Source organism: Scyliorhinus torazame, chromosome 12, assembly GCF_047496885.1.
Source record: "Scyliorhinus torazame isolate Kashiwa2021f chromosome 12, sScyTor2.1, whole genome shotgun sequence".
In the NCBI taxonomy this organism is placed as follows: domain Eukaryota; kingdom Metazoa; phylum Chordata; class Chondrichthyes; order Carcharhiniformes; family Scyliorhinidae; genus Scyliorhinus; species Scyliorhinus torazame.
The window spans coordinates 95,263,370-95,549,724 of record NC_092718.1 but is presented as its reverse complement, the minus strand read 5'-3'; the positions used below and the strand labels follow the sequence as shown (position 1 = coordinate 95,549,724).

The 286,355-nt window shown below is 53.8% G+C and overlaps 1 protein-coding gene across 2 annotated transcripts; it reads left to right on the top strand.

The window, feature by feature from the left end:
- Nucleotides 1-101,658: 101,658 nt before the first annotated feature.
- On the top strand, nucleotides 101,659-272,450 carry LOC140386575 (E3 ubiquitin-protein ligase CBL-like). 2 transcript variants are annotated; one of them, XM_072469013.1, is made up of 14 exons: nucleotides 101,659-102,193; nucleotides 165,651-165,797; nucleotides 167,842-167,998; nucleotides 217,353-217,474; nucleotides 219,134-219,271; nucleotides 220,125-220,212; nucleotides 221,122-221,253; nucleotides 222,180-222,389; nucleotides 227,555-227,689; nucleotides 228,332-228,574; nucleotides 230,510-230,610; nucleotides 233,409-233,582; nucleotides 234,728-234,792; nucleotides 268,153-272,450. In XM_072469013.1, exons 1-14 carry the CDS (start codon nucleotides 101,829-101,831, stop codon nucleotides 268,335-268,337), a joined length of 2,262 nt encoding a protein of 753 aa, XP_072325114.1. In that variant the 5' UTR covers nucleotides 101,659-101,828; the 3' UTR covers nucleotides 268,338-272,450. The 2 variants fall into 2 exon arrangements, with proteins under 2 accessions (XP_072325114.1, XP_072325115.1); XM_072469014.1 differs by lacking the exon at nucleotides 233,409-233,582 and having other exon boundaries at nucleotides 101,665-102,193.
- The last annotated feature ends 13,905 nt before the right edge of the window (nucleotides 272,451-286,355 follow it).

The window sequence follows — 286,355 nt, the reverse complement described above, 5'->3', positions numbered from 1 at the left end:
TGCCGCCTGCCCCTTTGCGGCAGCCTGCGCCGCCACTCTGGCACGCTCCTCCTCCTCCTCCTCATCCAGGGCAACATAGACATTAGCGGCTGCCGCCATGGCGGCCAATATCGCTGGATGATCGGAAAACATGACGGCCTGGTTGGGGGGGGGGGGGGGGGGGGGGGGGGTGTGGAGAACGACGGCATGTCATCATTGCCCATACCCCCTCCTCCCCCCAGCCAGGTGGCATGGACCGCATGGGTCCAACTGTTGGAGGCTGGCACCTGGCCAGGTGGACCAACTCACTTGCCCTCGCACCCCCCCTCCCCGGCAGGGACCCCATCCTCCTCCCCGGCACGGACCCCCCATCCTCCTCCCCGACACGGACCCCCCCAACCTCCTCCCCGGCACGGACCCCATCCTCCTCCCCGGCTCGGGCCCACCATCCTCCTCCCCGGCATGGACCCCATCCTCCTCCCCGGCACGGACCACCCCATCCTCCTCCCTGGCACGGGCCCCCCATCCTCCTCCCCGGCACGGGCCCCCCATCCTCCTCCCCGGCACGGACCCCCCATCCTCCTCCCCGGCACGGACCCCCCATCCTCCTCCCCGGCACGGACCCCATCCTCCTCCTCGGCACGGTCCCCCCATCCTCCTCCCCGGCACGGGCCCCCCATCCTCCTCCCCGGCACGGACCCCCCATCCTCCTTCCCGGCACGGACCCCATCCTCCTCCCAGCATGGACCCCCCATCCTCCTCCCCGGCACGGACCCCATCCTCCTCCCCGACACGGGCCCCCCATCCTCCTCCCCGGCACAGACTCAATCCCCCTCCACGGCACGGAACCCCCCATCCTCCTCCCCGGCACGGACCCCCCCCGTCCCCCTCCCCGGCACGGACCCCCCCATCCACCTCCCCGGCACGGACCCCCCCATCCTCCTCCCCGGCACGGGCTCCCCATCCTCCTCCCCGGCACGGACCCCATCCTCCTCCCCGGCACGGACTCCCCCATCCTCCTCCCCGGCACGGGCTCCCCATCCTCCTCCCCGGCATGGACCCCATCCTCCTCCCCGGCACGGACCCCACATCCTCCTTCCCGGCACGGACCCCATCCTCCTCCCAGCATGGACCCCCCATCCTCCTCCCCGGCACGGACCCCATCCTCCTCCCCGACACGGGCCCCCCATCCTCCTCCCCGGCACAGACTCAATCCCCCTCCACGGCACGGAACCCCCCATCCTCCTCCCCGGCACGGACCCCCCCGTCCCCCTCCCCGGCACGGACCCCCCCATCCACCTCCCCGGCACGGACCCCCCCATCCTCCTCCCCGGCACGGGCTCCCCATCCTCCTCCCCGGCACGGACCCCATCCTCCTCCCCGGCACGGACCCCATTCTCCTCCCCGACACGGGCCCCCCATCCTCCTCCCCGGCACAGACTCAATCCCCCTCCACGGCACGGAACCCCCCATCCTCCTCCCCGGCACGGACCCCCCCGTCCCCCTCCCCGGCACGGACCCCCCCATCCACCTCCCCGGCACGGACCCCCCCATCCTCCTCCCCGGCACGGGCTCCCCATCCTCCTCCCCGGCACGGACCCCATCCTCCTCCCCGGCACGGACCCCATCCTCCTCCCCGGCACGGACCCCCCCATCCTCCTCCCCGGCACGGGCCCCCCATCCTCCTCCCCGGCACGGACCCCATCCTCCTCCCCGGCTCGGGCCCCCCATCCTCCTCCCCGGCATGGACCCCATCCTCCTCCCCGGCACGGACCCCCCCATCCTCCTCCCCGGCACGGACCCCCCCATCCTCCTCCCCGGCATGACCCCATCCTCCTCCCCGGCACGGACCCCACATCCTCCTCCCCGGCACGGGCCCCCCATCCTCCTCCCCGGCACGGACCCCCCATCCTCCTCCCCGGCACGGACCCCATCCTCCTCCCCGGCACGGGTCCCCCATCCTCCTCCCCGGCACAGACTCCATCCCCCTCCACGGCACGGAACCCCCCATCCTCCTCCCCGGCACGGGCCCCCCATCCTCCTCCCCGGCACGGACCCCCCATCCTCCTCCCCGGCACGGACCGCATCCTCCTCCCAGGCACGGACCCCTCCCATCCTCCTCCCCGGCACGGACCTCCCCCCATCCCCCTCCCCGGCACGGACCCCCCCCATCCTCCTCCACAGCACGGATCCCCCCTATCCCCCTCCCCGGCACGGACCCCCCATCCTCCACCCCGGCACGGACCCCCCCATCCTCCTCCCCGGCACGGACCCCATCCTCCTCCTCGGCACGGTCCCCCCATCCTCCTCCCCGGCACGGGCACCCCATCCTCCTCCCCAGCACGGACCCCCCATCCTCCTCCCCGGCACGGACCCCATCCTCCTCCCCGACACGGGCCCCCCATCCTCCTCCCCGGCACAGACTCAATCCCCCTCCACGGCACGGAACCCCCCATCCTCCTCCCCGGCACGGACCCCCCCCGTCCCCCTCCCCGGCACGGACCCCCCCATCCACCTCCCCGGCACGGACACCCCCATCCTCCTCCCCGGCACGGGCTCCCCATCCTCCTCCCCGGCACGGACCCCATCCTCCTCCCCGGCACGGACCCCATCCCCCTCCCCGGCACGGACACCCCCATCCTCCTCCCCGGCACGGGCTCCCCATCCTCCTCCCCGGCACGGACCCCCCATCCTCCTCCCCGGCACGGACCCCATCCTCCTCCCCAGCACGGACCCCCCATTCCCGTCCCCGGCATGGACCCCCCATCCCCCTCCCCGGCATGGACCCCATCCTCCTCCCCGGCACGGACCCCATCCTCCTCCCCGGCACGGACCCCCCCATCCTCCTCCCCGGCACGGGCCCCCCATCCTCCTCCCCGGCACGGACCCCCCCATCCTCCTCCCCGGCACGGACCCCATCCTCCTCCCCGGCTCGGGCCCCCCATCCTCCTCCCCGGCATGGACCCCATCCTCCTCCCCGGCACGGACCCCCCCATCCTCCTCCCCGGCACGGACCCCCCCATCCTCCTCCCCGGCATGACCCCATCCTCCTCCCCGGCACGGACCCCCCATCCTCCTCCCCGGCACGGACCCCATCCTCCTCCCCGGCACGGGCCCCCCATCCTCCTCCCCGGCACAGACTCCATCCCCCTCCACGGCACGGAACCCCCCATCCTCCTCCCCGGCACGGGCCCCCCATCCTCCTCCCCGGCACGGACCCCCCATCCTCCTCCCCGGCACGGACCCCATCCTCCTCCCCGGCACGGACCCCTCCCATCCTCCTCCCCGGCACGGACCTCCCCCCATCCCCCTCCCCGGCACGGACCCCCCCCATCCTCCTCCATGGCACGGATGCCCCCCTATCCCCCTCCCCGGCCCTCCCCGGCACGGACCCCCCCATCCTCCTCCCCGGCATGGACCCCATCCTCCTCCCCGGCACGGACCACCCCATCCTCCTCCCCGGCACGGGCCCCCCATCCTCCTCCCCGGCACGGGCCCCCCATCCTCCTCCCCGGCACGGACCCCCCATCCTCCTCCCCGGCACGGACCCCCCATCCTCCTCCCCGGCACGGACCCCATCCTCCTCCTCGGCACGGTCCCCCCATCCTCCTCCCCGGCACGGGCCCCCCATCCTCCTCCCCGGCACGGACCCCCCATCCTCCTTCCCGGCACGGACCCCATCCTCCTCCCAGCATGGACCCCCCATCCTCCTCCCCGGCACGGACCCCATCCTCCTCCCCGACACGGGCCCCCCATCCTCCTCCCCGGCACAGACTCAATCCCCCTCCACGGCACGGAACCCCCCATCCTCCTCCCCGGCACGGACCCCCCCCGTCCCCCTCCCCGGCACGGACCCCCCCATCCACCTCCCCGGCACGGACCCCCCCATCCTCCTCCCCGGCACGGGCTCCCCATCCTCCTCCCCGGCACGGACCCCATCCTCCTCCCCGGCACGGACCCCATCCTCCTCCCCGGCACGGACCCCCCCATCCTCCTCCCCGGCACGGGCCCCCCATCCTCCTCCCCGGCACGGACCCCATCCTCCTCCCCGGCTCGGGCCCCCCATCCTCCTCCCCGGCATGGACCCCATCCTCCTCCCCGGCACGGACACCCCCATCCTCCTCCCCGGCACGGACCCCCCCATCCTCCTCCCCGGCATGACCCCATCCTCCTCCCCGGCACGGACCCCCCATCCCCCTCCCCGGCACGGGCCCCCCATCCTCCTCCCCGGCACGGACCCCCCATCCTCCTCCCCGGCACGGACCCCATCCTCCTCCCCGGCACGGGTCCCCCATCCTCCTCCCCGGCACAGACTCCATCCCCCTCCACGGCACAGAACCCCCCATCCTCCTCCCCGGCACGGGCCCCCCATCCTCCTCCCCGGCACGGACCCCCCATCCTCCTCCCCGGCACGGACCCCATCCTCCTCCCCGGCACGGACCCCTCCCATCCTCCTCCCCGGCACGGACCTCCCCCCATCCCCCTCCCCGGCACGGACCCCCCCCATCCTCCTCCACAGCACGGATCCCCCCCTATCCCCCTCCCCGGCCCTCCCCGGCACGGACCCCCCATCCTCCACCCCGGCACGGACCCCCCATCCTCCTCCCCGGCACGGACCCCATCCTCCTCCTCGGCACGGTCCCCCCATCCTCCTCCCCGGCACGGGCACCCCATCCTCCTCCCCAGCACGGACCCCCCATCCTCCTCCCCGGCACGGACCCCATCCTCCTCCCCGACACGGGCCCCCCATCCTCCTCCCCGGCACAGACTCAATCCCCCTCCACGGCACGGAACCCCCCATCCTCCTCCCCGGCACGGACCCCCCCCGTCCCCCTCCCCGGCACGGACCCCCCCATCCACCTCCCCGGCACGGACACCCCCATCCTCCTCCCCGGCACGGGCTCCCCATCCTCCTCCCCGGCACGGACCCCATCCTCCTCCCCGGCACGGACCCCATCCTCCTCCCCGGCACGGACCCCCCCCATCCTCCTCCCCGGCACGGGCCCCCCATCCTCCTCCCCGGCACGGACCCCCCCATCCTCCTCCCCGGCACGGGCCCCCCATCCTCCTCCCCGGCACGGACCCCATTCTCCTCCCCGGCACGGACCCCATCCTCCTCCCCGGCTCGAGCCCCCCATCCTCCTCCCCGGCATGGTCCCCATCCTCCTCCCCGGCACGGACCCCCCCATCCTCCTCCCCGGCACGGACCCCCCCATCCTCCTCCCCGGCTTGACCCCATCCTCCTCCCCGGCACGGACCCCCCATCCTCCTCCCCGGCACGGACCCCATCCTCCTCCCCGGCACGGGCCCCCCATCCTCCTCCGCGGCACAGACTCCATCCCCCTCCACGGCACGGAACCCCCCATCCTCCTCCCCGGCACGGGCCCCCCATCCTCCTCCCCGGCACGGACCCCCCATCCTCCTCCCCGGCACGGACCCCATCCTCCTCCCCGGCAAGGACCCCTCCCATCCTCCTCCCCGGCACGGACCTCCCCCCATCCCCCTCCCCGGCACGGACCCCTCCCATCCTCCTCCACGGCACGGATGCCCCCCTATCCCCCTCCCCGGCCCTCCCCGGCACGGACCCCCCCATCCTCCTCCCCGGCACGGACCCCCCCATCCCCCTCCCCGGCACGGACCACCCCCATCCTGCTCCCCGGCACGGACACCCCTCCCGGCACTCCCCCGGAGCCCAGCCCACTCTAACCACCCCCCAGGCCGTCACCCACCTCCACGCTGATCGGCGTCAACCTGGAGCACAGGTTGACGCCGATTAAAAGGAGGTTTGATTTACGTCGACGTGAACGGTCATCACGTCGACGGGACTTCGGCCCATCCGGACGGGAGAATATCGGCAGGCCCAAAATCGGCTGCCTTGCGCCCACCCGTGCCATTCTCCGACGTCAGCGGCGACATTAACGCCTCGCCGACTTTTCTCCCTTCGGAGACTTCGGCAACCGGCGGGGGCGGGATTCACGGCGGCCAACGGCCATTCTCCGACCCGCTGGGGGGGTCGGAGAATGACGCCCCTGGTCCTTTACACGGAGGCGTGTCTCCTACAGAAAGGCCGTCTCTGTTTTCAAGCTCCTGAGGTGCGCAAACACCCGCAACCTTTTAACCGGCCCATTCAGTCCCCGGACGTTCCACGTTACCAGCCTTACCGACTGCTTCTGCCTCCAATCCCCTCTACGGTCTGTCATCTTCCCCACTTAACTCCCATCCCTTTAATTCCACCCTGTACCGCGCACCCTTCTCCACCCCTGACCATGTCATCTCTTACCCCCTGCTACGTCACGTTAATCTCTCCCCCCCTTCCCGCTCTACGGCCTTCTCCCCCACCTCACTTCCATTCACCAGCATTACTTGCCAGCGTGGCAGCCCCTGTCCAAAAGCTCCTCCCAATGACCTCCTCTTCCCCCCTCCCACTCCTCTGCTCAGGGAAGAATGATACCCGCTGACCTTACCCTCCCCCACCCAAACAAAGACTTCTCCTGAACTCCAGGCCACCTCCCCCGAGAGCAAACAAACAAATCATAAACACAAACAACCCCATAAAAACAAGAGGGATAAACTTTTCACCCCTACCACCCCTCACAATCCCAACAGTAAACACCAAACCCCAAAAAGCACCCCTTCCAATCCGGAAGAGGCGAAAATCCCCCAATCCCTACCCCCACTTCAAACGTGTTCCCAACCATTACAAAATGTCCGCACTCCGGTTAGAAAACATTGTCCAGTCAGATCTCCCACAGTTCTCCTTGATGATGTCCTCGGCCACTTCAAGGGTCTCGAACTAATACCTCCGGCCTTCAAATGTCCCCCATAATTTGCCGGGTAGAGCACCCCAAACCTGATCCGCCGCCGGTACAGCACCGCTGTGGCCTTGTTGAACCCTGCCTGCCGCTTTGCCAACTCGGCTCCAATTTCCAGATATATTCGGACCTTATTCCCCTCCCAGTCACAGGTACGCTTCTCCCTGAGCCATCGCTTTGTGGAGTCTGACGATCGACGCCCGCGGCAGCTCCTCACCTCTAGGCTTCTGCCTCAGGAGGCCTCGATTCACGTCAGGGGCCTGAACGAGCACCCCCTCCGCTACCAGCCCAGCCAGCATCTTCGGGACGTACCTCGTGGCACTCACACCTTCCACTCCTTCAGGCAGGCCCACTATTCGCAGGTTCTGCCTTCTCGAGGTATTCTCCTGCTCCTCCATCTTTGCTCTCAATGTTTTGCACAGGTCCCCTAGGAGCCCCCCCCTCCATCTCCAGAGCCACCACACGATCGCTGTGGTCCGAGATCACTCCTTCAATCTCTCGAATCTGCGACTCCTGCACCTCCAAACACTCCTCCACCCGCTCCATTGAGCTCTTCAGGGGCGCCTTCGATGGCCTCTAACCGGTCCTCCTGCATCTCCTTCCTCTGCTGATGGAACTCATCCTTAATAAAAGCCGTCAACTGCTCCATCTGGGGCTTGCGATTTGCCACCCTCTGCCACCCTTACACTGGCTGCTGCGCCACAGGTTTCCTCCAAGTATCTCACCGTCTTCTGCCGGGTTTGGTAACCAGCGGACATACCACACCCGGGGGAAACTACTCCTCCAATGACATCATTTCGTTGAAATTACACCCGATATCGGGAAAAAGAAGTCTTTCCTTTGCCTTCGAGCAGGAACTGCCCTGTGAGTGACCCATGGCCGCCACCGGAAGTCCTTATTGCCCATCCCTTATTGCCTTTTGAGAATCATAGAATCTCTACAGGGCAGAAGGAAGCCATTCAGCCCATCGAGTCTGCACCGACCCATCGACTGAGCATACTACCCATACCCAGTCCCCGCTATCCCTGTAACCTAGCCTGCACATCTCTGGACACTAAGGGGCCATTTAGAATGGCCAATCTACCTAGCACGCACATCTTTGGACTGAGGGAGGAATCCCGAGCTCCCGGAGGAATCCCACGCAGACACGGGGAGAAAGTGCAAACTCCACACAGTCACCCGACTTCGTCATTGAACCCGGGTCCCTGATGCTGTGAGGCAGCAGTGCTAGCCACTGCACTACTGAAGGTGGTGGTGAGCTGCCTTCTTAAACCGCTGCAGTCCATGTGGCGTAGGTACATCCACAGTGCTGTTAGGGAGGGAGTTCCAGGATTTTGACCCAGCGACAGTGAAGGAGTGAAACCTCCAGGTGGTGGTATTCCCAGGAATCTGCTGCCCTTGTCCTTCTAGTTGATAGCAGTTGTGTGTTTGGAAGGTGCTGTTGAAGGTGCCTTGATGAGTTCCTGCAGTGCATCTTGTAGATGGTACACATGGCTGTCATTGTTTCAATGTTTGTGAAAGGGGTGCCAATCAAGCCGGCTACTTTGACCTGGATTGTGTTGAGCTTCTCGAGTGTTGTTGGAGCTGCACTCATCCAGGCAAGTGAAGAGTATTCCATCACACTGGTGACTTGTGCCTTGGAGATGACGGACAGACCCCAATGGTGGATGGTGAAATTTGAATTTGATAAAAGCCGAGAATTTAAAATCAAACGTTGACCTTTGAAAGCCATTGTCATAAACACCCACTGGAGGAGACTGCCCCTTCAGGTGGTGGTAGTTTCTTCACAGCATGCTTGCAGATTATAGCCTCTGGTTTACAGCTGGTGATGGTCTCCTCTGTAGTTTGGAAGTGTATGACTAACAGCTTTTCCTGGTGAGGCCCCTTTGCTTCACATCAAACTCTGCTTTCAGTTTGGGGTTTATTTCTGGGTATCTGCCTTTTCTGGAGAGAGAGAGTTGGTTGCTTCTCCCCTGCTGGCACAGCCTGCATTGGTTCTCCTATACGTAGATTCATCCAGGCTCCTGCCAGTTCAGAAACACAGCCTTTCTGGAGAAAACGGAGAGGGGAGAGGACAGCAGATTTTTCCTCAGGGTTGCCAGGAGTCGAACTGAAACCAAAACTCAACCCTTGAAGCTCTGAAACATTCCAGTGCAATCAGATACAATCACTACCTGTTACTGGGCAGAGCACAGTCTTTTGGGCCAATTCATTGGCCACCAGCCAAATCAATCAATTTGAGTCAGCGCTGATGTCAGCCAGTCTGCAGTCACCAGCCTAAAACAGCGCAGCCTTCTGGATCCTTCTGTTTGAATTAAAGGTACAGCCTCCTTACAGGCCGATTTGTCTTAAGGACACAGGCCCATTCAACATCCATTGATAAAAATGTGACAGCGAAAATAAAAGAAAGGGGATATAAGGGAGTAAACATGGCGGATCCTTACAGTATTGACCGAGACAGTGGGGATGGGGCTAAACAGACCTCACTTGGTCAATGCGGACACCCGGCCTTCTTCACTGAGGTTCAACTGCATATGATCGACCAGCCACTGTATTACTGGCAGGGGCCACCACATCTCTTGCACTCTCATGGCCACCCCCCACCCCCGTCCCCTCAATTCCCACCTTCCCGCCTTACAGTACACTTCCCGCCTCTTGCTGAGGAAAGAAAAGGGTGGCTTCACAGCGCACGACCCTGGCCACCCCCCCCCGGAATCCCATCCAGTAACTTGCCAGCAACCAGAGGGCCCATAGCAGGCCTGGGTCAGGGGGTGGGTAGTGGGGGTTAGGAGAGGTGGGGAAGGCAGAAGACAGAATAGATTACAGGATTCACCCCCCCCCCCCTTACTTTTGAGGGTGGTGTCCATCCAGCCGTCCGTCCATCTGTCTGTCTGCACGTTTTTCTGTCTGCCTGCACGCCTGTCTTTTTTCTGTCTGCACGTCTGACTTTAACTGTCGGCATGTTTGTCTTTTGTCTATCTGTCTGTCTGCAACATCTGACTTTGTCTGTCTGCACGTCTGTCTGTCTGTCTACACGTCTAGCATTTGTCTGTCTGCCTGTCTGCTCGGTGTTTGTCTACCATTTGTCTGCAAGTCTATCTGCACACCTGTTTGTCTGCCCTTCCGCGTCTCCCTGCCTGACTTTCTGTCTTTCTGTATAACTGCATCTCTTTGTCCCACTGTCTCCCTGTCTGTTTCTCTTCCTCTCTCTCCCTCTCTGTCTCCCTCTCTGTCTCTCCCTCATTCTTAGCCTCCCCCTTTCACTCTCAGTCTGCCTTCCTCTCCCTCTCTTCCACTATCTCCTTCCCTCACTCTATTGCACTCTTTCCTTTTCTCTCTCTCTCATTCTATTGCTCTCTTTCTCTCCCTCTCTCTCTATCTATCTCTCTAATTGTCGGTTTCCCCCCTCTCTCCTTCCCTCCCTGTTCTCTCGTGCCACTCTCCACTCTCTATTGATCCTCTCTTCTCTTTCCTGTCCATCTCTGCTCTCTTCCGTGTGTCTCTGCTGTCACTCTCTGTCCTCTCCTGCTGCTCTCCATGCTCTCCTGACCCTCTCTGCTCTCCTGCCGCCCTCCTCACTCTACTGGCCCTCTCTGTTCTCTCCTTCCTCTCTTGCCCTTTCTGCCGTGTCCTGCCAATCTCTACACTCTCATAGCCCTCTCTGTTCTCTCTTGCTGGTCTCCACACTCTGCTGTCCTTCTCTGCTGGCCTCCGCTCATGGGGTGTGGTATGCACTGACACCTACTGGTGAAGGGGTGTTGCAGCAGAATTCTGAAACCTCAGCCTCGAAAGGTCCCAATCTTTGTTAATAAGATGCACTGTTCAGTGGAAATGTAAATGTCAATATAAATAATCTTTATTGTCACAAATAGGCTTACATCCACACTGCAATGAAGTTACTGTGAAAAGCCCCTAGTCGCCACATTCCGGCGCCTGTTCGGGTACACGGAGGGAGAATTCAGAATTCTCAGCCGGTACGGGAATTGAACCCGCGCTGCTGGCCTTGTTCTGCATCACAAACCATCTGTCTAGCCCACTGAGCTAAACCAGCCCTGGGGCAGGGGAGTGAGTGGGGGGGCCAGTGTGAGGGGTGGGATTGAGAGCGGGACCCCCTGACCCCTTCCTCTCCGCTCCTGGTGTCCCATCCTGCCCTTTCAGCACCCCCCCCCACTCTCCTTCTCCCAGCAAGCAGCCAGGCACCCGTCGTTTGTCTTACCCGCTTCCTCTCCCCTGCCCTGACACACACTCAGCTCCTCTTCCTCTGCTCCAGATTTACACTCACTGCCCTCCTGAAAGGGGAGGGTGTTGGAGTAGGGGGTGAGGTGGGATGGAGAATTTCACCAGATTTGACGACTCACCTCCCCCCCCCCCCCAGCAATTGAGGATGAGACGCAGCGTTCGGCCCCCGAACATCTCTGATGAGAAATTTATTGCCTCTTTCTAGCAGGACCTGTACAAATGAGGCTGATTCACCGGCGTAGTGAGGATTGCTCACCGGTTGCTGGGGAGTGAGGGTCTGGGGGTCAATGTATGTTTCAACATGGCGTCCTGCATGGTATCAGCGCCTGCTCACAATGAGGGAATCACTGGGCGGGATTCTCTCGCCGGCCGGCTGAGTGCCGACGCCAGCGTAAAAACGGGAGTGTTTTACTCCGGCGTCAGCGCCCGTTCCGGGACCCCATTCTGCGGCCCACAGGGGGCTAGCAGAGCGCTGGAGCAGCCCACGTCGCCCCAGCTGCCGATCCCGGTGTGAACCCGGCGCCCTGGGGTCCGCGCATGCGCAGTGGCCTTCTCCCCCGCGCCGGCGCGGAGGAAAGGAGGCCCATCGACAGAGAGGCCGGCCCGTCGATCGGTGGGCCTCGATCGTGGGCCGAGCCATTACGGAGCCCCCACCCCCCCTGGGTCGGACACCCCTCCCCCCCCACAGGCCGCCCCCGGACCCTTCAACGCCGAGGTCCTGCCGGCTCAGAGGGTGTTAGAACAGCGCTGGCGGGACTCGGCTTTTTGGTGACGGCCGCTGAGCCCATTCGGACCGGAAAGTCGGCGCATACCCCGACCGGCGCCATGCCAACCACGCCGGCCCCAGTGGCGCGTCCCGGCATCCGGGCGGCGGGCCACGATTCGCGCGCCCCGCCAGCGATTCTCCGACCCGGCGGGGATCGAAGAATTCTGCCCACTATCTCTGATGAGTGGATGGCTGCGGAATGTCCCCAGGTGGGTCTACAACTGCCACCTGCTGGCCACCAGCAGAAATTGCAGGCAAAGAGCTTAAACTCTTGGATGTGGAGATGCCGTCATTGGACTGGGGTGGGCACAGTAAGAAGTCTTACAACTGCAGGTTAAAGTCCAAAAGGTTTGTTTCAAATCACTAGCTTTCGGAGCATAGTTCTTTCATCACGTGATTCACCCGAGGAAGGATCAGTGCTCCGAAAGCTAGTAATTTGAAACAAACCTGTTGGACATTAACCTGTGTAGGACTTCCGATTAAACTCTTGGAGACAGAGACATCATCACAGGAGTTAGATTGAAGAGGATGGAAAAAGGCGAAATGGGTGAGCCGTGTCCCGTTCAGCTGGAAAAAGAGCAGGAGGCGTTGGAAGGGGAAGGTCGCCTTCCACGCACTGACTCGCAGAGTCCTGTCTGAACGGTTATCGAAAACAACTCAACACCAAGCCACGTAGGGAGATATTTGGGACAGGTGACGATGAGGTCAGACACAGAGATTGGTTTTAAGGAGCATCTTAAATAAGGAGAGAGAGGGAAGAAGAGAGTAGAGGAGAGAGGGAGAGAGACAGACAGAGAGAAAGACCAAGAAACACAGAGAGAGGTGGAGAGGATTTAGGGAGGGTGGTGGAGGATAGGAATTGGTGGATGCTCAAGAGGCCGGTTAGTGGAAGGTAGAGATCTAGGAGGATTGGAAGATTGTAGGTGGTTACAGAGATAGGGAGGATTGTAGGGGCTGGTGGAGGTGAAAGAGGTGGGGAGAGTAAGGCGGCTGGAGGAAGTGACAGAGATATTGGGGAATGTATGGAATGGAGGAAGTTTCAGAGACAGGTATTGGGACTGGAGGAGATTAAAGAGATATTGCGGGATATAGGATCTGAAGGAGTTTACAGATATCGGAAAGGTTGGGGAGGCTGAAGGAAGTCAGAGTGTTAACTGGGAGGAACACTGCACTGTCAGAGGGTCAGTACTGAGGGGGTGCTGCACTGTCAGAGTGCCAGTACTGAGGGACTGCTGCACTGTCAGAGGGTCAGTACTGAGGGAGTGCTGCATTGTCAGAGGGTCAGAACTGAGGGAGTGCTGCACTGTCAGAGGGTCAGTACTGAGGGAGTGCTGCAAAGTCAGACTGTTAGGACTGAGACGGTGCTGCACTGTCAGAGGGTCAGTACTGAGGGAGTGCTGCACTGTCAGAGGGTCCGTACTGAAGGAGTGCTGCACTGCCAGAGAGTCAGTACTGAAGGAGTGCTGCATTGTTAGAAGGTCAGTACTGATCGAGTGCTGCACTGTCAGAGGGTCAGTACTGAGGTAGCACTGCAATGTCAGAGAGTTAGTACTGAGGGAGTGCTGCATTGTCAGAGGGTGAGTACTGAGGTAGCACTGCAATGTCAGAGGGTCAGTACTGAGGGAGTGCTGCACTGTCAGAGGGTCAGTACTGAGGTAGCACTGCAATGTCAGAGAGTCAGTACTGAGGGAGTGCTGCATTGTCAGAGGGTCAGTACTGAGGGAGTGCTGCAATGTCAGAGAGTCAGTACTGAGGGAGTGCTGCACTGTCAGAGGGTGAGTACTGAGGGAGTGCTGCATTGTCAGAGGGTCAGTGCTGAGGGAGTGCTGCACTGTCAGAGGGTCAGTACTGAGGGAGTGCTGCACTGTCAGAGGGTCAGTACTGAGGGAGTGCTGCACTGTCAGAGGGTCAGTACTGAGGGAGTGCTGCACTGTCAGACGGTTAGGACTGAGACGGTGCTGCACTGTCAGAGGGTCAGGACTGAGGGAGGGCTGCACTGTCAGGGGGTCAGGACTCAGGGAGTGCTGCACTGTCAGAGGGTCAGGACTTAGGGAGTGCTGCACTGTCAGGGGGTCAGGACTGAGGGAGCACTGCACTGTGAGAGGGTCAGGACTGAGGGAGTGCTGCACTGTCAGAGTATCAGAGCTGAGAGAGTGCTGCATTGTCAGAGGGTCAGTATTCAGGTAGCGCTGAAATGTCAGAGAGTCAGTACTGAGAGCGTGCTGCACTGTCAGAGGGTCAGTACTGAGGGAGTGCTGCACTGTCAGAGGGTCAGTACTGAGGGAGTGCTGCAAAGTCAGACTGTTAGGACTGAGACGGTGCTGCACTGTCAGAGGGTCAGTACTGAGGGAATGCTGCACTGTCAGAGGGTCGGTACTGAGGGAGTGCTGCACTGTCAGAGGGTCCGTACTGAAGGAGTGCTGCACTGCCAGAGAGTCAGTACTGAAGGAGTGCTGCATTGTTAGAAGGTCAGTACTGATCGAGTGCTGCACTGTCAGAGGGTCAGTACTGAGGTAGCACTGCACTGTCAGAGGCTCAGTACTGAGGTAGCACTGCAATGTCAGAGAGTCAGTACTGAGGGAGTGCTGCACTGTCAGAGGGTCAGTACTGAGGAAGCACTGCAATGTCAGAGAGTCAGTACTGAGGGAGTGCTGCACTGTCAGAGGGTCAGTACTGAGGGAGTGCTGCATTGTCAGAGGGTCAGTACTGAGGTAGCACTGCAATGTCAGAGAGTCAGTACTGAGGGAGTGCTGCATTGTCAGAGGGTCAGTACTGAGGGAGTGCTGCACTGTCAGAGGGTCAGTACTGAGGGAGTGCTGCACTGCCAGAGGGTCAGTACTGAGGGAGTGCTGCACTGTCAGAGGGTCAGTATTCAGGTAGCGCTGAAATGTCAGAGAGTCAGTACTGAGGGAGTGCTGCACTGTCAGAGGGTCAGTACTGAGGGAGTGCTGCACTGTCAGAGGGTCAGTACTGAGCGAGTGCTGCACTGTCAGAGGGTCAGTATTCAGGTAGCGCTGAAATGTCAGAGAGTCAGTACTGAGGGAGTGCTGCACTGTCAGAGGGTCAGTACTGAGGGAGTGCTGCACTGTCAGAGAGTCAGTACTGAGGGAGTACCTCACTGTCAGAGGGTCAGTACTGAGGGAGTGCTGCACTGTCAGAGGGTCAGTACTGAGGGAGTGCTGCACTGTCAGAGAGTCAGTACTGAGGGAGAGCTGCACTGTCAGAGGGTCAGTACTGAGGGAGTGCTGCACTGTCAGAGAGTCAGTACTGAGGGAGTGCTGCACTGTCAGAGAGTCAGTACTGAGGGAGTACCTCACTGTCAGAGGGTCAGTACTGAGGGACTGCTGCATTGTCAGAGGGTCAGTACTGAGGGAGTGCTGCACTGTCAGAGAGTCAGTACTGAGGGAGTACCTCACTGTCAGAGGGTCAGTACTGAGGGAGTGCTGCACTGTCAGAGAGTCAGTACTGAGGGAGTACCTCACTGTCAGAGGGTCAGTACTGAGGGAGTGCTGCATTGTCAGAGGGTCAGTACTGAGGGAGTGCTGCACTGTCAGAGAGTCAGTACTGAGGGAGTACCTCACTGTCAGAGGGTCAGTACTGAGGGAATGGCACTATTTTTAACGTCAGAGTCTGCACCGGATCTCAACCCGTGTTTCCTGTCCTGCCTCCCAGAGTGATGTAAAATATTTCAGCTCTCCTATTCAGATGTAACGCAGTGGGGATTTTTCCCTCAAATCCTGCCCCAACAACACTGACGTCCAACTGCTCTGGTTGGCTGTTGGATCTTGTTGTGCGAAAATTGGGTGCCACATTTCCTCCTTTAAGACTGTGCGTAGCCTTGGACTTGTCACTATCGTATTGTCACTATAACGCCTCAGACCATACTGTGCTTGTTCAAGGTGCTACAGAAATGCACTTTCCAGCTTCCTCCTCCTCCCGCGTTGGAGGTGGCAAGTGTCCAGATTGCGAGTTTGTGCTTTGCTCAGCCACTCCGAATGTAACTGTCAGCCTCTCACCAGATCACCTGCCTTTATTAATGCTCCTTCGCCTTTCAGTGATGAAGGGGTTAAATTGCCCATTCCTCCCCTGAGTGCAGGGATGGAGCATTAGTTTGGACTTCTCTGCTTGTTCCTCTCTATCCTGTCAAACCTGTCGATGGGGTGGCTCACTCCTCGCATCAGTGCCGATCACAGTCCTTCCTGAGGCGCTTCCTGAAGCAATCCGTTGACAGGATGGCCCAGCTCTGACCTTTGACCCACCGCAATGGGAAGATTTATGCAGAGGACTCCTTTGACCGCGAGTCCATCAGGCTGTGGTCTGCACGCGAAGTCTGAGAGGCCCAACGGGAAAAGGTGGATCCTTTCGGCTGGTTCCCTGAGCAGACTGTCAAGGTCATTTGTCAGAATGCCTCATCACTAGGACTTTCGAACAAGCACAAGAGCTACTTTGCTTTTCTGATGCTGAGTAATACCCTCCCCCTTAGATCCTTCATGAACACTCAAAGTCTCTGCGTCACCGCACGTTGGCCCCATAGTGGCTTCGGCGGGCAAGAGACAGTCGCACACTTCTTGTAGAATGTGCCTTTGAAGGTCTGGAGAGAGGTGTCGTGGTACTTGTCAAGGTTCATCCTGAGCTGCTCCGTGATGCGGGACTCTGTGCTCTACGGGCTGTTCCCAGGGCCGCACACTGAGACAAACATTAGCTGCTGCTGGAGAATCATCAACTCGGTGAAAGATGCTCTTTGATCTGCCCGAAACCTGTTGATCTTCCAGTGCAAAGAGTTGTGCCTGACTGAGTGTTGCAGACCGACATATTCCAAAGCCCAGGACTACGTTCTGAGAGGGCACTAAACCTTGGGGCAGATGTCACAGAGGCGCAATGGAGGAAAGTCGCTGTCTAAGACATATAGTGAACTGAGGGCCTGATAAACATGTAAAACCCCTCAGACTGTGTGCTTAACCCAAACCATATGTAACTGTATTGAGGCACCGTAGAGTGCGCCATGTCCGATTGTATAGTTTGAACAGAATTGTACTCTCTGTAACGGAAATATTGAAATATTCGTAATGTTCTTATGACTGAACTGAAACAGCATCTTGATCCCTGGAGAAAACGGGAATATCATTGTACTTCACTGTAATGGCAATTTGAAATGATTTGTAATGGCTCTTTCAGATAAATAAAGTATATATTTTTTGAAAATAAACTTAAGAGTACCCAATTATTTTGTTCCAATTAAGGAGCAATTTTACCGTGGTCAATCCACCTAACCGACACATCTTTGGGTTGTGGGGGCGAGATCCACACAGACAGTGACCCGGGGCCGGGATCGAACCCAGGTCCTCATTGCAGATGAGGCGACAGTGCTGATCACTGCACCATCATGTTGCCCCTTAATAAAGTATATTTTTGCAAAAGGAAGTCTTTGAGCACCCTCCTTGCCCTACCTGGCCTTCCATCGCAAGCGAACCATGGGAGCTGCTCATCCACGGCATGCCTCACATCCAGGCTTGTCCCTGCCCTTGAATGTATTGTACCATTCATATGACATAAGCACCACTTTAGTAACTTGAGGAAGCCAGCGATAGTGGGACAAGGGTTTATTTTGAACTATGTATGATATTCTGCACATGGCAGTAATTCCCCCAAATCCAGTCCCCGTTGGGACAACCACCCACTCCGTGTCCTGCTCGTGCTGACATTCATGTGTAGGTCTAACGAGCTCCAGCTGGGTGGCGTCCGCCCTTACCTGGGAAGCTCGTACTCCGCAAATCCAATGGGGATATCGGCAATGGTTTCCCCGTGGTCCTGGTGAGGGTGATGGCATGTACCAACACTTACATTTAAATAGTGCCCCTAATGGTGGGAAACATCCCAAAGCCATTCACAGGAGCGATTATGAAGCATAATTTGAACCCTGAACTATGAGGGGACATTAGGGATAGGCGACCAAAAACTCTGTTAAAGAGGTCAATTTTAAGGAGCATGTTAAGAGTCGAGAGAAACAGAGAAAGCGTGATGGAGGAAAGAAAGAGATAGAGAGGTGGTGAGAGTCAAGAGGCCAGAATTGGGAGATAGGGAGGGTTGTAGCGGCTGGAGGATGTTAGAGAGATAGAGAGGGTTATAGGGGCTGGAGAAGGTTATACATTGGTTGAATTTTAAGATCTGGAGGAGTTCTCTCTTCTTTTCCCACTCCCAATCTACCTCCCCTTGTCTTTCTCTCCCTCTGTTTCCCTCTTCTTCATCTGCCTCCCTTTCTCGCTTTCTTTCCCACTCTTTCTCACTCCCTCTCTTTCTGTGCCTCTCTCTGTCTCTCGCCCTCTCCTTTCCCTCTCTCCCCACATCTCTGTGTTTGTCTCTTTCTGTCTTTGTCTCTTCGTCCCTTCTCTCTTCCTTTCCCTTGCTCTTTCTGCCTCTCTACCTTGTTTCCTCCTTCTCTCCCTCTCTCTTCATCTCCCTAATTTTATCTCTGTATCTCATTCCCCCTTTCTCTCTCTCTCTGTCTCTGTCTGTCTGTCTGTCTCTCTCTCTCTCCCTCCCTCTCCTTCTTTCTGCCTCCCTCTCTCCCTCTCTTTTTCTCTCCCTCTCTATGTTTCTTCCCCTCTCTTTCTCCCACTTTGCATGTGTGGGTAGAGTTAAACTGGGCTCTGGTTTCCGAATTCCAACTTTGACATGAGGCCTGATGCCCAGTCTCCACCTGGCAGGGCATCCTCTGTGGAGCATTCGCCATGACTACCAGGGAGTTCTGTCAACTGGGTTCCCAACGACTTCCGGTGGCGGCCATTGAGCAACTGGTCACACATTTGGCAGCTCCTGCTTGAGGCGGTTGTTTCGGTCCTTTTCCCCATTTTCTGGGTGGATGTTTTGGTGGAAAAAGGTGTAGAGGTGGTGGAGGAAAGTTATACTCCACTGGTCAGGTCTGTGGATGGATTCATGGACCAGAAGTGGGTCTGGAAGGAAGGAGCTGCTGGAACAAGAAACTCTTCATGCGATACAGGAGAAAAATGGCAGAGAGTAAGAAGTCGGCCCTACCAACCCAATGGTCGATGGAGCTGCTAGTGGCTCCTGAATGGGAAGTTTAGCCAGCAGAGAAGGGAGGCTCAGGGTGACCTGGCAAAGGTGATAGGCCCGCGAAAAGCGGGGATCGATCGGGTGGAGCAGAGGCTGGAGACCCATAGCCAGACAATCCCGAAAGTAGAGGAGGCAGTGGGGGAGCACGAGGGGCAGCTTACCTCATTGGCGGCCGAAATTGGGAGGTTGCGGGAGACCCAGAAGCAGCTAAAGGAGAAGGTGGAGGTTCTCAGATAAAGAGGGGAATGTGCGGTGAGCCAGTCAGATGAAGAGATGTACTTGGGACGGAAATGAGCTCCGGATATACTAGGGCATAGGTGCGGAACTGGCCAAGAGGAGAGCGGGTTTCAAGCGAGTCAAGGCTGCCCTCTTTAAGAAGGGGGTGAAGTTCAGGATGCTGTACCCGGCCCACCTCTGGATGACCCACAATAGCCGTGAGCATTATTTTGGGACTCCGGAGGAGGTGATGGAGTTTTTGAGAGCCAATGGACTGGCAGGAGAGGGAGGACATTGAACTTTGGAGGAAGTGTGAGCAGATGTTGGTTCTCTCAGCCTTTTTGATGATGGTTAGGGGAGAACCTCTCTTCTTTGGGATGTTTTTGTGGGGTTCTGTGGTGGGATGCTGGAGGAGAGTGGAGGGTGAGTACACCGTTTTATTATTGTTATTGTTGTTTGCACCATGGAAGTGTGCAAATGGGGGAGGAGAGGAATTAGTGGGGGGGGGGGTAGGACGTTTTGGCACCATGGGCTGACAAGCTAGCTGGGTAGGCTTGCGAACGGGAGCGCAGTGGGGGGTGAGCAGGTGGGTAGAGTGCTAGAGGGGGGTGAGAATGTTGGTCTATTTGGGGGGGGGGGAGACTGCTGACAAAGGTGAGGCTGTTGTGGCGTAGTGGTGAGGGAGCTGGTGACGGTGGACACCTGAGGGTGGGTCACATGACGCGGGCCATGGGATGGCCAAAGAAGGGATATGGTTGATCGGCAGGAGAGGGGGACTGGGTGACCCCCCCCCCACCCACCCATAACCAGGTTGGTCACATGGAATGTGAGAAGGCTGAATGGGCCAGTCAAACGATCACGCACATTTGTGCATTTAAGCCTGTGGTCCGGTTGATTATGGGTGAGGACTTTAATAAGGTCATTGAGCTGGGGTTTGACCGGTTGAGGCCACGGTTGGGGAGGGTATTGGCGGTGGCGAAGGAGTTGAAGGGGTTGATGGAGCACATGGGGGGGGTGGACTCGTGGAGGTTTGGGAGGCCGAGGGTGAAGGAATTTTCGTACTTCTCCCATGTGCACCGAGTGTGTTCGCGGATTGATTACTTGGTTTTGGATAAGACTGCTGTGGCGGGAGTGGCCGACGTGGGGTACTCGGCGATTGTGGTCTCTGACCGCGCGCCATGCTGGGTGGGCTTGCAATTGGACCGGGGTTGGGGGGGTGGGGGGAGCAGCACCCGCAGTGGAGGTTAGATGTGGGATTGTTAGCGGATGAGGAAGTGTGTGAGCGGGTGAGGGCCGCCATTCAGGGGTATATGGAGCTGAATGACACGGATGAGGTTTCGGCCACCATGCTATGGAATGCACTTAAGGCAGTGGTCAGAGGGGAGTTTATATCGATCCAGCCGAATAGGGATAGGATAGAAAAGGCAAAGATGGTGGATGAGATTCTGCGGGTTGAGAGGAGGTACTCAGAGGCCCCAGAGGCAGGATTGTTGAAGGCGCGGCAGAAGTTCCAGATGGAGTTCGGGTTGGTGTCAATGGGGAAGGCAGTGGGGCAGTTGCGGAGATCCATGGGGGCAGTGTATGAGTAAGAGGAGAAGCGAGTAGGAAGCAGGAAGCGGCGAGGGAGATTGGAAAGGTGAAGGATGGGAGGGGATCCGGTGAGGGCGAATGGGGTTTTCGAGGAATTTTATAAGAGGTTTGATGAATTGGAGCCCCTGACCGGTGTGGGTGGGTTGGGGGGGGGCTGCTGCTGGTAAGGGCCTGCGTTAAGGCGAGGGATAAGGAGGAGCTTTCTTCTATGTTATCACAGGCTTCGATATCCTAGATTTGGAAGGAGGATACGGACCCGGAGCAGTGTGGGTCCTACCGCCCGATATCGCTGGTGAATGTGGGTGCCAAACTACCAGCAAAGATCTCGCAGATTGAGGACCGAGTGCTGTGGGTAATAGGGGAAGACCAGATGGGGTTTGTAAAGGGGCAGCATCTGTCAGCTAACGTTAGGCAATTATTAAACATGATAATGATGCCCCGGAGGGACAAAAGATGCAGGTGACTGTCGCTATGGACGCGGAGAAGGCGTTTGATCGGGTAGAATGGGAATATCTGTGGGAGGTGCTGGGATGGTTGGGTTTGGGCAGGGGGTTTGTAGATTGGGCCCGGATGCTGTTTCGGACGTCGGTAGCGAGTTTAAGGACGAATTGCCCACTCTCCCTGTTGCTCTTTGCCTTGGCGATAGAGACACTGGTAATCTGCTTAGAGCATCAAGGAGCTGGAGAGGGATAGTGTGGGGAGGGGTGGGGGCAGATGGAGCACAGGGTCTTGCTATATGCGGACGATATGATGCTTTACAGATCGGATCCACTGGGCGGTATTGGGGTATTATGAATATTTTAGAGGGATTCGGCCTGTTTTCTAGATATAAGTTAAACATCAAGACAAGGGGGCAGGAGAGGAAGTTGGGTGAGCTGCCGTTTAAGGTGATGGGGGCGAACTTTAGGTATTTGGGCATCCAGGTGGCGCGGGGATGGGAACAACTACATAAATTGAATTTGGCGCAGTCGGTGGAGCAAATGAAGGGGGATTTTAAGAGGTGGGACGTTCTCCCATTGTCATTGGTGGGGCGGGTGCAGACAGTGAAAATGACGGTACCCCCAAGGCTCTTATTTGTTTCCAGTACCTCCCAATCTTTACTCCAAAGTCTTTTTTCAGGAAAATTATTGCTCTGATTTTGGGATTTGTGTGGGTGGGAAATCTCCATGGGTAAAGCAGGTGCTGCAGGAGTGGGTGGTGGGGAAGGGGTCGGTGTGGGAGCGGATGGAGGCAGCCTCTTGTTAGGATACAAGCTTAGGGTCACTGAGTTGGCCACTTTCCGACTTAAAATGGAGAACCGCAAAGGCTGAAGGGAAATTCAGCCAACACAGGCAAAGACTAGCAAATACAGAAATCATGTATATTGGAACCTGCAAAACAACCAGACAGCACCGAAACCAGCAGCCATCTGCATAGTAATGTAGCAGCCATCTACATAGTAATGTAGCAGCCACCTGCATAGTAATGTAGCAGCCATCTGCATAGTAATGTAGCAGCCACCTGCATAGTAATGTAGCAGCCATCTACATAGTAATGTGCAATTCCCAGGCACAATGGCAACAGTTAAGGTAAACAAAGCCAAGCCAGACTCCTCGGCGCCAGCAGGAGCCAAGACAAAGGAAGGCCAACGGACACTTAGGGACCGCCCAGCGATCAGGGAACCGCTCCAGCATTGGAGAAATCGGAAAGTAGTCCAATCACTTGGAACCAGGTACGGGGTCCGCTCCGAAGGGCGGGAAGCCCCTGGGGACTATAAAGTAAAGCCCCCCAGTTTAAATTGTCCTTCTTTGGCAGGGTCACTCAGCAACTTGAACCAACCCTTGACAGTGACCTGTCTTGTTGCTTCCAAGCAAGTAAGTCTCCAGTCAACGCTCACTATGAGATAGGCGCTCCTAGCTACCAGTCCATACCAGCTTTTGAATCCCGCAGACTGAGGACCTGAACGAAAGGCCATTTGTTCCCCTGACCTGGTGGGCCAGTCCGAAGCTAAGTATAGGCCTTTTAGTGATAGGAATAGCCTAGAAAGTAGAGATTATGCATGAGTGGTGATTTACTGTGTATAATAAATGTGTTTTGATTTGAATCTTACTATTTGGTGTGTTGAGTTATTGATCATTACTTGAACTTGAACCTCGTGGCGGTATCATAAAGATACCTGGCGACTCTAGAGCAAAGGTTATAGAACAGAACCAATTGAACCAACCAAAAGTTAGCAACAACTGTTGACGGCGCCTCTGCCGTTCTCGTTGGCCAGGTACCCCATGAGCCCTATGGTGGCGGCGGACAGTGGCGGCAGCATCTGAGGTTGGAGGGTGCCTCTCTTTCTCACCACCTCCCTTTCTCTCTCCACATCTCCCCCCCTCACTCCTCTCTTTCCCTCACCTTCTCTTTCCCACTCCCTCTTTCATCCGCCTCTTTCTCATTCTTTCTTCCCTTTCTCCTTCTACTCCCCCCCTTCTACCCCTTTTTCCCTCTCCCCTCACTCCAAGCTAACTTAGTTCCTTTCCCACATTCCATCTTCCTCGGCGAAGAATGTGGTGAGGCGTGGAGGGGGTGCGTTGGAGGTAGCAGGAATCCCCAGGCAGGGCTCCGAAGACAGAAGTCGGGACAATGATTGCTGTAGAGTAAAGGGTTAATTTTAATACGGGCTTACTGAGCATGTGCAAAAGAAGCTGTGTCGTATCTCTGGTGCCAGCTCTTGCTGTACGTTAACTTATGTAAATAGAAAGCTTCCAGTAAACCTCTTCCAGAATAAGGAGCGAACAAGCCCTGTGGTAAGAAACCCACGATGTAAGGGTGCTTCCTGTTTGTTCCTGTTTATTCACTTATTTCCCCTTTCTTTTTATTTATGCCGTTACATTTTTGATCCATGCTTGTTCAATGGACGTGTGACTTTATGGAAATGTGTCAAAAACAAAGAACAAAGAACAATACAGCACAGGAACAGGCCCTTCAGCCCTCCACGAGTCCCATCTAATGATAATAATAATCTTTATTGTCACAAGTAGGCTTACATTAACACTGCAATGAAGTTACTATGAAAAGCCGCTAGTCGCCACGTTTTGGCGCCTGTTCGGGTACACAGAGAGAGAATTCAGAATGTCCAGATTACCTAACAGCACGTCTTTCGGGACTTATGGGAGGAAACCGGAGCACCCAAACCCACGCAGACACAGGGAGAATGTGCAGACTCTGCACAGACAGTGACCCAAGCCGGGAATCGAACCTGGGAGCCTGGTGCTGTGAAGCAACAATGCTACTCATTGTGCTACCCTGCTTCTAGACCAACCACTTGTATCCTTTTATACCCCGTCTGTTCATGTGCCTATCCAGATAAGTCTTAAAGGTCACTAACGTATTTGCCTCAACCACCTCACTTGGCAGGGCATTCCACGCCACCACCACCCTCTGTGTAAAAAACTTTCCCCGCACTTCTCCACTGACCCTTTCCCCGCTCACCTTGAACATATGCCCCCTTGTAATTGTCTTTTCCGCCCTGGGAAAAAGCCTCCAACTGTTCACCCTATCTATACCCCTAATAATTTTATAAACGTCTATCAGGTCGCTCGTCAGCCTCCGTCTCTCGAGGGAGAACAATCCCAGTTTATTCAATCTCTACCCACCATACCAGGCAACATCCTGGTAAACCTTTTCTGCACTCTCTCCAAAGCCTCCATGTCCTGCTGGTAGTGTGTGACCAGAATTGAACACAGTATTCCAAATGTGGCCTAACCAATGTTCTATATAACTGTGACATAATTTTTGAGCTTTTATACTCGATACCCTGTCCTATGAAGGCAAGCATGCCATATGCTTTCTTTCCCACAATTTCCACCTGTGCTGCCACTTTTAAGGATCTGTGGACCTGCATGCCCAGATCTCTCTGTGTCTCTATGCTTCTGATGGTTCTGCCATTTATTTTCTCGCTCCCACCTGAATTGGATCTACCAAAATGCTTCACCTGGCATTTGTCCAGGTTAAACTCCATCTGCCATTTCTCTGCCCAATTTTTCAGCCTATCTATATCCTGTTGTATTCTCTGACAATCTTCATCTCTATCCGCAACTCCTGCAATCTTAGTATCATCCGCAAACTTGCTAATCGGACCCGCTACGTTTTCTTCCAAGTCATTTATATATATTACAAAGAGCAGAGGTCCCAGTGCTGATCCCTGAGGAACACCACTAGTTACAGACCTCCATTCGGTAAAACACCCTTCCACTGCTACCCTCTGTCTTCTAAGGCCAAGCCAGTTCCGAATCCATCCATCTAGTTCATATCTGACCCCATGTGATCTAATCTTTTGCACCAGCCTGCCATGAGAGACCTTATCAAATGCTTTATTAAAGTCCATGTAGACAACATCCACAGCCCTTCCCTCGTCAATCATTTTTGTAACCTCCTCAAAAAATTCAATTAAATCAGTGAGACATGACCTTCCTCGTACAAAACCATGCTGTCTGTCGCTAAGTAGCCCATTAACTTCCAAATGTGCATAGATCCTATCTCTGAGAATCTTTACCAACAATTTCATTATCACTGACGGTAAGCTCACTGGCCTATAATTACCCGGATTATCCTTACATCGGCTATCCTCCAATCCTCTGGGATCTCACCTGTGGCCAACAAAGACACAAAGATTTTTGTTAGTGGCCCAGCGATTTCATCTCTTGTCTCCCTCAGAAATCTGGGATAGATGGCATCTGGCCCTGGGGATTTGTCTACCTTAAAGCTTTTTAACACACCTAACACTTCCTCCCTCGTAATAACGACCTCTTCTAAAGTGTTTAAACATCCCTCTGAGACACAACTGATCAACGTGTCCCTCTCCTTTGTGAATACCAATGCAAAATACTCATTAAGGACCTCACCTAGTTCCTCTGGCTCTACACATAATTTCCCTCCTTTGCCCTTGAGTGGACCAACTCTTTCTCTAGCTACCCTCTTATTCCTAATATACATATGAAATGTCTTGGGATTCTCCTTAATCCTGTCTGCCAAGGACATTTTGTGACCCCTTTTTGCCCTCCTAACTCCCTTCTTGTGCTCTGTGCCTTTATTTCAAACAAAAGGATCCAGAAGGCTGTGCTGTTTTAGGCTGGTGATTGCTTATTGGCTGACATCAGTGCTGAATGATTGATTGATTTGTCTGGTGACCAATGAATTGACCCAAAATGCTGTGCTCTGTCCAGTAACAGGCGGTGTTGAATCTGATCTCACTGGAATGTTTCAGAGCTTCGAGGGTTGAGTTTCTGGCTTTGCAGCTGATTCTGCAGCTTTTTATTCTGCAGCTTGGCTGGAGGGTTCTAATTAGTTTTCACCAAAAAAACAAATCTAACTAATCCTCTCCATAAGGCCATTGTGAGGACTGATTTTCTCTCAAGTGAGTCGGGGTGTCATTCTCGCGAGACTGCAAAGACTTGAAGTCAAACCGCAAGCTAGAAGCAAGATTTTATGTGGAATAAAGTGTCTGTCCAGAAAGATATAGGCCTGGAGGTGAACCTTGAGTTGAAGGCCCAGTTTGATAAGAAATAAAGTGTCTCTCCAGAAAGTCCGCTGCCAGTGAGATTAAATCCTCCAACCTGAATGAATGACTCTGCAAGGAAGACTATTACCAGCTGGAAACCAGATACTTTAATCAATCAGTGTGCCGTGAGGAAAGTGTGCTAAAGAACCACCATTTGAAGCAAAGACTCTTGTCTTCTGACCTTCAACCTTATTATTTTCATCCCCTGTTTGTTTTCCCTTTGTAGAGGTTGAGACAGTTAAACGGCATAGTAGGTTAGCTTGCTTGTTATCTGGTTGTAATTATTGTATATTTAATCACTATTCTTGTTATAAATAAGCAGTAATGGTGTTTCAATTTACAAACCCGGTGACTTTAATTATCGGGCAGCCAAGGACCAAAGACTTCAGGAATTTGTGTAAGAATTATTGGTTAAGGTGTTAGATTAGAGGTCCATGAATCCCGATGGCGGCCATGAGCTGAGTGGTCACATGAAAGGTGTCTCTCATCGAAGAACATTGACTGAGGCTGGTGCTTATCATAGAATTTACAGTGCAGAAGGAGGCCATTCGGCCCATCGAGTCTGCACCGGCTCTTGGAAAGAGCACCCTACCCAAGGTGTTGCTCTTTTTAACCTTAGTCTATTTGCTCTGTTTAGGTCACCTTTGCTCATGAGTCGCCAGGTATCTTTAGGATACCGCCACGTAGCTTATGATTTCATAGATAGAATTTACAGTGCAGAAGGAGGCCATTTGGCCAATCGAGTCTGCACCGGCTCTTGGAAAGAGCACCCTACCCAAGGTCAACACCTCCACCCTATCCCCATAATCCAGTAACCCCACCCAACACTAAGGGCAATTTTGGACACGAAGGGCAATTTATCATGGCCAATCCACCTAACCGGCACATCTTTGGACTGTGGGAGGAAACCGGAGCACCCGGAGGAAACCCACGCACACACGGGGAGGATGTGCAGACTCCGCACAGACAGTGACCCAAGTCGGAATCGAACCTGGGACCCTGGAGCTGTGAAGCAATTATGCTAACCACTATGCTACCGTGCTGCCCAGCATTAATAACACAGCACACCGCTTAGTAAGGATTAAAACAATGGTCCAATCAAATCTGGCCCGCGGGATTCAAAAGGCAGCTACAGGTCGGTGGCTAGGTGTCTCTACCGGGTAGCGATCGTTGGATTCAAACTTACGGTACCGGTGGCTGGTCTTGCGAAGGTCTCGAGCAGGCGAAGATGAGAGAGAGAGAGATCTGAACTTGGACCCCCACTTTTATAGGGCCCTGGGGCTTCCCGCCTCCCGGGGCGGCCCTTGACCCTGAGTCCCAAGTGATTGGATTCTGTCCCCAGTCTCTGGGGTGGATGTGTCCAATGGTGAGGCGATTCCTCGATCGGGGGGTGGTCGCTCACCTGTCTTTGTTTCGGCCACTGCAGGCGCCGACAGGTCTGGCCCGGTATTCAATTGCTAATATGTTGCAATTGTTCCCGGGGATAGCCGATTTAACTGTGGATGTCTGAGTAGATTAGGTGTAAACAGTCCTGAATGCAACTTCGGATACCTGGGTTGATGGGCTGTTGATAGCCCTGAGTATCGATCTGGGCTACGTTCCCAGAGCTGAATATGCAAACCTGTCTGCAGCTGCCTGCTTGTGTCTTCTTGGCTGCTTTTCCCAGCAGTCTTTCGGGTTAGCCATTTTAAACTGGGTTTTGGCCAGATTAATCGGAACGTAGCCATTTTATATGGCTACATTCCCGCCTTGTGATCCTAACGTGAAGCGTGAAGGATCACATAAATTTTGTCCTCTTCGTTTCCCGACTGGGGGGGGGGGGGGGGGGGGGGCACCTCCCACATGGACACTACTCTGACCCTAGCTATGCACAAAAATTTACCTAAACAATTCTTGGGGGCACAATGTCAGGCAGGGGCATGTGTCTGGAAAAAAATAAACTGGGAACCTCTAAGTTTACCTAAACAATTCTTCAAACTTACAGTCTTATCTCTCTATACAATGACAATTACAACATTTAATATATTCTTTCCTGGCTTGGCAGTCAAGCTCAGGATCATACATTTCCACATATTCTCTTTTTATTTACAGGAAAAGCAAACAAACCGCCAGTGCATGTTTTATTATTCATATGTCGCGGGGGTCTGGGGTCTGGTCATAGCCGAATATTGGGGATCGGATCCGATAGACCTGGGTTCGAGCGCGGTACGCTCTCCTTTTCCATTTGCGGAGGTGCATGGTCTGTACTGCACAACTGAGTATCGCCAATGCCAACTGTGCCTCAATGATGTACGATAGGGAGTACCAAGTTATGAACTTGGCACACCAGGATAATGCAGCGTGGTTGGTGACTGGGCCCTCGGTACTACTGGGCAGTGAAGCGTTAACGGTAAAGGGGTTTGGAGTGATGGGGTCCGCGTTCCCGCGCAACCAAAAGTCCATAATAAATATGTTGAGCACGAAGAAAGGAGTCCTCATGGCTGTCTTCTTTCTTTTCCTTTTCCTGTTTACTGGTTTTCTTCGGACTTGGAGCTTCTGGAGTTCTGTAAGACAAGCGTAGTGTGTGTAAATACTTCGGTTTAATATCTGGTGTGTTAGTGTGTCTGTCCTTCTTGGGGCCAATTAAACCCTTATAATTGGTCACCATATGTGACTCTCCCCCCATTTTATTTTTCAAAACAAATGTTTGGACACAGCACACTTCCCAATGGTGGACCAGTGCTAACTTTATCATCCAAATGCTCTAGGATGTAAATAGCATGTGGCAGCAACCCAAAGGTTGCCTAAATAAAATAAAACGGTTTTTGAAAGTAAAGTTCGAATGAGGTGCGTGTGGGCCGCGACGGGTAAGATTTGGGTGGAGTCCCCGGGTAGGATGGCTACCAATACCGTATCTTCCCTACCCGAGCGTTTTTGACCAACGGGGGGGTCCCCAGGCAGGGCGGGTCTCACGCCGTTTCTCCACTGCCTGAGCGACCAAAGATCGGACAAAAATGTAGTCATCATGGTTGGGTTACTGTTCTGATTCTACCATCCAATCAGAAGAGTAGCTACGATCGGGCGTCTGGTCTGGTGAGCCTCTGAGGCAAGTCCTCAGAGGTATCGGCCGAATGGGCGTGTGGCCGCAGTGGGTGTCAGTGGGAAAAGTTAAAAAGTTCAGGTGAATGGGTGTGGGGCGGTGAGAACATTCTCCTGTAGGACGAACAACATTTAACAAACCGACAGACAACATAAAACATTCTGCAGGTTCCATCAGAAAGGACAACACTTTTCACCAAGTGTCTCCTTTAAATCATCATGTGGATACCTCAGTTCTCGGTCGCTACGCGCTCTGCCTTTTTCTTATCGAGAGTGCCTGTCGGTTGGGCACTCTGTGGTTTCTTAGGGCCATTGCATTCTCTAGCAAAATGTCCCAATTGTCCGCAATTGTAGCACTCTTGCGGCTTGGCTGGGGGGCTGCTCTTTCCCTCGTTTACCCAGGCGGGGTTGTGAAGAGTGGTTCTTACTGCCTGCATGTCTGCGGCGGCTTGGTTTTCCTCGGGGGTTCTAGTGGCTGATTTACCGTGAGCCGCTTGTTCCCAAACGCGGGACAATCTCTTGACCACCCACTTCTCATTATGAGCCTCCTCCGAGGGGTCATAATTGCTACAGGCATTCTGTCCTGCTTCCGTGGCATGGGAGATAAGGGTGCGGGTCCACTTGGCCATATTGTCTGAGGACAAATGGGCACGATCTACGTTGCCGAAAACGGCTTCAAAATGAATCCACAAGCGTCCTGCGAACGCTGTGGGGTGTTCAGACTTTTTCTGTCTGCATTTATTCAGGCCGTCTACGGGGTCGCCCCGGTTGTACCCGATCGCATCCAGGATCGCGGTATGCATTTCTGCAAGGGTGCCTCCTCCAACATTCTGTGGGTCGGGAAGGGCTGCTGTGACCGATGGGTCTAAGCTGAGGACCGTGAGCTTTACCTGCTCTTTCTCATCCAGGCCGTACATGGTCGCTTGGTGTTTGACGGTGGCGAAGAAATGGTGTGGGTCTGAAGCGGGGAAGAACGGTGTGATTTTGGCACACGCGTCCCGTAATTGGGTCACTGTGAGGGGGGTGGAATATAAGACTTCCACCTCGTCTGCTGTGGCGGTGCGGTGGGTTTTTACAGGGTTCATGGGAGCCTGTATTATCTGTTGTGTGGGGGGTGGGTGTGCTCTCCTCCTTTGGCGTTTTCCCTGCGCACATGCTCCCTGAACATATCTCTGCGCTATCTCTTGCAATTCTTCCCAATCAGGGCCGTCTTCCTGTTCTAAACTTTCCCCAAAGGTTTCTTGAAATCCCTTTTGGACAGAAAGCAGTGCTTTCAAGTCTGCAACCTGCTTTCGGCACTTTGCATGGTCCAAAGTACTCTGCCTTTGTTCCGAACCCTGTTAGTTACGCATGCATATACATACTTTCGAATTGTGAATTATTAACCAGAACCGCTTGAACACTTGTGGTTTTTTTTGTTTTGTTTCCGATTGGATTCTAATTCAAAATGTTGGGGTTCTCCCGGAGTGGTTTTCCACTTCTAAGTCGGGTCCCGTCAGGATGTCACCAATTATGTTGCTCTTTTTAACCTTCGTCTATTTGCTCTGTTTAGGTCACCTTTGCTCATGAGTCGCCAGGTATCTTTATGATACCGCCACGTGGTTCAAGTTCAGGTTATGATTAATAATACAGCACACCGCCTAATAAGGATTAAAACAACGGTCATTTATTATATACAGCAAGCAATATTAATACCCTAATACTACTATTTATATAATAAACCTATCACTACTGACCAATACTTAACTTAGGAAGAGCCCACCAGGTCAGGGAAACGAATGGCTTGTCCAATCAAATCTGGCCCGCGGGATTCAAAAGGCTACAGGTCGGTGGCTAGGTGTCTCTACCGGGTAGCGATCGTTGGATTCAAACTTACGGTACCGGTGGCTGGTCTTGCGAAGGTCTCGAGCAGGCGAAGATGAGAGAGAGAGAGATCTGAACTTGGACCCCCACTTTTATAGGGCCCAGGGGCTTCCCGCCTCCCGGGGCGGCCCTTGACCCTGAGTCCCAAGTGATTGGATTCTGTCCCCAGTCTCTGGGGTCGATGTGTCCAATGGTGAGGCGATTCCTCGATCGGGGGGGTGGTCGCTCATCTGTCTTTGTTTCGGCCACTGCAGGCGCCGACCGGTCTGGCCCGGTATTCAATTGCTAATATGTTGCAATTGTTCCCGGGGATAGCCGATTTAACTGTGGATGTCTGAGTAGATTAGGTGTAAACAGTCCTGAATGCAACTGCGGATACCTGGGTTGATGGTGTGGTAGTATGCATTAGGGGTCATGTGGGACTGTGAAGCCATGATGCCATTGGCTGACAGATCCCGGGTCCTGGTTGGGTGTTGATCTCTAGCTCCGCCCTGAAGGCGGAGTATAAGAACCAGGAGTTCTCCCCGCAGCTCCAGTCTGTTGCTGAACTGCGGGGAACAAGTCACGCTTAATAAAGCCTCATCAACTTCATCTCTATTTGTCTCTCGTAAGTCATTGTGCGCTTCAATTTATTAAGCGTGCTTAAAGGACTATGGAGCTCAGGATCGTCCCGGAATGCCTGAGGATCAGCCCCCACGCAGTGAACTCAGCAGCAATTTTTAAACACTGGCAGACTTGTTTCGAAGGCTACCTCCGAACGGCCCCCGGCCGGATCACAGAAGACCAGAAACTGCAGGTCCTGCATTCGAGGGTAAGCCCGGAAATTTACCCTCTCATAGTGGCGCAGAGGATTTCCAGACGGCGTTCGCAGCACTAAAGAGCGTCTACGTTCGTCCAGTGAACCAGGTCTACGCACGCTACCAACTCGCAACGAGACGGCAAAGTCCCGGAGAATCGCTAGACGAATTCTACGGCGCGCTGCTAATTTTGGGAAGGGCCTGCAGCTGCCCGCCGGTAAACACGGCTGAACACACGGACATGTTAATTCGCGATGCGTTTGTGGCAGGTATGAACTCTCCCCAAATCCGCCAAAGACTGTTAGAAAAAGAGTCGCTAGGGCTCTCAGAGGCACGGGCCCTTGCAGCGTCCCTAGATGTGGCCACGCAAAATGCCCGCGCGTACGGCCCCGACCGCGCGGCAGCCCCTTGGGCTCCGTGGACCCCCGTCGCGACAAACCCCCACCCCCCCCCCTCACAGGCTTGCGCGGTTCAGACGCCAGGTCATCCCGGGGGGGCCCGCTGCTATTTCTGCGGCCAGGCGAAACATCCCCGGCAGCGCTGCCCGGCCCGCGCAGCGATTTGCAAGAGCTGCGGCAAAAAGGGCCAATTCGCGGCTGTGTGCCGGTCCCGGGGGGTCGCCGCTGTCCCCGGAGAAGAAAGAGCCCAGCGCATCCCAAATGCTCCCCAAGCCCCCCAGCGCCCCATGTGCGACCCGCAGGCGCCGCCATTTTGGGTCCCGGCCACCACGAGGGGAGGATGGGCGCCGCCATCTTGTGACCCCCCAGCCATGTGCGATGCATGGGGGTGGCCATTTTGTCCACCCCTGCCGCCATCTTGGGACCCCCCAGCCATGTGCGATGCATGGGGACGGCCATTTTGTTCACCCCCGCCGCCATCTCGGACGACAACAATAGACCCCAGCATCGACGGCTCCACGGGGTTCGAAGAAGACGCTGAGACACTGCGACCACGTCTGGCCTCGGTGACGCTGGACCAAGCACGGCCCCGGACGCTCCAGACGACGACAACAACGGTGCTGATCAACGGACACGCGACACCATGCCTGATCGACTCCGGGAGCACAGAAAGCTTCATCCACCCCGACACGGTAAGACGCTGTTTTTTGACCATCCGTCCCAGTACGCAGAAGATTTCCCAAGCTGCAGGATCCCACTCTGTACAGATCAAAGGGTTCTGCATAGTGACCCTAACGGTGCAAGGGAGGGAGTTTAAAAACTACAGGCTCTACGTCCTTCCCCAACTCTGCGCGCCCACATTACTGGGATTAGACTTCCAGTGCAACCTGCAGAGCCTAACATTCCAATTCGGCGGCCCAATACCCCCACTCACTATCTGCGGCCTCGCAACCCTCAAAGTTGAACCCCCATCCTTGTTTGCAAACGTCACCCCGGATTGCAAACCCGTCGCCACTAGGAGCAGACGGTACAGCGCCCAGGACCGGACATTTATTCGGTCCGAAGTCCAGCGGTTGTTGAAGGAAGGCATAATCCAGGCCAGCAATAGTCCCTGGAGAGCACAGGTGGTAGTAGTAAAGACAGGGGAGAAGCAAAGGATGGTCATAGACTTTAGCCAGACCATCAACAGGTACACACAGCTAGATGCGTACCCTCTCCCCCGCATATCCGACATGGTCAATCGGATTGCCCAATATAAGGTCTTCTCCACTGTGGACCTCAAGTCCGCCTACCACCAGCTTCCCATCCGCCGAAGTGACCGCAAGTACATAGCCTTCGAGGCAGACGGGCGACTATACCACTTCCTAAGGGTCCCATTTGGCGTCACAAACGGGGTCTCGGTCTTCCAACGGGAGATGGACCGAATGGTTGATCAACACGGGTTGCAGGCCATGTTCCCGTATCTCGACAACGTAACCATCTGCGGCCACGATCAGCAGGACCACGACGCCAACCTCCAAAAATTCCTCCAGACCGCTAAAGCCTTGAACCTCACATACAACGAGGACAAGTGCGTGTTTAGCACAAACCGGCTAGCCATCTTGGGATATGTAGTGCGCAATGGGATAATAGGCCCCGACCCCGAACGCATGCGCCCCCTCATGGAATTTCCCCTCCCCCACTGTTCCAAAGCCCTGAAACGCTGCCTGGGGTTCTTTTCACATTACGCCCAGTGGGTCCCCCAGTACGCAGACAAGGCCCGCCCCCTAATACAGACCACTACCTTCCCCCTGTCGACAGAGGCTTGCCAGGCCTTCAGCCGCATCAAAGCGGATATCGCAAAGGCCACGATGCGCGCCATCGACGAGTCCCTCCCCTTCCAGGTCGAGAGCGCCGCCTCCGATGTAGCTCTAGCGGCCACCCTTAACCAAGCGGGCAGACCCGTGGCCTTTTTCTCCCGAACCCTCCACGCCTCAGAAATCCGCCACTCCTCAGTGGAAAAGGAAGCCCAAGCCATAGTGGAAGCTGTGCGACATTGGAGGCATTACCTGGCCGGCAAGAGATTCACTCTCCTCACTGACCAACGGTCGGTAGCATTCATGTTCGATAATGCACAGCGGGGCAAAATTAAAAATGACAAGATCTTAAGGTGGAGGATCGAGCTCTCCACCTTCAACTACGAGATCTTGTACCGTCCCGGAAAGCTGAACGAGCCGTCCGATGCCCTATCCCGCGGCACATGTGCCAACGCACAAATAAACCGTCTCCGAACCCTCCACGAGGACCTCTGCCACCCGGGGGTCACTCGGTTCTACCATTTTATAAAGTCCCGCAACCTCCCCTACTCTGTGGAGGAGGTCCGTACAGTCACAAGGAACTGCCACATCTGCGCGGAGTGCAAACCGCACTTTTTCAGGCCGGATAGAGCGCACCTGATCAAGGCTTCCCGTCCCTTTGAACGCCTCAGTCTGGATTTCAAAGGGCCCCTCCCCTCCACCGACCGCAACACATACTTCCTGAACATGGTGGACGCGTACTCTCGTTTCCCTTTCGCCATCCCCTGCCCCGACATGACAGCGGCCACAGTTATTAAAGCCCTTAACACCATATTCACACTGTTCGGTTGCCCCGCATATATCCATAGCGACAGGGGGTCCTCCTTCATGAGTGACGAGCTGCGCCAGTTCCTGCTCAGCAGGGTATAGCCTCGAGCAGGACGACCAGCTACAACCCCCGGGGGAACGGGCAAGTAGAGAGGGAGAACGGCACGGTCTGGAAGACCGTCCTACTGGACCTACGGTCCAGGGATCTCCCAGTTTCCCGGTGGCAGGAGGTCCTCCCGGACGCCCTCCACTCCATCCGGTCGCTGCTGTGTACTACCACTAATCAAACGCCTCATGAGCGCCTCCTTGTCTTCCCCAGGAAGTCCTCCTCTGGAACGTCACTGCCGACCTGGCTGGCGGCCCCAGGACCCATCTTGCTCCGGAAACATGTGCGGGCGCACAAGTCGGACCCGTTGGTCGAGAGGGTTCACCTCCTCCACGCGAACCCGCAGTACGCCTACGTGGCGTACCCCGACGGCCGACAGGACACGGTCTCCCTGCGAGATCTGGCGCCCGCCGGCAACACGCACACCCCCCCGACACCGATCACCCCCTCCCTGCCACCGGCGCACCCCGCGACCGCCCCCTTCCCGGGAGGATCATTCCTCCTCCCATGTCCGTCCAGGAGTGAAGCAGAAGCAGACACCGTAAAGCTCCCGGAGGCGACAACACTGGAACGAGCACCACCACCACCGGGACTGAGGCGATCGACAAGGAAGACCAGACCGCCCGCTCGACTCGTGGCATCGGTGTAACACTAGAATGTTGTGGACTTTAACGAGAATGTTCTTTTTTTTTTCTTCTTACGAATATTGTAAATAGTTCACAAACCCTGTACATAGCCCATTGTAGGGCAAAGTGTAGGGCACTGTAATGACATGCAAAAGTTTTTCCTCCCAGGATCGGCCTTGTAAACCCCTACCACCATGCGAAGCACCACCCCGCCGGGTTCATTTTTAACAAAGGGTGAATGTGGTAGTATGCATTAGGGGTCATGGGGGACTGTGAAGCCGTGATGCCATTGGCTGACAGATCCCGGGTCCTGGTTGGCTGTTGATCTCTAGCTCCGCCCTGAAGGCGGAGTATAAGAACCAGGAGTTCTCCCCGCAGTTCCAGTCTGTTGCTGAACTGCGGGGAACAAGTCATGCTTAATAAAGCCTCATCGACTTCATCTCTATTCGTCTCTCGTAAGTCATTGTGCGCTACAGATGGGCTGTTGATAGCCCTGAGTATCGATCTGGGCTACGTTCCCAGAGCTGAATATGCAAACCTGCCTGCAGCTGCCTGCTTGTGTCTTCTTGGCTGCTTTTCCCAGCAGTCTTTCGGGTTAGCCATTTTAAACTGGGTTTTGGCCAGATTAATCGGAATGCAGCCAATTTACATGGCTACAAAGGTCAACACCTCCGCCCTATCCCCATAACCGGTAACCCCACCCAACACTAAGGGCAATTTATTATGGCCAATCCACCTAACCTGCACATCTTTGGACTGTGGGAGGAAACCGGAGCACCCGGAGGAAACCCACGCACACACGGGGAGGATGTGCAGACTCAGCACAGACAGTGACCCAAGCCGGAATCGAACCTGGGACCCTGGAGCTGTGAAGCAATTGTGCTATCCACAATGCTACCGTGCTGCCCGGTTACATTGTAGACCTTGTGTTGCCCTATTATGTATTTTCTTTTATTTCCTTTTCTTTTCATGTACTTAATGATCTGTTGAGCTGCTGGCAGAAAAATATTTTTCACTGTACCTCGGTACACGTGACAATAAACAAGTCCAATCCAATCCAATCCAATAAATCCAAATGTACTCATAATCCCCCAGATTAACCCCCCCATCAACCACACTGCCAAGCAGGTTGGGAAAGAATTAGCCGAAAAGCCAGGAAAGACGAGGGGAGGGAAACCTCAGCCTCGGAGTGGGGAAGCGCACGTGGAGGCACAGAACCGGTGAGGGTCGACCCCACAGAGCTCCCAGCGAAGACCCAGGCACTGATGGACAAATTGATGGGGCTTCATCACCTCTGAGCTCCAGAGACATCGGGACGAAATGAAGAAAGACCTCCTGGCAGCCATCGAGACGTTAGTGGAGGCCGCGGCGGCCCCATGAGGGAGGCAATGGACAATATGGAGCGGAGGCTAAAGGCCCAGGAGATGACAAAACGGGAACTTGAAAAAGCCACCACGGACCAAGGAGACCGATCGCGGCACTCGAGGCTGAGGTAGTGAGCCTGGTCAGAACCCAGAAGGGACTGAAGAACTAAGTCGACAACCATGAGACCTGATCATGTCTTCAGAATCTGAGAATCGTGGGGCTGCCAAGGGAACGGAGGGGAGAAAGGAAAAACCCCACAGCATATGTAGCAACGATGCTCGGGAAGCTGGTCAGTGAGGAGGACTTCATCAAGACCCCAGAGGTAGACCGTGTCTACAGGTCGCCTTGGCAGTGGCCCAGGGCTGGGGAACCACTGCGGGCGATAATCGTGAGGATGCACAGGTACCAGGAAAAAGAACGGATTCTGAGGTGAGCAAAGAGCGCGAGAGAGTACAAGTGGGAAGGACACTCCATCCGCCTATACCAGGACATCGGTGACGACCTGGCCAAGTGCCGAGCAGAATTCAACGGTGCCAAATTGGCTCTGTACAAAGGTGGAGTGAGGTTTGGCATGCTCTACCCTGCCAAGCTATGGGTCATGTACCAGGATAAAGAACATTACTTTGACACTCCGGAGGAAGCCAAACAGATTGTCCAGAAAAATGGACTGGGCAACCAATGATGGAGGGCAGCGGCCATAATGCGCGCAACAAGAATTCGAGAGGGGCGGGGAGATCACAGGCACAGGTGCGAAGGGAGGGGGGAGAAGGGGGGAGAGAGATAGACGGGGGTTAAATAGGGAAATGTGACTGTTTGCGGAGCTGTACACGTGAGCAGGCTGGTGTACGGAGGTACAGTGAAGGAAGAGGTCACAGCGCACCTCCCGAGATGGAGAACCTGGCAGAGGAGAAGGGAAAAACACAACTTAGGGAAAACAAAGGACGAAAAAGGGGGGTGGTTAGTGGAAGGTAGAGAAGGGGGTGAAACAAAGGGGGAATGGGGGCTAGGAGAGGGTTGGAGGGTACAGGGGGAGAAACAGAGGAGTGTAGGGGTAGAGGGAGGGCAGAGCGCTGGTTGCAGCAGACAACACGTGGAGACAGCGAAAATGAAGAAGTAGTTGGTGGCCATCTTGAATGGCTTGTGAGCAAGGGGAGGCCTGGATGAACAGGACCAGGCCCACAGGGTGAATATGGCTCACCACACAGGACCCCCTATCTGGATAGTAACATGGAATGTGAATGGCCTCATCGGCCAGTGAAAAGATCCAGAGTCTTCACCCATCTCAAGAGCCTGAGGGTGGACATAGCCTTCCTACTGGAGACACATTTAAAAGAGAGGGATCAACTGCAGGTAAGGAGGGCTGGTGGGACAAATGTTTCACTCATGTTTCAACAATAGGGCATGGGGAGTGGTCATATTAATCAACATGATAGTTTAATTCAAGGTGACGAGCACAGTGAAGGACGCAGGGGGTGATACGTGCTGGTCAGTCTTGGTAAATATATACGCCCCGAACTGGGAGGACACAGAATTCTTCAAAAAAACAATGGCCGAAATCCCGAGCCTAGACACCCATCGACTTGTCATGGGGGGGATATTAACTGCGTACAGGACACAACAATGGACAGATCCAACCCCAGGACAGGAACCGTGTCAGGACAAAAGTTGGACACCTTTATGGAGCAGATGGGGGTGGGGTGGGGCGGGGTGGGGTGGGGGCGGGGTGGGGCGGGGGGGTGGGGGGGGGAAACGGTAGACCCGTGGAGGTTCAATCATCCAAGAGAAAAATAATTCTTCTTTTTCTCTCATGTGCACAAGGCCTACTCACGGATCGATTTTTTTTGTCGTAGGGAAAAGGGTGTTTCCAGGGGTAACAATCAAAGATTGTAATCTCTGACCATGTGCCACATTACATGGACGTGAGGTTGAAGAAGGCACATGGAGGCTGGATGTAGCACTCCTCGCCGAGAAGGAATTCTGTACAAAGATATCCCAAACCATCAACCGTTATGTAACCGGCAACCAGAACGGGGAGATCACGCCCTCCACATTTTGGGAGGCATTGAAGACGGTGATTAGGGGCAAAATCATTGCTTATAGGGCGTTAGGGACAGGAAACAAAGGGCAGCCAAAGCAGTGGCTGATTGACTCCACACTGGAGGTGGATAGGTGGTACTCCACGAGTCCAACCATGGAACTACAGGCAGAGAGGAAAAAGCTGCAAATGGAATTTGATCTGCTCTCCACAAGGAAGGCAGTCCATCAGCTCTGCCAGGCACGGGGGCCTCCTATGGACATGGAGACAAGGCCAGCCGCATGCTGGCACACCAGCTATGAAAGCAAGCAGCAGCAAAAGAGATAGCGCAAGTTAGGTCAGAAATGATAGGATGCTTAACAGACCCAATTGAGGTTAATGAGGCCTGTGCAAACTTCCACCGAGGGTTATACACCTCTGAAACCCCAGAGGGGTATTGGTGATTGAACAGTTCCTCGACAGACTGGATATACCGGTAGTGAGGGAGGACAGGAAAAACAGGCTGGAAGCACTGCCAGAGCTGGGCGAAATTGTGGAATGCATTCATTCCATGCAGTCAGGGAAAGCGCTGGGACCAGATGGGTTCCTGGTCGACTTTTACAAAACGTTTGCAGTGCCACTGGCTCAGCACCTACTGGAGATGTTCAATGATTCACTGTCAAAGGTGAACCTGCCAACACTGTCCCAGGCCTCAATCTCACTGATCCCAAAAAGGACAAGGACTAGACAAAGTGTGGATCATACAGACCCATCTCTCTCTTAAACACTGACATAAAATTCTCAGTGAAATCGTAGAGAGGTGCCTGGAGAGCTGCCTGCCAGGAGCGATTGCAGAAGACCAGACCGGCTTGATCAGGGCAGACAACTAACAGCGAACATCAGACACCTGCTGAATGTAATAATGTCCCCATCCAAGGTGACGACATCATAGGTGATCGTCTCCTTGGATGCTAAAAAAGCCTTTGATTGAATAGAATGGAGGTATCTCATGGAGACACCTGAAGGGTTTTGGTTTGGAGCAGGGTTCACCCTGTGGGTGAAGCTCCTGAGCATTCTTGCGGTGAGCTTACAGACGAATGCCACCAGCTCCGAATACTTTCGGCTGCACAAGGGAACGAGAAAGAGTTGCCCAATATCCCCGCTCCTGTTCGCACCGGCAATTGAACCACTGGCCATCGCCCTTAGATTGCCGGATTGGTGGGCGGGCATTCGGAGAGGTGGCAGAGAGCATAGAGTCTCGCTCTATGCGGATGACCTGCTCCTCTATGTGTCAAGCCCCCTACCCAGCATGGGAAGATAACTGGGAGTTCTGTGCCTTCTCAGGTTACAAACTCAACCTGGGAAAGAGCAATATATTCCCGGTGAACCCTGAGAGGAAGGAGCGGAGCTGGAATATCTACCGTTTAAAGTGACCCAAACCAAGCTCAGGTACCTGGGGATCCTAGTGGCCCAAACTTGAGTCAGCTCCACAAATGGAACCTCTCCAGCCTGGTGGAGGAGGTGAAGAGGGACCTGCAAAGATGTACTCACTGCCCCTTTTGCCAGCCAGCAGGAAGGGTACAGATGATCAAAATCAACATGCTGCCTAGATTCCTCTTCATATCCAGATCACTCCCAATCTTCAACCCCAAATACTTCTTCATCATGGTCAACAAGTTACTCATGGCCTTTGTCTGGCTGGAAGAATCCATAGGATATGTAAGATTGGATTGGATTGGATTTGTTTATTGTCACTTGTACCAAGGTACAGTGAAAAGTATTTTTCTACGAGCAGCTCAACAGATCATTAAGTGCATGAGAAGAAAAGGGAATAAACGAAAATACATAATAGGGCAACACAAGATATACAATGTAACTACATAAGCACCGGCATCGGATGAAGCATACAGGGTGTAGTGTTAATGAAATCAGTCCATAAGAGGGTTGTTTCGGAGTCTGGTAACAGCAGGGAAGAAGCTGTTTTTGAGTCTGTTTATGCGTGTTCTCAGACTTTTGTATCTCCTGCCCGCTGGAAGAAGTTGGAAGAATGAGTAAGCCGGGTGGGAGGGGTCTTTGATTATGCTGCCCGCTTTCCCAAGGCAGCGGGAGGTGTAGATGGAGTCAATGGATGGGAGGCAGGTTTGTGTGATGGTCTGGGCGGTGTTCACGACTCTCTGAAGTTTCTTGCGGTCCTGGGCCGAGCAGTTGCCATACCAGGCTGTGATGCAGCCAGATAGGATGCTTTCTATGGTGCATCTGTAAAAGTTGGTAAGGGTTAATGTGGACATGCCGAATTGCCTTAGTTTCCTGAGGAGTATAGGCGCTGTTGTGCTTTCTTGGTGGTAGCGTCGACGTGGCTGGACCAGGACAGATTTTTGGAGATGTGCACCCCATGGAATTTGAAACTGCTAACCATCCCCACCTCGGCCCTGTTGATACTGACAGGGGTGTGTACAGTACTTTGCTTTCTAAAGTCACTGACCAGCTCATTAGTATTGCTGACATTGAGGGAGAGGTTGTTGTCGCTGCACCACTCCACTAGGCTTTCTATCTCCCTCCTGTATTCTGACTCATCGTTATTCAAGATCCGGCCCACTATGGTCGTATCGTCAGCAAACTTGTAGATGGAGTTGGAACCAAGTTTTGCCACGCAGTTGTGTGTGTACAGGGAGTGGAGTAGGGGGCTAGGTACGCAGCCTTGCGGGACCCCGGTATTGAGGACTATTGTGGAGGAGGTGTTGTTGTTCATTCTTACTGATTGTGGTCTGTTGGTCAGAAAATTGAGGATCCAGTTGCAGAGTGGGGAGCCAAGTCCTAGGTTTTGGAGCTTTGATATGAGCTTGGCTGGGATTATGGTGTTGAAGGCGGAGCTGTAGTCAATAAATAGGAGTCTGCTGTAGGAGTCCTTGTTGTCGAGATGCTCTAGGGATGAGTGTAGGGCCAGGGAAATGGTGTCTGCTGTGGGCCGGTTGTGACGGTATGCGAATTGCAGTGGATCAAGGCGTTCTGGGAGTATGGAGGTGATCAACCTCTCGAAGCACTTCATTACGACTGAAGTCAGGGCCACTGGTCGGTAGTCATTGAGGCACGTTGCCTGGTTCTTCTTTGGCACCGGTATGATTGTGGTCTTCTTGAAGCAAGTGGGGACCTCGGAGTGGAGTAGGGACAGTTTAAAGATGTCCGCGAACAACTCTGCCAGCTGGCCTGCGCAGGCTCTGAGTGCACGACCAGGGATCCCATCCGGGCCCGTCGGCTTCCGAGGGTTCACTTTCAGGAAGGCCGAAGACCATCTTACAGTGAGGACATACGTGGGAAGCCTGGCCCTACTGAACCTCCTACCACTGGGTGGCAAACGCGGAGAGGGTGAGGGGATGGCTAAGGAAACCGGAAGCGGACTGGCTCTGAATGGAGGAGGCTTCCTGCACGGGGATGTCTGTCCGAACGTTGGCCACCACATCACTCCCGTGCCTCCTGCACACACACTCCAGGAGCCCAGTGGTAGTGGCCACACTAAAGACATGGAACCAGTTCAGGTGCCATTTTAAGCTTGGCGAGATGTCCAGAGAAGCCCCACATTCTGCAACAACCACAGGTTCACACTGGCGAGGATAGACGCCACATTTGGGGCATGGAGGGAGGACAGAGGGACACTGAGAGTGAAGAACATATACGTAGACAGTAGACTGGTGACCCATAAGACCATAACACCATAAGACATTGATATACCTTCAAAGCACCGAGAGGCAGAGCGAGCGAGTGAACATTAGGCTTTATTAATCATGAACTTGCCTCGCCAGAGTCGGTTGTACAGATGAATGCCGCCCACAGGCGGCCGGTCTATATATGGCACCGGTGAGGGCGGAGCCAGAGGCAGAGCCCACCGGGGTTACAGTACAGTACCTGGAAGCAGCTCGTATCACCACTTCCAGGTCATAGGTCATAGGTTACAGTATCATACATGCATTAGGTGAATACATTCACCACATTCACCCCCTGTTAAAAAAACAAGTCCAGCGGGGGTGACGTGGTGTATTACACATTCAGTCTATCTGGAGGCCGGATCGTTCTCTTCGACCTCCTCAGCTCTGGTGGTGCGGCGGGCACGGTTGTTGCAGGTGGTGACTCCAGGGGCGTTGTGTCTGGAGCTTGAGCCTCAGTCCAGCGTGTCAGAGACGGTTGGAGTGTGGGGGTAGGCAGGGGGGTGATGGGTGGCGGCAGTGTCGGCGCGGGACAATACAGAAGACCCAGGGGAGTGTACGGGGTGCTGGGGGTGGCGGCGGGCAGCGGGGAGGGGGGGGCGCGTTGGCATGGGAACCAGCTGGCGCCAGGTCCCGTAGGGGGACCGTATCTTGCCGTCCATCCTGGTGCGCAATGTAGGCGTACTGGGGCTGGCGTGGAGCAGCTGGACCCTCTCGAGCAGGGGGTCGGTCTTATGGCTCCTCATGTGCCTCCGGAGAAGGACTGGTTCCGGAGATGTCAGCCAAGATGGAAGCGAGACCCCGGAGATGGACTTCCTGGGGAAGATAAACAAACAATCGTGAGGGGTCTCATTCGTGGCTGTGCAAAGGAATGATCTGATGGAGTGGAGGGCATCGGGGAGGTCCTCCTGCCAGCGGGGTATCAGGAGACTTCTAGACCTGAGGGCCAGAAACGGCCATCCATACCGTCGCGTTCTCCCTCTCCACCTGCCCGTTTCGCTGCGGGTTATAGCTCGTAGTCCTGCGCGAGGCGATGCCTTTGCTGAGCAGGTACTGATGTAGCTCATCGCTCATGAACGATGTGCCCCGGTCACTGTGGACGTAGGCAGGGAAACCGAACAGTGTGAAGATGCTGTGCAGTGCCTTTATTATAGTGGCCGAGGTCATGTCGGGGCAGGGGACAGCGAAGGGGAAGCGGGAGTACTCATCGGTGACGGTGAGGAAGTATATATTACGGTTGGTGGAGGGGAGGGGCCCTTTGAAGTCAATGCTTAGGCGCTCAAAGGGCCGGGAGGCCTTTACCAGGCGGGCCTTGTCTGGCCGGTAGAAGTGCGGTTTGCATTCCGCGCAGACTTGGCAGTCCCTGGTCAAGGCCTTGACCTCCTCGGTGGAGAAGGGCAGATTGCGGGCTTTAATGAAGTGGTTAAGCCGGGTGACCCCCGGATGGCAGAGGTCATTGTGGATAGCCCAAAGTCGGTCATTTTGCGCGCTGGCGCATGTGCCGCGGGACAGGGTATCTGGGGGCTCGTAGAGCTTCCCAGGACGATACTTAACATCGTAATTGTAGGTGGAGAGTTCGATCCTCCACCTCAAGATTTTGTCATTTTTTATTTTGCCCCGTTGTGCGTTGTCGAACATGAAGGCGACCGACCACTGGTCGGTGACGAGGGTGAACCTCCTACCGGCTAGGTAGTGCCTCCAGTGCCGCACGGCTTCCACTATGGCTTGTGCTTCCTTCTCGACCGAGGAGTGTCGAATTTCGGAAGCGTGGATGGTCCTATAGATGAATGCTACTGGCCTGCCCGCCTGGTTGAGTGTGTCGGCCAGTGCGACGTCTGACGCATCGCTCTCTACCTGAAAGGGGATGGACTCATCCACCGCGTGCATTGCGACCTTGGTGATGTCGGCCTTGATGCAGCTGAAGGTCGAGCTGGCCTCATCTGCCAGGGGAAAACTGGTGGTTTGAATAAGTGGGCGGGCTTTGTCTGCAGAGTTGGGGACCCACTGGGCATAGTATGAGAACAGCCCCAAGCATCGTTTTAGGGCCTTGAGGCTGTGGGGAGGGGAGAGTTCTGTGAGGGGTCGCATACGGTCAGGGTCGGGCCCTAGGACTCTGTTCTCCACGACGGAGCCGGGTAGTACGGAAGACGCACTTTTCTTTGTTGTATGTGAGATTGAGGGATTGGGCGGCCTGGAGGAACCTCTGAAGGTTGGCGTCATGGTCCTGCTGATCATGGACGCAGGTGGTCACATTTTCCAAGTACGGGTGTGTAGCCCGCAGACCGTACTGGTCCACCATTCAGTCCATCGTTCTCTGAAAGACCGAGACCCCGTTAGTGACGTCGAAGGGGACTCTGAGGAAGTTGAAGAGTCGGCCGGCTGCTTCAAAGGCAGTGTAGTGGCGCTCTTCCGGGCAGATTGGGAGCTGGTGGTAGGCCGACTTCAGATCGACCGTTGTGAACACACGGTACTGCGCGATCTGGTTGACCATCTCCGCTATGCGGGGGAGGGGGTACGCATCCAGTTGCATGAACCGGTTAATTGTCTGGCTGTAATCCACAACCATCCGGTTCTTTTCCCTGGTCCGGACGACCACCACTTGCGCTCTCCAGGGCCTGTTGCTGGCCTCGATGATCCCTTCACTCAACAGTCGCTGGACCTCCGACTTGATAAATGTCATGTCTTGGGAACTGTACCGCCTGCTCCTGGTGGCGATGGGCTTACAGTCGGAAGTGAGGTTCGCAAAGAGCGAAGGGGGGGGGTGGAGACCTTGAGGGTCGCGAGGCTGCATACCATGAGGGGGGGGGCAAGGGTCCGCCGAACTGTAAGGTCAGGCTTCGGTGATTACATTGAAAATCCAATCCGAGCAGTAGGGGGCGCAGAGGTGGGGGATGTCGTAGAGCTTAAACGAGCGTACTCTGCATCGCGAGATTGGCGATACAGTACCCCCGGATCTGAACTGAATGGGACCCGGAGGCAAGGGAGATTGTTTGGGAGGGTGGGTAGGTGTGGAGGGAGCAGCGCCTTACCGTGTCGGGGTAGACAAAGCTCTCCGTGCTCCCGGAGTCGAAAAGACAGGAGGTCTCGTGCCCGTTGACCCGGAGGACTATCATGAAGTTCTTCAGCTGTTTCGGCTGCGACTGGTCGAGAGTGACTGCACACAGATGCAGGTAGCCTATGTGGTCGGTGGAATAACAAGATGGCCGCCCCCATGAGTCGCAAGTGTCGGGCTGGGGCTACGATGGCGACCAAGATGGCCACCCCCATCGGTCGCACGTGTTGGCCGGTGCCAGAGCTGGTGCCCAAGATGGCGGCCCCTATGAGTCGCACGTGTCAGTCGGTGTTGGGGCTGGCGACCAAGATGTTGTCCCCCACGAGTCGCACAATGCTGATGACGCATCTGACGGGGGCGTTCCGGGCAGGCACGCAGCCACATTGCGGGGTCTGTGGGGATGCGAGTCCATGGCTCGGGACTGGTGCGTTTTCGATTTCTGAGCCTTAGATCGGCCCAGACAGACACTAGCGAAGTGCTCCTTTTTCCCGCAGTCGCTGCACGTCGCTGTGCGGGCTGGGCAACGCTGCCGGGGGTGTTGGACCTGGCCGCAGAAGTAGCACTGTGGTTCCCCGGGCTGGGCTGGCAGACGCGCGGCGCAGGGCCGCGATGTAGTCGGGTCCGATGGGGGCCGTGACGAGGGTGTCCACGAGGGGTTCGCCAGGCCCGCGGGGAACGCACTGAGGTTCTGGTAGGCCACCTCTAGCGAGGTAGCTAGCTTTACCGTGTCCCGCAGGTCGGAGGTCCCGTTTTCCAGCAGGCGCTGCCTGATGTTGTTTGAGCGGACCCCCGCCACGTAGGTGTCCCGGATCTGTGAATTCATGTGTTCCTCCGCCCTCACATCTCGATAGCTGCCGTTCCTCGCGAGTAGAGTCAGGGTTTCCAGATACTCGTCCAGCGATTCTCCGGCGCGTTGACGGCGAGTAGAGAGGAGGTTGATGTGTTGGGTGTTCTGGATCACAAACAGGTCACCAACACTGGAAGTGGTGCAACTCTATTTTATTTTCAGGTTAACTATATTAACATACTTGAACTGTGGGTAAATGCAATACCAGCTTTTACTGTTGACCCTTGCCTAGTCCTAACCAGGTGATGCACTCAGCACATGGTGAATGTCTGTGTTGCAGGCTGTGAGCTCTGTGCTCTGAGCTGGCTGCTACTAGAATGAGCGGGAACTCTCCTGTCCCCTGTCTTTATAGTGCGTGTGCTCTCACTGGTGATTGGCTGCGGTGTTGTGTATGCTGATTGGTCCCACTGCATGTCCATCAGTGTGTGTGTGGGTGTCTGCACCATAATATACTGGTGTATATTATGACATCCCCCCTTTTATATAAAGAACATGTGCCTGCGTGACAATAAATATCGTGTAGTGAATGTACCTGACTATGTGTGTGCGTGTTATTTACATGACGATGTACATGAGGCTAATCTATTTACACGGGAAGGTGCCTGGTGCAGAGAAATAGGGTGTCACACCAACAACGAAATGAACATTATATACAAACTACTGGAACGATGAAACAGGATAACAGAACAGATCAAAGAGTCCAACATTGTAAAACTCATAAGTCAAGTCTCTGAGGTGGGCGACGAATTCTGATTGACCGCCTCAAGGGTGGGTCAGGAGCCACTGGCTGAGGAACGGGCTGGGCCACGGCAGAGTGAGGAGGATGCAGAGTATTCGGAATCTCCACATAGTCCAGGTTGGGGACAACAGGAGGGTGTGGCACCGGTGGAGGATCACATAGCGAGCGTGGAACAAGACGAAGGGCACGCCGATTGCGGCAGTGAATGGAACCATCTGGAAGACGAACCAGGAACGAGCGGGGAGACACCTGCCGAAGAACCACAGCAGTTGCAAACCAGCCACCCTCCAGAAGATGGATGCGGACGTTGTCATCCGGCGCCAGATCAGGGAGGTCAGTCGCCCGAGCATCATGCGCCGCCTTGTGTTGTGCACAAGACTGTTGCATTCGCTGAAGGGCTGGAACGTGGTCGAGGTCTGGGACGTGAATGGACGGCACCGTGGTCCTGAGGGTGCGACCCATGAGCAGCTGGGCTGGCGACAGGCCCGTGGAGAGTGGGGCAGAACGATAGGCCAGCAAGGCGAGGTAGAAGTCGGATCCTGCATCGGCAGCCTTGCAGAGGAGCCGTTTGATGATGTGGACGCCCTTTTCCGCTTTGCCATTGGATTGGGGGTGCAGGGGACTGGATGTCACATGCAGAAAGTTGTGCCTGCTGGCAAAGTTGGACCATTCCTGGCTCGCGAAGCAGGGCCATTGTCCGACATCACAGGTAGTGGGATATTGTGACGAGCAAAGGTCTCCTTGCAGACACGGATGACCGCCGATGATGCGATGTCGTGCAGGCGTACGACCTCCGGGTAGTTCGAAAAATAGTCTACAATCAGAACATAGTCCCTGCCAAGCGCATGGAACAGGTCAACGCCTACCTTAGACCAAAGGGACGTGACCAACTCACGTGGTTGGGCCGGCTGGAACCGCTGACAGGTGGGGCAGTTGAGCACTGAGTTGGCGATGTCCTCATTGATGCCGGGCCAGTACACAGCCTCTCGGGCCCTCCGACGGCACTTCAACACGCCAAGATGGCCCTCGTGTAGCTGTTCCAAAACGAGCTGGCGCATGCTGTGCGGGATCACGATGCGGTCCAGCTTCAGGAGGACACCATCGACTACTGCCAGATCGTCTCTGATATTGTAGAACTGCGGGCATTGGCACTTGAGCCACCCGTCCGTCATGTGGCGCATGGCACGCTGTAGTAGGGATCAGCCGCAGTCTCGCGGCGAATGTGGATAAGGCGTTCATCCGGGGCCGGCAGATTGGAGGCAGTGAAGACCACATGGGCATCAACGTGGCAGATGAACCCCTCTGGGTCACACGGGGTGTGACGGCCCTAGACAGAGCGTCGGCTATGATCAGGTCCTTGCCCGGGGTGTATAGGAGCTGGAAATTGTACCGCCGGAGTTTAAGCAGAATGCGCTGGAAGCGAGGGGTCATATAATTCAGGTCTTTTTGTATAATGTTGACCAGCGGGCGATGGTCGGTCTCGACAGTGAATTGGGGGAGGCCGTACACATAATCATGAAATTTGTCGACCCCAGTCAACGGGCCCAGGCACTCCTTTTTGATCTGCGTGTAGCGCTGTTCCGTGGGGGTCATGGCACGTGACGCATATGCAACGGGGGCCCATGATGAGGTCTCATCGCGTTGCAGGAGCACCGCCCCAATGCCGGATTGGCTGGCATCCGTTGAAATTTTTGTTTCCTTCGTGGGATCAAAGAATGCCAATACCTGGGCCGTGGTAAGCTTGGTCTTAAGCTCCTCCCATTCGTGCTCATGGGTGGCAAGCCATTGGAAGTCTGTCGTCTTCCTGACCAGGTTCCGGAGAGCTGTGGTATGGGAGGCGAGGTTGGGGATGAACTGCCCCAGGAAGTTGATCATGCCCAAAAATCGGAGGACCGCCTTCTTATCCACTGGCTTCTGCATGGCCGTGATGGCTGCCACCTTGTCCGCATCCGGCCACACACCCAACCGGGAGATGTGGTCCCCCAAGGAACATGAGTTCCGTCTGGCCGAAGGAACATTTTGCTCTGTTGAGGCGAAGGTCTTGGTCCCGTATTCGTTTGAAAACACGCTGGAGGCGACTGATATGCTCCTGCATTTGATAACATCATCATTTGGTGGACCAAATGATGATGTCATCAACATAGACGCGCACACCCTCAATGCCCTCCATCATTTGCCCCATGATCCGGTGGAATACTTCTAATGCCGATATAATCCCAAACGGCATCCTGTTGTAGCAGTATCTGCCAAACGGGGTATTAAAGGTACACAGCTTTCTGCTGGACCTTTCTAGTTGAATTTGCCAGAATCCTTTTGAGGCGTCAAGTTTGGTGAAGATGTTGGCCCGAGCCATCTCGCACGTGATCTCCTCGCGCTTGGGGATAGGGTAATGCTCCCTCATTATGTTGCGATTCTGATCCTTTGGGTCAATGCAGATGCGGAGCTCGCCGGAAGGCTTCTTTACACACACCATGGAACTGGCCCAGTCGGTTGGTTCCGTCACTCTGGAGAGCATCCTTGGTCCTGGAGGTCCTGCAGCTGCTGCTTGGCGCGGTCCTTGAGCGGTGCTGGGACTCTGCGAGTTGCATGAACCACAGGCGTGGCGTCTTGTTTGAGCAGGATTTTTTAAGTGTATGAAAGCGTGCCCATGCCTTCGAAAACGTCGCGGTGCTGGTCGATGATGGCATTGAGTTGCGCCCTGAAGTCCGCATCCTGGAAGGCAGACGTGTCCTCTGGAGAGAGTGTACTTGTTGAATGAGGTTTAGGAGTTTGCATGCCTGTGCACCTAGCAGAGAGTCCTTCGAGGAGCCCACGATCTTGAAGGGAAGGGTGGCTTTTCCCGAGTTGTGCGTCACTTCGAGTTGGCATGAACCGGTAGCAGGAATGACGTTGCCATTGTAGTCCACTAGTTGGCAGGTCGACGGAAGAATGGTTGGCTTAAGTCCAAGGGTCTGAAAGTCTGACCATGCTAGGAGATTAGCGGCAGCACCAGTGTCCAGACGGAATCGTATCTGGGATCGGTTGACCGTCGGGGTGGCACACCACTCATCGTCTGGATCAATGCTGTGCACCGACAGCAGCTGGTGGTTTTGGTTCGGGGACAGCCTGTTCTTTGTTATAACAGCGACTCGAAAAGGCTCCCTCGGGTCCTCGGTGTCACTGATCTGCGGGAAGTTGGAATCGGACTCGGTGAGCGTGGGTTGAATTGCCCGAACGTTCCTGCGAGGCTGGCTGAAGCGATGCGAATTGGCAGGCTGAGCTGCTCGACAGCATGCAGCATAGTGACCAGGTCTGCCACACCGTAGGCATTGTCGCGATTTTGCAGGACATTGCCGCTTTAAATGGGCGGAGCCACAGTTGCCGCACGTCGTGACATCAGTACGCTCGTTGCACCACCGCGCATGCGCGGTGCGGTCCTGCATGGTGCGCGCCTGCGCATCACGTTCCTCCACGTCACCGTCCCTTCGTTTGGCGCGTACAAGCGCGGGAGGCCACGAAAAGCACGTGAAATGGCCGCCCTCATCCAGGCTGCAGCCTTGGAGGTGTTCAATTGTTTGGACCTGTTCCGCCTCGTGGGGACCTTGCCGCGCCATTTCAGCCACCTGTATGTGGGAGTACCGGCTGGTGGCATTTTCATGCAGGACACAGGGCTCGATGGCAGTCGCTAGGGTGAGTTGCTTAATTTTGAGGAGCTGCTGACGCAGGGGGTCCGACAGAACACCAAATACGATCTGGTCGCGTATCATGGAGTCGGAGGTGGGCACGTAGCCGCAGGACTACGCAAGGATGTGGAGGTGTGTTAAAAAGGATTGGAAAGGCTCGTCCTTACCCTGCAAGCGCTGCTGGAACAGGTATCTTTCGAAGCTTTCATTGACCTCTATGCTAAAGTGGGTATCGAATTTGAGGAGAACCGTCTTGTACTTTGTCTTGTCCTCGTCGTCTGCGAATGTGAGGGAGTTGAAGATGTGGATGGCGTGTTGCCCGGCCGTGGAGAGGAGCAGAGCAATCTTCCTGGTGTCCGAGGCGTTCTCCCTGTCCGTGGCTTCGAGGAAGAGCTGGAAGCGCTGTTTAAAAATCTTCCAATTGACCCCGAGATTGCCGGCGGTGTGGAGTGGCGGCGGCGGGTTGATGTTCTCCATACTTCAGGATGCCGGAATGCTGATTAGTTGCAGGTGGGTCTCAGAAGTGCTAGTACGCAACCACTCCTTGTACCATGATGTGTTGGGTGTTCTGGATCACAAACAGGTCACCAACACTGGAAGTGGTGCAACTCTATTTTATTATAAGGTTAACTATATTAACATACTTGAACTGTGGGTAAATGCAATACCAGCATTAACTGTTGACCCTTGCCTAGTCCTAACCAGGTGATGCACTCAGCACGTGGTGAATGTCTGTGTTGCAGGCTGTGAGCTCTGTGCTCCGAGCTGGCTGCTACTAGAATGAGCGGGAACTCTCCTGTCCCCAGTCTTTACAGTGCGTGTGCTCTAACTGGTGATTGGCTGCGGTGTTGTGTATGCTGATTGGTCCCACTGCATGTCCATCAGTGTGTGTGTGTGTGTCTGCACCATAATATACTGGTGTATATTATGACAGAGGTGTCTGGCGAACACCTCATTTATGGGCTTCACGAAGTGTGCCTTGAGGGTTGCGACTGCCGCCTTGTACGTGGCCGCTTTCTCGATCATTACTGAGATTCGATGGCTCACCCGAGCGTGGAGGAGCCGCAGCTTGAGGGTCTCCCTGGGAGGCGTTGTGGAGGAGTCGAGGTAGGCCTCGAAGCATCAAAGCCAATGTTCGAATACCTCCTTGGCTTCGAACGCGCGGGCGTCGAGTTCGAGCCTGTCTGGCTTTAGAGTGGCTTCCATAGTGCTGTCTATGGTTAATAAATTGATATAACTTCAATTCACCGAGAGGCAGAGAGAGCGAGTGAACATTAGGCTTTATTAATCATGAACTTGCCTAGCCAGAGTCAGTTGTACAGATGAATGCTGCCCACAGGTGGCTGGTCTATATATGGCCCTGGTGAGGACGGAGTCCACCGGGGTTACAGTACAGTACCTGGAAGCAGCTGGTGTCACCACTTCCAGGTCATAGGTCATAGGTTACAGTATCATACATGCATTAGGTGAATACATTCACCACAGACATAGAAGCAGAATTAGGCCACTCGGCCCATCGAGTCTGCTCCGCCATTCAATCAAGGCTGATATTTTCTCATCCCCATTCTCTTGCCTTCTCCCCATAACCACTGATCCCCTTATTAATCAAGAACCTATCTATCTCTGTCTTAAAGACACTCAGTGATTTGGCCTCCGCAGCCTTCTGTGGCAAAGAGTTCCACAGATTCACCACCCTCTGGCTGAAGGAATTCCTCCTCATCTCTGTCTTAAAGGATCGTCCCTTCCGTCTGAGATTGTGCCCTCTGGTTCTAGTTCCTGGGGGAACTCAGAGAGAGGATCCAACTCCCAAAAGGGAATAAGCTTGGGCACCCGCAGCTGTGTGAACTTTCTCCCCAAAGAGACAAAAACATGGACACACATTTCTGGACACAATGGTGTGGCTGGACTGGTTAGGGGACGACAAATGTGCCAACACCTACAGACGACTCATACAAAAGATCAGGACCCCACTGGGTGAGACCAAACGGAAATGGGAGGAGGAGCTTGGCATGGAGACAGGGATGGACTCTGGATCGAGGTGCTTCACAGATTAAACTCCACCCTCTCCTGCGCAGGACTAAGCCTGATGCAGCTCAAGGTGCCTCACGGAGCCCATCTTACTGAGACGCATTTGAGTGGGTTCTCCCCGGAGGTGGAGGAGAGGTGCGAGCGGTGTCGGGGGGCCCGGCCAATCACACCCACACGTTCTGGTCCAGCACCAGACTTGGGGAGCTCTGGATGACCTTCTTTGAGGCTATGTCCAGGGTTCTGGTGGTCGGGATGGGGCAGTGCCCGTCTGTGGCAGTCTTCGGCATAACAGAGCACCCAGAGCTCTGGACAGGGAAGGGGGCGGCACCCTAACCTTCATCTCACTGATCGCCAGGCGGAGATGTTCGCTCGGCTGGAAGTCGGCAGCGCCACCCAGGGTCACGGAGTGGCTCTCAGACGTGGCCGGGTTCCTGAAATTGGAAAAAATAAAATTCTTAATAAGAGGGTCCGATGAGAGATTCCACGACACTTGAAAGAAGTTCACTAATCTCTTTGCAGACTGTTCGCAACAAACAACTATCTGGGGTGGGGGGGCAGATAGGAAGGGAGGGGTGGATGGATAGGAATGGGCAGGTAGGAAGGGGAGGGGGCAGGAAACGCCGCCAGGATGAAAGGGAGCTTACCTATAGCAGAGGAGAAATGGGGAGGGAGGCCATTCGTAAGAGGGCATACGGATTCCACCCACAAACCAGGAAACAGGGCATGCCCCCCCCCCCCCCCCCCCCCCCCCCCCCCCCCGCCCCCCACCGAAAAACAATGTAAAGAGTTCTGGCAGTAATTGCAAATTCAAATGTAAAGTTATATTTAATTCTTATTACTAAATGTTAAAAATCTCAAGAAGAACATTTTAGGGCTGGTTTAGCACAGGGCTCAATCGCTGGCTTTGAAAGCAGACCAAGGCAGGCCAGCAGCACGGTTCAATTCCCGTACTAGCCTCCCCGAATCGGTGCCGGAATGTGGCGACTAGGGGCTTTTCACAGTAACTTCATTTGAAGCCTACTTGTGACAATAAGCGATTTTCATTTAAAAAGATACATGATACACACTAATGTAAATAATGTGGTGAAATGATAGTACTGGGACTACTGTCACAGCCACAGTGGCAACGTGTGATACTTGTGTTGGTATTCTGCTTGTTTTGGTATTATTGTTGTTTTTCTGTTGTTCTGCAAAGTTTTGACATTAAGTGCAGAAATTCAAATGAAAATATTTTAAAAATAAGTAATTATTGCTTAATTCACTTGTGTTGTGACTCTGGGAAGAGTGGTACTGGAATTAACCGCGCACTTGCCCAGGGTGTCGTAGCAGTGAAAACACATGGTGGAAGCGTTAAACAACACCCACAGCAGAACGGAAAAGCAACAGGAAAAATCTCAAGTGAAGCACTGCAATGGTGCAGCTCAGTGAGCGAGGACGTTGTGGCCAACCCAGCAACTGCATCGGAGACAATCGAGAGACCAGTGCAGCCCAGAGACTGGTAGTTCAAGCAGCGCAGTTAAAGATGCTTTCAGGTGCGGGTGAGGAATGGCTTCTACATTTCCCCGAGCAGAATCTTTCCAAAATGTAGAGTGTCCTAAATGTCATGATATTCAGATCAACATCATGGTGCAAACACCCATACACACTGATGGACAGTTCAACGGACCAATCAACACACACGCAACATCACAGCCAATCACAAGCAAGAGCACACGCACTATAAAACGGGGAACACCACAGTTCCTGCTCATTCCAGCAGGAGACAGCTCAGAGCACAGAGCTCACAGCGTGCCACTCAGACATACACCATGTGCTGAGTGCCTCTCTAGGATAGTGTAAGGGCTGGGTCCACAGGTTAAAGGGTAAAGAACGAACCACAGTCATAAGTTTACAGATGTTGTTATTGATAGTAATAAAACAGAGTTGTACCATCTGCAACCATGTTGGTTCGTCTGTATAGCGGAACACCCAACACGACACCAAACAGGCTGAGCAATGTCAAAATAGGTAACATTTCCCCCGATACTGCAATGCCAACTAAGGAGAGCAAAGATCAAGTAAGAATGCTGCTATATGTGGTCGGGAGCATAGTGGCTGTCAGGTGGGGTGAATGAGGATGTCATCAGAGCCATTGACTCATACTTCAATCTTCTTAAAAATACTGTTATAGAGAGGGCGCTGTTTACTGGGCGCAGTCAAAAACATAGTGAAGGGATTGACTCGTACATCAATTAATTATACCATATAGCTGTAGATTGTGAGTATGGAATACTAAAAGACGACCTGATCCGTGGTCCACATAGGTACCAACAACATAGGTAGGAAAAGGGATAGGGATGGAAGGCAGGAATTCAGGTAGCTAGGGTGGAATCTTAGATCTATGACAAACAGAGTTATTACCTCTGGGTTGTTACCCGTGCCACGTGATAGCGAGACGAGGAATAGGGAGAGAGAGGAGTTGAACACATGGGTACAGGGATGGTGCAGGAGGGAGGGTTTCAGATTTCTGGATAATTGGGGATCATTCTGGGGTCGGTGGGACCTCTACAAACGGGAAGGTCTACACCTGGACCAGACGGGTACCAATATCCTTGGGCGGGGGGGGGGGGGGGGGGGGGGGGGGCGAATTTGCTAATGCTCTTCGGGAGGGTTTAAACTAGTTCAGCAGGGGCTTGGGAACCTGAATTGTAGCTCCAGTATACAGGAGGTTGAGAGGAGTGAGGTCATGAGTAAGGTTTCAAAGTTGCAGGAGTGTACCGGCAGGCAGGAAGGTGGTTTAAAGTGTGTCTTCTTCAATGCCAGGAGCATCCGGAATAAGGTGGGTGAACTTGCGGCATGGGTTGGTACCTGGACTTCGATGTTGTGGCCATTTCGGAGACATGGATAGAGACAGGGACAGGAATGGTTGTTGCAGGTGCCGGGGTTTAGATATTTCAGAAAGCTAAGGGAAGGTGGTAAAAGAGGGGGAGGGGTGGCATTGTTAGTCAAGGACAGTATTACGGTGGCAGAAATGACTTTTGATGAGGACTCGTCTACTGAGGTAGTATGGGCTGAGGTTAGAAACAGGAAAGGAGAGGTCACCCTGTTAGGGGTTTTCTATAGGCATCCGAAAAGTTCCAGAGATGTAGAGGAAAGGATTGCATAGATGATTCTGGATAGGAGTGAAAGCAACAGGGTAGTTGTTATGGGGGACGTGAACTTTCCAAATATTGACTGGAAACGCTATAGTTCAAGTACTTTAGATGGGTCCATTTTTGTCTAATGTGTGCAGGAGGGTTTCCTGACACAGTATGTAGATAGGCCAACAAGAGGCGAGGCCATATTGGATTTGGTACTGGGTAATGAACCAGGACAGGTGTTAGATTTGGAGGTTGGTGAGCACTTTGGTGATAGTGACCACAATTCGATTACGTTTACTTTAGTGATGGAAAGGGATAGGTATATACCGCAGGGCAAGAGTTATATCTGGGGGAAAGGCAATTATGATGCGATGAGGCAAGACTTAGGATGCATCGGATGGAGAGGAAAACTGCAGGGAATGGGCACAATGGAAATGTGGAGCTTGTTCAAGGAACAGCTACTGCGTGTCCTTGATAAGTATGTGCCTGTCAGGCAGGGAGGAAGTGGTCGAGCAAGGGAACCGTGGTTTACTAAAGCAGTCGAAACATTTGTCAAGAGGAAGAAGGAGGCTTATGTAAAGATGAGATAGGAAGGTTCAGTTAGGGCGCTCGAGAGTTACAAGTTAGCTAGGAAGGACCTAAAGAGAGAGCTAAGAAGAGCCAGGAGGGGACATGAGAAGTCTTTGGTAGGTAGCATCAAGGATAACCCTAAAGCTTTCTATAGATATGTCAGGAATAAAAGAATGACGAGGGTAAGAGTAGGGCCAGTCAAGGACAGTAGTGGGAAGTTGTGCTTGGAGTCCAAGGAGATAGGAGAGGTGCTAAATGAATATTTTTTGTCAGTATTCACACAGAAAAAAGACAATGTTGTCGAGGAGAATACTGAGATTCAGGCTACTAGACTAGAAGGGCTTGAGGTTCATAAGGAGGAGGTGTTAGCAAATCTGGAAAGTGTGAAAATAGATAGGTCCCCTGGGCCGGATGGGATTTATCCTAGGATTCTCTGGGAAGCTAGGGAGGAGATTGCTGAGCCTTTGGCTTTGATCTTTAAGTCATCTTTGTCTACAGGAATAGTGCCAGAAGACTGGAGGATAGCAAATGTTGTCCCCTTGTTCAAGAAGGGGAGTAGAGACAGCCCCAGTAACTATAAACCAGTGAGCCTTACTTCCGTTGTGGGTAAAATCTTGGAAAGGTTTATAAGGGATAGGGTGTATAATCATCTGGAAAGGAATAATTTAATTAGACATAGTCAACACGGTTTCGTGAAGGGTAGGTCGTGCCTCACAAACCTTATTGAGTTCTTTGAGAAGGTGACCAAACAGGTGGAGGAGGGTAAAGCAGTTGATGTGGTGTATATGGATTTCAGTAAAGCGTTTGGTAAGGTTCCCCATGGTGGGCTACTGCAGAAAATACGGAAGCATGGGATTCAGGGAGATTTAGCAGTTTGGATCAGAAATTGGCTAGCTGGAAGAAGACAAAGGGTGGTGGTTGATGGGAAGTGTTCAGACTGGAGTCCAGTTACTAGTGGTGTATCACAAGGATCTGTTTTGGGGCCACTGCTGTTTGTTATTTTTATAAATGACCTGGAGGAGGGCGTAGAAGGATGGGTGAGTAAATTTGCAGATGACACTAAAGTCGGTGGAGTTGTGGACAGTGCAGAAGTATGTTACAAGTTACAGAGGGACATAGATAAGCTGCAACGCTGGGCTGAGAGGTGGCAAATGGAGTTTAATGCAGAAAAGTGTGAGGTGATTCATTTTGGAAGGAATAACAAGAAGACAGAATACTGGGCTAATGGTAAGATCCTTGGCAGTGTGGATGAGCAGAGAGATCTCGGTGTCCATGTACATAGATCCCTGAAAGTTGCCACCCAGGTTGAGAGGGTTGTTAAGAAGGCGTACGGTGTGTTAGTTTTTATTGGTAAAGGGATTGAGTTTCGGAGCCATGAGGTCATGTTGCAGCTGTACAAAACTCTGGTGCGGCTGCATTTAGAGTATTGCATGCAATTCTGGTCGCCGCATTATAGGAAGGATGTGGAAGCATTGGAAAGGGTGCAGAGGAGATTTACCAGAATGTTGCCTGGTATGGAGGGAAGATCTTATGAGGAAAGGCTGAAGGACTTGAGGCTGTTTTCGTTAGAGAGAAGAAGGTTAAGAGGTGACTTAATTGAGGCATACAAGATGATCAGAGGATTGGATAGGGTGGACAGTGAGAGCCTTTTTCCTCGGATGGTGATGTCTAGCACGAGGGCACATAGCTTTAAATTGAGGGGAGATAGATATAAGACAGATGTCAGAGGTCGGTTCTTTACTCAGAGAGTAGTAAGGGCGTGGAATGCCCTGCCTGCAACAGTAGTGAACTCGCCAACACTAAGGGCATTCAAATGTTAATTGGATAGACATATGGACGATAAGGGAATAGTGTAGATGGGCTTTAGATTGGTTTCACAGGTCGGCGCAACATCAAGGGCCGAAGGACCTTTACTGCGCTGTAATGTTCTATGTTCTATATTCTATGTTCTATGATCAGAGATTGCTGTTTTGGATGAGAATCTCTTTGACTCCTCACAATCATGTCATGATTTAAATTTCAGTAAAGCTGTAAAGGTCAGAGGCAGAATAAGGACTGTATTTGAGAAGCAAAGGAAGTTTCCCAAGACCAACATGATAAAGTTGTTCAATTAATGGGCTATAAAAATGAAAGTACAGCAAGGCAGCAACCAGGGAAAGTCCCTGGAAATCTGTCAACCGCCATTACCCAATGCCCCTGCTGTGGCAGGACAAAGTGCCACAAACAGGAAAAGTGCCCAGCCCGAACTGCGCACTGCCTTGAGTGCCGCCATGGGAATGCCATGGCATGGAGTTGGTTGACTGGGAAGGTAACATATTTCTTCCAGTTGTCGACTATTCATCCCACTGGATAGAGGTGTAAAGGTTACATGGCACTACCTCTGAAGCCATTATTAGCTCTTTGAAGGAAATGATCTCTTATACATGGTTTCTGGACAAGGTCATCCCAAAAAAACAGGCAACAGTCCATTGTTGAGTGTCTTCAATCCTTCACATGCCTCAAGTTCCCCAAAATACCCCAAGGCTAATGCCAATCTGAGTGAGGGGTTTGGACCATTGAAGACTGTTTGAAGAAAAATGATAACTTGGAGCTCGCCCAAAGAATGAAGGGGAATCTCGTGGAACCCTATAAAATCCGAACAGGACCAGACAGGGTAGATGCAGGAAGGATGTTCCCAGAGGTGGAAATGTCCAGAACCAAGGGCCATAATCTGAGGTTACGGAGTAGATCATTTCTGACAGAGATGAGGAGAAATTTCTTCACCCAGAGAGTGCTGAGCCTGTGGAATTCGCAACCATAGAATGTAGTTGAGGCCAAATCAAATGTTTTCAAGAAGGAGTTAGATTTGGCGCTTGGGACAAAGGGGTTCAAAGGATACAGGGGAGTGGGGGGGGGGGGGGGGTGCGGGGAGGTTGGAACAGGCTATTGAGTTGGATGATCAGCCATGACCATAATGAATGACAGGCAGGCTCGGAAGGCCGAATGGCCTCCTGCTGCTCCTATTATCTTTGTTTTATGTGTTGTCTGCTGATCTATCATTCGACATTGTTACATAATGGATCTGCCACAAGAGAGCTACTAATGGGCTAAAGGCTTATGAACGTACGGACATATGAAATAAGAGCAGAGATAGGCCATTTGGCCAATTGGGTCTCGTCCGCTATTCCATAAGATCATGGCTGATCTGTTTGTGTCCGAGCTCGGCATTCCCCATCTACCCCACAATAAACTTTGATCCCCTTGCCTAACGAACTTAAAAATATTCAGTGACCCCATTTCCACTGCCTTCTGAGAAAGAAGGCGCATCCCTCCGAGAGAAAGAAATTCTCCTGTCCTGTAACAATGTCGAATGATAGATCAGCAGACAACACATAAAACAAAGATAATAGGAGCAGCAGGAGGCCATTCGGCCTTCCGAGCCTGCCTGTCATTCATTATGGTCATGGCTGATCATCACTAATTTTTAAACAGTGCGCCTAAGTTCTGGATTCACCCACAAGAGGAAATATCCTTTCCTTGTCCACCTTGTCGAGACCATTCTGGATCTTATCTACTTCAATCAAGTTACCCCCTCACTTCTCTGAACTCCAGGGGAAACAAACTCTCCGACCCTTCCTCATAAGATGACCCGCTCGTTACGGGTATCAATCTAGTAAATTTAAGATGCAACTTCCCTTCCTGTCACACACTTTGTTACTGAATGGAATGAGGGAAGGATACTGTGGTGATCTGCCTGGAAGTAATATTATCGATGGCTGGGGTTGCGACCTCCAACCAGCAGGTGTCAGTACAGATCAACCATGCGGTCTCAAGACCCAATTGGCCAAATGGCCTACCTCTGCTCTTATTTCATATGTCCGTACGTTCATAAGCCTTTGGCCCATCAGTAGCTCTCATGTGGCAGATCCATTATGTAACAATGTCGAACGATAGCTCAGCAGACAACACATAGAAACAAAGATAATAGGAGCAAGAGGAGGCCATTCGGCCTTCCGAGCCTGCCTGCCATTCATTATGAGCATCAGCATCGTGACGTGTAAACGTTGTGGCCAAGCACACCCAGTGAAAAAATGCTCAGCCTACGGGTAAGTATGCACAAAGTGCCACAGACAAAATCATTTTCGCAATGCCAAACGGGAACTACACCACCACAGTATAAAAAGAGAAGTTCAGTTACCAAAGACATAACTGTACAGGAAGTAAATGCAAATAAATGTGCAAGTACAGCGATCAAACCCGACACTGTCCCAGGTGTATACGACCTGGAAAATATTTTCTCTGTCAGCATTTTAGAAAAAAATTAATGTTGTTTGAAAGGTTACTTCTACAAAGGAAAGCATAAAGTCAATATTGATTGTCAATACCTTTTAAAAAATATATATTTTAATTCAAATTTTTTAAACATATTTTCAACAAACCCCCCCCCCCACAGAAATAAGAAAAAACAAAGAACACATAAACGAACATCTTATAGCTATGTCACGTATTCCCCCAATATACAAGCCCCCCATTAAACCATAATAAACACAGTAGTAAACACAAAATACCACCCCCCTGCCCCCCCCCCCCCCACCCCCCCACCCTGCCTGGGTTGCTGCTGCTACTGTCCACCTCCTAACGTTCCACTAGAAAGTGTAGGAACGGTTGCCACCGCCTGAAGAATCCTTGCACAGATCCTCTTAAGGCAAATTGTACCCTCTCCAGTTTAATGAACCCTGCCATGTCGCTGATCCAGGCTTCCACGCTTGGGGGCCTCACATCCTTCCACTGTAGCAGAATCCTCCACCGGGCTACCAGGGTACAAAGACCAGAATACCGGCCTCTTTCACCTCCTGCACTCCCGGCTTGTTCCGATACTCCAAATATTGTGAGCCCCCAACTAGGCTTAAACCGAGTGTTTACCACCTTAGACACCGTCCTCGCAACGCCGCTCCAGAACCCATCCAGCGCTGGGCACGCCCAGAACATGTGGGCGTGATTTGCTGGGCTCCCCGAACAGCTCACACACCTGTCCTCTACTCCAAAAAACCGACTCAGCCTTGCTCCAGTCATGTGCAGAACTTTAAATTGTATCAGGCTAAGCCTGGCGCAAGAGGAGAAAGAATTTACCCTATCCAGGGCATCCGCCCACGTAGACTCGTCGATCTCCTCCTCCAGCTCCTCCTCACATTTACCATTCAGTTCCTCCACCGAGGCCTCCTCGTCCTCCTGCATCTCCTGGTGGATCGCCGAGACCTTTCCTTCTCCAACCCACACCCCCGAGAGCACCCTATCCTGGATCCTACGTGCTGGCAGCAGCGGGAATTCCCTCATCTGCCGTCTTACAAACGCCCTTACCTGCATGTACCTGAAGGCATTTCCAGGGGGGAGCCTGAATTTTTCCTCCAGTGCCCCAAGGCTCGCAATCTATAAACAGGTCCCCCATCCTTCTAATACCTGCCCTGTGCCAGCTCAGGAACCCCCGATCCATTTTCCCCGGGACAAACCGATGGTTCTCTCGGGTCGGGGACCACACCAAAGCCTCTATCTCCCCGCTGTGGCGTCTTCACTGCCCCCAAATATTTAGGGTCGCCGCCACCAACGGACTCGTGGTGTACCTTGTCGGCGGGAGCGGCAGTGGCGCCATCACCAGCGCTCTCAGGCTCGTGCCCACACAGGACGCCATCTCCAGCCTCTTCCATGCCATCCCCTCCCCCTCCATTACCCACTTGTATATCATCGCCACATTGGCAGCCTAGTAGTACCCACACAGATTAGGCAATGCTAGCCCTCCTCTGTCCCTGCTCCATTCCAGAAACACCCTTCTCACCCTTGGGGTCTTTTTCGCCCATACAAACCCCATGATGCTCCTGCTGACCCGCTTAAAAAAGGCCTTAGGGATCAGGATGGGGAGGCACTGGAATATAAAAAGGAACCCCGGGAGCACCATCATCTTCACCGACTGTACCCTACCCGCCAGGGAGAGTGGCAGCATATCCCACCTTTTAAACTCCTCCTCCATCTGCTCCACCAGCCTCGTCAAGTTGAGCTTGTGCAGGACCCCCCAGCTCCTGGCCACCTGGATCCCTCGGTACCGAAAACTCCTTTCTGCCCAATTCAGTGGAAGCTCGTCTATCCCCCTTCCCGAACCCTTGGGTGTATCACGAATAGCTCACTCTTTCCCATGTTGAGCTGATACCCGGAAAAGTCTCCAAACACCCTGGGGATCCGCATCGCCTCCGGCATCCCCCCCACATTGATTGCCAATACTAAAGATGAGTGGACAATTGCATTGCAGATTAATGGAACGGGCGTTAATTCAAATTGGATACTGGTGCTCATGTTAGTTTGATTAATAAATTAGACTTAGCCAAATTGAACTAAAAGTCTCAGATACATGACAATGCTTGTCAATTGTGAAACTATAGTGGCAATCAAATTAATACGATGGGAACATGTTGGGTTGGATTCTCCGCCCCGCCACGTCACATTTCTGTTTCAGCACGCCGGCAAGATGCTCCGTTACACCGACTGGTCAATGGGGTTTCCCATTGTGTGGTAGCCCCATGCCATCGGGAAACCCTCAGGCGTCCAGCAAACCGGAGCATCCCAACGGTGGAGAATCCAGCCCCTTATCTCCCAGTACAAGTTAAAGACACGGAGATACTTTTAAAATTCGAGATTGTGGGACCGAAGCGTTCGTCACTACTAGACATGCAGTCATGGGAGCTACTGCAGCTGATGAAGAGAATTCACAGCACAGACAAAATCTCAGTCCATGCACAAGATCAAATAGATGCCATAACTGAAAAACTTCCAAACGTATTTCATGGAATGGGTGTGTTACCATTTAATTACAAAATACAGCTGAAGGAGAATGCCAAGCCGGTTATTCACCGACCAAGGAATGTACCAGCTCCCTTGAGGGAATGCCTGGAACTGGAACTCAACAACATGCAGCAGAACAAAAGTGATAGAGCCCACTGACTGAGTTAGTTCAATGCTATGCATCAAAAAACAGAATTGAGATCTCAGAATCTGCATTGATCCCAAAGATCTCAATCAGAATATGGGGCGGGATTCTCCGACCCCCCACCGGGTCGGAGAATCGGCGGGGGGCGGCGTGAATCCTGCCCCTGCCGGCCGCCGAATTCTCCGGCACCGCAAATTCGGCAGGGGCGGGAATCGCGCCGCGTCGGTCGGCGGGCCCCCCCCCTGGCGATTCTCCGGTCCGCGATGGACCATAGTCCCGCTGCTGTCATGCCAGTCCCACCAGCGTGAATCAAACCACCTACCTTATCGGCGGGACTGGCGGTGCGGGTTGGCTCCAGCTTCCTGGGGGGGGGGGGGGGCGCGGGGCGATCTGGCCCCGGGGGGTGCCCCCACGGTGGCCTGGCCCGCGACCGGGGCCCACCGATCCGCGGGCTGGCCTGGGCCGTGGGGGCACTCTTTTCTTTACGCCTCGGCCACAGCCTCCGCGATGGCCGATACAGAAGTGGCCCCCCCCCCCAGCGCATGCGCGGGGATGACGTCAGCAGGCGCTGATGCTCCCGCGCATGCACGGACTTCCGCCGACCGCCGAAGTCCTTTCGACCCCGGCTGGCGTGGCGCCAAAGGCCTTTCCCGCCGCTGGCAGCGCACCAACCTCTCCGGCGTGGGGCTAGACCCTCAAGGTGAGAGCTCGGCCCCTAAAAGTGCAGAGAAATCCGCACCTTTGGGGCGGCCCGACGCAGGAGTGGTTCACGTCACTCCATCCCGCCGAGACCCCCCGCCCCGCCGGGTAGGGGAGAATCCCGCCGATGAAAAGAGAACATTACCCTATTCTAAAATGTGAAGAGATCGCAAGTGAAATGGCACACGCCAAGATTTTTTCAAAACTAGATGCCTCTAGAGGGTTCTGAAACTGGATGAAACCAGCAGAAAGTATGCACAGTCAATACTCCCTGTGGTCGATATTGTTTTAACCGAATGCCTTTTGGTATAATATCAGCCTCAGAGATATTCCATTGTGCAATGGAGCAAATGATTGCAGGAATTGAAGGTGTCAGAGTCTACATTGATGATATAATTATATGATCAGCAACCCGTGAGGGACACAATGCAAGATATCTTCAAGTAATGCAACGCATAGACAATTTGGTTTGAAGCTCAATCAGATCAAATGCCAATTTGGTATATCCAACTCACATTTTCAGGTGACAAGATTTCTGCTCAAGGTGTGCAGCCAGACAGCGAGAAAGTTGCAGCAATTAACAAGATGTCTGCGCAAGGTCAAAAAAGTAGTTTTCAGACTCTAGGTGTCGTAAACTTCCTTGGAGAGTTTATTCCAAACTTATCCTCAAGAACAACATCTTTGAGACAGCTGAGAAAAAAAAATGTTCTGTTCGCTTGGACGGAATAACACAAAAAGGAGTGGTCTGATTTGAAGACAGCGCTCACAGCAGCACCCGTACTATCATTCTTCGACCCAATGAGTGAAACAAAGATATCAACCGATGCAAGTAAGGATGGCATAGGAGCTGTGTTACTTCAAAAAACTTCTGATGGGCAATGGCAACCCATAGCCTGCGCGCCCAGAGCGATGACTCCGACTGAACAGTGCTACACACGATAGAAAAAGAATGTCTAGGTCTTCTCTCAGGAATGGAGAAGTTCCACGACGATGTATACGGATTACTGACCTTTACTGTAGAAACGAATCAGCATCCACTTGTAAACATCATCAAAAGGAATTTGATGATATGTTACCGAGACTACAATGAATCATAGTGAAACTGTGATGTTTTGACTGGATATACACCCGGTAAGGACCTTGTGATAGCTGATGCACTGCCATGTGCAACTGAAGAAGGTACTGGGACGAATGACATAGTTCAGGTAGTAAAAGCTCAAGCTAATTTCTTCGAAGAAAATCTACCTGTCTCGGATGAAAAAATGAAATTAATAAAAGAAGAAACCACCAAAAATGACACATTACAGCGTGTAATGGGTTATATGAGAGATGGTTGGCCTAAAGGAAGTTGTTCTAGTTATAGGAACATTTGAACTGATCAAAGCAGCATCAAAGGATTCCTGCTTAGGCAAGACCGCATAATGATTCCAACTATGCTCAGGCAGATGATCCTAACCAAGGTTCATGAAAGACACTTCGGAATAGAAAAGTGCAAACGAAGAGCTCGACAGTTAGTCTACTGCCAGGCATTAATGCAGACATCATTAACCTCATGTCAGAATGTGAAACATGTCAACACAACCAGTCACAGCAACAAAAAGAAACATTGACGACGCATGATCTTATAAAGACTCCAAGGTCAAAGGTTCGCATCGATCTATTCTACTTCCAGGGTAAAGATTATTTACGAATCATCAATTACTATTCAAACCACCCTGAGGTGATATGATTACCCAACTCTAGTTCACAAGCAGTAATCAAAGCCTCCGAAGAAGTGTTTGCTCGACATGGAATCCCAGTCACTGTCATGACAGACAACGGAGCATGCTTCGACAGCTGCGATTAGACGGAATTTTCACAGCAATATGATTTTAAATATATTGGGCGGGATTCTCCACGGTCGGGATTCTCCATTTTGCCGGCAGCCCGTGGGTTTCCCGACGGCGTGGGGCTGCCCACAATGGGGAAGGAACCCCGTTGACCAGCCGGCGGAACGGACCATCCCACCAGCGGGGTGAAACAGAAATATGGCAAGGGGGGGGGGGGGCGGAGAATCCAGCCCATTATGTCAAGCCCATTACATCCACAATCAAATGGAAAAGCGGAAATAGGTGTTCACATTGCGAAGAAATTCCTAAAGAAATGGTTTGATTCAGGAAGTGATCCATTCTTAGCTCTGCCTCAGCTACAGAGCTACACCATTAGCTACAGGTTTGTCACCAGCTCAATTGCTGATGAATCGACAGCTACGGACAATATTTAGAAATAGCAGATACTGAAGATGTTGTAAACAAGATGAAGCAGAACAAGCAAATGCAACAACAGTATTACAACAGGACCGCTAAGGAACTAACAAAGCTGGAACCAGATGATAACCTCAGGGTAGAGATTCCTAATGGAGGATGGCCCTGCATGGCACGTGTGATACGCCAAGCAGCTCCACACTCATATGTCGTGATGACAAATGAAGGATCCACCCTGAGAGGGAAAAGGAGAGCACTTCTAAAAGTGAAAACCACTCAGCCGATCTTTCCAAACATTGCGTTTAGCACAGAGCTACTCAAGTCAACTGCTACAACTTCAACATCATGAAAACGAGATGTAGTCACACCGAAAAGAGAGAAACATCTGCTGCTGAACAATCAAGATTGAGAGGGTTGACTGGAATCAAAAGAAAGTCAGACAGTCTCAATCTATGAACTGTAAAAAGTTAATAAATTGTGAACACATAAGAATATTAATTTACATATATAAAGCATACATTGCTGCCATGTATATATGTTTGCAGTAATATCCAAACATCTTCAAAGAAAGGTAGATGTAACAATATGTATATTGTAAAGAAGACGAAGGGTTAACAATTTCATATTAATATTCTCATCAACAGATGGGGATAAGGAGCAGTCATATAAATATCACGTGACTCCTGGGATTCTGGGGGAAGGTGTTTAGGCGTGAGAGAGATTAGTTGTACAGTTGAGAGATCTGTAGCTTAATTTAATAACCTTTTACCGCGCAACTTATTCAAATCTTATTTAAGTAGTATAAATAAATCAACTTTGTTCATTTATTTAGCTCGATGTTCTTTGTTCAACACTGCGTACTCAAGACATTCTGATAGACACAGCAGGGAACATCACACTTGTCCTGGGAGTGTTTGATAGGGATAGTGTAGAGGGAACTTTACTCTGTATCTAACCCCATGCTGTACCTGTCCTGGAAGTGTTTGATGGGGACAGTGCATGGGAGCTTTACTCTGTATCTAACCCCGTGCTGTACCTGTCCTGGGAGTGTTTGATGGGGAGAGTATAGAGGGAACATTACTCTGTATCTAACCCTGTGCTGTACCTGCCCTGGAGGTGTTTGATGGGGACAGTGCAAAGGGAGCTTTACTCTGCATCTAACCCCGTGCTGTACCTGTCCTGGGAGTGTTTGATGGGGAGAGTGTAGAGGGAACTTTACTCTATATCTAACCCTGTGCTGTACCTGTCCTGGAAGTGTTTGATGGGAACAGTGCAAAGGGAACTTTACTCTGTATCTAACTGTTATTACCTGTCCGGATCCTATTGGCTGGGGACAATTGGTTACCCCATGGTACTTGAGGAATATGTGCTCCCAATGAAAGTGCGAAGGGGTGGAGCAATCACTACCAGCACAGCTGAATAAAGAAGGCTGGTCAATGTGGTATCAGCGAGAGGGTGAATCAGTCGTGAACTACTGGCCCTGTGTGTATATTTTTGTGAATAAAGTTACTTTCTGCTTGACCTTACAAAATCGTGCTGGATTCTTTGTGGTGCTCACAAAACTAGCCCTGTGCTGTACCTGTCCTGGAAGTGTTTGATGGGGACAATGTCAAGGGAGATTTACTCTGTAACTAACCAGTACATTCTTGCCTGGGGTGTCTGATGGGGAGAGTGTGGAGCAAACCTTACTCTGTATCTAACACCATACGGTACCTGTGCCAAGAGGGTTTGAGGAAAATGTTTAATGGAGCTTTACTCTGTATCTAACCCGGTGCTGTGTCTGTCCTGGGAGTGTATGATGGGGACAGTTCAGAGGGAGCTATCCTCTGTGTCTAATCTGTGCTGTACCTGTCCTGAGAGTGTTTGATGGGGGCAGTGTAGATGGAACTTTGTTCTGTATCTAACCCGTGCTGTACCTGTCCTGGGAATGTTTGATGGGGACAGTTCCGAGGGAGCTTCACCCTGTATCTAACACTGTGCTGTACCTGTCCTGGGAGTGTTTGATGGGGACAATGTCGAGGGAGCTTTACTCTGTAAAGAACCTCGTTCTGTACCTGTCCTGGAAGTGTTTGATATGGACAATGTGGAGGGAGCTTTACTCTCTATTTAACCCGGTGGTGTCCTGGGAGTGTTAATGGGGTGAGTGTAGAGGGAGCTTGACTTTGTATCTAACATGGCCTGGGGATGTGGGGTTTCATTTGGTTAAATATTAAACATAGACTAAACTATTGGAATGTTTGCTGATGACCTGCTTTCTATCTTGCCTGGAGAAGTTGTACCCACAGATTTATTGCTCCGACAATGGTGTGCTGAAATCTTCCTCACTTGGTATCTGTGGGCTCCTCCTTGTTACATATACGCAAAGTGTGGAAGGTACTGACCGATACACAGAGGGACTTTGGAGCGTCACTTAGAGAACCTGGGAATCCCCCCCCCCCCCGCGACCAACATTGTGGGTCTGTGAGGGTGATCCAGATGAAGTGGGGTTGAGGTGGATCATGTAGTCAACCCGTTGTGTGGAGGGTGAGAGGACTCCACCTCATGTTCCCCTCCCTCCTCACTCTCCCTCCCGTGTGGCTGCTGCCATTACTTTGCCTGTCCTCAGGCGATCCCCCTTCGACCCACGCTTGTCACCCAGTTCCCCCATGACTATAACGAACACCCTTATTCTCTGGCAACTCCGCTGAGGTGGAATAGCACAACACTTTCCAATTAACTCAATCCCATTGAGAATTTACAAAATAAATGCTCCCTTTGTTATTGGTGAAGTGCAGAGAAAAATGTGTTTCTCAGTACGAAGGGAGTGCTGCACTGTCAGAGGGTGAGTACTGAGGGAGTGCTGCACATTCAGAGGGTCAATGCTGAGGGAGTGCTGCACTGTCAGAGGGTGAGTGCTGAGGGAGTGCTGCACTGTCAGAGGGTCAGTACTGAGGAAGTGCTGCACTGTCAGAGGGTCAGTACTGAGGGAGTGCTGCACTGTCAGAGAGTCAGTACTGAGGGAGTGCTGGCTGTCAGGGAGTCATTACTGAGAGAGTGCTGGACGGTCAGATGGTCAGTATTGAGGGTGTGCTGCACTGTCAGAGGGTCAGTACTGAGGGAGTACTGCACAGTCAGAGGGTTAGTACTGAGGGAGTGGTGCACTGTCAGAGGGTCAGTACTGAGGGAGCGCTGCACTGTCAGAGAGTCAGTACTGAGGGAGTGCTGCACTGTCAGAGGGTCAGTACTGAGGGAGAGCTGCACTGTCAGAGGGTTAGTACTGAGGGAGTGCTGCACTGTCAGAGGGTCAGTACTGAGGGAGTGCTGCACTGTCAGAGGGTCAGTACTGAAGGAGCGCTGCATTGTCTGAGAGTCAGTACTGAAGGAGTGCTGCACTGTCAGAGAGTCAGTACTGAAGGAGTGCTGCACTGTCAGAGAGTCAGTACGGAGAGAGTGCTGGGCTGTCAGAGGGTCAGTATTGAGGGTGTGCTGCATTTTTAAAAAGTCAGTACTGAATGAGTGCTGCATTGTCAGAGGGTCAGTACTGAGGGAGCACTGCAGTATCAGAGACATTGCTGAGGGAGTGCTAACTGTCAGAGAGTCATTACTGAGGGAGCGCCGCACTGGCAGAGAGTCAGTACTGAGGGAGCGCTGCACTGTGAGAGTGTCATTACTGAGGGAGCGCCGCACTGTCAGAGTGTCATTACTGAGGGAGTGCTGCACTGTCAGAGAGTCAGTACTGAGGGAGCGCTGCACTGTGAGAGGGTCAGGACTGAGGGAATGCTGCACTGTGAGAGGGTCAGTACTGAGGGAGTGCTGCACTGTCAGAGGGTCAGTACTGAGGGAGCGCCGCACTGTCAGAGAGTCAGTACTGAGGGAGTGCTGGCAGTCAGGGAGTCATTATTGAGAGAGTGCTGGACTGTCAGATGGTCAGTATTGAGGGTGCGCTGCATTGTCAGAGGGTCAGTACTGAGGGAGCACTGCAGTATCAGAGACATTACTGAGGGAGTGCTGCACTGTCAGAGGGTCAGTAGCGAGGGAGTGCTGCACTGTCAGCGGCTCAGTAGTGAGGGAGTGCTGCACTGTCAGCGGGTCAGTACTGAGGGTGTGCTGGCTGTCAGGGAGTCATTACTGAGGGAGCGCTGCACTGTCAGGGAGTCAGTACTGAGGGAGTGCTGCACTGTCAGAGGGTCAGTACTGAGGGAGTGCTGCACTGTGAGAAGGTCAGTACTGAGGGAGTGCTGCACTGTCAGAGGGTCAGTAATGAGGGAGTGCTGCACTGTCAGAGGGTCGGTACTGAGGGAGTGCTGCACCGTCATAGGGTCAGTACTGACGGAGTGCAGCACTGTCAGAGGGTAAGTACTGAGTGAGTGCTGCAGTGTCAGAGGGTCAGTACTGTGGGAGCCCTGCACTGTCAGAGGGTCAGTACTAATGGGGCGCTGCACTGTCAGAGGGTCAGTACTGAGGGACTGCTGCACTGTCAGAGATTCAGTCTGCACTGTCAGAGGTTCAGTAATGAGGGAGCACTGCACTGTCAGAGGGTCAGTACTGTGGGAATGCTGCACTGTCAGAGGGTCAGTACTGAGGGAGTGCTGCACTGTCAGAGGGTCAGCAATGACGGAGTGCTGCATTGTCAGAGAATCAGTACTGAGGGAGTGCTGCATTGTCAGAGGGTCAGCACTGCGGGAGCGCTGCACTGTCAGAGGGTCAGTACTGAGGGAGTGTTGCACTGTGATAGGGTCAGTACTGAGAGAGTGCTGCACTGTCAGTGGGTCAGTACTGACGGAGTGCTGCACTATCAGAGGGTCAGTACTGAGGGAATGCTGCACTGTCAGAGGGACAGTACTGAGGGAGTGCTGCACTGTCAGAGATTCAGTACTGAGTGAGCGCTGCACTGTCAGAGGTTCAGTACTGAGGGAGCGCTGCACTGTCAGAGGGTCGGTACTGAGGGAGTGCTGCACTGTCAGAGGGTCAGCACTGAGGGATTGCTGCATTGTCAGAGGGTCAGTACTGAGGGAGTGCTGCACTGTCAGAGGGTCAGCACTGAGGGAGCGCTGCACTGTCAGAGGGTCAGTACTGAGGGACTGCTGCACTGTCAGAGGTTCAGTACTGAGCCAGCGCTGCACTGTCACAGGGTCAGTGCTGAGGGTGTGCTGCATTGTCAGAGGGTCAGTACTGAGGGAGTGTGGCACAGTCAGAGGGTCAGTACTGAGGGAGTGCTGCACTGTCAGAGGGTCAGCACTGAGGGAGCGCTGCACTGTCAGAGGGTCAGTACTGAGGGACTGCTGCGCTGTCAGAGGTTCAGTACTGAGCCAGCACTGCACTGTCAGAGGGTCAGTGCTGAGGGTGTGCTGCATTGTCAGAGGGTCAGTACTGAGGGAGTGCTGCATTGTCAGCGGGTCAGCACTGAGGGAGTCGCTGCATTGTCAGAGGGTCAGTACTGAAGAAATGCTGCCCTTTATGAGGGTCGGTACTGAGGGAGTGCTGCATTGTCAGCGGGTCAGTACTGATGGAGTCGCTGCATTGTCAGAGGGTCAGCACTGAGGGATTCGCTGCATTGTCAGAGGGTCTGTACTGAATAAATGTTGCCCTTTCGGAGGGTCGGGACTGAGGGAGTGCCGCACTTTCAGAGGGTCAGTACTGAGGGAGTGCTGCACAGTCAGAGGGTCAGTACTGAGGGAGTGCAGCACTGTCAGTGGGTCAGTACTGAGGGAGTGCTGCACTGTCAGTGGGTCAGTACTGAGGGAGTGCTGCACAGTCAGAGGGTCAGTACTGATGGAGTGCTGCACTGTCAGTGGATCAGTACTGAGGGAGTGCTGCACTGTCAGAGGCTCAGTACTGAGGGAGTGCTGCACTGTCAGAGGGTCAGTACTGAGGGAGAGCTGCACTGTCAGAGGGTTAGTACTGAGGGAGTGCTGCACTGTCAGAGTGTCAGTACTGAGGGAGTGCTGCACTGTCAGAGGGTCAGTACTGAAGGAGCGCTGCATTGTCTGAGAGTCAGTACTGAAGGAGTGCTGCACTGTCAGAGAGTCAGTACTGAAGGAGTGCTGCACTGTCAGAGAGTCTGTACGGAGAGAGTGCTGGGCTGTCAGAGGGTCAGTATTGAGGGTGTGCTGCATTTTTAAAAAGTCAGTACTGAATGAGTGCTGCATTGTCAGAGGGTCAGTACTGAGGGAGCACTGCAGTATCAGAGACATTGCTGAGGGAGTGCTAACTGTCAGAGAGTCATTACTGAGGGAGCGCCGCACTGGCAGAGAGTCAGTACTGAGGGAGCGCTGCACTGTGAGAGTGTCATTACTGAGGGAGCGCCGCACTGTCAGAGTGTCATTACTGAGGGAGTGCTGCACTGTCAGAGAGTCAGTACTGAGGGAGCGCTGAACTGTGAGAGGGTCAGGACTGAGGGAATGCTGCACTGTGAGAGGGTCAGTACTGAGGGAGTGCTGCACTGTCAGAGGGTCAGTACTGAGGGAGCGCCGCACTGTCAGAGAGTCAGTACTGAGGGAGTGCTGGCTGTCAGGGAGTCATTATTGAGAGAGTGCTGGACTGTCAGATGGTCAGTATTGAGGGTGCGCTGCATTGTCAGAGGGTCAGTACTGAGGGAGCACTGCAGTATCAGAGACATTACTGAGGGAGTGCTGCACTGTCAGAGGGTCAGTAGTGAGGGAGTGCTGCACTGTCAGCGGCTCAGTAGTGAGGGAGTGCTGCACTGTCAGCGGGTCAGTACTGAGGGTGTGCTGGCTGTCAGGGAGTCATTACTGAGGGAGCGCTGCACTGTCAGGGAGTCAGTACTGAGGGAGTGCTGCACTGTCAGAGGGTCAGTACTGAGGGAGTGCTGCACTGTGAGAAGGTCAGTACTGAGGGAGTGCTGCACTGTCAGAGGGTCAGTAATGAGGGAGTGCTGCACTGTCAGAGGGTCGGTACTGAGGGAGTGCTGCACCGTCATAGGGTCAGTACTGACGGAGTGCAGCACTGTCAGAGGGTAAGTACTGAGGGAGTGCTGCAGTGTCAGAGGGTCAGTACTGTGGGAGCCCTGCACTGTCAGAGGGTCAGTACTAATGGGGCGCTGCACAGTCAGAGGGTCAGTACTGAGGGACTGCTGCACTGTCAGAGATTCAGTCTGCACTGTCAGAGGTTCAGTAATGAGGGAGCACTGCACTGTCAGAGGGTCAGTACTGTGGGAATGCTGCACTGTCAGAGGGTCAGTACTGAGGGAGTGCTGCACTGTCAGAGGGTCAGCACTGACGGAGTGCTGCATTGTCAGAGAATCAGTACTGAGGGAGTGCTGCATTGTCAGAGGGTCAGCACTGCGGGAGCGCTGCACTGTCAGAGGGTCAGTACTGAGGGAGTGTTGCACTGTGAGAGGGTCAGTACTGAGAGAGTGCTGCACTGTCAGTGGGTCAGTACTGACGGAGTGCTGCACTATCAGAGGGTCAGTACTGAGGGAATGCTGCACTGTCAGAGGGACAGTACTGAGGGACTGCTGCACTGTCAGAGGTTCAGTACTGAGCCAGCGCTGCACTGTCACAGGGTCAGTGCTGAGGGTGTGCTGCATTGTCAGAGGGTCAGTACTGAGGGAGTGTGGCACAGTCAGAGGGTCAGTACTGAGGGAGTGCTGCACTGTCAGAGGGTCAGCACTGAGGGAGCGCTGCACTGTCAGAGGGTCAGTACTGAGGGACTGCTGCGCTGTCAGAGGTTCAGTACTGAGCCAGCACTGCACTGTCAGAGGGTCAGTGCTGAGGGTGTGCTGCATTGTCAGAGGGTCAGTACTGAGGGAGTGCTGCATTGTCAGCGGGTCAGCACTGAGGGAGTCGCTGCATTGTCAGAGGGTCAGTACTGAAGAAATGCTGCCCTTTATGAGGGTCGGTACTGAGGGAGTGCTGCATTGTCAGCGGGTCAGTACTGATGGAGTCGCTGCACTGTCAGAGGGTCTGTACTGAATAAATGTTGCCCTTTCGGAGGGTCGGGACTGAGGGACTGCCGCACTTTCAGAGGGTCAGTACTGAGGGAGTGCTGCACTGTCAGAGGGTCAGTACTGAGGGAGTGCTGCACTGTCAGTGGGTCAGTACTGAGGGAGTGCTGCACTGTCAGTGGTTCAGTACTGAGGGAGTGCTGCACAGTCAGAGGCTCAGTACTGATGGAGTGCTGCACTGTCAGTGGGTCAGTACTGAGGGAGTGCTGCACTGTCAGAGGCTCAGTACTGAGGGAGTGCTGCACTGTCAGTGGGTCAGTACTGAGGGAGTGCTGCACTGTCAGAGGTTCAGTACTGAGGAAGTGCTGCACTGTCTGTGGGTCAGTACTGAGGGAGTTCTGCACTGTCAGAGGGTCTGTACTGAGGGAGTGCTGCACTGTCAGAGGGTCAGTACTGAGGGAGTGCTGCACTGACAGAGGGTCAGTACTGAGGGAGTGCTGCACTGTCAGAGAGTCAGTACTGAGGGAGCGCTGCACTGTCAGTGGGTCAGTACTGAGGGAGTGCTAGACTGTCAGGGGGTCAGTACTGAGGGAGTGCTGCACTGTCAGAGGGTCGGTACTGAGGGAGTGCTGCAGTGTCAGAGGGTCAGCACTGTGGGAGCCCTGCACTGTCAGAGGGTCAGTACTGATGGGGCGCTGCACTGCCAGAGGGTCAGTACTGAGGGACTGCTGCACTGTCAGAGATTCAGTACTGAGATAGTGCTGCACTGTCAGAGGGTCAGTACGGAGGGAGCGCTGCTCTGTCAGAGGGTCAGTACTGAGGGAGCGCTGCACTGTCAGAGGGTCAGTACTGAGGGACTGCTGCATTGTCAGAGGGTCAGTACTGAGGGAGTGCTACACTGTCAGAGGGTCAGTACTGAGGGAGTGCTGCACTGTCAGAAGGTAAGTACTGAGGGAGTGATTCACTGTCAGAGGGTCGGTACTGAGGGAGTGCTGCACCGTCATAGGGTCAGTACTGACGGAGTGCAGCACTGTCAGAGGGTCAGTACTGAGGGAGTGCTGCATTGTCAGAGGGTCAGTACTGTGGGAGGCCTGCACTGTCAGAGGGTCAGTACTGATGGGGCGCTGCACTGTCAGAGGGTCAGTACTGAGGGACTGCTGCACTGTCAGAGATTCAGTACTGAGTGAGCGCTGCACTGTCTGAGGTTCAGTACTGAGGGAGCGCTGCACTGTCAGAGGGTCAGTACTGAGGGAGTGCTGCACTGTCAGAGGGTCAGCACTGAGGGATTGCTGCATTGTCAGAGGGTCAGTACTGAGGGAGTACTGCACTGTCAGAGGGTCAGCACTGAGGGAGCGCTGCACTGTCAGAGGGTCTGTACTGAGGGACTGCTGCACTGTCAGAGGTTCAGTACTGAGCCAGTGCTGCACTGTCAGAGGGTCAGTACTGAGGGAGTGCTGCACTGTCAAGGGTCAGTACTGAGGGAGTGCGGCACTGTCAGAGGGTCAGTACTGAGGGAGTCACTGCATTGTCAGAGGGTCAGTACTGAGGGGGTCGCTGCACTGTCAGAGGATCAGTACTGACAGTCGCTGCATTGTCTGAGGGTCTGTACTGATGGAGTGCTGCATTGTCAGAGGGTCAGCACTGAGGGAGTCGCTGCACTGTCAGAGGGTCAGTACTGAGGGAGTTGCTGCATTGTCAGAGGTTCAGCACTGAGGGAGTCGCTGCATTGTCAGAGGGTCAGTACTGAAGAAATGCTGCCCTTTCGGAGGGACGGCACTGAGGGAGTGCTGCACTTTCAGAGGGTCAGTACTGAGGGAGTCGCTGCATTGTCAGAGGGTCAGTACTGAGGGAGTGCTGCATTGTCAGAGGGTCAGCACTGAGGGAGTCGCTGCACTGTCAGAGGGTCAGTACTGAGGGAGTCGCTGCATTGTCAGGGGGTCAGCACTGTGGGAGTCGCTGCATTGTCAGAGGGTCAGTACTGAAGAAATGTTGCCCTTTCGGAGGTTTGGGACTGAGGGAGTGCTGCACTTTCAGAGGGTCAGTACTGAAGGAGTGCTGCACTGTCAGAGGGTCAGTACTGAGGGAGTGCTGCACTGTCAGTGGGTCAGTACTGAGGGAGTGCTGCACTGTCAGTGGGTCAGTACTGAGGGAGTGCTGCACAGTCAGAGGGTCAGTACTGAGGGAGTGCTGCACTGTCAGTGGGTCAGTACTGAGGGAGTGCTGCACTGTCAGTGGGTCAGTACTGAGGGAGTGCTGCACAGTCAGTGGGTCAGTACTGAGGGAGAGCTGCACTGTCAGTGCGTCAGTACTGAGGGAGTGCTGCACTGTCAGAGGGTCAGTACTGAGGGAGTGCTGCACTGTCAGTGGGTCAGTACTGAGGGAGTGCTGCACTGTCAGAGGTTCAGTACTGAGGGAGTGCTGCACTGTCAGTGGGTCAGTACTGACGGAGTGCTGCACTGTCAGAGGGTCTGTACTGAGGGAGTGCTGCACTGTCAGAGAGTCAGTACTGAGGGAGTGCTGCACTGTCAGAGGGTCAGTACTGAGGGAGCGCTGCACTGTCAGAGGGTCAGTGCTGAGGGAGCGCTGCACTGTCAGTGGGTCAGTACTGAGGGAGTGCGAGACTGTCAGAGGGTCAGTACTGAGGGAGTGCTGCACTGTCAGAGGGTCAGTACTGATGGGGCGTTGCACTGTCAGAGGGTCAGTACTGAGGGACTGCTGTACTGTCAGAGATTCAGTACTGAGGTAGTGCTGTACTGTCAGAGGGTCAGTACTGAGGGAATGCTGCACTGTCAGAGGGTCATTACTGTGGCAGTGCTGCAATGTCAGAGGGTCAGTACTGAGGGAGCGCTGCTCTGTCAGAGGGTCAGTACTGAGGGCGCGCTGCACTGTCAGAGGGTCAGTACTGAGGGAGTGCTGCATTGTCAGAGGGTCAGTACTGAGGGAGTGCTACACTGTCAGAGGGTCAGTACTGAGGGAGTGCTGCACTGTCAGAGGGTAAGTACTGAGTGAGTGCTGCACTGTCAGAGGGTCGGTACTGAGGGAGTGCTGCACCGTCATAGGGTCAGTACTGACGGAGTGCAGCACTGTCAGAGGGTCAGTACCGAGGGAGTGCTGCAGTATCAGAGGGTAAGTACTGTGGGAGCCCTGCACTGTCAGAGGGTCAGTACTGATGGGGCGCTGCACTGTCAGAGGGTCAGTACTGAGGGACTGCTGCACTGTCAGAGATTCAGTACTGAGTGAGCGCTGCACTGTCAGAGGTTCAGTACTGAGGGAGCGCTGCACTGTCAGAGGGTCAGTACTGAGGGAGTGCTGCACTGTCAGAGGGTCAGCACTGAGGGATTGCTGCATTGTCAGAGGGTCAGTACTGAGGGAGTGCTTCACTGTCAGAGGGTCAGCACTGAGGGAGCGCTGCACTGTCAGAGGGTCAGTACTGAGGGACTGCTGCACTGTCAGAGGTTCAGTACTGAGCAAGCGCTGCACTGTCAGAGGGTCAGTGCTGAGGGTGTGCTGCATTGTTAGAGGGTCAGTACTGAGGGAGTGCGGCACTGTTAGAGGGTCAGTACTGAGGGAGTCACTGCATTGTCAGAGGGTCAGTACTGAGGGAGTCGCTGCACTGTCAGAGGGTCAGTACTGAGAGTCGCTGCATTGTCTGAGGGTCAGTACTGAGGGAGTGCTGCATTGTCAGAGGGTCAGCACTGAGGGAGTGCTGCACTGTCAGTGGGTCAGTACTGAGGGAGTGCTGCACTTTCAGTGGGTCAGTACTGAGGGAGTGCTGCACAGTCAGAGGGTCAGTACTGAGGGAGTGCTGCACTGTCAGTGGGTCAGTACTGAGGGAGTGCTGCACTGTCAGAGGGTCAGTACTGAGGGAGTGCTGCAGTGCTGCAGTGCTGCACTGTCAGTTGGTCAGTACTGAGGGAGTGCTGCACTGTCAGAGGTTCAGTACTGAGGGAGTGCTGCACTGTCAGTGGGTCAGTACTGAGGGAGTGCTGCACTGTCAGAGGGTCTGTACTGAGGGAGTGCTGCACTGTCAGAGGGTCAGTACTGAGGGAGTGCTGCACTGTCAGAGGGTCAGTACTGAGGGAGTGCTGCACTGTCAGAGGGTCAGTACTGATGGAGCGCTGCACTGTCAGTGTGTCAGTACTGAGGGAGTGCTAGACTTTCAGAGGGTCAGTACTGAGGGAGTGCTGCACTGTCAGAGTGTCGGTACTGAGGGATTGCTGCAGTGTCAGAGGGTCAGTACTGTGGGAGCCCTGCACTGTCAGACGGTCAGTACTGATGGGGCGCTGCACTATCAGAGGATCAGTACTGAGGGACTGCTGCACTGTCAGAGATTCAGTACTGAGGGAGCGCTGCACTGTCAGAGGATCAGTACTGAGGGAGAGCTGCACTGTCAGAGGATCAGTACTGCAGGAGTGCTGCACCGTCAGAAGGTCAGTACTGAGGGAGTGCTGCACTGTCAGAGAGTCAGTACTGAGGGAGCACTGGCTGTCAGGGAGTCATTACTGAGAGAGTGCTGGACGGTCAGATGGTCAGTATTGAGGATGTGCTGCACTGTCAGAGGGTCAGTACTGAGGGAGTGGTGCACTGTCAGAGGGTCAGTACTGAGGGAGCGCTGCACTGTCAGAGAGTCAGGACTGAGGGAGTGCTGCACTGTCAGAGGGTCAGTACTGAGGGAGAGCTGCACTGTCAGAGGGTTAGTACTGAGGGAGTGCTGCACTGTCAGAGGCTCAGTACTGAGGGAGTGCTGCACTGTCAGACGGTCAGTACTGAGGGAGCGCTGCACTGTCAGAGAGTCAGTACTGAAGGAGTGCTGCACTGTCAGAGAGTCAGTATGGAGAGAGTGCTGGACTGTCAGAGGGTCAGTATTGAGGGTGTGCTGCATTTTTAAAAAGTCAGTACTGAGTGAGTGCTGCATTGTCAGAGGGTCAGTACTGAGTGAGTGCTGCATTGTCAGAGGGTCATTCCTGAGGGAGCGCCGCACTGTCAGAGTGTCATTACTGAGGGAGCACCGCACTGTCAGAGAGTCAGTACTGAGGGAGCGCTGCAGTATCAGAGTGTCAGTGCTGAGGGAGCGCCGCACTGTCAGAGGGTCAGTACTGAGGGAGTGCTGCACTGTCAGAGAGTCAGTACTGAGGGAGTGCTGGCTGTCAGGGAGTCATTACTGAGAGAGTGCTGGACTGTCAGATGGTCAGTATTGAGGGAGTGCTGCACTGTCAGAGAGTCAGTACTGAGGGAGTGCTGCACTGTCAGAGGGTCAGTACTGAGGGAGTGCTGCACAGTCAGAGGGTCAGTGCTGAGGGAGCGCTGCACTGTCTGTGGGTCAGTACTGAGGGAGTGCTAGACTGTCATAGGGTCAGTACTGAGGGAGTGCTGCACTGTCAGACGGTCGGTACTGAGGGAGTGCTGCAGTGTCAGAGGGTCAGCACTGTGGGAGCCCTGCACTGTCAGAGGGTCAGTACTGAGGGACTGCTGCACTGTCAGAGATTCAGTACTGAGGTAGTGCTGCACTGTCAGAGGGTCAGTACTGAGGGAATGCTGCACTGTCAGAGGGTCATTACTGTGGCAGTGCTGCAATGTCAGAGGGTCAGTACTGAGGGAGCGCTGCTCTGTCAGAGGGTCAGTACTGAGGGAGCGCTGCACTGTCAGAGGGTCAGTACTGAGGGAGTGCTGCATTGTCAGAGGGTCAGTACTGAGGGAGTGCTACACTGTCAGAGGGTCAGTACTGAGGGAGTGCTGCACTGTCAGAGGGTAAGTACTGAGTGAGTGCTGCACTGTCAGAGGGTCGGTACTGAGGGAGTGCTGCACCGTCATAGGGTCAGTACTGACGGAGTGCAGCACTGTCAGAGGGTCAGTACCGAGGGAGTGCGGCAGTGTCAGAGGGTCAGTACTGTGGGAGCCCTGCACTGTCAGAGGGTCAGTACTGATGGGGCGCTGCACTGTCAGAGTGTCAGTACTGAGGGACTGCTGCACTGTCAGAGATTCAGTACTGAGTGAGCGCTGCACTGTCAGAGGTTCAGGACTGAGGGAGCGCTGCACTGTCAGAGGGTCAGTACTGAGGGAGTGCTGCACTGTCAGAGGGTCAGCACTGAGGGATTGCTGCATTGTCAGAGGGTCAGTACTGAGGGAGTGCTGCACTGTCAGAGGGTCAGCACTGAGGGAGCGCTGCACTGTCAGAGGGTCAGTACTGAGGGACTGCTGCACTGTCAGAGGTTCAGTACTGAGCCAGCGCTGCAATGTCAGAGGGTCAGTGCTGAGGGTGTGCTGCATTGTCAGAGGGTCAGTACTGAGCGAGTGCGGCACTGTTAGAGGGTCAGTACTGACGGAGTCACTGCATTGTCAGAGGGTCAGTACTGAGGGAGTCGCTGCACTGTCAGAGGTTCAGTACTGAGAGTCGCTGCATTGTCTGAGGGTCAGTACTGAGGGAGTGCTGCATTGTCAGAGGGTCAGCACTGAGGGAGTCGCTGCATTGTCAGAGGGTCAGTACTGTAGAAATGCTGCCCTTTCGGAGGGTCGGTACTGAGGGAGTGCTGCATTTTCAGAGGGTCAGTACTGATGGAGCGCTGCACTGTCAGTGTGTCAGTACTGAGGGAGTGCTAGACTTTCAGAGGGTCAGTACTGGGGGAGTGCTGCACTGTCAGAGGGTCAGTACTGAGGGAGTGCTGCACTGTCAGAGTGTCGGTACTGAGGAATTGCTGCCGTGTCAGAGGGTCAGTACTGTGGGAGCCCTGGACTGTCAGACGGTCAGTACTGATGGGGCGCTGCACTGTCAGAGGATCAGTACTGAGGGACTGCTGCACTGTCAGAGAATCAGTACTGAGGGAGCGCTGCACTGTCAGAGGATCAGTACTGAGGGAGAGCTGCACTGTCAGAGGATCAGTACTGCGGGAGTGCTGCACCGTCAGAAGGTCAGTACTGAGGGAGTGCTGCACTGTCAGAGAGTCAGTACTGAGGGAGCGCTGGCTGTCAGGGAGTCATTACTGAGAGAGTGCTGGACGGTCAGATGGTCAGTATTGAGGATGTGCTGCACTGTCAGAGGGTCAGTACTGAGGGAGTGGTGCACTGTCAGAGGGTCAGTACTGAGGGAGCGCTGCACTGTCAGAGAGTCAGTACTGAGGGAGTGCTGCACTGTCAGAGGGTCAGTACTGAGGGAGAGCTGCACTGTCAGAGGGTTAGTACTGAGGGAGTGCTGCACTGTCAGAGGCTCAGTACTGAGGGAGTGCTGCACTGTCAGAGGGTCAGTACTGAGGGAGTGCTGCACTGTCAGAGAGTCAGTACTGAAGGAGCGCTGCACTGTCAGAGAGTCAGTACTGTAGGAGTGCTGCACTGTCAGAGAGTCAGTATGGAGAGAGTGCTGGACTGTCAGAGGGTCAGTATTGAGGGTGTGCTGCATTTTTAAAAAGTCAGTACTGAGTGAGTGCTGCATTGTCAGAGGGTCAGTACTGAGTGAGTGCTGCATTGTCAGAGGGTCATTCCTGAGGGAGCGCCGCACTGTCAGAGTGTCATTACTGAGGGAGCACCGCACTGTCAGAGAGTCAGTACTGAGGGAGCGCTGCAGTATCAGAGTGTCAGTGCTGAGGGAGCGCCGCACTGTCAGAGGGTCAGTACTGAGGGAGTGCTGCACTGTCAGAGAGTCAGTACTGAGGGAGTGCTGGCTGTCAGGGAGTCATTACTGAGAGAGTGCTGGACTGTCAGAGGGTCAGTATTGAGGGAGTGCTGCACTGTCAGAGAGTCAGTACTGAGGGAGTGCTGCACTGTCAGAGGGTCAGTACTGAGGGAGCGCTGCACTGTCAGAGGGTCAGTACTGAGGGAGTGCTGCATTGTCAGAGGGTCAGTACTGAGGGAGTGCTACACTGTCAGAGGGTCAGTACTGAGGGAGTGCTGCACTGTCAGAGGGTAAGTACTGAGTGAGTGCTGCACTGTCAGAGGGTCGGTACTGAGGGAGTGTTGCACCGTCATAGGGTCAGTACTGACGGAGTGCAGCACTGTCAGAGGGTCAGTACCGAGGGAGTGCGGCAGTGTCAGAGGGTCAGTACTGTGGGAGCCCTGCACTGTCAGAGGGTCAGTACTGATGGGGCGCTGCACTGTCAGAGTGTCAGTACTGAGGGACTGCTGCACTGTCAGAGATTCAGTACTGAGTGAGCGCTGCACTGTCAGAGGTTCAGTACTGAGGGAGCGCTGCACTGTCAGAGGGTCAGTACTGAGGGAGTGCTGCACTGTCAGAGGGTCAGCACTGAGGGATTGCTGCATTGTCAGAGGGTCAGTACTGAGGGAGTGCTGCACTGTCAGAGGGTCAGCACTGAGGGAGCGCTGCACTGTCAGAGGGTCAGTACTGAGGGACTGCTGCACTGTCAGAGGTCCAGTACTGAGCCAGCGCTGCAATGTCAGAGGGTCAGTGCTGAGGGTGTGCTGCATTGTCAGAGGGTCAGTACTGAGCGAGTGCGGCACTGTTAGAGGGTCAGTACTGAGGGAGTCACTGAATTGTCAGAGGGTCAGTACTGAGGGAGTCGCTGCACTGTCAGAGGGTCAGTACTGAGAGTCGCTGCATTGTCTGAGGGTCAGTACTGAGGGAGTGCTGCATTGTCAGAGGGTCAGCACTGAGGGAGTCGCTGCATTGTCAGAGGGTCAGTACTGTAGAAATGCTGCCCTTTCGGAGGGTCGGTACTGAGGGAGTGCTGCATTTTCAGAGGGTCAGTACTGATGGAGCGCTGCACTGTCAGTGTGTCAGTACTGAGGGAGTGCTAGACTTTCAGAGGGTCAGTACTGGGGGAGTGCTGCACTGTCAGAGGGTCAGTACTGAGGGAGTGCTGCACTGTCAGAGTGTCGGTACTGAGGAATTGCTGCAGTGTCAGAGGGTCAGTACTGTGGGAGCCCTGCACTGTCAGACGGTCAGTACTGATGGGGCGCTGCACTGTCAGAGGATCAGTACTGAGGGACTGCTGCACTGTCAGAGATTCAGTACTGAGGGAGCGCTGCACTGTCAGAGGATCAGTACTGAGGGAGAGCTGCACTGTCAGAGGATCAGTACTGCGGGGGTGCTGCACCGTCAGAAGGTCAGTACTGAGGGAGTGCTGCACTGTCAGAGAGTCAGTACTGAGGGAGCGCTGGCTGTCAGCGAGTCATTACCGAGAGAGTGCTGGACGGTCAGATGGTCAGTATTGAGGATGTGCTGCACTGTCAGAGGGTCAGTACTGATGGAGTGGTGCACTGTCAGAGGGTCAGTACTGAGGGAGCGCTGCACTGTCAGAGAGTCAGTACTGAGGGAGTGCTGCACTGTCAGAGGGTCAGTACTGAGGGAGAGCTGCACTGTCAGAGGGTTAGTACTGAGGGAGTGCTGCACTGTCAGAGGCTCAGTACTGAGGAAGTGCTGCACTGTCAGAGGGTCAGTACTGAGGGAGTGCTGCACTGTCAGAGAGTCAGTACTGAAGGAGCGCTGCACTGTCAGAGAGTCAGTACTGTAGGAGTGCTGCACTGTCAGAGAGTCAGTATGGAGAGAGTGCTGGACTGTCAGAGGGTCAGTATTGAGGGTGTGCTGCATTTTTAAAAAGTCAGTACTGAGTGAGTGCTGCATTGTCAGAGGGTCAGTACTGAGTGAGTGCTGCATTGTCAGAGGGTCATTCCTGAGGGAGCGCCGCACTGTCAGAGTGTCATTACTGAGGGAGCACCGCACTGTCAGAGAGTCAGTACTGAGGGAGCGCTGCAGTATCAGAGTGTCAGTGCTGAGGGAGCGCCGCACTGTCAGAGGGTCAGTACTGAGGGAGTGCTGCACTGTCAGAGAGTCAGTACTGAGGGAGTGCTGGCTGTCAGGGAGTCATTACTGAGAGAGTGCTGGACTGTCAGAGGGTCAGTATTGAGGGAGTGCTGCACTGTCAGAGAGTCAGTACTGAGGGAGTGCTGCACTGTCAGAGGGTCAGTACTGAGGGAGTGCTGCACAGTCAGAGGGTCAGTGCTGAGGGAGCGCTGCACTGTCTGTGGGTCAGTACTGAGGGAGTGCTAGACTGTCATAGGGTCAGTACTGAGGGAGTGCTGCACTGTCAGACGGTCGGTACTGAGGGAGTGCTGCAGTGTCAGAGGGTCAGCACTGTGGGAGCCCTGCACTGTCAGAGGGTCAGTACTGATGGGGCGCTGCACTGTCAGAGGGTCAGTACTGAGGGACTGCTGCACTGTCAGAGATTCAGTACTGAGGTAGTGCTGCACTGTCAGATGGTCAGTACTGAGGGAATGCTGCACTGTCAGAGGGTCATTACTGTGGCAGTGCTGCAATGTCAGAGGGTCAGTACTGAGGGAGCGCTGCTCTGTCAGAGGGTCAGTACTGAGGGAGCGCTGCACTGTCAGAGGGTCAGTACTGAGGGAGTGCTGCATAGTCAGAGGGTCAGTACTGAGGGAGTGCTACACTGTCAGAGGGTCAGTACTGAGGGAGTGCTGCACTGTCAGAGGGTAAGTACTGAGTGAGTGCTGCACTGTCAGAGGGTCGGTACTGAGGGATTGCTGCACCGTCATAGGGTCAGTACTGACGGAGTGCAGCACTGTCAGAGGGTCAGTACCGAGGGAGTGCGGCAGTGTCAGAGGGTCAGTACTGTGGGAGCCCTGCACTGTCAGAGGGTCAGTACTGATGGGGCGCTGCACTGTCAGAGTGTCAGTACTGAGGGACTGCTGCACTGTCAGAGATTCAGTACTGAGTGAGCGCTGCACTGTCAGAGGTTCAGTACTGAGGGAGCGCTGCACTGTCAGAGGGTCAGTACTGAGGGAGTGCTGCACTGTCAGAGGGTCAGCACTGAGGGATTGCTGCATTGTCAGAGGGTCAGTACTGAGGGAGTGCTGCACTGTCAGATCGTCAGCACTGAGGGAGCGCTGCACTGTCAGAGGGTCAGTACTGAGGGACTGCTGCACTGTCAGAGGTACAGTACTGAGCCAGCGCTGCAATGTCAGAGGGTCAGTGCTGAGGGTGTGCTGCATTGTCAGAGGGTCAGTACTGAGCGAGTGCGGCACTGTTAGAGGGTCAGTACTGAGGGAGTCACTGCATTGTCAGAGGGTCAGTACTGAGGGAGTCGCTGCACTGTCAGAGGGTCAGTACTGAGAGTCGCTGCATTGTCTGAGGGTCAGTACTGAGGGAGTGCTGCATTGTCAGAGGGTCAGCACTGAGGGAGTCGCTGCATTGTCAGAGGGTCAGTACTGTAGAAATGCTGCCCTTTCGGAGGGTCGGTACTGAGGGAGTGCTGCATTTTCAGAGGGTCAGTACTGAGGGAGTCGCTGCATTGTCAGAGGGTCAGTACTGAGGGAGTGCTAGACTTTCAGAGGGTCAGTACTGAGGGAGTGCTGCACTGTCAGAGGGTCAGTACTGAGGGAGTGCTGCACTGTCAGAGTGTCGGTACTGAGGGATTGCTGCAGTGTCAGAGGGTCAGTACTGTGGGAGCCCTGCACTGTCAGACGGTCAGTACTGATGGGGCGCTGCACTGTCAGAGGATCAGTACTGAGGGACTGCTGCACTGTCAGAGATTCGGTACTGAGGGAGCGCTGCACTGTCAGAGGATCAGTACTGAGGGAGAGCTGCACTGTCAGAGGATCAGTACTGCGGGAGTGCTGCACCGTCAGAAGGTCAGTACTGAGGGAGTGCTGCACTGTCAGAGAGTCAGTACTGAGGGAGTGCTGGCTGTCAGGGAGTCATTACTGAGAGAGTGCTGGACGGTCAGATGGTCAGGATTGAGGATGTGCTGCACTGACAGAGGGTCAGTACTGAGGGAGTGGTGCACTGTCAGAGAGTCAGTACTGAGGGAGTGCTGCACTGTCAGAGAGTCAGTACTGAGGGAGTGCTGCACTGTCAGAGGGTCAGTACTGAAGGAGCGCTGCACTGTCAGAGAGTCAGTACTGAGGGAGTGCTGCACTGTCAGAGGGTCAGTACTGAGGGAGAGCTGCACTGTCAGAGGGTTAGTACTGAGGGAGTGCTGCACTGTCAGAGGCTCAGTACTGAGGGAGTGCTGCACTGTCAGAGGGTCAGTACTGAGGGAGCGCTGCACTGTCAGAGAGTCAGTACTGAAGGAGTGCTGCACTGTCAGAGAGTCAGTACTGTAGGAGTGCTGCACTGTCAGAGAGTCAGTATGGAGAGAGTGCTGGACTGTCAGAGGGTCAGTATTGAGGGTGTGCTGCATTTTTAAAAAGTCAGTACTGAGTGAGTGCTGCATTGTCAGAGGGTCAGTACTGAGTGAGTGCTGCATTGTCAGAGTGTCATTCCTGAGGGAGCGCCGCATGTCAGAGTGTCATTACTGAGGGAGCACCGCACTGTCAGAGAGTCAGTACTGAGGGAGCTCTGCAGTATCAGAGTGTCAGTGCTGAGGGAGCGCCGCACTGTCAGAGGGTCAGTACTGAGGGAGTGCTGCACTGTCAGAGAGTCAGTACTGAGGGAGTGCTGGCTGTCAGGGAGTCATTACTGAGAGAGTGCTGGACTGTCAGATGGTCAGTATAGAGGGAGTGCTGCACTGTCAGAGAGTCAGTACTGAGTGAGTGCTGCACTGTCAGAGGGTCAGTACTGAGGGAGTGCTGCACAGTCAGAGGGTCAGTGCTGAGGGCGCGCTGCACTGTCTGTGGGTCAGTACTGAGGGAGTGCTAGACTGTCATAGGGTCAGTACTGAGGGAGTGCTGCACTGTCAGACGGTCGGTACTGAGGGAGTGCTGCAGTGTCAGAGGGTCAGCACTGTGGGAGCCCTGCACTGTGAGAGGGTCAGTACTGATGGGGCGCTGTACTGTCAGAGGGTCAGTACTGAGGGACTGCTGCACTGTCAGGGATTCAGTACTGAGGTAGTGCTGCACTGTCAGAGGGTCAGTACTGAGGGAATGCTGCACTGTCAGAGGGTCATTACTGTGGCAGTGCTGCAATGTGAGAGGGTCAGTACTGAGGGAGCGCTGCTCTGTCAGAGGGTCAGTACTGAGGGAGCGCTGCACTGTCAGAGGGTCAGTACTGAGGGAGTGCTGCATTGTCAGAGGGTCAGTACTGAGGGAGTGCTACACTGTCAGAAGGTCAGTACTGAGGGAGTGCTGCACTGTCAGAGGGTAAGTACTGAGTGAGTGCTGCACTGTCAGAGGGTCGGTACTGAGGGAGTGCTGCACCGTCATAGGGTCAGTACTGACGGAGTGCAGCACTGTCAGAGGGTCAGTACCGAGGGAGTGCGGCAGTGACAGAGGGTCAGTACTGTGGGAGCCCTGCACTGTCAGAGGGTCAGTACTGATGGGGCGCTGCACTGTCAGAGTGTCAGTACTGAGGGACTGCTGCACTGTCAGAGATTCAGTACTGAGTGAGCGCTGCACTGTCAGAGGTTCAGTACTGAGGGAGCGCTGCACTGTCAGAGGGTCAGTACTGAGGGAGTGCTGCACTGTCAGAGGGTCAGCACTGAGGGATTGCTGCATTGTCAGAGGGTCAGTACTGAGGGAGTGCTGCACTGTCAGAGGGTCAGCACTGAGGGAGCGCTGCACTGTCAGAGGGTCAGTACTGAGGGACTGCTGCACTGTCAGAGGTTCAGTACTGAGCCAGCGCTGCAATGTCAGAGGGTCAGTGCTGAGGGTGTGCTGCATTGTCAGAGGGTCAGTACTGAGCGAGTGCGGCACTGTTAGAGGGTCAGTACTGAGGGAGTCACTGCATTGTCAGAGGGTCAGTACTGAGGGAGTCGCTGCACTGTCAGAGGGTCAGTACTGAGAGTCGCTGCATTGTCTGAGGGTCAGTACTGAGGGAGTGCTGCATTGTCAGAGGGTCAGCACTGAGGGAGTCGCTGCTTTGTCAGAGGGTCAGTACTGTAGAAATGCTGCCCTTTCGGAGGGTCGGTACTGAGGGAGTGCTGCATTTTCAGAGGGTCAGTACTGAGGGAGTCGCTGCATTGTCAGAGGGTCAGTACTGAGGGAGTGCTGCACTGTCAGTGGGTCAGTACTGAGGGAGTGCTGCACTGTCAGAGGGTCTGTACTGAGGGAGTGCTGCACTGTCAGAGGGTCAGTACTGAGGGAGTGCTGCACTGTCAGAGGGTCAGTACTGAGGGAGTGCTGCACTGTCAGAGGGTCAGTACTGATGGAGCGCTGCACTGTCAGTGGGTCAGTACTGAGGGAGTGCTAGACTGTCAGAGGGTCAGTACTGAGGAAGTGCTGCACTGTCAGAGGGTCAGTACTGAGGGAGTGCTGCACTGTCAGAGTGTCGGTACTGAGGGATTGCTGCAGTGTCAGAGGGTCAGTACTGTGGGAGCCCTGCACTGTCAGACGGTCAGTACTGATGGGGCGCTGCACTGTCAGAGGGTCAGTACTGAGGGACTGCTGCACTGTCAGAGATTCAGTACTGAGGGAGCGCTGCACCGTCAGAGGATCAGTACTGAGGGAGAGCTGCACAGTCAGAGGGTCAGGACTGCGGGAGTGCTGCACCGTCAGAAGGTCAGTACTGAGGGAGTGCTGCACTGTCAGAGAGCCAGTACAGAGGGAGTGCTGGCTGTCAGGGAGTCATTACTGAGAGAGTGCTGGACGATCAGATGGTCAGTATTGAGGGTGTGCTGCACTGTCAGAGGGTCAGTACTGAGGGAGTACTGCACTTTCAGAGGGTCAGTACTGAGGGAGTCGCTGCATTGTCAGAGGGTCAGCACTGAGGGAGTCGCTGCATTGTCAGAGGGTCAGTACTGAAGAAATGTTGCCCTTTCGGAGGTTTGGGACTGAGGGAGTGCTGCACTTTCAGAGGGTCATTACTGAAGGAGTGCTGCACTGTCAGAGGGTCAGTACTGAGGGAGTGCTGCACTGTCAGTGGGTCAGTACTGAGGGAGTGCTGCACTGTCAGTGGGTCAGTACTGAGGGAGTGCTGCACAGTCAGAGGGTCAGTACTGAGGGAGAGTGGTGCACTGTCAGTGGGTCAGTACTGAGGGAGTGCTGCACTGTCAGAGGGTCAGTAGTGAGGGAGTGCTGCACTGTCAGTGGGTCAGTACTGAGGGAGTGCTGCACTGTCAGAGGTTCAGTACTGAGGGAGTGCTGCACTGTCAGAGGGTCAGTACTGAGGGAGTGCTGCACTGTCAGTGGGTCTGTACTGAGGGAGTGCTGCACTGTCAGAGAGTCAGTACTGAGGGAGTGCTGCACTGTCAGTGGGTCAGTACTGAGGGAGTGCTAGACTGTCAGAGGGTCAGTACTGAGGGAGTGCTGCACTGTCAGACTGTCGGTACTGAGGGAGTGCTGCAGTGTCAGAGGGTCAGCACTGTGGGAGCCCTGCACTGTCAGAGGGTCAGTACTGATGGGGCGCTGCACTGTCAGAGGGTCAGTACTGAGGGACTGCTGCACTGTCAGAGATTCAGTACTCAGGTAGTGCTGCACTGTCAGAGGGTCAGTACTGAGGGAATGCTGCACTGTCAGAGGGTCATTACTGTGGCAGTGCTGCAATGTCAGAGGGTCAGTACTGAGGGAGCGCTGCTCTGTCAGAGGGTCAGTACTGAGGGAGCGCTGCACTGTCAGAGGGTCAGTACTGAGGGAGTGCTGCATTGTCAGAGGGTCAGTACTGAGGGAGTGCTACACTGTCAGAGGGTCAGTACTGAGGGAGTGCTGCACTGTCAGAGGGTAAGTACTGAGTGAGTGCTGCACTGTCAGAGGGTCGGTACTGAGGGAGTGCTGCACCATCATAGGGTCAGTACTGACAGAGTGCAGCACTGTCAGAAGGTCTGTACCGAGGGAGTGCTGCAGTGTCAGAGGGTCAGTACTGTGGGAGCCCTGCACTGTCAGAGGGTCAGTACTGAAGGGGCACTGCACTGTCAGAGGGTCAGTACTGAGGAATTGCTGCACTGTCAGAGATTCAGTACTGAGTGAGCGCTGCACTGTCAGAGGTTCAGTACTGAGCGAGCGCTGCACTGTCAGAGGGTCAGTACTGAGGGAGTCGCTGCACTGTCAGAGGGTCAGTACTGAGAGTCGCTGCATTGTCTGAGGGTCAGTACTGAGGGAGTGCTGCATTGTCAGAGGGTCAGCACTGAGGGAGTCGCTGCATTGTCAGAGGGTCAGTACTGAAGAAATGCTGCCCTTTCGGAGGGTCGGTACTGAGGGAGTGCTGCATTGTCAGAGGGTCAGTACTGAGGGAGTGCTGCACTGTCAGTGGGTCAGTATTGAGGGAGTGCTGCACTTTCAGTGGGTCAGTACTGAGGGAGTGCTGCACAGTCAGAGGGTCAGTACTGAGGGAGTGCTGCACTGTCAGTGGGTCAGTACTGAGGGAGTGCTGCACTGTCAGATGGTCAGTACTGAGGGAGTGCTGCACTGTCAGTGGGTCAGTACTGAGGGAGTGCTGCACTGTCAGAGGTTCAGTACTGAGGGAGTGCTGCACTGTCAGTGGGTCAGTACTGAGGGGGTGCTGCACTGTCAGAGGGTCTGTACTGAGGGAGGGCTGCACTGTCACAGGGTCAGTACTGAGGGAGTGCTGCACTGTCAGAGGGTCAGTACTGAGGGAGTGCTGCACTGTCAGAGAGTCAGTACTGATGGAGCGCTGCACTGTCAGTGGGCCAGTACTGAGGGAGTGCTAGACTGTCAGAGGGTCAGTACTGAGGGAGTGCTGCACTGTCAGAGGGTCAGTACTGAGGGAGTGCTGCACTGTCAGAGTGTCGGTACTGAGGGATTGCTGCAATGTCAGAGGGTCAGTACTGTGGGAGCCCTGCACTGTCAGACGGTCAGTATTGATGGGGCGCTGCACTGTCAGAGGGTCAGTACTGAGGGACTGCTGCACTGTCAGAGATTCAGTACTGAGGGAGCGCTGCACCGTCAGAGGATCAGTACTGAGGGAGAGCTGCACTGTCAGAGGGTCAGTACTGCGGGAGTGCTGCACCGTCAGAAGGTCAGTACTGAGGGAGTGCTGCACTGTCAGAGAGTCAGTACTGAGGGAGTGCTGGCTGTCAGGGAGTCATTACTGAGAGAGTGCTGGACGGTCAGATGGTTAGTATTGAGGGTGTGCTGCACTGTAAGAGGGTCAGTACTGAGGGAGTACTGCACTGTCAGAGAGTTAGTACTGAGTGAGTGGTGCACTGTCAGAGGGTCAGTACTGAGGGAGCGCTGCACTGTCAGTGGGTCAGTACTGAGGGAGTGCTGCACTGTCAGACGTTCAGTACTGAGGGAGTGCTGCACTGTCAGTGGGTCAGTACTGAGGGGGTGCTGCACTGTCAGAGGGTCTGTACTGAGGGAGTGCTGCACTGTCACAGGGTCAGTACTGAGGGAATGCTGCACTGTCAGAGGGTCAGTACTGAGGGAGTGCTGCACTGTCAGAGGGTCAGTACTGATGTAGCGCTGCACTGTCAGTGGGCCAGTACTGAGGGAGTGCTAGACTGTCAGAGGGTCAGTACTGAGGGAGTGCTGCACTGTCAGAGGGTCAGTACTGAGGGAGTGCTGCACTGTCAGAGTGTCGGTACTGAGGGATTGCTGCAATGTCAGAGGGTCAGTACTGTGGGAGCCCTGCACTGTCAGACGGTCAGTATTGATGGGGCGCTGCACTGTCAGAGGGTCAGTACTGAGGGACTGCTGCACTGTCAGAGATTCAGTACTGAGGGAGCGCTGCACCGTCAGAGGATCAGTACTGAGGGAGAGCTGCACTGTCAGAGGGTCAGTACTGCGGGAGTGCTGCACCGTCAGAAGGTCAGTACTGAGGGAGTGCTGCACTGTCAGAGAGTCAGTACTGAGGGAGTGCTGGCTGTCAGGGAGTCATTACTGAGAGAGTGCTGGACGGTCAGATGGTCAGTATTGAGGGTGTGCTGCACTGTAAGAGGGTCAGTACTGAGGGAGTACTGCACTGTCAGAGAGTTAGTACTGAGTGAGTGGTGCACTGTCAGAGGGTCAGTACTGAGGGAGCGCTGCACTGTCAGAGAGTCTGTACTGAGGGAGTGCTGCACTGTCAGAGGGTCAGTACTGAGGGAGAGCTGCACTGTCAGAGGGTTAGTACTGAGGGAGTGCTGCACTGTCAGAGGCTCAGTACTGAGGGAGTGCTGCACTGTCAGAGGGTCAGTACTGAGGGAGCGCTGCACTGTCAGAGAGTCAGTACTGAAGGAGTGCTGCACTGTCAGAGAGTCAGTACAGTAGGAGTGCTGCACTGTCAGAGAGACAGTATGGAGAGTGTGCTGGACTGTCAGAGGGTCAGTATTGAGGGTGTGCTGCATTTTTAAAAAGTCAGTACTGAGTGAGTGCTGCATTGTCAGAGGGTCAGTACTGAGGGAGGTCTACAGTATCAGAGACATTACTGAGGGAGTGCTATCTGTCAGAGAGTCATTACTGAGGGAGCGCCGCACTGTCAGAGAGTCAGTACTGAGGGAGCGCTGCACTGTCAGAGAGTCAGTACTGAGGGAGCGCTGCACTGTCAGAGGGTCAGTACTGAGGGAGTGCTGCACTGTCAGAGAGTCATTACTGAGGGAGCGCCGCACTGTCAGAGAGTCATTACTGAGGGAGCGCCGCACTGTCAGAGAGTCAGTACTGAAGGAGCGCTGCATTGTCAGAGAGTCAGTACTGAAGGAGTGCTGCACTGTCAGAGAGTCAGTACTGAAGGAGTGCTGCACTGTCAGAGAGTCAGTACGGAGAGAGCGCTGGACTGTCAGAGGGTCAGTATTGAGAGTGTGCTGCATTTTTAAAAAGTCAGTACTGAGTGAGTGCTGCATTGTCAGAGGGTCAGTACTGAGTGAGTGCTGCATTGTCAGAGGGTCAGTACTGAGGGAGCACTGCAGTATCAGAGACATTGCTGAGGGAGTGCTAACTGTCAGAGAGTCATTACAGAGGGAGCGCCGCACTGTCAGAGAGTCAGTACTGAGGGAGCGCTGCACTGTCAGAGTGTCATTCCTGAGGGAGCGCAGCACTGTCAGAGTGTCATTACTGAGGGAGCACCGCACTGTCAGAGAGTCAGTACTGAGGGAGCGCTGCAGTATCAGAGTGTCAGTACTGAGGGAGCGCCGCACTGTCAGAGGGTCAGTACTGAGGGAGTGCTGCACTGTCAGAGAGTCAGTACTGAGGGAGTGCTGGCTGTCAGGGAGTCATTACTGAGAGAGTGCTGGACTGTCAGATGGTCAGTATTGAGGGTGTGCTGCATTGTCAGAGGGTCAGTACTGAGGGAGCACTGCAGTATCAGAGACATTTCTGAGGGAGAGCTAACTGTCAGAGAGACATTATAGGGGGAGTGCTGCACTGTCAGAGGGTCAGTAGTGAGGAAGTGCTGCACTGTCAAATGGTCAGTACTGAGGGAGTGCTGCACTGTCAGAGGGTCAGTACTGAGGCAGTGCTCCATTGTCAGAGTGTCAGTACTGAGAGAGTGCTGCACCGTCAGAGGGTCAGTACTGAGGGAGTGGTAGACTGTCAGAGGGTCAGTACTGAGAGTGTGCTGCACCGTCAGAGGGTCAGTACTGAGGGAGTGCTGCACTGTCAGAGGGTCAGTAGTGAGGGAGTGCTGCACTGTCAGCGGGTCAGTACTGACGGAGTGCTGCACTGTCAGAGGTTCAGTACTGAGGGAGCACTGCACTGTCAGAGGGTCAGTACTGAGGGAGCACTGCACTGTCAGAGGGTCAGTACTGTGGGAGTGCTGCACTGCCAGGGGGTCAGTACTGAGGGAGTGCTGCACTGTCAGAGGGTCAGCACTGACGGAGTGCTGCATTGTCAGAGGGTCAGTACTGAGGGAATGCTGCACTGTCAGAGGGTCAGCATTGAGTGAGCGCTGCACTGTCAGAGGGTTAGTACTGAGGGACTGCTGCACTGTCAGAGATTCAGTACTGAGTGAGCGCCGCACTGTCAGAGGGTCAGTACTGAGGGAGTGCTGCACTATCAGAGGATCAGTACTGAGGGAGGGCTGCACAGTCAGAGGGTCTGTACTGAGGGAGTGCTGCACTGTCAAAGGGTCTGTACTGAGGGAGTGCTGCATTGTCAGAGGGTCAGTACTGAGGGAGTACTGCACTGTCAGAGGGTCAGTACTGAGGGAGTGCTAGACTTTCAGAGGGTCAGTACTGAGGGAGTGCTGCACTGTCAGAGGGTCAGTACTGAGGGAGTGCTCCACTGTCAGGGACAGTACTGAGGGAGTGCTAGACTGTCAGAGGGTCAGTACTGAAGGAATGCTGCACTGTCAGAGGGTCAGTACTGAGGGAGCGCTGCACTGTCAGAGGGTCAGTACTGAGGGAGCGCTGCTCTGTCAGAGGGTCAGTACTGAGGGAGCGCTGCACTGTCAGAGGGTCAGTACTGAGGGAGTGCTGCACTGTCAGAGGTTCAGTAATAAGGGAGTGCTGCACTCTCAGAGGGTCAGTACTGAGGGAGTGCTGCACTGTCAGAGGGTAATTACTGAGTGTGTGCTGCACTGTAAGAGGGTCGGTACTGAGGGAGTGCTGCACCGTCATTGGGTCATTACTGACGGAGTGCAGCACTCTCAGAGGGTCAGTACTGAGGGAGTGCTGCAGTGTCAGAGGGTCAGTACTGTGGGAGCCCTGCACTGTCAGAGGGTCAGTACTGATGGGGCGCTGCACTGTCAGAGGGTCAGTACTGAGGGACTGCTGCACTCTCAGAGATTCAGTACTGAGTGAGCGCTGCACTGCCAGAGGTTCAGTACTGAGGGAGTGCTGCACTGTCAGAGGGTCAGTACTGAGGGAGTGCTGCACTATCAGAGGGTCAGCACTGAGGGATTGCTGCATTGTCAGAGGGTCAGTACTGAGGGAGAATTGCACTGTCAGAGGGTCAGTACTGAGGGAGTCGCTGCACTGTCAGAGGGTCAGTACTGAGAGTCGCTGCATTGTCTGAGGGTCAGTACTGAGGAGTGCTGCATTGTCAGAGGGTCAGTACTGAGGAAATGCTGCCATTTCGGAGGGTCTGTACTGAGGGAGTGCTGCACTGTCAGAGGGTCAGTACTGAAGAAATGCTGCCATTTCGGAGGGTCAGTATTGAGGGAGTGCTGCACTTTCAGTTGGTCAGTACTGAGGGAGTGCTGCACAGTCAGAGGGTCAGTACTGAGGGAGTGCTGCACTGTCAGTGGGTCAGTACTGAGGGAGTGCTGCACTGTCAGATGGTCAGTACTGAGGGAGTGCTGCACTGTCAGTGGGTCAGTACTGAGGGAGTGCTGCACTGTCAGAGTTTCAGTACTGAGGGAGTGCTGCACTGTCAGTGGGTCAGTACTGAGGGGGTGCTGCACTGTCAGAGGGTCTGTACTGAGGGAGTGCTGCACTGTCACAGGGTCAGTACTGAGGGAGTGCTGCACTGTCAGAGGGTCAGTACTGAGGGAGTGCTGCACTGTCAGAGGGTCAGTACTGATGGAGCGCTGCACTGTCAGTGGGCCAGTACTGAGGGAGTGCTAGACTGTCAGAGGGTCAGTACTGAGGGAGTGCTGCACTGTCAGAGTGTCGGTACTGAGGGATTGCTGCAATGTCAGAGGGTCAGTACTGTGGGAGCCCTGCACTGTCAGACGGTCAGTATTGATGGGGCGCTGCACTGTCAGAGGGTCAGTACTGAGGGACTGCTGCACTGTCAGAGATTCAGTACTGAGGGAGCGCTGCACCGTCAGAGGATCAGTACTGAGGGAGAGCTGCACTGTCAGAGGGTCAGTACTGCGGGAGTGCTGCACCGTCAGAAGGTCAGTACTGAGGGAGTGCTGCACTGTCAGAGAGTCAGTACTGAGGGAGTGCTGGCTGTCAGGGAGTCATTACTGAGAGAGTGCTGGACGGTCAGATGGTCAGTATTGAGGGTGTGCTGCACTGTAAGAGGGTCAGTACTGAGGGAGTACTGCACTGTCAGAGTGTCGGTACTGAGGGATTGCTGCAATGTCAGAGGGTTAGTACTGTGGGAGCCCTGCACTGTCAGACGGTCAGTATTGATGGGGCGCTGCACTGTCAGAGGGTCAGTACTGAGGGACTGCTGCACTGTCAGAGATTCAGTACTGAGGGAGCGCTGCACCGTCAGAGGATCAGTACTGAGGGAGAGCTGCACTGTCAGAGGGTCAGTACTGCGGGAGTGCTGCACCGTCAGAAGGTCAGTACTGAGGGAGTGCTGCACTGTCAGAGAGTCAGTACTGAGGGAGTGCTGGCTGTCAGGGAGTCATTACTGAGAGAGTGCTGGACGGTCAGATGGTCAGTATTGAGGGTGTGCTGCACTGGAAGAGGGTCAGTACTGAGGGAGTACTGCACTGTCAGAGAGTTAGTACTGAGTGAGTGGTGCACTGTCAGAGGGTCAGTACTGAGGGAGCGCTGCACTGTCAGTGGGTCAGTACTGAGGGAGTGCTGCACTGTCAGAGGTTCAGTACTGAGGGAGCGCTGCACCGTCAGAGGATCAGTACTGAGGGAGAGCTGCACTGTCAGAGGGTCAGTACTGCGGGAGTGCTGCACCGTCAGAAGGTCAGTACTGAGGGAGTGCTGCACTGTCAGAGAGTCAGTACTGAGGGAGTGCTGGCTGTCAGGGAGTCATTACTGAGAGAGTGCTGGACGGTCAGATGGTCAGTATTGAGGGTGTGCTGCCCTGTAAGAGGGTCAGTACTGAGGGAGTACTGCACTGTCAGAGAGTTAGTACTGAGTGAGTGGTGCACTGTCAGAGGGTCAGTACTGAGGGAGCGCTGCACTGTCAGAGAGTCTGTACTGAGGGAGTGCTGCACTGTCAGAGGGTCAGTACTGAGGGAGAGCTGCACTGTCAGAGGGTTAGTACTGAGGGAGTGCTGCACTGTCAGAGGCTCAGTACTGAGGGAGTGCTGCACTGTCAGAGGGTCAGTACTGAGGGAGCGCTGCACTGTCAGAGAGTCAGTAGTGAAGGAGTGCTGCACTGTCATAGAGTCAGTACAGTAGGAGTGCTCCACTGTCAGAGAGACAGTATGGAGAGTGTGCTGGACTGTCAGAGGGTCAGTATTGAGGGTGTGCTGCATTTTTAAAAGGTCAGTACTGAGTGACTGCTGCATTGTCAGAGGGTCAGTACTGAGTGAGTGCTGCATTGTCAGAGGGTCAGTATTGAGGGTGTGCTGCATTTTTAAAAAGTCAGTACTGAATGAGTGCTGCATTGTCAGAGGGTCAGTACTGAGGGAGGTCTACAGTATCAGAGACATTACTGAGGGAGTGCTATCTGTCAGAGAGTCATTACTGAGGGAGCGCCGCACTGTCAGAGAGTCAGTACTGAGGGAGCGCTGCACTGTCAGAGTGTCATTACTGAGGGAGCGCCGCACTGTCAGAGAGTCAGTACTGAGGGAGTGCTGCACTGTCAGAGTGTCAGTACTGAAGGAGCGCTGCATTGTCAGAGAGTCAGTACTGAAGGAGTGCTGCACTGTCAGAGAGTCAGTACTGAAGGAGTGCTGCACTGTCAGAGAGTCAGTACGGAGAGAGCGCTGGACTGTCAGAGGGTCAGTATTGAGAGTGTGCTGCATTTTTAAAAAGTCAGTACTGAGTGAGTGCTGCATTGTCAGAGGGTCAGTACTGAGTGAGTGCTGCATTGTCAGAGGGTCAGTACTGAGGGAGCACTGCAGTATCAGAGACATTGCTGAGGGAGTGCTAACTGTCAGAGAGTCATTACTGAGGGAGCGCCGCACTGTCAGAGAGTCAGTACTGAGGGAGCGCTGCACTGTCAGAGTGTCATTCCTGAGGGAGCGCAGCACTGTCAGAGTGTCATTACTGAGGGAGCACCGCACTGTCAGAGAGTCAGTACTGAGGGAGCGCTGCAGTATCAGAGTGTCAGTACTGAGGGAGCGCCGCACTGTCAGAGGGTCAGTACTGAGGGAGTGCTGCACTGTCAGAGAGTCAGTACTGAGGGAGTGCTGGCTGTCAGGGAGTCATTACTGAGAGAGTGCTGGACTGTCAGATGGTCAGTATTGAGGGTGTGCTGCATTGTCAGAGGGTCAGTACTGAGGGAGCACTGCAGTATCAGAGACATTTCTGAGGGAGAGCTAACTGTCAGAGAGACATTATAGGGGGAGTGCTGCACTGTCAGAGGGTCAGTAGTGAGGAAGTGCTGCACTGTCAAATGGTCAGTACTGAGGGAGTGCTGCACTGTCAGAGGGTCAGTACTGAGGCAGTGCTCCATTGTCAGAGTGTCAGTACTGAGAGAGTGCTGCACCGTCAGAGGGTCAGTACTGAGGGAGTGGTAGACTGTCAGAGGGTCAGTACTGAGAGTGTGCTGCACCGTCAGAGGGTCAGTACTGAGGGAGTGCTGCACTGTCAGAGGGTCAGTAGTGAGGGAGTGCTTCACTGTCAGCGGGTCAGTACTGACGGAGTGCTGCACTGTCAGAGGTTCAGTACTGAGGGAGCACTGCACTGTCAGAGGGTCAGTACTGAGGGAGCACTGCACTGTCAGAGGGTCAGTACTGTGGGTGTTCTGCACTGCCAGGGGGTCAGTACTGAGGGAGTGCTGCACTGTCAGAGGGTCAGCACTGACGGAGTGCTGCATTGTCAGAGGGTCAGTACTGAGGGAGTGCTGCACTGTCAGAGGGTCAGCATTGAGTGAGCGCTGCACTGTCAGAGGGTTAGTACTGAGGGACTGCTGCACTGTCAGAGATTCAGTACTGAGTGAGCGCCGCACTGTCAGAGGGTCAGTACTGAGGGAGTGCTGCACTATCAGAGGATCAGTACTGAGGGAGGGCTGCACAGTCAGAGGGTCTGTACTGAGGGAGTGCTGCACTGTCAAAGGGTCTGTACTGAGGGAGTGCTGCATTGTCAGAGGGTCAGTACTGAGGCAGTGCTGCATTGTCAGAGGTTCACTACTGAGGGAGTGCTGCACTGTCAGAGGGTCAGTACTGAGGGAGTACTGCACTGTCAGAGGGTCAGTACTGAGGGAGTGCTAGACTTTCAGAGGGTCAGTACTGAGGGAGTGCTGCACTGTCAGAGGGTCAGTACTGAGGGAGTGCTCCACTGTCAGGGACAGTACTGAGGGAGTGCTAGACTGTCAGAGGGTCAGTACTGAGAGAGTGCTGCACCGTCAGAGGGTCAGTACTGAGGTAGTGCTGCACTGTCAGAGGGTCAGTACTGAAGGAATGCTGCACTGTCAGAGGGTCAGTACTGAGGGAGCGCTGCACTGTCAGAGGGTCAGTACTGAGGGAGCGCTGCTCTGTCAGAGGGTCAGTACTGAGGGAGCGCTGCACTGTCAGAGGGTCAGTACTGAGGGAGTGCTGCACCGTCATTGGGTCATTACTGACGGAGTGCAGCACTCTCAGAGGGTCAGTACTGAGGGAGTGCTGCAGTGTCAGAGGGTCAGTACTGTGGGAGCCCTGCACTGTCAGAGGGTCAGTACTGATGGGGCGCTGCACTGTCAGAGGGTCAGTACTGAGGGACTGCTGCACTCTCAGAGATTCAGTACTGAGTGAGCGCTGCACTGCCAGAGGTTCAGTACTGAGGGAGTGCTGCACTGTCAGAGGGTCAGTACTGAGGGAGTGCTGCACTATCAGAGGGTCAGCACTGAGGGATTGCTGCATTGTCAGAGGGTCAGTACTGAGGGAGAATTGCACTGTCAGAGGGTCAGTACGGAGGGAGTCGCTGCACTGTCAGAGGGTCAGTACTGAGAGTCGCTGCATTGTCTGAGGGTCAGTACTGAGGAGTGCTGCATTGTCAGAGGGTCAGTACTGAGGAAATGCTGCCATTTCGGAGGGTCGGTACTGAGGGAGTGCTGCATTGTCAGAGGGTTAGTACTGAAGAAATGCTGCCATTTCGGAGGGTCGGTACTGAGGGAGTGCTGCACTGTCAGAGGGTCAGCACTGAGGGAGTGCTGCACTGTCAGAGGGTCAGTACTGAGGGAGCGCTGCACTGTCAGTGGGTCAGTAGTGAGGGAGTGCTGCACTGTCAGTGGGTCAGTACTGAGGGAGTGCTGCACAGTCAGAGGGTCAGTACTGAGGGAGTGCTGCACTGTCAGTGGGTCAGTACTGAGGGAGTGCTGCACTGTCAGAGGGTCAGTACTGAGGGAGTGCTGCACTGTCAGAGGTTCAGTACTGAGGGAGTGCTGCACTGTCAGTGGGTCAGTACTGAGGGAGTGCTGCACTGTCAGAGGGTCAGTACTGAGGGAGTGCAGCACTGTCAGAGGGTCAGTACTGAGGGAGTGCTGCACTGTCAGAGGGTCAGTACTGAGGGAGCGCCGCACTGTCAGTGGGTCAGTACTGAGGGAGTGCTAGACTGTCAGAGGGTCAGTACTGAGGGCGTGCTGCACTGTCAGAGGGTCAGTACTTAGGGAGTGCTGCACTGTCAGAGGGTCGGAACTGAGGGAGTGCTGCAGTGTCAGAGGGTCAGTACTGAGGGAGTGCTGCACTGTCAGAGGGTCAGTACTGAGGGAGTGCTGCACTGTCAGTGGGTCAGTACTGAGGGAGTGCTGCACTGTCAGAAGGTCAGTATTGAGGGAGTGCTGCACTGTCAGAGGGTCAGTACTGAGGGACTGCTGCACTGTCAGACGGTCAGTACTGAGGGAGTGCTGCACTGTCAGAGGGTCAGTACTGAGGGAGTGCGGCACTCTCAGTGGGTCAGTACTGAGGGTACCATGCACCTTTGGCGATGCTTTCTCCAATTAAATATTCTCTGCAGTGAATGATCCCACTGTCACTATTTAGAACGTATAGAACATAGAACAGTGCAGCACAGAACAGGCCCTTTGGCCCTCGATGTTGTGCCGAAGAGCGGTGCACAGTTTCCGCTGGAATTCTGTGGCCAATATTTATCCCAAACCCAACAAAAAGCCTAATCTGGGTCTGTGATGCGGAGCTGGTTGTGGGATCTCCCTGTGCCCAATCCACCTGCCCCATTCCGCACATAGCAGCAGAGTCCACTCTCACAAAGGAGCACCTGAATGGCCCAGAACGCCCCTCGGGACGTCCTGAGACTGTCAGAGGCGGTTCCGTGGGAAACGTAACTTGCTGTGTCCCTCAACCCCGTCCGTGACTGTATATTTAACCATGATGTGGAGATTTTGGCGTTGGACTGGGGTGAGCACAGTACGAAGTCAGAATATATGTGTTTCTAGAACATAACTCTTCATTCACCTGAGGAAGGAGCAGCGCTCCGAAAGCTAGTGACATCGAAACAAACCTGTTGGACTTTAACCTGGTGTTGTAAGACTTCGTACTGTATATTTAACCTCCATTCCTCAGCAGGTGACCCGTGAAAAACCTCTGGCTGTGAGGGAAGATCATTTGCAATTTAAATCACTTCATATATTTTACACCCTGTTATCAAATTGTGGTTTGCAGGCAGAGTCTGTTCCGAGCCAGGCTTTGTTCAGTAAGTTTGTAACACCTCCTTTGCTGTCACGCCTGAAGTATTTGATCTGCACTGCCCTTCAGTTTTGAAGCAGGAAGTGTCTGCTTGAATAATGATTTGGAGAGGTTAAAAAAAACATGTATATAAATATATTTTGGACGGGGGAGCATGGCGACACCTTGCAGGAATGCGGAGCCTGTTAATTGTAGGTCCCCTCCGTTCGTCCTGGAGTGTCCCCGGGCTGACAGGCGATCCCTGGACCGGGTGTTTAAACTGTTGCAGAAGCTGGTGAAACTCTGCCAGAACCCTCGGCTCCTGCTCAAGAACAGCCCCCCTTACATCTTGGAGATCGTGCCCGAGACCTGCTTGCACCTCCGGCTCGTCCTCTCTTGCTGCGAGGCCAAGACAGACTTGCTCTGGGACAATGGATATTTCGCCGTCTGCCTGCAGAACCTGTCTGACAAATCCAAACAAGCCATTAGGCTGTTCAAAGAAGCCAAGGAGAAGATGTTTGAAGAAGGCTCCTTGGCTCGGTGAGTTACAGAATGAAAATAATCAATCTTTTTTTTGCCGAATGAAATCAAACTTTAACCTCACCCTTCCCCGATTTGTGCACAGCAGTCCCCCCCCCCCCCACACACACACACACCTGCATGGGCACACACAAGGACGCATTGATACACACAAACATACATGGACACATGAGCACATACACACACATGAACACACAGACAGACGGACACACAAACACACGCACACACAAACACGCATGGGCACACACACAAGGACTCAGAAACATGCATGGGCACACACAAAAACATGCATGGACATACAAACACACACAAACACAGAGGCGCACATGCACATGGACACACAAACAGACAGGCACACAAACACACACAAACAAACACTCGCACTCACAAACATGCATGGACACACACACACACACACAAACATGCATGGACACACATATTTGTTACTTCCTCAATTGTGTATTTTTTTGTTTAGTTCGGTTGGTATATGTTCAGATTGACATGTGATTAAGCCATGAGAGTTTGTTCGAATCAAGGAGGAGAGCATTCAGCCCATTGTGCCTGTGGCAGCTCTTTGAAAGACTGTCCAAATAGTTCTACCCTTCAACTCCCCCCCCCCCCCCCCCCACAACCACAGCTTCTCCATCCACCGCACTCTCTCTTGTAGCCCCAGGAATATATCAGGTTATATTAAATTACATTGGATAAACTGCACTGAACCAGGCCATTCGGCCCATTCACTCCTTGTTGGCGTTTACGCCTCATTCAGGCATCTGAATCTACTAATGTTACCCTCTATTCCCTGCTCCCCTGCCTGTCAGACTAATTTCCCCCTTTAAATTCATTCAGACTATTTCACTTCCACCGCTCCCTTTAGCAGCAAGTTGCACATTCTCCCTGCTCTCTGGGGAAAGTTGTTTCTCTTCAAATACCTTTCATCCTTTGAAGGGTTATTTTGACCTTTGATCACCTTTCCTTCCTCAAGAGAGAAGAGAGGCTGCCTGGCAGTCCTTTCCCGAATTGTAATATGACACATTCCTGCGATCTTCCTTGCAAATCTTCTCTGCGGCCTTCCCTGGTGCTTGTATATCCTTCCTATAATAGGGCGACCTGAACTACAATGGGTGCTCCATCGGTGTGGTTTGACCAACGTTGATCACACGATTAATGTTACCTCTTTAACGTTCCAATCCTCTCCCTCTGGAAGGAAAGCCCACATTCTCTTTGCTTAACTCACAGCCTGGCTCACCTGTGGTGTTACTTTTTCTGCTGGATGTATTCATATTCCCAGATCGCTTTGTTCCTTAATCCCACCGGGACTCGTAGCTCCATAAGAATGACTGACCTCCCTATTCTCCGGACTGAAATGTACGGCCTCACATCTTATCTGTCCAACTTCATTTACCCATTCTCTACATTTATTAATGTCCCCCTGTAATTTATCACAGTCCTGCTCAGTGTTGGAGCATTCTGCAAGTTTAAAAATTGTTATTTTGATTCCAAAGTTGTCGATGGGAACCGTGATCAGCCGTGATCCCCGCCCTGATCCCTGTGGGACACCTCAGCAGCCCGGGTTAATTCTCCTCCACTCCCGCCCTCGGAAATCTCTGTCTGGAAACCACCCGGCTATTCATTCTGTGATTGACCGCCCACCTCCCGTCCTCTCGCCACGTTCTCTGACCTTAAGTCATTAGTCTGTTGCATGTTTGCACCTTATCAAAGGCCGTTCGATTTGGGGCAACATGGTGGTACAGTAGTCAGCACTGCTGCCTCACAGTGCCAGGGACCTGGGTTCAATTCTGGCCTTGGGTCACTGTCTGTGTGGAGGTTGCACTTTCTCCCCGTGTCTGTGGGTTTCCTCCGGGTGCTCCGGATTCCTTCCACAGTCCACAGCTAGGTAGTGTTACGGGGATGGGGCAGGGCAGTGGGCCTACATAGGGTGCTCTCTCAGAGGATCTGTGGAGACTACATGGGCTGAATGGCCTCCTTCTACATTGTAGGAATTCTATGGAGGAGAGTGGGGCAAATCCGCAACATGGGGGGCTGAACATTCACTTCGGGCCAGACTAGTTTGGTGGGGGGGGGGAGGGGGGGGCAACTGTTGGGAAGCACCTCAAAACAAAAGAGGGTGAAAATCTGCAACTCTTTCCCCGTCAACCCTCCCACCAAATAAAATCTGTCATCTTGAGGAGGGGGTCAGTTGAAAATGTCAAGAGCTAAGATCAACACACTGTTATTGGGGAAGGGGATCAGAGGCCACAGAACTGAAGAGCGTGGAAAGAGTTGAGATGCAGGATTAAGATTGGCTGCGATCCAATTAAGTGACGGGCTAAGTCCCGGTGGAGGTGACGGGCTAGCTCTCGGTGGAGAGGCTCAATGGCTTCCTCCTCCTCCTGCTCTTTTGTTTAATGTGCAATGCTTACAAATTTAACCCTGATATTTCTTTGAATAAGGAATGGTTACTCTCAGCACTGGAAGTGTAGGTTAGTGAAACCTAGGGTGAGTTCATACTCGAGTGAAAAATGGAACTGAAATTTGATTAAAGGTGTGTGGTTTTCCTGAATTTATTTTAAGGAACGTTCTGATTGAATTTGTGGGTTCAAGAATTGTGAGAATTCAAATTAATCGCGTTCCTTCGCGTGACGGCTGTTTTGTTTTCTTAAGTAGATATATTTCACAACAAGGATTGCGCTCAATTCTTTTGGATCGATTTTATGAATCTAGTGGTCAATTTTTTCTTTCTTTTTCAAAATAAACTTATCATTGGCAATGGGCTGCGGTGATGGTGTTTACCTGTGGGGCGGATTTATCAAGTGTCGTTGGTGGCCACGAATTTTTAAAAAATATATTTATTTATTCAAGTTTTTCAACAAATTTTCAAAAAAACCTTACCCCGCCAACAAAAAAAAAAGCAACAAGAACGCAAGTAGAAATTATACATTGGATTTCCCCATGTACAGTAACCCCCCTTAAAACAGTAAACAGCACAAATAGGGGAAAAAAGCTCGCCTTGACCCAAACCCCCCCCCCAAAGAGAAACCCGCCCCTCCCTCCGCCCACCCCCGCCCCCGCCCCTGGGCTGCTGCTGCTGCTGACCTCCTCCTAACGCTCTGCGAGATAGTCTAGGAACGGTTGCCACCGCCTGAGGAACCCCTGCACAGACCCTCGCAAGGCAAACTTTATCCTCTCCAGCTTGCTGAACTTTGCCATGTCATTGATCCAGGCTTCCACACTTGGGGGCTTCGCATCCTTCCATAGTAGCAAAATCCTTCGCCGGGCTACCAGGGACGCAAAGGCCAGAATGCCGGCCTCTTTTGCCTCCTGCACTCCCGGCCCGTCCGATACCCCAAATAATGCTAATTCCCAGCTCGGCTTGACCCGGGCATTCACCATCTTGGACATAGTTCTCGCAAAATCCCTCCAAAACCCATCCAGTGCCGGGCACGACCAGAACATATGGACGTGATTTGCCGGGCTCCCCGAGCACCTCCCACATCTGTCCTCCACGCCAAAGAACCTACTCAACCTCGCCCCTGTCATATGCGCTCTGTGAGTAAGTTTGAACTGTATTAGGCTGAGCCTGGCGCAAGAGGAGGAAGAATTAACCTTACTTAGGGCATCAGCCCACAGACCCTCATCTATCTCCTTCCCAAGCTCCTCCTCCCACTTGCCCTTTAACTCCTCCACCGATGCCTCCTCCTCTTCCTGCAGCTCCTGATAAATCGCCAAAACCTTGCCTTCTCCAACCCATACACCCAAAATCACCCTGTCCTGAATCCCACGTGCTGGAAGCAGCGGGAATTCCCTCACCTGCCACCTCACAGACGCCCTCACTTGCATGTACCTGAAATCGTTTCCCAGGGGTAGCCCAAACTTCTCCTCCAATGCCCCCAGGCTCGCAAACGTCCCATCAACGAACAGGTCCCCCATTCTTCTAATCCCCGCCGATGCCAGCTCCAGAACCCCTCATCAATCCTTCCCGGGACGAACCGATGATTCTCCCGAATCGGGGACCAAACAGAGGCTCCCACCTCGCCCCTGTGTCGCCTCCACTGCCCCCAGATCTTCAGCGTCGCCGCCACCACCGGACACGTGGTGTACCTTGTCGGCAAGAGCGGCAGTGGTGCCGTCACCAGCGCCCTCAGGCTCGTGCCCACACAGGACGCCATCTCTAACCTCTTCCACGCCGCCCCTCTCCCTCCATTACCCACTTACAGATCATCGCCACATTGGCTGCCCAATAATAGCCACACAAATTCGGCAGCGCCAGCACCCCCCTGTCCCTGCTACTCTCCAGAAACATCCTCTTCACCCTCGGGGTCTTATTCGGCCACACAAATCCCATGATGCTCCTGCTTACTCGTTTGAAAAAGGCCTTGGGGATCAAAATGGGAAGGCACTGGAACACAAAGAGAAACCTCGGAAGGACCGTCATTTTTACCGACTGCACCCTACCCGCCAGTGAGAGTGGCAGCATATCCCACCTTTTAAAATCCTCCTCCATCTGCTCCACCAACCGTGTCAAATTAAGCTTGTGCAGGGCCCCCCAACATCTAGCTACCTGGATCCCCAGGTACCGAAAGCTCCTTTCCGCCCTCTTCAGCGGTAACTCGTCTATCCCCCTTCCCTGGTCCCTTGAGTGCACCACAAAGAGCTCACTCTTCCCTATGTTGAGTTCATACCCCAAAAAGTCTCCAAACTCCCTCAGGATCCGCATGACCTCCGCCATCCCCTCCACTAGATCCGCAACATACAACAACAGGTCATCGGCATACAATGACACCCAGTGTTCCTCTCCCCCCCAAACCAATCCCCTCCATTTCCTGGACTCCCTCAGTGCCATGGCCAGTGGCTCAATTGCCAGTGCAAACAACAAGGGGGATAAGGGGCACCCCCGTCTTCCCCCCGGTACAGCCGAAAGTACTCCGACCTCCGCCGGTTCTAGCCACACTCGCCACTGGGGTTCTATATAGCAGCCTGACCCAAATGATGAACCCCTCCCCAAACCCAAACCTCCACCACACTTCCCAAAGATACTCCCACTCCACCCGATCAAAGGCCTTCTCCGCATCCTTAGCTGCCGCTACCTCCATTTCCCCTTCCACCGAGGGCATCATAATCACATTGAGCAGCCTCCGCACATTTGTATTTAGCTGCTTACGCTTCACAAATCCCGTCTTGTCCTCATGAATCACGCCCGGGACACAGTCCTCAATTCTCGTAGCCAGCACCTTCGCCAGCAACTTAGCGTCAACATTGAGGAGTGAGATCGGTCTATACGATCCACACTGCAATGGATCCTTGTCCCGCTTCAAGATCAAAGAAATCAGAGCCCTGGACATTGTCGGGGGCAAGGTCCCCCCCTCCCCCGCCTTATCAAAAGTCCTCACTAGCAACGGGCCCACGTATTTCCTGTAGAATTCAACCGGGAACCAATCCGGCCCCGGGGCCTTCCCAGCCTGCATGCTCCCCAATCCTTTAACCAGCTCCTCCAGCCCAATCGGCACCCCCAAACAAGCCAGCTCCCCCTCCTCCACCCTCAGGAACCTCAGCTGATCCAGGAATCGTCGCATCCCCTCCTCCCCCACCGGGGGCCCAGACCTGTACAGATCCCCATAGAAGTCCCGAAATACCTTGTTTATTCTCACCGCACTCCGCACTGTATTCCCCCCTCTATTCCTAACTCCACCAATCTCCCTCCCTGCCTCCCTCTTACGAAGCTGATGTGCCAGCATCCGACTCGCCTTCTCCCCATACTCATACGCCGCCCCTTGCGTTTTCCTCCACTGTGCCTCTGCTTTCCCTGTGGTCATCAGGTTGAATTCCGTCTGGAGGTTCCGTCGCTCCCTAAGTAGCCCCTCCTCGGGGGCCTCTGCATAACTCCTGTCCACCCTTAAAATCTCCCCCACCAACCTCTCCCTCCTCTCTCTCTTCTCCCTGTGGGCCCTAATGGAGATTAGCTCTCCCCTGACCACCGCCTTCAATGCCTCCCAGACTACCCCCTCCTGCACCTCCCTGTTGTCGTTGGCCTCCAAGTATCTTTCAATGCACCCCTGCACCCGCCCGCACACCCCCCTCATCCGCCAACAGTCCCACATCAAGGGGCCACAGCGGGCGCTGGTCCCACTCCTCCCCCAACTCCAGCTCCACCTAATGCGGGGCGTGGTCCGAGATGGCTATGGCTGAATATTCCGTTCCCTCCACTTTCGAGATTAGCGCCCTACTCAAAATGAAAAAATCTATCTGGGAGTAGGCTCTATGGATGTGGGAAAAGAAGGAAAATTCCCTCACCTGCGCTGGCAAACCTCCACGGATCCACTCCCCCCATCTGGTCCATAAACCCCCTGAGCACCTTGGCCGCAGCCGGCCTCTTACCCGTCCAAGACCTAGAACGATCCAGTGCTGGGTCCAGCACCGTGTTAAAGTCCGTCCCCCCCGCCATTATCAAGCTTCCTACCTCCAGATCTGGAATCAGACCCAGCATGCATTTCATAAATCCGGCAACACCCCAATTCAGGGCATATACGTTCACCAGTACCACCCGCACCCCCTGCAACCTACCGCTCACCATCACATATCGACCTCCATTATCCACTACAATATTCAGTGCCTCGAACGACACCGGCGTCCCCACCAGTATTGCAACCTCTCTGTTCTTCGCATCCAGCCCTGAATGAAAGACCTGCCCTACCCATCCCTTTCTCAGCCCGACTGGCCATCTCCTATTCTAGGCCAGCCACGTGCCCGCACCTCCCGCACCCTCCAGTCCCCCAGGCGGCAGATCCCCGCCCCGACTATCTCGCCTACTTCCAGCTCCCCTTTGGCCAATGCAGCAGCAACCCAGTTCCCCCCCGCCACTCCCCCCACCCCCCTGCTAGATCCTCATCTAGCCATTTTGCTCCCCCCATGACACTCCCGTAAGTCAGCTGACTCCTGCAGACCCCGGCCTCTTCCGCCAATCCATCGACCCCCCAGTTTGAGAATCCCCCCACCCCTTGGCACTCAGTGTGCGCTCCCCTCCAGCATCGCCCTTGCCCTCCGGCCCCGTCCCCATCCTTCCCTAACGTGGGAAAAAGCTTGCGCTTTCCTAAGCCTGCCCCGCCCCCTCTGGCGCAGCTCCTTTTTGCGGCCTCAGCCCAATTCCCCATCCCCGGGCCTCCACCCCCCCTCTTCCTCCGTGGGGCCCTGCCCCTGGTGGCCACAAATTTTAACGATCGACGTTGGCGGCGTTCTAGGTCGTGAGGGGTCAGGATGGAAGGGGAGTGGGGAAGGAGCTGCACCCTTTGGCGAGGGGTTCAATGGTCAGGAGCAGATCGATGGTGGTTGGCGAAAGAAGCGACAGAGACTCAGCAAGGGGGTCATGGTTGGGAACACGCTGCCTCGGAGCACAGGGAATACAGGCTTTTCGAAAGGGCATCTGTCCATTTATCTCTCAGCCTCCATGTCTCACTCATCTGTGTCTCTGACCCCTCTCTCTTTCTTTCTCTCCACCTCTCCCTCTCTCTCTCACTCTGGGTCCCTGCCCGGCTCTCTCTCTCTCTCTCTATCTCTCTCTCACTCTGGGTCCCTGCCCGGCTCTCTCTCTCTCTCTCTATCTCTCTCTCACTCTGGTTCCTGCCCGGCTCTCTCTCTCTATCTCTCTCGCACTCTGGGTCCCTGCCCGGCTCTCTCTCTCTCTCTCTCTCTATCTCTCTCTCACTCGGGGTCCTTGCTCTGCTCTCTCTCTCTCTCACACACTCTGAGGCCCTGCCTGCTCCCTCTCTCTCTTTCTCTCTCCTTGCCTCTTTCAATGTTTCCTTGCTGCCCTCTCTCTCTATCTCTTTCTGTCAGTTCTGACTCAGTCGGTAGCTGTCTCACCTCTGAGTCAGAAAGTAATGGGTTCTCTACCCTCTCCAAACCCAGTGTCAGGACTGAGGGAGAGCTGCACTGTCCGAGGGCCAGAACTGAGGGAGCGCTGCACTGTCAGAGGGTCAGTACTGAGCGAGTGCTGCACTGTCAAAGGGTCAGTACTGAAGGAGTGCTGCACTGACAGAGGGTCAGTACTGAGGGAGTGCTGCACTGTCCGAGGGCCAGTACTGAGGGAGTGCTGCACTGTCAGAGGGTCAGTACTGAGGGAGTGCTGCACTGTCAAAGGGTCAGTACTGAGGGAGCGTTGCACTGTCAGAGGGTCAGTACTGAGGGAGTGCTGCACTGTCAGAGCATCAGTACTGAGGGAGAGCTGCACTGTCTAAGGGCCAGAACTGAGGGAGCGCTGCACTGTCATGGTGTCAGTACTGAGGGAGTGCTGCACTGTCAGAGCGTCAGTACTGAGGGAGAGCTGCACTGTCTGAGGGCCAGAACTGAGGGAGCGCTGCACTGTCATGGTGTCAGTACTGAGGGAGTGCTACACTGTCAGAGGGTCAGTACTGAGGGAGTGCTGCACTGTTAAAGGGTCAGTACTGAGGGAGCGTTGCACTGTCAGAGGGTCAGTACTGAGGGAGTGCTGCACTGTCAGAAGGTCAGTACTGAGGGAGTGCTGCACTGTCAGAGGGTCAGTACTGAGGGAGTACTGCACTGTCGGAGGGTCAGTACTGAGGGAGTGCTGCACTGTCAGAAGGTCAGTACTGAGGGAGTGCTGCACGGTCAGTACTGAGGGAATGCTGCACGGTCAGTACTGAGGGAATGCTGCACGGTCAGTACTGAGGGAATGCTGCACGGTCAGTACTGAGGGAGTGTCACACCGTCTGTGGTGACCATCCATCTGTCCACTGGAGTGGATGTCAAACACCCCAATGGCCCCTATTTCATAGAAGATGGAGAAGGGGAGGGGGGTGGAACGGGAATGGGGGCTGGGGGCAGAGGGGTTCTCCTAAATGTCCTGAAGCCAATTTTAATGCCTCAGTAAAACATCCCTTCTTGATAAAAGACTGATTATCTGGCCATGATCGTATCCCGTTTGTGGGATTGTGCTGTGTGAGAATTGGCTGCCGTGTCTCTTACATCCCGACAGTCGAGTGATTGCCCTTTGAAAACTACTTTGTGGAGGAGAAAATCCCTGCAGGACGTACAGTGAAGCAGATGGGGGGGCTTTAACCTCAAAGAGTTATTGACACCAACTTTCCATTGTAGAATTCAAATTCCGCAAGTTGCCACAATGGGATTTGACTCCCCCCCCCCCCCCCCCCGCCCCGCAAACCCTTTCTCAAGTCCAGTGCATTCGACTGGCCTTCTGGGTCACAAATCCAGTGCAGTTGTGACGCCCCACGTGTGTGTGGGCCCCGCTCTCAGGGGCTCAGCAACATAAAACAGGTTCCCACGTCACTGCTTCTGGCCCTTTTCGGAGAGGTGGAGTGAGAGTAGTCAGGCCGTGAGGGCGCCGGGCTGCTATATCTCTTATTCATTCACAGGCTGTATCAAATCACCAGCACAGTCAGCGCTTGTTATCCTCGAGGAGGTGGTTGTGACCAACTTCTCAACGAATATCTAGGTCACTTCAGAGGGCCGTTTGGAGTCGGTTAGTGTGGGCGTCACATGTGGGCCAGGCATTTTTTTTTTCCATTTATTCGGGGGCTTGTGGGTGGGTCACCGGCTGGGCCCAGCACGTTTTGCCCATCCCTAACTGCCCTTGAATTGAGCAGCTCGTTCGGCCATTTCAGAGACCACCTCAATGCTGTGTGGGCCTGGAGCCACATGTAGGCCAGACTGTCAGGGCTGCAGATTTCCCTCCTGATGGGACGTACAGTGAAGCAGATGGGGGGGCTTTAACCTCAAAGAGTTATTGACACCAACTTTCCATTGTAGAATTCAATTTCCGCAAGTTGCCACAATGGGATTTGACCCCCCCCCCCCCCACCCCCCCACCCCGCAAACCCTTTCTCAAGTCCAGTGCATTAGACTGGCCTTCTGGGTCACAAATCCAGTGCAGTTGTGACTGCTGTCCACTGGGGTGGATGTCAAACACCCCATCTCCCACCCTTTCCCCAGTCCAAGGGACATAGTGACCAGAACTGTCAGTGCTCTGTAACCGTGTGGCAGAACATGCCAGTCCCTTCCACACGGCGGGACTGATTTGGATGGACTTTGGAATAACTCGCTGCATGCCCCGGCCCCGTCATGCCCCCCCCCCCCCCCCCCAAACCTTTCATCTCCGCGACAGGGCCCCAAATTTCCACCCATGGCCTAACTCGTGTTTTGTTCAGTTCTAATCCTCCCAACTATTCCACCTTTCACACCGCACCCCTGCCTCCCCCACCCCTGGGCCCCCTCACCATCCCCCCTTCCCGACTGCGTCATCGAGCCGCCCAGCCACCTCGAGGGGAACGTGTGGCCAGATACTCCCTCTTCTCCTCCACTTGTCTCAGCTCCTGGCTGATCACTCTGCCTTGCCTTGCTCGTCCTTGCACGGGGAATTTTCTGATGCTTCAGGAGAGTGCAGGTCTGTCCAGGAGTGGGGATAGCAATAGCGGAAGCCACCCCGTGCCCCCCAAGGATGTCAGGTGCTGGACCTGATACCTGCGTGAGAACTTTAAACCCTTTCCATTGAACAGGGGTAATACCCAAGTTGAACAGCAGCCTGTTCAACGTGGCTGCATCGGAGGATTCTTTGATACTCCAAGCAGGAGATTGAGGATGAAGGAGGCCGTTCAGCCCTTTGAGTTCTGTTGCTGGCCCTTTGAAAGATCCAACCAGTTAGTCCCCACTGCTCTTTCCCACCCGATAATCCCTGCAAATGTTTCCCCTTTGAGTATTTATCGAATGACCCCTTTTGAAAGTTCTTGTTGAATCTGCTCCCACTGTCCTTTCGGTCAGTACCTTCCAGATCACAACACAGTGCGTGGGAGAGACATACTGCGGAGCGAAACCTGATAGTTCTCAGCCCGCCTGCGACTGAAAGAGCAGCGTATACATAAGAAGCAGGCCGTGAGGGCTTCTGCAGTCGATTGGCATTCTGAATGCTCGTGGCTGTGGCTTTTTTTGTTCTGTGTGGCATTGCACTTCCTGTTCGGACTGTACGCTGGTGAAGAGTGAGGGGGAAGGAGCTGGTGGACAGAGCTTTCAAGAGCTGCAGCTATGGCTGACTAGCCCTGCCAAGTTGCTCACGTAACAAACCGGTTTGTACAGACAAGCAGAGCAAACAACAGATCACAGCAAACAGGTGCCTCCCCTCCGATTTCCCCGTGTTACAACATGCCTTCTCTGCCATTCTCTCTCTCTGCTTCCTCCGTTTTCTCTCTGACACTATCTCTCTCCCTCTAGCCCCCTCTCTGCTCCTCCCTTTCCCCCACCTCTCTCCACCACTTGCCTCCATGCTCTGCCCCTCCCTCTCCACCACTCCTACCCCTCTCTCTGCCTATTCCTTATACACAATTTCTCCTCACTCTCTGCCCCTCTCTCCCCCACTTTACGCCCACTCTCCCCCATTTACCCCCACACTCTGCCCCTCGCTCTCTGGTTTAGTACACTGGGCTAAATCGCTGGCTTTGAAAGCAGACCAAGGCAGGCCAGCAGCACGGTTCAATTCCCATACCAGCCTCCCCGAACAGGCGCCAGAATGTGGCTTTTCACAGTAACTTCATTTGAAGCCTACTTGTGTGACAATAAGCGATTTTCATTTCACCACCCTACCCCACTCTCTGCCTATTCCTCAATCCAATTATCCCCCCACCCTCTGCCCCTCTCTCGCCCACTCTCTGCCCCTCTTTCTCCCACACGTTCACCCACTCTCTGACCTTGCCTCTCGCCCAATTACCCCCAACTCTGCCCCCTCTCACCCCTATTTACCCCAATCTGTGCCCCTCTCTCTCCCCCACTTACACACTTTCTGACCTTCCCTCTCCCCCAATTAGCCCCCCACTCTCTGCCACTCTCTCGCCCCTAGTTATCCACTCTTTGCCACTCTCTCTCCCCAGTTACCCCACTCTTTGCCCCTTTCTCCCCCTATTACCCCCACTCTCCATTCTTCTCTCTGCCCCACTTACCCCACTTTCTGCCCCTCCCTACCCCTTGCTTTCCCCCACTCTGCCCCTCCCTATCCCTGCTTTCCCCCACACTCTGACCTTCCCCCTCTCCATCCCTTACCCCCCATACCCTCATCTTGCTCCGTTTACCCCCTCCTCTCTGTCCTGCTAGTCTCCCCATGCACTCACCTCTCACTCTCTCTTTTTGACTCACAATCAATACTGACTCTCTGACAGTGCCGCCCTCCCTCACTACTGACGCTCTGACAGTGCAGCACTCCCTCAGTACTGACCCCTCTGACAGTGCAGCACTCCCTCAGTACTGACCCCTCTGACAATGCAGCACTCCCTCAGTACTGACCCCTCTGACAGTGCAGCTCTCCCTCAGTACTGACCCTCTGACAGTGCGGCACTCCCTCAGTACTGACCCTCTGACAGTGCAGCACTCCCTCACTGCTGACCATCTGACAGTGCAGCACTCCCTCAGTAGTGATCCTCTGACAGTGCAGCACTCCCTCAGTACTGACCCTCTGACAGTGCAGCACTCCCTCAGTACCGATCCTCTGACAGTGCAACACTCCCTCAGTACTGACCCTCTGACAGTGCGGCACTCCCTCAGTACTGACTTTCTGACAGTGCAGCTCTCCCTCAGTACTGACCCTTTGACAGTGCAGCACTCCCTCAGTCATGACTCTCTGACAGTGCAGCATTCCCTCAGTACTGACCTTCTGACAGTGTAACATTCCCTCAGCACTGATCCTCTGACAGTGCAGCACTCCCTCAGTATTGATCCTCTGACAGTGCAGCACTCCCTCAGTACTGACTTTCTGACAGTGCAGCACTTCCTAAGTGCTGGCCCTCTGATAAAGCAGCACTCCAACGGACTAACCCTCTCACACTGGGGCACACCCTCAGACTAACCCTCTGACAGTGCAGCACTGCCTCAGTACTGACCCTCTGACGGTGCAGCACTCCCTCAGTACTGACCCTCTGACAGTGCAGCACTCCCTCAGTACTGACCCTCTGAAAGTGCAGCACTCCCTCAGTACTGACCCTCTGACAGTGCAGCACTCCCTCAGTACTGACCCTCTGACAGTGCAGCACTCCCTCAGTACTGACCCTCTGACAGTGCAGCACTCCCTCAGTCATGACTCTCTGACAGTGCAGCATTCCCTAAGTGCTGGCCCTCTGATAAAGCAGCACTCCCTCGGACTAACCCTCTGACACTGGGGCACACCCTCAGACTAACCCTCTTGACAGTGCAGCACTGCCTCAGTACTGACCCTCTGACGGTGCAGCACTCCCTCAGTACTGACCCTCTGACAGTGCAGCACTCCCTCAGTACTGACCCTCTGACAGTGCAGCACTCCCTCAGTACTGACCCTCTGACAGTGCAGCACTCCCTCAGTACTGACCCTCTGACAGTGCAGCACTCCCTCAGTACTGACCCTCTGACAGTGCAGCACTCCCTCAGTCATGACTCTCTGACAGTGCAGCATTCCCTCAGTACTGACCTTCTGACAGTGTAACATTCCCTCAGCACTGATCCTCTGACAGTGCAGCACTCCCTCAGTATTGATCCTCTGACAGTGCAGCACTCCCTAAGTGCTGGCCCTCTGATAAAGCAGCACTCCCTCGGACTAACACTCTGACACTGCGGCACACCCTCAGACTAACCCTCTGACAGTGCAACACTGCCTCAGTACTGACCCTCTGACAGTGCAGCACTCCCTCAGTACTGACCCTCTGACAGTGCAGCACTCCCTCAGTACTGACCCTCTGACAGTGCAGCACTCCCTCAGTACTGACCCTCTGACAGTGCAGCACTCCCTCAGTACTGACACTCTGACAGTGCAGCTCTCCCTCAGACTAGCCCTCTGACAGTGCAGCACTCCCCCAGTACTGACCCTCTGACGGTGCAGCTCTCCCTCAGTGCTGACACTCTGACAGTGCAGCACTCCCTCAGACTAGCCCTCTGACAGTGCAGCACTTCCTTATTACTGACCCTCTGACAGTGCAGCACTCCCTCAGTACTGACCCTCTGACAGTACAGCACTCCCTCAGTACTGACCCTCTGACAGTGCAGCACTCCCTCAGTACTGACCCTCTGACAGTGCAGCACTCCCTCAATATTGACCCTCTGACAGTGCAGCACTCCCTCAGTACTGACCCTCTGACAGTGCAGCAGACCCTCAGTACTGACCCTCTGACAGTGTAGCACTCCCTCATTACTGACCCTCTGACAGTGCAGCACTCCCTCAGTACTGACCCTCTGACAGTGCAGCACTCCCTCAGTACTGACACTCTGACAGTGCAGCACTCCCTCAGACTAGCCCTCTGACAGTGCAGCGATCCCTCAGTACTGACCCTGCAACAGTGTAGCACTCCCTCAGTACTGACACTCTGACAGTGCAGCACTCCCTCAGTACTGACCCTCTGACAGTGCAGCACTCCCTCAGTACCGATCCTCTGACAGTGCAACACTCCCTCAGTACTGACCCTCTGACAGTGCGGCACTCCCTCAGTACTGACTTTCTGACAGTGCAGCTCTCCCTCAGTACTGACCCTTTGACAGTGCAGCACTCCCTCAGTCATGACTCTCTGACAGTGCAGCATTCCCTCAGTACTGACCTTCTGACAGTGTAACATTCCCTCAGCACTGATCCTCTGACAGTGCAGCACTCCCTCAGTATTGATCCTCTGACAGTGCAGCACTCCCTCAGTACTGACTTTCTGACAGTGCAGCACTACCTAAGTGCTGGCCCTCTGATAAAGCAGCACTCCCTCGGACTAACCCTCTGACACTGGGGCACACCCTCAGACTAACCCTCTGACAGTGCAGCACTGCCTCAGTACTGACCCTCTGACGGTGCAGCACTCCCTCAGTACTGACCCTCTGACAGTGCAGCACTCCCTCAGTACTGACCCTCTGACAGTGCAGCACTCCCTCAGTACTGACCCTCTGACAGTGCAGCACTCCCTCAGTACTGACCCTCTGACAGTGCAGCACTCCCTCAGTACTGACCCTCTGACAGTGCAGCACTCCCTCAGTCATGACTCTCTGACAGTGCAGCATTCCCTCAGTACTGACCTTCTGACAGTGTAACATTCCGTCAGCACTGATCCTCTGACAGTGCAGCACTCCCTCAGTATTGATCCTCTGACAGTGCAGCACTCCCTAAGTGCTGGCCCTCTGATAAAGCAGCACTCCCTCGGACTAACCCTCTGACACTGGGGCACACCCTCAGACTAACCCTCTGACAGTGCAACACTGCCTCAGTACTGACCCTCTGACAGTGCAGCACTCCCTCAGTACTGACCCTCTGACAGTGCAGCACTCCCTCAGTACTGACCCTCTGACAGTGCAGCACTCCCTCAGTACTGACCCTCTGACAGTGCAGCACTCCCTCAGTATTGATCCTCTGACAGTGCAGCACTCCCTCAGTACTGACCCTCTGACAGTGCAGCACTCCCTCAGTCATGACTCTCTGACAGTGCAGCATTCCCTCAGTACTGACCTTCTGACAGTGTAACATTCCGTCAGCACTGATCCTCTGACAGTGCAGCACTCCCTCAGTATTGATCCTCTGACAGTGCAGCACTCCCTAAGTGCTGGCCCTCTGATAAAGCAGCACTCCCTCGGACTAACCCTCTGACACTGGGGCACACCCTCAGACTAACCCTCTGACAGTGCAACACTGCCTCAGTACTGACCCTCTGACAGTGCAGCACTCCCTCAGTACTGACCCTCTGACAGTGCAGCACTCCCTCAGTACTGACCCTCTGACAGTGCAGCACTCCCTCAGTACTGACCCTCTGACAGTGCAGCACTCCCTCAGTATTGATCCTCTGACAGTGCAGCACTCCCTAAGTGCTGGCCCTCTGATAAAGCAGCACTCCCTCGGACTAACACTCTGACACTGGGGCACACCCTCAGACTAACCCTCTGACAGTGCAACACTGCCTCAGTACTGACCCTCTGACAGTGCAGCACTCCCTCAGTACTGACCCTCTGACAGTGCAGCACTCCCTCAGTACTGACCCTCTGACAGTGCAGCACTCCCTCAGTACTGACCCTCTGACAGTGCAGCACTCCCTCAGTACTGACCCTCTGACAGTGCAGCACTCCTTCAGTACTGACCCTCTGACATTGCAGAGCTCCTTCAGTACTGACCCTCAGTGCAGCACTCCCTCAGTACTGACCCTCTGACAGTGCAGCACTCCCTCAGTACTGACCGTCTGACAGTGCAGCACTCCCTCAGTACTGACACTCTGACAGTGCAGCTCTCCCTCAGACTAGCCCTCTGACAGTGCAGCACTCCCCCAGTACTGACCCTCTGACGGTGCAGCACTCCCTCAGTGCTGACACTCTGACAGTGCAGCACTCCCTCAGACTAGCCCTCTGACAGTGCAGCACTTCCTTATTACTGACCCTCTGACAGTGCAGCACTCCCTCAGTACTGACCCTCTGACAGTACAGCACTCCCTCAGTACTGACCCTCTGACAGTGCAGCACTCCCTCAGTACTGACCCTCTGACAGTGCAGCACTCCCTCAATATTGACCCTCTGACAGTGCAGCACTCCCTCAGTACTGACCCTCTGACAGTGCAGCAGACCCTCAGTACTGACCCTCTGACAGTGTAGCACTCCCTCATTACTGACCCTCTGACAGTGCAGCACTCCCTCAGTACTGACCCTCTGACAGTGCAGCACTCCCTCAGTACTGACACTCTGACAGTGCAGCACTCCCTCAGACTAGCCCTCTGACAGTGCAGCGATCCCTCAGTACTGACCCTGCAACAGTGTAGCACTCCCTCAGTACTGACACTCTGACAGTGCAGCACTCCCTCAGTACTGACCCTCTGACAGTGCAGCACTCCCTCAGTACCGATCCTCTGACAGTGCAACACTCCCTCAGTACTGACCCTCTGACAGTGCGGCACTCCCTCAGTACTGACTTTCTGACAGTGCAGCTCTCCCTCAGTACTGACCCTTTGACAGTGCAGCACTCCCTCAGTCATGACTCTCTGACAGTGCAGCATTCCCTCAGTACTGACCTTCTGACAGTGTAACATTCCCTCAGCACTGATCCTCTGACAGTGCAGCACTCCCTCAGTATTGATCCTCTGACAGTGCAGCACTCCCTCAGTACTGACTTTCTGACAGTGCAGCACTTCCTAAGTGCTGGCCCTCTGATAAAGCAGCACTCCCTCGGACTAACCCTCTGACACTGGGGCACACCCTCAGACTAACCCTCTGACAGTGCAGCACTGCCTCAGTACTGACCCTCTGACGGTGCAGCACCCACTCAGTACTGACCCTCTGACAGTGCAGCACTCCCTCAGTACTGACCCTCTGACAGTGCAGCACTCCCTCAGTACTGACCCTCTGACAGTGCAGCACTCCCTCAGTACTGACCCTCTGACAGTGCAGCACTCCCTCAGTACTGACCCTCTGACAGTGCAGCACTCCCTCAGTCATGACTCTCTGACAGTGCAGCATTCCCTCAGTACTGACCTTCTGACAGTGTAACATTCCCTCAGCACTGATCCTCTGACAGTGCAGCACTCCCTCAGTATTGATCCTCTGACAGTGCAGCACTCCCTAAGTGCTGGCCCTCTGATAAAGCAGCACTCCCTCGGACTAACCCTCTGACTCTGGGGCACACCCTCAGACTAACCCTCTGACAGTGCAACACTGCCTCAGTACTGACCCTCTGACAGTGCAGCACTCCCTCAGTACTGACCCTCTGACAGTGCAGCACTCCCTCAGTACTGACCCTCTGACAGTGCAGCACTCCCTCAGTACTGACCCTCTGACAGTGCAGCACTCCCTCAGTACTGACCCTCTGACAGTGCAGCACTCCTTCAGTACTGACCCTCTGACATTGCAGAGCTCCTTCAGTACTGACCCTCAGTGCAGCACTCCCTCAGTACTGACCCTCTGACAGTGCAGCACTCCCTCAGTACTGACCCTCTGACAGTGCAGCACTCCCTCAGTACTGACACTCTGACAGTGCAGCTCTCCCTCAGACTAGCCCTCTGACTGTGCAGCACTCCCCCAGTACTGACCCTCTGACGGTGCAGCACTCCCTCAGTGCTGACACTCTGACAGTGCAGCACTCCCTCAGACTAGCCCTCTGACAGTGCAGCACTTCCTTATTACTGACCCTCTGACAGTGCAGCACTCCCTCAGTACTGACCCTCTGACAGTACAGCACTCCCTCAGTACTGACCCTCTGACAGTGCAGCACTCCCTCAGTACTGACCCTCTGACAGTGCAGCACTCCCTCAATATTGACCCTCTGACAGTGCAGCACTCCCTCAGTACTGACCCTCTGACAGTGCAGCAGACCCTCAGTACTGACCCTCTGACAGTGTAGCACTCCCTCATTACTGACCCTCTGACAGTGCAGCACTCCCTCAGTACTGACCCTCTGACAGTGCAGCACTCCCTCAGTACTGACACTCTGACAGTGCAGCACTCCCTCAGACTAGCCCTCTGACAGTGCAGCGATCCCTCAGTACTGACCCTGCAACAGTGTAGCACTCCCTCAGTACTGACACTCTGACAGTGCAGCACTCCCTCAGTACTGACCCTCTGACAGTGCAGCACTCCCTCAGTACTGACCCTCTGACAGTGCAGCACTCCTTCAGTACTGACACTCTGACAGTGCAGCTCTCCCTCAGACTAGCCCTCTGACAGTGCAGCACTCCCTCAGTACTGACCCTCTGACAGTGCAGCACTCCCTCGGTACTGACCCTCTGACAGTGCAGCACTCCCTCAGTATTGACCCTCTGACAGTGCAGTACTCCCTCAGTACTGACCCTCTGACAGTGCAGCACTCCCTCAGTACTGACCCTCTGACAGTGTAGCACTCCCTCATTACTGACCCTCTGACAGTGCAGCACTCCCTCAGTACTGACCCTCTGACAGTGCAGCACTCCCTCAGTACTGACACTCTGACAGTGCAGCACTCCCTCAGACTAGCCCTCTGACAGTGCAGCACTCCCTCAGTACTGACCCTCTGACAGTGCAGCACTCCCTCAGTACTGGCCCTCTGACAGTGCAGCACTCCCTCAGTACTGACCCTCTGACAGTGCAGCACTCCCTCAGTACTGACCCTCTGACAGTGCAGCACTCCTTCAGTACTGACCCTCTGACAGTGCAGCACTCCCTCAGTACTGACCCTCTGACATTGCAGAGCTCCCTCAGTACTGACCCTCCAACAGTGTTGCACTCCCTCAGTACTGACCCTCTGACAGTGCAGCACTCCCTCAGTCATGACTCTCTGACAGTGCAGCATTCCCTCAGTACTGACCTTCTGACAGTGTAACATTCCGTCAGCACTGATCCTCTGACAGTGCAGCACTCCCTCAGTATTGATCCTCTGACAGTGCAGCACTCCCTAAGTGCTGGCCCTCTGATAAAGCAGCACTCCCTCGGACTAACCCTCTGACACTGGGGCACACCCTCAGACTAACCCTCTGACAGTGCAACACTGCCTCAGTACTGACCCTCTGACAGTGCAGCACTCCCTCAGTACTGACCCTCTGACAGTGCAGCACTCCCTCAGTACTGACCCTCTGACAGTGCAGCACTCCCTCAGTACTGACCCTCTGACAGTGCAGCACTCCCTCAGTATTGATCCTCTGACAGTGCAGCACTCCCTAAGTGCTGGCCCTCTGATAAAGCAGCACTCCCTCGGACTAACACTCTGACACTGGGGCACACCCTCAGACTAACCCTCTGACAGTGCAACACTGCCTCAGTACTGACCCTCTGACAGTGCAGCACTCCCTCAGTACTGACCCTCTGACAGTGCAGCACTCCCTCAGTACTGACCCTCTGACAGTGCAGCACTCCCTCAGTACTGACCCTCTGACAGTGCAGCACTCCCTCAGTACTGACCCTCTGACAGTGCAGCACTCCTTCAGTACTGACCCTCTGACATTGCAGAGCTCCTTCAGTACTGACCCTCAGTGCAGCACTCCCTCAGTACTGACCCTCTGACAGTGCAGCACTCCCTCAGTACTGACCGTCTGACAGTGCAGCACTCCCTCAGTACTGACACTCTGACAGTGCAGCTCTCCCTCAGACTAGCCCTCTGACAGTGCAGCACTCCCCCAGTACTGACCCTCTGACGGTGCAGCACTCCCTCAGTGCTGACACTCTGACAGTGCAGCACTCCCTCAGACTAGCCCTCTGACAGTGCAGCACTTCCTTATTACTGACCCTCTGACAGTGCAGCACTCCCTCAGTACTGACCCTCTGACAGTACAGCACTCCCTCAGTACTGACCCTCTGACAGTGCAGCACTCCCTCAGTACTGACCCTCTGACAGTGCAGCACTCCCTCAATATTGACCCTCTGACAGTGCAGCACTCCCTCAGTACTGACCCTCTGACAGTGCAGCAGACCCTCAGTACTGACCCTCTGACAGTGTAGCACTCCCTCATTACTGACCCTCTGACAGTGCAGCACTCCCTCAGTACTGACCCTCTGACAGTGCAGCACTCCCTCAGTACTGACACTCTGACAGTGCAGCACTCCCTCAGACTAGCCCTCTGACAGTGCAGCGATCCCTCAGTACTGACCCTGCAACAGTGTAGCACTCCCTCAGTACTGACACTCTGACAGTGCAGCACTCCCTCAGTACTGACCCTCTGACAGTGCAGCACTCCCTCAGTACCGATCCTCTGACAGTGCAACACTCCCTCAGTACTGACCCTCTGACAGTGCGGCACTCCCTCAGTACTGACTTTCTGACAGTGCAGCTCTCCCTCAGTACTGACCCTTTGACAGTGCAGCACTCCCTCAGTCATGACTCTCTGACAGTGCAGCATTCCCTCAGTACTGACCTTCTGACAGTGTAACATTCCCTCAGCACTGATCCTCTGACAGTGCAGCACTCCCTCAGTATTGATCCTCTGACAGTGCAGCACTCCCTCAGTACTGACTTTCTGACAGTGCAGCACTTCCTAAGTGCTGGCCCTCTGATAAAGCAGCACTCCCTCGGACTAACCCTCTGACACTGGGGCACACCCTCAGACTAACCCTCTGACAGTGCAGCACTGCCTCAGTACTGACCCTCTGACGGTGCAGCACCCACTCAGTACTGACCCTCTGACAGTGCAGCACTCCCTCAGTACTGACCCTCTGACAGTGCAGCACTCCCTCAGTACTGACCCTCTGACAGTGCAGCACTCCCTCAGTACTGACCCTCTGACAGTGCAGCACTCCCTCAGTACTGACCCTCTGACAGTGCAGCACTCCCTCAGTCATGACTCTCTGACAGTGCAGCATTCCCTCAGTACTGACCTTCTGACAGTGTAACATTCCCTCAGCACTGATCCTCTGACAGTGCAGCACTCCCTCAGTATTGATCCTCTGACAGTGCAGCACTCCCTAAGTGCTGGCCCTCTGATAAAGCAGCACTCCCTCGGACTAACCCTCTGACTCTGGGGCACACCCTCAGACTAACCCTCTGACAGTGCAACACTGCCTCAGTACTGACCCTCTGACAGTGCAGCACTCCCTCAGTACTGACCCTCTGACAGTGCAGCACTCCCTCAGTACTGACCCTCTGACAGTGCAGCACTCCCTCAGTACTGACCCTCTGACAGTGCAGCACTCCCTCAGTACTGACCCTCTGACAGTGCAGCACTCCTTCAGTACTGACCCTCTGACATTGCAGAGCTCCTTCAGTACTGACCCTCAGTGCAGCACTCCCTCAGTACTGACCCTCTGACAGTGCAGCACTCCCTCAGTACTGACCCTCTGACAGTGCAGCACTCCCTCAGTACTGACACTCTGACAGTGCAGCTCTCCCTCAGACTAGCCCTCTGACTGTGCAGCACTCCCCCAGTACTGACCCTCTGACGGTGCAGCACTCCCTCAGTGCTGACACTCTGACAGTGCAGCACTCCCTCAGACTAGCCCTCTGACAGTGCAGCACTTCCTTATTACTGACCCTCTGACAGTGCAGCACTCCCTCAGTACTGACCCTCTGACAGTACAGCACTCCCTCAGTACTGACCCTCTGACAGTGCAGCACTCCCTCAGTACTGACCCTCTGACAGTGCAGCACTCCCTCAATATTGACCCTCTGACAGTGCAGCACTCCCTCAGTACTGACCCTCTGACAGTGCAGCAGACCCTCAGTACTGACCCTCTGACAGTGTAGCACTCCCTCATTACTGACCCTCTGACAGTGCAGCACTCCCTCAGTACTGACCCTCTGACAGTGCAGCACTCCCTCAGTACTGACACTCTGACAGTGCAGCACTCCCTCAGACTAGCCCTCTGACAGTGCAGCGATCCCTCAGTACTGACCCTGCAACAGTGTAGCACTCCCTCAGTACTGACACTCTGACAGTGCAGCACTCCCTCAGTACTGACCCTCTGACAGTGCAGCACTCCCTCAGTACTGACCCTCTGACAGTGCAGCACTCCTTCAGTACTGACACTCTGACAGTGCAGCTCTCCCTCAGACTAGCCCTCTGACAGTGCAGCACTCCCTCAGTACTGACCCTCTGACAGTGCAGCACTCCCTCGGTACTGACCCTCTGACAGTGCAGCACTCCCTCAGTATTGACCCTCTGACAGTGCAGTACTCCCTCAGTACTGACCCTCTGACAGTGCAGCACTCCCTCAGTACTGACCCTCTGACAGTGTAGCACTCCCTCATTACTGACCCTCTGACAGTGCAGCACTCCCTCAGTACTGACCCTCTGACAGTGCAGCACTCCCTCAGTACTGACACTCTGACAGTGCAGCACTCCCTCAGACTAGCCCTCTGACAGTGCAGCACTCCCTCAGTACTGACCCTCTGACAGTGCAGCACTCCCTCAGTACTGGCCCTCTGACAGTGCAGCACTCCCTCAGTACTGACCCTCTGACAGTGCAGCACTCCCTCAGTACTGACCCTCTGACAGTGCAGCACTCCTTCAGTACTGACCCTCTGACAGTGCAGCACTCCCTCAGTACTGACCCTCTGACATTGCAGAGCTCCCTCAGTACTGACCCTCCAACAGTGTTGCACTCCCTCAGTACTGACCCTCTGACAGTGCAGCACTCCCTCAGTACTGACCCTCTGACAGTGCAGCACTCCCTCAGTACTGACCCTTTGACAGTGCAACACTCCCTCAGTACTGACCCTCTGACAGTGCAGCACTCCCTCAGTACTGACACTCTGACAGTGCAGCTCTCCCTCAGACTAGCCCTCTGACAGTGTAGCACTCCCTCAGTACTGACCCTCTGACAGTGCAGCACTCCCTCAGTACTGACACTATGACAGTGCAGCACTCCCTCAGTACTGACCCTCTGACAGTGCAGCACTCCCTCAGTATTGACCCTCTGACAGTGCAGCACTCCCTCAGTACTGACCCTCTGACAGTGCAGCACTCCCTCAGTACTGACCCTCTGACAGTGCAGCACTCCCTCAGTACTGACCCTTTGACAGTGCAGCACTCCCTCAGTACTGACCCTCTGACAGTGCAGCACTCCCTCAGTACTGACACTCTGACAGTGCAGCACTCCCTCAGACTAGCCCTCTGACAGTGCAGCACTTCCTTATTACTGACCCTCTGGCATCACATCCCACTACTTAAAGTTGGGAACTTCAATTCAGTTAATCAAATGTAAAATAAAAGTCAATTTTGGTACGAATGGTCGTGTATCTGTTGTTGTCAACACCTATCTGGTTCACTAATGTCTCTTCGGGGATGAAAATCTGCCCTATTTACCTGGTCTGACAGACACTGACTGCAGACCCACAGCAATATGGGTGACTCTGATATGTCCTCTGAAATCATCTAGCACCCCACTCAGGTACCTCACGGGCAATGAGCTATGCGGAATAGGTGGCATTTCCCAAATCCTGTGAATGAATAATTGAACAAAAAATGTGTAAATGAGTGAAAAAGGAAGCTAAGAGAAGTTTAAGGTTAATTGTACAGCACAGTATCACTCAACAGAGGTACAGAGGAGATTTCAACAGAGAACGAGATGGGCAAAGAGCACATAAGAGAACAGATGAGACATCAAAGGAATCCAAATGTCTTTTATAACGCATAACCCCAGTCTCAGTTCATCTGCTACAGAAGGCATCATCAATGTCTTCATTTCCTCGAGACTCGACCGTTCGAATGCATTCCCAACTCATCTTCTCACACTCTCCCAGAGGTCAGCGAGAGCGAGTCCTCCACCCCAGAAGCCGAGGATGAACTTGTATCTGAGGTCACCATTGCAGATGTCAGAGCAGCCTTCTCGATGGTCAACCCTCGGAAAGCCACTGGCCAGGATGGGGTACCCGGACGAGCACTCAGGTCTTGCGCGGATCAGCTGGCGGGGTATTTGCAGACATCTTCAACCTCTCTTTACAACAATCTGATGTCCCTATCTGCTTCAAGAAGACGACCATCATCCCTGTACCAAAAAAAAGTCAAGCAGCGTGCCTTAATGACTATCGTCCAGTGGCTCTGACATCCTTCATCATGAAGTGCTCCGAAAGGTTAGTCATGGCATGAATCAACTCCAGCCTCCCGGATTGTCTTGATCCACTACAGTTCGCCTACCTCTGCAACAGGTCCACAGCAGACGCCATCTCCAAGGCCCTGCACTCTACCCCGGAATACCTAGATAACAAAGACACCTATGTCAGACTCCTATTTATCGACTACAGCTCAGCCTTCAACACCATTATTCCTACAAAACTCATCTCCAAACTCTGTGGCCTTGGCCTCGGCTCCTCCCTCTGCGACTGGATCCTGAACTTTCTAACCTGCAGGCCACAATCAATAAAGATAGGCAACAACACCTCCTCCACGATTATCCTCAACACCGATGCCCCACAAGGCTGTGTCTTCAGCCCCCTACTATACTCCTTATATACCTATGACTGTGTGGCCAAATTTCCCTCCAACTCGATTTTCAAATTTGCTGATGACACCACCGTAGTGGGTCCGATTTCAAACAATGACGAGACAGAGTACAGGAATCAGATAGAGAATCTGGTGAACTTGTGCGACGACAATAATCTCTCCCTCAATGTCAACAAAACGAAGGAGATTGTCATCTACTTCAGGAAACATAGTGGAGAACATGCCCCTGTCTACATCAATGGGAACGAATTAGAAAGAGTCGAGAGCTTCAAGTTTTTAGGTGTACAGATCACCAACAGCCTGTCCTGGTCCCCCCATGCCGACACTGTAGAAAAGAAAGCCCACCAACAAGTCTACGTTCTGAGAAGACTAAGGAAATTTGGCATGTCAGCTACAACCTTCACCAACTTCTACAGATGCACCATCGAAAGCATTCTTTCTGTTTGTATCACAGCTTGGTATGGAGCCTGCTCTGCCCAAGACCGCAGGAAACCACAAAAGGTTGTGAATGTAGCCCAGTCAATCACGCAAACCAGCCTCCCATCCATTGACTCTATCTATAATTCCCGCTGCCTCAGAAAGGCAGCCAGCGTGTTTGCGTGGGTTTCGCCCCTACAACCCAAAGATGTGCAGGCTAGGTGGATTTTCCACGCTAAATTGCCTCTGAATTGGAAAAATTGAATTGGGTACTCTAAAGTTACAAAAGAAAGGCAGCCAGCATAATTAAGGACCCCACGCACCCCGGACATAGTCTCTTCCACCTTCTCCCATCAGGAAAAAGATACTAAAGTTTGAGGTCACGTACCAACCGACTCAAGAACAGTTTCTTCCCTGCTGCCATCAGACTTTTGAATGGACCTACCTCGTATTAAGTTGATCTTTTCTCTACACCTTGCTGTAACTAACATTATATTCTACAGTCTCTCCTTCCTTCCCTATGTACGGTATGCATTGTTTGTACAGCATGCAAGAAACAATACTTTTCACTGTATACTAATACATGTGACAATAATAAATCAAATCAAATCTCCCCTCTATAAACTTGAGGTCATCCAAAATTATGAGGTTCCCCCATTACCCATGTGTTGACTGTCCTCCATTGGCTCCAGTTTAAACAAAATCTTGGTTTTAAAAATGTCATCCTCATTTGCAAATTCTTCCCCAGACTCAGTCCTCCCTATCTCTGCAACCTCCTCCAGCTCCTACAACGCTCCCTCTCTCTGTAACCCCCTCCAGCTCCTACAACCCTCCAAAGCTCTGTAACCACCTCCAGTCCCTTCCTTCCCCTCTGTAACCTCCTCCAGCCCCTACATCTCGCCCCGTCTCTGTAACCACCTCCAGTCCCTACATCCCTCCCTATCTCTGTAACCTCCTCCAGCTCCTACAACCCTCCCTATCTCTCTAACCTCCTCCAGCTCCTATTACCCTTCGAGCTCTCTGTGCTCCTCCTATTCCATCCTACTTCCCATCCCTCAATTCCCACATTGGCGTCCGTGCCTTCAGCTCCCTGGCGGGTGGGGGGGGGGGGGGGGGGGTGGGGAGGGGGGTGGCGGAGGGTGGAGGTTGGCTAAGCTCCAGAATTCCCTCTCTAACCCTCTCTCCCTTTCATCCTTGAGGACATTCTTTAAAACCTATCCCTTTGCCCAATATTTGAGTTATCACCCCAACACCTGCCTCTGTGGTTCTGTGACAGATTCAGTTTGTGAAGCTTAGTCTGCAGCAGAACTGGGACCGTTTATTACATTGGAGGCACTTGAAAAATGTACATTGTTATCTGTGGACATGGTGAACGGGCAGTCAAGTTAAACATGAGACCAACATCTGGCCAAAATCCCAAAATTATGGAGGCTCAGTGGATTGGGCTGGGTCGCAAATTAATACTTTGCCTTCACTGTTGAAGAGGTAACTGTGAATAGAATGGGAGAGACAATAGCAACATTGGAAAGAATAACAATCAATACAGGGGGAGGACTTGAACGATTGACGGCCTCGAATGTGAAGAAGTGACCCAGACTGGATGGGTGGGGTGGGGGGTGAGGGTGAGGGGCCAGAAGGGGCGGGGGGTGTCTCAGTTGCTGAAGGAAGTCAGGCCAGTGATTGCCTGGTCTCTGTCTGGCCCCTCCCGCACAGTGGGATCTTCCTCTCCAGGCGAAGCCAATCTATTTCTGAATGGTCCGTCGCATCTTCTGTCCCCGCCTCCTCTGCTATCGTGACAAGGCCATAAGACTTCGCCCATCATCTTCCGACCCTTACTTGAGAAGGGGCGGCACTAGAGGATTGGAGAATCGTCAATTTTACGCCTCTTGTTTTAAACTGAATGAGGACGGAAAGAATACAACAATCCCAAATAACAATAATAATAATCTTTATTAGTGTCACAAGTAGGCTTACATTAACACTGCAACAAAGTTACCGTGAAAATCCCCGAGTCGCCACATTCCGGTGCCTGTTCGGAAGGGAGAATTTAGAATGTCCAATTAATTTAACAGCATGTCTTTCGGGACTTGTGGGAAGAAACCGGAACACCCGGAGGAAACCAACGCAGATACAAGGGGAACGTGCAGACTCCGCACAGACAGTGACCCAAGCCGGGAATCGAACCTGGGACCCTGGAGCTGTGAAGCAATAGTGCTAACCACTGTGCTATTGTGACAGTGCCGGTCAGCTCAACGACTGTGAGGGGCAAACCTTTCAGCGACTAAAAGGAAAGAGCCCTGGAAAAAATCAATTGGCATTTGGAAAAGTCTGGGATTATAAATGAAAGTCAGCGTGGACTCACTGAAGGAAAGGTTTTCTTGACTAAAATTCTTCCTCGCTATTCCTGAGCATCACTGGCTGGGCCAGCATTTATCAACCATCCCTAATTGCTCCTTGTACTTGCTCACCAATTTCAGAGGGCAGTTGAGAGTCGACCAAATTGCTGTGGGTCCAGAGTCAAATGTATAACCAGTCCGGGTAAGGATGGCAGAATTCCTTACCTGAATGACATTAATGAACCAGATGAGTTTTTTTACGACAATCAGTGCTGGTTTCATGGTCATCATTAGGGTTAGGTTAGCCTTAGTTTTAGGGTGAGATTTAGGGCAAGATTTTGGGTTAGGTTTAGGGTTAGTTTTATGGTTAGAGTTAGGATTAGGCTTAGTGTCAGGTTTAGGTTTAAAGTTAGTGTTAAGGAGTTATGGTAAGCATTTGAGTTTAGATTTAGGGTTGGTGCTGGGTTGGGTTTAGTGTTAGTGTTATGGTTAAAGTTTGGGTGAATGTGTGGTTCAGGGTTAGATTTAGAGGTAGGGTTAGGTTTCGGGTTAAGGTTAAGGAGTTATAGTTCGGGTTAGAGTTCGGGTTAGGATTAGGTTTAGCTTTCGGGTTGGGGTTAGGTTTATGGTAGTGTTAGGGTTAGAGTTAGGATGAGGGTGAGTGTGTGGATTAGGGTTTGATTTAGAGTTAGGGTTGGGTTTAGGTTTAGTGTTAGTGCTCAGGTTCCTCAGGTATCAACATGTTCAAAAGTTGAGGGAATTTTCTCGCATGGTACCAGGATGAGGGAACTTCAGTTAAAGTTGGAGAGTCTCTGAGAAGCTATGATTGTTCTTCTCGGAGCAGAGAGGTTAAGGGGAGATTTAATCGAGGCATTCAAAATCCAACAGTGTTTGGGCAGAGTAATTTGGCAAAAAACTGTTTCCAGTGACAGGAGGTCAGTAACATGAGGGACACAGACTTAAAAATAGTGAAGATGGCTCTCCATAATGTGTATACTTTCACCTTTGTTTTAGCTCAATGTTGTTTGGAGCTTTGTTCTCACTGAGCAGGATTCATAGAATTTACAGTGCAGAAGGAGGCCATTCGGCCTATCGTGTCTGCACCGGCTCTTTGAAAGAGCACCCTACCCAAGATCCACACCTCCACCCTATCCCCATAACCCAGTAACTCAACCCAACATTAAGGGCAATTTTGGACACTAAGGGCAATTTAGCATGGCCAATCCACCTAACCTGCACATCTTTGGACTGTGGGAGGAAACCGGAGCACCCGGAGAAAACCCACACACACACGGGGAGAACATGCAGACGCCGCACAGACAGTGACCCAAGCTGGGAATCGAACCTGGGACCCTGGAGCTGTGAAGCAATTGTGCTCACCACTATGCTACCGTGCTGCCTCCGGACAATCTATATCCGACAACCTCCTCTGAAAACTCTGCTCACATTTGACAGCCATGACAAAATGCACCACAGCAACTGGGACAATCCACAACACTGGGAAACAGTCAACAACATTTAGGAAGAAGAAAGTTGAATTGTCCCATCTACCAGGCTACAAGACCATTTAAAAGATTCCGGGATCTGGGTCCAGATCTTCATCAAGTTTTCCTTTGGGTTGCAGGGTTATCTGTGTTCTAGTTATATTAAAATTCATCCATTAGTTTTTGAGATATGTTGTTTCCAGACTAACAAAGAGGGATGGAACCATTACCTGTGCCCACCTCCAATGACAGGGGGTAGTTTTCGGGTTAGGAACTTTCAAAAGGGAAATTGAATAAATACTTGAAGGTGAACAATGTACAGGAACAATGGAGGAAAGAGCAGGGCGAGTGGGGTGGGGACAAAATGGAGAGATCTTTCAAACAGCCAGCTGAGGACACGAGGGGCAAAATGGCCTCCTCTCAAGCTGAGAGACTTGTCAATCCTTTCATGAACTCTTGATAATGGGTCATGGGGTGTGGTTGTGGGGGGTGGGGTGGGGTCTGGTTAGGGACCAATAACTTTTTTAATGATGTGGAGATGCCGGCGTTGGACTGGGGTGAGCACAGTACGAAGTCTTACAACACCAGGTTAAAGTCCAACAGGTTTGTTTCGATGTCACTAGCTTTCGGAGCGCTGCTCCTTCCTCAGGTGAATGAAGAAGACCTCTTCATTCACCTGAGGAAGGAGTAGCGCTCCGAAAGCTAGTGACATCGAAACAAACCTGTTGGACTTTAACCTGGTGTTGTAAGACTTCGTACTAACTTTTTTATGGTAGAGAAGGTTTGACAATCAGGGCACTTGCCCGATGAATAAGGTCTCAGATTCCACGGGGTTTGAACAAGCAATAAAAATACTTCAATACACAAGGTCAGAAAAATAAAACAAGTTAGAATATTTATCTTATATGCTAACATTCAGGGTAAGTATGAGGCACATGTGCATTAATAGGCAAACTGTGTTCGGGCACACCACACTACGTAGTAAATGGTAGATGCAACCAAGACAGAGTTTCTCAACAAATCTCTCAGACATTAGTTCTCACTGTTAGCCAGCCATTCTCACTGAAACATTGCCTTCCACACAAGAGTTTCCAATCTCCGCCTTTGAATATCTTGCCTTCGAATTCCTTTGAAAAGGTTCCTCTAAAAAACGGATGGCTTTAACAATGGCTCACCTCACAGGGTTTCAAGATTCCGTTTCCCTGGTTTCCCTAGTGACTCAAACAGTAGCTTACAAGCACACCTTCAGATTCATGGGCCATGCCAAGTAGAACACCACTGTTCCAAAGGGGTACCTTCCACCCCAGCACGCCCCTGGCTCCTCCCGAACCCCCCTCTCCACCCCCACCATGGTCCACAGTACAGAGTCAGTCTGGTAACTCTCTCTTTAATTCGGAGCCCACTTCTTTGCACCCTGCACTTAACTTACTTAACAGAGCCTGTTTCTGCCCGTGTCAATGAAACGGCTTGGCTAGTAGACTTCCTTAAACCGATTCCTCAAAAAAGAGCTGTTCACTGGACCTTGAGCTAACCTTGGCAACCTACCAAAAACACTCCCAGTGGGCCCCACCCTTGTTATGAGGCAGGAACCAGTGGAACAGCATTGGACACCCTGTAGCTTCAAATTTACAATGCCAATAGGCTGTGAATTTAAGATAGTAAATTTAAGGAAGACATAATGATTTTATTTCATAATAGACTGATGATTGGATCATGATGATACCTTGGGTCCTTCTCGCCAATGTGTGTGGCAGCTCTGATAGCTGTGGACAGTTTTTAGTGTTGATAGGGTGAAGGATATAATTCTGAGTTGAGGTTCCGGATGTGCTGACTCGGAGGGATTTGTGTGTCACAGTGCCGTCCAGTGAATCATCTCTGTGGTAATGGAACCATTCTCAGACTCTCGAGGGAGCCCTCCATTCCCTCTCACATTTTAGTTACACGGGATCTCTTGTGGGTAACAACCATCCTTTGCCCTCTGTACAACCCCAGCATTTTCCGGCAGGAAGTCCAGGCATTATATGGTGTGAGCCCATCGGTACATCACAGTGCTCATGTGTGCCAGTTTACTGCATGCGTTGATGTGTGTGTACGTGAGTGTGTGTGTGTGTATGTGAGACAGAGTGTGAGTGTGAGAGTGTGTGTGTTTGCATGCGAGAGTATTGGTGTGTATGAGTGTGAGCATTTGTGAGAGTGTATGTATGTGTGAAAGAGTATGTGTGTGAGAATGTGAGTGCCTTTGAGTGTGAGTGTGTGTGTGAGTGTTTGTGAGTGAGTGTGTGAGCTTTTGTGTGAGAGTGTGTTGATTGTGTTTGTGTGTGTAAGAGAGAGTTTGAGTGCGTGTAAGTGTGTGAGAGTGCGCGTGTGAGAATGCATGCGTGAGAGTGCTTGTGTGTGAGTGTGTGTGTATGTGTGCACAAGATTGAGTGAGTGAGTGCGAGTGTATGTGAGAGTGTGAGAGAGAAAAAGAGTGAGTGTGTGTGAGAGAGAGAATGTGTGTGAGAGAGTGTGTGTGTATGTGTGTGAGAGAGAGCGTCTGTTCTCCTTAGAGCTGTGAATATTAAGAGGAGATTTAATAAGTGCTCAAAATCAAGTGAGGTTTGTGAGTGACAGGAGGGTGGGTAACCAGACGAACACAGATTGAAGAGAATCGGTAAATGAACCAGAGTGGGGGGTGGGGGGGTGGGGGGGAGATGAGAATTTTTGTTTCACACAGCGAGTTGTTGTGACCTGGAAGGTGCTGCCTGAAAGGGCGGTGGAAGCAGATTCAACTGGAACTTTCAAAAGGGGGGACTGGAGAAATTCAGGAAGGGGGGAAATTTGCAAAAACAATGGGTGAAGAGCTGGAGGGGGAGAGAGAGTGGAACTAAATTGAGAGATCTTTCAAAGGACTCGGTGGGCCGAAAGGTCTATTTCGGGACGTCGAGAAAAAAATAAAACTGTGAGCATAATTTATCTCCACAGGGGTCAAGACGGACAGGCAATTGTTTTGCTCAGCTACGCTGTGCTAATTTTAGCATACATCCTGTGCAGATTGTGTTGATCTGTCAAGTAGCTGTTGATATTACAGAGATCCAGTGGTTTGGGTCTGACGCTCCGTCAGTGACAAATTGTGAAGGGACAGGTCCACACCTTCCGGCTTTCTAGATGGTGTCCAGTCATTGTTAACCCACAGTGGAAGAACCTGTATTGACCAGACCGCTTATTCACATGTCTACATTGTCCCCGCATGAGCAAAGGTGTCAAACCTGTATTTAACTGTTACATCCATTTTCCTCTTTGAGCCTCCCAATTTTTGTTTGGTCTTGACTCTGAGATCTTAACTGGGATCTTTACTCTGTGTCTAACCCCGTGCTGTACCTGCCCTGGGAGTTTGATGAGGACAGTGTGGAGGGAGTTTTACTCTGCACCTAACTCTATTTCTGTAACCTCCTCCAGCCCCTACAACCCTCCGAGATCTCTGTCCTCCTCCAATTCCGGCCTCTTTAGCATCCCCCAATTCCCAATGTTCCACCGTCAGTGGCCGTGCCTTCAACTGCCTGGGAGGCCCTGAGCTCTCGAATTCCCCACCCCTCTCCACCTCCCTCTCCCTCTCCTCCTTTATGGCGGTTCTTGAAACCTGACCCCTTTGTCTGGATTTTTGATCTATCCCCATATAGGGCTCAGGCTCAAAGTTTGGCTGGTTATTGCTCTGGTGAAATGGCATGGGCTGTTCTGATTAGTTTATGGGTGCTATACAAATGCAGGTTATGTTCAACCTCAGGAATGGGCCCTGGAATCTGGAGCTCCTGGTAATTTACCACAGGCTGTCGAACCTGTGGTATTCAAGCCATCAATTCACTTCTCACTGACACCATGCAACCACCGAGCAACCATTGGTCAGGCCTTGCCAGAAAGCCTGAAAATCCCTCACCCTTCACAGTGTATAATCAGGTTTGGTTTTCCATAATTGGCACAGTTGCCCGTCCATCACCATTGCTGCCTTTTGAATTCATTCTGAGCCACGGTGGCACAGTGGTTAGCACAGCTGCCTCACAGCACCAGGGACCCGGGTTAGATTCTAGCCTTGGGTCGCTGTCTGTGTGGAGTTTGTTTGTTCTTCCCATGTCTGTGTGGGTTTCCTCTGGGTGCTCCGGTTTCCTCCCACAGTCCAAAAATGTGCAGGTTCGATGGATTAGCCGTGATAAATGGCCCCTTAGAGTCTGAAGGTTAGGTAGGGTTACTGGGATGGGGCGGGGGCCGAGATGGGGTACCCCTTTCAGAGAGTCTCTGCAGACTCGATGGGCCGAATGGCTTCCTTCTGCACTGTAGGATTTTGATGATTCTGTGAATTCTATGTCTTCAAGGAGAAGGCCTTGAAACAGGATCCTTTTTGCAAGGGCTCGGGTGAAGGGCAGGGGGCGATCCAGCTGGGTTCCGATGTTGCCCCGCTTCCTTCCCTGGTCGCTGGCGTCAGTTAGAGGGAGTGGGCAAAGAAATAGCCAGTGGAGCTTAACATGGGATAAGCTCAAATTGTCCTTCTTGGCAAGACAAATAAAAAAGGCACGTTTTCAAAATAAGAAGTGGGCAACGGGCGACTCAGGGTGGGGGGTTGGAGGGGGGGGAACATGCGCTGCCTCTCTGGGTAGGTTCGAGTGCGGCCCAGGGGACATTCTACTGACCGTTGCCCGCATTCCGCTGATTTACACCCATGTTGGTTTTTTTCCCTAATATTGTGACTTAAGTGAAGTGAGGTAGGTGCTGCTTGCTCACACAATGACTGTGGGAGCCGTGTGCTCCCTCTGTGACCAAAGTGTAAATATTTAGTTATGATTTTCCCGTTTGAACGTGTTGACGTTCCATGAATGTATAAATAATTCAGAATTTTTTATAGCTCGCCATGAAATACGAGTGCATTAAACGTATTCAGTCTGACTCATGGGGCCATGGTTCGTGAACAAGCCCGGATTCCAACCTTGCAGCCCACCGAGATGAAGAAGGGCCAATCATGCAGCCCACTCACTAGACAAGGTTGTTCGTCAGTTGCTGTGAGTCTGTCAGAGGGTCAATACTGAGGGAGTGCTGCACTGTCAGAGGGTCAGTACTGAGGGAGTGCTGCACTGTCAGAGGGTCAGTACTAAGGGAGTGCTGCACCGTCAGAGGGTCAGTACTGAGGGAGTGCTGCACTGTCAGAGGGTCAGTACTGAGGGAGTGCTGCACTGTCAGAGGGTGAGTACTGAGGGAGTGCTGCACTGTCAGAGGGTCAGTACTGAGGGAGTGCTGCACTGTCAGAGGGTCAGTACTGAGGGAGAGCTGCACTGTCACAGGGTCTGCACTGTCAGAGGGTCAGTACTGAGGGAGTGCTGCACCGCCAGAAGGTCAGTGCTGAGGGAGTACTGCACTGTCAGAGGGTCTGTACTGAGGGAGTGCTGCACTGCCAGAGCGTCAATACTGCAGGAGTGCTGCACTGCCAGAGGGTCAGTACTGAGGGAGTGCTGCACTGTCAGAGGGTCAGTACTGAGGGAGTGCTGCACTGTCAGAGGGTCAGTACTGAGGGAGTGCTGCACCGTCAGAGGGTCAGTACTGAGGGAATGCTGCACTGTCAGAGAGTCAGTACTGAGGGGAGTGCTGCACCGTCAGAGGGTCAGTGCTGAGGGTGTGCTGCACTGTCAGAGGGTCAGTACTGAGGGAGTGCTGCACTGTCAGAGGGTCAGTACTGAGGGGAGTGCTGCACCATCAAAGGGTCAGTGCTGAGGGAGTGCTGCACTGCCAGAGGGTCAATACTGCGGGAGTGCTGCACTGTCAGAGAGTCAGTACTGAGGGGAGTGCTGCACCGTCAGAGGGTCAGTGCTGAGGGTGTGCTGCACTGTCAGAGGGTCAGTACTGAGGGAGTGCTGCACTGTCAGAGGGCCAGTACTGAGGGAGTGCTGCACTGTCAGAGGGTCAGTACTGAGGGAGTGCTGCACTGTCAGAGGGTGAGTACTGAGGGAGTGCTGCACTGTCAGAGGGTCAGTACTGAGGGAGTGCTGCACTGTCAGAGGGTCAGTACTGAGGGAGAGCTGCACTGTCACAGGGTCTGCACTGTCAGAGGGTCAGTACTGAGGGAGTGCTGCACCGTCAGAGGGTCAGTGCTGAGGGAGTACTGCACTGTCAGAGGGTCAGTACTGCAGGAGTGCTGCACTGCCAGAGGGTCAGTACTGAGGGAGTGCTGCACTGTCAGAGGGTCAGTACTGAGGGAGTGCTGCACTGTCAGAGGGTCAGTACTGAGGGAGTGCTGCACCGTCAGAGGGTCAGTACTGAGGGAATGCTGCACTGTCAGAGAGTCAGTACTGAGGGGAGTGCTGCACCGTCAGAGGGTCAGTGCTGAGGGTGTGCTGCACTGTCAGAGGGTCAGTATTGAGGGAGTGCTGCACTGTCAGAGGGTCAGTACTGAGGGGAGTGCTGCACCATCAAAGGGTCAGTGCTGAGGGAGTGCTGCACTGCCAGAGGGTCAATACTGCGGGAGTGCTGCACTGTCAGAGGGTCAGTACTGAGGGAGTGCTGCACTGTCAGAGGGTCAGTACTGAGGGAGTGCTGCACTGTCAGAGGGTCAGTACTGAGGGAGTGCTGCACTGTCAGAGGGTCAGTACTGAGGGAGAGCTGCACTGTCACAGGGTCTGCACTGTCAGAGGGTCAGTACTGAGGGAGTGCTGCACCGTCAGAGGGTCAGTGCTGAGGGAGTACTGCACTGTCAGAGGGTCAGTACTGAGGGAGTGCTGCACTGCCAGAGGGTCAATACTGCAGGATTGCTGCACTGCCAGAGGGTCAGTACTGAGGGAGTGCTGCACTGTCAGAGGGTCAGTACTGAGGGAGTGCTGCACTGTCAGAGGGTCAGTACTGAGGGAGTGCTGCACCGTCAGAGGGTCAGTACTGAGGGAATGCTGCACTGTCAGAGAGTCAGTACTGAGGGGAGTGCTGCACGGTCAGAGGGTCAGTGCTGAGGGTGTGCTGCACTGTCAGAGGGTCAGTACTGAGGGAGTGCTGCACTGTCAGAGGGTCAGTACTGAGGGGAGTGCTGCACCATCAAAGGGTCAGTGCTGAGGGAGTGCTGCACTGCCAGAGGGTCAATACTGCGGGAGTGCTGCACTGTCAGAGGGTCAGTACTGAGGGAGTGCTGCACTGTCAGAGGGTCAGTACTGAGGGAGTGCTGCACCGTCAGAGGGTCAGTGCTGAGCGAGTGCTGCACTGTCAGAGGGTCAGTACTGAGGGAATGCTACACTGTGAGAGGGTCAGTGCTGAGGGAGTGCTGCACTGTCTGAGGATCAGTACTGAGGTAGTGTTGCACTGTCAGAGGGTTGGTGCTGAGGGAGTGCTGCACTGTCAGAGGGTCAAGTACTGAGGAAGCGCTGTACTGTCAGAGGGTCAGTACTGAGGGAGTGCTGCACCGTCAGAGGGTCAGTGCTGAGGGAGTACTGCACTGTCAGAGGGTCAGTACTGAGGGAGTGCTGCACTGCCAGAGGGTCAATACTGCAGGAGTGCTGCACTGCCAGAGGGTCAGTACTGAGGGAGTGCTGCACTGTCAGAGGGTCAGTACTGAGGGAGTGCTGCACTGTCAGAGGGTCAGTACTGAGGGAGTGCTGCACCGTCAGAGGGTCAGTACTGAGGGAAGGCTGCACTGTCAGAGAGTCAGTACTGAGGGGAGTGCTGCACCGTCAGTGGGTCAGTGCTGAGGGTGTGCTGCACTGTCAGAGGGTCAGTACTGAGGGAGTGCTGCACTGTCAGAGGATCAGTACTGAGGGGAGTGCTGCACCATCAAAGGGTCAGTGCTGAGGGAGTGCTGCACTGCCAGAGGGTCAATACTGCGGGAGTGCTGCACTGTCAGAGGGTCAGTACTGAGGGAGTGCTGCACTGTCAGAGGGTCAGTACTGAGGGAGTGCTGCACTGTCAGACGGTCAGTACTGAGGGAGTGCTGCACTGTCACAGGGTCAGTACTGAGGGAGAGCTGCACTGTCACAGGGTCTGCACTGTCAGAGGGTCAGTACTGAGGGTGTGCTGCACCGTCAGAGGGTCAGTGCTGAGGGAGTACTGCACTGTCAGAGGGTCAGTACTGAGGGAGTGCTGCACTGCCAGAGGGTCAATACTGCAGGAGTGCTGCACTGCCAGAGGGTCAGTACTGAGGGAGTGCTGCACTGTCAGAGGGTCAGTACTGAGGGAGTGCTGCACCGTCAGAGGGTCAGTACTGAGGGAATGCTGCACTGTCAGAGAGTCAGTACTGAGGGGAGTGCTGCACCGTCAGAGGGTCAGTGCTGAGGGTGTGCTGCACTGTCAGAGGGTCAGTACTGAGGGAGTGCTGCACTGTCAGAGGGTCAGTACTGAGGGGAGTGCTGCACCATCAAAGGGTCAGTGCTGAGGGAGTGCTGCACTGCCAGAGGGTCAATACTGCGGGAGTGCTGCACTGTCAGAGGGTCAGTACTGAGGGAGTGCTGCACTGTCAGAGGGTCAGTACTGAGGGAGTGCTGCACCGTCAGAGGGTCAGTGCTGAGCGAGTGCTGCACTGTCAGAGGGTCAGTACTGAGGGAATGCTACACTGTGAGAGGGTCAGTGCTGAGGAAGTGCTGCACTGTCTGAGGGTCAGTACTGAGGTAGTGTTGCACTGTCAGAGGGTTGGTGCTGAGGGAGTGCTGCACTGTCAGAGGGTCAAGTACTGAGGAAGCGCTGTACTGTCAGAGGGTCAGTACTGAGGGAGTGCTGCACTGCCAGAGGGTCAGTACTGAGGGGAGTGCTGCACTGTCAGAGGGTCAGTACTGAGGGAGTGCTGCACTGTCAGAGGGTCAGTACTGAGGGAGTGCTGCACCGTCAGAGGGTCAGTGCTGAGCGAGTGAGAGGGTCAGTACTGAGGGAATGCTACACTGTGAGAGGGTCAGTGCTGAGGGAGTGCTGCACTGTCAGAGGGTCAGTACTGAGCGAGTGCTGCACTGTCAGAGGGTCAGTACTGAGGGAGTGCTGCACCGTCAGAGGGTCAGTGCTGAGCGAGTGAGAGGGTCAGTACTGAGGGAATGCTACACTGTGAGAGGGTCAGTGCTGAGGGAGTGCTGCACTGTCAGAGGGTCAGTACTGAGGAAGCGCTGTACTGTCAGAGGGTCAGTACTGAGGGCATGCTGCACAGTAGGACTGTCAGTAATGAGGGAACACTGCACTATTAGAGGGTCAGTAAATATTTTTAAAATATTCTTATTCAAGGCCTTTTACATATATACATGAAAATATCAGAAGACCAAACATCCACATGAACAGAAAACAACAGCCGCCACCCTCCCCTTATACGAACACCACACCACAGCCCACCTTCCTAATTTTTCCCCTTACCCCCTCCAGCTCCCCGACACCCCCCCTTTCATCTACATTGACAAAATCAATGAACAGTTTCCACCTCAGGGTGAACCCCTCCTCTGACCCCCGCAATGAGAATTTGACCTCCAACTGCAGGAATTCTGCCAGCTCTCTCATGCATCCCCCCGTCGTTGGCGGCTCCGAGTCCCACCAGCACAACAAGATCCGTCTCCAGGCTATGAGGGAAGCAAAGGCCAATATGTTGGCCTCTCTCCCCACCTGGACTCCCCGATCTTCCGACATAGTGAATCACCGAGAATCTCAGACATCAAGTCCGAGAACGCCTTCCAGAATCCCCTCAACCTCGGACATGTCCAGAGCATGAGGACATGGGCCTCCCTGCACACCGCCCACACCTATCCTCCACCCCCGCAAAAAAAGCAGCTCATCCTCACAACCGTCATGTGGGCCCTATGCACCACCTTAAACTGGATGAGGCTTAACCTCGCCCACGACGAGGACACATTCACCCTCCGCAGGGCCTCTTTCCATGTCGCGGCCCCCACCTCCTCTCCCAACTCCTCCTCCCATTTATGCTTAATCTCTTCCACCTGAGTACCCTCCCTCTCGATCAACTCACTATAAATATCCAACACCCTCCCCTCCCCAATATCATCCGCCGACAACAGTTGTCCTGTAACACCAGAGGCAGCAGCCCCAGGAAGACGGCACCTCTTTCCTCACAAGATCCCTTCCCTGCAGGCACCTGAACCCATTCCTTTTGGGCAACTCATACAATTCCTTCAATCCTGCAAACTTGCCCCTTATGAACAAATCCCTAAAATACTCTATCCCACTGCTGCCACCCCCGAAACCTCGCATAATAATAATCTTTGTTTGTGTTACAAGTAGGCTTACATTAACAGTGCAATGAGGTTACTGTGAAAATCCCCTAGTTGCCACACTACAGCGCCATTCGGGTATAGAACATAGAACATAGAACATAACAGCGCAGTACAGGCCCTTCGGCCCTCGATGTTGTGCCGACCTGTGAAATACTCTTAAGCCCATCTACACTATTCCCTTATCGTCCATATGTCTATCCAATGACCATTTGAATGCCCTTAGTGTTGGCGACTGAGGGAGAATTCAGAATGTCCAATTTACCTAACAAGCACATCTTTCGGGACTTCCAGCCCCACCGGCACAAACCTATTGTTGTCACGTATCGGCGTCCAAAATGACATGCCCTCCAGCCCAAAATGCTGTCTGCACTGGCTCCACACCCGCAACACCGAAACCACCACCGGGCCCACAGAGTACTGGACCGACGAGAATGGATGGGGCACCATCAACAGTGGTCTCAAGCCCGTTCTCCTACACAACGCCACCTTCATCCACCCACAAACCGACCCCTCCTCCACCGCCCATTTCCTCACCATTGCGATATGCGCTGCCCAATAATAATTTATCAAACTTGGCAGACCCAGACCACCCCCCCGCCCCTTCGCCAAAAACACCCTCCTCACCTGCGGGATCTTCCCCGCCCACACAAATCTCCAAATCATCCCGTTCACCTTCTGAGAAAAGGACTTGGGGACAAAGATGGCGAGGTTCTGGAACACAAACAATAACCTGGGCAGCATCGTCATTTTAACCATCTGCACGTGCCCAGCCAGTGACAGCGCCAACACATTCCACCTCTTAAAGTCCGATTTCATACCCTCCTCCAGCCATGCCAAATTCAATTTGTGTAACTGCGCCCAGCTCCGCGGCACCTGGATTCCTAAATGCCTAAAATGCATCCCTACGACCCTGAATGGCAACTTCCCTAACCTCCTCTTTTGTCCCCTGGCATCAAATGGGAATACCTCGCTCTTTCCCATATTCAATTTATTCTCCGAGAACAGGCCAAATTCCCTCAAGATCTCCATGATCCTTCCAAAGCTGCCCACCGGGTCCCCGAATTGTACAACAACAGATCGTCCGCATACAGCGAGACATGCCCACCACCCCACACCTCACCCCCACTCCCCTGCTCAATCCCTGTCCAACCCCTCAATGCCCTAAGTATTATCGGCAGCGGCTCTATCACCAAGGCGAAAAGCAACAAGGAGAGCGGGCACTCCTGCCTCATCCCCCGGCGTAGCCCGAAGTACCCCAAATTCGTCCTGTTTATCCGGACACTCGCCATCGGCACCATGTACAGCAGCTGAACCCACTCCACGAACCCCTGGTCAACCCCGAACCGACCCAACACCTCCACCAAATACCCACACTCCAACCAATCAAACGCCTTCTCTACGTCCATTGCCACCACTACCCCTACCCCCTGCCCGTCCGAGGCCATCATAATTACATTAAGCAGACTACACACATTCTGCCGCCTCTTCACAAATGGCATCTGGTCCTCCATATCAGCCCCGGCTCACAATCCCCTCTCCGTGATGCGAACACCTTCGCTAACAGCTTCACGTCAAAATTAAGCAGCAAAATTGGGCTATATGAACCACGCTGATCTGGGTCCTAATCTTTCTTTCAAATCAGGAAAATGGACTCCTGCGACAACGTGAGGGGTGGGCGGCGGGGGGGGGGGGCGGGGGGGGGTGGTTTGGCAGTGGAGCTCCCCTCCACCTCTTGCCTCATTGTACATCCTCACTAATAGAGGCCCCAACTCTGCATCAAACCTCTTGTCATATTCCACTGGGAACCTGTCCGGCCCCGGAACTTCCCTGCCTCCATTGTACCCACGCCGTCCATCACCTCCCTCAGCCGGATTGGGGCCCCAATCATTGCAGCCTCTCCTCCTCCACCCGAAGGACCTCCAATCCACCCAGGAACCTTCTCACCCCCTCCTCCCCAGACGGAGGCTCTGACTCATACAGCGTTCTGTAGAAGCCCCAAATACCTCATTCTCCCCCCCCCCTCTGGGTCGGACACCACCTTACCCGTCCCGTCCCTCACCCTACCATTCTCCCTCATCGCTGCCTGCTTTATCAGCTGGTGGGCCGTCATCCTGCGTGTATTTCCCCATATTTGTACCTGCCGCTCTGGCCCTCCACAATTGCACAATTGCCCCACCACCTTCCCGTGGACACCAACCTGAACTCCACCTGGAGCATCAGCCTCTCCTTTAACAGTCACCCCCTCTGGCGCCACTGCGTAATTCCAATTCACCCTCGGATCTCATCATCCAGCTTCACCCTCTCCTCTCATTCTCCCCATGCACCCCGATCAAAGTAAATGTGCCCCTAACTACTGCCGTAACTGCCTCCCACAGAGTGGAGGCCAAAACGTCCCCCATGCCATTCAGTCCCACATAACCCCGGATAGCTTCCCTAACCCTCTTGCACTCCCCCTCAGCCGCCAACAACCCCACATCCAACCTCCACTACGGCTTCCCCCTGAACCACCTGCAAATCCACCCAGTGCGTGGTCGGAAACCACGATCGCCGAATACTCCGAGTTGGCCACGCCTGAGAGCAGCGCCTTGTCCAACACAAAGAAATCGACCCAGTGCACAAGTGAGAAGTCCGAAAGCTCCTTGGCCCGTGGCCTCCCAAAACTCCATCCCCCCACAATGCTCCTTCCTCAAATGCCACATTCTTATTAACCAGCACCGCCACCCACCTTGTCTTCATGTCCAACCCCGAGTGGGACACCCGCTCAATCCATTCCTTCATCAGTCTCATCTGGTCCCCCAACTTCAGATGCGTCTCCTGCAAAAACACAACGTCCGCGGGGACTTCCGGTGGCGGCTGTGGTGTGAGTGGTCGCACACAGGGCAGCTCCTGATTGAAGGTGCACAAAAGAGCTCTTTTTACCCGAAAATGGGAGAAACTTTGACGGAAAAGTGTAGCTGAAGGATGGAGGAGAGATTCCCCCCCCAAGGAGTGGCATGTTTGCTGGTTAAAAAACCCGGCAGAAGAAGGTGAAAGATCTGGCCAAGGAGTTGGAAGAGATCTGTGGCGCAGCAGCTAGTGGAAAGATGGCGGAGGGGGAAGGGTTAATGCAGGTTGGAAGGCCCCAGATGGAACAGTTGATGGCTTTCATCAGGGAAGAGTTCTGTCAACAAAGGAAAGATATGCAGGAGGACCGACTGAAGGCCATCGAAGGGGCTGTGACACCCCTGAAGAGTTCGATGGAGAGGGTTGAAAAGTATTTGGACGCACAGGGGTCGCAGATCCGAGAGATTGAGAGGGTGATGTCGGACCACAGCGATCGGTGGTGACACTGGAGGCGGAGGTGGGGCTCTTAGGTGACCTTTACAAGTCACTGAGAGCAAAGGTGGAAGACCAAGAGAATAGGTTGAGAAGGCAGAAGCTGTGCATCGTCGGCCTGCCCGAAGGAGTGGAAGGCACGAGTGCCACGAGGTATATGTCTCGAGGATGCTGGCGGGGCTGGTGGCGATGGGGAGTGTGGACAGGGCCCCAGAGGGGGACAGAGCTCATAGGTCTCTGGGACAACTCGGGATGTGCATTATGTGCTGGCCTAACCAGCGACGCTCACATCCCATAAATTAATTTTTAAAAAGAAGCCAAGAGCTGGGGAGCCGCCATGGGCGATGATCGGGAGACGCCACAAGTTTGTTGAAAAAGAGAAGATCCTACAGTGGGTCAGGGAGAAGTGGAACTGCGAATGGGAGGGGAACAAGGTCCGAATATGTCAGGATATTGGAGCTGAACCAGCAAAGCGGCATGCTGGATTCAACAGGGCCAAGGCGGTGCTGTATCAATGGCAGATCAGGCTTGGGGTGCTCTACCCGACAAAACTATGGGTGACTTATGAGGGCCAGGAATAATACTTTGAGCACCCAGAAGCGGCTAATTACTTTATTAAGGAGCATAAATAGGGGGAGAACAGAACTTCATTGGGAAACAGTTTGGAATAACGGAAGAAACGGGTAGTGTGGGGGTTGGAGGGTGGGTTTTATTTTTCTTTTCCTCCCAGGTGGAGGGTTTCTTTTTTTCTTGCTGGGTTGACAATGGGTAGCAGGGCGAAAGGTTTGTAAGGGGACGGCCATCCCCCGTCCCGTCCCCCCGTCCCCACCCGCCCCCACCCTCCCTGCCTCCTGCTGCCTGTGGTGGTGTTTTTCTTTTCCGTTTGTCTCTTGGGAAGGCGACCTATGGCTTGGAATGTGTCTTTGTGTGGGGGCGGGGAGGTCCGCAGGAATCTTTATGCACAGAACAAAGATGTGAGGGTGGGGAGGGATGGGGGGCTCAGTAGGAGGAGCCTTTGGGCAAGAGGTGCCACGCTGGCAGGTAATGCTGGTGAACAGAAATGAGGTAGGGGAGATGTCCGCGAGAGATGGCCGAGGAGCGAGGAGGGAGGGGGGATGTGGGGGCAGGGGGGAAGGGGAGGGGGCGTTGTGGTGGGAGCGAGGGAGATGCGATATAGCAGGGTTGGAGAAGAACATGGTTAGGGGCGGAAAAGGGGGCCATCTTGGATGGGCCTAGTGAAATTAGAGAGGGCAGAGCCACAAGGAGAGGACGACGAACAGCAGAGGGTAATGGAGGCGTAAGACCCCAGTAAGGCCTATTTTTAAAAAGTATAAATTTAGAGTACCCAATTATTTTTTTCCAATTAAGGGGCAATTTAGCGTGGCCAATTTACCTACCCTGCACATCCTTTTGGTTTGTGGGAGTGAGACCCATGCAGACACATGGGAGAATGTGCAAACTCCAGATGGACAGTGACCCGGGGCCGGGATCGAACCTGGGTTCCCGGCGCCGTGAGGCAGCTGTGCTAACCACTGCACCACCATGCTGCCCTGTCTGGTAAGGCTTATAGCATGGAATGTGTGAGGGCACAATGGACCAGTGAAAAGATCTTGGGTTTTCCATACGCCTCAGGACTTTGAAGGTGGAGGTGGTCTTTCATCAGGAGACACACCTCCACGTGAAGGACCAGTTTAGGTTGTGAAAGGGATGGGTGGGTCAGGTATTTCACTAAGGGTTTGACTCGAAGTCACAGGGGGTGGCCACCTTGATGAGCAAGAAGACGGGATTTGTAAGTGCGAAGGAAGTGATGGACCCAGGGTGGGGGGTGGGCAGGTGTAGATATGTAATGGTAAGCAGGGTATTGGAGAGGACACTGGTGGTGTTGGTAAATGTATATGCATCGAATTGGGATGATGCAGGGTTTATGAGGGGGTTGCTGGCAGCAATCCCGGTTTTAGCCACGCACAAGTTGATTTGGGAGGAGACTTTAATTGTGTCCTGGAGCCGAGGGTAGATAGATCGAGCCCCAGGTCAATGGGTAGGATACGGATGACAAAGGAGCTGGGTGGGTTTATAGAAAAGATGGACATGGTGGATCCATGGCGTTTTAAGAACCCAGGGGTAAGGGAGTGCTCCTTTTTCTCACATGTCTACAGGGTATACTCCAGAATCAACTTTTTTGTGGTGAGCCGTGAGGTGGTGGGAGGGGTAGAGGGGGCAGAGTACGCGGGGATAGTAATTTTGGACCATGCGCCCATTGGCTGGAGATTCAGCCTAGACCAGGATGGGAGCAGAGGCTGCGATGGAGGTTCAATTCGGGATTGTTGACAGACAGAGTGTTCTGTGATAAGGTACGGTCGGTGATTAAAAACTATGTAGAGTTGAACCAGAATGGGGAGAGGTCGGCGGCCACATTTTGGGAGGCACTGAAGGCGGTGGTTTGAGGGGAGATTGTCTCATTCAAGGCACATGAGGATAGGAAAAGGAGGGAGAAGTATGTGTGTTTAATGGACGGGATAGTCGAAGTAGACAGGGAATATTTGGGGGTGCCCACCACGGAGGGATTGGTGAGAAGGAAAAAGCTGCAGGGGCATTTCAACAGGTTTACGATGGTGAGGGTGGTATGCATGCTGAGTAGGGCAAGTGGGGTGCAGTACCAGTTCGGGGGGAAGGCAAGTTGAATGGTGGCACACAAACTACAGAGGCAGGCCGGATCCAGGAAAATATTGAGGATACGGACAGAGGGGAGGTGGTGACGGACCCGGAGAAGGTAAATGAGTCCTTTAGGGAATACTATAAGGAACCATACAAGGTAGACCTGGCGGGTGAAGAAGAGGACATGGGATGGTGAGGAAGAGAAGAGGCAGGCGCGAGATGAGCCTTTGGGGCTGAGCTATTGGACAGTATAAAGGGTATGAATTCGGGGAAGGCCAGGGAGCTGGAATGGACATTTTCAGAAATGGGAGGAGAAGGGGATTAAGACACATTTGTTTCTTAGGGGTCAGTTTGCAGGATTGATGGAGCTGGAAGCGAAGTATGGGCTGGAGCAGGGGGAAATGTTTAGATACATGCAGTTTCATGATTTTGCCAGAAAGGAGATACAGAGCTTCCCGGTGGAGCCGGACTCCACATTGCTGGAGGAGGTGCTGACGACAGGGGGACTGGAGAAGGGGGTTGTGTCAGCGGTTTACGGAGCTATTTTGGAAGAGGAGAAGGCACCACTGGAAGGGATCAAAGCAAACTGGGAGAAAGAGTTAGGAGAGGAGATGGAGGAGGGGTTCCGGTGTGAGGTGCTCCGGAGAGTGAATGCCTCCACCTCGTGCGCGAGGTTAGGGCTGATATAGCTGAATGTGGTATACAGAGCACACCTCACGAGGGCGAGGATAAGAACAAAGAACAAAGAAATGTACAGCACAGGAACAGGCCCTTCGGCCCTCCAAGCCCGTGCCGACCATGCTGCCCGACTAAACTACAATCTTCTACACTTCCTGGGTCCGTATCCCTCTATTCCCATCCTATTCATGTATTTGTCAAGATGCCCCTTAAATGTCACTATCGTCCCTGCTTCCACCACCTCCTCCGGTAGCGAGTTCCAGGCACCCACTACCCTCTGCGTAAAAAACTTGCCTCGTACATCTACTCTAAACCTTGCCCCTCTCACCTTAAACCTATGCCCCCTAGTAATTGACCCCTCTACCCCGGGGAAAAGCCTCTGACTATCCACTCTGTCTATGCCCCTCATAATTTTGTAGACCACTATCAGGTCTCCCCTCAACCTTCTTCGTTCCAGTGAGAACAAACCGAGTTTATTCAACCGCTCCTCATAGCTAATGCCCTCCATACCAGGCAACATTCTGGTAAATCTCTTCTGCACTCTCTCTAAAGCCTCCACATCCTTCTGGTAGTGTGGCGACCAGAATTGAACACTATACTCCAAGTGTGGCCGAACTAAGGTTCTATACAGCTGCAACATGACTTGCCAATTCTTATACTCAATGCCCCGGCCAATGAAGGCAAGCATGCCGTATGCCTTCTTGACTACCTTCTCCACCTGTGTTGCCCCTTTCAATGACCTGTGGACCTGTACTCCTAGATCTCTTTGACTTTCAATACTCTTGAGGGTTCTACCATTCACTGTATATTCCCTACCTGCATTAGACCTTCCAAAATGCATTACCTCACATTTGTGCGGATTAAACTCCATCTGCCATCTCTCCGCCCAAGTCTCCAAACAATCTCAATCCTGCTGTATCCTGTTCATATGTTTTGGTCCTGTCCAAAGCTAGAGGATTACTGGAAGGTTTTTAGGGTAATTTCTAAAGAGGTGCACATGAAACTGGACCCGGACCCCCGGGACGCCATATTCAGGGTGTCGGACCAGCCGGGGTTGGAAACGGGAGCGGAGGCAGATGTTGTAGCCTTCGCCTCTTTGATCGCCCGTAGATGGATCCTGATCGGTTGGAGAGCAACCTCTCCACCCTGTGCCCTGGCGTGGCGGGGGGACCTGCTGGAATTCTTGACTCTTGAGAAGGTTAAGTTTGAACTGAGGGGAAGGATGGAGGGGTTCTACAATTCATGGACATTATTCATTATGCACTTTCAAGAACTGGATAACATTGAACATTAGTTGGGGCGTGTGGGTGGGAGGGTTGGGTGGAGGGGGGGCTGTGTGTTAATGGCGACTATGGGTGATCCCTAATTCCTTTTCGTTATTTGTTTGTGTGAACATGCGGGCTAGTGTTTGGGGTTTGGTGGGAGGATGGGATCGTTGTTTTTGATATGGGGATGGACATATTTGTTACTAATTATTGTTTATTGTTGGTGGGTGTAAATTTGGGAGAAAATGTGAAAAAGGAGGAGAATAAAAATATTTTAAAAAATAAAATGAAGTCGGGGAAGGCCCCGGGGCCTGATGGTTACCCGGTGGAATTTTATAAGGTGTTTGAGACGGAATTGGCACCGCATCTCCTCGGGGCGTCTAGCGAGGCTTGGAGAAGGGGGAACTGCCAGAGACGATGACACTGGCAACGTTTGCATTGATACCAAAGAAGAGGAAGGACCTATTTGAATGTGGGTCTATAGGCCCATATCGCTGTTAAACACAGATTTAAAAGTGCTGGCTAAACTGGTGGCAGGGAGGATGGAAGATTGTGTCCCATGGGTGGTTGCAGAGGACCAGACAGGCTTCGTTAAGGGCAGGCAGCTCTCCAGTAATATAGGGAGGTTGTTAAGTGTGATCATGACCCCGTCGAGAGCCCAGGTACTGGAGATAGTGGCATCCATGGATGCAGACAAGGCATTTGACTGGGTGGAGTGGCAGTACCTGTTTGAGGTCCTGGGAAGATTCGGGTTTTCGGGTTTGGGCTGACGTTTGTATGTGGCGTGGGTGCGCCTGTTATACATGATGACCATCAATTCAGTCGAGACAGTTTGTACCAAAGAACAGTGGCTTTAATCAACTAGATGTGTGCCAATCTGTAGCTTCTCCGCACTGAGAGCCTGTCTCAGATCGATGGGTTATATACCTCCTCAGGTGGGCGGAGCCAACAGCAGCATCGACACAACAATTCAACAGCAACAGTAACAGCAACAACAGTAAATATATACAATAGTGGATGTCGATGACAATAGTAACAATAGAACAACAGTGAGTATATACAATAGCCATACATGCCTCACCACATTCACCCCCTGTTAAGAAAAGAAGTCTGGCGGGGGTGAAGCGGGCTCATAGGTTAAGTCTCACAGGAGCCTGTATCGTCTGTTGTGAACGCCGCAGCCCCGGCTGCAGTGTGGGCACAGGTGTCGAGACCTTCAGCTCCGGGAGCAGTCGTCCTCACAACAGGGTCCTGGACAGGGCGACGGCGCAGGGGCGGAGCTAATGGACCCAGGGAGGGATGTTGGTGTAGATGGGGAGGTAAGACGGAAGGGGCACGGTGATGGTGGGCGCGGGGGTACCCGCGGGAGCCAGGTCCCAGAGGGAGACTGTGTCCTGCCGTCCATCGCGGTGTGCCACGTAGACATACTGAGGGTTTGCGTGGAGGAGCTGGACCCTCTCGACCAGAGGGTCGCCCTTATGGCTCCTCGCATGTTTCCGGAGGAGGACAGGCCCAGGTGTTGTTAGCCAGGACGGAAGCGAGACCCCGGAGATCGACGTCCTGGGAAAGACAAATAGCCGATCGTGAGGGGTCTCATTCGTTGCAGTACACAAGAGTGACCGGATGGAGTGGAGCGCATCGGGGAGGACCTCCTGCCAGCGGGAGACCTCTAGACCATAGGGCCAGAAGGACGGCCTTCCAGACTGTAGCATTCTCCCTCTCCACCTGCCTGTTTCCCCGGGGGTTGTAGCTGGGAGTCCTGCTCGAGGCGATGCCCTTACTGAGCAGGTACTGACGCAGCTCATCACTCATAAAAGAGGCGCCCCGATCACTATGTATGTAGGTAGGGAAACCGAACAGGGTGAAGATGCTGCACAGGGCCTTGATGACAGTGGCTGAGGTCATGTCGGGGCATGCGATGGCAAAGGGAAAACGTGAGTACTCATCAACAACTTTGAGAAAGTACTCTTTACGGTCAGTAGAAGGGAGGGACCCTTTGGAATCCATGCTGAGGCATTCAAAGGGGCGGGAGGCCTTCACCAGGTGGGTCTTGTCTGACCGCTAGAAGTGCGGTTTGCACTCTGCGCAGATTTGGCAGTCTCTGGTCATGGCCCTGACCTCCTCGGTGGAGTAGGGCAGGTTGCGGGCCTTGACGAAGTGGAGAAGCCGGGTGACCCCCGGATGACAGAGGTCATTGTGGATGGCCCGGAGTCGGTCATCTTGCGCGCTGGCGCATGTGCCGCGGGACAGGGCATCTGGGGGCTCGTTGAGCTTCCCCGGACGTTACACAATATCGTAATTATAGGATTATTATGGAGCTCGATCCTCCACCGCAAAATTTTGTCGTTCTTAATTTTGCCCCGCTGTGTGTTGTTAAACATGAAGGCAACCGACCGTTGGCCTGTGAGGAGTGTGAATCTACTGCCGGCCAGGTAATGCCTCCAGTGTCGCACAGCTTCCACAATGGCTTGCGCCTCCTTTTCGACAGAGGAGTGTCGAATCTCAGAGGCATGGAGGGTATGGGAAAAAAAGGCGACAGGCCTCCCTGCCTGGTTAAGAGTGGCTGCCAGGGCAAAGTCTGACGCATCGCTCTCCACTTGGAATGGGATGGATTTGTCCACAGCGTGCATCGTGGCCTTGGCAATGTCGGTTCTGATACGGTTGAAGGCCAGGCGGGCCTCAGCCGTCAGGGGAAAGTAGTGGACTTAATAAGTGGGCGGGCCTTGTCCGTGTAATTGGGGACCCACTGGGCATAGTAAAAAAAGAACCCCAGGCATTTCTTCAGGGCCTTGGGGCAGTGGGGAAGGGGGAGCTGCAAGAGGGGGCACATGCGGTCGGGTTCAGGCCCTAGGACTCCGTTTTCGACGACATAGCTGAGGATGGCTAGCCATGTTGTGCGGAAATCGCATTTCTCGTTATTGTACGTCAAGTTAAGGAGTTGGGCGGTGCGGAGGAATTCGCCAAGATTGGCGTTGTGGTCCTGCAGGTCATGGCCGTAGATGGTGACATTATCCAAGTGCGGGAACGTGGCCCGCAGCCTGTGCTGGTCGACCATTTGGTCCATCGTTCTTTGGAAGACCGAAACCCCAATGGTGACGCCGAAGGGAACCCTGAAGAAATGGAAGAGGCGGCCGTCTGCCTCAAATGCAGTGTATTGGCGGTCCTCCGGGTGGAGAGGGAGCTGGTGGTACACAGACTTCAAGTCTACCGTGGAATAGACTCTGTAGTGCGCAATCTGATTGACCATGTCAGATATGCGGGGGAGAGGGTACGCATCGAGCTGCGTGTACCGGTTGATCGTCTGACTGTAGTCGACTACCATCTGGTTCTTCTCCCCGGTACTGACAACCACCACTTGTGCTCTCCAGGGGCTGTTACTGGCCTCAATGATCCCTTCCTTCAGGAGCTGCTAGACCTCTCACATGATGAAGGCCTTGTCTTGAGCACTGTACTGCCTGCTCCGGGTGGCGACGGGCTTACAGTCTGGGGTGAGGTTCGCGAAGAGCGAGGGAGGGGCGACCTTCAGGGTCGTGAGGCTGCAGACGGTGAGAGGGGACAGGGGTCCCCCGAACTTTAAGGTCAGGTTTCGGAGGTTGCATTGAAAGTCTAAACCTAGTTGCAGCGAGGTGCAGATATGGGGGAGGACGTAAAGCTTGAAATCGGCGTACTCGACGCCCTGTATCGCAAGGTTAACGCTGCAATACCCCCGCATCTGCACGGAGTGTGATACGGAAGCAAGGGAAATGGTTTGTGAGACGGGGAGGACACGGAGGGAGCAGCGCCTTACCATATCCGGGTGGACAAAGCTATCTATGCTCCCGGAGTCGAAGTGGCAGGACGTCTCCTGTCCATTGAGTCGGACGGTCATCATGGAGTTTTGAAGGTGATAAGGCCGAGACTGGTCAGGCTGAATTGAGCCGAGTTGCGGGCGACTGGTAGCGGCAGTGGCGGGATTGTTCCAACATGGCGGCCCCGATGAAACGCACGTGGCAGGCGACGTCGAGGATGTCGGCCACAATGGCGGCCCCCACCGGTTGCACGTGGCGGGTGGCGTCGAAGATGGCTGCCCGCACTGGTCGCATGAGGCGGACGTCGCGTCAGAAGAGGGCGGGCCCGGCAGGCACGATGCCACGCTGCGAGGTCTGTGAGCCTCAGGCCGGGCCTGGCAGGCGTTTGATTTTGGGACTTTAGGTCGGGCCAGGCATACCTTAGCAAAGTGCCCTTTCTTGCCACACTCGTTGCAGGTCGCGTTTCGAGTTGGGCAACGCTGGCTGGGGTGCTGGCCCTGCCCGCAGAAGTAACAATACGGCCCTCCAGAGCTGGCAGGCTGCCGCTCGGCGCAGGTATGGGGCACATCCGGGCCGGGTGATAACTGCGCCTCCGACGCCCTCGAGGATTCCACGTGGTCGGATGGAAAGGCCTCCATGCTCTGGAAGGCCACTTCCAGTGAGGTAGCTAGTTTCACCGTCTCCTCGAGGTCGAGGGACCCTTTCTCGAGAAGCCGTTGCCGGATGTAGCTGGACCTGACTCCTGCCACATAAGTGTCTCGGATCATCAGCTCTGCGTGCTGTACTGCCGTGACCGTCTGGCAGTTACAACTCCGGACGAGTACCCTCAGTTCGCCCAGATATTCAGCCAGCGACTCACCCTGTCGCTGACGCTGCGTGGTCAGGAGGTGTCGAGTGAGTACCTCGTTCACTGGCCTCACAAACTGTCCTTTGAGCAGCTCCACTGCCTCCGTGTACGAGGCCCCGTCCCTGATTAGCCGAAAAATCCTGTGGCTCACCCGGGCGTGGAGGACATGCTGTTTGAGTACCGGGGAGACCACGGCGGCTGAGGAGTCGAGGTAGGCCTCGAAGCAACTGAGCCAATGCTCGAAGATAGCCGTAGCTACAGCTGCCTGTGGGTTGAGTTCAAGACAATCAGGTTTAAGAGCGGCATCCATTGTGAAAAAAACACTAGTTTGTACCAAAGAACAGTGGCTTTAATCAACTAGACGTGTGCCAACTGTAGCGCACAAAGACTCACGAGAGACGAATAGAGATGAAGTCGATGAGGCTTTATTAAGCGTGACTTAGTTCCCCGCAGTTCAGTAGCTGACTGGCCTGCGGGGGAGAACTCCAGGTTCTTATACTCCGCCTTCAGGGCGGAGCTAGAGGTCAACAGCCAACCAGGACCCAGGATCTGTCAGCCAATGACATCACGGCTTCACAGTCCCACATGACCCCTAATGCATACTACCACATTCACCCCTTGTTAAAAATGAACCCGGCGGGGTGGTGCTTCGTATGGTGGTAAGGGTTTACAAGGCTGGTCCTGGGAGGAAAACTTTTGCATGTACAGAGGTTTCTTTTTTTTTGTGTTTTGAACTATTTACAGTAAAAGGGGGAAAAGAAAACGTTCTCGTTACAGTCCACAATATAGTAATGTTACATTGATGCCACAAGTCGGCTGGGCGGTCTGGTCGTCCTCGTCGATCGCCTCGACCCCGGTGGTGGTGCTTGTTCCCATGTTGTCGTCTCCGGGAGCCTTACAGTTTCTGCTTCCGCTTCACTTCTGGTCGGACCTGGGAGGAGGACCGATCCCCCCGGGAAGGGGGTGTTCGCGGGGTGCGCCGGTGGCAGGGAGGGGGTGATTGGTGTTGGGGGGGTGTGTGTGTTGCCAGCGGGCGCCAGATCTCGCAGGGAGACCGTGTCCTGTCGGCCGTCGGGGTACTCCACGTAAGCGTACTGCGGGTTCGCGTGGAGGAGGTGAACCCTCTCGACCAACGGGTCCGACTTGTGCGCCTGCACATGTTTTCGGAGCAGGATGGGTCCTGGGACCGCCAGCCAGGTCGGCAGCGACGTTCCAGAGGAGGACTTCCTGGGGAAGACAAGGAGGCGCTCATGAGGCGTTTGGTTAGTGCTAGTACACAGTAGCGACCGGATGGAGTGGAGAGCGTCCGGGAGGACCTCCTGCCACCGTGAAACTGGGAGGTCCCTGGACCGTAGGGCCAGTAGGACGGTCTTCCAGACCGTGCCGTTCTCCCTCTCTACTTGCCCGTTCCCCCGGGGGTTGTAGTATGTCGTCCTGCTCGAGGCTATACCGTTGCTGAGCAGGAACTGGCGCAGCTCGTCTCTCATAAAGGAGGACCCCCTGTCGCTGTGGACGTATGCGGGGCAACCGAACAGTGTGAATATGGTGTTAAGGGCTTTAATGACTGTGGCCGCTGTCATTTCAGGGCAGGGGGTGGCGAAGGGGAAACGGGAGTACTCGTCCACCACGTTCAGGAAGTATATGTTGCGGTCGGTGGAGGGGAGGGGCCCTTTGAAATCCAGACCAAGGCGTTCAAAGGGACGGGAAGCCTTGATCAGGTGCGCACCATCCGGCCTGAAAAAGTGTGTTTGCACTCTGTGCAGATGTGGCAGTTCCTTGTGACTGTACGGACCTCCTCCACAGAGTAGGGGAGGTTGCGGGACTTAATAAAGTGGTAGAACCGAGTGACCCCCGGGTGGCAGAGGTCCTCGTGGAGGGTTTGGAGGCGGTCAATTTGTGCGTTGGCACATGTGCCGCGGGATAGGGCGTCGGACGGCTCGTTCAGCTTTCCGGGACGATACATGATCTCATAGTTGAAGGTGGAGAGCTCGATCCTCCACCTTAAGATATTGTCGTTCTTAATTTTGCCCCGTTGTGCATTATCGAACATGAAGGCTACCGACCGTTGGTCCGTGAGGAGAATGAATCTTCTGCCGGCCAGGTAATGCCTCCAATGTCGCACAGCTTCCACTATGGCTTGGGCTTCCTTTTCCACTGAGGAGTGGCGGATTTCTGAAGCGTGGAGGGTTCGGGAGAAAAAGGCCACGGGCCTGCCCGCTTGGTTAAGGGTAGCCGCTAGAGCTACATCGGAGGCGTCGCTCTCGACCTGGAAGGGGAGGGACTCGTCGATGGCGCGCATCGTGGCCTTTGCGATATCCACTTTGATGCGGCTGAAGGCCTGGCAAGCCTCTGTCGACAGGGGGAAGGTCGTGGTCTGTATTAGGGGGCGGGCCTTGTCTGCGTACTGGGGGACCCACTGGGCGTAATATGAAAAGAAGCCTAGGCAACGTTTCAGGGCTTTGGAGCAGAGGGGGAGGGGAAATTCCATAAGGGGGCGCATGCGTTCGGGGTCGGGGCCTATTATCCCATTGCGCACTACATATCCCAAGATGGCTAGCCGGTTTGTGCTAAACACGCACTTGTCCTCGTTGTATGTGAGGTTCAAGGCTTTAGCGGTCTGGAGGAATTTTTGGAGGTTGGCATCGTGGTCCTGCTGATTGTGGCCGCAGATGGTTACGTTGTCGAGGTACGGGAACGTGGCCTGCAACCCGTGTTGATCAACCATTCGCTCCATCTCTCGTTGGAAGACCGAGACCCCGTTTGTGACGCCAAATGGGACCCTTAGGAAGTGGTATAATCGCCCGTCGGCCTCGAAGGCTGTGTACCTGCGGTCACTTGGGCGGGTGGGGAGCTGATGGTAGGCGGACTTGAGGTCCACGGTGGAGAAGACCTTATATTGGGCAATCCGATTGACCATGTCGGATATCCGGGGGAGAGGGTATGCATCTAGTTGTGTGTACCTGTTGATGGTCTGGCTATAGTCTATGACCATCCTTTGCTTCTCCCCTGTCTTGACTACTACCACCTGTGCTCTCCAAGGACTGTTGCTGGCCTGGATTATGCCTTCCTTCAGTCGCCGCTGGACTTCGGACCGAATGAATGTCCGGTCCTGGGCGCTGTACTGTCTGCTCCTAGTGGCGACAGGTTTGCAATCCGGGGTGAGGTTTGCAAACAAGGATGGGGGCTCAACCTTGAGGGTTGCGAGGCCGCAGATAGTGAGTGGGGGTATTGGGCCGCCGAATTGAAACGTTGGGCTCTGCAGGTTGCACTGGAAATCTAATCCCAGTAATGTGGGCGCGCAGAGTTGGGGAAGGACGTAGAGCCTGTAGTTTTTAAACTCCCTCCCTTGCACCGTTAGGGTCACTATGCAGAAACCTTTAATCTGTATGGAGTGGGATCCTGCAGCTAGGGAAATCTTTTGCGCACTGGGACGGATGGTCAAAGAACAGTGTCTTACCATGTCGGGGTGGATGAAGCTTTCCGTGCTCCCGGAGTTGACTAGGCATGGCGTCTCGTGCCCGTTTATCAGCACCGTTGTTGTCGTCGTCTGGAGCGTCCGGGGCTGTGCTTGGTCCAGCGTCATTGAGGCCAGACGTGATTGTAGTGTTTGAGCTTCTTCCTCGAACCCCGTGGAGCCGTCGACACTGGGGTCTGTTGTTGCCATCCAAGATGGCGGCGGGGGTGAACAAAATGGCCGCCCCCTTGCATCGCACATGGCTGGGAGATCACAAGATGGTGGCGGGGGTGGACAAAATGGCCGCCCCCTGCGTCGCACAGGTCTGGGGGATCCCAAGATGGCGGCGCCCCTCCTCCCCTCGTGGTGGCCGGGACCCAAAATGGCGGCGCCTGCGAGTCGCACATGGAGCGCTGGGGGGGTTGGGGAGCGTCAGAAACGCACAGATCGCCTTGTTCTCCGGGGACAGCGGTAGTCGGGACCCAAACTGGCTGCGCCTGCGGGTCGTACATGGGGCGCTGGACAGCGGTGGCCTGGACCCAAACTGGTTGCGCCTGCGGGTCGTACATGGGGCGCTGGGGGGGTTGGGGAGCGTTATAAGCGCGCAGGAATCCTTGTTCGCCGGGGACCGCGGCGACCTCCCGGGACCGGCACACAGCCGCGAAATGGCCCTTTTTCCCGCAGCTCTTACAAGTCGGTGCGCGGGCCGGGCAGCGCTGCCGGGGGTGTTTCGCCTGGCCGCAGAAATAGCAGCGGGCTCCCCCGGGACGACTTGGCGTCTGAACCGCGCAAGCCTGTGGGGTGGGGGGGGAGGGGGGGGGGGTTTGTCGCGACGGGGGTCCACGGAGCCCAAGGGGCTGCCGCGCGGTCAGGGCCATAGGCGCGGGCGTTTTGCGCGGCCACATCTAGTGAGGCTGCAAGGGCCCGTGCCTCTGAGAGTCCTAGCGACTCTTTTCCTAAAAGTCTTTGGCGGATTTGGGAAGAGTTCATACCAGCCACAAAAGCATCACGCATCAACATGTCCGTGTGTTCCATCGCGTTTACCGGCGGGCAGCCGCAGGCCCGTCCCAAAATTAGTAGCGCGGCGTAGAAATCACCTATTGATTCTCCGGGACTTTGCCGTCTCGTTGCGAGTTGGTAGCGTGCGTAGATCTGGTTCACTGGGCGAACATAGATGCTTTTTAGTGCTGCGAACGCCGTCTGGAAATCCTCTGCGTCTTCGATGAGAGGGAAAATTTCCGGGCTTACCGTCGAGTGCAGGACCTGTAGTTTCTGGCCTTCTGTGACCCGGCCGGGGGCCGTTCTGAGGTAGGTCTCGAAACAAGTCTGCCAGTGTTTGAAAACTGCTGCTGAGTTCACTGCGTTGGGGCTGATCCTCAGGCATTCCGGGATGATCCTGAGCTCCATAGTTCTTTCAAGCACGCTTAATAAATTGTAGCGCACAAAGACTCACGAGAGACGAATAGAGATGATGTCGATGAGGCTTTATTAAGCGTGACTTGTTCCCCGCAGTTCAGTAGCTGACTGGCCTGCGGGGGAGAACTCCAGGTTCTTATACTCCGCCTTCAGGGCGGAGCTAGAGGTCAACAGCCAACCAGGACCCGGGATCTGTCAGCCAATGACATCACGGCTTCACAGTCCCCTAATGCATACTACCACACCAACCTGTCACTTCTCCGCACTGAAAGCCTGTCTCAGATCGGCCGGTTATATGCCTCCTCATAGGGGCGGAGCCACAGGCGGAGCCAACAGCAGCATCAGCACAACAATTTAACAGCAACAGTAACAGCAACAACAGTAAGTCTATACAATAGTGGATGTCAATGACAATAGTAATAATAGAATAACAGTGAGTAGTATATACAATAGCCATACGTGGCTCACCACAATACGTGGCGAGCGTGCGGTCCAATGATATGGGCTCACGTGGCTTTGGGTTACACAGGGGAACAAAGCTGGGTGCCCACTGTTGCCGCTGCTGTTTGAACTGGCTATAGAGCCTCTGGCAGTGGCCCTTAGGCGGTCGGCAGAGAGGCGAGTGATTATGAAGGGGAGTTGGGAGCATCGGGTGTCACTATATGAGGACGACTTGTTACTGTACGTGTCAGATCCGCTGGAGAGCATGAGGAGGATTATGGGTCTATTAGGGAAGTTCAGGGCGTTCTCAGGATACAAGTTGAAAGTAGGGAAAAGTGAAGTATTCCTGGTGAACAATTTAGGTCGGCGAGCCAACCTCGGGGGGTTACCATTCAAAGTAACCAGAGATAGGTTCATATACCTAGGGATTCAGGTAACGGGAGAGTCAGCGATGCTGCATAAATGGAATTTAACAAAGCTGGTGGAAGAGGTTAGAGAGGATCTGAAGAGGTGGGACACGCTGCATCTGACTCTGGCAGGGAGGGTCCAAGTGGTGAAGATGAACGTCCTGACAAGGTTTCTATTCATATTCCAGGTGCTTTCAATTTTTGTACCAAAGGCCTTTTTCTGGAAGCTGTATATGATCATTTCAGAGTTTGTGTGGGCGGACAAGGTGCCAAGAGTAAAGCACCTTTGAGGGGCATCACGGTAGCACAGTGGTTAGCATTGTGGCTTCACAGCGCCAGAGTCCCAGGTTCGATTCCTCGCTGGGTCACTGTGCAGAGTCTGCACGTACTCCCAGTATCTGTGTGGGTTTCTTCCGGGTGCTCCGGTTTCCTCCCACAGTCCAAAGACGTACAGGTTAGGTGGATTGGCCATGCTAAATTGCCCAAAGGCCCAAAAAGGTTTGGAGGGGTTATTGGGTTACGGGGATAGGGTGGAAGTGAGGGCTTAAGTGGGTCGGTGCAGAATTGACAGGCCGAATGGCCACCTTCTGCACTGTATGTTCTATGTTCTAAAGAGGACCCTGTTACAGAGACAGAAGGGGGGGTTGGCATTGCCAAACTTGCTGCATTATCATTGGGCGGTGGGGCGGTGGTGGGAAGGAGAGGGGGCAGAATGGGTTAGGGTGGAGGAAAAATTTGATAGGGGTCCAGTCTGAGGGCAATGGTGACGGCAATGTTGCCACTGGCGGCAAGGAAATAAACGGGGAGCTCAGTGGTGCAATCCACGGTGAAAGTCTGGAACCAGCTGAGGAGGCACTTTAGGATCGAGGGGATGTCGGTGTTAATGCCGTGGTGCCAAAGTCACGGATTTGAGCCAGAAGGGGGATGGATGAAATGTATAGGAAGTGGAGAGTAGTGGGACTGGTCAGGGTGAGGGATCTGAACCTGGAAGAGAGGTTTGCCAGTATAGTGGAAAAGAAGGAGAGGGTAGAGCTCCCGAGAGGAAGTGGGTTTAGGTACCTTCAGGTAAGGGACTTCGCACGGAAGGTTTGGAAAGATTTTCCCAGGTTGCCGAGGTACACCCTGTTGGAGTGTCTGCTGCTTCCAGATGTGCAATGGGAGGGTAGGATCGGAGACATATATGGATGGCTGGGAGAGCAGGGAGGCGAGCAGGTAATGAAGAATAAGGAGAAGTGGGAAGGAGAGTTGGGAGGGGAGATAAATTGGGGAGTATGGAGTGAGGTGCTACGAGGGTAAATACGACGTCCTCGTGCGTGAGGATGAGCCTGATACAGCTCAAGGTAGTACATAGGGTGCAAGAATGAGTGGGTTCTTTCAGGGAGTGGTAGACGAATGTGAAAAGTGGGGGTGGGGACCACCAAACCACACACACATGTCCTGGGGCTGTGGGAAGATGGAGAAATAATGGACGGGAGTGTTTGCGTAACTAACAAGGATAGTGGGGGAGGAGGTTGAGCTGGACCCTTTGGTGGCGATATTCAGGATATCGGAGAGGCCGGAACTGATGGAGGGGAGGTAGGCCGATGCCGTGGCCTTTGCCTCTCTGGTTGCCCGGCAATGGATCTTATTGGAATGGCGGTTGGCAATGCTACTGGGGGTGGTGGCCTGGCTGGGAGACTAATACGACTTTCTCCATCCGGAAAAGATTAAATACGAATTGAAGGGTTCAGCGGAGGGCTTTGAGGCAAGGTGAGGGATGTTCATGGCCATGTTTGAAGAGGTGTTTGTCGCAGTGGGAGGGGGGATGAAAATGGGAAAATATTTGCACAAACTGTGAAGAGATCTACCATGCGGAATTAGTGAGGTCTTGCAACACTAAAACTCAGTAGAAATTTAAGTTAAACTTCTTGGATGCAAACAAGAATCTTTATTGCCTCTATTTGATTACAATTAGGAGAAACTTAAATCTATTCTCAATAAAGTCCGGCAATCAAAAGGACTTAAAGAGAAGTAACTTGTACACAATTTATCTTTCAAAATAATACAGAAATGGTTTCTTGCATACATCAAAACAGCTTGCATTTACTTCAAGAGTTAGAGTGGAAAAGTGAAAAGATGAAAAATAGAGATAGCGAATAGTTAGATCAAAGTAAAGGATATTCGCGGAATAAAGATGGCCGTACGGACCATCATGTTTGAAGGAAACCTTATCAGTCTTGAGCCATCTATCTGCACCTCTATGTCGTCCTAATTGGTTTGGGTTATAATCAAATACATTTGATTCGATGGTTAAAAGTCAATCTTTAATGTGCAGCATAAGTTCTGAATGTTTCATGTTTGAATATTTGTGTATGTTATGGAATGCGATTCTGTGCTATTATCAAGGCTGGTTTCTACTGGTTTTCTGCTGACTGTGCTTTATCCACATACTGGACACTGGTGCCTTCATGTTGCTATGGTGCTTACTTGGCCTTGATCTGATTACTGGTACAGCTCATTTCTTAATGTCAAACTGTCTTTGAAAATATGTTTATTAGAACAATAGCTTTCCATCTTGCTTCGTGAAAATGTTGTTTTTATCTCCAATTAGTTTATGCATGTGTCAGGCTTTTTACGTCTCTGTTGAAATTATGTGTTTTATCATGACCTGAATTTATGAGTGCTGAAATCCTTATTTTAAAATGGGTATTAAAACTGGGTCTTAATTTTTACATTAAAATAGCCTTCAGATCTATCAGGAAATAGTCGATTACGATCAAACTGTATAACTGTGTGGTGGAGAGTTTGTTCCCTGGACTGTTTATGTTTTGAAACCATTTGAACCTTGGGTAGGGTGCTCTTTCCAATAGCCAGTGCAGACTCGATGGGCTGAATGGCCTCCTTCTGCACTGTAAATTCTATGATAATCTATGAATAAGTTTGGAATAAAATACGTTTTTTAAAAAAAACGTCTGCCTTCAAACTCCTCAAGTGCACAAAACACATGAACGCTTAACCAGCCCATTCAACTCTCGCAAATTCCAAGTGACCAGCCTGGTCAGGGGGCACCGTGACCCCCTCCCCTGCCGATCAGCCATAACCCCCTGCCCTACATCACGCACTCTTCACGCAGGGGCAGAACTTCACCTCCTGCTTGTAGAGGGCGGCCTTCAACCGATTATACCTGGTCTTCCACTTGGCCAGCTCTGCACCCAGGTCCTGTAAATGTGCAGCTCACTCCCCTCCCAGATGCATTTCTTGGTTTGCTTTGCACACCTCAAGTCTCCTCCTCTGCCAAGAACTGATGCAACCTCACCACTATCGCCCTCGGCGGCTCCCCCACCTGCGGCCTTCTCCTCAGCGCCCTGTGCACTCAATGCACCTCGAGGGGCCAATCAAAGGCCCCTTCACCCAGCCGCTTCTCCAACATGCCCGGCACATACTTGGCGGCCTGCGCACCTTCGGACATCCCCACACTCCGCAGATTCTGCCTCCAGGAGCAGCTCTCAAAGTCCTCCAGCTTCTTCCTGAGCCTTTTCTGGCTGCTCAACATCATCCCCATCTCTGCCTCCAGCGAGGTCAGCAGATCCTTATGCTCCACCACCGACTCCTTTACCCTTAGTATCCCCAGGCCCTGAGCCACCTGCGTCTGCTCCACCTGCCTGATCGCTACCGAAAGCGGTTCCACCACCTTGGCCAACTCCATTGTGGCCTCTTTCCTCTGCTGCGGAAAATTGTCATTAAGGAATTCCACCAGCTGCTCCATCAACCACTGGGCGTGCAGCACTGTCCCCTTGTTCTCCGCCATCTTCCTCTGTGTCGCATCACAAAAATATTTTTGCTCCAGCAGCTCTCCTCCTCATGGCACTCCTCATTCAATGAGCCATACACCAGTCCCACCAGAGGAGCATTACATTCCCTGGGCACTTATGCACCTTTTGCCTACAAACATGACACAATTTGCATGGGCAAATACCTAAAAAACAATTTGTATGGGCAAAGACCGCGAGCGGGAGCCACCAAATGTGCGAACACTCACTCCATGGCTGCCACCGGATGTCCCAGAGTAGCAGTACTGAGGGAATCCTGCACTGTCAGAGGATCAGTACTGAGGGAATCCTGCACTGTCAGAGGATCAGTACTGAGGGAATGCTGCACTGTCAGAGGATCAGTACTGAGGGAATGCTGCACTGTCAGAGAGTCAGTACTGAGGGAACGCTGCACTGTCAGAGGATCAGAACTGAGGGAATGCTGCACTGTCAGAGGATCAGTACTGAGGGAATGCTGCACTGTCAGAGGATCAGTACTGAGGGAGTGCTGCACTGTCAGAGGATCTGTACTGAGGGAGTGGTGCACTGTCAGAGGATCAGTACTGAGGGAATGCTGCACTGTCACAGTGTCAGTACTGAGTGAGTGCTGCACTGTCAGAGGGTCAGTACTGAGGGAGTGCTGCACTGTTAGAGGATCAGCATTGAGGGAGTGCTGCACTGTCAGAAGGTCAGTACTGAGGGAGTGCTGCACTGTCAGAAGGTCAGTACTGAGGGAGTGCTGCACTGTCAGAGGGTCTGTACTGGGGGAGTGATGCACTGACAGAGGATCAGTACTGAGGGAGTGCTGCACTGTCAGAGGGTCAGCACTGAGGGATTGCTGCACTGTCAGAGGGTCTGTACTGAGGGAGTGTTGCACTGTCAGAGGGTCAGCACTGAGGGAGTGTTGCACTGTCAGAGGGTCAGTACTGAGGGAGTGCTGCACTGTCGGAGAGTCAGTACTGAGGGAGTGCTGCACTGTCAGAGGGTCAGTACTGAGGGAGTGCTGCACTGTCAGAGGGCCAGTACTGAGGGAGTGCTGCACTGTCACACGTTCAGTACTGAGGGAGTGCTGCACTGTCAGAGGATCAGTACTGAGGGTGTGCTGCACTGTCAGAGGGTCAGTACTGAGGAAGTGCTGCACTGTCAGAGGATCAGTACTGAGGGAGTGCTGCACCGTCATAGGGTCAGTACTGAGGGAGTGCTGCACTGTCAGAGGGTCAGCACTGAGGGAGTGTTGCACTGTCAGAGGGTCAGTACTGAGGGAGTGCTGCACTGTCAGAGGGTCAGTACTGAGGGAGTGCTGCACTGTCAGAGGGTCAGTACTGAGGGAGTGCTGCACTGTCAGAGGGTCAGTACTGAGGGTGTGCTGCACTGTCAGAGGATCAGTACTGAGGGAGTGCTGCACTGTCAGAGGGTCAGCACTGAAGAAGTGCTGCACTGTCAGAGGATAAGTACTGAGGGAGTGCTGCACTGTCAGAGGGTCAGCACTGAGGAAGTGCTGCACTGTCAGAGGATAAGTACTGAGGGAGTGTTGCACTGTCAGAGGGTCAGTACTGAAGGAGTGCTGCACTGTCAGAGAGTCAGTACTGAGGGAGTGCTGCACTGTCAGAGGGTCTGTACTGAGGGAGTGCTACACTGTCAGAGGGTCAGCACTGAGGAAGTGCTACACAGTCAGAGTGTCAGTACTGAGGGAGTGCTGCACTGTCGGAGAGTCAGTACTGAGGGAGTGCTGCACTGTCGGAGAGTCAGTACTGAGGGAGTGCTGCACTGTCGGAGAGTCAGTACTGAGGGAGTGCTGCAGTATCAGATGGTCTTTTCGTGATTCTCTTCAATCTGTGTGCCGTCTATAGGGATGAGGAGATTTTTTTTTTTTTGCACAGCGAGGGAATTGGAGAAATGCTGGAAGGGGGAAAATTTGCAGAAACAATGGGGGGGGCGGGAGGGGGGGGCGAGTGGGAGCTGGAGGAGGAGAGAGTGGGGGCTAATTGGAGAAATCTTAAAAAGAGCTGGCACAGGGCATGAAGGGCTGAATGGGCTCCTCCTGAGCTGCAACAACCTCGACTCTGACGTGCCGAAATAGGGATGGGTACGTCAATTATTCAGTTCTGATCTCATTCGTGCTAATGTTGTGTAATGTGTACTTCACTTCCAGGCGCAGTCTGATCAAACTATCCCTGATATTCAGTCACATGTTGGCCGATCTCCGAGCAATATTCCCCAAAGGATTCTTCCAGGGAGACACTTATCGGATCACCAAAATGGACGCTGCCGATTTTTGGAAGAGATCCTTTGGAGATCAGTGAGTAACATGAAATGGAACATATGGAGTTAAGGTCCATCTCTACTGTCCCCGTCAAACACTCCCAGCACATGTACAACATGGAATTAGATACAGAGTACAGCTCCCTCTGCACTTTCCCCGTTAAACACTCCTGTCATAATATACACCAGTATATCATGGTGCAGACACACTCTGATGGACACACAGTGGGACCAATCAACATACACAACACCGCAGCCAATCACCAGTGAGAGCACACGCACTATAAAGACAGGGGGCATCAGAGTTCCCGCTCATTCGAGTAGCAGCTAGCTAGGAACACAGAGCTCACAGCCTGCAACACAGACATTCACCATGTGCTGAGGGCATCAATTGGTTAGGACAAGGCAAAGGTCTTTAGTTAAAGCTAGTATCGCATTAACCCACAGTCTGAGTATGTTTAGATAGTTAACCTTTTAATAAAATAGTGTTGCACTACTTCAAGTGTTGGTGACCAGTATGTGATCCAGAACACACAACACATCAACTCCCAGGACAGGTACAGCACAGGGTTAGACACAGAGTAAAGCTCCCTCTACACTGTCCCAATCAAACACTCCCAGGACAGGTACAGCACAGGGTTAGGTACAGAGTACAGCTCCCTCTGCACTGTCCCCATCAACACTCGCAGGACAGGTACAGAACGGGGTTAGATACAGAGGAAAGCTCCCTCTCCACTGTGCCCATCAAACACTCCCAGGACAAGTACAACACGGGGTTAGATACAGAGTAAAGCTCCCTCTCCACTGCCCAAATCAAACACTCCCAGGACAGGAACAGCACAGGGTCAGATGCAGAGTAAAGCTCCCTCTGCACTGTCCCCATCCAACACTCCCAGGACAGGGACAGCACGGGGTTAGATACAGAGTAAAGCTCTCTCTACTCTGTCCCCATCAAACACTCCCAGGACAGCTACAGCACTGGGCTGGATACAGAGTAAAGGTCCCTATGCTGTCCCGAGCAAACACTCTAGGGGAGGTGGTGGCTTGGCATTTTCACTGGACTAGTAACTCAGAAACACAGGATAATGCTCTGGGGTCCCGGGTTCGAATCCCACCATGGCAGACGGTGAAATTCGAATTCAATTTTTAAAAATTTAGGATTAAAGTCTAATGATGAGCATGTAATCATTTCCAAAGTCATAAAAAATCCATCTGGTTCAGCAACCTACATGGGACCCCAAACCCACATGGTGATTTGGTTGACTCTTAACTGCTCCCATTCCACTGAAATGGCCCAGCACGCCCCAAGGGCAATTATGGATAACAAATGCTGGTCCAGCCAGTACCACCCACATCCCAAGAATGAAATTAAAAAACCTTCCAGGACTGGCACAGCATGGGGTTAGATACAGAGTATACCTTTGTTTTCAATGTGTTTATTCCATGCCGTATGGACTCGGCACATTTCCACTGTTAACTGGTGGACTTGGACGAGGACTGTGCGAAGATGAGGACAGACATTTTGTGTCCAGCTGTGAAGCACTTCAAAGTCAAATATTCTCCTGATGTATCTCCCACACATTGATGAGGTACTGCTTCAATCCATTCATCGAAACAAAGATGCAATTGCAGTGTGTCCATTTAGGAGGTAACGAGGCCAACAGCCCCCAATAATTTCAGGCTTGTTTGTGTGAATGGAGGATGGGGATTGTCGGCATACATCGATTCCCTCATGATGATATCAAGGGGCGGTAATATTTAAATTCCAAATTCATTGCTTAATTATTTTGAAATAATGAGTTCTTAAGACTAACCCTTTTTCATCCTTTATTTTCCCTTTTCACATTCCCTCCATCATCGGCCTCTCCCATCTATCCTCATCCCATTCTTCTCTCTTTCCACCCTTGTTTTCCCATCCCAATTCCGCTGCCTTTGCTCCACCTTTCCTCCCCTTCTCCCAACCGTGTTGTTTCTCCATCTCCTTGACCCTCCTCTATTTTCTCTATCCCATCCCTCCCTTCTGATTTTCATCCCTTCTCCTATCCCTCCTCCACTGGCCCTCCCTCGACTCTATTCCTCAGGAGCATCGTCCCCTGGAGGTATTTCCGTGATCAGCTGTACAAAGTTCACCGGTTCGGGAGTGGGATGGAGTCAATGGCGCTGAAATCGACCATCGACCTTACCTGCAATGACCATATCTCAATCTTCGAGTTTGATATCTTCACCCGACTGTTCCAGGTAACAAAGAAAGAGTGAGACAGAGAGAGCGAGAGAAACAAAGAGAGACAGACAGAGAGCGAGAGACAGAGAGAGAGGGAGAGACAAACAGCGAGAGAGAGAGACAGATAGAGAGACAAAGAGAGAGCAACAGAGAGAGACAAACAGATAGAGAGACAAAGAGAGCGAGGCAGAGAGAGCGAGACAGAGAATGCGAGACAGAGAGAGCAAGACGGAGTGAGTGAGACAGAGAGAGTGAGACAAAGAGAGCGAGACAGAGAGAGTTAGAGAAAGAGAGCGAGACAGAGAGAGCGAGACAGAGAAACAAATAGAGGCAGAGAGAGGTACAGAAACAGAGAAAGAGAAAAAAACAGAGAGAGAAACAAATAGAGCGAGAGAAACAAACAGAGAGAGAGAAACAAACAGAGAGACAGAGAGAGCGAGAGACGGAGAGAGCGAGAGATGGAGAGAGCGAGAGTCGGAGAGAGCGAGAGACGGAGAGGACGAGAGACAGAGAAAGCGAGAGACGGAGAGAATGAGAGACAGAGGGAGAGAGAGACAGAGAGCATGATTCTCTGGCCTCGTTGCACTCCCGCTCAAGCGAAACGAGGCCGGTGAATAGCGGGAGAAGCCAAAAACAAGAACCGCAACAGGCGGCAAACAGTTTTCGATGCAACCGGCCTGCGCCCGGAGGCAAAATCTGTATCTCGCCGTAGCGTGGCGAGAAACCAGTTATCACCACTTGCGCCCTATTTCCATACAATTAATGGGAGTGACCCCATAGCCAAAGACCTCCGGTCATTCATTGGCCTCCCCAGCAACTGGTCACGCTGCCGCCGATTAGTACTCCTTTAGAAAAATGTGAACCTGGCAGAAGGGCTTCTGTGGGAAGCCAAGGAGATGATTAGCCATCTTTGCTCATAGGCAAAGAGCCCCGGGGGCACTGGGCTTGCCACCCCAGTGATTGGGGTGGGGTGGGAGGACCTCAGATGCGGGGGGGCGGGGGCCCTCCACAGGGTTGGGCCGCCATGGGAGGATGGGTGAGGCGCTGGGGGGCCCATTCCAAGGGCAACCCTTATCCCTGCCCGTCTGCCTCACCGCCCACCCGTAACCCCCACCAACTGCTGAGGCCTCTGGCCATGCGTATGAAGGCTATCGCCAATAGGGAATTGGCAATCGTGGTTAAGTGGGCGCTTCAGACATCCCAAGTGGATTCCTGTGGGTGGGCAGGCCATGTAGCATGTGGGAGTCATTGCCTAGCATCCCGATCACACCTTGATGCCTGGACAGTGTACCTGAACATTGTGGGTGGCAACACCACACACGCATCAGCCAACATCTGAACACCCAGGGGATGGGACATGGCTCTGGGGACATGTCCATGGCCGGAGGGTGGGTGAGTGCCACGGGGAGGGGACCAGCACCCGGTCCAGCTGACGTTATATGCGGGTGTCTGGGATACAGGGTCTGGGGTCTGGTGAGGGGGGCCCGTTGCGGCCGGATGTGCGTGGGCAGGGTGTTCCTGATAGGGGCTGGGGGATTAGTGGGGGAATCGAGGGTCCCAGATGGGAGCCGCTGCTGTTTGTCAGTGTAACACCCCCTCCCAATTCTCTACAGATATTGAACACCATGGCAGAGATTTTGGACCCAGAACTTGCCCTAGTGGTGCTGCTGGTAGCTGGAGACGGCTGCAGCAGCAGGGTCAGCAGATGCAGGAGGCAGCGGACCCTGTGCTGGATCCCACCCCACACCCTGAGCACCCGGCTGCCCATCAGGATAGGGAGGGACCCAGAGGGGGAGGCCCGCGATGGCCCAACTGTGTAGAGGCATCACTGGTCATTCGAGCAGATGACGGACAGCGCGTGCCACAGGAGGCTCCACCTCAAGAAGGAGACGGTGCGGCCCCTGTGCCATGTCCTCGTGAACTTGGCACCATGTGGAGGAGGAAACCTGCTCCTGTTGGCCAACAAGGTCTCCGCAGTTCTGAACCTTCACACCTCAGGATCGTTCCAGGGCTTGAGCGGGGACCTGTGTGGTACCTCACAGGCCACAGCCCACAGGTGCATCTGACAGGTCACAGATGCCCTGCATGCCCAGGCAGAAAACTACATCATCTTTGACCTGGACCAAGCACAACAAGATGCCCTGACAGCAGGTTTCTCCGCCATCACTGGGATGCCCCAGGTCCAGGGGGTAATAGATGCCATGCATTTTGCCATGCACTCACTGGGCCATCTGGGGGTGCCCTATGTTAACAGGAAGGGGTTCCACTCCCTCAACATACAGCTCATGTGCGAAGGTCACATGAAGATCATGCATGTGTGTGCACTCTTCCTGGGGGGTGTCCACGACAGCTACATTCTGGGGCAGTCGGTCACCCCTATCCTCTTCGAGGACCAGCCCAAGATGGGCGGCTGGCTCTTGGGAGATAAGGGGTACCCGCTGAAGACCTGATGCCAAGTCGGAAGCTGGACACCGAAATGGAGACCCAGTACAACGAGGCCCATGTGGCCACCCGGGCTGCCATTGAGCGGTGCATCGGACTCCTCAAGATGCGGTTCCGATGCCTCGACCACTGCGGTGGTGGTGTGCACACCGCCTGGAGGGTCGCCCGCTTTGTGGTGGTCTGCTGTGCCCGCCACCACCTCGCACAGCAGCGGAGCGACGAGCTGGAGGTTGGTAATGAGGAACATGTGGCCACCTCCGAGGAGGAGGATAACAAGGTGATGCTGGACCTGCAGAGGCTGGAGGACGAAGCTGGGGAGGAACATGAGACCCAGCTGCAGGCTGCAGGAAACGTAAGGGACGGCAAGCCCGGAGGGCAAGGGAGGCCCTCATACTCGCCCACTCTACTTAGGACGGAACCTAGTCCATCATCTCTTTCTTCCCCACCCCCCATCCCCATCGCCCATGCACCCAGGGTCGGTGTTACAACACTCCAGGGTGCTGGGATTGTGTCGGCACTGTCAGCAGGTCACTGTCGAGGGCAGGGGGTGGGTGGGTGATGATCTATGCCATAGTTTGACCCCTGCTTGTCTACTGAGTGCTCGCTCACACCCATCTCCTGCACATGGTGTGCCCGGCGAGGGGGGAGGTGTGCCAAGGGTTCAGAGGTCGGCCCGCATTGCGGAAGGAAGTGACAGAGGCATCATACCCTCTAACTACTCCGGAACCCCCTCCCCCAGTGTCCTCAGTGATCCACAATGTGCTTTGCGTCCCGAGCTCTACCACTACGTCTAGGTGTGTCCCCAGGATGCACATCATAGAACATAGAACATAGAACGATACAGCGCAGTACAGGCCCTTCGGCCCACGATGTTGCACCGACATGGGAAGTCAAAAAACAAAAGCCATCTAACCTACACTATGCCATTATCATCGATATGCTTATCCAATAAACTTTTAAATGCCCTCAATGTTGGCGAGTTCACTACTGTTGCAGGTAGGGCATTCCACGGCCTCACCACTCTTTGCGTAAAGAACCTACCTCTGACCTCTGTCCTATATCTATTACCCCTCAGTTTAAAGCTATGTCCCCTCGTGCCAGCCATTTCCATCCGCGGGAGAAGGCTCTCACTGTCCACCCTATCTAACCCCCTGATCATTTTGTATGCCTCTATTAAGTCTCCTCTTAACCTTCTTCTCTCTAACGAAAACAACCTCAAGTCCATCAGCCTTTCCTCATAAGATTTTCCCTCCATACCAGGCAACATCCTGGTAAATCTCCTCTGCACCCGTTCCAAAGCTTCCACGTCCTTCCTATAATGAGATGACCAGAACTGTACGCAATACTCCAAATGCGGCCGTACCAGAGTTTTGTACAGCTGCAACATGACGTCATGACTCCGGAACTCAATCCCTCTACCAATAAAGGCCAAAACTCCATAGGCCTTCTTCACAACCCTATCAACCTGGGTGGCAACTTTCAGGGATCTATGTACATGGACACCGAGATCCCTCTGCTCATCCACACTTCCAAGAATTTTACCATTATCCAAATATTCCGCATTCCTGTTATTCCTTCCAAAGTGAATCACCTCACACTTCTCTACATTAAACTCCATTTGCCACCTCTCAGCCCAGCTCTGCAGCTTATCTATGTCCCTCTGTAACCTGCAACATCCTTCCGCACTGTCGACAACACCACCGACTTTAGTGTCGTCTGCACATTTACTCACCCACCCTTCTGCGCCTCCTCTAGGTCATTTATAAAAATGACAAACAGCAACGGCCGCAGAACAGATCCTTGTGGTACGCCACTTGTAACTGAACTCCATTCTGAACATTTCCCATCAACCACCACCCTCTGTCTTCTTTCAGCTAGCCAATTTCTGATCCACATCTCTAAATCACCCTCAATCCCCAGCCTCTGTATTTTCTGCAATAGCCGACCGTGGGGAACCTTATCAAACGCTTTACTGAAATCCTTATACACCACATCAACTGCTCTACCCTTGTCTACCTGTTCAGTCACCTTCTCAAAGAACTCGATAAGGTTCGTGAGGCATGACCTACCCTTCACAAAGCCATGCTGACTATCCCTGATCATATTATTCCCATCTAGATGATTATAAATCTTGTCTCTTATAATCCCCTCCAAGACTTTACCCACAACAGACGTGAGGCTCACCGGTCTATAGTTGCCGGGGTTGTCTCTGCTCCCCTTCTTGAACAAAGGGACCACATTTGCTATCCTCCAGTCCTCTGGCACTACTCCTGTAGCCAATGATGACATAAAAATCAAAGCCAAAGGCTCAGCAATCTCTTCCCTGGCTTCCCAGAGAATCCTAGGATAAATCCCATCAGGCCCCGGGGACTTATCTATTTTCAGCCTGTCCAGAATTGCCAACACCTCTTCCCTACGTACCTCAGTGCCATCTATTCTAATAGCCTGGGTCTCAGCATTCTCCTCCACAACATTCTCTTTTTCCTGAGTGAATACTGACGAAAACTATTCATTTAGTATCTCGCCTATCTCTTTAGACTCCACACACAACTTCCCATCCCTGTCCTTGACTGGCCCTACTCTTACCCTAGTCATTCTTTTATTCCTGACATACCTATAGAAAGCTTTTGGGTTTTCCTTGATCCTACCTGCCAAATACTTGTCATGTCCCCTCCTTGCTCGTCTTAGCTCTCTCTTTAGATCCTTCCTCGCTACCTTGTAACTATCAAGCGCCCCAACTGAAACTTCACACCTCATCTTCACATACGCCTCCCTCTTCCTCTTAACAAGAGATTCCACTTCTTTGGTAAACCACAGTTCCCTCGCTCGACACCTTCCTCCCTGCCTGATCGGTACGTACTTATCAAGAACACGCAGTAGCTGTTCCTTGAACAAACTCCACATATCCAGTGTGCCCAACACTTGCAGCCTACTTCTCCAACCTACCTCCCCCAAGTCATGTCTAATGGCATCATAATTGCCCTTCCCCCAGCTATAGCTCTTGCCCTGCGGGGTATACTTATCCCTTTCCATCATTAACGTAAACGTCACCGAATTGTGGTCACTGTCCCCAAAGTGCTCACCACCTCCAAATCTAACACCTGGCCTGGTTCATTACCCAAAACCAAATCCAAAGTGGCCTCGCCTCTTGTTGGCCTGTTAACATATTGTGTCAGGAAACCCTCCTGCACACATTGTACAAAAAAACGACCCATCTAATGTACTCAAACTATATCTTTTCCAGTCAATATTTGGAAAGTTAAAGTCTCCCATAATAACTACCCTGTTACTTTCGCTCTATCAGTGGTGGAGACAGCCAGATCCTTACCTCGCCCCTTGGCCTTCGATGCCACTGGCAGGCGTCCTCTGGGGCCGGAGGGTTCCAGCTCAATTGTCGACGGCACATACTCAGGCGTGCCGTCCTGTCCCGGGTGCTGGCTGTGAGACGCGGCCTCATCAGAGGCAACACGGGGGAGCTGTTGGCCACCATCGCCACTTCATGGGTTGGGTCCAGGTTGGCACTCAGAAGCACCTCCTCCCGATCGGTGCCCATTGGGCCCTGGGGTTCACTTTGGGGCAGAGGGGCAGCTGGTTTGAGCCCCGGCTGGCCCTGCATCATCTGGCTCTGCCAGCCCTGGCGGCTCCCAAATGCCTGCACCATGGTGTAGACGCCCTCGGTGATGCTCCTCAGTAACTGGGACAGGCTCTGCAGAGCCTCAGCAATGCCCACCTACAAGTGGGACAAGCTCCGCAGCGCCACGGCCATGCCCACCCGAGAGCAGGACATGTCTAACGGAACCCCATCAAGGTCGGCCTGGTACTGGGTGTCATCTCCCAGCGAACTGGACATTCGGTTGGGACCCTCAGCCATGGTCGTCACCGACTGTGCTACGCCTTGGACACCTTCACTCATGGTGCCAACGTTGTGCACCAGGCTCTCCACAACGGCCGCCACCCTAGCAGTATTGGCCTCGGTTGCCAGCGACATCATTGCGGGTGACATATGTGCCCATAGCCTCTGGTTTTCCTCCAATTGGCCATGGATCTGCTGGACTGTCGCTGAGATCTCCCGGAATGTCCTGACTGATCCCTATCATCTCCATCAGCTCCGGGTATACCTATTCCAGTATCAGCCTCCCCGAACAGGCGCCGGAATGTGGCGACTAGGGGCTTTTCACGGTAACTTCACTTGAAGCCTACTTGTGACAATAAGAGATTTTCATTTTCATTTTCATTTCACCTGGTCCACAGGTTCAGCATCAGGCTGTGACCCAGCTGCTGTCCCGCCTGGGGGTTCCTGCCTCCATCTGATGCACATCAGCAACTGTGTGGTGCTCACTACATTGTGCCCCAGAAGCCTGACCGCTAATGTGTCCCACTGAAGTGCGTGTATCGGTGCTGGTGGAGGGTGGGGATGACAGCTGTAACACCTCAATCGTATCTACCTCGGAGCTCCCCACCAATGTGGTCTCGTGGGAGGCTGGAGAGGGGGCCACCCGGGATGGGCCGGCACTGTCGGCTGGAGGACCCGCAGGAGAATGGACATGTGATCATGGGAGGGATGGGTCAGTCAGTAAGGCAATAACAACTCACGTTTGACAGGTCTCCCAGGTGTAGTCCGGTGGTTTCTCACCTCTGCGACGTCCGCCAGCCTCCGTGTGGGTGACCACTCTGTCCTCGGCCACACCAGTCGCCTTCAGAGCCCGCCCAAGACAGAGAGAGAGAGAGACAAACCGAGAGGGAGAGAGAGAGACATACAGAGAGAGACCAATGGAGAGAGACACAGAGAGAGAGATGTAGAGAGAGGGAGACGCCGAGTGAGGGAGACGTAGAGCGAGGGAGACGTAGAGAGAGGGCGATGCAGAGTGAGTGAGGCATAGAGCGAGGGAGATGTAGAGCTAGGGAGACATCGAGAGAGGGAGACAGAGAGCAAGGGTGTTATAGAGCGAGGGAGATGTAGAGTGAGGGAGACATAGAGCAAGGGAGATGTAGAGCGAGGGAGATGTAGAGAGAGGGAGACGTAGAGGGAGGGAGACATACAGCGAGGGAGACATAGAGCAAGGGTGTTATAGAGCGAGGGAGATGTAGAGAGAGGGAGACGTAGAGAGAGGGAGACATAGAGCGAGGGAGATGTAGAGCGAGGGAGATGTAGAGTGAGTGAGGCATAGAGCGAGGGAGATGTAGAGCTAGGGAGATGTAGAGCGAGGGAGACAGAGAGCGAAGGAGTCCTAGAGAGAGGGAGATGTAGAGCGAGGGAGACATCGAGAGAGGGAGACAGAGAGAGTTTGAGATGTAGAGAGAGGGAGATGTAGAGAGAGGGAGATGTAGAGAGAGGGAGATGTAGAGAGAGGGAGATGTAGAGAGAGGTAGATGTAGAGTGAGAGAGACAGAGCGAGGGAGACATAGAGAGAGGGAGACGTAGAGAGAGGGAGACGTAGAGAGAGGGAGATGTAGAGAGAGGTAGATGTAGTGAGGGAGACAGAGCGAGGGAGATGTAGAGAGAGGGAGATGTCGAGAGAGGGAGATGTTGAGAGAGGGAGACAGAGTGAGGGAGACGTAGAGAGAGGGAGATGGAGAGACGGAGATGTAGAGTGAGGGAGATGTAGAGAGAGGGTGATGTAGAGCGAGGGAGATGTAGAGAGAGGGAGACGGAGAGAGAGGGAGACAGAGCGAGGGAGACGTAAAGAGAGGGAGACGTAGAGAGAGGGCTATGTAGTGAGAGGGAGATGTCGAGAGAGGGAGACGTAGAGAGAGGGAGATGGAGAGACAGAGATGTAGAGTGAGGGAGATGTAGAGAGAGGGCAATGTAGTGAGAGGGAGACATACAGCGAGGGAGACGTAGAGCGAGGGAGATGTAGAGCGAGGGAGATGTAGAGTGAGGGAGACGTAGAGGGAGGGAGACATAGAGCGAGGGAGATGTAGAGCGAGGGAGATGTAGAGTGAGGGACGCAAAGAGCGAGGGAGATGTAGAGCGAGGGAGACGGAGAGAGACGGAGATGGAGAGAGAGAGATGGAGAGAGGGAAATGTAGTGAGAGGGAGACGTAGAGAAAGGGAGATGTAGAGAGAAGGAGATGTAAAGCGAGGGAGACAGCGAAGGAGACGTAGAGAGAGGGAGATGTAGAGAGAGGGATACGTAGAGAGAGGGAGGTGTAGAGCGAGGGAGACAGAGCGAGAGAGATGTAGAGAGAGGGAGACTTAGAGAGAGGGCGATGTAGTGAGAGGGAGACGCCGAGTGAGGGAGACGTAGAGAGAGGGCGATGTAGAGTGAGTGAGGCATAGAGCGAGGGAGATGTAGAGCTAGGGAGATGTAGAGCGAGGGAGACATAGAGCGAAGGAGACCTAGAGAGAGGGAGATGTAGAGCGAGGGAGACATCGAGAGAGGGAGACAGAGAGAGTTTGAGATGTAGAGAGAGGGAGATGTAGAGAGAGGGAGATGTAGAGAGACGGAGATGTAGAGTGAGGGAGACAGAGCGAGGGAGACATAGAGAGAGGGAGACGTAGAGAGAGGGAGATGTAGAGAGGGGTAGGTGTAGAGTGAGGGAGACAGAGCGAGGGAAATGTAGAGAGAGGGATACGTCGAGAGAGGGAGATGTAGAGAGAGGGAGACAGAGCGAGGGAGACGTAGAGAGAGGGAGATGGAGAGACGGAGATGTAGAGTGAGGGAGATGTAGAGAGAGGTTGATGTAGAGCGAGGGAGATGTAGAGAGAGGGAGACGTAGAGAGAGGGAGACAGAGCGAGGGAGACGTAAAGAGAGGGAGACGTAGAGAGAGGGCAATGTAGTGAGAGGGAGACATACAGCGAGGGAGATGTAGAGCGAGGGAGATGTAGAGTGACGGAGACATAGAGCAAGGGAGATGTAGAGCGAGGAAGATGTAGAGAGAGGGAGACGTAGAGGGAGGGAGACATAGAGCGAGGGAGATGTAGAGCGAGGGAGATGTAGAGTGAGGGAGGCATAGAGCGAGGGAGATGTAGAGCGACGGAGACGTAGAGAGAGGGAGACATAGAGCGAGGGAGACCTAGAGAGAGGGAGATGTAGAGCGAGGGAGATGTCGAGAGAGGGAGACAGCGAGAGGGGGAGATGTAGAGAGCGGGAGACGTAGAGCGAGGGAGACATAGAGCGAGGGAGACGTAGAGCGAGGGAGACGTAGAGCGAGGGAGACGTAGAGAGAGGGAGACGTAGAGCGAGGGATACATAGAGCAATGGAGATGTAAAGCGAGGGAGACATTGAGCGAGGGAGTCGTAGATCGAAGGAGACGTAAAGTGAGGGAGACGTAGAGAGAGGGAGACGTAGAGCGAGGGAGATGTAGAGTGATTGAGACGTAGAGCGAGGGAGTCGTAGAGCTAGGGAGACGTAAGGCGAGAGAGACCTAGAGTGAGGGAGACGTAGAGAGAGGGAAACGTAAAGAGCGCAAGATGTAGAGAGAAGGAGACGTAGGGAGCAGGAGACATAGAGAAAGTGGGAGATGTAGAGAGAGAATCAAATAGAGAGAGGCAGAGAGAGAGAGACAGAAAGAGCCAGAAACAGAGAGAGAGAATCAAATATAGAGAGACAGAGAGACAGAGAGCAAGAGACCAAAAGAGCGAGAGACAGAAAGACCGAGGGACAGAGAGAACGAGACAGAGAGCGAGAGAGGCAGAGCGAGAGAGAGGCACTGAAAGAGAGAGCCAGATAGATAGATGCTGAGAGGGAGAGCTGTAGAGAGAGGGAGACAGAGAGACATATAAAGAGAGAGACAGACAGACAGACAGAGTGAGACAGAGAGCCAGAGACAGAGAAACAAACAGAGAGGCAGAGAGAGAGAGACACAGAGAGACTGTGGTGATACACCACTGTACCTCCCTACCTTTGTACATAGTATATAATAGTTGTGCGTAACGTGGCCCTGTAATACTGTGTATTGTACTGTAGCTCTGCAGAGGTTCGGTCACTGGTAGGTAACCCGACCTGGCCACGGAGAGCTCCGCCTTAGCCACTCCCCCGGGAGTTACGTATAAGAACCCTCTTCTGGGACCGGCCCCCTTCTGTCTGGGGTCGTATGTGTCGGGTAAGCCTCCCATATAGCATATTAAAGCCTGAGTTAAAGTCTCACATGTCTTTGTGGTTCCTGACGCTTAGCGCATCAGAGACAGAGACAGAGAGAGAGAGAGAGAGAGAGAGAGAGAAAAAGCGAAACAGAGAGTGCGTGAGACTTGGAAAGGGAGATGTAGAGCCAGGGAGACAGCGAGGGAGACGTAGAGAGAGGGAGACGTAGAAAGAGGGAGACGTAGAGAGAGGGAGACGTAGAGAGAGGGCGACATAGAGAGAGGGAGATGTAGAGAGAGGGAGACGTAGAGAGAGTGAGACGTAGAGAGAGGGAGATGTAGAGAGAGGGAGATGTAGAAAGAGGGAGATGAAGAGTGAGGGAGACAGAGCGAGGGAGACATAGAGAGAGGGAGACTTAGAGAGAGGGAGATGTAAAGAGAGGGAGACAGAGCGAGGGAGACGTAGAGAGAGGGAGATGGAGAGAGAGGAGATGTAGAGCGAGGGAGACAGAGCGAGGGAGACGTAGAGCGAGGGAGACTTAGAGAGAGGGCGATGTAGAGAGAGGGAGGTGTAGCGATACGGAGACGTAGAGAGAGGGCGATGTAGTGAGAGGGAGATGTTGAGCGAGGGAGACGTAGAGCGAGGGAGACGTAGATCGAGGGAGACGTAAAGTGAGGCAGACGTAGTGAAAGGGAGACGTAGAGAGGGAGACGTAGAGCGAGGGAGACGTAGAGCGAGGGAGACGTAGAGCGAGGGAGACGTAGAGCGAGGGAGATGTAGAGAGAGGGAGACATAGAGAGAGGGCGAAGTAGTGAGAGGGAGATGTAGAGCGAGGGAAACGTAGAGAGAGGGAGATGGAGAGAGAGATGGAGAGAGGGAAATGTAGTGAGAGGGAGACGTAGAGAGAGGGAGATGTGGAGAGAGGGATATGTAAAGCGAGGGAGACAGCGAGGGAGACGTAGAGAGAGGGAGACTTAGAGAGAGGGCTATGTAGTGAGAGGGAGATGCCGAGCGAGGGAGACGTAGAGAGAGGGAGACGTAGAGAGAGGGCGATGTAGTGAGAGGGAGACGTAGAGAGGGAGACGTAGAGAGAGGGAGCCGTAGACAGAGGGCGATGTAGTGAGAGGGAGACATACTGCGAGGGAGATGTAGAGCGAGGGAGATGTAGAGTGAGGGAGACATAGAGCAAGGGAGATGTAGAGCGAGGGAGATGTAGAGAGAGGGAGACGTAGAGAGAGGGAGACATAGAGCGAGGGAGACCTAGAGAGAGGGAGACGTAGAGCGAGGGATACATAGAGCAAGGGAGACGTAAAGCGAGGGAGACATTGAGCGAGGGAGTCGTAGATCGAGGGAGACGTAAAGTGAGGGAGACGTAGAGAGAGGGAGACGTAGAGCGAGGGAGACGTAGAGCGAGGGAGACGTAGAGAGAGGGAGACGTAGAGCGAGGGATACATAGAGCAAGGGAGACGTAAAGCGAGGGAGACATTGAGCGAGGGAGTCGTAGATCGAGGGAGACGTAAAGTGAGGGAGACGTAGAGAGAGGGAGACGTAGAGCGAGGGAGATGTAGAGTGATTGAAACGTAGAGCGAGGGAGTCGTAGAGCGAGGGAGACATAGAGAGAGGGAGACTTAGAGAGAGGGAGATGTAAAGAGAGGGAGACAGAGCGAGGGAGACGTAGAGAGAGAGATGGAGAGAGAGGAGATGTAGAGCGAGGGAGACAGAGCGAGGGAGACGGAGAGCGAGGGAGACTTAGACAGAGGGCGATGTAGAGAGAGGGAGGTGTAGCGATAGGGAGACGTAGAGAGAGGGCGATGTAGTGAGAGGGAGATGTCGAGCGAGGCAGACGTAGAGCGAGGGAGACGTAGATCGAGGGAGACGTAAAGTGAGGCAGACGTAGTGAAAGGGAGACGTAGAGAGGGAGACGTAGAGCGAGGGAGACGTAGAGCGAGGGAGACGTAGAGCGAGGGAGACGTAGAGCGAGGGAGATGTAGAGAGAGGGAGCCATAGAGAGAGGGCGAAGTAGTGAGAGGGAGATGTAGAGCGAGGGAAACGTAGAGAGAGGGAGATGGAGAGAGAGATGGAGAAAGGGAAATGTAGTGAGAGGGAGACGTAGAGAGAGGGAGATGTAGAGAGAGGGAGATGTAGAGAGAGGGATACGTAGAGAGAGGGAGATGTAGAGCGAGGGAGACAGAGCGAGAGAGACGTAGAGAGAGGGAGACTTAATGAGAGGGCGATGTAGTGAGAGGGAGACGCCGAGCGAGGGAGACGTAGAGAGAGGGAGACGGAGAGAGAGGGCGATGTAGTGAGAGGGAGACATACAGCGAGGGAGACATAGAGCAAGGGTGTTATAGAGCGAGGGAGATGTAGAGAGAGGGAGACGTAGAGAGAGGGAGACATAGAGCAAGGGAGATGTAGAGCGAGGGAGATGTAGAGTGAGTGAGGCATAGAGCGAGGGAGATGTAGAGCTAGGGAGATGTAGAGCGAGGGAGACATAGAGCGAAGGAGACCTAGAGAGAGGGAGATGTAGAGCGAGGGAGACATCGAGAGAGGGAGACGGAGAGAGTTTGAGATGTAGAGCGAGGTAGATGTAGAGAGAGGGAGATGTAGAGAGAGGGAGATGTAGAGAGAGGGAGACAGAGCGAGGGAGACATAGAGATAGGGAGATGTAGAGAGAGGGAGACGTCGAGAGAGGGAGATGTAGAGAGGGGGAGACAGAGCGAGGGAGACGTAGAGAGAGGGAGATGGAGAGAGGGAGATGTAGAGTGAGGGAGATGTAGAGAGAGGGTGATGTAGAGAGAGGGAGACGGTGAGAGAGGGCGATGTAGAGAGAGGGAGACGTAGAGAGAGGGCAATGTAGTGAGAGGGAGACATACAGCGAGGGAGATGTAGAGCGAGGGAGATGTAGAGCGAGGGAGATGTAGAGAGAGGGAGACGGAGAGGGAGGGAGACATAGAGCCAGGGAGATGTAGAGCCAGGGAGATGTAGAGTGAGGGAGGCATAGAGCGAGGGAGATGTAGAGGGAGGGAGACATACAGCGAGGGAGACATAGAGCAAGGGTGTTATAGAGCGAGGGAGATGTAGAGAGAGGGAGACGTAGAGAGAGGGAGACATAGAGCGAGGGAGATGTAGAGCGAGGGAGATGTAGAGTGAGTGAGGGATAGAGCGAGGGAGATGTAGATCTAGGGAGATGTAGAGCGAGGGAGACATAGAGCGAAGGAGTCCTAGAGAGAGGGAGATGTAGAGCGAGGGAGACATCGAGAGAGTGAGACAGAGAGAGTTTGAGATGTAGAGAGAGGGAGATGTAGAGAGAGGGAGATGTAGAGAGAGGGAGATGTAGAGAGAGGTAGATATAGAGTGAGAGAGACAGAGCGAGGGAGACATAGAGAGAGGGAGACGTAGAGAGAGGGAGACGTAGAGAGAGGGAGATGTAGAGAGAGGTAGATGTAGAGTGAGGGAGACAGAGCGAGGGAGATGTAGAGAGAGGGAGATGTCGAGAGAGGGAGATGTAGAGAGAGGGAGACAGAGTGAGGGAGACGTAGAGAGAGGGAGATGGAGAGACGGAGATGTAGAGTGAGGGAGATGTAGAGAGAGGGTGATGTAGAGCGAGGGAGATGTAGAGAGAGGGAGATGTAGAGAGAGGGAGACAGAGCGAGGGAGACGTAAAGAGAGGGAGACGTAGAGAGAGGGCAATGTAGTGAGAGGGAGATGTCGAGAGAGGGAGACGTAGAGAGAGGGAGATGGAGAGACAGAGATGTAGAGTGAGGGAGATGTAGAGAGAGGGCAATGTAGTGAGAGGGAGACATACAGCGAGGGAGACGTAGAGCGAGGGAGATGTAGAGTGAGGGAGACATAGAGCAAGGGAGATGTAGAGCGAGGGAGATGTAGAGAGAGGGAGACGTAGAGGGAGGGAGACATAGAGCGAGGGAGATGTAGAGCAAGGGAGATGTAGAGTGAGGGACGCAAAGAGCGAGGGAGATGTAGAGCGAGGGAGACGTAGAGAGAGGGAGATGTAGAGAGAAGGAGATGTAAAGCGAGGGAGACAGCGAAGGAGACGTAGAGAGAGGGAGATGTAGAGAGAGGGATACGAAGAGAGATGGAGGTGTAGAGCGAGGGAGACAGAGCGAGAGAGATGTAGAGAGAGGGAGACTTAGAGAGAGGGCGATGTAGTGAGAGGGAGACGCCGAGTGAGGGAGATGTAGAGAGAAGGAGACGTAGAGAGAGGGCGATGTAGTGAGAGGGAGACGTAGAGAGGGAGACGTAGAGAGAGGGAGACGTAGAGAGAGGGCGATGTAGAGTGAGTGAGGCATAGAGCGAGGGAGATGTAGAGCTAGGGAGATGTAGAGCGAGGGAGACATAGAGCAAGGGAGATGTAGAGCGAGGGAGATGTAGAGAGAGGGAGACGTAGAAGGAGGGAGACATACAGTGAGGGAGACATAGAGCAAGGGTGTTATAGAGCGAGGGAGATGTAGAGCGAGGGAGATGTAGAGAGAGGGAGACGTAGAGAGAGGGAGACATAGAGCGAGGGAGATGTAGAGCGAGGGAGATGTAGAGTGAGTGAGGCATAGAGCGAGGGAGATGTAGAGCTAGGGAGATGTAGAGCGAGGGAGACATAGAGCGAAGGAGACCTAGAGAGAGGGAGATGTAGAGCGAGGGAGACATCGAGAGAGGGAGACAGAGAGAGTTTGAGATGTAGAGAGAGGGAGATGTAGAGAGAGGGAGATGTAGAGAGACGGAAATGTAGAGTGAGGGAGACAGAGCGAGGGAGACATAGAGAGAGGGAGACGTAGAGAGAGCGAGATGTAGAGAGGGGTAGGTGTAGAGTGAAGGAGACAGAGCGAGGGAAATGTAGAGAGAGGGAGACGTCGAGAGAGGGAGATGTAGAGAGAGGGAGACAGAGCGAGGGAGACGTAGAGAGAGGGAGATGGAGAGACGGAGATGTAGAGTGAGGGAGATGTAGAGAGAGGTTGATGTAGAGCGAGGGAGATGTAGAGAGAGGGAGACGTAGAGAGAGGGAGACAGAGCGAGGGAGACGTAAAGAGAGGGAGACGTAGAGAGAGGGCAATGTAGTGAGAGGGAGACATACAGCGAGGGAGATGTAGAGCGAGGGAGATGTAGAGTGAGGGAGACATAGAGCAAGGGAGATGTAGAGCGAGGGAGATGTAGAGAGAGGGAGACGTAGAGGGAGGGAGACATAGAGCGAGGGAGATGTAGAGCGAGGGAGATGTAGAGTGAGGGAGGCATAGAGCGAGGGAGATGTAGAGCGAGGGAGACGTAGAGAGAGGGAGACATAGAGCGAGGGAGACCTAGAGAGAGGGAGATGTAGAGCGAGGGAGATGTCGAGAGAGGGAGACAGAGAGAGGGGGAGATGTAGAGAGCGGGAGACGTAGAGCGAGGGAGACATAGAGCGAGGGAGACGTAGAGCGAGGGAGACGTAGAGCGAGGGAGACGTAGAGAGGGAGACGTAGAGCGAGGGATACATAGAGCAATGGAGATGTAAAGCGAGGGAGACATTGAGCGAGGGAGTCGTAGATCGAAGGAGACGTAAAGTGAGGGAGACGTAGAGAGAGGGAGACGTAGAGCGAGGGAGATGTAGAGTGATTGAGACGTAGAGCGAGGGAGTCGTAGAGCGAGGGAGACGTAAGGCGAGAGAGACCTAGAGTGAGGGAGACGTAGAGAGAGGGAAACGTAAAGAGCGCAAGATGTAGAGAGAAGGAGACGTAGGGAGCAGGAGACATAGAGAAAGTGGGAGATGTAGAGAGAGAATCAAATAGAGAGAGGCAGAGAGAGAGAGACAGAAAGAGCCAGAAACAGAGAGAGAGAATCAAATATAGAGAGACAGAGAGCAAGAGACCAAAAGAGCGAGAGACAGAAAGACCGAGGGACAGAGAGAACGAGACAGAGAGCGAGAGAGGCAGAGCGAGAGAGAGGCACTGAAAGAGAGAGTTAGATAGATAGATGCTGAGAGGGAGAGCTGTAGAGAGAGGGAGACAGAGAGACATATAAAGAGAGAGACAGACAGACAGACAGAGTGAGACAGAGAGCCAGAGACAGAGAAACAAACAGAGAGGCAGAGAGAGAGAGACACAGAGAGACTGTGGTGATACACCACTGTACCTCCCTACCATTGTACATAGTATATAATAGTTGTGCGTAACGTGGCCCTGTAATACTGTGTATTGTACTGTAGCTCTGCAGAGGTTCGGTCACTGGTAGGTAACCCGACCTGGCCACGGAGAGCTCCGCCTTAGCCACTCCCCCGGGAGTTACGTATAAGAACCCTCTTCTGGGACCGGCCCCCTTCTGTCTGGGGTCGTATGTGTCGGGTAAGCCTCCCATATAGCATATTAAAGCCTGAGTTAAAGTCTCACATGTCTTTGTGGTTCCTGACGCTTAGCGCATCAGAGACAGAGACAGAGAGAGAGAGAGAGAGAGAGAGAGAGAAAAAGAGAAACAGAGAGTGCGTGAGACTTGGAAAGGGAGATGTAGAGCCAGGGAGACAGCGAGGGAGACGTAGAGAGAGGGAGACGTAGAAAGAGGGAGACGTAGAGAGTGGGAGACGTAGAGAGAGGGCGACATAGAGAGAGGGAGATGTAGAGAGAGTGAGACGTAGAGAGAGGGAGACGTAGAGAGAGGGCGACATAGAGAGAGGGAGATGTAGAGAGAGGGAGACGTAGAGAGAGTGAGACGTAGAGAGAGGGAAATGTGGAGAGAGGGAGATGTAGAAAGAGGGAGATGAAGAGTGAGGGAGACAGAGCGAGGGAGACATAGAGAGAGGGAGACTGAGAGAGAGGGAGATGTAAAGAGAGGGAGACAGAGCGAGGGAAACGTAGAGAGAGGGAGATGGAGAGAGAGGAGATGTAGAGCGAGGGAGACAGAGCGAGGGAGACGTAGAGCGAGGGAGACTTAGAGAGAGGGCGATGTAGAGAGAGGGAGGTGTAGCGATACGGAGACGTAGAGAGAGGGCGATGTAGTGAGAGGGAGATGTTGAGCGAGGGAGACGTAGAGCGAGGGAGACGTAGATCGAGGGAGACGTAAAGTGAGGCAGACGTAGTGAAAGGGAGACGCAGAGAGGGAGACGTAGAGCGAGGGAGACGTAGAGCGAGGGAGACGTAGAGCGAGGGAGACGTAGAGCGAGGGAGATATAGAGAGAGGGAGACATAGAGAGAGGGCGAAGTAGTGAGAGGGAGATGTAGAGCGAGGGAAACGTAGAGAGAGGGAGATGGAGAGAGAGATGGAGAGAGGGAAATGTAGTGAGAGGGAGACGTAGAGAGAGGGAGATGTGGAGAGAGGGCTATGTAGTGAGAGGGAGACGCCGAGCGAGGGAGACGTAGAGAGAGGGAGACGTAGAGAGGGAGACGTAGAGAGAGGGAGCCGTAGACAGCGGGCGATGTAGTGAGAGGGAGACATACTGCGAGGGAGATGTAGAGCGAGGGAGATGTAGAGAGAGGGAGACGTAGAGGGAGGGAGGCATAGAGCGAGGGAGACCTAGAGAGAGGGAGTCGTAGAGCGAGGGATACATAGAGCAAGGGAGACGTAAAGCGAGGGAGACATTGAGCGAGGGAGACGTAGATCGAGGGAGACGTAAAGTGAGGGAGACGTAGAGAGAGGGAGACGTAGAGCGAGGGAGACGTAGAGCGAGGGAGACGTAGAGAGAGGGAGACGTAGAGCGAGGGATACATAGAGCAAGGGAGACGTAAAGCGAGGGAGACATTGAGCGAGGGAGTCGTAGATCGAGGGAGACGTAAAGTGAGGGAGACGTAGAGAGAGGGAGACGTAGAGCAAGGGAGATGTAGAGTGATTGAAACGTAGAGCGAGGGAGTCGTAGAGCGAGGGAGACATAGAGAGAGGGAGACTTAGAGCGAGGGAGATGTAGAGTGAGTGAGGCATAGAGCGAGGGAGTTGTAGAGCTAGGGAGACATAGAGCGAAGGAGACCTAGAGAGAGGGAGATGTAGAGCGAGGGAGACATCGAGAGAGGGAGACGGAGAGAGTTTGAGATGTAGAGCGAGGTAGATGTAGAGAGAGGGAGATGTAGAGAGAGGGAGATGTAGAGAGAGGGAGACAGAGCGAGGGAGACATAGAGAGAGGGACACGGAGAGAGTTTGAGATGTAGAGCGAGGTAGATGTAGAGAGAGGGAGATGTAGAGAGAGGGAGATGTAGAGAGAGGGAGACAGAGCGAGGGAGACATAGAGAGAGGGAGATGTAGAGAGAGGGAGACGTCGAGAGAGGGAGATGTAGAGTGGGGGAGACAGAGCGAGGGAGACGTAGAGAGAGGGAGATGGAGAGAGGGAGATGTAGAGTGAGGGAGATGTAGAGATAGGGTGATGTAGAGAGAGGGAGACGGTGAGAGAGGGCGATGTAGAGAGAGGGAGACGTAGAGAGAGGGCAATGTAGTGAGAGGGAGACATACAGCGAGGGAGATGTAGAGCGAGGGAGATGTAGAGCGAGGGAGATGTAGAGAGAGGGAGACGGAGAGGGAGGGAGACATAGAGCCAGGGAGATGTAGAGCCAGGGAGATGTAGAGTGAGGGAGGCATAGAGCGAGGGAGATGTAGAGCGAGGGAGACGTAGAGAGAGGGAGACATAGAGCGAGGGAGACCTAGAGAGAGGGAGATGTAGAGCGAGGGAGATGTCGAGAGAGGGAGGCAGAGAGAGGGAGACATAGAGAGAGGGAGACGTAGAGAGAGGGAGATGTATAGAGAGGGAGATGTAGAGAGAGGTAGATGTAGAGTGAGGGAGACAGAGCGAGGGAGATGTAGGGAGATGGAGACGTCGAGAGAGGGAGATGTAGAGAGAGGGAGACAGAGCGAGGGAGACGTAGAGAGAGGGAGATGGAGAGACGGAAATTTAGAGTGAGGGAGATGTAGAGAGAGGGTGATGTAGAGCGAGGGAGTTGTAGAGAGAGGGAGACGTAGAGAGAGGGAGACAGAGCGAGGGAGACGTAAAGAGAGGGAGACTTGGAGAGAGGGCAATGTAGTGAGAGGGAGACATACAGCGAGGGAGATGTAGAGCGAGGGAGATGTAGAGTGAGGGAGACATAGAGCAAGGGAGATGTAGAGCGAGGGAGATGTAGAGAGAGGGAGACGTAGAGAGAGGGAGACATAGAGCGAGGGAGATGTAGAGCGAGGGAGATGTAGAGTGAGTGAGGTATAGAGCGAGGGAGATGTAGAGCTAGGGAGATGTAGAGCGAGGGAGACATAGAGCGAAGGAGACCTAGAGAGAGGGAGATGTAGAGCGAGGGAGACATCGAGAGAGGGAGACAGAGAGAGTTTGAGATGTAGAGCGAGGGAGATGAAGAGAGAGGGAGATGTAGAGAGAGGGAGATGTAGAGAGGGGGAGACAGAGAGAGGGAGACATAGAGAGAGGGAGACGTAGAGAGAGGGAGACGTAGAGAGAGGGAGATGTAGAGACGGAGATGTAGAGTGAGGGAGATGTAGAGAGAGGGTGATGTAGAGCAAGGGAGATGTAGAGAGAGGGAGACGTAGAGAGAGGGAGGCAGAGCGAGGGAGACGTAAAGAGAGGGAGACGTAGAGAGAGGGCAATGTAGTGAGAGGGAGACAAACAGCGAGGGAGATGTAGAGTGAGGGAGACATAGAGCAAGGGAGATGTAGAGCGAGGGAGATGTAGAGAGAGGGAGACGTAGAGGGAGGGAGACATAGAGCGAGGGAGATGTAGAGCGAGGGAGATGTAGAGTGAGGGAGGCATAGAGCGAGGGAGATGTAGAGCGAGGGAGACGTAGAGAGAGGGAGACATAGAGCGAGGGAGACCTATAGAGAGGGAGATGTAGAGCGAGGGAGATGTCGAGAGAGGGAGACGTTGAGAGAGGGCAATGTAGTGAGAGGGAGACATACATCGATGGAGATATAGAGCGAGGGAGATGTAGAGTGAGGGAGACATAGAGCAAGGGAGATGTAGAGCGACGGAGATGTAGAGAGAGGGAGACGTAGAGTGAGGGATACATAGAGCCAGAGAGATGTAGAGCGAGGGAGATGTAGAGTGAGGGAGGCATAGAGCGAGGGAGATGTAGAGCGAGGGAGACGTAGAGAGAGGGAGACATAGAGCGAGGGAGACCTAGAGAGAGGGAGATGTAGAGCGAGGGAGATGTCGAGAGAGGGAGACAGAGAGAGGGAGACATAGAGAGAGGGAGACGTAGAGAGAGGGAGACGTAGAGAGAGGGAGATGTAGAGAGAGGTAGATGTAGAGTGAGGGAGACAGAGCGAGGGAGATGTAGAGAGAGGGAGACGTCGAGAGAGGGAGATGTAGAGAGAGGGAGACAGAGCGAGGGAGACGTAGAGAGAGGGAGATGGAGAGACGGAGATGTAGAGTGAGGGAGATGTAGAGAGAGGGTGATGTAGAGCGAGGGAGTTGTAGAGAGAGGGAGACGTAGAGAGAGGGAGACAGAGCGAGGGAGACGTAAAGAGAGGGAGACTTAGAGAGAGGGCCATGTAGTGAGAGGGAGACATACAGCGAGGGAGATGTAGAGCGAGGGAGATGTCGAGTGAGGGAGACATAGAGCAAGGGAGATGTAGAGCGAGGGAGATGTAGAGAGAGGGAGACGTAGAGAGAGGGAGACCTAGAGCGAGGGAGATGTAGAGCGAGGGAGATGTAGAGTGAGTGAGGCATCGAGCGAGGGAGATGTAGAGCTAGGGAGATGTAGAGCGAGGGAGACATAGAGCGAAGGAGACCTAGAAAGAGGGAGATGTAGAGCGAGGGAGACATCGAGAGAGGGAGACAGAGAGAGTTTGAGATGTAAAGCGAGGGAGATGTAGAGAGAGGGAGATGTAGAGAGAGGGAGACGTAGAGAGAGGGAGACAGAGAGAGGGAGACATAGAGAGAGGGAGACGTAGAGAGAGGGAGACAGAGCGAGGGAGACATAGAGTGAGGGAGACAGAGCGAGAGAGACGTAGAGAGAGGGAGACGTAGAGTGAGGGAGACAGAGCGAGGGAGACGTAGAGAGAGGGAGACATACAGTGAGGGAGATGTAGAGCGAGGGAGATGTAGAGTGAGGGAGGCATAGAGCGAGGGAGATGTAGAGCGAGGGAGACGTAGAGAGAGGGAGACATAGAGCGAGGGAGACCTATAGAGAGGGAGATGTAGAGCGAGGGAGATGTCGAGAGAGGGAGACGTAGAGAGAGGGAGACATAGAGCGAGGGAGATGTAGAGCGAGGGAGATGAAGAGTGAGGGAGACATAGAGCAAGGGAGATGTAGAGCGAGGGAGATGTAGAGAGAGGGAGACGTAGAGGGAGGGAGATGTAGAGAGAGGGAGATGTAGAGCGAGGGAGATGAAGAGTGAGGGAGGCATAGAGCGAGGGAGATGTAGAGCGAGGGAGATGAAGAGTGAGGGAGGCATAGAGCGAGGGAGATGTAGAGCGAGGGAGACGTAGAGAGAGGGAGACATAGAGCGAGGGAGACCTAGAGAGAGGGCGATGTAGAGCGAGGGCGATGTCGAGAGAGGGAGACAGAGAGAGGGAGACGTAGAGAGTGGGAGATGTAGAGAGCGGGAGACGTAGAGCGAGGCAGACATAGAGCGAGGGAGACGTAGAGCGAGGGAGACGTAGAGAGAGGGAGACGTAGAGCGAGGGATACATAGAGCAAGGGAGACGTAAAGCGAGGGAAACATTGAGCGAGGGAGTCGTAGATCGAGGGAGACGTAAAGTGAGGGAGACGTAGAGAGAGGGAGACGTAGAGCGAGGGAGATGTAGAGTGATTGAGACGTAGAGCGAGGGAGTCGTAGAGCGAGGGAGACGTAAGGCGAGAGAGACCTAGAGTGAGGGAGACGTAGAGAGAGGGAAACGTAAAGAGCGCAAGATGTAGAGAGAAGGAGACGTAGGGAGCAGGAGACATAGAGAAAGTGGGAGATGTAGAGAGAGAATCAAATAGAGAGAGGCAGAGAGAGAGAGACAGAAAGAGCCAGAAACAGAGAGAGAGAAACAAATATAGAGAGACAGAGAGACAGAGAGCAAGAGACCAAAAGAGCGAGAGACAGAAAGACCGAGGGACAGAGAGAACGAGACAGAGAGCGAGAGAGGCAGAGCGAGAGAGAGGCACTGAAAGAGAGAGACAGATAGATAGATGCTGAGAGGGAGAGCTGTAGAGAGAGGGAGACAGAGAGACATATAAAGAGAGAGACAGACAGATAGACAGAGTGAGACAGAGAGCCAGAGACAGAGAAACAAACAGAGGCAGAGAGCGAGAGACACAGAGAGACTGTGGTGATACACCACTGTACTTCCCTACCATTGTACATAGTATATAATAGTTGTGCGTAACGTGGCCCTGTAATACTGTGTATTGTACTGTAGCTCTGCAGAGGTTCGGTCACTGGTAGGTAACCCGACCTGGCCACGGAGAGCTCCGCCTTAGCCACTCCCCCGGGAGTTACGTATAAGAACCCTCTTCTGGGACCGGCCCCCTTCTGTCTGGGGTCGTATGTGTCGGGTAAGCCTCCCATATAGCATATTAAAGCCTGAGTTAAAGTCTCACATGTCTTTGTGGTTCCTGACGCTTAGCGCATCAGAGACAGAGACAGAGAGAGAGAGAGAGAGAGAGAGAGAGAAAAAGAGAAACAGAGAGTGCGTGAGACTTGGAAAGGGAGATGTAGAGCCAGGGAGACAGCGAGGGAGACGTAGAGAGAGGGAGACGTAGAAAGAGGGAGACGTAGAGAGTGGGAGACGTAGAGAGAGGGCGACATAGAGAGAGGGAGATGTAGAGAGAGTGAGACGTAGAGAGAGGGAGACGTAGAGAGAGGGCGACATAGAGAGAGGGAGATGTAGAGAGAGGGAGACGTAGAGAGAGTGAGACGTAGAGAGAGGGAAATGTAGAGAGAGGGAGATGTAGAAAGAGGGAGATGAAGAGTGAGGGAGACAGAGCGAGGGAGACATAGAGAGAGGGAGACTGAGAGAGAGGGAGATGTAAAGAGAGGGAGACAGAGCGAGGGAGACGTAGAGAGAGGGAGATGGAGAGAGAGGAGATGTAGAGCGAGGGAGACAGAGCGAGGGAGACGTAGAGCGAGGGAGACTTAGAGAGAGGGCGATGTAGAGAGAGGGAGGTGTAGCGATACGGAGACGTAGAGAGAGGGCGATGTAGTGAGAGGGAGATGTTGAGCGAGGGAGACGTAGAGCGAGGGAGACGTAGATCGAGGGAGACGTAAAGTGAGGCAGACGTAGTGAAAGGGAGACGCAGAGAGGGAGACGTAGAGCGAGGGAGACGTAGAGCGAGGGAGACGTAGAGCGAGGGAGACGTAGAGCGAGGGAGATATAGAGAGAGGGAGACATAGAGAGAGGGCGAAGTAGTGAGAGGGAGATGTAGAGCGAGGGAAACGTAGAGAGAGGGAGATGGAGAGAGAGATGGAGAGAGGGAAATGTAGTGAGAGGGAGACGTAGAGAGAGGGAGATGTGGAGAGAGGGCTATGTAGTGAGAGGGAGACGCCGAGCGAGGGAGACGTAGAGAGAGGGAGACGTAGAGAGAGGGCGATGTAGTGAGAGGGAGACGTAGAGAGGGAGACGTAGAGAGAGGGAGCCGTAGACAGCGGGCGATGTAGTGAGAGGGAGACATACTGCGAGGGAGATGTAGAGCGAGGGAGATGTAGAGAGAGGGAGACGTAGAGGGAGGGAGACAGAGCGAGGGAGATGTAGAGAGAGGGAGACGTAGAGGGAGGGAGGCATAGAGCGAGGGAGACCTAGAGAGAGGGAGTCGTAGAGCGAGGGATACAGAGAGCAAGGGAGACGTAAAGCGAGGGAGACATTGAGCGAGGGAGACGTAGATCGAGGGAGACGTAAAGTGAGGGAGACGTAGAGAGAGGGAGACGTAGAGCGAGGGAGACGTAGAGCGAGGGAGACGTAGAGAGAGGGAGACGTAGAGCGAGGGATACATAGAGCAAGGGAGACGTAAAGCGAGGGAGACATTGAGCGAGGGAGTCGTAGATCGAGGGAGACGTAAAGTGAGGGAGACGTAGAGAGAGGGAGACGTAGAGCGAGGGAGATGTAGAGTGATTGAAACGTAGAGCGAGGGAGTCGTAGAGCGAGGGAGACATAGAGAGAGGGAGACTTAGAGCGAGGGAGATGTAGAGTGAGTGAGGCATAGAGCGAGGGAGTTGTAGAGCTAGGGAGACATAGAGCGAAGGAGACCTAGAGAGAGGGAGATGTAGAGCGAGGGAGACATCGAGAGAGGGAGACGGAGAGAGTTTGAGATGTAGAGCGAGGTAGATGTAGAGAGAGGGAGATGTAGAGAGAGGGAGATGTAGAGAGAGGGAGACAGAGCGAGGGAGACATAGAGAGAGGGAGATGTAGAGAGAGGGACACGGAGAGAGTTTGAGATGTAGAGCGAGGTAGATGTAGAGAGAGGGAGATGTAGAGAGAGGGAGATGTAGAGAGAGGGAGACAGAGCGAGGGAGACATAGAGAGAGGGAGATGTAGAGAGAGGGAGACGTCGAGAGAGGGAGATGTAGAGAGGGGGAGACAGAGCGAGGGAGACGTAGAGAGAGGGAGATGGAGAGAGGGAGATGTAGAGTGAGGGAGATGTAGAGATAGGGTGATGTAGAGAGAGGGAGACGGTGAGAGAGGGCGATGTAGAGAGAGGGAGACGTAGAGAGAGGGCAATGTAGTGAGAGGGAGACATACAGCGAGGGAGATGTAGAGCGAGGGAGATGTAGAGCGAGGGAGATGTAGAGAGAGGGAGACGGAGAGGGAGGGAGACATAGAGCCAGGGAGATGTAGAGCCAGGGAGATGTAGAGTGAGGGAGGCATAGAGCGAGGGAGATGTAGAGCGAGGGAGACGTAGAGAGAGGGAGACATAGAGCGAGGGAGACCTAGAGAGAGGGAGATGTAGAGCGAGAGAGATGTCGAGAGAGGGAGGCAGAGAGAGGGAGACATAGAGGGAGGGAGGCATAGAGCGAGGGAGACCTAGAGAGAGGGAGTCGTAGAGCGAGGGATACATAGAGCAAGGGAGACGTAAAGCGAGGGAGACATTGAGCGAGGGAGACGTAGATCGAGGGAGACGTAAAGTGAGGGAGACGTAGAGAGAGGGAGACGTAGAGCGAGGGAGACGTAGAGCGAGGGAGACGTAGAGAGAGGGAGACGTAGAGCGAGGGATACATAGAGCAAGGGAGACGTAAAGCGAGGGAGACATTGAGCGAGGGAGTCGTAGATCGAGGGAGACGTAAAGTGAGGGAGACGTAGAGAGAGGGAGACGTAGAGCGAGGGAGATGTAGAGTGATTGAAACGTGGAGCGAGGGAGTCGTAGAGCGAGGGAGACATAGAGAGAGGGAGACTTAGAGCGAGGGAGATGTAGAGTGAGTGAGGCATAGAGCGAGGGAGTTGTAGAGCTAGGGAGACATAGAGCGAAGGAGACCTAGAGAGAGGGAGATGTAGAGCGAGGGAGACATCGAGAGAGGGAGACGGAGAGAGTTTGAGATGTAGAGCGAGGTAGATGTAGAGAGAGGGAGATGTAGAGAGAGGGAGATGTAGAGAGAGGGAGACAGAGCGAGGGAGACATAGAGAGAGGGACACGGAGAGAGTTTGAGATGTAGAGCGAGGTAGATGTAGAGAGAGGGAGATGTAGAGAGAGGGAGATGTAGAGAGAGGGAGACAGAGCGAGGGAGACATAGAGAGAGGGAGATGTAGAGAGAGGGAGACGTCGAGAGAGGGAGATGTAGAGAGGGGGAGACAGAGCGAGGGAGACGTAGAGAGAGGGAGATGGAGAGAGGGAGATGTAGAGTGAGGGAGATGTAGAGATAGGGTGATGTAGAGAGAGGGAGACGGTGAGAGAGGGCGATGTAGAGAGAGGGAGACGTAGAGAGAGGGCAATGTAGTGAGAGGGAGACATACAGCGAGGGAGATGTAGAGCGAGGGAGATGTAGAGCGAGGGAGATGTAGAGAGAGGGAGACGGAGAGGGAGGGAGACATAGAGCCAGGGAGATGTAGAGCCAGGGAGATGTAGAGTGAGGGAGGCATAGAGCGAGGGAGATGTAGAGCGAGGGAGACGTAGAGAGAGGGAGACATAGAGCGAGGGAGACCTAGAGAGAGGGAGATGTAGAGCGAGGGAGATGTCGAGAGAGGGAGGCAGAGAGAGGGAGACATAGAGAGAGGGAGACGTAGAGAGAGGGAGATGTAGAGAGAGGGAGATGTAGAGAGAGGTAGATGTAGAGTGAGGGAGACAGAGCGAGGGAGATGTAGGGAGATGGAGACGTCGAGAGAGGGAGATGTAGAGAGAGGGAGACAGAGCGAGGGAGACGTAGAGAGAGGGAGATGGAGAGACGGAAATGTAGAGTGAGGGAGATGTAGAGAGAGGGTGATGTAGAGCGAGGGAGTTGTAGAGAGAGGGAGACGTAGAGAGAGGGAGACAGAGCGAGGGAGACGTAAAGAGAGGGAGACTTGGAGAGAGGGCAATGTAGTGAGAGGGAGACATACAGCGAGGGAGATGTAGAGCGAGGGAGATGTAGAGTGAGGGAGACATAGAGCAAGGGAGATGTAGAGCGAGGGAGATGTAGAGAGAGGGAGACGTAGAGAGAGGGAGACATAGAGCGAGGGAGATGTAGAGCGAGGGAGATGTAGAGTGAGTGAGGTATAGAGCGAGGGAGATGTAGAGCTAGGGAGATGTAGAGCGAGGGAGACATAGAGCGAAGGAGACCTAGAGAGAGGGAGATGTAGAGCGAGGGAGACATCGAGAGAGGGAGACAGAGAGAGTTTGAGATGTAGAGCGAGGGAGATGTAGAGAGAGGGAGATGTAGAGAGAGGGAGATGTAGAGAGAGGGAGACAGAGAGAGGGAGACATAGAGAGAGGGAGACGTAGAGAGAGGGAGACGTAGAGAGAGGGAGATGTAGAGACGGAGATGTAGAGTGAGGGAGATGTAGAGAGAGGGTGATGTAGAGAGAGGGAGATGTAGAGAGAGGGAGACAGAGCGAGGGAGACATAGAGAGAGGGACACGGAGAGAGTTTGAGATGTAGAGCGAGGTAGATGTAGAGAGAGGGAGATGTAGAGAGAGGGAGATGTAGAGAGAGGGAGACAGAGCGAGGGAGACATAGAGAGAGGGACACGGAGAGAGTTTGAGATGTAGAGCGAGGTAGATGTAGAGAGAGGGAGATGTAGAGAGAGGGAGATGTAGAGAGAGGGAGACAGAGCGAGGGAGACATAGAGAGAGGGAGATGTAGAGAGAGGGAGACGTCGAGAGAGGGAGATGTAGAGAGGGGGAGACAGAGCGAGGGAGACGTAGAGAGAGGGAGATGGAGAGAGGGAGATGTAGAGTGAGGGAGATGTAGAGATAGGGTGATGTAGAGAGAGGGAGACGGTGAGAGAGGGCGATGTAGAGAGAGGGAGACGTAGAGAGAGGGCAATGTAGTGAGAGGGAGACATACAGCGAGGGAGATGTAGAGCGAGGGAGATGTAGAGCGAGGGAGATGTAGAGAGAGGGAGACGGAGAGGGAGGGAGACATAGAGCCAGGGAGATGTAGAGCCAGGGAGATGTAGAGTGAGGGAGGCATAGAGCGAGGGAGATGTAGAGCGAGGGAGACGTAGAGAGAGGGAGACATAGAGCGAGGGAGACCTAGAGAGAGGGAGATGTAGAGCGAGAGAGATGTCGAGAGAGGGAGGCAGAGAGAGGGAGACATAGAGGGAGGGAGGCATAGAGCGAGGGAGACCTAGAGAGAGGGAGTCGTAGAGCGAGGGATACATAGAGCAAGGGAGACGTAAAGCGAGGGAGACATTGAGCGAGGGAGACGTAGATCGAGGGAGACGTAAAGTGAGGGAGACGTAGAGAGAGGGAGACGTAGAGCGAGGGAGACGTAGAGCGAGGGAGACGTAGAGAGAGGGAGACGTAGAGCGAGGGATACATAGAGCAAGGGAGACGTAAAGCGAGGGAGACATTGAGCGAGGGAGTCGTAGATCGAGGGAGACGTAAAGTGAGGGAGACGTAGAGAGAGGGAGACGTAGAGCGAGGGAGATGTAGAGTGATTGAAACGTAGAGCGAGGGAGTCGTAGAGCGAGGGAGACATAGAGAGAGGGAGACTTAGAGCGAGGGAGATGTAGAGTGAGTGAGGCATAGAGCGAGGGAGTTGTAGAGCTAGGGAGACATAGAGCGAAGGAGACCTAGAGAGAGGGAGATGTAGAGCGAGGGAGACATCGAGAGAGGGAGACGGAGAGAGTTTGAGATGTAGAGCGAGGTAGATGTAGAGAGAGGGAGATGTAGAGAGAGGGAGATGTAGAGAGAGGGAGACAGAGCGAGGGAGACATAGAGAGAGGGACACGGAGAGAGTTTGAGATGTAGAGCGAGGTAGATGTAGAGAGAGGGAGATGTAGAGAGAGGGAGATGTAGAGAGAGGGAGACAGAGCGAGGGAGACATAGAGAGAGGGAGATGTAGAGAGAGGGAGACGTCGAGAGAGGGAGATGTAGAGAGGGGGAGACAGAGCGAGGGAGACGTAGAGAGAGGGAGATGGAGAGAGGGAGATGTAGAGTGAGGGAGATGTAGAGATAGGGTGATGTAGAGAGAGGGAGACGGTGAGAGAGGGCGATGTAGAGAGAGGGAGACGTAGAGAGAGGGCAATGTAGTGAGAGGGAGACATACAGCGAGGGAGATGTAGAGCGAGGGAGATGTAGAGCGAGGGAGATGTAGAGATAGGGAGACGGAGAGGGAGGGAGACATAGAGCCAGGGAGATGTAGAGCCAGGGAGATGTAGAGTGAGGGAGGCATAGAGCGAGGGAGATGTAGAGCGAGGGAGACGTAGAGAGAGGGAGACATAGAGCGAGGGAGACCTAGAGAGAGGGAGATGTAGAGCGAGGGAGATGTCGAGAGAGGGAGGCAGAGAGAGGGAGACATAGAGAGAGGGAGACGTAGAGAGAGGGAGATGTAGAGAGAGGGAGATGTAGAGAGAGGTAGATGTAGAGTGAGGGAGACAGAGCGAGGGAGATGTAGGGAGATGGAGACGTCGAGAGAGGGAGATGTAGAGAGAGGGAGACAGAGCGAGGGAGACGTAGAGAGAGGGAGATGGAGAGACGGAAATGTAGAGTGAGGGAGATGTAGAGAGAGGGTGATGTAGAGCGAGGGAGTTGTAGAGAGAGGGAGACGTAGAGAGAGGGAGACAGAGCGAGGGAGACGTAAAGAGAGGGAGACTTGGAGAGAGGGCAATGTAGTGAGAGGGAGACATACAGCGAGGGAGATGTAGAGCGAGGGAGATGTAGAGTGAGGGAGACATAGAGCAAGGGAGATGTAGAGCGAGGGAGATGTAGAGAGAGGGAGACGTAGAGAGAGGGAGACATAGAGCGAGGGAGATGTAGAGCGAGGGAGATGTAGAGTGAGTGAGGTATAGAGCGAGGGAGATGTAGAGCTAGGGAGATGTAGAGCGAGGGAGACATAGAGCGAAGGAGACCTAGAGAGAGGGAGATGTAGAGCGAGGGAGACATCGAGAGAGGGAGACAGAGAGAGTTTGAGATGTAGAGCGAGGGAGATGTAGAGAGAGGGAGATGTAGAGAGAGGGAGATGTAGAGAGAGGGAGACAGAGAGAGGGAGACATAGAGAGAGGGAGACGTAGAGAGAGGGAGACGTAGAGAGAGGGAGATGTAGAGACGGAGATGTAGAGTGAGGGAGATGTAGAGAGAGGGTGATGTAGAGCAAGGGAGATGTAGAGAGAGGGAGACGTAGAGAGAGGGAGGCAGAGCGAGGGAGACGTAAAGAGAGGGAGACGTAGAGAGAGGGCAATGTAGTGAGAGGGAGACAAACAGCGAGGGAGATGTAGAGTGAGGGAGACATAGAGCAAGGGAGATGTAGAGCGAGGGAGATGTAGAGAGAGGGAGACGTAGAGGGAGGGAGACATAGAGCGAGGGAGATGTAGAGCGAGGGAGATGTAGAGTGAGGGAGGCATAGAGCGAGGGAGATGTAGAGCGAGGGAGACGTAGAGAGAGGGAGACATAGAGCGAGGGAGACCTATAGAGAGGGAGATGTAGAGCGAGGGAGATGTCGAGAGAGGGAGACGTTGAGAGAGGGCAATGTAGTGAGAGGGAGACATACATCGATGGAGATATAGAGCGAGGGAGATGTAGAGTGAGGGAGACATAGAGCAAGGGAGATGTAGAGCGACGGAGATGTAGAGAGAGGGAGACGTAGAGTGAGGGATACATAGAGCCAGGGAGATGTAGAGCGAGGGAGATGTAGAGTGAGGGAGGCATAGAGCGAGGGAGATGTAGAGCGAGGGAGACGTAGAGAGAGGGAGACATAGAGCGAGGGAGACCTAGAGAGAGGGAGATGTAGAGCGAGGGAGATGTCGAGAGAGGGAGACAGAGAGAGGGAGACATAGAGAGAGGGAGACGTAGAGAGAGGGAGACGTAGAGAGAGGGAGATGTAGAGAGAGGTAGATGTAGAGTGAGGGAGACAGAGCGAGGGAGATGTAGAGAGAGGGAGACGTCGAGAGAGGGAGATGTAGAGAGAGGGAGACAGAGCGAGGGAGACGTAGAGAGAGGGAGATGGAGAGACGGAGATGTAGAGTGAGGGAGATGTAGAGAGAGGGTGATGTAGAGCGAGGGAGTTGTAGAGAGAGGGAGACGTAGAGAGAGGGAGACAGAGCGAGGGAGACGTAAAGAGAGGGAGACTTAGAGAGAGGGCAATGTAGTGAGAGGGAGACATACAGCGAGGGAGATGTAGAGCGAGGGAGATGTCGAGTGAGGGAGACATAGAGCAAGGGAGATGTAGAGCGAGGGAGATGTAGAGAGAGGGAGACGTAGAGAGAGGGAGACCTAGAGCGAGGGAGATGTAGAGCGAGGGAGATGTAGAGTGAGTGAGGCATCGAGCGAGGGAGATGTAGAGCTAGGGAGATGTAGAGCGAGGGAGACATAGAGCGAAGGAGACCTAGAAAGAGGGAGATGTAGAGCGAGGGAGACATCGAGAGAGGGAGACAGAGAGAGTTTGAGATGTAAAGCGAGGGAGATGTAGAGAGAGGGAGATGTAGAGAGAGGGAGACGTAGAGAGAGGGAGACAGAGAGAGGGAGACATAGAGAGAGGGAGACGTAGAGAGAGGGAGACAGAGCGAGGGAGACATAGAGTGAGGGAGACAGAGCGAGAGAGACGTAGAGAGAGGGAGACGTAGAGTGAGGGAGACAGAGCGAGGGAGACGTAGAGAGAGGGAGACATACAGTGAGGGAGATGTAGAGTGAGGGAGATGTAGAGTGAGGGAGGCATAGAGCGAGGGAGATGTAGAGCGAGGGAGACGTAGAGAGAGGGAGACATAGAGCGAGGGAGACCTATAGAGAGGGAGATGTAGAGCGAGGGAGATGTCGAGAGAGGGAGACGTAGAGAGAGGGAGACATAGAGCGAGGGAGATGTAGAGCGAGGGAGATGAAGAGTGAGGGAGACATAGAGCAAGGGAGATGTAGAGCGAGGGAGATGTAGAGAGAGGGAGACGTAGAGGGAGGGAGATGTAGAGAGAGGGAGATGTAGAGCGAGGGAGATGAAGAGTGAGGGAGGCATAGAGCGAGGGAGATGTAGAGCGAGGGAGATGAAGAGTGAGGGAGGCATAGAGCGAGGGAGATGTAGAGCGAGGGAGACGTAGAGAGAGGGAGACATAGAGCGAGGGAGACCTAGAGAGAGGGCGATGTAGAGCGAGGGCGATGTCGAGAGAGGGAGACAGAGAGAGGGAGACGTAGAGAGTGGGAGATGTAGAGAGCGGGAGACGTAGAGCGAGGCAGACATAGAGCGAGGGAGACGTAGAGCGAGGGAGACGTAGAGAGAGGGAGACGTAGAGCGAGGGATACATAGAGCAAGGGAGACGTAAAGCGAGGGAAACATTGAGCGAGGGAGTCGTAGATCGAGGGAGACGTAAAGTGAGGGAGACGTAGAGAGAGGGAGACGTAGAGCGAGGGAGATGTAGAGTGATTGAGACGTAGAGCGAGGGAGTCGTAGAGCGAGGGAGACGTAAGGCGAGAGAGACCTAGAGTGAGGGAGACGTAGAGAGAGGGAAACGTAAAGAGCGCAAGATGTAGAGAGAAGGAGACGTAGGGAGCAGGAGACATAGAGAAAGTGGGAGATGTAGAGAGAGAATCAAATAGAGAGAGGCAGAGAGAGAGAGACAGAAAGAGCCAGAAACAGAGAGAGAGAAACAAATATAGAGAGACAGAGAGACAGAGAGCAAGAGACCAAAAGAGCGAGAGACAGAAAGACCGAGGGACAGAGAGAACGAGACAGAGAGCGAGAGAGGCAGAGCGAGAGAGAGGCACTGAAAGAGAGAGACAGATAGATAGATGCTGAGAGGGAGAGCTGTAGAGAGAGGGAGACAGAGAGACATATAAAGAGAGAGACAGACAGATAGACAGAGTGAGACAGAGAGCCAGAGACAGAGAAACAAACAGAGGCAGAGAGCGAGAGACACAGAGAGACTGTGGTGATACACCACTGTACTTCCCTACCATTGTACATAGTATATAATAGTTGTGCGTAACGTGGCCCTGTAATACTGTGTATTGTACTGTAGCTCTGCAGAGGTTCAGTCACTGGTAGGTAACCCGACCTGGCCACGGAGAGCTCCGCCATAGCCACTCCCCCGGGAGTTACGTATAAGAACCCTCTTCTGGGACCGGCCCCCTTCTGTCTGGGGTCGTATGTGTCGGGTAAGCCTCCCATGTAGCATATTAAAGCCTGAGTTAAAGTCTCACATGTCTTTGTGGTTCCTGACGCTTAGCGCATCAGAGACAGAGACAGAGAGAGAGAGAGACAAAAAGCGAAACAGAGAGTGCGTGAGACTTGGAAAGTGAGATGTAGAGCCAGGGAGACAGCGAGGGAGACGTAGAGAGAGGGAGACGTAGAAAGAGGGAGACGTAGAGAGAGGGAGACGTAGAGAGAGGGCGACATAGAGAGAGGGAGATGTAGAGAGAGGGAGACGTAGAGAGAGTGAGACGTAGAGAGCGGGAGATGTAGAGAGAGGGAGATGTAGAAAGAGGGAGATGAAGAGTGAGGGAGACAGAGCGAGGGAGACATAGAGAGAGGGAGACTTAGAGAGAGGGAGATGTAAAGAGAGGGAGACAGAGCGAGGGAGACGTAGAGAGAGGGAGACTTAGAGAGAGGGCGATGTAGAGAGAGGGAGGTGTAGCGATAGGGAGACGTAGATAGAGGGCTATGTAGTGAGAGGGAGATGTCGAGCGAGGGAGACGTAGAGCGAGGGAGACGTAGATCGAGGGAGACGTAGAACGAGGGAGACGTAGAGCGAGGGAGATGTAGAGAGAGGGAGACAGAGCGAGATAGACGTAGAGAGAGGGAGACTTAGAGAGAGGGCGATGTAGTGAGAGGGAGACGCCGAGCGAGGGAGACGTAGAGAGAGGGAGACGTAGAGAGAGGGCGATGTAGTGAGAGGGAGACGTAGAGAGGGAGACGTAGAGAGAGGGAGACGTAGACAGAGGGCGATGTAGTGAGAGGGAGACATACAGCGAGGGAGACATAGAGCAAGGGTGTTGTAGAGCGAGGGAGATGTAGAGAGAGGGAGACGTAGAGAGAAGGAGACATAGAGCGAGGGAGATGTAGAGCGAGGGAGATGTAGAGTGAGTGAGGCATTGAGCGAAGGAGACCTAGAGAGAGGGAGATGTAGAGAGAGGGAGACGTAGAGCGAAGGAGACCTAGAGAGAGGGAGATGTAGAGCGAGGGAGACATCGAGAGAGGGAGACAGAGAGAGTTTGAGATGTAGAGCGAGGGAGATGTAGAGAGAGGGAGATGTAGAGAGAGGGAGATGTAGAGAGAGGGTGACAGAGCGAGGGAGACATAGAGAGAGGGCGATGTAGAGAGAGGGAGACGTCGAGAGAGGGGGATGTAGAGAGTGGGAGACAGAGAGAGGGAGATGTAGAGAGAGGGAGATGGAGAGAGGGAGATGTAGAGTGAGGGAGATGTAGAGAGAGGGTGATGTAGAGAGAGGGAGACGGTGAGAGAGGGCGATGTAGAGAGAGGGAGACGGTGAGAGAGGGCGATGTAGTGAGAGGGAGACATACAGCGAGTGAGATGTAGAGCGATGGAGATGTAGAGGGAGGGAGACGTAGAGAGAGGGAGACAGCGCGAGGGAGACGTAAAGAGAGGGAGACGTAGAGAGAGGTCAATGTAGTGAGAGGGAGACATACAGCGAGGGAGATGTAGAGCGAGGGAGATGTAGAGTGAGGGAGACATAGAGCAAGGGAGCTGTAGAGCGAGGGAGATGTAGAGAGAGGGAGACGTAGAGGGAGGGAGACATAGAGCGAGGGAGATGTAGAGCGAGGGAAATGTAGAGTGAGGGAGGCATAGAGCGAGGGAGATGTAGAGCGAGGGAGACGTAGAGAGAGGGAGACATAGAACGAGGAGACCTAGAGAGAGGGAGATGTAGAGCGAGGGAGATGTCGAGAGAGGGAGACAGAGAGAGGGAGACGTAGAGAGTGGGAGATGTAGAGAGCGGGAGACGTAGAGCGAGGCAGACGTAGAGCGAGGGAGACGTAGAGCGAGGGAGACGTAGAGAGAGGGAGACGTAGAGCGAGGGATACATAGAGCAAGGGAGACGTAAAGCGAGGGAAACATTGAGCGAGGGAGTCGTAGATCGAGGGAGACGTAAAGTGAAGGAGACGTAGAGAGAGGGAGACGTAGAGCGAGGGAGATGTAGAGTGATTGAGACGTAGAGCGAGGGAGTCGTAGAGCGAGGGAGACGTAAGGCGAGAGAGACCTAGAGTGAGGGAGACGTAGAGAGAGGGAAACGTAAAGAGCGCAAGATGTAGAGAGAAGGAGACGTAGGGAGCAGGAGACATAGAGAAAGTGGGAGATGTAGAGAGAGAATCAAATAGAGAGAGGCAGAGAGAGAGAGACAGAAAGAGCCAGAAACAGAGAGAGAGAAACAAATATAGAGAGAGTGAGAGACAGAGAGCAAGAGACCGAAAGAGCGAGAGACAGAAAGACCGAGGGACAGAGAGAACGAGACAGAGAGCGAGAGAAGCAGAGCGAGAGAGAGGCACTGAAAGAGAGAGACAGATAGATAGATGCTGAGAGGGAGAGCTGTAGAGAGTGGAGACAGAGAGACATATAAAGAGAGAGACAGACAGACAGACAGAGTGAGACAGAGAGCCAGAGACAGAGAAACAAACAGAGAGGCAGAGAGAGAGACACACAGAGAGACAGAGACAGAGAGAGAGAGAGAGAGAGACAAAAAGCGAAACAGAGAGTGCGTGAGTCTTGGAAAGGGAGACGTAGAGAGAGGGAGACAGAGAGAAAGGGAGACAAACAGAGAAAGGCAAACAGAGAGAGACAAAGAGAGGGAGACAGAGAGAGGGACAAAGGGAGAGAGACAGAGAGACATACAGAGACAGAGAGACAGAGAGAGAAACAGACAAAGACAGAGAGAGAGACTGACTGAGAGAGGGCTGTCATGATATGCAAACATGCACATAATGATATACAGACAGGCAGCTAATGAACACAGAGAACAGGACTTGACCAATGAGCAGGCAGGACACTCAGGAGTGGGATCTCACTATAAAAGGCACGAGGCACTCACACTTCGCCTCTTTCCACTGATGAACATCTACAGAGTGAGTCAGGGTGTATGTACAGTATCACACCTCCAGCACGTGGCTAAGAGCTAGTCTGGTTCAGTCAGACAGAGTAATCACACTTAGGTTAGCAGAGAGTCAAACTCATAAAGAACTGAGGTAACTGTGCTACTGGTTCAATAAAGCAGATTGAACTAACTTCAAGGTCTGGAGTATCTTTTGGTCAAAGCTGCATCCAGTTGCAGCCTGTGTTATCCCAGAGTACATAATCCATCAAGGGCGAGACAGAGAGACAACAGAAAGAGAGAGAGAGAGCCAGAGACAAACCGAGAATGAGACAGGGGGAGACAGATAGGCAGAGAAAGACTCAAAGAAAGAGACAAATGGGAGATACAGAGAGACACACCCAAACACACAAATGGATGGAGAGGGACAGACAGAAAGAGAGAGAGAGCTAGAGTCAGAGAGAGTGAGAGTGACATGAGGGAGAGACAGAACAAGAGATACAGGCAGAGAGAGTGACAGGCAGATTGAGAAACAAACAGACAAAACGAGAGAAAGCTATAGTCAGAGAGAGCGAGAGTGACTGAGAGGGAGAGACTGAGAGACAGAACAAGACATACAGGCAGAGAGAGAGAGACAGGCAGAAAGAGAGACAGAGAGGGAGACGTCAAGAGAGAGGGTAGAGAGAGAGGTGCTCCTGAGATTCCTGGATAGCAAACCTACGCCCTCACATTTATGCGCCCCCCCCCCTCCCCCACCCACCCGGCCAGGTCTCCGCCTGCCCCAGTAACAGGTCCCTGGGCCGCAGTTTTGAAGAGGAAGTCTCCCTCCACCTCTCCCCTCCCCTTCCCATGGGCCTTGTGGAGCGAATACTTATCTGTGCACCGGCAGCCGCTCCGGGGAATGCAGGTCACTGGCTGCTTGTGGGATCTCGCTGTGCACACGATCGGGCGCCACCCAACTCATGTTGTGACGGCGCAGCGTGCCATTTGCTGCCGGCCCTGCCAAGATAGTGGATTGCCCCACCCTTGTGAAGGTCCCTCATGTGGGAGGGGTGGTGTGATAGTCACCACTAGCAGTGGTGCATGTATTACGGCACTGCCCGTATATTAGAGGTACAAGGGTAAATCCCTGCCTGCTGGATCCGCCCAGCAGGCGGCGTATAAATGTGAGTGCTCGCCTGCGCTGCAGTCATTCTGGTTCCAGCTAAAGGAGGCACAACATCTTTGCTCAATACATCTCGATTATTTCACTACTCTCGTCTTTGTGGTAATTGATAGTGCATCAATTTATTGAGCAAATAATTTTTTAAACAATGGATCTCCGCATCAAGCCTGATCGCCTGCAGCTGAGCCCTCAAGCAGCCAACCCTACGTCCGCCTTTGACCACTGGCTAGCCTGCTTCGAAAGCTACCTCCGAACATCCGCTGAGGAACCCTCGGACCCGCAGAAACTCCAAGTCCTTTATTCACGGGTGAGCCCTGACATTTGTCCTCTCATCCGGGATGCGCCCACTTACTCTGAAGCAATGGCGCTCCTGAAGGGACATTACGTTCGACCAGTCAATCAAGTATACGCCAGGCACCTCCTGGCCATGAGACAGAAATTCCCCGGGGAGGCTCTGGACGATTTCTGGCGTGCCCTGCACATCCTAGGTAGGAACTGTGACTGCCAGGCAGTTTCGGCTGTCCAGCACACAGAACTTTTAATTTGCAACGCTTACATTATGGTCATGAGGTCTGCATACGTCCGCCAGCGGCTACTGGAAGGGGGTACGTTTGATCTTGCGGGAACTAGGCAGCTCGGTAACTTGTTCGAAGTAGCCTCCCGTAATGTCCAGTCATACGCTCCCGACCACGTGGCACCCTCGTGGGCCCAACCAGCTGCCGACTCCAGCTCACCGCAAGCCTGCGCTGCGCGGCAGCCAGCCAACCCTGGAGAGCCCAAGTGCTATTTTTGTGGGCAGAACAAACAACCCAGGCAGCGCTGCCCGGTGCAGAGTGTGACCTGCAACGGGTGTGGGAAGAAGGGACTCTTCGTTTCCGTTTGCCAGGCCTGGTCGGTCGCCGCTGTTTCCAGGCTCGGCGTTCCTACACCCCCCATGTGCAACCCAGAGGCGCCGCCATTTTCCGCCTCGCAAGCCACATGCAGCCCGTGAACACCGCCATCTTCTTCACAGCAAGCCACGTGCGGCCTGTGGGTGCCGCCATCTTTGATGCCGCCCGCCATGTGCACCCTATGGGCGCCGCCATCTTCGGCGCCATTTTGGACTGCGCCTCAGGACCCCTGCTCGTCTGGCTGTTCATCACCTGACGCTACCTCCACCACTGCTGACCAGCCGGGACCTCCCAGCATCTGCCGCAGCTCGCCTCGATCACCCTGGATCAGTCCTGGCCCCGCAACCTCACGACCGCAACAAGGACGGTGAAGATCGGTGGGCACGAGACGACCTGCCTTTCTGACTCCGGGAGCAGAAAGAGCTTCATCCACCCCACGACGGTAAGGCGCTGCTCTCTCGCGGTACACCCCATCATCGAGAAAATCTCCCTGGCCTCCGGATCCCATTCCGTGGAAATCCGGGGGTACTGCATCGCGACCCTCACCGTCCAAGGCGTAGAGTTTAGCAACTTCCGGCTCTACGTCCTCCCTCACCTCTGCGCTGCCCTGTGACTCGGCCTGGACTTCCACTGCCACCTCCAAAGCTTAACCTTAAAATTTAGCGGACCCCTATCCCCCCTCACCGTATGTAGCCTCACGACCCTTAAGGTCGATCCACCTTCCCTGTTTGTGAACCTCACCCCGGATTGCAAACCTGTCACCACCAGGAGCAGACGGTACAGTGCCCAGGACAGGACCTTCATCCAACGGCTTCTGCGGGAAGGGGTCATTGAGGCCAGCAATAGCCCCCGGAGTGCACAAGTGGTAGTAGTAAAGACTGGGGAGAAGCAGAGGATGGTCATTGACTACAGTCAGACCATCAATCAGTACACGCAGCTCGACGTGTACCCCTTCTCACGCATATCTGACATGGTCAATCAGATTGCGCAGTATCGGGTCTTTTCCACAGTGGACCTGAAGTCCACCTCCCACCAGCTCCCCATCCGCCCGGAGGACCGCCAATACACTGCGTTCGAAGCAGATGGCCACCTCTATCACTTCCATAGGGTTCCCTTCGGCGTCACTAATGGGGCCTCGGTCTTCCAACGAGAGATGGACCAAATGGTTGACTTGTACGGACTGCGGGCCACCTTCCCGTACCTAGACAATGTCACCATCTGCAGCCACGATTAGCAGGACCACGCCGCTAACCTCCAAAAATTCCTCCAGACCACCAAACTCCTTAAACTCACGTACAACAAGGAGAAATGCGTGTTCCGCACCAACCGCTTAGCCATCCATGGCTATGTCGTGGAAAATTGAGTTCTAGGGCCCGTCCCAGACCGCATGCGCCTCCTCATGGAACTCCCACTGCCCCAAGGCCCTGAAACGATGCCTGCGGTTTTTCTCCTACTACGCCCAATGGGTCCCTAATTATGCGGACAAGGCCCGCCCACGCATTCAGTCCACAGTTTTTCCCCTGACGGCTGAGGCCCGCCAGGCCTTCAATCGCATCAAAGCAGACATCGCCAAGGCCACGATGCACGCGGTCAACGAGTCCCTCCCTTTCAGATGCATCGGACATAGCTCTGGCCGCCACCCTCAAGGCGGGCAGGCCCGTGGCCTTCTTTTCCCGCACCCTCCATGCCTCCGAAATTCAGCACTCCTCTGTAAAAAAGGAGGCCCAAGCCATTGTGAAAGCTGTGCGGCATTGGAGACATTATCTGGCTGGCAGGATATTCACTCGCCCCACTGACCAACGGTCGGTTGCCTTCATGTTCAATAACACACAGTGGGGCAAGATCAAGAATGACAAGTTCTTGAGGTGGAGGATCGAGCTCTCCACCTATAATTACGAGATTTTGTATCGAACGGGGAAGCTCAACGAGCCCCCTGAATGAAATGAAAAATGAAATAAAAATCGCTTATTGTCACAAGTAGGCTTCAAATGAAGTTACTGTGAAAAGCCCCTAGTCGCCACATTCCGGCGCCTGTTCGGGGAGGCTGTTAGGGGCTGACGCCCTTTCTCGCGGTACATGTGCCAGCGCACAAGTGGACCGACTCCAGGCTCTCCACTATGACCTCTGCCACCCGGGGGTCACCCGGTTCCTCCATTTCATCAAGGCCCGCAACCTGCCCTACTCCATTGAGGAGATCAGGACCGTCACCAGAGACTGCCAGGTCTACGCGGAGTGCGAGCCGCACTTCTACCGGCCAGATCGAGCACACCTGGTGAAGGCCTCCCGCCCCTTTGAGCGCCTCAGCATGGACTTCAAAGGGCCCCTCCCCTCCACCGACCTCAACACGTACTTCCTGAACGTGGTTGATGAGTACTCCCGGTTCCCTTTCGCCATCCCATGCCCCGGTATGACTTCTGCCATGGTAATTAAAGCCCTGCACAGCATCTTCACTCTGTTCGGTTTCCCCACCTACATCCATAGCGATCGGGGATCCTCTTTTATGAGTGATGTGCTGCATTAATTCCTGCTCAGCAAGGGCATTGCCTCGAGCAGGACGACCAGCTACAACCCCCTTGGGAAACGGGCAGGTGGAGAGGTAGAACGGGACGGTCTGGAAGACCGTCCTACTGGCCCTGTGGTTTAAAAATCTCCCGGTCTCCCGCTGGCAGGAGGTCCTCCCCGACGCGTTCCACTCCATCCGATTGCTCCTCTGCACCGTGACTAACGAGACCCCTCACGAACGTGTGTTTGCCTTCCCCAGGAAGTCCGCCTCCGGGGTCTCGCTCCCAACGTGGCTGACAGCTCCTGGACCCGTCCTCCTTCGCAAGCATGTACGGACCCATAGGTCGGACCCCTTGGTCGAAAGAGTCCACCTCCTACACGCGAACCCGCAATACGCCTACCCGGCACACCCCGACAGGCGCCAAGACACAGTCTCCCTCTGGGACCTGGCACCCGCTGGATCCCCACTCACGTCCCCCGACCTGACACCACCCCCCCCCCCCCCGGCTGCCTCTCCCACCCCTGCGCCACTCACCCTCCCTCCAGCGAACCTCACCGCAGCCCCTGCCCCAGGAGGATCCGTCCTCCCACTGGTTCCCCACAGGGGTGACGAAGACGAGGACAACATGCTCCCGGAGTCACAGATGACCAAGCCGGCGCCCACATCACCACCAGGACAGAAGCGATCACAGAGGAGGGTCAAGGCCCCCGACAGACTGAACTTGTAATGTTTTCCACACCCTCGCCGGACTCTTATTCTAACAGGGGGTGAATGTGGTAGTCACCAATAACAGTATTACATGTATTACGGTAAGGCCTGTATAGTAGAGGTACATGGGTAAATCCCTGCCTGCTGGCTCCGCCCAGTAGGCAGTGTATAAATGTGTGTGCTCGCAGGTGCTGCAGCCATTCTGGTGGCAGCTACAGGAGGCACAACATCTTTGCTCAATAAAGCCTTGATTATTCCACTACTCTCGTCTTTGTGGTAATTGATAGTGCATCAGTTGGGGGGGGGGGGGGGGGTGAGGGTGCACAGATAAAGCAGCAGGTGCACCAGTGAAGAAATGAGCAAGGAGGGTTCCTGGGTTCCTTGCCTACATTCTGTGAAACCCCAAAAGAAACCCCACAAAACATTCAAATACCGGATGGTTTTTCTCATGGGGTATTCTCCCGGAGGGAAACTTTATACTCATGGACATTCTGGAGCATTGAATTACGTGAACATCATGATCAACCGACCTTGAAGTTACAGTGCTAAATCCAAATTGTATTGGCCTGAAGAAACAATAGACTCTGGCTCGATAACTTCCTCTGGAGAACATTTCTGCTTTAAATGCTTCAGGCTCCAGTTAATCTGATTAGAACGTTCAGGTATTCAGTGACTTGGGTCACTGAAGTTCAAAGAGAGTTGCTTCACGCCCAAATTTGGCCGCCTGCATGCACCCCCTCCCCCACTGCCCGCCACTGGCCTAGTTGTACAGCACATGGAACTTGGCCACCTTGGTTCCCATGGAAACAGACCACACGAGTTCGAGAGCTACTTCCTCTGCCTGTGATGCCTGAACTTTCCGTCTGCTTTGACTGACCAACGGCCTTTTTTCACCTTTGACCTGCCAACGGTTAGAAATCGAAGCAGTTTGTTTGTGGCCACTCTGTGCTACAAGTAAGATCGCCACCCCAACACCCAAGGCACAAGCATCACCCCCATCACTCACCCCTGTGAGAGGCCTTTCACAGTATCCTTGGTTACGGGTTTGGAACTCTGCGCCCAACCCCAGCCAGGTTTCTAGCACTCGCCCTACTGGACAAGAATGTCAAGAGGCAAGAATCAGTGCTGAGGGAGTGCTGAGTTGGAGGGTCAGTGCTGAGGGAGTGCTGCACCATTAGAGAGTCAGTACTGAGGGAGTGCTGCACTGTCAAAGGGCCTGTACTGAGGGAGTGCTGCACTGTCAGAGGGTTAGTACAGAGGGAGTGCTGCAATGTCAGAGGGTCAGCACTGAGGGAGTGCTGCACTGTCAGAGGGTCAGTACTGAGGAAGTGCTGCAATGTCAGAGGGTCAGTACTGAGGGAGTGCTGCAGTTGGAGGGTCAGTACTGAGGGAGTGCTGCACCGTCAGAGGGTTAGTACTGAGGGAGTGCTGCAATGTCAGAGGGTCAGTACTGAGGGTGTGCTGCACTGTCAGAGGCTCAGTACTGAGGGAGCGCTGCATTGTCTGAGAGTCAGTACTGAGGGAGTGCTGCAATGTCAGAGGCTCAGTACTGACGAAGTGCTGCACTGTCTGATTGGCAGGACTGAGGGAGCGCTGCATTGTCAAATGATTCGTACTGAGGGAGTGCTGCACTGTCAAAGGGCCTGTACTGAGGGAGTGCTGCACTGTCAGAGGGTCAGTACTGAGGGAGTGCTGCACTGTCAGATGGTCAGTACTTAGTCAGCCCTGCACTGTCAGAGGGTCAGTACTGAGGGAGTGCTGCAATGTCAGAGGGTCAGTACTGAGGGAGTGCTGCAATGTCAGAGGGTCAGTACTGAGGGAGTGCTGCACTGTCAGAGGGTCAGTACTGAGGGAGTGCTGCAATGTCAGAGGGTCAGTACTGAGGGAGTGCTGCACCATCAGAGAGTTAATACAGAGGGAGTGCTGCAGTTGGAGGGTCAGTACTGAGGGAGTGCTGCACCGTCAGAGGGTCAGTACTGAGGGAGTGCTGCAATGTCAGAGGGTCAGTATTGAGGGAGTACTGCACTGTCAGAGAATCAGTACTGAGGGAGTGCTGCATTGTCAGAGGGTCAGTACTGAGGGAGTGCTGCACTGTCAGCGGGTCAATACTGAGGGAGTGCTGCATTTCTGAGGGTCAGTACTGAGGGAGTGCTGCACTGTCAGAGGGTCAGTATTGCATTGTCAAATGATTCGTACTGAGGGAGTGCTGCATTGTCAAAGGGTCTGTGCTGAGGGAGTGCTGCACTGTCAGAGGGTCAGTCCTGAGGGTGTGCTGCACTGTCAGAGGGTCAGTACTGAGGGAGTGCTGCACTGTCAGAGGATCAGTACTGAGGTGGTTTTGAACTATTGATCATACTGTCTGTTTTATCACACGTTGAACTGGAGGAGGATCAGTCCTGAGTAAATGCTGTACTGTTGGATGGTCAGTATTGATGGAGTGCAGCATTGTCGGAGGGTCAGTGCCGAGGCAGTGACGCATTGTCAAAGGATGAATACTGAGGGAGTACTGCACTCTCAGAGGGTCAATACTGAGGGAGTGCTGCACTGTCAGAGGGTCAGTACTGAGGGAGTGCTGCAATGTCAGAGGGTCAGTACTGAGGGAGTGCTGCACTGTCAGAGGGTCAGTACTGAGGGAGTGCTGCAATGTCAGAGGGTCAGTACTGAGGGAGTACTGCACTGTCAGAGGGTCAGTACTGAGGGAGTGCTGCAATGTCAGAGGGTCACTACTGAGGGTGTGCTGCACTGTCAGAGGGTCAGTACTGAGGGAGTGCTGCAATGTCAGAGGGTCAGTACTGAGGGAGTGCTGCAACGTCAGAGGGTCAGTACTGTGGAAGTGCTGCACTGTCAGAGGGTCAGTACTGAGGGAGTGCTGCACTGTCAGAGGGTCAGTACTGAGGGAGTGCTGCACTGTCAGAGGGTCAGTACTGAGGGAGTGCTGCAATGTCAGAGGGACAGTACTGAGGGAGTGCTGCAATGTCAGAGGGTCAGTACTGAAGGAGTACTGCACTGTCAGAGGGTCAGTACTGAGGGAGTGCTGCACTGTCAGAGGGTCAGTAGTGAGGGAGTGCTGCAATATCAGAGGGTTGGTGCTGAGTGAGGGCTGCAATGTCAGAGGATCAGTACTGAGGGAGTGCTGCAATGTCAGAGGGTCAGTACTGAGGGAGTGCTGCACTGTCAGTACTGAGGGAGTGCTGCAATGTCAGGGGGTCAGGACTGAGGGAGTGCTGCACTGTCAGTACTGAGGGAGTGCTGCAATGTCAGAGAGTCAGTACTGAGGGAGTGCTGCACTGTCAGAGGGTCAGTACTGAGGGAGTGCTGCAATGTCAGAGGGTCAGTACTGAGGGAGTGCTGCACTGTCAGAGGGTCAGTACTGAGGGAGTGCTGCAATGTCAGAGGGTCAGTACTGAGGGAGTCCTGCACTGTCAGAGGGTCAGTACTGAGGGAGTGCTGCAATGTCAGAGGGTCACTACTGAGGGTGTGCTGCACTGTCAGAGGGTCAGTACTGAGGGAGTGCTGCAATGTCAGAGGGTCAGTACTGAGGGAATGCTGCAACGTCAGAGGGTCAGTACTGTGGAAGTGCTGCACTGTCAGAGGGTCAGTACTGAGGGAGTGCTGCACTGACAGATGGTCAGTACTGAGGGAGTGCTGCAATGTCAGAGGGAAAGTACTGAGGGAGTGCTGCACTGTCAGAGGGTCAGTACTGAGGGAGTGCTGCACTGTCAGAGGGTCAGTACTGAGGGAGTGCTGCAATGTCAGAGGGACAGTACTGAGGGAGTGCTGCAATGTCAGAGGGTCAGTACTGAAGGGGTACTGCACTGTCAGAGGGCCAGTACTGAGGGAGTGCTGCACTGTCAGAGGGTCATTAGTGAGGGAGTGCTGCAATATCAGAGGGTTGGTGCTGAGTGAGGGCTGCAATGTCAGAGGATCAGTACTGAGGGAGTGCTGCAATGTCAGAGGGTCAGTACTGAGGGAGTGCTGCACTGTCAGTACTGAGGGAGTGCTGCAATGTCAGGGGGTCAGGACTGAGGGAGTGCTGCAATGTCAGTACTGAGGGAGTGCTGCAATGTCAGAGGGTCAGTACTGAGGGAGTGCTGCACTGTCAGAGTGTGAGTACTGAGGGAGTGCTGCACTGTCAGAGGGTCAGTACTGAGGGAGTGCTACACTGTCAGAGGGTTGGTACTGAGTGAGGGCTGCACTGTCAGAGGATCAGTACTGAGGGAGAGCTGCACTGTCAGAGGGTCAGTACTGAGGGAGTGCTGCAATGGCAGAGTGTCAGTACTGAGGGAGTGCTGCAATGTCAGAGGGTCAGGACTGAGGGAGTGCTGCACTGTCAGAGGGTTAGTACTGAGGGAGCGCTGTACTGTCAGAGGGTCAGTACTGAGGGAGTGCTGCAATGTCAGAGGGTCAGTACTGAGGGAGTGCTGCACTGTCAGAGGTTCAGTACTGAGGGGGTGCTGCACCGTCAGAGGGTGAGTACTGAGGCAGTGCTGCACTCTCAGAGGGTCAGTACTGAGGGAGTGCTGCAATGTCAGAGGGACAGTACTGAGGGAGTGCTGCACTGTCAGAGAGTCAGTTCTGAGGGAGTGCTGCACTGTCAGAGGGTCAGTCCTGAGGGAGTGCTGCAATGTGAGTGGGACAGTACTGAGGGAGTGCTGCAATGTCAGAGGGTCAGTACTGAGGGAGTGCTGCACTGTCAGCGGGTCAGTGCTGAGGGAGTGCTGCACTGTCAGAGGGTCAGTCCTGAGGGAGTGCTGCAATGTCAGAGGGTCAGTACTGAGGGGGTGCTGCACTGTCAGAGGGTCAGTCCTGAGGGAGTGCTGCAATGTCAGAGACCCAGTACTGAGGGAGTGCTGCAATGTCAGAGGGTCAGTACTGAGGGAGTGCTGCACTGTCAGAGGGTTGGTACTGAGTGAGGGCCGCACTGTCTGAGGATCAGTACTGAGGGAGTGCTGCAATGTCAGAGGGTCAGTACTGAGGGAGTGCTGCACTGTCAGTACTGAGGGAGTGCTGCAATGTCAGAGGGTCAGGACTGAGGGAGTGCTGCACATTCAGAAGGTCAGTACTGAGGGGGTGCTGCAATTGTCTGAGGGTCAGTACTGAGGGAGTGCTGCACTGTCAGAGGGTCAGTACTGAGGGAGGGCTGCACTATCAGAGGGTCAGTACTGAGGGAGTGCTGCACTGTCAGACTGTCAGTACTGAGGGAGTGCTGCACTGTCAGAGGGTTAGTACTGAGTGAGGGCTGCACTGTCAGAGTGGTCAGTACTGAGGGGGTGCTGCACCGTTAGAGGGTCAGTACTGAGGGAGTGCTGCAATGTCAGAGGATCAGTACTGAGGGAGTGCTGCACTATCAGAGGGTCAGTACTGAGGGAGTGCTGCACTGTCAGAGGGTCAGTACTGAGGGAGCGCTGTACTGTCAGAGGGTCAGTACTGAGGGAGCGCTGTACTGTCAGAGGGTCAGTACTGAGGGAGTGCTTCAATGTCTGAGGGTCAGTACTGAGGGAGTGCTGCAATTGTCAGAGGGTCAGTACTGAGGGAGTGCTGCACTGTCAGAGGGTCAGTACTGAGGGGGTGCTACACTGTCAGAGTGGTCAGTACTGAGGGAGTGCTGCAATGTAAGAGGGTCAGAACTGAGGGCGCGCATATTGTCAAATGATTCGTACTGAGGGAGTGCTGCACTATCAAAGGGCCTGTACTGAGGGAGTGCTGCACTGTCAGAGGGTTAGTACTGAGGGAGTGCTGCAATGTTAGAGGGTCAGCACTGAGGGAGTGCTGCAGTTGGAGGGTCAGTACTGAGGGAGTGCTGCACCGTCAGAGGGTCAGTACTGAGGGAGTGCTGCACTGTCAAAGGGCCTGTACTGAGGGAGTGCTGCACTGTCAGATGGTCAGTACTGAGGAAGTGCTGCAATCTCAGAGGGTCAGTACTGAGGGAGTGCTGCAGTTGGAGGGTCAGTACTGAGGGAGTGCTGCACCGTCAGAGGGTCCGTACTGAGGGAGTGCTGCAATGTCAGAGGGTCAGTACTGAGGGTGTGCTGCACTGTCAGATGGTCAGTACTGAGGAAGTGCTGCAATCTCAGAGGGTCTGTACTGAGGGAGTGCTGCAGTTGGAGGGTCAGTACTGAGGGAGTGCTGCACCGTCAGAGGCTCAGTACTGAGGGAGCGCTGCATTGTCTGAGAGTCAGTACTGAGGGAGTGCTGCAATGTCATAGGCTCAGTACTGACGAAGTGCTGCACTGTCAGATTGGCAGGACTGAGGGAGCGCTGCATTGTCAAATGATTCGTACTGAGGGAGTGCTGCACTGTCAAAGGGCCTGTACTGAGGGAGTGCTGCACTGTCAGAGGGTCAGTCCTGAGGGATTGCTGCACTGTCAGATGGTCAGTACTTAGTCAGCCCTGCATTGTCAGATGGTCAGTACTGAGGGAGTGCTGCACTGTCAGAGGGTCAGTACCGAGGGAGTGCTGCAATGTCAGAGGGTCAGTACTGAGGGAGTGCTCCACCGTCAGAGAGTTAATACAGAGGGAGTGCTGCTGTTGGAGGGTCAGTACTGAGGGAGTGCTGCACCATCAGAGGGTCAGTACTGAGGGAGTGCTGCAATGTCAGAGGGTCAGTACTGAGGGAGTACTGCACTGTCAGAGAATCAGTACTGAGGGAGTGCTGCATTGTCAGAGGGTCAGTACTGAGGGAGTGCTGCACTGTCAGCGGGTCAGTACTTAGGGAGTGCTGCATTTCTGAGGGTCGGTACTGAGGGAGTGCTGCACTGTCAGAGGGTCAGTATTGCATTGTCAAATGATTGGTACTGAGGGAGTGCTGCATTGTGAAAGGGTCTGTGCTGAGGGAGTGCTGCACTGTCAGAGGGTCAGTACTGAGGTGGTTTTGAACTATTGACCGTACTGTCTGTTTTTTCACATGTTGAACTGGAGGAGGATCAGTCCTGAGCAAATGCTGTATTGTTGGATGGTCAGTATTGAGGGAGTGCAGCATTGTCGGAGGGTCAGTGCCGAGGCAGTGAAGCATTGTCAAAGGATGAATACTGAGGGAGTACTGCACTCTCAGAGGGTCAATACTGAGGGAGTGCTGCACTGTCAGAGGGTTGGTACTGAGTGAGGGCTGCACTGTCAGATGGTCAGTACTGAGGGAGTGTTGCAGTTGGAGGGTCAGTACTGTGGAAGTGCTGCACTGTCAGATGGTCAGTACTGAGGGAGTGCTGCACTGTCAGAGGGTCAGTACTGAGGGAGTGCTGCAATGTCAGAGGGTCAGTACTGAGGGAGTACTGCACTGTCAGAGGGTCAGTACTGAGGGAGTGTTGCAATGTCAGAGGGTCAGTACTGAGGGTGTGCTGCACTGTCAGAGGGTCAGTACTGAGGGAGTGCTGCAATGTCAGAGGGTCAGTACTGAGGGAGTGCTGCACTGTCAGAGGGTCAGTACTGAGGGAGTGCTGCAATGTCAGAGGGTCAGTACTGAGGGAGTGCTGCACTGTCAGAGGGTCAGTACTGAGGGAGTGCTGCACTGTCAGAGGGTCAGTTCTGAGGGAGTGCTGCAATGTCAGAGGGTCAGTACTGAGGGAGTGCTGCACTGTCAGAGGGTCAGTACTGAGGGAGTGCTGCCCTGACAGCGGGTCAGTACTGATGGAGTGCTGCAAGTCGGAGGACCAGTACTGAGGGAGTGCTGCACTGTCAGAGGGCCAGTTCTGAGGGAGTGCTGCACTGTCAGAGGTTCAGCACTGAAGGAGTGCTGTACTCTCAGAGGTTCAATACTGAGGGGGGTGCTGCACTGTCAGAGGTTCAGTACTGAGAGAGTGCTGCACTGTCAGAGGTTCAGTACTGAGAGAGTGCTGTACTCTCAGAGGTTCAATACTGAGGGGGTGCTGCACTGTTTTATCACACGTAGGACCCAGACCCGTTGGAGCTCTGATGTTTCTCCAGAGATCTCGTGACAGGCATGTTGAAACATTCCACGTGGTAACTGTGAAATATAATTTTACAACAGAGAAACTCTTTGCAAGTGGTAGTGCTCCCAATCATGCACACATCTTTTGAACGTTCCTGTTGAAGGTGGCCCGGACTCAGAGAAGACCGGGTTGATTCAATGATGTGGTGGAGGGATGTTCTTATTTGCACGATGCCGGAGTGTTCCCTGTTTCCTGATGGAATGTCCTTTTTCCATTTGCAGCCATGGCCTTCATTGCTGAAGAACTGGAATTTCCTGGCCGTCACGCACCCTGGTTACATGGCCTTCCTGACGTACGACGAGGTGAAGGCGAGACTCCAGCACTACACTCAGAAACCAGCCAGGTAACGTGCCAACCACTCTCAATGTCCAGTGGTTATCCCGCCCGTCCGCCTGCCCCGCAGTCAGGAGGTTGTGGGCTCAATTCCCACTCCTGATTCCTGACCTCAACAATTCAGAGCTGACACCCTCAACGCAATACCTTTTTAAAAATAAATTTAGTGTACCCAATTCATTTTTTCCTATTAAGGGGCAATTTAGAGTATCCAATCCATCTGCCCTGCACATCTTTGGGTTGTGAGGGTGAAACTCACGCAGACACGGGGAGAATGTGCAAACTCCACACGGACAGTGACCCAGGGCCGGGATCGAACCTCGGTGTCGTGAGGCAGCAGTGCTAACCACTGCATCACCGTTAAGCCCTCCTCAATGCAATACAGAGTGGCCCATCTTTCCCGTGAAATGTTAAGCCAAGCCTCCTGCCTGCTCCAGACGTGGCTGTAAACGACTCCAAGAGCTTGTGGGGATGATGGGAGGAGGGATTCTCCACAGTGACCTTGAGCCAATATTTACCCCTCACCCCACATCTCTAAAGATCGATGAAGTGGATTATTATCACATTTCTGTTTGTGGGATCTTGCTGTGTGCAAATTAGCTGCCATGTTTCCCACATTCCATGAGGATTCAATGGCTGTTAAGTGTGTGAGTTTGTAATAGCTGCAAGTTTGTTGTACATCTGGATTGAAGCTTTAAAAAAAACCCATTTAGAGTACCCAATTATCTTTATCCAATTAAGGGGCAATTTAGTGTGGCCAATCCACCTACCCTGAAAAATCTTTGGGTTGTGGGGTTGAGACCCACGCAGACGCGGGGAGAATGTGCAAACTCCACACGGACAGTAACCCAGGGCCAGGATCGAACAGGGTCCCTGACGGAGAGCCTCAATCATGAAACTGAATTCCTGGCAGAGAGCCTCCCTCTTGAAACAGGGTGAGGCAGCAGTGCTAACCATTGCTCCACCGTGTCACCCATCTGGATTGAAGCTGTCTGCATCTGTCTACTTGTGTCTGCATGTGTCTCAGTGCATCTTAGTGTGTGCCTGGGTGCATCTGTGTGTCTGTGTGCAACTTAATGTGTGTGTTTTTAAGTGTGAGTGTGTCTGAGTGTGAATGTGTCTGTGTGTGTGTGTTTGATGCCTGAATGTGATGTGTGTGTGTGTCTGAATGTGTGTCTGAGTGTGAATGTGTCTGTGTGTGTGTGTTTGATGCTTGAATGTGATGTGTGTGTGTGTGTCTGAATGTGTGTCTGAGTGTGAGTCTGTCAGTGTGTGTCTGAGTATATGTGGTGAGTGTGTGTGTGTTTGATGTGTATGTGTATCTGAGTTTGTATCTGAATGTATGTCAATGTGTGTTTGATGTCTGTGTCTGTGTATGTGTGTGTGCATACGTGTTTGATGTGTTTGTGTGTGAATGTGTATCTTTTGTGTGAGTGTGTATCTGATGTGTGTGTGTGTGTGCTTGTGTGTGACTGATGTGTGTGTCTGTGATTGTGAGTGAGTGCATCTGATTGTGTCTGATGTGTGTGAGTGTGTGTTTGATGCATGAGTTTGTGTTTTTGTGTGTGCATATCTGTGTGTGGGGGGGCAAGTGTGTGAGAGAGTGCGTGTGTGAGTGTGTACAGATCCTTGCAGTGTGAACACACAGAGTCTCTTTTTGCCTTCACAGCTACATCTTCCGCCTGAGCTGCACACGGATGGGGCAGTGGGCCATCGGCTATGTAACAGACGACGGGAGCATTTTACAGACCATCCCCCAGAATAAACCCCTCTTCCAGTCGCTCATGGAGGGCTACAGCGAAGGCTTGTGAGTAAAGATCGCAGCCAGAGGAACCCGTACACTTCTCAATATTGCCAAGTGCAGCAGCATATTCACCATGAACCGAAAGGTTATAACTTGTCATTGAACAGGGTCCCTGACAGAGAGACCCCCTCTTTAAACAGGGTCCTTGACGGAGACTCCCTCTTTAAACAGGGTCCCTGACAGAGAGACACCCTCTTTAAACAGGGTCCATGACGGAGAGACTCCCTCTTTAAACAGGGTCCCTGACAGAGAGACACCCTCTTTAAACAGTGTCCCTGACGGAGAGACTCCCCTTTAAACAGTGTCCCTGACGGAGTGACTACCCCTTTAAACAGTGTCCCTGACGGAGTGACTACCCCTTTAAACAGTGTCCCTGACGGAGGGACTCCCCCTTTAAACAGTGTCCCTGACGGAGGGACTCCCCCTTTAAACAGTGTCCCTGATGGAGGGACTCCCCCTTTAAACAGTGTCCCTGTTGGAGGGACTCCCCCTTTAAACAGGGTCCCTGACGTAGGGACTTCCCCTTTAAACAGTGTCCCTGACGGAGGGACTTCCCCTTTAAACAGTGTCCCTGACGGAGTGACAACCCCTTTAAACAGTGTCCCTGTTGGAGGGACTCCCCCTTTAAACAGGGTCCCTGACGTAGGGACTTCCCCTTTAAACAGTGTCCCTGACGGAGGGACTTCCCCTTTAAACAGTGCCCCTGACGGAGTGACAACCCCTTTAAACAGTGTCCCTGACGGAGTGACAACCCCTTTAAACAGAGCCCTGATGGAGAGACTCCTTCCTCTGCCACTAATACTGCAACCCTGACTGACGTTTCTCTCTCTCACTTGTTCACTTTCTTTCTCCACAGTTACCTCTACCCTGATGGCCGTGACGTCAACCCGGATCTAACCGGATTGTGCGAGCCTTCGCGACAGGATCATATCCAGGTCTCTCGGGTCAGTGACACCAGGCAGGAACAGGGTTAACCCTTCCATCAGAATCGGGGCACGCTTATTGTGGCGGGGGGGGGGGGGGGGGGGGGGGGGGGCTTGAGTAACGTTTTGTCACAAACCGAGCAGCCTCGCGCCCCCTTACAATCCCAGTGATCCCTCGATCTTTCTCAAGGGGAATACGGTAAACCTGTATGAAATACTGATTCCGCCTCAACAGGATTACATTGCTCAGTTCTGGGGATCACCCTTCAGGGAGGATGTGAAGGCATTAGGGAGAGGGTGCAGAAAGGATTAACGGGAATGGTTCCAGGAATGGGGAACTTCAGCGAAGAGGATAGTCTGGAGAAACTGGGATTGTTCTCCTCGGAGAAGACAAGGTGGTGAGGAGATTTGATCGAGGTGTTCAAAACCGAGAAGGGGCTGAACAGAATGGATCGCGAGAAACTGTTCCCATTGGGGGAAGTATTGGGAACCAGAGGGGAGATTGAAGGTGATGGACAGACGAAGTGATGACGTGCGAGGGGAAATGCTTTGACGCAGCGAGTGGTAGGGATCTGGAAGGTGCCGTCTGAGGGGGCGAGAGAGGGGAGGCAGGTTCAATCGAGGCTTTCCACAGGGAATTGGGTCATTATCTGGAGCGGGAGATTGTGTAGGAATGGCAGGGGGAAGGTAAGGGCTCAGCGAACCGTTCTTGCCAAGCCCTAGCACGGGTACGGGGGGGGGGGGGAACAGGCTCCTTTTGTATCGCCCACGATTCGAAAGGGTCCAATTCTAGTTTTTCTGAGGGTCTTGAGGGATGGGTGGCAAATATCAGCTTTAAGCTTCGAGGGGGTTGTTTTCCTGGGGGAGTTGGGGTGACCAGACACTGTGTAACTCCCTCTTCCTTAATCCCCACACCGATTCTCTCTGCAGGAACAGTATGAGTTGTACTGTGACATTGGCTCCACCTTCCAGCTCTGTAAGATTTGCACCGAGCGTGATAAGGATGTGAAAATCGAACCCTGTGGTCACCTGATCTGCAATGATTGCCTCACCACCTGGCAGGTACGTGCCTACCCCCCAAGCTCGCCAACCCTTCCTACCCCTCCTTGCACCATGGTACACGGGGAGATCCTGGGCAGGATTCTCCGTTACAGCGGCTAAGTGCCGGCTCAAATGGAGATTTCATGGGTATTTTACAACCCAATAATCGGTGCCGAATCCTCACCAATTCCGGTACCGGTGAGGGGCTAGCAGCGGTGCCGGGTGAAATTCCCGGCTCATGCGCCGAAAAAGGCTGGAGAATGGCCAGGTCCCTGGCCGCGCATGTGCACGGCGACGACCTGCAGTGGTCGCGCCATACAACATGGCACCGGTCGTTCCTGGACCCGATCTGCCACCGGAACCCCACAGGCCACCCCCTGGCCACACCCCCCCACCAGTCCCTCCAGCCCTCGTGGAAGTGCCCCCGGCCAGCGGCACGGTACCCGCCGAGCATGGAGGCGCTGGACACAGCCCGCAGCCGCCACGCCGGTTTCCTGACCGCTCAAACCATACGTGTTCCGCGCGGTCAGGAACTCGGCCCATCGGAGGCGGAGCATCGGGGGAGCATGCTGATGACATGCCAACGCCGTTGCAAGAGAGCGTGACGCGATGATGCCATTTCAGAGGGGGTGGAGCATGGCCGGCTGGCACTGACTCCAATTTGGGCGTCGGAGGCCATTCTCCATTCAATCGCCGATTATATCGGCGTCGGGCAACGGAGCATCCAGCCCCCTATGTCCCACCGCCACTGGGAGAGGGGAGGCTAGAGAAAGGGAGGGGAGTGGTGGGTGGGTGGAGGGGACCAATCAGAGAAATCTGTCAAAGTGCGCGATGAACTGAATGGCCTCCTGTGTTTTAGGATTTTCACCTGTTGCAAAAGGGAATGTTGTTCCACTCCACCCACTGACCCTGCTCTTTGACCTGTGACCCCCTCCCCTTCCGACCAGGAGTCAGACGGGCACAGCTGCCCATTCTGCCGCTGCGAGATCAAGGGCATGGAATCCATCGTGGTGGATCCATTCCAAGCCCGGCACAACCAACCGCCAATTAGCGAGGAGCTACTGCCGAGAAACCAGGTCCCAGAGGAGGAGGAGGAAGAGGAGGATAACTTTGAGGACATGGGGCTGCTGATGGACAAACTGGCTGCACTCAACAAGGTACGGGCTATGTGACAAGGTGGGAGAGAGAGAGTGTGAGAGTGTGAGGGGGAGTGTGTGTGAGAGAGAGAGTGTGAGAGACAGGTGTGTGAGAGAGAGAGTCTGAGAGAGTGTGAGAGAGGTGTGTGAGAGAGAGGTGTGTGAGAGAGAGAGCCTTTGATAGTGTGTGAGAGAGGTGTGTGAGAGAGAGAGCCTTTGATAGTGTGTGAGAGAGTGAGAGAGGTGTATGAGAGAGAGGTGTGTGAGAGAGAGAGCCTTTGATAGTGTGTGAGAGAGTGAGAGAGGTGTATGAGAGAGAGGTGTGTGAGAGAGAGAGCCTTTGATAGTGTGTGAGAGAGGTGTGTGAGAGAGAGAGCCTTTGATAGTGTGTGAGAGAGTGAGAGAGGTGTATGAGAGAGAGGTGTGTGAGAGAGAGAGCCTTTGATAGTGTGTGAGAGAGGTGTGTGAGAGAGAGAGCCTTTGATAGTGTGTGAGAGAGTGAGAGAGGTGTATGAGAGAGAGGTGTGTGAGAGAGAGAGCCTTTGATAGTGTGTGAGAGAGGTGTGTGAGAGAGAGAGCCTTTGATAGTGTGTGAGAGAGTGAGAGAGGTGTGTGAGAGAGAGTTGTGTGAGAGAGAGAGCCTTTGATAGTGTGTGAGAGAGTGAGAGAGGTGTGTGAGAGAGACGTGTGAGAGAGAGTGCGTGTGAGAGAGAGAGCCTGAGAGAGAGTGTGAGAGAGGTGTGTGAGAGAGCTGTGTGAGAGAGCGGTGTGTGAGAAAGAGAGCCTGAGAGAGAGTGTGAGAGAGCGAGAGAGGTGTGTGAAAGAGAGAGCCTGAGAGAGAGTGTGAGAAAGTGAGAGAGGTGTGTGAGAGAGAGGTGTGTGAGAGAGAGGTGTGTGAGAGAGAGACGTGGGAGAGAGAGTGCATGTGAGAGAGAGAGAGCGCGTGTGCGCGAGGGGAGAGTGTGTGAGAGGAGAATGTATGAGGGGAGATTGTGTGAGGGGAGATTGTGTGCGAGGGGAGAGTGTGCGAGGGGAGAGTGTGCGAAGGGAGAGTGTACGAGGGGAGAGTGTGCGAGGGGAGAGTGTGCGAGGGGAAGTGTGTGAGGGGAGAGTGTGCAAAGGGAGAGTGTGCGAGGGGAGTGTGTGTGAGAGGAGAGTGTGTGAGAGGAGAATGTGTGTGTGAGGGAGAGTTGTGTTTTTGTGAAAGTGTGAGAGACAGTGAATCTGTGTGTGAGTGTGTGTATGTGTGTGTCCATGTGGGTGAGTGGGTGAGAGAGTGTGTGTGTAAGAGCAAGTGTGTATGTGAGAGAGAGAGAGTGTGTATGTATGTGTGTGTGCTTATATGTGTTTGCATGTGTTTGTGTTTACTATCTATTTTTGTGTGATTTCCCTTGTGCGTATGTTTGATTGTGTGTGTGGTTCATTTTGTGTGTTTGTGTTTGTGTGTGCGGGTGTTCGTGGGAGTTACTGTGAGTGTGGAGTGAGTGTGTATGTACGTGTGTGCATGACAGTGTGTGTCATTTCATGTGTGTGAGTGAGCGAGTATGTGTGAGTGAGTGTGTGTGTATAAGTATGTGAGTGAGTGTATATGCGAGTGTCTGTGTGTGTGTGTGAGAGAGTGTCTGTGAGTGACTGTATAAGTATATGTTTGTGCAAGAGTGAGTGTGTGCATGACTGTGTGTGTGACTGTGTGTGGATATATGTGTGTGTGTTTTTGTGGATCTGTTTGTGTGTGGATCTTTGTCTGTGTGGATTTGTGTGTGGGTGTGTGAGTGTAAGTGAATGTGAGTGTGTGTGAATGCGTGATAGTGAGTGTGTGTGTGATTATCAGTGAGTGAGTGTGTGTAAGTGACTGTGTGAGTATCTGTGTGTGTGGAACTGTGTGTGTGTGTGTGTGTGTGTGTGTGTGAATCTGTGGGTATGTGTGTGGATCTGTGTGTGCGCATGTTTGGTTGTGTGTGGTTCAGTTTGTGTGTATGTTTGTGTGTGGGTGCTTAATATAACATATATATTTTATTGTAATATAATATTATAATATAATGTATCTCTGATTTTATGCGTGCATTCGTGTTTGAGTGTGTGTGAGTGTATGTTTGGTTATCTGTATGTGTGGCTCTGTTTATGTATGTATGTAATTTTATCTTTTTCTGATTTTATGTGTGTGTGTTTGTTTGGGCGTGTGTGTTTATGTCTGGTTGTGTGTTTGTGTGGTTTAGTTTGTGTGCTGTGTATGCGTGCGTGGTTCTGTTTGCATAAATTTGTGTGCAAATATGTGTGTGCAGGTGTTGGAGTGTGTGTGTGAGTGTGTATGAGTTTGAGTGTGTGTGACTGTGAGTGTATGTGTATGCGTGCACATGATGGTCAGTGTGTGTGAGTTTGTATGTGAGTGAGTGTTGGTGTTGTGTGAGGGAGTGTGTGAAAGTGAGTGAGTGAGTGTGTTTGTGAGGGAGCGTTTGAGGATTTGCATGCATGCAAGAGTGTGTGTGTAAGCGGGTGAGTGAGTGTGAGTGAGTGTGTGTATGTTTATGTATGTGTGTGCATGCATGCATATGTGTAACCATGTGTAACTGAGCTAATGAGTGTATGAATGAGTGTGAATGTGAACCTGTGTTTGTGAGAGTGCGAGAGAATGTGAGTAAATGTGTCTGTGTATGTGTGTGAACATGTGAGCAAGTGTATGCTTTTGTGCCTAAGCTTATGTGTGTAAGTTTGTGTGTGTAAGTTTGTGTGTGAGTTTTTGAGTGTGAGTTTGTGTGTGTAGGTTTTTGTGTGTAAGTTCATGTATGTGAGTATGAGGGAGTGTGTGCGGGAGTGTGTAAGTGAGTGTATGTGTGTATGAGAGAGTATGTTATTGTGAGTGAGTGTGTGTGAGCGAGTGCGTGTGTGACTGTGTGAGTGAGTGTGTTTATGCGTGCTAGCCTGTGTGTAAGGTTTTGTGAGTGTGTGTGAGGGTGTTTGTGTGATTGCATGCATGTGTGTGTCCGTGAGAGTGTGTGTGAATGCGAGCATGTGTGTGAGAGTGTGTGTGAATGCGAGCATGTGTGTGAGAGTGTGTGTGAATGCGAGCATGTGTGTGAGAGTGTGTGTGAATGCGAGCATGTGTGTGAGAGTGTGTGTGAATGCGAGCATGTGTGTGAGAGTGTGTGTGAATGCGAGCATGTGTGTGAGAGTGTGTGCGCATGAATGCGTGTGTGAGTGAGTGAGAGTTAATGGCCGGGATTCTCCGAACCGGCGGCGGGTCGGAGAATCGCCGGGGGAGCGCGAGATTCCCGCCACGCCGCTCCGACGCCGGTCAGCTGATTTTCCGCCGACCGCCGAATTGGCGCCAATCGCGCCCATGTGGTCGCCGTGGCACTGATCGGTGGCCACTGAAATAGGCCCCCGCGGCGATTCTCCGCGGGCAACGGGCCGAACTCCCGCCGAGTTCCGCCGCCGTGGTTCAGACCTAGTACCACCTGGCGGGAGATTGGACCTGCGGCTGATGTGGACGCCCTGGTGGGGGGGCGGGCAGATCTGACTCCGGAGGGGGCCTTCCGGTCGACCGGCAGCTGCGATCTGGAGAGGGTCTACCTCCCTCCGGGCGGGCCCGCTGTTCGGTCCCTGACATATTGCTCCGCAGAGACCGCAACCATGCACATGCGCCGGCGCGGAGACAGCCGTGGTGCGCATGCGCCGACCTGCGCCGGCCGTGGCACGCATTCGCCGGCAGTGCAGAGCCGCCTTTCGGGCAGGAGCAGCGCGCAGCACTTCGGCGCCGTGCTAGCCCCCTAAAAAAAGGGAGAATTGCTGGACCAGGAGGCCCGTTGACACTGGCGTACAGCATTCCGGTGTTTACGCTGGCGTCAACACTTGGCCGGGATTTCGGACAATCTCGGCCAATGTTTGTGAGTGTGTGTATGGATCCAGTGTATGTGAATCTGTGTATGTGTGTATGGATCTGTGTGTGTATGTGGATATGTTTGTGTGTGTATCTGTGTGTGTGTGTAGATATGTGTGTGTGCATGTGTTGTTGCTAACTTTTGGTTGGTTCAATTGGCTCTGTTTTAATAACCTTTGCTCTGAAGTCGCCAGGTATCTTTATGATACCGCCACGAGGTTCAAGTTCAAGTAATGATCAATAACTCAACACACCAATTAGTAAGATTCAAATCAAAGCACATTTATTATACACAGTAGTCGCTACTCATGCACAAATTCTACTTCTAAGCTACTTCTACAATTAACAGGCCTATACTTAGCTTCGGACTGTCCCACCAGGTCAGGGGAACAAGTGGCCTTTCGTTCGGGTTCTGAGTCTGCGGGATTCAAAGCCAGTATGGACTGGTAGCTAGGAGCGCCTATCTCGTAGCGAGTGCTGACTTAAGACTTACGGTCTCTTGGCGGCAGTTGAGCCGGTCACTGTCAAGGGTTGGTTCGCGTTGCTGAGTGACCCTGTCAAGAAGGCCGATTTGAACTTGGGCGCTTTGCTTTATAGTCCCCAGGGGCTTCCCGCCTTTCGGGGCGGACCCGGTTCTAGGTGATTGGACTTCGTTCCAATCGCTTGGTTCGATTTCTCCAATACTGGAGCGGTTCCCTGATCGATGGCCGGTCTTGAGGTGTCCGTTAACCTCTTTTGTGTTGGCTCCTGCTGGCGCCGGGGAGTCTGACTCGGCTTTGTTTATCCCAAATGTTTCGATTGTTCCCGGGGATCGCTCATTAGTATGTAGATGGTTGCTACATTATTATGCTGATGGTCGCTGGTATCGATGCTGCCTGGGCTGTTGCAGAGTTTAATACACAGCAAACCTGCACCTGCTGGTTTCTGCCTGTGTTGGCTGAATTTCCCTTCAGCCTTTGCTGTTCTCCATTTTAAATCGGGACTTGGCCAACTCAGGTGGCTACAGTGTGTGTGAGTGCGTGTGTGAGTGTGGATCTGTGTGTGAGTATGGAGGATGTGTGTGTGGGGAGGATCGTATGTGTGGGTGGGTGTGTCAGGGGTGGGGGGGTTGGGAGAGAGTGGGTGTGGGTCCAGTGTGTGAGTGTATGTGAGAGGGCGAGAAAAATTGTGTGTGAGTGAGTGAGTGTGTGCGTGCATGCATGTGTGAATGAGGGTGTGCGACATTGCATTGTGCGGTTGTGTTTGGTCTCCGTGTTGAGTGACTGGCAGTTGAGACTATAATCTATAACAGGTGTGTTCTGTCCCCCAGACTGTGCAACCAGAATCGCCGATGCCTACCACCGGCCTGGATCCTGCTCCACCAGCTGTCCCACCGAGGACAGACCTGCTTCAGTCTCGGAACAACACATCCCCCGGCGTCAGCAGTCTGGGCGCAGCCACCAAGGTGAGCACTCTGTTGTCCGGTCTCCGTTCCCCGATCTTCGCACTGCCTCTGATCCCCAGTGATTGACCCCTTCAACATTTAGACCTGGCCCCCGATGTGTGACATCCTGACCCCTGTGACAAGCCCCCCTCATCATTTCCTCACAACCCACACTGGGCGTCACAACCAAATTCTGGTCTCGACTACCGCCAGCAGCCTCATACAGCCCAAACCCCTATAATCTTCCAGCATCCACCCTCCACATGTGGGGCGAGAATCAGCAACCAGTGTGTGTGGGGGCAGGGGAGGGGGGGGCGGGGGAGGGGGGGCGGGGGAGGGGGGGTCGGCAGGGGCGGGGAGAGCTGGGGTAGCCTTCTGTGGTGCTGTCATTCAGGAGATGCCAGAAACTGCCTTTCAGTTCTCCCCCCCGCTGCTTGTGATGGGGCTCAAGTGCGACACCTGCAAGGATCAAATATCAGAGACATTACCCACCAGGGATAGCACAGGCAAACTCACGGGGGGGATGAGGTTACCAGCCTGCGACCCACTCCCTGGGGAACATTGCAAGGTTGAAAGTGAGAGGGCGGGTGGTGAGGAGCGGTTTCCCGGGTTGCTGGAGGCTGAGGGATCATTAAACTGCCCCTACCCTTTCCTGTCTTGCAGCCCAAGACGTCAACAATTCCTCCCCTGCCCGAGCGACCCGTCAGCGCGGTCCTACTGGACTGGATGAAGAGCCGGCCTCTCCCTGGTCTCCCCACGAAACAGACTGGGGGCGTTGGCACAACAAGGGGACCTCCACCACCCATTCCAGACCGGGCAGCCAATAAGAGGCAACGCGAGGGGAAACTAACAGCGCTGGACGACATCCACAGCCGGAAGGGGGCAGAGAGGCGGCCTACCAGCTCGGTAAGTCGTGGCATGGAGCTGTTCAAACATGGGAGTGCTACACTGTCAGAGGGTCAGTGCTGAGAGAGCGCTGCATTGTCAGAGGGACAGTACTGAGGGAGTGCTGCACTGTCAGAGGGTCAGTGCTGAGAGAGCGCTGCATTGTCAGAGGGACAGTACTGAGGGTGTGCTACACTGTCAGAGGGTCAGTGCTGAGCGAGCGCTGCACTGTCAGAGGGACAGTACTGAGGGAGTGCTGCACTGTCAGAGGGTCAGTACTGAGGGAGTGCTGCACTGTCAGAGGGTCAGTACTGAGGGACTGGAGCACTGTCAGAGGGTCAGGACTGAGGGAGTGCTGCACTGTCAGAGGGTCAGTACTGAGGGAGTGCTGCACTGTCAGAGTGTCAGTACTGAGGGAGTGCTGCACTGTCAGAGGGTCAGTACTGAGGGAGTGCTGCACTATCAGAGGGTCAGGACTGAGGGACTGCTGCACTGTCAGAGGGTCAGTACTGAGGGAGTGCTGCACTGTCAGAGGGTCATTACTGAGGGAGTGCTGCACTGTCAGAGGGCCATTACTGAGGGACTGCTGCACTGTCAGAAGGTCCCTATTGAGGGAGTACTTCACTGTCAGAGGGTCAGTACTGAGGGAGTTCTGCACTGTCAGAGGGTCAGGACCGAGGGAGAGCTGCATTGTCAGAGGGTCAGTACTGAGGGAGTGCTGCACTGTCATAGGGTCAGGACTGAGGGAGTGCTGCACTGTTCGAGGGTCAGGACTGAGGGAGTGCTTCACTGTTAGAGGGTCAATACTGAGGGAGAGCTGCACTTTCAGAGGGTCAGGACTGAGGGAGTGCTGCACTGTTAGAGGGCCAGGACTGAGGGAGTGCTGCACTGTTAGAGGGTCAATACTGAGGGAGAGCTGCACTTTCAGAGGGTCAGTACTGAGGGAGTGCTGCACTGTCAGAGGGTCAGCACTGAGGGAGTGCTGCACTGTCAGAGGGGCAGTACTGAGGGAGTGCTGCGCTGTCAGAGGGTCAGGACTGAGGGAGTGCTACGCTGTCAGAGGGTCAGGACTGAGGGAGAGCTGCACTGTCAGAGGGCCAGTACTGAGGGAGTGCTGCACTGTCAGAGGGTCAGTACTGAGGGGGTGCTGCACTGTCAGAGGGGCAGTACTGAGGGAGTGCTGCACTGTCAGAGGGTCAGTACTGAGGGAGTGCTGCACTGTCAGAGGGGCAGTACTGAGGGAGTGCTGCGCTGTCAGAGGGTCAGGACTGAGGGAGTGCTACGCTGTCGGAGGGTCAGGACTGAGGTAGAGCTGCACTGTCAGAGGGCCAGTACTGAGGGAGTGCTGCACTGTCAGAGGGTCAGTACTGAGGGGGTGCTGCACTGTCAGAGGGGCAGTACTGAGGGAGTGCTGCGCTGTCAGAGGGTTAGGACTGAGGGAATGCTGCACTGTCAGAGGGTCAGGACTGAGGGAGAGCTGCACTGTCAGAGGGCCAGTACTGAGGGAGTGCTGCACTGTCAGAGGGTCAGGACTGAGGGAGAGCTGCACTGTCAGAGGGCCAGTACTGAGAGGGTGCTGCAGTGTCAGAGGCTCAGTACTAATGAAGAGCGTTACAATCTACTGAGTTGGTGACAGGATTTATTGTTACAATATGGAAGGGGACGAGGTAGTGATAATGGAGTGCAGAAGAGATGGCTGCAAACTCCTGGAATAACCACCATTTCCTGCACGTGTGTGGACGTTCACTGTGGAATGAGCGATTCCTCACCCAATTGGATAGCTAGCTCACTGCCTCAATAGTGGCCATGATTGTCAGTAAGGCAGGGAGCCCACAGCAGCGAGTATATGTGTTTTGTGTTTAGGATGAAGGTGGCTCTTGGGTGCAGACGAGGAGGGTATTAATTTTCCTGCCTCCAGTCTGTCTGAACTTTGACCTCCTTTCTCTCTCTGCCCAGGGAACAATCAATGGGATCATAGTGGACGCCAAGTACCCGGTTCCACTGCCCCTTGTGACCCCGGCAAGCAGTCGCCCGAGTGGCTCAGGACCTACAACGCAGTAAGTGGCCCCCCTCCCCCAACACCTTATAACCCCTCCTTCCCTTACCCTTTAATGGCTGCTCTCCACCCTTCCCCCATTCCCATCAATTACTCCCCCAGATAACAGCACCCCTCCAAAACACCAAAAATCAACCTCTTCACCCAAAACCACTCCCCCCCCCCTCCTCTCTCTATCTCCCTCTTAATTCTCTCTCCTCTCCTCCCCCCCCCACCCACCTTACACCCTCTCTCTGCTGACGGCTTCATCTCTCTGTGACCTCATCTCACATCCCTTCAACCATGCCTCTCCCCCTTTCTGCCCCCTCTCCTTCCCTCTTGTTCTCCCTCTCTCTTCCTCTGTCCAACTCTTTCTCCTCTTTCTATCCATTTTCTCTCTCTTCCCCCTTCTCTCCCCCCTCCCTCTTCACACTTCCTCCCCTCTCTCCCTCCCCTGTCACCCTCGCCTCTCTCCCTCCCTCTCCTCGCTCCCTTTCTCCACCTGTCTCTCTCCACCTCTCCCTCACTTCTCTCCTTCTCCTTCTCCCACGTCCCCCTCTTTCTCTGACCCCCTCCCTCTCTGCCCCCTCCCTCTCTGCCCCCTCCCTCTCTCCCGCTCCATCTCTCCCCCTCCCTCTCTCCCGCTCCATCTCTCCCCCTCCCTCTCTTCCCCCACTCTCTCCCCTCCCTCTCTCCCCTCCCTCTCTCTCCCATCCCTCTCTTCCCCTCACTCACCCCCTCCCTCTCTCCCCCACCCTTTCGCGCCCACTCTCTCCTCCCTCTCCCCCTCCCCCTCTCTGCCCCTCCCCCTCTCTGCCCCTCCCCCTCTCTGCCCCTCCCCCTCTCTGCCCCTCCCCCCTCTCTATCTCCCCCTTCCCCTCTTTCTCCCCAACTCTCTGCCCTCTCTCTGTCCCTTTTTCCCCCCATCTATTTCTCCCCCTCAACCTTTGTCCCCCTCCCTTCTCCCTCCTTGCTCTCACCTTCTCTCTTTCCCCGTCTCTCTCTCTCCCCCCATGCATCCCTCTCTCCCCATCCCTCTCTCCCCCATCCCTCTATCCCCCTCTTTCTCCCAACTCCATCTTCCTCTCTCTCTCCTCGAGCCCTTGCTACCTCACCTGCACCTTTCTCTCTCCTGCTCCCTTCTTTCTGCTAATCTGCGCCCTTTCCCTTTCCTGCCCCTTTCTCCCACTCTCTCCTGTCTCTCTCATTACTCTCTCACCCTCCTGCAAACTCCTCCCCCTTTCTCTCTCTCTCACCCCCACTCTCTCAGAGAAAATGGCTGCTTCTCTTTCAGGGGGGTCCTGATGAAGGGGACTGGGTGTTGATTCTCCTTTTTGAGGGGATGCCGCTGGTAGGCTCAAGGTTCAGGGTTAGGGACTGTGTGGCTGGACTGTGATAGTCACAGATGTTATCGAGCCCTGCAATCTATGACACTCCCTTCCTCAATCCACGTCGACCGTGGTATCGCTCTGTCCAATAGGAATAGCTTTGTAAGCAGAATTTCTGCCTGCATTTCTTGCCAACTCCTCCCTGTAATCCTGGGATGCGAGGCCAGTCACAGACCCACGAGAACCAGACCCAGGATCTGTGAACCCAGGCCTGGATGTGCGAGGCCGGGGTCCGCCTTGCTCTGTAGTTGGGACCTGGGATCACCTCCTGGTTTCTGTGGCTTATCCTGGAGCCAGCACTCCCCTGCTCTGTGTGATGGGCCCAGGGCTTGGAACTTGGAGCCTCCAGCAACTGGAGCCTTGGGAACTTAACCGAGGTCTCCCCTCTGCATGTTGGCCCATGGGTCCCTCCTGGAGCCTGGGCCTGTAGCCTTGGGCCTCGCCTGCTTTGTGTATTGGGCCTGGGATCTCTCCTGGTGCCTTCCCCGGGGCCTGGGGCCTCCCCTGTGTCTGTAGGGCCTTGGGCCTTTCCTGGAGCCTGGCACCTCTCCGATCCTTGTGTCTCAGTTGGACACCAAATTAAATAACTGCCCGTCTATTCCTGCCAGCTCTGTGATTCTCACCTCGCAGCCGAGCTCACCACACCCACCACCCAGAAACCCCTTGATGCACTATCAATTACGACGAGACGAGAGTAGAATGTAATCAAGGCTTTATTACACAGAAATGCGTGGCCTCCTACAGCAGCTTACAAAGTGGCTGCTGTTCGGAGAGCACACACATTTATACTCCACCTACTGGGCGGAGCCAGCAGGCAGGGATCTACCCCCGTACCTGTAGTACAGGGGCCTTATCGCAATACCCATATATACAATATAATACAACAGTGGTGACTACCACACCCCTCACCTCCTGTGAGCCCTCAACAACTTACTGAATGCTGTCAAATGTCTATGTGGAGCTGCACCGCTCTGGTCAGAATAATATTGATCATTTTCTCTCCCTGTACCTGTGTGTGTGTATGTACCTTTGTGTGTGTGTGTGTGTGTGGGTCTGTGTTCTCTTTGTCTCCTCCCTCTGTTTCTCTCTGTCTTTCTTGTCCTCTCCATTCCTCCCTTGCTCACTCACTCACGCCCACACTTATCTCCTTCCTTCCTGTCTATGCCCTCTTTCTGCACATCTTTGTCTCTCTCTCTCTCCCTCCCTCCATGCTTTCCTTCATCTGTCTCTATGCCTATGTCTCTCACTCCATGTCCCAATGATCCTCTTTCTCTCTGTGTCCCCATGTCTCTCTCTCTCCCTGTCTCTCGTCATGCCTTCCTCTCTCTCCTTGTCCCTCTTTCTCTCTCTCCGTGTCAATGTGTTTCCCACCCCCCCTCCCTTCATCTCCATCTCCGATCCTGTCCCATTCTCGTTGTCTGGCGTCCATCAGAACCTATCCCAGAACACCCTTCACCTTTGAGGAGTGGTCGAGCAGCGAGGAGGAGGACGACGACGAGGAAGATGACGATGATGACCCCGCGGTGACCTTGTGCACCGTTCGCTCCCAGCCCCCCTTCGTGTCTCTCGCTGTCACCCATCCGCCCCCCACTGGCTGGGCGTCATGGTAACTGTTTGACCTTCGGCACTGAGTGTTTGAGCTGAAATGTATGGGAGCCTGATGGGAGCAAACCAGGAGATGGATTCACTCAAATCTCAAAGGCAAGGCAGGATTTGAACCAATCCCCAATGAGCTCCAACAACATCAACATTCGACCCATCGTGCCCTGTGCTGTCTCTTTTAAAGATCTCTCCAGTTTATCCCCCCTCCAATCCTTCTCCCCCATCGTTCCAGCAAATTTCCCCCCTTCCAGTAGTTCTCCAATTCCTCTCTATGGAAAGTTCCTGTTGAATCTGCTTCCACTGCCCCTTCAGGCAGCACCTTCCAGACCCACAACAACTCACTGTATCAAAATCATTCTCCTAATCCCCCCCTTCGGTTCTTCTGCCGAATCTCTTCAATCTGTGTCCCTCTGGTCACCCACCCTCCTGCCAAGTGGAAACACTTTCGCCTAACTTACGAGATCCAAACCCCCCACCTCAGGATTTTGAACGGCCTCGATTCTACCCCGCCCTGAACATTCTCTGTTCCGAGGAGAACAATCCCAGTTTCTGCCTGTCTCTCCCAACATTGACTGAAGTCTCTCATCCCCCTGGGATATACTCTCTCTGTCCGATACCTTTTCCGTCAGGATCCCAGGGATGGATCCTGACCAGATGATGAAACAAATGGAGAATTGCTGTGTCTTGAGGTCTGTGGAATTCCACCTGCCCCATCAGCAGGGGACAAGGAATAGGGTAGACTGTTAAAGGCACTTCCAGGCTGATTGTACTCTCTGGAAGGGAGAGTGTGTGGGGTGGGGACTGCAGGAGGGTTGCATGGGGGTGTACAGGGTATCCAGCAAACCCTCCACTTTCCTCATGCGACACTCCCCCTCCATCTCTAAGAGTGTTGTACCCTCAATAACGACGCTAGAGAGTAAAACGGTAAAGGCTTTAATAAGCTAAGAACTAGCCTGGTGCCGAGACGGGTGCTTAGTGGGTGCCGCCTGCAAGGCAGCCCCTTATATATGACTCCCAGGTGGGCGGAGCCAGATACGGAGTCCCCCAGGGTTCCAAGCCCGGTCTTAAAGGGGACATCACCTTACATGATGATAAGGGTACAGTAATACAATAACCGTTCATCACACAGAGTCTCCCTGCTTTTCATAGGGTGATGCGAAGCGAGCAGCCAGTAGAGGAATCGCAGACCACCCAGAGGCCCAGGACCCCAACAGGTTAGTGTCCGCACCATGAAGTGATGGTAATGGGGGACATTAATATCAGCTTCAGGGAAAGAGACCAGCCAAGACATTCAGCAAGTGTCTCTCAGCAGTTTGCTGGGATGTGTCTTTCTCTCTCTCTTTATTCATGGCAAGCAAGAGCAAGGAGATTGTATAAAAGCAAAATACGACAGATGTCTGAAATCTGAAATAAAAACAGAAAATGCTGGATAAGTCCAGCAGGGTCTGTGGGGAGAAAGAGATAACAGGCACGATTTAATGGAAATGTTTCCAAGTGTGGTAGCGAGCGGGAGCTGCCGCAAGCTTCATGACGCCCCACCTGCCATCCCTGCCCCCCACTACCATGAGCATGCACCGGGCACCACCACCACCCAGCACCATACCGTGCCCCATCCCACCCATGTGCAGCAGTGCTGCCCAGGCGGAGCCTTCATGAATAACCTCAGCTGGTACGGGAATTGAACCTCTGCTGTTGGTCTTGCTCTGCACCATGAACCAGCTGTCCAGCCAACTGAGCTAAACCGGCCCCACATGCACACACACAGATACATGCACACACCTACTCAATCTCTCACACTTGCACATGCACACACACAGATACACTCACTTAATCTCCCTCCCACACACGTGCACACACAGATACACACACACACTCATTCAATCTCCCCCATACATGCACACATATAGATACACACAGAGTTATTTAATTTGCCCCCCGCGCACACACAGATACTCACACGCTCACTTAATCTCCATCCAAAAAGCACATACACAGATACACAGACATTTACTCAATCTGCACCCCCCCACACACACACACTCACTCAACCTCATCCCCACACATGCACATACACAGATATACACACACACTCAATCTCCCTGACACATGCACACACTCTTAATCAACCGCCCCCCGCCCCCCAGTTACAGACACACACAGATACACACACACATTTAATCTAACCACACACATGCATACTCACATGCACACACACTTACTCAATTGCCCCCCACCACCCGCACACACAGATACACACCTATTTATTCAATCTCCTCCCATCCACACACACAGATATATACACTCTCATTCTCACACACACATATACACACACGCATTCACTTAATCTCCAACCCACACACCCACACTCACTTGAAATGCCCCCCACACATGTACACTCACACACACACTTACTCAAACTCCCCCCCCCGCACATGCACACACACACAGATGTATGCACACTCACTCTCAATCTCTCACAAACACACACACTCACTCAATCTCACCCCATATACGCACACACACAGATAGGCAGACACTTATTCAATCCCCCCCACACAAGCACACATACAAATACACACACACCTTACTTATCACTATCAATTACGACGAGAAGCGAGTAGAGAGTAATCGAGGCTTTGTTACGCAGAGATGTGTGGCCTCCTGCAGCTGCTCCCAGAATGGGAGCAGCTCGGTGTGCACACACATTTATACTCCACCTACTGAGCGGAGCCAGCAGGCAGGGATTCACCCCCGTACCTGTAGTACAGGAGCCTTACTGTATTACCTCTAATAACAACTATTATACAATCAGTGGTGACTACCACATTCACCCCCTGTTAAAAAAGAGTCCAGCGGGGATGGTGGAAAAAAAAATGTACAGGTTTGTGAAAATTTTAAGTTTACAGTCTGGTGAAAATTTACAAATTCAGCCGGTCGGGTGCCTTGATTCTCCTCTGTGAGCGCCTCGGTCCTGGTGGTGATGCAGGCACCGACTTGGTCGCCTGTGACTCCGGGAGCGTGTTGTCCTCATCTTCATCCCCGGGTGGAACCAGTGGGAGGACGGATCGTCCTGGGGTGGAGGCTGTAGTGAGGTGCGCTGGGGGAAGGGTGAGTGGCGCCGGGGCAATTGGACGGGGGGGGCGGGGATGGGGATCAAGATGGTGTCAGGTCCCAGAGGGAGACTGTGTCCTGGTGGCCGCCGGGGTACGCCACGTAGGCGTACTGCGGGTTTGCATGAAGAAGTTGTACCCTTTCGACCAACAGGTCTGCCTTGTGGATCCGCACATGTTTGCGGAGGAGGACGGGTCCTGGGGCTGCCAGCCATAGTTGGGAGCGAAACCCCAGAGGTGGACCTCCTAGGGAAGGCAAGGAGACGTTCATGGGGGATTTCATTAGTCGCAGTGCAGAGTAGCGATCGAATGGAGTGGAGCGCGTTGGGGAGGACCTCCTGCCAGCGGGAGACCGGGAGATTTTTAGACCGCAGGGCCAGCAGGACAGCCTTCCAGACCGTCCCGTTCTACCTCTCCACCTGCCCGTTTCCCCGGGGGTTGTAGCTGGTCGTCCTGCTCGAGGCAATGCCTTTGCCGAGCAGGAATTGACACAGCTCATCACTCATAAAGGAGGATCCCCGGTCGCTGTTGACTTAAGTGGGGAAACCTAACAGGGCGAAGATGCTGTTGAGGGCTTTAATGACCGTGGCAGACGTCATATCGGGGCATGGGATGGCGAAGGGGAATCGGGAATATTCATCGACCACGTTCAGGAAATACGTGTTTCGGTCGGTGGAGGGGAGGGGCCCTTTGAAATCCATGCTGAGGCGCTCAAAGGGGCGGGAGGCCTTCACCAGGTGCGCTCGGTCTGGCCGGTAGAAGTGCGGTTTGCACTCCGCGCAGACCTGGCAGTCTCTAGTGACAGTCCTGACCTCCGCAATGGAGTAGGGCAGGTTGCGGGCCTTTATAAAGTGAAAGAACCAGGTGACCCCTGGGTGACAGAGACCATCGTGTAGGGCCCGGAGTCAGTCCACTTGTGCGTTGGCACATGTACCTCGGGATAGGGCATTGTTGAGCTTCCCGGGGCGATACAAAATCTCGTAATTGTAGGTGGAGAGCTCGATCCTCCGCCGGAAGATTTTATCATTTTTGATCTTGCCCCGCTGTGTATTATTAAACATGAAGGCAACCGACCGTTGGTCAGTGAGGAGAGTGAATCTCCTGCCGGCCAGGTAATGCCTCCAATGCCACACAGCTTCCACGATGCCCGAGCCTCCTTTTCGACAGAAGAGTGCCGAATTTCAGAGGCATGGAGGGTGCAGGAAAAGAATGCCACTGGTCTGCCTGCCTGGTTGAGGGTGGCGGCCAGAGCAACATCCGATGCATCGCTCTCGACCTGAAAAGGGAGGGTCTTGTCAACCGCGTGCATCGTGACTTTGGCGATGTCTGCCTTGATGCGGTTAAAGGCCTGGCGGGCCTCAGCCATCAGGGGGTAAACTGTGGAGTGGATGAGTGGGCGGGCCTTGTCCGCATAGTTAGGGGCCCACTGGGCATAATAGGAGAAAAACCCCAGGCATCGTTTCAGGACTTTGGGGCAGTGGGGAAGGGGGAGTTCCATGAGGGGGCACATGCAGTCGGGGTCGAGCCCTAGAACTCCATTTTCCACAACATAGTCAAGGATGGCTAAGCGGTTGGTGCGGAACACGCAATTCACCTTATTGTATGTGAGGTTAAGGAGTTTAGCGGTGTGGAGAAATTTGAAGAGGTTAGCGTTGTGGTCCTGCTGGTCGTGGCCGCAGATGGTGACGTTATCTAGGTACGGGAAGGTGGCCCGCAGTCCGTACCGGTCAACCATTCGGTCCATCTCACGTTGGAAGACCGAGACCCCGTTAGTGACGCCGAAAGGGACCCTAAGGAAGTGGTAAAGGCGGCCGTCTGCTTCGAACGCAGTGTATTGGCGGTCCGCCTGGCGGATGGGGAGCTGGTGGTAGGCAGAATTCAGGTCCACTGTGGAGAAGACCCGGTACTGTGCAATCTGAGTGATCATATCAGCTATGCAAGGGACGGGGTACACGTCGAGCTGCGTGTATCGATTGATGGTCTGACTGATGTCAATGACCATCCTGTGTTTCTCCCCAGTCTTTACAACTACCACTTGGGCTCTCCAGGGGCTCTTGCTGGCCTCGATGATGCCTTCCCGCAGCAGCCGCTGGACCTCCGACCTGATGAACGTCCAGCGGCTGCATTTGAGTGCTATAGTGAGAGTTTGGTGACTGAGGGAGTGCTGAATTTGGTGCATTTGAGTGCTATAGTGAGAGTTTGGTGACTGAGGGAGTTAGGTGAGGAGGGAGTAAGGTGCTCCTTTCATTTTGTTTCCTACATTTCTGCAAAGAGTGAAAAGAGAGCCAGGAGTTTACAGAGAGTGCAGCTGACTGGGAGCAGAGTCGGAGGGCGGAAATCCAGTTGGTCCACAGGGCAGCTATATTCTGTAAGGTAAGAGGGGATGGAGGCTAGGCCAGTTGCATGCTCCTCCTGTAGGATGTGGGTGGTGAGGGATACCACCGGTGTCCCCGCTGACTATACCTGCGGGAAGTGCACCCAACTTCAGCTCCTCAAAGACCGTGTTAGGGAACTGGATCTGAAGCTGGATGAACTTCGGATCATCCGGGAGGCAGAGGGGGTGATAGAGAAGAGTTACAGGGTGGTAACCACACCCACGGTACAGGACAAGAATAGCTGGGTTACAGTCAGGGGAAGGAAACCGAACGGGCAGATAGTGCAGGGATCCATTGTGGCTGTTCCCCTTCAAAACAAGTATACCATTTTGGATGCTGTTGGGGTGGATGACCTACCGGGGGAAGGCCCTAGCGGCCAGGACTCTGGCACTGAGTCTGGCTCTGGGGCTCAGAAGGGAAGGGGGGAGAATAGAAAAGCAATAGATGTAGAAGATTCAATGGTTAGGGGAATAGATAGGAGATTCTGTGGTCGCGAGCGAGACTCCCGGAAGGTATGGTGCCTCCCGGGTGCCAGGGCCAGGGATGTCTCGGATCATGTCTTCAGGATCCTTAAGGGGGAGGGGGAGCAGCCAGAAGTCATGGTGCACATTGGTACCAACAACGTCGGTAGGAAAAGGGGTGTGGAGTTAATAAACGAGTTTAGGGAGTTAGGCTGGAAGTTAAAAGCCAGGACAGACAGAGTTGTCATCTCTGGTTTGTTGCCGGTGCCACGTGATAGCGAGGCTAGGAATAGGGAGAGAGTGCAGCTGAACACGTGGCTGCAGGAATGGTGTAGGAGGGAGGGCTTCAGGTATTTGGATAATTGGAGCGCATTCTGGGGAAGGTGGGACCTATACAAGCAGGACGGGTTGCATCTGAACCAGAGGGGCACCAATATCCTGGGAGGGGGGTTTTCTAGTACTCTTCGGGAGGGTTTAAACTAATTTGGCAGGGGAATGGGAACAGGATTTGTAGTCCAGCAACTAAGGTAGCCGATATTCAGGACGCCAAAGCGTGTAATGAGCCAGTGGGGAAGGGAACACTGACAAAGGAGAGTACTTGCAGGCACGGAGATGGGTTGAAGTGTGTGTACTTCAACGCAAGAAGCATTAGGAATAAGGTGGGTGAACTTAAGGCATGGATTGGTACTTGGGATTACGATGTGGTGGCCATCACGGAAACTTGGATAGAAGAGGGGCAGAAATGGTTGTTGGATGTCCCTGGTTATAGATGTTTCAATAAGATTAGGGAGGGTGGTAAAAGAGGTGGGGGGTGGCATTGTTAATTAGAGATAGTATAACAGCTGCAGAAAGGCAGTTCGAGGAGTATCACCCTATTGAGGTAGTATGGGCTGAAGTCAGAAATAGGAAAGGAGCAGTCACCTTGTTAGGAATTTTCTAAAGGCCTCCCAATAGTAGCAGAGATGTGGAGGAACAGATTGGGAAACAGATTTTGGAAAGGTGCAGAAGTCACAGGGTAGTAGTCATGGGTGACTTTAACTTCCCAAACATTGAGTGGAAACTCTTTAGATCAAATAGCTTGGATGGGGTGTTGTTTGTGCAGTGTGTCCAGGAAGCTTTTCGAACACAGTATGTAGATTGTCCGACCAGAGGAGGGGCAATATTGGATTTAGTACTTGGTAATGAACCAGGGCAAGTGATAGATTTGTTAGTGGGGCAGCATTTTGGAGATAGTGACCACAATTCTGTGACTTTCACTTGAGTAATGGAGAGGGATAGGTGCGTGCAACAGGGCAAGGTTTACAATTGGGGGAAGGGTAAATACGATGTTGTCAGACAAGAATTGAAGTGCATAAGTTGGGAACATAGGCTGTCAGGGAAGGACACAAGTGAAATGTGGAACTTGTTCAAGGAACAGGTACTACGTGTCCTTGATTATGTATGTCCCTGTCAGGCAGGGAAGAGATGGTCGAGTGAGGGAACCATGGTTGACAAGAGAGGTTGAATGTCTTGTTAAGAGGAAAAAGGAGACTTATGTAAGGCTGAGGAGACAAGGTTCAGACAGGGCGTTGGAGGGATACAAGATAGCCAGGAGGGAACTGAAGAAAGGGATTAGGAGAGCTAAGAGAGGGCATGAACAATCTTTGGCGGGTAGGATCAAAGAAAACCCCAAGGCCTTTTACACATATGTGAGAAATATGAGAATGAGTAGAGCGAGGGTAGGTCCGATCAAGGACAGTAGCGGGAGATTGTGTATTGAGTCTGAAGAGATAGGAGAGGTCTTGAACGAGTACTTTTCTTCTGTATTTACAAATGAGAGGGGCCATATTGTTGGAGAGGACAGTGTGAAACAGACTGGTAAGCTCGAGGAAATACTTGTTAGGAAGGAAGATGTGTTGGGCATTTTGAAAAACTTGAGGATAGACAAGTCCCCCGGGCCTGACGGGATATATCCAAGGATTCTATGGGAAGCAAGAGATGAAATTGCAGAGCCGTTGGCAATGATCTTTTCGTCCTCACTGTCAACAGGGGTGGTACCAGGGGATTGGAGAGTGGCGAATGTCGTGCTCCTGTTCAAAAAAGGGACTTGGGATAACCCTGGGAATTACAGGCCAGTTAGTCTTACTTCGGTGGTAGGCAAAGTCATGGAAAGGGTACTGAAGGATAGGATTTCTGAGCATCTGGAAAGACACTGCTTGATTAGGGATAGTCAGCACGGATTTGTGAGGGGTAGGTCTTGCCTTACAAGTCTTATTGAATTCTTTGAGGAGGTGACCAAGCATGTGGATGAAGGTAAAGCAGTGGATGTAGTGTACATGGATTTTAGTAAGGCATTTGATAAGGTTCCCCATGCTAGGCTTCTGCAGAAAGTAAGGAGGCATGGGATAGTGGGAAATTTGGCCAGTTGGATAACGAACTGGCTAACCGATAGAAGTCAGAGAGTGGTGGTGGATGGCAAATATTCAGCCTGGATCCCAGTTACCAGTGGCGTACCGCAGGGATCAGTTCTGGGTCCTCTGTTGTTTGTGATTTTCATTAATGACTTGGATGAGGGAGTTTAAGGGTGGGTCAGTAAATTTGCAGACGATACGAAGATTGGTGGAGTTGTGGATAGTGAGGAGGGCTGTTGTCGGCTGCAAAGAGACATAGATAGAATGCAGAGCTGGGCTGAGAAGTGGCAGATGGAGTTTAACCCTGAAAAGTGTGAGGTTGTCCATTTTGGAAGGACAAATATGAATGCGGAATACAGGGTTAACGGTAGAGTTCTTGGCAATGTGGAGGAGCAGAGAGATCTTGGGGTCTATGTTCATACATCTTTGAAAGTTGCCACTCAAGTGGATAGAGCTGTGAAGAAGGCCTATGGTGTGCTCGCGTTCATTAACAGAGGGATTGAATTTAAGAGCCGTGAGGTGATGATGCAGCTGTACAAAACTTTGGTAAGGCCACATTTGGAGTACTGTGTACAGTTCTGGTCGCCTCATTTTAGGAAGGATGTGGAATCTTTGGAAAAGGTGCAAAGGAGATTTACCAGAATGTTGCCTGGAATGGAGAGTAGGTCTTACGAGGAAAGGTTGAGGGTGCTGGGCCTTTTCTCATTAGAACGGAGAAGGATGAGGGGCGACTTGATAGAGGTTTATAAGATGATCAGGGAAATAGATAGAGTAGACAGTCAGAGATGTTTTCCCTGGGTGGAACAAATCATTACAAGGGGACATAAATTTAAGGTGAATGGTGGAAGATATAGGGGGATGTCAGAGGTAGGTTCTTAACCCAGAGAGTAGTGGGGGCATGGAATGCACTGCCTGTGGAAGTAGTTGAGTCGGAAACATTAGGGACCTTCAAGCAGCTATTGGATAGGTACATGGATTACGGTAAAATGATATAGTGTAGATTTATTTGTTCTTAAGGGTAGCACGGTGGCATTGTGGATAGCACAATTGCTTCACAGCTCCAAGGTCCCAGGTTCGATTCCGGCTTGGTTCACTATCTGTGCGGAGTCTGCACGTCCTCCCCGTGTCTGCGTGGGTTTCCTCCGGGTGCTCCGGTTTCCTCCCACAGTCCAGGGATGTGCAGGTTAGGTGGATTGGCCATGATAAATTGCCCTTGGTGTCCAAAATTGCCCTTAGTATTGGGTGGAGGTGTTGACTTTGGGTGGGGTGCTCTTTCCAAGAGCCGGTGCAGAATCAATGGGCCGAATGGCCTCCTTCTGCACTGTAAATTCAATGATAATCTATGATTAATCTAGGACAAAGGTTCGGCACAACATCGTGGGCCGAAGGGCCTGTTCTGTGCTGTATTTTTCTATGTTCTATGTTCTAGTCTCTTGCAAAACATTTCCCTTCTTCCCTGCATAACTGGTGTTTGAACAGTGGCTCGGGGCGAGGTGGGGAGGGGGTTGGGTGAACATGGAGGGTCTTGGCAAACCCCAATGCCGCCCGCAGGCCGTCGGTTGGACAGTGCTGATTTCTAGACATGGCAAAAGGTGCAAAAAAGAGCTTCCCCTGGATAGTCCCAGTACCGAGAGGCTAAATAGATTAGGGAAGATTCAACAGACTCAGATGCACTGTGGGTTGAGCTGAGTCATGTCTTTACAATTCTGAAAGGTTTCGCTAAGATCGATGGAGAGACGATGTTTCCACTTGTGACGGGGAGGAAGGGGGGCCTAGAACAGGATGGCACAGTGGTTAGCACTGCTGCCTCACAGTGCCAGGGACCAGGGTTTGATTCCGACTGTCAGTGACTGGCTGTGTGGAGTTTGCACTTTCTCCCCGTCTCTGCGTGGGTTTCCTCCGGGTGCTCCGGTTTCCTCCCACAGTCCAAAGTTGTGCAGACAAGGTGGATTGGCCATGAACAATTGTCCCCGATAGTGGGAATGAATCCAGAGAAATCACTCAACTCTCGGGTATGCTTCAACATCAAATGGTTTCTGACAGCAGCAGGAAGCAGTCCGCTGGGCGTACCATGTATCTGCCCACTGGGCATAGGAAATCATGAACATTTACACAGTTATGGAAACAACTTTGCAGCCCATGTCGGCTGGATAGTGTTCAATAACAATTATTGGTTGCCAGGCATCATGGGGCCATGTGGTATGCTCAACAATAGGTGGAGGCCCCCCTTATTGACTGTCCTTGAGCTCTGTGCTACAAGCAGCATTCCTCAGAGGCAGCTGCTGATAAGGGATGTCCCGCTGAACAAACCATTCCCATGTATGTCTGTGGGAACCAACAAGGTTTCACAAATGGTCACGTCTGTTAGCTATAAACCTACATCTTGCTCCCAAGGGGAGTGGGAAGAATGTGGAACTCGCTCCCATGAGGAGTGGGGAGAATGTGGAACTTACTCCCATGAGGAGTGGGGAGAATGTGGAACTCGCTCCCATGAAGAGTGGGGAGAATGTGGAACTCGCTCCCATGAGGAGTGGGGGAATGTGGAACTTACTCCCATGAGGAGTCGGGGGAATGTGGAACTCGCTCCCATGAGGAGTGGGGAGAATGTGTAACTCACTCCCATGAGGAGTGGGGGGAATGTGGCACTCGCTGCCGTAGGGAGTGGGGGGAATGTGGAACTCGCTGCCATGAGGAGTGGGGAGAATGTGGAACTCGCTGCCGCAGGGAGTGTGGAGAACGTGGAATTCGCTCCCTTAAGGAGTGGAGGGAATGTGGAACTCGCTCCCATGAGGAGTGGGGGGAATGTGGAACTTGCTCCCATGAGGAGTGGGGGGGGAATGTGGAACTCGCTGCTACAGGGTGTGGGGAGAACGTAGAACTTGCTGCCATGAGGAGTGGGGAGAATGTGGAACTCGCTGCCGCAGGGAGTGTGGAGAATGTGGAACTCGCTCCCATGAGGAGTGGGGAGAATGTGGAACTCACTCCCATGAGGAGTGGGGGAATGTGGAACTCGCTGCCATGAGGAGTGGGGAGAATGTGGAACTCACTCCCATGAGGAGTGGGGGGAATGTGGCACTCGCTGCCGTAGGGAGTGGGGGGAATGTGGAACTCGCTGCCATGAGGAGTGGGGAGAATGTGGAACTCGCTGCCGCAGGGAGTGTGGAGAACGTGGAATTCGCTCCCTTAAGGAGTGGAGGGAATGTGGAACTCGCTCCCATGAGGAGTGGGGGGAATGTGGAACTTGCTCCCATGAGGAGTGGGGGGGGGAATGTGGAACTCGCTGCTACAGGGAGTGGGGAGAACGTAGAACTTGCTGCCATGAGGAGTGGGGAGAATGTGGAACTCGCTGCCGCAGGGAGTGTGGAGAATGTGGAACTCGCTCCCATGAGGAGTGGGGAGAATGTGGAACTCACTCCCATGAGGAGTGGGGGAATGTGGAACTCGCTGACATGAGGAGTGGGGAGAATGTGGAACTCACTCCCATGAGGAGTGGGGAGAATGTGGAACTCACTCCCATGAAGAGTGGGGAGAATGTGGAACTCACTCCCATGAGGAATGGGGAGAATGTGGAGCTCGCTCCCATGAGGAGTGGGGGGAATGTGGCACTCGCTGCCGTAGGGAGTGGGGAGAACGTGGAACTTGATCCCATGAGGAGTGGGGGGAATGTGGAACTCGCTGCCATGAGGAGTGGGGAGAGTGTGGAACTCGCTGCCGCAGGGAGTGTGGAGAATGTGGAACTCGCTCCCTTAAGGAGTGGAGGGAATGTGGAACTCGCTCCCATGAGGAGTGGGGGGAATGTGGAACTTGCTCCCATGAGGAGTGGGGGGAATGTGGAACTTGCTCCCATGAGGAGTGGGGAGAATGTGGAACTCGCTGCCGCAGGGAGTGTGGAGAATGTGGAACTCGCTCCCATGAGGAGTGGGGAGAACATGGAACTCGCTCCCATGGTCAGTGTGGAGAATGTGGAACTCGCTGCCATGAGGAGTGGGGAGAATGTGGAACTCACTCCCATGAGGAGTGGGGGGAATGTGGAACTCGCTCCCATGAGGAGTGGGGAGAACATGGAACTCGCTCCCATGGTCAGTGTGGAGAATGTGGAGCTCGCTGCCATGAGGAGTGGGGAGAATGTGGAACTCACTCCCATGAGGAGTGGGGGGAATGTGGAACTTACTCCCATGAGGAGTGGGGGGGGAATGTGGAACTCGCTGCTACAGGGAGTGGGGAGAACGTAGAACTTGCTGCCATGAGGAGTGGGGAGAATGTGGAACTCACTCCCATGAGGAGTGGGGGAATGTGGAACTCGCTGCCATGAGGAGTGGGGAGAATGTGGAACTCACTCCCATGAGGAGTGGGGAGAATGTGGAACTCCCTCCCATGAGGAGTGGAGGGAATGTGGAACTCGCTGCCATGAGGAGTGGGGGGAATGTGGAACTCGCTGCCATGAGGAGTGGGGAGAATGTGGAACTCACTCCCATGAGGAGTGGGGAGAATGTGGAACTCACTCCCATGAGGAGTGGAGGGAATGTGGAACTCGCTCCCATGAGGAGTGGGGAGAATGTGGAACTTGCTCCCATGAGGAGTGGGGAGAATGTGGAACTCACTCCCATGAGGAGTGGAGGGAATGTGGAACTCGCTGCCATGAGGAGTGGAGGGAATGTGGAACTCGCTGCCATGAGGAGTGGGGGGAATGTGGAACTCGCTCCCATGAGGAATGGGGAGAATGTGGAACTCACTCCCATGAGGAGTGGGGAGAATGTGGAACTCACTCCCATGAGGAGTGGGGGGAATGTGGAACTCACTCCCATGAGGAGTGGGGGGAATGTGGAACTCGCTCCCATGAGGAGTGGGGAGAATGTGGAACTCGCTGCCATGAGGAGTGGGGAGAATGTGAAACTCACTCCCATGAGGAGTGGGGGGAATGTGGAACTCGCTCCCATGAGGAGTGGGGAGAATGTGGAACTCACTCCCATGAAGAGTGGGGAGAATGTGGAACTCACTCCCATGAGGAGTGGGGAGAATGTGGAGCTCGCTCCCATGAGGAGTGGGGGGAATGTGGCACTCGCTGCCGTAGGGAGTGGGGAGAACGTGGAACTTGATCCCATGAGGAGTGGGGGGAATGTGGAACTCGCTGCCATGAGGAGTGGGGAGAGTGTGGAACTCGCTGCCGCAGGGAGTGTGGAGAATGTGGAACTCGCTCCCTTAAGGAGTGGAGGGAATGTGGAACTCGCTCCCATGAGGAGTGGGGGGAATGTGGAACTTGCTCCCATGAGGAGTGGGGAGAATGTGGCACTCGCTGCCGCAGGGAGTGTGGAGAATGTGGAACTCGCTCCCATGAGGAGTGGGGAGAATGTGGAACTCACTCCCATGAGGAGTGGGGGAATGTGGAACTCGCTGCCATGAGGAGTGGGGAGAATGTGGAACTCACTCCCATGAGGAGTGGGGAGAATGTGGAACTCACTCCCATGAGGAGTGGGGGGAATGTGGAACTCGCTCCCATGAGGAGTGGGGAGAATGTGGAACTCACTCCCATGAAGAGTGGGGAGAATGTGGAACTCGCTCCCATGAGGAATGGGGAGAATGTGGAGCTCGCTCCCATGAGGAGTGGGGGGAATGTGGCACTCGCTGCCGTAGGGAGTGGGGAGAACGTGGAACTTGATCCCATGAGGAGTGGGGGGAATGTGGAACTCACTGCCATGAGGAGTGGGGGGAATGTGGAACTTGCTGCAATGAAGAGTGGGGAGAGTGTGGAACTCGCTGCCGCAGGGAGTGTGGAGAATGTGGAACTCGCTCCCTTAAGGAGTGGAGGGAATGTGGAACTCGCTCCCATGAGGAGTGGGGGGAATGTGGAACTTGCTCCCATGAGGAGTGGGGGGAATGTGGAACTCGCTCCCATGAGGAGTGGGGGGAATGTGGAACTTGCTCCCATGAGGAGTGGGGGGAATGTGGAACTTGCTCCCATGAGGAGTGGGGAGAATGTGGAACTTGCTCCCATGAGGAGTGGAGGGAATGTGGAACTCGCTCCCATGAGGAGTGGGGGGAATGTGGAACTTGCTCCCATGAGGAGTGGAGGGAATGTGGAACTCGCTCCCATGAGGAGTGGGGGGAATGTGGAACTTGCTCCCATGAGGAGTGGGGGGAATGTGGAACTTGCTCCCATGAGGAGTGGGGAGAATGTGGAACTCGCTGCCGCAGGGAGTGTGGAGAATGTGGAACTCGCTCCCATGAGGAGTGGGGAGAACATGGAACTCGCTCCCATGGTCAGTGTGGAGAATGTGGAACTCGCTGCCATGAGGAGTGGGGAGAATGTGGAACTCACTCCCATGAGGAGTGGGGGGAATGTGGGACTTGCTCCCATGAGGAGTGGGGAGAATGTGGAACTCGCTGCCATGAGGAGTGGGGAGAATGTGGAACTCACTCCCATGAGGAGTGGGGAGAATGTGGAACTCGCTGCCATGAGGAGTGGGGGGAATGTGGAACTCGCTGCCATGAGGAGTGGGGAGAATGTGGAACTCGTTCCCATGAGGAGTGGGGATAATGTGGAACTCACTCCCATGAGGAGTGGGGGGAATGTGGAACTCGCTCCCATGAGGAGTGGGGAAAATGTGGAACTCACTCCCATGTGGAGTGGGGAGAATGTGGAACTCGTTCCCATGAGGAGTGGGGATAATGTGGAACTCACTACCATGAGGAGTTGGGGGAATGTGGAACTCGCTCCCATGAGGAGTGGGGGGAATGTGGCACTCGCTGCCGTAGGGAGTGGGGAGAACGTGGAACTTGATCCTATGAGGAGTGGGGAGAATGTGGAACTCACTCCCATGAAGAGTGGGGAGAATGTGGAACTCACTCCCATGAGGAGTGGGGGGAATGTGGGACTCGCTCCCATGAGGAATGGGGAGAATGTGGTGCTCGCTCCCATGAGGAGTGGGGGGAATGTGGCACTCGCTGCCGTAGGGAGTGGGGAGAACGTGGAACTTGATCCCATGAGGAGTGGGGGGAATGTGGAACTCGCTGCCATGAGGAGTGGGGGGGAATGTGCAACTCGCTGCTACAGGGAGTGGGGAGAACGTGGAACTTGCTGCCATGAGATGTGGGGAAAATGTGGAACTCGCTGCCGCAGGGAGTGTGGAGAATGTGGAACTTGCTCCCATGAGGAGTGGGGTGTATGTGGAACTCGCTCCCATGAGGAGTGGGGGAATGTGGAACTCGCTGCTACAGGGAGTGGGGAGAACGTGGAACTTGCTGCCATGAGGAGTGGGGTGAATGTGGAACTCGCTCCCATGAGGAGTGGGGGAATGCGGAACTCGCTGCCATGAGGAGTGGGTGGAATGTGGAACTCGCCGCCATGAGGAGTGGGTGGAATGTGGAACTTGCTCCCATGAGGAGTGGGGAGAGTGTGGAACTCGCTCCCATGAGGAGTGGGGGGAATGTGGAACTCGCTGCCATGAGGAGTAGGTGGAATGTGGAACTTGCTCCCATGAGGAGTGGGGAGAGTGTGGAACTCGCTCCCATGAGGAGTCGGGGGAATGTGGAACTCGCTGCCATGAGGAGTGGGGGGAATGTGGAACTCGCTGCCATGAGGAGTGGGGGGAATGTGGAACTTGCTCCCATGAGGAGTGGGGGGGAATGTGGAACTCGCTGCCACAGCGAGTGGGGAGAACGTGGAACTCGCTTCCATGGGCAGTGTGGAGAATGTGGTACTCGCTCCCATGACGAGTGGGGAGAATGTGGAACTCACTCCCATGAGGAGTGGGGGGAATGTGGAACTCGCTCCCATGAGGAGTGGGGAGAATGTGGAACTCACTCCCATGAGGAGTGGGGGGAATGTGGAACTCGCTCCCATGTGGAATGGGGAGAATGTGGAACTCGCTCCCATGAGGAGTGGGGGGAATGTGGAACTCACTCCCATGAGGAGTGGGGGGAATGTGGAACTCGCTCCCATGTGGAATGGGGAGAATGTGGTACTCGCCCCCATGTGGAATGGGGAGAATGTGGAACTCACTCCCATGAGGAATGGGGGGAATGTGGAACTCGCTCCCATGAGGAATGGGGAGAATGTGGTGCTCGCTCCCATGAGGAGTGGGGGGAATGTGGTACTCGCTCCCATGACGAGTGGGGAGAATGTGGAGCTCGCTCCCATGAGGAGTGGGGGGAATGTGGCACTCGCTGCCGTAGGGAGTGGGGAGAACGTGGAACTTGATCCCATGAGGAGTGGGGGGAATGTGGAACTCGCTGCCATGAGGAGTGGGGAGAGTGTGGAACTCGCTGCCGCAGGGAGTGTGGAGAATGTGGAACTCGCTCCCTTAAGGAGTGGAGGGAATGTGGAACTCGCTCCCATGAGGAGTGGGGGGAATGTGGAACTTGCTCCCATGAGGAGTGGGGGGAATGTGGAACTTGCTCCCATGAGGAGTGGGGAGAATGTGGAACTCGCTGCCGCAGGGAGTGTGGAGAATGTGGAACTCGCTCCCATGAGGAGTGGGGAGAACATGGAACTCGCTCCCATGGTCAGTGTGGAGAATGTGGAACTCGCTGCCATGAGGAGTGGGGAGAATGTGGAACTCACTCCCATGAGGAGTGGGGGGAATGTGGAACTTACTCCCATGAGGAGTGGGGGGGGAATGTGGAACTCGCTGCTACAGGGAGTGGGGAGAACGTGGAACTTGCTGCCATGAGGAGTGGGGAGAATGTGGAACTCGCTGCCGCAGGGAGTGTGGAGAATGTGGAACTCGCTCCCATGAGGAGTGGGGAGAATGTGGAACTCACTCCCATGAGGAGTGGGGGAATGTGGAACTCGCTGCCATGAGGAGTGGGGAGAATGTGGAACTCGCTCCCATGAGGAGTGGGGAGAATGTGGAACTCGCTCCCATGAGGAATGGGGAGAATGTGGAGCTCGCTCCCATGAGGAGTGGGGGGAATGTGGCACTCGCTGCCGTAGGGAGTGGGGAGAACGTGGAACTTGATCCCATGAGGAGTGGGGGGAATGTGGAACTCACTGCCATGAGGAGTGGGGAGAGTGTGGAACTCGCTGCAATGAAGAGTGGGGAGAGTGTGGAACTCGCTGCCGCAGGGAGTGTGGAGAATGTGGAACTCGCTCCCTTAAGGAGTGGAGGGAATGTGGAACTCGCTCCCATGAGGAGTGGGGGGAATGTGGAACTTGCTCCCATGAGGAGTGGGGGGAATGTGGAACTTGCTCCCATGAGGAGTGGGGAGAATGTGGAACTCGCTGCCGCAGGGAGTGTGGAGAATGTGGAACTCGCTCCCATGAGGAGTGGGGAGAACATGGAACTCGCTCCCATGGTCAGTGTGGAGAATGTGGAACTCGCTGCCATGAGGAGTGGGGAGAATGTGGAACTCACTCCCATGAGGAGTGGGGAGAATGTGGAACTCGCTGCCATGAGGAGTGGGGAGAATGTGGAACTCGCTGCCATGAGGAGTGGGGAGAATGTGGAACTCGTTCCCATGAGGAGTGGGGAGAATGTGGAACTCACTCCCATGAGGAGTGGGGGGAATGTGGAACTCGCTGCCATGAGGAGTGGGGAGAATGTGGAACTCGCTGCCATGAGGAGTGGGGAGAATGTGGAACTCGTTCCCATGAGGAGTGGGGATAATGTGGAACTCACTCCCATGAGGAGTGGGGGGAATGTGGAACTCGCTCCCATGAGGAGTGGGGAAAATGTGGAACTCACTCCCATGTGGAGTGGGGAGAATGTGGAACTCGTTCCCATGAGGAGTGGGGATAATGTGGAACTCACTCCCATGAGGAGTGGGGGGAATGTGGAACTCGCTCCCATGAGGAGTGGGGGGAATGTGGCACTCGCTGCCGTAGGGAGTGGGGAGAACGTGGAACTTGATCCTATGAGGAGTGGGGAGAATGTGGAACTCACTCCCATGAGGAGTGGGGGGAATGTGGAACTCGCTCCCATGAGGAGTGGGGGGGGAATGTGGAACTCGCTGCTACAGGGAGTGGGGAGAACGTAGAACTTGCTGCCATGAGGAGTGGGGAGAATGTGGAACTCGCTGCCGCAGGGAGTGTGGAGAATGTGGAACTCGCTCCCATGAGGAGTGGGGAGAATGTGGAACTCACTCCCATGAGGAGTGGGGGAATGTGGAACTCGCTGCCATGAGGAGTGGGGAGAATGTGGAACTCACTCCCATGAGGAGTGGGGAGAATGTGGAACTCGCTCCCATGAGGAATGGGGAGAATGTGGAACTCACTCCCATGAGGAGTGGGGGGAATGTGGAACTCGCTCCCATGAGGAGTGGGGAGAATGTGGAACTCACTCCCATGAAGAGTGGGGATAATGTGGAGCTCGCTCCCATGAGGAGTGGGGGGAATGTGGCACTCGCTGCCGTAGGGAGTGGGGAGAACGTGGAACTTGATCCCATGAGGAGTGGGGGGAATGTGGAACTCGCTGCCATGAGGAGTGGGGAGAGTGTGGAACTCGCTGCCGCAGGGAGTGTGGAGAATGTGGAACTCGCTCCCTTAAGGAGTGGAGGGAATGTGGAACTCGCTCCCATCAGGAGTGGGGGGAATGTGGAACTTGCTCCCATGAGGAGTGGGGAGAATGTGGAACTCGCTGCCGCAGGGAGTGTGGAGAATGTGGAACTCGCTCCCATGAGGAGTGGGGAGAACATGGAACTCGCTCCCATGGTCAGTGTGGAGAATGTGGAACTCGCTGCCATGAGGAGTGGGGAGAATGTGGAACTCGCTCCCATGAGGAATGGGGAGAATGTGGAGCTCGCTCCCATGAGGAGTGGGGGGAATGTGGCACTCGCTGCCGTAGGGAGTGGGGAGAACGTGGAACTTGATCCCATGAGGAGTGGGGGGAATGTGGAACTCACTGCCATGAGGAGTGGGGAGAGTGTGGAACTCGCTGCAATGAAGAGTGGGGAGAGTGTGGAACTCGCTGCCGCAGGGAGTGTGGAGAATGTGGAACTCGCTCCCTTAAGGAGTGGAGGGAATGTGGAACTCGCTCCCATGAGGAGTGGGGGGAATGTGGAACTTGCTCCCATGAGGAGTGGGGGGAATGTGGAACTTGCTCCCATGAGGAGTGGGGAGAATGTGGAACTCGCTGCCGCAGGGAGTGTGGAGAATGTGGAACTCGCTCCCATGAGGAGTGGAGGGAATGTGGAACTCGCTCCCATGGTCAGTGTGGAGAATGTGGAACTCGCTGCCATGAGGAGTGGGGAGAATGTGGAACTCACTCCCATGAGGTGTGGGGAGAATGTGGAACTCGCTGCCATGAGGAGTGGGGGGAATGTGGAACTCGCTGCCATGAGGAGTGGGGATAATGTGGAACTCACTCCCATGAGGAGTGGGGGGAATGTGGAACTCGCTCCCATGAGGAGTGGGGAAAATGTGGAACTCACTCCCATGTGGAGTGGGGAGAATGTGGAACTCGTTCCCATGAGGAGTGGGGATAATGTGGAACTCACTCCCATGAGGAGTGGGGGGAATGTGGAACTCGCTCCCATGAGGAGTGGGTGGAATGTGGCACTCGCTGCCGTAGGGAGTGGGGAGAACGTGGAACTTGATCCTATGAGGAGTGGGGAGAATGTGGAACTCACTCCCATGAAGAGTGGGGAGAATGTGGAACTCACTCCCATGAGGAGTGGGGGGAATGTGGAACTCGCTCCCATGAGGAATGGGGAGAATGTGGTGCTCGCTCCCATGAGGAGTGGGGGGAATGTGGCACTCGCTGCCGTAGGGAGTGGGGAGAACGTGGAACTTGATCCCATGAGGAGTGGGGGGAATGTGGAACTCGCTGCCATGAGGAGTGGGGGGGAATGTGCAACTAGCTGCTACAGGGAGTGGGGAGAACGTGGAACTTGCTGCCATGAGATGTGGGGAAAATGTGGAACTCGCTGCCGCAGGGAGTGTGGAGAATGTGGAACTTGCTCCCATGAGGAGTGGGGTGTATGTGGAACTCGCTCCCATGAGGAGTGGGGGAATGTGGAACTCGCTGCTACAGGGAGTGGGGAGAACGTGGAACTTGCTGCCATGAGGAGTGGGGTGAATGTGGAACTCGCTCCCATGAGGAGTGGGGGAATGCGGAACTCGCTGCCATGAGGAGTGGGTGGAATGTGGAACTCGCCGCCATGAGGAGTGGGTGGAATGTGGAACTTGCTCCCATGAGGAGTGGGGAGAGTGTGGAACTCGCTCCCATGAGGAGTGGGGGGAATGTGGAACTCGCTGCCATGAGGAGTAGGTGGAATGTGGAACTTGCTCCCATGAGGAGTGGGGAGAGTGTGGAACTCGCTCCCATGAGGAGTCGGGGGAATGTGGAACTCGCTGCCATGAGGAGTGGGGGGAATGTGGAACTCGCTGCCATGAGGAGTGGGGGGAATGTGGAACTTGCTCCCATGAGGAGTGGGGGGGAATGTGGAACTCGCTGCCACAGCGAGTGGGGAGAACGTGGAACTCGCTTCCATGGGCAGTGTGGAGAATGTGGTACTCGCTCCCATGACGAGTGGGGAGAATGTGGAACTCACTCCCATGAGGAGTGGGGGGAATGTGGAACTCGCTCCCATGAGGAGTGGGGAGAATGTGGAACTCACTCCCATGAGGAGTGGGGGGAATGTGGAACTCGCTCCCATGTGGAATGGGGAGAATGTGGTACTCGCTCCCATGTGGAATGGGGAGAATGTGGAACTCACTCCCATGAGGAATGGGGGGAATGTGGAACTCGCTCCCATGAGGAATGGGGAGAATGTGGTGCTCGCTCCCATGAGGAGTGGGGGGAATGTGGTACTCGCTCCCATGACGAGTGGGGAGAATGTGGAGCTCGCTCCCATGAGGAGTGGGGGGAATGTGGAACTCGCTCCCATGAGGAATGGGGAGAATGTGGTGCTCGCTCCCATGAGGAGTGGGGGGAATGTGGCACTCGCTGCCGTAGGGAGTGGGGAGAACGTGGAACTTGATCCCATGAGGAGTGGGGGGAATGTGGAACTCGCTGCCATGAGGAGTGGGGAGAGTGTGGAACTCGCTCCCATGAGGAGTGGGGGGAATGTGGCACTCGCTGCCGTAGGGAGTGGGGAGAACGTGGAACTTGATCCCATGAGGAGTGGGGGGAATGTGGAACTCGCTGCCATGAGGAGTGGGGAGAGTGTGGAACTCGCTGCCGCAGGGAGTGTGGAGAATGTGGAACTCGCTCCCTTAAGGAGTGGAGGGAATGTGGAACTCGCTCCCATGAGGAGTGGGGGGAATGTGGAACTTGCTCCCATGAGGAGTGGGGGGAATGTGGAACTTGCTCCCATGAGGAGTGGGGAGAATGTGGAACTCGCTGCCGCAGGGAGTGTGGAGAATGTGGAACTCGCTCCCATGAGGAGTGGGGAGAACATGGAACTCGCTCCCATGGTCAGTGTGGAGAATGTGGAACTCGCTGCCATGAGGAGTGGGGAGAATGTGGAACTCACTCCCATGAGGAGTGGGGGGAATGTGGAACTTACTCCCATGAGGAGTGGGGGGGGAATGTGGAACTCGCTGCTACAGGGAGTGGGGAGAACGTGGAACTTGCTGCCATGAGGAGTGGGGAGAATGTGGAACTCGCTGCCGCAGGGAGTGTGGAGAATGTGGAACTCGCTCCCATGAGGAGTGGGGAGAATGTGGAACTCACTCCCATGAGGAGTGGGGGAATGTGGAACTCGCTGCCATGAGGAGTGGGGAGAATGTGGAACTCGCTCCCATGAGGAGTGGGGAGAATGTGGAACTCGCTCCCATGAGGAATGGGGAGAATGTGGAGCTCGCTCCCATGAGGAGTGGGGGGAATGTGGCACTCGCTGCCGTAGGGAGTGGGGAGAACGTGGAACTTGATCCCATGAGGAGTGGGGGGAATGTGGAACTCACTGCCATGAGGAGTGGGGAGAGTGTGGAACTCGCTGCAATGAAGAGTGGGGAGAGTGTGGAACTCGCTGCCGCAGGGAGTGTGGAGAATGTGGAACTCGCTCCCTTAAGGAGTGGAGGGAATGTGGAACTCGCTCCCATGAGGAGTGGGGGGAATGTGGAACTTGCTCCCATGAGGAGTGGGGGGAATGTGGAACTTGCTCCCATGAGGAGTGGGGAGAATGTGGAACTCGCTGCCGCAGGGAGTGTGGAGAATGTGGAACTCGCTCCCATGAGGAGTGGGGAGAACATGGAACTCGCTCCCATGGTCAGTGTGGAGAATGTGGAACTCGCTGCCATGAGGAGTGGGGAGAATGTGGAACTCACTCCCATGAGGAGTGGGGAGAATGTGGAACTCGCTGCCATGAGGAGTGGGGAGAATGTGGAACTCGCTGCCATGAGGAGTGGGGAGAATGTGGAACTCGTTCCCATGAGGAGTGGGGAGAATGTGGAACTCACTCCCATGAGGAGTGGGGGGAATGTGGAACTCGCTGCCATGAGGAGTGGGGAGAATGTGGAACTCGCTGCCATGAGGAGTGGGGAGAATGTGGAACTCGTTCCCATGAGGAGTGGGGATAATGTGGAACTCACTCCCATGAGGAGTGGGGGGAATGTGGAACTCGCTCCCATGAGGAGTGGGGAAAATGTGGAACTCACTCCCATGTGGAGTGGGGAGAATGTGGAACTCGTTCCCATGAGGAGTGGGGATAATGTGGAACTCACTCCCATGAGGAGTGGGGGGAATGTGGAACTCGCTCCCATGAGGAGTGGGGGGAATGTGGCACTCGCTGCCGTAGGGAGTGGGGAGAACGTGGAACTTGATCCTATGAGGAGTGGGGAGAATGTGGAACTCACTCCCATGAGGAGTGGGGGGAATGTGGAACTCGCTCCCATGAGGAGTGGGGGGGGAATGTGGAACTCGCTGCTACAGGGAGTGGGGAGAACGTAGAACTTGCTGCCATGAGGAGTGGGGAGAATGTGGAACTCGCTGCCGCAGGGAGTGTGGAGAATGTGGAACTCGCTCCCATGAGGAGTGGGGAGAATGTGGAACTCACTCCCATGAGGAGTGGGGGAATGTGGAACTCGCTGCCATGAGGAGTGGGGAGAATGTGGAACTCACTCCCATGAGGAGTGGGGAGAATGTGGAACTCGCTCCCATGAGGAATGGGGAGAATGTGGAACTCACTCCCATGAGGAGTGGGGGGAATGTGGAACTCGCTCCCATGAGGAGTGGGGAGAATGTGGAACTCACTCCCATGAAGAGTGGGGATAATGTGGAGCTCGCTCCCATGAGGAGTGGGGGGAATGTGGCACTCGCTGCCGTAGGGAGTGGGGAGAACGTGGAACTTGATCCCATGAGGAGTGGGGGGAATGTGGAACTCGCTGCCATGAGGAGTGGGGAGAGTGTGGAACTCGCTGCCGCAGGGAGTGTGGAGAATGTGGAACTCGCTCCCTTAAGGAGTGGAGGGAATGTGGAACTCGCTCCCATGAGGAGTGGGGGGAATGTGGAACTTGCTCCCATGAGGAGTGGGGAGAATGTGGAACTCGCTGCCGCAGGGAGTGTGGAGAATGTGGAACTCGCTCCCATGAGGAGTGGGGAGAACATGGAACTCGCTCCCATGGTCAGTGTGGAGAATGTGGAACTCGCTGCCATGAGGAGTGGGGAGAATGTGGAACTCACTCCCATGAGGAGTGGGCGGAATGTGGAACTTACTCCCATGAGGAGTGGGGGGGGAATGTGGAACTCGCTGCTACAGGGAGTGGGGAGAACGTAGAACTTGCTGCCATGAGGAGTGGGGAGAATGTGGAACTCGCTCCCATGAGGAGTGGGGAGAATGTGGAACTCACTCCCATGAGGAGTGGGGGAATGTGGAACTCGCTGCCATGAGGAGTGGGGAGAATGTGGAACTCGCTGCCATGAGGAGTGGGGAGAATGTGGAACTCACTCCCATGAGGAGTGGGGAGAATGTGGAACTCACTCCCATGAAGAGTGGGGAGAATGTGGAACTCACTCCCATGAGGAGTGGGGGGAATGTGGAACTCGCTCCCATGAGGAGTGGGGAGAATGTGGAACTCACTCCCATGAAGAGTGGGGAGAATGTGGAACTCGCTCCCATGAGGAATGGGGAGAATGTGGAGCTCGCTCCCATGAGGAGTGGGGGGAATGTGGCACTCGCTGCCGTAGGGAGTGGGGAGAACGTGGAACTTGATCCCATGAGGAGTGGGGGGAATGTGGAACTCACTGCCATGAGGAGTGGGGAGAGTGTGGAACTCGCTGCAATGAAGAGTGGGGAGAGTGTGGAACTCGCTGCCGCAGGGAGTGTGGAGAATGTGGAACTCGCTCCCTTAAGGAGTGGAGGGAATGTGGAACTCGCTCCCATGAGGAGTGGGGGGAATGTGGAACTTGCTCCCATGAGGAGTGGGGGGAATGTGGAACTTGCTCCCATGAGGAGTGGGGAGAATGTGGAACTCGCTGCCGCAGGGAGTGTGGAGAATGTGGAACTCGCTCCCATGAGGAGTGGAGGGAATGTGGAACTCGCTCCCATGGTCAGTGTGGAGAATGTGGAACTCGCTGCCATGAGGAGTGGGGAGAATGTGGAACTCACTCCCATGAGGAGTGGGGGGAATGTGGGACTTGCTCCCATGAGGAGTGGGGAGAATGTGGAACTCGCTGCCATGAGGAGTGGGGAGAATGTGGAACTCACTCCCATGAGGAGTGGGGAGAATGTGGAACTCGCTGCCATGAGGAGTGGGGGGAATGTGGAACTCGCTGCCATGAGGAGTGGGGATAATGTGGAACTCACTCCCATGAGGAGTGGGGGGAATGTGGAACTCGCTCCCATGAGGAGTGGGGAAAATGTGGAACTCACTCCCATGTGGAGTGGGGAGAATGTGGAACTCGTTCCCATGAGGAGTGGGGATAATGTGGAACTCACTCCCATGAGGAGTGGGGGGAATGTGGAACTCGCTCCCATGAGGAGTGGGGGGAATGTGGCACTCGCTGCCGTAGGGAGTGGGGAGAACGTGGAACTTGATCCTATGAGGAGTGGGGAGAATGTGGAACTCACTCCCATGAAGAGTGGGGAGAATGTGGAACTCACTCCCATGAGGAGTGGGGGGAATGTGGAACTCGCTCCCATGAGGAATGGGGAGAATGTGGTGCTCGCTCCCATGAGGAGTGGGGGGAATGTGGCACTCGCTGCCGTAGGGAGTGGGGAGAACGTGGAACTTGATCCCATGAGGAGTGGGGGGAATGTGGAACTCGCTGCCATGAGGAGTGGGGGGGAATGTGCAACTCGCTGCTACAGGGAGTGGGGAGAACGTGGAACTTGCTGCCATGAGATGTGGGGAAAATGTGGAACTCGCTGCCGCAGGGAGTGTGGAGAATGTGGAACTTGCTCCCATGAGGAGTGGGGTGTATGTGGAACTCGCTCCCATGAGGAGTGGGGGAATGTGGAACTCGCTGCTACAGGGAGTGGGGAGAACGTGGAACTTGCTGCCATGAGGAGTGGGGTGAATGTGGAACTCGCTCCCATGAGGAGTGGGGGAATGCGGAACTCGCTGCCATGAGGAGTGGGTGGAATGTGGAACTCGCCGCCATGAGGAGTGGGTGGAATGTGGAACTTGCTCCCATGAGGAGTGGGGAGAGTGTGGAACTCGCTCCCATGAGGAGTGGGGGGAATGTGGAACTCGCTGCCATGAGGAGTAGGTGGAATGTGGAACTTGCTCCCATGAGGAGTGGGGAGAGTGTGGAACTCGCTCCCATGAGGAGTCGGGGGAATGTGGAACTCGCTGCCATGAGGAGTGGGGGGAATGTGGAACTCGCTGCCATGAGGAGTGGGGGGAATGTGGAACTTGCTCCCATGAGGAGTGGGGGGGAATGTGGAACTCGCTGCCACAGCGAGTGGGGAGAACGTGGAACTCGCTTCCATGGGCAGTGTGGAGAATGTGGTACTCGCTCCCATGACGAGTGGGGAGAATGTGGAACTCACTCCCATGAGGAGTGGGGGGAATGTGGAACTCGCTCCCATGAGGAGTGGGGAGAATGTGGAACTCACTCCCATGAGGAGTGGGGGGAATGTGGAACTCGCTCCCATGTGGAATGGGGAGAATGTGGTACTCGCTCCCATGTGGAATGGGGAGAATGTGGAACTCACTCCCATGAGGAATGGGGGGAATGTGGAACTCGCTCCCATGAGGAATGGGGAGAATGTGGTGCTCGCTCCCATGAGGAGTGGGGGGAATGTGGTACTCGCTCCCATGACGAGTGGGGAGAATGTGGAGCTCGCTCCCATGAGGAGTGGGGGGAATGTGGAACTCGCTCCCATGAGGAATGGGGAGAATGTGGTGCTCGCTCCCATGAGGAGTGGGGGGAATGTGGCACTCGCTGCCGTAGGGAGTGGGGAGAACGTGGAACTTGATCCCATGAGGAGTGGGGGGAATGTGGAACTCGCTGCCATGAGGAGTGGGGAGAGTGTGGAACTCGCTGCCGCAGGGAGTGTGGAGAATGTGGAACTCGCTCCCTTAAGGAGTGGAGGGAATGTGGAACTCGCTCCCATGAGGAGTGGGGGGAATGTGGAACTTGCTCCCATGAGGAGTGGGGGGAATGTGGAACTTGCTCCCATGAGGAGTGGGGAGAATGTGGAACTCGCTGCCGCAGGGAGTGTGGAGAATGTGGAACTCGCTCCCTTAAGGAGTGGAGGGAATGTGGAACTCGCTGCCATGAGGAGTGGGGAGAGTGTGGAACTCGCTGCCGCAGGGAGTGTGGAGAATGTGGAACTCGCTCCCTTAAGGAGTGGAGGGAATGTGGAACTCGCTCCCATGAGGAGTGGGGGGAATGTGGAACTTGCTCCCATGAGGAGTGGGGGGAATGTGGAACTTGCTCCCATGAGGAGTGGGGAGAATGTGGAACTCGCTGCCGCAGGGAGTGTGGAGAATGTGGAACTCGCTCCCATGAGGAGTGGGGAGAACATGGAACTCGCTCCCATGGTCAGTGTGGAGAATGTGGAACTCGCTGCCATGAGGAGTGGGGAGAATGTGGAACTCACTCCCATGAGGAGTGGGGGGAATGTGGAACTTACTCCCATGAGGAGTGGGGGGGGAATGTGGAACTCGCTGCTACAGGGAGTGGGGAGAACGTGGAACTTGCTGCCATGAGGAGTGGGGAGAATGTGGAACTCGCTGCCGCAGGGAGTGTGGAGAATGTGGAACTCGCTCCCATGAGGAGTGGGGAGAATGTGGAACTCACTCCCATGAGGAGTGGGGGAATGTGGAACTCGCTCCCTTAAGGAGTGGAGGGAATGTGGAACTCGCTCCCATGAGGAGTGGGGGGAATGTGGAACTTGCTCCCATGAGGAGTGGGGGGAATGTGGAACTTGCTCCCATGAGGAGTGGGGAGAATGTGGAACTCGCTGCCGCAGGGAGTGTGGAGAATGTGGAACTCGCTCCCATGAGGAGTGGGGAGAACATGGAACTCGCTCCCATGGTCAGTGTGGAGAATGTGGAACTCGCTGCCATGAGGAGTGGGGAGAATGTGGAACTCACTCCCATGAGGAGTGGGGGGAATGTGGGACTTGCTCCCATGAGGAGTGGGGAGAATGTGGAACTCGCTGCCATGAGGAGTGGGGAGAATGTGGAACTCACTCCCATGAGGAGTGGGGAGAATGTGGAACTCGCTGCCATGAGGAGTGGGGGGAATGTGGAACTCGCTGCCATGAGGAGTGGGGAGAATGTGGAACTCGTTCCCATGAGGAGTGGGGATAATGTGGAACTCACTCCCATGAGGAGTGGGGGGAATGTGGAACTCGCTCCCATGAGGAGTGGGGAAAATGTGGAACTCACTCCCATGTGGAGTGGGGAGAATGTGGAACTTGTTCCCATGAGGAGTGGGGATAATGTGGAACTCACTCCCATGAGGAGTGGGGGGAATGTGGAACTCGCTCCCATGAGGAGTGGGGGGAATGTGGCACTCGCTGCCGTAGGGAGTGGGGAGAACGTGGAACTTGATCCTATGAGGAGTGGGGAGAATGTGGAACTCACTCCCATGAAGAGTGGGGAGAATGTGGAACTCACTCCCATGAGGAGTGGGGGGAATGTGGAACTCGCTCCCATGAGGAATGGGGAGAATGTGGTGCTCGCTCCCATGAGGAGTGGGGGGAATGTGGCACTCGCTGCCGTAGGGAGTGGGGAGAACGTGGAACTTGATCCCATGAGGAGTGGGGGGAATGTGGAACTCGCTGCCATGAGGAGTGGGGGGGAATGTGCAACTCGCTGCTACAGGGAGTGGGGAGAACGTGGAACTTGCTGCCATGAGGAGTGGGGTGAATGTGGAACTCGCTCCCATGAGGAGTGGGGGAATGCGGAACTCGCTGCCATGAGGAGTGGGTGGAATGTGGAACTCGCCGCCATGAGGAGTGGGTGGAATGTGGAACTTGCTCCCATGAGGAGTGGGGAGAGTGTGGAACTCGCTCCCATGAGGAGTGGGGGGAATGTGGAACTCGCTGCCATGAGGAGTAGGTGGAATGTGGAACTTGCTCCCATGAGGAGTGGGGAGAGTGTGGAACTCGCTCCCATGAGGAGTCGGGGGAATGTGGAACTCGCTGCCATGAGGAGTGGGGGGAATGTGGAACTCGCTGCCATGAGGAGTGGGGGGAATGTGGAACTTGCTCCCATGAGGAGTGGGGGGGAATGTGGAACTCGCTGCCACAGCGAGTGGGGAGAACGTGGAACTCGCTTCCATGGGCAGTGTGGAGAATGTGGTACTCGCTCCCATGACGAGTGGGGAGAATGTGGAACTCACTCCCATGAGGAGTGGGGGGAATGTGGAACTCGCTCCCATGAGGAGTGGGGAGAATGTGGAACTCACTCCCATGAGGAGTGGGGGGAATGTGGAACTCGCTCCCATGTGGAATGGGGAGAATGTGGAACTCGCTCCCATGAGGAGTGGGGGGAATGTGGAACTCACTCCCATGAGGAGTGGGGGGAATGTGGAACTCGCTCCCATGTGGAATGGGGAGAATGTGGTACTCGCTCCCATGTGGAATGGGGAGAATGTGGAACTCACTCCCATGAGGAATGGGGGGAATGTGGAACTCGCTCCCATGAGGAATGGGGAGAATGTGGTGCTCGCTCCCATGAGGAGTGGGGAGAATGTGGAACTCACTCCCATGAGGAGTGGGGAGAATGTGGAACTCACTCCCATGTGGAATGGGGAGAATGTGGTACTCGCTCCCATGTGGAATGGGGAGAATGTGGAACTCACTCCCATGAGGAGTGGGGGGAATGTGGAACTCGCTCCCATGTGGAATGGGGAGAATGTGGTACTCGCTCCCATGTGGAATGGGGAGAATGTGGAACTCACTCCCATGAGGAATGGGGGGAATGTGGAACTCGCTCCCATGAGGAATGGGGAGAATGTGGTGCTCGCTCCCATGAGGAATGGGGAGAATGTGGTACTCGCTCCCATGAGGAATGGGGAGAATGTGGAACTCACTCCCATGAGGAGTGGGGGGAATGTGGAGCTCGCTCCCATGAGGAATGGGGAGAATGTGGTGCTCGCTCCCATGAGGAGTGGGGGGAATGTGGAACTCGCTCCCATGAGGAATGGGGAGAATGTGGTGCTCGCTCCCATGAGGAGTGGGGGGAATGTGGCACTCGCTGCCGTAGGGAGTGGGGAGAACGTGGAACTTGATCCCATGAGGAGTGGGGGGAATGTGGAACTCGCTGCCATGAGGAGTGGGAAGAGTGTGGAACTCGCTGCCGCAGGGAGTGTGGAGAATGTGGAACTCGCTCCCTTAAGGAGTGGAGGGAATGTGGAACTCGCTCCCATGAGGAGTGGGGGGAATGTAGAACTTGCTCCCATGAGGAGTGGGGGGGAATGTGCAACTCGCTGCTACAGGGAGTGGGGAGAACGTGGAACTCGCTGCCATGAGATGTGGGGAAAATGTGGAACTCGCTGCCGCAGGGAGTGTGGAGAATGTGGAACTCGCTCCCATGAGGAGTGGGGGAATGTGGAACTCGCTCCCATGAGGAGTGGGGGAATGTGGAACTCGCTCCCATGAGGAGTGGGGAGAATGTGGAACTCGCTCCCATGAGGAGTGGGGAGAATGTGGAACTCGCTGCCATGAGGAGTGGGTGGAATGTGGAACTCGCTGCCATGAGGAGTGGGGAGAGTGTGGAACTCGCTCCCATGAGGAATGGGGAGAATGTGGAACTCGCTCCCATGAGGAGTGGGGGAATGTGGAACTCGCTGCCATGAGGAGTGGGTGGAATGTGGAACTCGCTGCCATGAGGAGTGGGGAGAGTGTGGAACTCGCTCCCATGAGGAATGGGGAGAATGTGGAACTCGCTCCCATGAGGAATGGGGAGAATGTGGAACTCGTTCCCATGAGGAGTGGGGGGGAATGTGGCACTCGCTGCCGCAGGGAGTGGGGATTATGTGGAACTCGCTGCCACAGCGAGTGTGGAGAATGTGGAACTCGCTCCCATGGGCAGTGTGGGGAATGTGGAACTCGCTCCCACAGCGAGTGGGGAGAATGTGGAACTCACTCCCATAGCAAGTGGGGAGAATGTGGAACTCGCTCCCACAGCGAGTGGGGAGAATGTGGAACTCGCTCCCACAGCGAGTGGGGAGAATGTGGAACTCGCTCCCACAGCAAGTGGGGAGAATGTGGAACTCGCTGCCACAGCGAGTGGGGAGAATGTGGAACTCGCTCCCATGGGCAGTGTGGGGAATGTGGAACTCGCTGCCACAGGGAGTGGGGAAAACGTGGAACTCACTGCCACAGGTAGTGGGAGAATGTGGAACCTACTCCCATGAGTAGTGTGAATAATGTGGAACCCGCTCCCACGGGGATTGGGGAGAATGTGGGACTCGCTCGTTTCGGGGAGTGGGGAGAATGTGGAACTCGCTCCCATGAGGAATGAGGAGAATGTGGAACTCGCTCCCATGAGGAGTGGGGAGAGCGTATAACTCGCTTCCCCACTGTGAGTGGTTGAGCAGAATAGTATTGTCACAATGTGTGGGCGGCGGGGTACCGTTTAAACAATGGCATGCTGGTACAGTGGTTAGCACTGCTGCCTCATAGCGCCAGGGACCCGGGTTCAATTTCGGCCTTGGGTCACTGTCTGTGTTAAGTTTGCACTTTCTCCCTGTGTCTGCGTGGGTTTCCTCCGGATGCTCTGGTTTCCTCGCAAAATCCAAAGATGTGCTGGTTGGGTGGATTGGCCATGATAAATTGCACCTTAGTGTCATGGGATGTGCAGGTTAGACTACGGGATTATAGGGATAGGGCAGGGTGGACATGGGTGGATGCATTTCTAGGGTCGGTGCTGACTCGATGGGCTGAATGGCCTCATTCTGCATGGGGATTGTATGAGCACTAATTGCTTAGCTCGCCGTTCATCCACAAGCAGAAAAGTTTTGATTGTTTCCATTTTAATAAGCGGATGTGAATTGCTCATAAGGCCATAAGACTTAGGAGCAGAAGAAGGCCATTTGGCCCATCCACTTTGTTCCATCATTTAATGAGATCATGACTGATCTGGGGCGATATTCTCTGGAAACGGCATGATGTCTGCCGACTGGCGCCCAAAAACGGCGCAAATCAGTCGGGCATCGCGCCGCCCCAAGCCCCAACCTTAAGGGGCTAGGTCGGCGCCGGACGAAATTCCGCCCCGCCAGCTGGCGGAAAAGGCCTTTGGTGCCCCGCCCCGCCAGCTGGCACGGAAATGTCATCTTCGGGCGGCGCAAGCGCGGGGGCGTTAGCGGCTGCTGACGGCATTCCCGCGCATGCGCAGTGGAGGGAGTCTCTTCCGCCTCCGCCATGGTGGAGACCGTGGCGGAGGCGGGAGGGAAAGATTGCCCCCATGGCACAGGCCCGCCCGCAGATCCGTGGGCCCCGATTGCGGGCCAGGCCACTGTGGGGGCACCCCCCGGGGCCAGATCGCCCCCTGCCCCCCCAGGACCCCGGAGCCCGCCCGCGCCACCTTGTCCCGCCGGTAAGGCAGGTGGTTTAATCTACGCCGGCGGGACAGGCAGTTTAGCAGTGGGACTTCGGCCCATCCGTGCCGGAGAATCGCGGGGGAGGGCCCGCCAAACGGCGCGGCGCGATTCCCGCCCCTGCCGAATATCCAGTGCCAGAGAATTCGGCAACCGGCGGGGGCGGGATTCACGCCAGCCCCCGGCGATTCTCCAACCCGGTGGGGGGTCGGAGAATCTCGCCCCCGATGTGATAATCCTCAACTCCACTTTCCCACCCTGGGCGAAATTCTCCGGTATCGGCGCGATGTCCGCCGACTGGCGCCCAAAACGGCGCAAATCAGTCAGGCATCGCGCCGCCCCAAAGGTGCGGAATGCTCCGCATCTTTGGGGGCCGAGCCCCAACCTTAAGGGGCTAGGCCCGCACCGGACGGATTTCCACCCCGCCAGCTGGCGGAAAAGGCCTTTGGTGCCCCGCCAGCTGCCGCAGAAATGACATCTCCAGGCGGTGCATGCGCGGGAGCGTCAGTGGCCGCTGACGGCATTCACGCGCATGCGCATTGGAGGGAGTCTCTTCCGCCTCCGCCATGGTGGAGACTGTGGCGAAGGCGGAAGGGAAAGAGTGCCCCCATGGCACAGGCCCGCCCGCCGATCGGTGGGCCCCGATCGCGGGCCAGGCCACCGTGGGGGCACCCCCCGGGGCCAGATCGCCCCCTGCCCCCCCAGGACCCAGGAGCCCGCCCGTGCCGCCTTGTCCCTACGGTAAGGTAGGTGGTTTAATTTACGCCGATGGGACAGGCATTTTAGCGGCGGGACTTCGGCCCATCCGGGCCGGAGAATCGCGGGGGGGGGGGGCCCGCCAACCGGCGTGGCGCGATTCCCGCGTCCGCCAAATATCCGGTGGTGGAGAATTCGGCAACCGGCGGGGGCGGGATTCACGCCAGCCCCCGGCGATTCTCCGACCTGGCGGGGGGTCGGAGAATCTCACCCCCTATCCCCATAACTTTTGATTCCCTTACGGATTAAAAATCTGTCTATCTCAGCCTTGAACATACTTAACAACCCAACCTCGACAGCCCTCTGCGGTAAAGAATGCCACAAAGTCACGACCCTCTGAGAGGATAACTTCCTCCTCATCTCTGTCTGAAATGGGCGACCCCCTTACTCTGAGGTTAGGCCCTCTGGTCTTAGACTCTCCACAAGAGGAAATATCCTCTCAGCATCTTCCCTGTAAATCCCCCTGAGAATCCCTTATGCCTCAGTAAGGTCGCCTCTCATTCTTCTAAACTCCAATGAGTACAGGCCCAACCTACTCACCCTCTCCTCATAACTCCTCATACCCAGAATCAACCTTGCGAACCTTCTCTGGACTGCCTCCAATGCTGGTATATATTTCCTTAGGTAAGAGGACCAAAACAGTTCACAGTATTTGCCAATCCCTCAGTTTTGGTGTGATCCTATTCCTATTAAAACCCCACCGCAAACTCGAAATAGGATGAACTCAAAATTTACACCCATTGAAAAAACAGAAGATGGAGGATCCACAGTGATGCCCCCCACCCCGCCCCACCCCCACTCCGGACACACACACTAAATAGGGAGAAGGAGGAAAGAAGGTTTTACATACAGTGGCCACAGAGACAATCAGTCTTGCTTCATGCATAATTGGTCCAGAATCAAAATCCCACAAGTGACTTCTTCGCAGAGGTGGACGGGCTGAGAACCTGTGGTGTAAAATTTGTTTTTCTGGCGCTGTTGGCTTCACCATGTGAAATAGGCAAGTGGAGATGAATCAGTTTGAAGATGATGGTGCAGAACCTTCAGCAAGGGCGGGGTAGATGGGAATAATTTATTCGGCTTGGCCAGAGCTCCTTCCGCACAGCCTGCTCGTTTGTTGAGGGGCCTGGTCGTTGTCTTCTGTAGACCCTCTTATCCACTGGCAGCCCTGGTTCATCAAACGCAATGCTCTCTGTCGCTCCCTTTGAAGTTGGACCGTGCCGTCCCCGGGAGTCTGTCAGGAGCTCCTCAGATATAACGAGTTGCAACTTTTCGGAAACTGCAAAGTGGCTCCTTTTGTTCTGGTTACTCGGAGATGATTATTCACAGGCAGAGGGCCAGCCTTCTTAACGGCCTTTTAGACTCAAAAGGCACAGTTTAAATTTAAGTAATGATAATGAGGATACATTTTTATTAAAGTATGCCGCCTTGGGTTCTGTTCCGCCACGTGTTGATACATTTAAATGCGGATGAGGGGGCAGGGAGGGGGGCTGGATAAACATGAGGGAGAAAGAAATGGAAAGGTATGGTGATGGGGTGGGGCAGATGGGCCGAATGGCCGTTTGTAGGTATTGTAAGAGCCCGTGTATTTTTTTGCCCTCAGATTACGAGACCACCTCCCCGGACCTGCCGGCCAGTGATCCAAACGCCATGGTGACCCTTCTCCGCGAGGGGTATCAGCTGCAGGACATCCACAAGGCTCTGGGCATCGCTCGGAATGACCTGGCGATCGCACGGACCATTCTGAATGAATTTATCTACAGCTCTAACCTCGCAAACCAGAGCTGAGGGTTGGGGGAAGGGGAAGGGAGGGAAGCGAGGGATCAGGCGGCCAGGCACCACCCCCCTCCCCTTTCCCCCCACCCCACTCCCTCCACCACCACCCCTGCTCTTGGGACCCCTGAATGATAACACCTGCTTCTGAGAGAGAGGAGGGAAGAGAGAGCAGTGTGCTGGGGGAGGCAGTGGTGTAGTGGTATTGTTGCTGGGCTAGTCATCCAGAGACCCAGAGTCATGCTCTGGGGAGCTGGGTTCGATTCCTGCCTTGGAAACTGGTGAAATTTGAATTCAATAAAAACAAATCTGGAATTAAAACTCTAAAAAATAATGACCATGAAACCATTGTTGATTGTTGTAAAAACCCATCTGGTTCACTTTGTTCCTTTCGGGAAGGAAATCTGTCGTCCTTACCTGGTCTGGCCTACATGTGACTTCCGACCCACAACAATGTGGTTGACTCTTAAATGTCCTCAGGGATGGGCAATAAATGCTGGCCTCGCCAGCGGCACCCACATCCCATTAACAAATTTTTAAAAAAGATTATGAGGGGCATGGACAGGGTGGATAGGGGGCTCTGTTCCCCTTAGTTGAAGTTTCACTTAGGAGGGGACACAAATTCAAGGTGAGGGGTGGGAGGTTTAGGGGGGATTTGAGGACAAACTATTTTACCCAGAGGGTGGTGATGGTCTGGAACGCACTGCCTGGGAGGGGGGTAGAGGCGGGTTGCCTCACATCCTTTAAAAAGTACCTGGATGAGCACTTGGAACGTCATAACATTCAAGGCCGTGGGCCACGTGCTGGCAAATAGGATTAGGTCGGCAGGTCAGGTGTTTTTCATCTGTCGGTGGGCCTGAGGGCATCTTCTGCACTATCATTCAGTGACTCTCTGAGAACTGGACACCAATGTGTGGTGTGGGGTTACTGGGTTATGGGGATAGGGTGGAGGTGTGGACCTTGGGTAGGGTGCTCTTTCCAAGAGCCGGTGCAGACTAGATGGGCCGAATGGCCTCCTTCTGCACTGTAAATTCTATGTAAATGGATTGATTCATTCTGGAGCCTTTGGTGGTGGCTCCCCCCCTCACCCACCATGTTTGCGTCCCATTCCGATATTGCTGATCGGAATATTCCCATTGGAAGATGTCCCTGTTCGACTCACCGAGCCGCAGGGGATCCAATCTCCCTCACGGACATGCCTCCTTCCCACCCATGTTACATCACCCGGTACCGACGCCACCTCAGCTCACCTGCTACTGAAACCCCCATCTATCTCTCCATGAGCTCCAGACTCGACTATTCCGTTACACTCCTGCCTGGTCTCGGCACATTCCCCCCTCTGTACCCTCCACCTCATCAATAGTCGGCTGCCTGTATCTCAACTCAAACTGAGTCCCCACCTCCTTTCATCTCCCGTTGCTCACTGAATTACATTGGTTCCCAGTCCATCGTCATGTTAAAATTCTCATTCATGTTTTCAAATCCCTCCACAGTCTCTCCCTCTCGCCCTATCTCTGGAACCACTTCCAGTCCCTACAACCCTTCCTGTCTACATAACCTCCTCGAGACCCTACAACACTCCCTATCTCTGTAACCTCCTCCAGCCCTGACAACTCTCCCTATCTCTGTAATCTCCAGCACCTACAACCCTCCCTACCTTTGTCACCTCCTCCAGCACCAACAACTCTCAGAGATCTCTGTCTCCTCTAGCCTTTTGTTCATTCTCTTCCTTTCATCCCAACATTGCAAGGTGTGTGTGACTGTTGGTCCGAGTTTGTGTGTCTGTGTGTGTGTTTGGAGCGTGTGAGTCTGTGGATGTGAGAGAGAGAGTCTTTGAGTGTGTGAGCGAGTGACTGTGTGTGAGAGAGTGACTGTGTGAGAGAGTGACTATGTGTGTGAGCGAGTGACTGTGTGTGAGAGTCACTGTGTGTGTGTGAGAGAGTGACTGTGTGTGTGTGAGAGAGTCACTGTGTGTGTGTGTGGGGGGGGGAGTGACTGTGTGTGAGGGAGTGACTGGGTGCGTGAGGGAGTGACTGTGTGTGAGAGAGTGACTGTGTGTGTGAGGGAGTGACTGTGTGAGAGAGTAACTGTGTGTGAGAGAGTGACTGTGTGTGTGAGAGAGTGACTGTGTGAGAGAGTGACTATGTGTGTGAGCGAGTGACTGTGTGTGAGAGAGTGACTGTGTGAGAGAGTGACTATGTGTGTGAGGGAGTGACTTTGTGTGAGAGTAACTGTGTGTGAGAGAGTGACTGTGTGTGTGTGAGAGAGTGACTGTGTGTGTGAGGGAGTGACTGTGTGAGAGAGTGACTGTGTGTGTGAGTGGCTGTGTGTGAGAGAGTGACTTTGTGTGAGAGAGTAACTGTGTGTGAGAGAGTGACTGTGTGTGTGTGTGAGAGCGACTGTGTGTGTGGGAGTGACTGTGTGTGTGAAGGAGTAACTGTCTGTGAGAGAGTGTGTGTGGGAGAGAGTGTGTGCGTGTGGGAGAGAGTGACTGTGTGTGTGGGAGTGACTGTGTATGTGAAGGAGTAACTGTCTGTGAGAGAGTGTGTGTGTGAGAGAGTGTGTGTGTGTGTGAGAGAGTGTGTGTGTGGGAGAGAGTGACTGTGTGTGTGGGAGTGACTGTGTGTGTGAAGGAGTAACTGTCTGTGAGAGAGTGTGTGTGTGAGAGAGTGTGTGTGAGAGAGTGTGTGTGGGCGAAAGTATGTATGTGTGTATGAGTGTGCAAACGTGTTTACGAGTGAGTGGGTGTGGTTGTATGCAAATGTTTGCAAGTCTGTCAGTGTGTAGCTGTGCATCAGTGTGAATGTATGTGTGTATGCAAATCTGTGAGTGTGTGTGAGCATGCATGAGTGCGCGTGTATGAGTGTATGTGAGTGTTTGTGTGCAAGTGAACCTGAGCATGTGAGTGTGAGTGAGATTACCTCCTCCCTCTTACATTGAACTTGGTGGCATCTTCTGTCATTGTACCTGAGACATCACGATGGTGGGGTGAAGTACAGAGGTGGGGAAGGTGTGGGGGGAGGGGTGGTGGTGTGTGTGTGTGGGGAGGTGTGGATGTGGGGAGAGTTGAAGGCACGTGTGGAAGTTTGGGGGTGGACTGTTGTGGGGGTTGCATTGACAATCTCAGGCGCTTTGTAAATACCTGGGGTATGTGCAGTATAATTTATTTTTCAGCTGTGTAGGGAGATGTGTTACACTCGCACACGGGGCCAACAGCAGTGTCATAGAATCATAGAATCCCTATAATGCAGAAGGAGGCCATTCGGCCCATCGAGTCTGCACTGACCCTTGGAAAGAGCACCCTACTTCAGCCAAGCCCTCCACCCTATCCACAGAACCCAGCAACTCCAGCCGCCCTTTGGACACTCAGGGGCAATTTAGCATGGCCATTCCACCTAACCTGCACTTCCTCCGGGAGGAAACCGGAGCACCCGGAGGAAACCCACGCAGACACGGGGGGAAAGTGCAAACTCCACACAGACAGTCACCCGAGCCCGGAATTGAACCCGGATCCCTGGAGCTGTGAGGCAACCGTGTGAACCACTGGGCTCCCGTGCTGCCCACTTTCCGGCAGTCTGCAGGTTTGAGCCATCCAGCAGGAGATTTATCACTTGGGTACAAGGATTCTGAGATGACCCTACTTGGGTGGTTTCCGACCCGATTGTGTTTCCTTCCCAGCTGATTCCGCAAAATTCAGCTTCTCGTAAAACAAGTGCCCCTTCTGAGGCTCAAACTCACAACCGGCAGATTATGAGACTGACGCGCTGTGTACTGCGCTAACTAGGCTCTCACTCACTACCGAGGAACATGCTCAACATTGGTGCCCGAGAGGCTCAGTCCTCGACATATTTTTCAATTGTGTGGAATGCGAGGATGTAAATGTGTCCTGGTGAGATTGCTGTGTCACTGGTGACCGTGTAGTGTTCAATTATGCTGTGTTTGATTGTGTGCGGCTGGTAACTGATCTATGCTCACTATGCTGGATTGGTTAAACCTGGTTGTTTCCTCAGATCAAAGCAAACGGTCACCGCAGAAGCGATTGGAATCTGAACTGTAAGCCCGAGTGTAGATGTTTTGTGATTGCGGAGATATTTTAAAGAACTGTAAATAAAACCTGTCACACATAAAGGAACTGGTGTCATCCCTACACAGCTGCAAGGAAAATCAAAAGCTGAAAATATACAACAGGTGGAGCTGTGCTTGCATTATTAGAGTAACATTGAGACACTCCATTTAACAAGGTGAATCCCCTGTAGGTCTTGTATTGCACCTTCTTGCTGGCTGTTTGCTGTTTATACTTCAATCAAACGTATCATGGAATCAGAAAGCAGTACACCACAAGAAGAGGCCCTTCAGCCACGGAATCTGTGCGAGCTATTTAGAAAGGCAGTCCAGTCAGTCCCACTCCTCCCAACTCTCTCTCTGCCATTCCTGCCATTTGATCTCTTGTGATGATTTATCCGATTCTCCTTTTGAAACCTTCTGTTTTGCATCGACACACACACACATGAACACACTCATGCATTCATGCACACTCATGCACGCACACACTCATGCACTCACACATATGCACCCACACACATGCACGCAGTCACATGCATGCTCACATGCACTCACTTGCTCTCACACACACTCACATGCACTCACTCACACACATGCAGTCACACATTCGCATGCCGTCACTCGCACTCATACGCATTCTCACACTAACATACTCACACACGCACTTACAAACATTTACACACACACACTCATTCACACGCACACACACTCACTCCCTCACACATACACTCAGACACACACACACGCATTCTCACACTAACATACACACACGCACGCGCACTCACTTACACTCACATGCACTCTAATACACACACACTCATGCACACACACACTCATGCACTCACACACATGCACACTCACATGTGCGCACTCAAACTCACATGCCCTCACACACATCCACTCACACACATGCGCACCCACACACGTATTCAGACACACACACGCAATTACTCACACGCAATCACACCCACACACACACACTCACTTGCACTCACAAACACACTCCCACGGACTACTTACACTCACTCATGCACGCACACACATCCACTCACGTGCACTTACACTCATATTCATACACACTCACACGGACTCATGCACATGCACTCACACATACACTCACACATTTACATGCACTCACACCCACACACATATTCACTCACATCGCTCATGCACATGCACTCACACACACAACTCACATGCATTCACACACACTCATGCACTCACACGCACTCATTCACACACACATGCTCATTCACACACACACGCACCCAGACACACATTCACACACTCATACACATGCACTCACACATGCATGCACATGCACACTCATGCACTCACTCGCTCACATGTTCTCACACACTCACATGCACACACATACTCACATGCACTCACACACAAACTCACACATCATATGCACTTGCACTTACACACTCGCACTTTCACACACAGTCACATACATGATCACACTCAGATATTCACACAATCATTAGCACTCACGCACATACATTCACTGACACACACATGCGCTTGCACTCACAGTCATTTACTCATGCACTCACACACATATATTCTCACACTCACTTACACACTCACATACTCTCACACACATATGCACTCACACACACACACAAACTCGCACGCGCACACACACATGCAAACACACACACACTCACATGCAATCACACACACACACACCTACCCACGCACACACACTCACATTCATTCACACAGACATTCACACCCACTCACACACACGCTCTCACATGCACACACACACACACATTCAAATGTACTCGCGCACACACACTCACAGACACTCAAAGAACAAAGAAAAGTACAGCACAGGAACAGGCCCTTTGGCCCTCCAAGCCCGTGTTGACCATGCTGCCCGACTAAACAACAATCTTCTACACTTCCTGGGTCCGTATCCCTCTACTCCCATCCTATTCATGTATTTGTCAAGATGCCCCTTAAATATCACTATCGTCCCGGCTTCCACCACCTCCTCCGGTAGTGAGTTCCAGGCACCCGCTACCCTCTGTGTAAAAAAACTTGCCTCGTACATCTACTCTAAACCTTGCCCCTCGCACCTTAAACCTATCCCCCCTAGTAATTGACCCCTCTACCCTGGGGAAAAGCCTCTGACTATCCACTCTGTCTATGCCCCTCATAATTTTGTAGACCTCTATCAGTTCGCCCCTCAACCTCCGTCGTTCCAGTGAGAACAAACCGAGTTTATTCAACCGCTCCTCAAAGCTAATGCCCTCCATACCAGGCAACATTTTGGTAAATCTCTTCTGTACCCTCTCTAAAGCCTCCACATCCTTCTGGTAGTGTGGCGACCAGAATTGAACACTATACTCCAAGTGTGGCCTAACTAAGGTTCTATACAGCTGCAACATGACTTGCCAATTATTATACTCAATGCCCCGGCCAATGAAGGCAAGCATGCCGTATGCCTTCTTGACTACCTTCTCCACCTGTGTTGCCCCTTTCAGTGACCTGTGGACTGTACACCTAGATCTCTCTGACTTTCAATACTCTTGAGGGTTCTACCTTTCATTGTATATTCCCTACCTGCGTTAGACCTTCCAAAATGCATGACCTCACATTTGTCCAGATTAAACTCCATCTGCCATCTCTCCGCCCAAGTCTCCAAACAATCTCAATCCTGCTGTATCCTCTGACAGTCCTCATCGCTATCCGCAATTCCACCAACCTTTGTGTCGTCTGCAAACTTACTAATCAGACCAGTTACATTTTCCTCCAAATCATTTATATATACTACAAACAGCAAAGATCCCAGCACTGATCCCTGTGGAACACCACTGGTCACAGCCCTCCAATTAGAAAAGCATCCTTCCATTGCTACTCTCTGCCTTCTATGACCTAACCAGTTCTGTATCCACCTTGCCAGCTCACTCCTGATCCCGTGTGACTTCACCTTTTGTACTCGTCTACCATGAGGGACCTTGTCAAAGGCCTTACTGAAGTCCATATAGACAACACCCACTGTCCGACCTGCATCAATCATCTTTGTGACCTCTTCGAAAAACTCTATCAAGTTAGTGAGACACGACCTCCCCTTCACAAAACCATGCTGCCTCTCACTAATATGTCCATTTGCTTCCAAATGGGAGTAGATGCTGTCTCAAAGAATTCTCTCCAGTAATTTCCCTACCACTGACGTAAGGCTCACTGGCCTGTAGTTCCCTGGATTATCCTTGCTACCTTTCTTAAACAGAGGAACAACATTGGCTATTCTCCAGTCCTGCGGGCCATCACCTGAACAGTGGGGATCCAAAGATTTCTGTCAAGGCCTCAGCAATTTCCTCTCTAGCCTCCTTCAGTATTCTGGGGTAGATCCCATCAGGCCCTGGGGACTTATCTACCTTAATATTTTTCAAGACACCCAACACCTCGTCTTTTTGGATCTCAATGTGACCCAGGCTATCTACACACCCTTCTCCAGACTCAACATCTACCAATTCCTTCTCTTTGGTGAATACTGATGCAAAGTACTCATTTAGTACCTCGCCCATTTCCTATGGTTCCACACATAGATTCCCTTGCCTATCCTTCAGTGGGTCAACCCTTTCCCTGGCTACCCTCTTGCTTTTTATGTAAGTGTAAAAAGCCTTGGGATTTTCCTTAACCCTGTTTGCCAATGACTTTTCGTGACCCCTTCTAGCCCTCCTGAGTCTTTGCTTAAGTTCCTTCCTACTTTCCTTATATTGCACACAGGCTTCGTCTGTTCCCAGCCTTTTAGCCCTGACAAATGCCCCCTTATTCTTTTTGACGAGGCCTACAATATCTCTTGTTGTCCAAGGTTCCCAAAATTTGCCGTATTTATCCTTCTTCCTCACAGGAACATGCCGGTCCTGAATTCCTTTCAACTGACACTTGAAAGCCTCCCACATGTCAGATGTTGATTTACCCTCAAACATCCGCCCCCAATCTAGGTTCTTCAGTTCCCGCCTAATATTTTTATAATTAGCCTTCCCCCAATTTAGCACATTCCCCCTCGGACCCCTCTTATCTTTGTCCACCAGCACTTTAAAACTTACTGAATTGTGGTCACTGTTCCCGAAATGCTCCCCTACCGAAATTTCTACCAATTGGCTCATTCCCCAATACCAGGTTCAGTACAGCCCCTTCCCTAGTTGGACTGTCTACATATTGTTTTAAGAAGCCCTCCTGGATGCTCCTTACAAACTCTGCTCCGTCTAAGCCCCTGGCACTGAGTGAGTCCCAGTCAATATTGGAGAAGTTGAAGTCTCCTATCACAACAACCCTGTTGTTTTTACTCTTTTCCAAAATCTGTCCACCTATCTGCTCCTCTATCTCCCGCTGGCTGTTGGGAGGCCTGTAGTAAACCCCCAACATTGTGACTGCACCCTTCTTATTCCTGATCTCTACCCATATAGCCTCACTGCCCTCTGAGGTGTCCTCCCGTAGTACAGCTGTGATATTCTCCCTAACTAGTAGCGCAACTCCGCCACCCCTTTTACATCCCCCTATATCCTGCCTGAAACATCTAAATCCTGGAACGTTTAGCTGCCAATCCTGCACTCAGTCACACTCACTCTCTCATGCAATCACACTCACATTCATACTCACTCACATACACACACACACTCACATGCACTTACACATACACTCTCACACACTTATATGCACTCACACACTCTCTCGCACACTCACACTCACATACACTCTCAGGCAGTCCCTTCCAATTGCCAACAAGAAATTGAGAAAATTCCACACATTGTATATTTCAAAGCCAAAACAAAACCCACTCTGTGACCCCTTTATTCCACAGTCCGTCAAGGTCAAGAGCTTTCCAACTTCTTTAAAACTGCTTCATAACCTTTTCTTGTACAAATGCTGGGTGAGATTTAATGGCCGCTTAAGCGAGAACGTGATAAGGCCATTAAATCGCAGGAGAGGACAAAATCAAAAACCACGCCGGACGCCGACCTGTTTGTGATCTAACCGGCCTATTCCTATTCGCGAAATCAAATTCCCGCCTGAGCGTGGCAAGAAGCCAATAATCACGACTTTAGCCCAATCTCCATATAATTAATGGGAGCGACCCCCTATCTAATGGCCTCCCGTAATCTAACCGCCTCCCCAGCAGATGGTCACGTGGGCTCCAATTAGTACTCCTATTTAAAAATGTGAAGGTGAGGTCGGGCCGCTGTAGGTATCGAGGAGGTGAGGAGCCATCTTCTTTCCTGGGTAATAAGGCCCGGGGCACTCAGCTTGCTGCCCCAGTGCTTGGAGTTGGGGGGGGGGGCAGCATTGGTCGTGGTGGGCGCCATTGGGGGGGTGGCTGGGGGGGGGGGGGGGGGGGGATGACAAACTCCCATGGGACTGGGATGGCGTCCAGGTACCAGGATGTGGTAAGCGGGACTTGCGGGGGCAGGATCCGCAATGCCAACCGGGGCCCAACCAGGATGAACCCCACCTGAATGAATTCCAATATCCATTGTCTCGCAGGGGCTGAAAGGATAGCACGTTACCATGGTGTGTACTCCTGTGTCCAACCAGGCCCAACGGGGTACACTGGGGACTGCAGGCGTCTTCCGGTTCAACTGGGCCTGGATGGGCCCCGCTGTGGCTTGGGCGATGCAGGTGGCATGGTGCCATCCTGTACTGCCCGCTGCCCAACAGATGCGCCAGGGACATGCGATGGGAGTCTGAGGTGCTGCAGTGTTCTGGCACCTCCCCTGTGGGAGTCACTAGCACCGGCCCCATCACCTCTTCCCCCCCGCCCCCCAGAGTGCCCGATGGCCCCCGGACTACTCCATGGGATGGGGGTGCGACAGATCTACCCCTGGGGCTCCCATGCCAACTGCCGCAGCTAGTCCTGGAGGCCCGCTGCTGTCTCGGCCAGGCTCTGCATTTTCGGCGCCATGGAGCACATAGAATGGACGATCTCTGCCATTCGGTCCATCGAGCCTGCACAGCCCTTGGCAAGAGTACCCTACTTAAGCCCACGTCTCCACCCTATCCCCATAACCACGTGACCCCCACCAAACCTTTCGACACTGAAGGGCAATTTAACATGACCAATCCACCCAACCTGCACACCTTTGGACTGTGGGAGGATTCCGTAGGATCCAGAGGAAACCCACACATACACAGGGAGAAAGTGCAAACTCCAGACAGAGTCACCCGAGGCCAGAATTGTACCTGGGACCCTGGAGCTGTGAGGCAGCAGTGCTCACCACTGTGCTACCATGCCTCCCTCAGTCTTGGACTGAGCCAACTGCACCTGCAGGTGCTGAATTCTCGCTGACAACCCTCATGCAGTCTCTGGCTCTGTGACTGCATGTCCACTATAGATGGGACTGTCTGTTCCAGAAGCCTGAAACCCATCTAGACGGCAGCTAGTCCCTGGGGTCGGCCTGCCCTCCAACCATCGCCCCCTCGGCAGTTCTTACCTCCACCTGCTATAACGGAACATGTCTGTGGTGCGCACCAGAGAGTGACCCAGGAGCCTCTTCACTGAAGTGCCCAACCAAGGTGAGTGTCTCTGGGATGGTGGAGGGTGTTGGAGACAGCTGTGACGGCAAATGAATGTCATCATCGGCCTCGGGCGCCGGAGTGTCCTGGGTCTCTGTCCTATGGTTCACGTCGGTGTTCTCTTCGCTGCCCAGTGCCTGCGGCTCTGGCCCTGGCTGTGGCTGGGGGCAGGGACACCAGAAGGGCCCACCACATGAAGCAGCTCATGCAAGACACAAGACATGCCGACCAGGGCCTTCTGCTCTGCCGCAGTGAGGGGCATAGGTCCAGCAGTCCCCCTTCAGTCTTTTCCCACTCCCAGTGGTTATGGATGGCCTTCTCCTGGGTGTGGGTGGGAAACAGAAAATGCACAATGTTAGGTGTTAGACAGTCTGACCCATGCAGCCCAGGAGGTGGGTAGCTGGTGGTTTCCATGGCCAGCTCATGCCGGCCGTTATGGGTGCTGGCATATGGTGCAAGGTGGGGGTTCAGCCGCCCTCCGGGTGTTGCGGGGGGTTACAGGGGTGTGGGAAGGGGGTTCCCACAGTGCTCAACCTGGCCGTCCTGAGGATTTTCTTCTGGCACTGCTGGCCAGTCTGGGCGGTGTTGCTTAGAGCCTCTGCCACCTGCGTTCAGGCATGGTGAATGGCAACGGCTGGCAGCCTCCTTCCCTGACTGGCATGCAGGGTGGCCCCCCTCTCCTCCATGGCGTCCAGCAGGGTCTCAATCTCAGCATCTGTGAACCTTGGTGCCTCTTTCCTTGCTGCTGGTTGGGATGGTGTGTGTGGAGAGTGAAGTGTGTAGGTGCAGCTGAAGCTTGTCAGCCTCCTGAGTGTCAATCGCGAATCCCGCACCGTTTCTCATTGGAATTGATTGTGTTCCATGTGGCGCCGGTGCTAGCCCCTCAACAGTCACTGAATCGGTCCAGGTCCAGGTGGGGCGCCAGTTTTGCTGTCATAGAAGTCTGCAAATCCTGCCCCAGCGTCAACAGTTAGTCTCAGGAACAGAGAATTCCGCTGATTATTTGTGGACTCAGTGTTAGCTGGATCAGAACTCAACTCCAAAGCTTTCTCAAAATGTCTGTAACCTTATACGGAGGCACCACAGGAGCACAATGTATAGCACTGTGGCGTCACAGCGCCAGGGTCCCAGGTTCGATTCCCTGCTGGGTCACTCTCTGTGCGGAGTCTGCACGTTCTCCCCGTGTCTGCGTGGGTTTCCTCCGGCTGCTCCGGTTTCCTCCCACAGTCCAAAGACGTGCAGTTTAGGTGGATTGGCCATGATAAATTGCCCTTAGTGACCAAAAGAAGGTTAGGAGGGGTTATTGGGTTACGGGGATAGGGTGGAAGTGAGGGCTTAAGTTTGGGCTTAAGTGGGTCAGTGCAGACTCGATGGGCCGAATGGCCTCCTTCTGTACTGTATGTTCAATGTTCTTAGCTCCACCTAGCAATTGCATCATTCCCCAAGCTGAAAACATATTAACTCTCCAAGGACCCTCCCTAGTCAGTGCATTAGCCCAGGTTTTTACGATGGTCAAGTTCACCTCTAGCTCCTAAAGGTTCTCTGGTCTTGCAAAAGAAGACTATTTTAAAATATGATTACGTCAGTCAAACACACTCTAACCCAGAATGTTAACCCTTAAATTGCCAGATGTTTATAATCCAATATATCTAAAATCCTGCATTTGTCACATACGTTTATGACATCAGCAGCATGGCCCAGCTGCCTTATCTGCGGTGTTTGGCAGTCCCTGCGGCAAATTTGATCTTACCCAGGGCTGTAGCAATTTGTACCCTTGTATCAGGGAAGGACATCTTCCTCCAACCGTTCGGGGCGTTGGTGAGACCGCACCTGGAGTACCGAGTACGGTTCTGCTCTCCTTACTTACAGAGGGGTAAACCCGCTTCGGAAGAAGTTCAGAGAAAGTTCACTGGGCAGATAGCCCCCGGGTGCCAAGATTTCCCACAAGGTGGAGAAGAGGAGGGATGCACTCGAAGGGGACGAGCACCAACAGCAGCTCCGAATGTTGGGTACTTCTGAAGCAAGCAAACAGGTGGATTTGCTGAAGTCGGTACCGAAATCGCAACGCCGCCGATTTGCCATCAGACCCTCTCGATTGAACGAGAGCACTGGTCAGCTGACGGGTTGCAGAGAGCACTGGTCAATGACAAGACTGCAGACAGCACTGGTCAGCAGGCAGGCTGCTGAGGACACTGATCAATGGGCAGAGGGCACTGATCAAAGTAAAGTGGACACTAGTCAGTGGGCATAGGGCACTGGTCAGCAAGAAGGCTGAAATGGCATTGATCAATAGGCAGGATTCAGGGGGCACTGGTCAGCAGGCAGGCTGCATAGGGCACTGGTCAATGGGCAGATGGCACAGATCAGTGGACAGAATGCACTGTTCAAAGTGAAGTGGACACTAGTCAGTGGGCAGAGGGTGCTGGTCAGCAGGTAGGCTGCAGAGGGCACTGATCAATGGGCAGGGTGCAGGGGGCACTGATTTATGGACTGGCTTCAGAAGGCATTGGTCAGTGGGCAGGCTTCAGAGGCCCATTACGCAGCATTACAATGCCAATGAGCCTTGAGCAGGAAATTCCCATTCCAAGTCCAACCGATGCCACAATATCTCACCAACCAGGAAGCCCTTGACTGGCGCTTTCACCAGCCGGGTGGTTTCTATCCATTCCCCTAATGCCTCTGCTGATCCAGCTGGGGGGTAAGGGGAGGTGATGTAGCCCACAATCTACCAGCCTCTAGTCACCGATTGGGCCCCAGCAGTGTGGGGTGTCAGAGCACCGCTTAGGGGGCGATGGGCATGGGGTGGTGGGGGGGGGAGTTGCTTGTGGAGCAGGAGTCGTGCCTTCAAGAGAATAGGCAAGCGATTGCAAAGGGTATGGATTAATATCAGGGTGGATGATTCCTTTGGTTCCAGTACCTGAGGAGGACAGCAGATGGCGGTAGTACCTTGCAGCTCAATCACTCGGCACATGAAGCATTTTATCTGGGGATTTGGTACCAAATTTCCCAAACACAAGACACAATTTGAGAAAGAGAAATAGAGAGAGTGAACGAGAGAGATAGGGATTCAATGATCATCAAAACTGTCGTGTGTGAAGATTTCAGCTTCTTTTTAACTTTACCTGAGCCACTCTGAAGTCGCCAGAGAAGGAGCCCCTCAAAATAATAACAATAATAATCTTCATTGTCACAAGTAGGCTTACATTAACACTGCAATGAAGTTACTGGGAAAAGCCCCTAGTCGCCACACTCCGGCGCCTGTTCAGGTACACAGAGGGAGAATTCAGATTGTCCAATTTACCTAACAAGCACGTCTTTCGGGCCTTGTGGGAGGAAACCGGAGCACCCAGAGGAAACCCACGCAGACACAGGGAGAACGTGCAGACTCCGCACAGTGACCCAAAGCTGAGACATTCAGGATATTAAACCAGAGGTCGGCTAAGTCAAAAACAAGGAGGTGCATTTAAGTAGCGCCCTTCACAACCTCAGGCCGCCCCAAAGTGAGTGACAACCAATCAAACACCTCCCAAGTCTGTTGAAATGCAGCAACTGGAGAAATTTATGCACAAGATCCAAAAAGACCTGTAAAGTCTCAGGCAAGCGACCACTCAGAAGCTGTAGAAACGTTTGGTTTTATTCTGGTTACTATACACACCTCCTACTCCCTGAAGGTTCTCCTGCGCCAGGCCCACACCCGGGCTGGGGTATATATGTTCCAAAAGTCCTAGGAAAAGGATGGTTAGCCCCACCCCCTCATCTGAGTAAATTGTATTCAGGGGAAGTCACAGAGACTCTGAGGTTGCAGATCCCTGTGCCTCCTGTAGGTTAGAACCACCCCCACCACCACCACCAATATGTTGTCCATGTCGACGGAAGGGGGGAAATCCTTTGCCCCCTATGCCTGGGGTTGTCTATCCAGTGTCCACCGTTCCGAGTCCGGAGGGGTAGAATGGACCGGGAACGTTGCTTCCTGGTTGAACGTCCCGGAGGTTCTGCTGCCTTTTGTTTGGTGGTCACCCGTGGTCCATTGGCAAACACTCCATCTCTGACTCCTGGTCGGACTGGTCGACCTTCCACGTCTCTGAGTCACCGGATCCAGCTTCCTCACTAGGTACCACTGGCAGCTGCTCTGGAGGGAAGGGCACCACCAGGCTCGGGAGCCATGGTCGGTCCTCGAGTACCTGTTCCACCCGGCTCCAGAGATGGTCCACATGCCAATTCGAGTCCTTCCTTTGCACCCGCACCAAATATGAGACTGGCCCAGAGTATTTTATGACCGTTCACGGGATCCATAATGCCCCGTCAGTAAAATTCTGGATGTAAACAGAGTTCTCTTATTGGCCTGGTTAGCTTCACTTTGGTCTGTCCCTGCTGGTCACGGATCCGATCCTCAAAATCCGGCAAAACAAGGCTCAATCGTGTGCATAAGGGACGACCTAATGCTCCGCAGATGTCACCCCGGTGGTAGCGTGCGGTATGGTCCTACAGTAGAACAGGAAACGGGTGCAGCACATTCTGCCAACCAATCCAAGAACGGGTGATAGGGCACGGTGCAGACATAATGGACCCCATTTTGCTTCAAAACATCCACAAACTCTGAACTAGTAAACGTAGTGCCATTGTCCGACTCGAGTACCTCCGGGAGTCTGTGAACACTAAAAGTTTGCTGGAGCCACTCAATGGTGGCACTCAATGTAGTCGTCATCATCCAGTGTATATCCATCCATTTGGATTGCATGTCAACTATTAGTAGGTACATTGCCCCCAGGAAAGGCCCCCAAAATCCACATGGAGGCAGGACCATGGCTGGCCCGGCCATTCCAATGGGTGAAGTGGAGCTGCTGGGGGAAGCTTCTGATGCTCCTGGTACTGGACACACTGTTTTCCCAAATTCTCGTCAATGCTGGGCCACTACACATACAGCTCCGGGCCAACAGTGTGCGCAGTGGAGGTCCTGCATAATTGTCCCCAGGCCGCGTTTGAGGGTGACCACTCGGAAACCCCACAGGAAGATGCTGCCACCACGCCGAGCTTGTGGTAAAAGCCCTCGGGTCCTCCGGAAGGGCACAGTGCTGAGCCCTGAACAGTACAATGAGGTGGACCCTGGGCAGTATCCGGTCCATCTGTGTCCAAGCCTTTACTTGGGCCGCCGTTACCAGTAACGAGTCCATAAAATGTAACCTCGTCCAATGCCGCCGGCGTTGGCGTGCTGGTGGGTCGCGGGAGGCGGTTGAAGAATGTCGGCGTGGGGATTCTTTGTCCCTGTGCGATGTTCCAAAATACACTGGTAAGCCTCCAGAAGGAGAGCCCAATGCTGAATGTGGGTGGACGCCTCCAGGGAAATCGCCTTGTCCTCTTTGAATAACCCAAGATTGGATTGGATTTGTTTATTGTCACGTGTACCGAGGTACAGTGAAAAGTATTTTTCTGGGAGCAGCTCAAACAGATCATTGAATACGTGAAAATAAAATAAAATAAAAAGATAATACATAAAAGGTCAACACAAGGTAAATACATAGACACTGGCATCGGGTGAGGCATAAAGGAGTGTAGTATTAACCAGGCCAGTCCATAAGAGGGTAGTTTAGGAGTCCGGTAACAGCGGGGAAGAAGCTGTTTTTGAGTCTGTTCGTGCGTGTTCTCAGACTTTTGTATCTCCTGCCTGATGGAAGAATTTGGAAGAGTGACTAAGACAGGTGGGAGGGGTCTTTGATTATGCTGCCCGCTTTCCCAAGGCAGCGGGAGGTGTAGATGGAGTCAATGGATGGGAGTCAGGTTTGTGTGATGGACTGGGCTGTGTTCACGACACTCTGAAGTTTCTTGCGGTCTTGGCCCGAGCAGCTGCCATACCAGGCTGTGATGCAGCCCGATAGGATGCTTTCTATGGTGTATCTATAAAAGTCTGTAAGAGTTAGTGTGGACATGCCGAATTTCCTTAGTTTCCTGAGGAAATATAGGCGCTGTTGTGCTTTCTTGGTGGTCACGTCAATGTGGGTGGACCAGGACAGATTTTTGGTGACGTGCACTCCGAGGAATTTGAAGCTGCTAACCATCTCCACCTCATAGCTGGAGGGATTTATGGTAGGTGTATGCCGTGAACGCTTGTCCATAGACATATTGATGGAAGTGTTTTACGCCGAACACCAGTGCCAACCCTTCCTTTTCTATTTGGGCCTAATTTTGCTCCGTCTCCGCCAGACTACATGAAGCAAACGCAATGGGCCTCTCGGTACCATCGTCCATCGTGTGTATCAGAACGGCTCCGATTACGTAGGGCAAGAAATCCCCATAAAGGCAGAAGGACCCGTCAGGCTTCATAACCGGCCAGACCGGCGCAGCCCAATCTGCAAATTGCGCTGGGTGGATGATTCCCAGCTTCTCCAAGCAGTCCAGTTTGACATCGACCTACCATTTCAAAGTGTAAGGAACAGGTCCGGCCCAGAAATAGTGTGGTTGTGCTTCCGGGTCCACTAATATCCTGGCGAAGGCCCCTCCGGATGGTACTGAGGCCCTCCAGCAACACCCCTGGGAAACATGCCAACACCGCGCCTGGCCCATCGGGGTACATTCGGCACACTCGCTGCCAGTCCCACCGGAGGCGTTTTAGCCCTGTCGCGCCCCAGCAAATTTGGGAAGGAACCTTTCGCTAACCAACAGTGGTAGATTCGCCGACTGAGCCCATATTCCATGGGAACGTCTGAGGTTCTCATGATCTCCAATGATTTCCTGGTGTACGTTTCCAGCCGGGCAGCGGTATCTTTTAATGCTGAGACACATATCCCGGAGCTAATCTTGTCGTGCATGCGGCGGGTGATCACAGATACTGTGGCTCCAGTATCAAGTTCCATCCTAATTGGAAACCCATTTATCCGGAATGTAACCTGGATAGGTGCCACCCGTGGTTTTGAAATGCAGAAAGGCGTTGGGCCTCCTCCGGCTTGTAGTCGATGAAATGGGCCCATGCTCTGGGGTGGTCATCAGTGCAATGGTGGTGGGTGGGTGAGGTTTCCTGCTGGCATCTGTCCCGTTGCGTCCTTCTTGTGCCGGCACGTTCATTCCGCTAATAAAGACTCCCCTGTGTCTGGGTGCATGGCATCAGTTGGCGGGGAATTGGTGCTGTCGATCCTGATCCCCTGGAGTGTGCCCCCAATGAAATTTCCGCATGGGAGAGGGGCAATCCGTGCCATGCTGGACATCCGAGGTTTCCTCTTTCACATTCTCTATGCCTCTAGGGCTTCTGCCATTTTGAGCCCTCGATATCTGCCATAGGCCTCCTTTTACTCCTTATCCGATGCTGTATATCCCTCGACATCAAGGGTTCACTAGATTTGTTGGTCCCAATCTTTTTCTCGATTGGAACATGTTGACTCTGCACACTCCCTATTTTCCTCCTGAAAGTGTCCCACAGTTCTGTCACAGATTTACTTAAAAGCGTCCGCT

Excerpts from the sequence above, each read along its gene's own strand:
- LOC140386575 (XM_072469013.1), top strand. The coding sequence starts at position 101,829 with ATGGCGACACCTTGCAGGAATGCGGAGCCTGTTAATTGTAGGTCCCCT. Across the intron at positions 222,390-227,554 it reads AACTGGCTGCACTCAACAAG|ACTGTGCAACCAGAATCGCC; the intron begins GTACGGGCTATG and ends TCTGTCCCCCAG. Across the intron at positions 233,583-234,727 it reads CCCACTGGCTGGGCGTCATG|GGTGATGCGAAGCGAGCAGC; the intron begins GTAACTGTTTGA and ends TGCTTTTCATAG.